The sequence below is a fragment of the Homarus americanus genome, unplaced genomic scaffold, assembly GCF_018991925.1.
Source record: "Homarus americanus isolate GMGI-L3 unplaced genomic scaffold, GMGI_Hamer_2.0 scaffold47294, whole genome shotgun sequence".
In the NCBI taxonomy this organism is placed as follows: Eukaryota; Metazoa; Arthropoda; class Malacostraca; order Decapoda; family Nephropidae; genus Homarus; species Homarus americanus.
Genome location: NW_024745936.1, coordinates 152,914 through 405,356, shown reverse-complemented (window position 1 = coordinate 405,356; position 252,443 = coordinate 152,914). Strand labels below are relative to the sequence as shown.

General features: G+C 43.3%; 3 protein-coding genes and 1 long non-coding RNA gene across 4 annotated transcripts in view; 2 read left to right on the top strand and 2 right to left on the bottom strand.

Moving 5' to 3' along the window:
• Positions 1-14,611: 14,611 nt before the first annotated feature.
• LOC121878830 lies at positions 14,612-94,084 on the bottom strand. The gene is made up of 2 exons (XM_042385244.1): positions 92,610-94,084; positions 14,612-14,782 (listed from the first exon to the last, which is right to left on the bottom strand). Exons 1-2 carry the CDS (start codon positions 93,426-93,428, stop codon positions 14,612-14,614), a joined length of 990 nt encoding a protein of 329 aa, XP_042241178.1. The 5' UTR covers positions 93,429-94,084.
• Positions 94,085-94,308: 224 nt separating this feature from the next.
• LOC121878832 (mediator of RNA polymerase II transcription subunit 20-like) lies at positions 94,309-130,132 on the top strand. The gene is made up of 6 exons (XM_042385246.1): positions 94,309-94,356; positions 109,233-109,372; positions 120,668-120,753; positions 122,025-122,201; positions 122,496-122,606; positions 128,756-130,132. The coding sequence occupies exons 1-6, from the start codon at positions 94,343-94,345 to the stop codon at positions 128,873-128,875; spliced, it is 648 nt and encodes a 215-aa protein (XP_042241180.1). The 5' UTR covers positions 94,309-94,342; the 3' UTR covers positions 128,876-130,132.
• A 30,147-nt stretch (positions 130,133-160,279) lies between these two features.
• Positions 160,280-212,484, bottom strand: LOC121878831 (facilitated trehalose transporter Tret1-2 homolog). Its single transcript, XM_042385245.1, has 3 exons — positions 212,048-212,484; positions 166,928-168,630; positions 160,280-162,713 (listed from the first exon to the last, which is right to left on the bottom strand). The coding sequence occupies exons 2-3, from the start codon at positions 167,006-167,008 to the stop codon at positions 161,346-161,348; spliced, it is 1,449 nt and encodes a 482-aa protein (XP_042241179.1). The 5' UTR covers positions 167,009-168,630; positions 212,048-212,484; the 3' UTR covers positions 160,280-161,345.
• Positions 212,485-243,513: 31,029 nt separating this feature from the next.
• The window catches only part of LOC121878829, a 151,694-nt gene continuing 142,764 nt past the window's right edge, over positions 243,514-252,443 (top strand). Inside the window, exon 1 of the long non-coding RNA XR_006091234.1 lies at positions 243,514-243,764. This is a non-coding gene — a long non-coding RNA (uncharacterized LOC121878829). The remainder of the gene's footprint in view (positions 243,765-252,443) is intronic.

Genomic DNA, 252,443 nt, shown 5'->3' with positions numbered 1-252,443 from the left:
AATCGTACCTGTAATACCTATACCTGTACCTCATGTCCCTATACATTTACCCCCGTACATATACCTGCACCTGTGTACCTATACCTGCACCGTACCTATACCTGTACATACACCTGTCCTAACCCCTAAAAGATAGGTAAAGTTTTTCAACACTATGTGTAAAGTTTAAAGTTTTATCAGATTGGGTATATATATATAACATATAATATATATATATATATATATAACTATATATATATATATATATATATATATATATATATCATGTAGATCCACAATGAAAACGTGGATAAGATAAATCTTGATAAAATCACACGGGAAAAGGGAAACAGCAGACGCACCTTAGCTTTCGTCTTTCAGGAGCATCTTCAGAGGCAACTGAAGATGTCTTTCGCTAAAGATTCTCCACTTCATTTCCACAATATTTATCAATATATATATATATATATATATATATATATATATATATATATATATATAACTTATATATATATATATATATATATATATATATATAAAAGTGTGTTGCTTGCTATTCCTCTAAGATAACAAATAGTTTAAACTCTCAAAATTAATAAGACACTAAGTAAACAGGTAAAATATACTACAGGTGTACACATATTATAGGTATTTATCTAACAACATAAATAATGCCGTTGAAGACTCAGATGTTCCTCTTGACACTAATATGTAGACTTGTATATGCAAATGTGTACTGCTTGAATATTCATGAGCATGTGTAAATTTTCAAGTGAGCAAGTGTGTGTGTGTGAAGTAATCCACCAAACCCTTTCCCTACCTACATCTGAATAACACACACACACACACACACACACACACACACACACACACACACACACACACACACACACACACACACACACACACACACACACACACACACACACACACACACACACACACACATTTACCTGAGGGAGAACAAAAATACTAAAAAAAAATATTATATACCTAAATTTTGACAAAACTGAAATATAAAAAAAATAAACCCGTCATTGCTTACATACGTGTGTGTTTACAACTCCACCAGGTAAGCAGGTCCATCTACCTTGTGCTAACGACTTACCAATGCCAGCCACTTGACACCATCATTAAAATCTACCAGTAATTCCAGGTTTGGTGGTGGATAATGACGCGAGTGAATTACAAGACTAAAGTTTATTTATATTGAAGAAATTTTATCAGAGTCACGAACATACAGTACCATTACCACCATCACCACCACCATCACCACTACTATCACCACTACTACCGTCACCACTACCACATACACACACCAGACGAACCAAGAGGTGCGCATAACAACATCATTAGGAAAAATTATATTAGTGTTTACCCAAACCTACGTGAGATGTTTCAGGATCACAATCCTAAATCACAGGACCCATAACCTAAACCTAAACCCTACAGTACCAATGGAATTACCCATTCATCAGGTGATATAAGATGAGTCTAATCTTCAGGTGATAAAAAAAAACTACAGATATGTTTGAATCAGGTGTTGGTGGGTTAAGAGGCCGTGTCGACCATCCCAACGTACCTACTTCTGTGTGTGTGTAAGAGAGAGAGAGAGCTAGTAAATAAAAACAAGAGAAGCTAAGGTCAAAGCCAATCCCAACAAAGCAACAAACCACTCCCTCCCCTACGCACCACCACACACACACAAAACAAACACTAACACACACACACACAGGTTCCAATATATTTCTCACCTACAAAAAGAAAAAACTTAATGAATAAAGACACATAGAAAAAAAAAGAGACTCAACCACTTGGGTGACCTCAGCCTCCAATATTGATCTGAGAGTGAAAACGATCCCCCCTCCTCTTTCCCCCACCTCCTCACTACCCTTCCCATAGAGCCTCATGCACCTAGAATTGAAGAGGCAGGAGAAAAAGATGGAGAAAAAAGGTATTAGCAGAGTCTCGTCTTGCAACTTCAACCACACACACACACCTCCCACACCCATTCAATACACGCCCACAAATAACCACACTTATACACCCACGCCCACATCAACCTATTACCTGCACTCCCGCAACCACCGTCAAACACCCAATCAACGACACAAACACTCCATATACAATTTACTCCCATAAATTAATTAAATTAAAAATCAAAATGAATAAAAAAAGATGAAGATGAAGATTGAAAGTGAAAGAGATGGAGAAAATTAAAGATGAGATAGGATGGAGATTGGGGTGAGATTGGGATGGGGATGAGATGAGGATGGGGTGGGGATGGGGTTGGGGACAGATGAGGTGAAGAAGTAAGATGGGGATTGGGGTAGGGTGGGATTGGGATGGGTGAGTTGGGGTTGGGTGGGGTGGGGTTGGGGTGGGGATTGGGGTTGGGGTGGGGTTGGGGTGGGGTGGAGTGGGTGAGATTGTTGGGTGGGATTGGGGATTGGGGTGGGGGTTGGGGTGGGGTGGGGTGGAGTGGGTGGATAAGGTAACAGGTAACTCGGGTTGGTAAGATGCATTGGCATCAGAATAGAATCAGTTAATTATACAGAAGAGGAGGGAGAGGAGGGAATGGGGAGAGTGGGAGAGGGATGGGGAGGTGAGAGGGATGGGGAGAGATTTATGTTGGGGAGAGGACATGAGCGGAAGGAAGAGGGAGAGGAGAGGGATGAGAAGTGAGAGGAATGAGGAGAGGAGAAGAAGAATGAGGGAGAATTGAAATTGGAAGGAGACGTGAAAAGTGGTGAGTGGGGAGGCGTAGACATCAGCAGGAGAATAATGAAGCTAAAGGTGAGAGGAGGAGGTGGTGGTGCGGGGAAGAAGAGGTGCAGGAGGGAGGAGGGAGGAGGAGGAGAGAGAGAGAGGGAGGAGGAGGAGGAGGAGGAGAAGACTGTACGTGGTGTCTTCATACATGTTATAACGTGTTTGGATCAGCTATGTGCCCTGGATGAACACGTGATCCCAGCAATAATAAACAAAGACAAGCCTGGGTTAAGCATCACACAGTAATCAACACCAACGACATGAGACCCAGAATCAAAATTCCGTGTTAAGTGACTTGATTAGTTTAACACCTTATCGACCTACACCTCAGTAATGATGACGACAACGATAAGAATAAGAGGAAATAACGACTCGGAAGATATCTAACATTTTCTCTTCCACTTCTTCCCTCTTTTTCCTTCCCCCCCCCCCCCACCCCCCACCCCTACACTCCCCTCCCCCATCCTCCTACCCTCCCATCCCCATCCCCCCCAACCTGTGCGATAAGCTAGCATGAATCCAGGCACAAACTATAGATTCGGGAAATGTTCCAGAGAGAATTGAGGGGGAGGGAGAGGGTGAGGAGAGGGAGGAGGGAGAGGGTGAGGGAGGGGTGAGGAGAAAGGGAGGGAAGAGGAGGGGTGAGGAGGGGGGAGGGAGGAGGAGGGGGGAGGAGGAGGGAGGAGGAAGGGACGGAGAGGGGGACGGAGGGGGACGGGAGGGGGTGCCAGGAAGAGTAAAAAAGAAGGGTGAGATGGAGATGTGAGGAATAAGGGGTAAGGAGGAGTAGGGAGGGTCTGGGGTGAGGGGTGAGGAGAGGTGGGAGGAAGTAGCATACACTAATAACATCCACCACCTACACCACCACCACCATCGCCCACCAACACCACCATCACCACCATCGCCACCATCTTCATCACCCGCACACAATCCTCCACATATCCACCTTGCCCACCAGGTACGAAAAAAAAAAGTGCTTTGGGTAATTAAGCTGGAAAAGTGCTACCTCTCTCCTCCCTTTCTCACCTCTTCTCTCTCCCCCTTTCTCCCCCTCCTCCCCTTTCTCCCCCCCTCCCCCTTTTCTCCCTCCCAAGTTAAAAAAAACAATTTTACACCTAGGCATATTCATTAACACACTCGGGATAGAAAAATGCCAAAGCCTCCAGTGTGTTGAGGCGAAGGCAGAATATCGTTCTTATGATGCCGAGTTATAAGAGCTAGTTTTAAGGTTTTCTTTTATGTGGTGAAGTTTTAAGCACCGGTTGATGATCTATGTGTGTGTGTGACACTGTGTGTGTGTGTGTAAACAGGTAAGCAGAGAAATAAGTGTACTGGCAGGTGGAGCACAGGCGCTCCGTTACCTCCTTCTCTTGACACTGTTATTGGCTCTCTGCTTTTATTTTTGGCGTTCCTGTTGATCCTCGTTAATCGGTACACTAAAAAACCAGCTCGTGAGACTGTGTTTATATTAGCTGACTGTGAGAGAGAGAGAGAGAGTGTGTGTGTGTGTATATTGATAAATAACGTCCATTTCTCCTAGAGTTTTATCACTTCAATATATATAAAGTAAAAAAAATATCACACACACACACACACACACACACACACACACACACACACACACCTGGCTGAAACAATGAGAAAATTCTGGTCACACAGGTAACTATTCCTCCCCTGTTATGTATGTGTTCTAAAAGTGAAGAAACAATACTAGTTATGGGATAAAATAAAAAAAAATCTTGCTCACCAATCTCCCCCGTGTGTGTGTGTGTGTGTGTGTGTGTAAACCAACATCACACCTCTGTCCTCTATGTCTCTCTCTCTCCCCTTCCCTTTCGTTTCCTCTCTCTCCTCTCTCTCTCCCTCTCACCTTCTCTGTTACACCTCTTCTATTCCTCCTTCCTCCAGTATTTCTTCTCTTCCGTTCCTCCATTTCTTTCTCCACTTCTCTCGTATCCTCTCTCCCTCCTCTTTAACATCCTTTCTTTCTCCTCTATAACTATCCCCTCTACCCTATTCTCCTCCATTCTCCCCTTTTCAATCCCTCTCCCTCCACCCTATTCCCTCCTTTCTAATCCTTCTCTCCTCCTCCTCCATTTCCTTCCCTATTCCCCTGGCACCATCCGTCTCCCTCCCCCCTCCTCCTCCTCCTCCTCACTTCCCCCATCTCCCCTAGGCAAGATTAGGCCTACCCATTACTCCCCATACAGCTGTGAAACAATGAGTACTGACCGGATGCCCATAGAGCCTACCATCTATTGATTTTTGAAACTCTTGAAATATAAAAGAAAATACAGGGTGTTCCATCCAAGACCCTTTGGGAAAAGAATTCAACCACAATAATAAGTGTGTAAATTGGTAATACCTGAGAATATTAGCTACCTACAAACAACAACAACAAACAACAACAACAACAACAAAGCCAACAACAACAAAGCCAACAACAATAGTAAAAAATAACAGCAACAAAACAAAAACAAGAACAACAACAACACCAACACAAATAATAATAATAATAATAATAATAATAAAGGATAACATTACCACGTCTACTACCACCTACTCTATGCATTAGGTAACCAGGACAAAAGGAGAGGGCAGAGAGAGCCATTAATGTGGCCTTCAGTGGCTGAGAAATGGCTTTAGAAAGTAATGTGTATGGGAGAGAAACACGTACAGACAGATGTAAAACTAATTCACACACCATAGACAGACAGACAGACCTACAATTCACATGACAGGGCCGCTGGAGATATAAATAAGAGATAGACCTCGTCTGGGAGCACTGCATGACGGTGCCTCCATCCCACTGAATCTCTAAAAAGCGACTCTCCGTGAACTTGGCCCTTCAACACCACACTTTATACGTTTCAGTGACTTTCATTCAGCAGAGTGTTTGATGGAACAAAACTTTAGAGATGCAGTTTTGGGTGAAGTATGTTAGGAGAAAGAGAGTGTTAAGATTTCTCACTGATTTCTGTTGAATGATAGAATATATTTAAGTTGATGAAGATATTTCACACTGATTGGGGGAATTTGATATATTTTATTAATATCTGCAGTTCGTTTGATGGAATTGATTATGATTGAAGGAGAAGCAGGTAAAGTGTTATGATTCCTCACGGCTGGAAAACATCCAAATGAGATATATCAAGAGACACTAATAAGAAACATAGTAATTAGGACCTCAACAGGTCTTCAAGATATACCTCCAATGAGACGTTATTCATCGCCTCGTTTTAGAGTGCAGTCTGGCGCAGTTATGGGAAACACAGGTGAGAATTTAAGTTCTCACGTCTTAAAAAGGTGTCTCAAGGAGGTATGAGTGTGAGAGATATACTAAAGAGATGGGAGATGGTGAGGTGGGGAGATAGTGAGGTGGGGAATAGTGAGGTGGTTAGATAGTGAGGTGAGGAGATGGTAGAGGTCGGAGATATGAGGTGGGAGATGGTGAGGTGGGGAGATAGTGAGGTGGGGAGATAGTGAGGTGGGGGAGAAAAGAGGTGGGAGATAGTGAGGTGGGGAGATAGTGAGGTGGGGAGTCGAAAGCACCCGTCGTTCACAGATGATGACAGGTTGGTGACAAAGTGGATCTGTTACTTACCTGAAGACTGTGAGGAGCTGTGGGCGTGTGTCTGTGTAGGTGGGTGGGCGTGGGACTGAACAGGCGTGAGGCTGAGTGGGCGTGAGGCTGAGTGGATTAGGGGCTGTTTATCTCAGCAATCACAGATTAGCAACCTATCCAACCCTCTACAACCTAATAACCTAACCTACCCTAACACAACCCAACCTACCTGCCTAACCCTACCTTAACCCACCTACCTAACCTAACCTACCAACCTACTCTACTAACTAACCTACCCCCTGTCTGCCCCCAACACCTACACACCACCTACCCCTAACCCTAGCCCTAGTCCCATAAGCAACATAACTCAGCACATCATGAAAATTCTGGATCGGTTCCAAGTCAGTCTGAGTCACAACCCTTGGCCTGCCTATTCCTCGTTGCTTATATAGTGTAACAATATTTTGGATTTATTTTCACGAGGAAGCCTATGAGCTCTTTACTCTCTCTCTGGGGGGGTGCAGGCTCTTTACTCTCTCTGGGGTGCAGGCTCTTTACTCTCTGGGGGTGCAGGCTCTTTGCCCTCTGGGGGCAGGCTCTTAGTCTCTCTGGGGCAGGCCTTACCCTCCTGCAGGCTCTACTCTCTCTGGGCAGGGTGCAGGCTCTTCTCTCTCTGGAAGTGCAGGCTCTTACTCTCTCTCTGGGGTGCAGGCTCTTTAATCTCTCTGGGGGGTGTGCAGGCTCTTTACTCTCTGGGGGATCATGCATGACCAACCCGTAAATATAAAACGACTTATTGCATAGACATAAAACAAAAAACGGTCCTCTGGCTATGTAAGCAATGGAGACTTAAGGATTTTGTTTTTACTTCTTCACTCGTTAATAAAAAGCGAAAACAAAAAAAAAACAAGAACAAAAAGAAATAAAAAAACAAAACAACTAAAAATGTAACAAAAAACAAAACAAATAAAAAAGCAAAAAAAAACAAAAACAAAGAAAAACATAACACACAAATAAACAAAAAAACAAAACAATAAAACAGACAAAACAAAAACACTTTCTTTGTACACTTTCATTATAATAATAGGTCATGTAAATCTCCAGTTCTAATAGGTCTCCATGACCAATTAGGGATGAAGACTTGTTAAACCGAGGCCAATTAACGAGGTGGGTCCTATTACTCAGGCGCCTTAATCCATAGGTGATGTTAGGTTAGGTTAGGTTAGACTGGGTTAGGTTGGGTTAGACTAGGTTAGAGTTGGGTTAGACTGGAGTTAGGAGGTTAGACTAGGTTAGGTTAGGTTAGACTGGGTTAGGGTTAGGTTAAGTAGCCAATGACAGTAAATACACCTTAATCGTTACTTGTATCTAAACAACAAATAACTACGTTGACTTGATACCAATTAGGAGAAAAAACTTGAGGATTGGCTATATCGGAATTGACGTCATAGCACCTGATTGGTTATAGCGTAAGTGACGTCATAACACCTGATTGGCTATAAGCGTAATTGACGTCATAGGTCCGGATGTCACTTGTTCTTATGTGTAACACAGAAGGGCTGTGTACTGTACTACCCTCACCAACTACCAGAGGTGGTAGGGTGCAGGCAATCATGTACTCACCACTACATTATGTGTATGTTGGCGCGCACACACACACACGCTAGATTGAGAGAGGAAACACGCCAATAAAACATTAGTATACATGTGTGTGTATATATAATATATACACACAATGGTCTATGAATCAAGTATACATGATTCACACACACACACACACACACACACACACACACATGATCAAACACAAAACACACATGATCGAACACAAAGACAGACAGACAGACAGACAGACACACAGAATGACAGACAGACAGACAGACAGACAGACAGACAGACAGACACACAGACAGACACACAGATAGACAGACAGACAGACAGACAGACAGACACACAAGGGTATCAGTATTATCTGCCCCGTAAAAAAGGCAGCCATTGATAGCGTCCCAGCCAACATTTGGCAGACATCTCCAGGGGGATGGTGACATTACTGGGATGGTGACATTACTGGGATGGTGACTTGCTGGGATGGTGACATTACGGGATGGTGACATTACTGGGATGGTGACATTGCTGGGATGGTGACATTACTGGGATGGTGACATTACTGGGATGGTGACATTACTGGGATGGTGACATTACTGGGATGGTGACATTCACGGGATGGTGACATTACTGGGATGGTGACATTACTGGGATGGTGACATTACAGGATGGTGACATTACTGGGATGGTGACATTACTGGGATGGTGACATTACTGGGATGGTGACATTACTGGGATAAGGTGACATTACTGGAGAGGAGGTGACATTACTGGGATGGTGACATTACTGGGATGGTGACATTACTGGGATGGTGACATTGCTGGGATGGTGACATTACTGGGATGGTGACATTACTGGGATGGTGACATTACTGGGATGGTGTGACATTACTGGGATGGTGACATTACTGGGATGGTGACATTACGGGATGGAGTGACATTACTGGGATGGTGACATTGCTGGGATGGTGACATTACTGGGATGGTGACATTACTGGGATGGTGACATTACTGGGATAGGTGACATTACTGGGAGAGTGACATTACTGGGATGGTGACATTACGGGGGTGACATTGACGAGTAGTGACATTACTGGGATGGTGACATTACTGGGATGGTGACATTACTGGGAGGTGACATTACTGGGATGGTGACATTACTGGGATGGTGACATTACTGGGATGAGTGACATTACTGGGATGGTGACATTACTGGGATGGTGACATTACTGGGAAGGTGACATTACTGGGATGGTGACATTACTGGGATGGTGACATTACTGGGATGGTGACATTACTGGGATGGTGACATTACTGGGATGGTGACATTACTGGGATGGTGACATTACTGGGATGGTGACATTACTGGGATGGTGACATTACTGGGATGGTGACATTACTGATGGTGACATTACTGATGGTGACATTACTGATGGTGACATTACTGATGGATTATGATGGTGACATTACTGATGGTGACATTACGATGGTGATTGATGGTGACATACTGGGATGGTGACATACTGATGACATTACTGGGATGGTGACATTACTGGGATGGTTACTGGGATGGTGACATTACTGGATGGTGACATACTGGGATGTACATTACGGAGGACATTACTGGGAAGGTGACATTAGATGTGACGGGATTGATGGTATTACGGGATGGTGACATACGGGAAGGACATTACGGAAGAGACATACTGGATGGTGACATTACGGATGGTGACATTACTGGATGGTGACATTACTGATGGTGACATTACTGGGATGGTGATACGTGATGGTGACATTACTGATGGTGACATTACTGGGATGGTGACATTACTGAAGGATGGTGACATTACTGGGATGGTGACATTACTGGGATGGTGACATTACTGGATGGTGACATTGGGATGGTGACATTACTGGGATGGTGACATTACTGATGGTGACATTACTGGGATGGTGACATTACTGGATGGTGACATTACTGATGGTGACATTACTGGGATGGACATTACTGGGATGGTGACATTACTGGGATGGTGACATCTGGGAGGACAACGATGGTGACATTACTGATGGTGACATTACTGGATGGTGACATTACTGGGAGGTGATACAAGGACATAGAGGGACATTACGGGCACGGAAGGTGACATTACTGATGGTGACATTACTGGGATGTGACATTACTGGGATGGTACATTACTGATGGTGACATTACTGGGATGGTGAGCAACCGATGGTGACACGGACAGACATACAGAAGGTGACATTACTGGATGGTGACATTACTGGGATGGTGACATTACTGATGGTGACATTACTGGGATGGTGACATTACTGGGAAGGTGACATTACAGGGACATTACTGGGATGGTGACATTACTGGGATGGTGACATTACGAACAAAAATACTGGATGGTGACATTACTGGAAGGTGACATTACTGGGATGGTGAACGAACACATTACTGGGAAGGTGACATTATGGGATGGTGACATTACTGATGGTGACATTACTGATGGTGACATTACTGGGATGGTGACATTACTGGGATGGTGACATTACTGGGAAGGTGACATTACTGGATGGGACATTACTGGATGCATTACTGGGATGGTGACTAATGGGAGAACGAAGGTGACATTACTGGGATGGTGACATTACTGGATGGTGACATTACTGGATGGTGACATACGGAACAGGGAAGGTGAATTACCGAAGTACTTACTGGGATGGTGACATTACTGAGGTGACAGACGATGGTGACATTACTGGGATGAAAATGAGAGGGACATTACTGGGAAGGTGACATTACTGGGAAGGTGACATTACTGGATGGTGACTTACTGATGGGATGGTGACATTACTGGGATGGTGACATTACTGATGGTGACATTATGAAGGACATTACTGATGGTGACATTACTGATGGTGACATTACTGATGGTGACATTACTGGGATGGTGACATTACCTGGGAAGGTGACATTACTGGGATGGTGACATTACTGGGATGGTGACATTACTGGAAGGTGACATTACTGGATGGTGACATTACTGGGATGGCACATTACTGGGATGGTGACATTACTGGGATGGGACATTACTGGGATGGTGACATTACTGATGGTGACATTACTGATGGTGACATTACTGGAAGGACATTACTGGGATGGTGACATTACTGGGATGGTGACATTACTGGGAGGTGACATTGCGGATGGTGACATTACTGATGGTGACATTACTGGATGGTGAATTACTGGACGACATTACTGGATGGTGACATTACTGGGATGGTGACATTACTGGGATGGTGACATTACTGGATGGGGGTACTGTGGGATGGCATTACTTATGGTGACATTACTGGGATGGTGACGCCTGGGATGGTGACATTACTGGGATGGTGACATTACTGGGATGGTGACATTACGGGATGGTGACATTACTGGGATGGTGACATTACTGGGATGGTGACATTACTGGGATGGTGACATTACTGGGATGGTGACATTACTGGGATGGTGACATTACTGGGATGGTGACATTACTGGGATGGTGACTTACTGGGATGGTGACATTACTGGGATGGTGACTTACTGGGATGAGGTGACATTACTGGGATGGTGACATTACTGGGATGGTGACATTACTGGGATGGTGACATTACTGGGATAGGTGACATTACTGGGATGGTATGACATTACTGGGATGGTGACATTACTGGGATGGTGACATTACTGGGGAAGGTGACATTACTGGGATGGTGACATTACTGGGATGGTGACATTACTGGGATGGTGACATTACTGGGATGGTGACATTACTGGGATGGTGACATTACTGGGATGGTGACATTACTGGGATGGTGACATTACTGGGATGGTGACATTACTGGGATGGTGACATTACTGGGATGGGTGACATTACTGGGATGGTGACATTACTGGGAAGGTGACATTACTGGGATGGTGACATTACTGGGATGGTGACATTACTGGGATGGTGACATTACTGGGATGGTGACATTACTGGGATGGTGACATTACTGGGATGGTGACATTACTGGGATGGTGACATTACTGGGATAGGTGACATTACTGGGATGGTGACATTACTGGGATAGTATTACTGGGATGGTGACATTACTGGGATGGTGACATTACTGGGATGGTGACATTACTGGGATGGTGACATTACTGGGATGGTGACATTACTGGGATGGTGACATTACTGGGATGGTGACATTACTGGGATGGTGACATTACTGGGATGGTGACATTACTGGGATGGTGACATTACTGGGATGGTGACATTACAGGATGGTGACATTACTGGGATGGTGACATTTGGGAAGGTGACATTACTGGGATGGTGACATTACTGGGATGGTGACATTACGGGATGGTGACATTACTGGGATGGTGACATTGGGATGGTGACATTACTGGGATGGTGACATTACTGGGATGGTGACATTACTGGGATGGTGACATTACTGGGATGGTGACTTACTGGGATGGTGACATTACTGGGATGGTGACATTACTGGGATGGTGACATTACTGGGAAGGTGACATTACTGGGATGGTGACATTACTGGGAAGGTGACATTACTGGGATGGTGACATTACTGGGATGGTGACATTACTGGAAGGTGACATTACTGGGATGGTGACTTACTGGGATGGTGACATTACTGGGATGGTGACATTACTGGGATGGTGACATTACTGGGATGGTGACATTACTGGGATGGTGACATTACTGGGATGGTGACATTACTGGGATGGTGACATTACTGGGATGGTGACATTACTGGGATGGTGACATTACTGGGATGGTGACATTACTGGGATGGTGATATTACTGTCTTGGTGACTTTACTGGGCTGTAAAGTTGAAGTGGAGTGGTCAAGTGCCTTACGACTGACTGATACAATTGTGCTCCAGTCTTTCTTCCTGAGTAAGCACACACACACACACACACACACACACACACACACACACACACACACACACACACACACACACACACACACACACACACACACACACACACCTCTGTCTGTCTGTGTCTCTAGGGCTAAAGATACATTTTACACCACTAATATATAAAGAATAAAAGAACAGAGCTGAAACAGAAGCCTTATACCGTGCAACAGAGGCCTAAACCACATCATCCCCCAATAAAGAGTGTAGCAACGTCGAGGTGTAATAAGAATGTCAGTATTTGTAATAATTTAACCAGATGAGACAAGTTAGTCTGTTATTATGCTGTAAATCACCTCAAACAGTCATATCAGGTGTGTGTGTGTGTGTGTGTATGTGTGTGTAGAAAGAACAAATGTACATACCCCATCTTCACCTGCCTGTTGTGACGCCATAATGACGTTCCACCTGACGTTGGTCTTACCTGGAAGAAGATAAAAGTAAATAAATAACAATAATTCTCTCTCTCTCTCTCTCTCTCTCTCTCTCTCTCTCTCTCTCTCATTAAGAGCCTCAGAGGACCTCTTCCTCCTCTTCCTTCCCTCCACGTCCCTCTCTACCATCATCACCCTGTTCACAACCATCTCACACCTCATACATCTCTCACCACACCTCTCACCATACCTCTCCACCATACCTCTCCACCCTCCACCATAGCTCCACCATACCTCTCACCATACCTCTCACCATACCTCTCCACCCCTCTCACATACCTCTCCACCATACCTCTCACCATACCTCTCACCATACATCCCTACCAGTTCATAAACAGACACTCTCTCAATACCTTATATAACTTATTCTTTATGACGCTATAAAATATTAATTATAACGATGGTGATGATGGTGGGATGTGGGATGGTGTGGTGATGATGGTGGTGGTGTGGGTGTGGTGATGATGTGATGGTGGTGGTGGTGGGTGTGATGATTGAGTGTTTGGTGGTGGATGAGTGGTGTGGTTGTGGTGGTGGTGGTGGTGGTGATGATGGTGGTGGTGGTGATGGTGATGGTGGTGGTGGTGATGATGATGATGATGATGATGATGATGATGATGATGATGATGATGGTGGTGATTGTGTAATGATGTTGGGATAATGACAATCACAGTGACACTGATAATGATGGTGAATGGATAAGAATAGATAATAATAGTAATGATAATGATGATAATGATGATGATGATGATGATGATCTTGCATTTTAATAATCAGATATACAGGATAACACACACACACACACAAACTACCTACGCCACAAGGGTGACTGAAAGAACCAATCACCGTCCAATACTGAACTGGCAACCCCTAACTTATTGACGAATCACAGGCCATTATTTCCGCTTCTCTCTGTTGTTGTTGATCTTGTTATTGTTGGTGGTGTTCTTGTTAGTTGTTGTTGTTGTTGTTGTTGTAGTAGTTGTTTTTTTTTTTTTAATCTAGGTGTTTCAAATGCTAAGGGATTTCTAATTCAGGTGATCCAAATACTAAGAAATAACTTTAGGTCCGTCATCCCTTAATAAATACTTTAGGTCTCCAACTACTTAAGGTTTCTAATTAATTTTAAGCAACTTTTTAAACTCCTGTGGTTCTTTCTACCTTTAATTCCTCGACGTAACAAACAAACAAACACGTAATGCTTCAACCCCCAGGAGGAAGAATTAGATGAAGGACGAATCAGGACGAGTTACGTCAGGTTCAATAAGATTACTGGGTGAGGGGAAGTGGAAAAGCTGCCCCGTGATTGGCCAATGAGTTAGGGACAACCAGAGGAGAGTCTAGCTGCGATTGGTTGCTCAGGGAAGAGGTATGTGGCCAATCACATGCTACGTGGCCTATGACGTCATAAGGGCTTACCTTGTCTTTGGCCCTTGCAAGCTAAAAATAAATAAATAAGTAAATAAACAGGAAAATAAAATAAAAAAAATAAAAACAAGAAAATAATAATTTAATGGGAATAAGGAAACACGAATTACTAAGAAAACATTAAGTGAGAGAAAAATGTAATAATCAATAAATAGATAAATAATAAAATATATGAAGTAAACAGATAAATCACAAAATATACAAATAATTATATATAAAATCTTTGTTCGGTGGCCAAGTGCAGAAAATATTGTGTGTGAATGTGGCCAGCTCCTAAAACACACACACACACACACACACACACACACACACACACACACACACAGAAAAATCAATATATAGATTATTATTATTATTATTATTATTATTATTATTATTATTATTATTATTATCACAGAAGCTAAGACACCATTGACGACGGAAAACTTAGATAAAATAGTGGAGGTTAAGACCGAGGCAACAGGTGTGACCAAGGTAATGAATAATACATTAGAGAGACACGGGTATGTGCACTCAGGTAAGATGGAGCAAGGGGAGAGGGGAGAAAGAGGGAGAGGGGGGTGGGAGAGGGAGAGAGGGAGAGGGGGGACAGGGGGAGGAGAGGGAGGGAGAGGTTTATCGCCCTCTCACCCGCCAATGACTTACTGTCGCCCTTTGAGAGAGACTAATGTATGTGGGATTAATTACAAGGGTTAGGTTAGAGTGAGAATGTCTTAGTTGGAAGAAAAGAAATGGGGGTTTCATTACGGATGCGTTGAAAGGAAGGAAGGAAGGAAGGAAGGAAGGAAGGAAGGAAGTCACTCTGTCTGTCTGGTTCTTTATTTCTGTCTGTGCACGAACGGACGGGAAATAGACAGACGGACGTGGCCAGAGCAATATGACAGGACAGAGATAAACAGGACATAATTATCCCAATATCTTTATCTTTCCCCCTTTACTCTCCTCCCCTTTCCCCTCCATCTCCCCTTCCCTCACCTCCTCCCTAACTCTCCTACAATAGAGCTCTAAATCCACGCTGCCGATTTACTCTCATTCATACAAGGAAAAACAAAACCAATAAAACACTGAATGAATAGATTGTGCCATTGTTTACCTTCTGCCCAGCTGATGTCACTACCCCCATTCATGATTACGATCAGTGGAGTCGCAAAGTCAGCTGATTCACTCAACACACACACACACACACACACACACACACACACACACACACAGTATGTCATTAATTCAGTGTAGGTTTGACAGTGTATTGAAGAGTTTAGGGGAAATAAAGATGGTTAATAATAATAATAATAATAATAATAATAATAATAATAATAATAATAATAATAATAATAATAATAATAATAAGCTAATATCTGCTCCTTTAATTAAAAGTTCGTACATGGTTCCCAAACTTTCCTCTCAAATTACATTTTTGCCAAAGGCCGGGAGCTGGGGAGGTGAAGAATTTGTTACGCCACTAAACTACTGCGCCACTATGTATACAGGAGCAGTGATGCACCAAGTGTATAAGAGATAAGACGGTCAATGTATAAAGGAGTCACTGATGCACCAGTATTGACAGAGAAACAGAGAGAGGGTTATAAAGGAAGGGGTCACTGTGCCATTAAGTTTAAAGAAACAGAGGGGCGCCAGAGTGTTTACATAATAGATGTTATATATTTAAAGGGGTATTTGATGCGCCATTATTCATAGATAAACAGAAAGAGCATCACAATATATGAAAAAAAATAGTTACTGCACCACTATTTTAAAGGGGCATTGAGGCGTCGCTGTATGGGAAAGGTGTGAATGTTGCACCACAATCCACTCAAGAGGCATAAAGACACTATCATTTACTAAGGAGCAGAGAGGCACCGCTATTCATATTGGTTAGCATAATGCAACATTATTCCCGCTATAGGCGTCAGTAATCATAAAGGAGCATAGAGGCGACGTAGCTAATGAGAGTTTATTAGCTCCGCCACAGCTTATAAATGAACTCTTCGTGTGCCATTATCTCACTAAGGAGCAGGGAGGTGCCATAATAAATAATGATCGAGTTGCTGCTGTCCTTGTTATAATGGAAGAGACAGACGCCATTATTTACATAGAAGTTATCTCTGTGCCACAATGGAGCAGCGAATTCGTGAGCCACTAAAGGAAGAATTCGTGAGCCACTAAAGGAAGAATTCGTGAGCCACTAAAGGAAGAATTCGTGAGCCACTAAAGGAAGAATTCGTGAGCCACTAAATGAAGAATTCGTGAGCCACTAAAGGAAGAATTCGTGAGCCACTAAAGGATGAATTCATGAACCACTTTTTCAGAACCAGTTGACATATAACAATATATAAAGGAGCAAAGTCGACACCATTTAACAGATATATAACACTACACCAATATCTATAATTTACTGAGGACTAACATAAAAACAGTACTAACACAACAGACAGACAAATAGACAGACAGGTAGACAGACAGACAGAGACAGGTAGGTAGACAGACAGGTAAACAGACAGACAGACCCCCCAACACCACATTATGAAGACCCGAAGCTATTGATATCTGGCCTAACAGCTCACACACCTCTCCTCCTCCTCCTCCTAGATAGATTAATAATGACACCTTGAAAAATGTGTCCTACCAAGAATTCAGTTTGAGATAAAAAATAAAGTGTCATTTATCACCCGAGAAATCAATGGTGCGAGTGTTTATTTTGGTGAGATCTAGAGACGAGGTGAAAATAAATCGTTTGTCTCTTGAAAGTATTAACAGAATGAGGGTGATTTATAAAGCTTGTTTTTTAAATTAAGGTAAATATATCATCTGAAACACCTTAGATATATATATTTTTTCCCTTATACTTAATATTAAGGTTTTATTTTATCATCTCTATACTTGACGACATTTTTTTTAAAACACTTAGATATTTTATTTATCTTAAAACAGTATTATTAAAGGTTATTTTATGATCTTAGTATAATATAATATCCAGTTGATTCACTTAAGACTGACTAAATATATCGGCCTTAACTACCACAATTACTTCTACAACACCACCACACCCACAACCACCACACCAACCATCACACTACCATCACTACCATCCCTACCATCACACTACCATCACCACTATCCCTACCATCACACTACCATCACCACCATCCCAACCATCACACTACAACCACCATCCCAACCACCACACTACAACCACCATCCCAACCATCACACTACCATCACCACCATCCCAACCATCACACTACAATCACCATCCCAACCATCACAACCACTGCCACACAACACCATACTGGCACTGTAGTAGCATCGTAAAAGAGTGCCAGACAATTCCGGTGTTGTGGCGTGGACGGGTATATCTGCCTCAATGCTTAAATAAATACACAATGGCTGACAGCAAATAAATGGTTAATCCGCGAAACTGGCAATATTCGCTCCTAGAAATACTTACCACGCCTCTAAACTAACTTACTACCGCAATATTCCTCTTATCGTGGGCGTAGGAGGGAGATAGAGAAGGAGAAGAGGTACGTGGGAGAGGAGAAGAGAAGAGGGAAGGTGGGAGATGGGAGGAAGGAGGGGAGAAGAGGAGAAAGAGGAAAGATGGAATGTGGGAGAAGACAGGGAGACAAAGACAGAGGGAGAGACAGAAGGAAGGAAGGAAGGAGGAAGAAAGAGGAGAAAAAGAGAGAGAAGGAGAAACGAAAGGATCAACTAAAGCTTTCGTCACCAGTTGAAGCTTTCCTCACCACACATCTGGATCAACTAAAGCTTTCCTCTCTAGTTAAAGCTTTCCTCACCAGCTAAAGCTTTCCTCACCACAGATCTGGATGAAATAAAAACTTTCCTCACCAGCTCCGTTAAATATTTTGTTATCAGCGTAAAAAACAATTTTTGGTCTGACCGACGAGGTTGAGAATTCAGAGAAACACGTCAAAGAGAGAAGAGGTGGAGGGGGGAGAGGAGGAGGGAGGGAGAGGAGGGGAAGGGTGTGAGGGGGGAGAGGAGGGGAGGAGAGGAGGGAGGAGGCAGGAGGGGAGGGGAGAGGCAAGGGAGGAGGGAGGGGGAGGAGAGGGGAGGAGTGGAGAGGAGGGAGAGAACGGAATGGTACGAGAGAGACAGAGAGGAGGGAGATGAGGAGGAGATGAAAGGAAAAGAGAAGAGAATGTAGGGGTGATTTTGAGAGAGAGAGAGAGAGAGAGAGAGAGAGAGAGAGAGAGAGACTAGCCTGGTGCCCTCTGTAGACTCCCAAGTTTCACTCTCCCACGACACGCCATTTGTCTCTGGTCCTTGGCTGAGTCTTAACAAGGGCTCGGGCCAATACAGTGCTATGCTGCTTCTGGTGGTGAGCAATCAAGCCTTTAACACTATCTTCAAATTCCCCTATATTCCTTCACTTCCTCCTTCCTTCTTTCAGCGTCAACTCTTCCTTACCTCCCTCTCTCTCTCTTTCCTTCTTTGAAATAGCCTCCTCCTCTTTCCTTCTTTATCCACTATCGCATCCTCCCTCATTTCTTTCCACTTTCAGTCATCTGTTCATTCTCCCTCCCTCCCCATCCTTCCCTCCCTCCCTCTGTCCCTCCCTCCCCTTCCTTCCCTCCCTCCCTTCCTCCCTCCCTCCCAACAACCTGACGCCCAACAGAACCAAATTATCGCCTGATGGCAAAACGAAAATTGTTTACTAGTTGAAATTTGCACGAGAGAGAGAGAGAGAGAGAGAGAGAGACGGATATCTTCTTCACCTACTTTCTTTTCAATCTTTCCTTTCCCTCCCTCCATCCCTCCCTCCCACCCTTCCTTTAAACCGCTTAATGCCTGTGATGTGAGCAGTGAAACTCTCTCTCTCTCTCTCTCTCTCTCTCTGGGTCTCGTGTGTCGAATTATCAGAAAACATCACAAAATCGGTCTCTCCCAGTAAGCATCTGGCCCGGATTTGACTAACTCATCCTAAAGCGACAGACGTAAAGACAGGCAGACATACAGGCAGACATACGTAAACACAAACAACACACACGTCTAGTGAGGCTGAAAGCAAACTATAAACAATAAGGATTCAAACAAACTGGAAACTAAGTCTTTAAATCCGGTACAGAGGGAAACAAAAAAAAACCGGCATTGCACTCGACTCACTTTCTTTCCCCCAATGGTATAGTTAGGTACCCATTCACAGCTGGGTCGACTGGAGGTGCCCTGGAAATCGACCCCCATATCACAAAAGGTTGAGTGCTATTTCCACTCAGCCACTCGATGGATTATTACACATTATAAAAAAAAAATTATTGGACGGTGAAAATACGTGACTGGTGAAACTAACAAAGAGATGGGAAATAGATAATAGCAGAGGATACAATAAGTGGTGAAAATAACAGTGGATAATGAAAATTAAGAAAAAACATAAAGGAAAATAAACTGAAACCAACAATAAACAGGAGAAATAAACTAAAAATAACACTTTAAATGAAAATAAACTATAAAAATACTCTACAGGGAAAATAACCAAGTGATGAAAAATATTCCTAAAAAAAATTGAAAGGTAAAAAAAAAAAAATATTCGCCTCTAATATTTTAAAAAACTTAAAAAAACAAAACATCAACGCTAAAACCCCAAAGCTAAAATAACATACAATACTGAGAGGCAGAAAAATAACCCACAATTTTAATTAGTAAACTGTGAAGCAATACGTTATTCCATTAGTGATTGGTTAAAAAATACCTCTTTTCTTTTTACTAACGAACGCGTGGGGTTGAAATAAATATCTATCCGGTGGTAATATTAATCATTTGTTTTACCGTTATTCCATTTTCTGTCTGAGTGATCGTTTGTTTATTGGCTATCGTTAATTATTTACAAATGTCTATCTTCACTATTTGGAAGTAATAATACAGGTGTGGATACAAAGACAGGTACAGATATAAGTACAGGTGACCAGATACAGGTAATATACACAGGTACACATTCAGGTACACATTCAGGTACACATTCAGGTACACATACACAGGTAATCATACATAATGGAGACTAACAAACCCTAACACCTGTCCAATTTACGTTAAACTATCCTTAATGATGAACACAACACCTATAATTAACTCCCTAAGAACCTTCACAACTTCCCTCAATCACTTACACAACATCGTAATCACCGTATCAATAACACACCACTTAAAACATTCATACGTAATTCTATCAGTAATTCCCTATGTAAACATTCACCAAATCAATAACAACATTCGTATATAAACATAAATTAAACATCACATTACCTTAATATAGTTGGGATTCACAACAGTTGTCTAGGAGCTCTTACACACACACACACACACACACACACACACACACACACACACACACACACACACACACACACACACACACACACACACTCTGTCAACGTCTAAAGTTTATGTACACTAGACAGCTCGCTACCTGAGGATCACTAGGCCAAATCAGGTGAAGGAGAGAGCACAAACTACACCCCAACGGTCTTGTTTCCCTGGTTAGATTAGGTTAGGCTGTGCTTCAGTTGGAGAAGTAGGCTAGTTAGGCACAGGCTTCAGCTGGGATAGAAGAAATTTGGAGTAATGTTCTGTGTGTAAACAAAATTCTCACGACTCAGTAAATGGCAAGATGGAAGGCTGTAACATACCATCCTAGTTCGCCTTTCTCGTCTTCCGCCTCCTCCTCCTTGTCTCTTCCTCCCTTTTGGTCTTCTCCTCCACTCTCCTCCTCACCCTCCTCTTCCCCTGCCCTCCTCCTCCTCCTCACCCGGGTGCAACTTTTCCCATCGGTCACACCTGTGGCCTAGAACATCGACTCTCACTCTCGTAAAATACGATACGTTACAAGGCCCTTCCTCCCTCCCTCTCTTACTCCTTTCTTCCCTCCTTCTTCTTTCCCTCTCCTTCCTCTCTTATTCCCTTCCTCCCTCTTTCCCTTACTCCCACTATTCTCTCCCTTACTCACGCTTCTTTCCCACTCTCCCTTCCTCCCAGTTCTCCCCTTCTCCCTCCTATTTCCCTTCTCCCGCCTTCCCTCCCTTCCTCCCACTTCTCCCTCCTTCACCTTCCGTCTCATTCCCACTCAATCGATCTTTCTTAATCCCATTCCCTCCGCCCATTCGTCCTCTTAAATCCCACTCATTCTGAGCCCTCCCTCCTCCCTCTCACTCATTCATCCTCTCCCTACCCTTCAATCCCACTCACTACGCCCCTCTCTCCTTTCCTCCCTCCTTCAAGCATAATCCCACTCATCTAACTCTACTTCTACCTTTCAATCCCACTCACACTTTCCCAAACCCACTCCCAATCCTCCGTGATCCTCAACCCACAATACCGCATGTGACGCTACACTAAGCAGCACATGCAGGTCATCTACACATCTGAGATGACACTCACTAACTCACCGGGCTTTTACCTGGCTTCTGTGTTGTCATGGTAACCAAATGAAAACAACACAGCCTTGCCCACAGAGTCTTGAAGGATTATTGGACAATTTTCTCCCGTAAATTGAAATCGTGTGTATGTGTATGTGTATGTGTGTGTGTGTGTGTGTGTGTGTGTGTGTATGCGTGACTGTGTGCACGAGTCATGAAAAATCGAATACCGTGTAAATATCTCAGTGGAAACATAATTTAGGCGTGAAAACCAAAGCAAAGCCAACATGAAAATCGCAGGAATTCGCGTGTTAAGTCTTTTGCAGCGTTGAGAATCGTGTGTGAGAATTCGCTTGTTATTAGTGAGGCGTCTCGTGAACACGCTTGGTCCGCTCGTTCACCTAATTTTGAGGTAGGCAAAAGTTTTCTCCCTGCCACGCTAGAGCAAGTATAAAGATCAATACTCATCATCATCATCATCATTAGCAGTAAGACTGTCGAAAAGAATAATTAAAAAGAGAGGTGAGGACAGGTGTAACGGAGAGATCAAAGTACACCTGTGAGTAATACATCTGAGGTCAACCCAGTTCCCAGCGGCCGTCAGGTGTTCAATGTAAACAAAGGAGACGGGCGTGAGGAGGGCGGGCTCAGGCTCAGGGCGCGGGGGCCAGACAGACGGGGCGGGTGGGCGGGTGGGTGGTGGTGGGTGAGGGTGAGTAAAAACTGTAAATATTTGATGCCCCCAGCGTCCCGAGCGAGACCTTCCTACACCTCCTCTGACCCATCTGGCCCGGGTATCACCATTAAAACTTCCTTCAAAGGATCCGTGTAGCCTTACGATGCATTTTTAGATGTGTTGGGGTGTACAAGTGTTTTTATAACGCAAAGTGTGTGTGTGTGTGTGTGTGTGTGTGTGTGTGTGTGTGTGTGTGTGTGTGTGTGTGTGTGTGTGTGTGTGTGTGTGTGTGTGTGTGTGTGTGTGTGTGTGTGTGTGTGTAAAGGAGGAGGAAGAGGAGGCATAGGGAAAAACATGAAGGAACGAGAGAGACGAGTGAAAAGGAAATGGAGAAAGGAAAGAGTGAAGAAGGATGAGAAGGAATGAGAAGAAGCAGGAGGAGGAGGAATGAGAAGAAGGAGAAGGAGGAAGAGAACAAACAGACGAGGGCGCTACACTGAACAAACACCATAAATTCCCGCCATTACTCAAACGTAAACAGAAAACAGCTGATCGACCTGTGTTCCGGGGGTAAAACCATTCAACATGCGATGGGAAGGAGGGTAAAAGGAGGGAAATACATGGAAAAGGAAAGGAAGGTGATGGGAAAGAGGGAAGGAACTGATAGAAATAATAAATGTAAGAGGAAATGAAAATAACGGAATGTAAACAAAAAAACAGCTGATCTCACTCCCAGCTGAAATACATTACCAGATCAATTACCAACTTCTCAATTATTTCTTTCCAATACAGAATAAATTACGGGTTAAATCACCCCCCCCCCCATAATAATAATAATAACAATAAAGTTAACAACCGGTTGAATGTGGGTTTATTTTACGGTTCTCGTCGCCGGTTCGGTAATTTTTATAGCTGGTTCAGGAAATTTGATGGCTGATATTTTGCTGTTGACGTCACTACCACGATTCGTAAGGTCAGGTGATTTATGGATAACTACCCAATTAAACCACGCAGTTAATTATCTGTCTCTTTATCTCAATTACCTTCTAATAGACAGAGTTTATTAATACACTAACTCGAACCAATAACATCAAAGGGATAAATTATTCGCGAAAAGTTGTGCAGAGCGTTGATTGGCCAAGAGTGATAATCTGCGGGTAGTTAGAAAATCGATTAATTGGCATAGTTAACAACCTAATTTGAGTATAGCGAATGACCTATTACGGTAGTTTGCGAACAATTTGGTGTCCAGGTTCTGAAATGGAATTGGCAACCCCGGGGAGAGAGGGAGGGATGGAAGGAGGGAGGGAAGGAGGGAGGGAGGAGGGAGGAGGAGGGAGGGTGGGTGGAGGGAGGGAGGGAAAGAGAGAGGACAGAGAAGGGAGGGAGGTAAGGGAAGGAACTGGAGGGAAAGGAGATGAAGGAGGGGAGGGAAGATGGGTGGGGAGGGAAGACAAGTTGGCAGTGTGCTGGAGGGACATGACTTATACAGGTCTCTTACAGGTATCCATTGATTGAACGATGGCATTTGATTGGCTGATTCCCTAACCAATGAGAGGCGAAAGCGGCAGTCAAACAAATACGAGTGCACCCAGCGAAAAAAAATAATAATGAAAGATATGCCAAATTGCGCTTTATTTCCAACCACTAATTATATTCTTTCCTCTCTCTCCATGTTTTTACTCCCCACCTGCCTCTCAATGCAGCTAATCAGCCAACTGCATAGGTTCATACACACATCCGGCTTACACACACACACACACACACACACACACACACACACGATGAACCTGAGGGTGGACACATCAAACTGCAATGTTTATTTAGTAAGTTAGGTGACATAGAGAGAGAGAGAGAGAGAGAGAGAGAGAGAGAGAGAGAGAGAGAGAGAGTGGCGAGACAGAGACAGAGCTGAGCATGAGAGGATCTACCCAGCGGGCTGGTCGTCAGTAGGGAGGACATAAACTATCGCTGCTGGACATAGCGGTTCCCTATGTCTCCCTAGTCTCCCATCATGTCCCCCCCCCCCAGCATCCTCCCCCACATCCTCCTCCCCATCTCGTTTATCCTCCGCTCCGGGACTTGGGGGATTTCTGGACAACGCAGCGATGTAAGGGATTGAAGGCTTTTTTTAGGGGGTGGCGTCTTGTAAGGGATTTAATGACGTATTGTGAGGGATTTAATAGCATCTTGCAGGGGATTTAATGGCAGAGTTCAGGCAAGACTTCACTCACTTGTCTTATCTCTCCTCAAGCCATTTATGATTCCTGGTATGTCAAATAAGTTACCATATATAAAGAGTAATCAGTCAAATGGGCCCCACTCTTAATGGGCCCCCACTTTTAATGGGCCCCCACTCCTGATGGGCTCCCACTCCTAATGGGCTCCCACTCCTAATGGGCCCCCACTCCTACTGGTCCCCCACTCCTAATGGGCCCCACTCTTAATGGACCCCCACTTCTAATGGGCTCCCACTCCTAATGGGCCCCCACTCTTAATGGGCCCCACTCCTACTGGTATAGTCGGGCCTGTGAGAAAAGACTGGAGAAGCACTGGACAGGTCAAGATATCATGTTCGAGTACAGTGTTGTGAATGTATATAGTACAGACACTGTCCCTGGTGATGGTGTAGTGGTGAGGGTGGTGTAGTAGTGGTGGTGTAGTGGTGAGGGTGGAGTAGTAGTGGTGGTGTAGTGGTGAGGGTGGTGTAGTAGTGGTGGTGTAGTGGTGAGGGTGGTGTAGTAGTGGTGGTGTAGTGGTGAGGGTGGTGTAGTGGTGGTGGTGTAGTGGTGGTGGTGGTGGTAGAGTGGGTACGGTGTTGTGTTGGTAACCTGGAGGTCCAAGGATCGATACCCGCGCTGATGGAAGAGTGAGTGATTGACATTTGGTTTGGACTGGCGGCGGTGATACTACCATAAAGCTGTCTCTACCACCACCACTAACACTACATCACTATAACACCACCACCACTATAACACTAGCAGTATACCACCACCAACACTACATCATCACCAACACCAGCAGTACCCCCAACAATACCACCACCACCACCACTATTTTTCACCCCCTTTCCTTCAATCTTCCCTTTCATTTTTGTTTTCTCTTTCCGTTTCTTTCCTTCTTCTTCTTCTTCTTCTTCTTCCTCCTCTTCCTCTTTCCTCTCCTTACTGCCAACAATTACATTATAATAAATCATCAACCTCCATGGACCAGTCTCTCTCTCTCTCTCTCTCTCTCTCTCTCTCTCTCTCAAGAAATATGAACCCCTGAAGAAAGTAATATTGGGAGTTCTTTGCCATCTGAATAAGTGGATCACCTTATATTCTGATCGATTCAGGACCTAAAGTCAGGCTCTATTTGCGGCCCACGTCGGGTTTGTTTCGGGTACACGTTGGGTTTGTTTTGGGGTTTTGGTCGGGTTTGTTTGGGGGGTTTTGGTAGGGTTTGTTTTGGGGTTTTGGTCGGGTTTGTTTCTTTGGGTTTTGGTCGGGTTTGTTTCTTTGGGTTTTGGTCGGGTTTGTTTCTTTGAGTTTTGGTCGGGTTTCGTTAAGGTACACATTGGGTTAGGTATGAGGGGGTCACAAATCGGGTATTATTCGGGGACCAGTTTGGGTTTGGATCGGGGTTCGAGTTAGGTTTATTTCGGGACTAAAGGTCGGGTTTCTTTCGGGAGTAAAGGTCGGGTCACGGTCGGGTTAGGTCCAGGGAATACACATTTGGTTTGTTTCCTGGACAGTCCAGATTTAGCTCGGAAGGCTCAAGTCGGATTTAGTTCCAGGACACAACGGATTTAGCTCTCGGGGACAGTCCAGATTTAGCCATGAGAACCAAATCAGATATTGTCGGATTCATGACGGATTTCCAAGTCGGATTCAACACGGATTTCCAAGTCAGATTTACCTTTATGCCCAAGTCAGATTTACTTCGATATCCAAGTCAGATTTACCTCATTGCCCAAGTCAGATTTAGCTCTAAACCCAAGGCGGATTCATTACGGATTCCATGTCAGATTTAACATGGATTTCAAGGCGGATTTTCCTCAGGGTGTGTTTCGGCTGCCCACACCTGTGAATAGACAGGTAACTAATTAAGACTCAAGGAGAAGTGAGGCTTTAAACTGGTGGCTGGAGGCTCGACTTGCTACTGGCGGCTCTGTAATTCTAAGGCTCTAATTCTAAGGCTCTATAATTCTAAGGCTCTAAGGCTCTGTAATTCTAAGCAATATCATATTAAACTTTTGAGAGAGAGAGAGAGAGAGAGAGAGAGAGAGAGAGAGAGAGAGAGAGAGAGTACTAAGATATGAGTGAGGTTCTGTTCAAATATTCCTCTCACTCAGTATCGATCAATGAATCAAACATGACTCCTACTGCTCACTGCTTCATTCCATTACTGCTTCCTGCTTCATTCCATTACTGCTTCCTGCTTCAAATCCACTATTCTAACCTTTGCTTGAAATCCCTAACAAAATCCAACAAAATCACGCCAATAATAGTAACAAAACAACACCCAGAGCTACGACTTCTTACACCAATGAGTTAAATGTTTGACAATGGATCCAACACACCTTAACGCCATTTAGTATACAAGTGCTCAGGTTATTTATATAATTTAAGGCGTTTAGATTAGTAGATATTGTCCTAACCTAGCCTAACCTAGCCTAACCTAACCTAACCTAGCCCAACCTAACCTAACCTAGCCTAACCTAATCTAGCCTAACCTAATCTAGCCTAACCTAATCTAGCCTAACCTAGCCCAACCTAACCTAATCTAGCCTAACCTAGCCCAACCTAACCTAACCTAGCCTAACCTAGCCCAACCTAACCTAGCCCAACCTAGCCTAAACCTAACCTATATATAGAAGACAATTACAACATCTTTATAAACAAGAGGATTTAAAACTGGTGAAGATATTGGAGTGAAAGTTCTTTGATGTTGAGACTTGGGGTAAGGTTAGTGAAGTAGAGTTTTAACTGGTGGGAAACGTGATGAAGACTTTCTAATGATCGTCGTGGGCTTGAGAAAGTGATGAGGACTTTCTAACTTTCTAATTTGTTGTTTATATTATGAAAGATTATTATGGGGATTTGTTTTTGTTATGTTAGTTTGAAGGTAAAATAACGTGTGTGTGAGAGAGAGAGAGAGAGAGAGAGAGGGAGAGAGAGAGAGAGAGAGAGAGAGAGAGAGAGAGAGACCACACACACACACACACACACACACACACACACACACACACCCACCCACCTCCCCCTGAAAACTGTGCTGCAGGTAATTGCCACAAGGATCACCTGGGACACTTCACACACCCTTAATGCACAACACACACGCACTGCCACACTACTGATGCCTTGTACTAATCTTTCACCAACACTCCTTAATTACTGTGGGGTGTAATCAATGACCTAATCTAACCTAACCCTATCCTAACCTAATCTAACCTAATCCAACCCAACATAACCTTAATTATTGTGGCGAGTATTCAGTGACGAAATCGTGTTAGATTCATGTGTATAATTGTCTAGATAACTAATGACCTTTGACCCCTTCCCTTCCACCCTGTCCTCTCCTTTCTCATCATTCTTTCTTCCCCCTTTCCACTCCTTTCTTCTCCCCCCTCTCACCCTGATCCTGCCTCTCTTACCTGGTGGCGTGATACTACACCTGTAATTACCTATAGTACCCGGACCTAGGTAAACCCACTGACTCAGGTACTCTTCAAATAAACTCATTTTATTTTCCAGGTATATTTCAGGTCTACTCGACGTAAACCCAAAGTAGACTCAAGAAATACCCAGGTAAAGTCTTAAAACAAAGTATACATATAAATACAGGTACAGAAATACACATCAGCATATACAGGTATACATACATAAATAATTATATATACTGTATAGATATGTAAATTCATACATACATACCACCATAACGTAATTACATACCTAGATAAAAAATCAAAAACATACATACACATATACACACATTTACAGTACATATAAAGTATTAAATGCCAATATATATAGATTCAGTATATACATATATCTCAAACTTATATAATACCCACATATACACAATACATATATTGCACAAAATCATTTAATATGAGGATTTTTTATAAACCTCTAAATTCATTAAATATTTTCAAACGAACATAATAATATAAAACTAAATATATGTCATTCTCAGATATTTAATTAAAATACCAGTTTAGATTTTTTTTTAAAGGTTTTTCCTGGTTCACCTGAGTTCTCCTTCCTGATGACTGATGGATGTTGTAATGCACGAGAGGGATTTTTTGGGGTGGGGGGGGAGTTTAATTTCAGTCTGAATGAAGCACAACTGCAATTTAAGCTGAGTTTTATTTTTTACTTTAAGGGAGGTTGTAGGGGAGGGGAGGAGGAGGAGGGGGGAGGCTGGGGGAGGGGGGAGGAGGGGGAGGGGGAGGAGGAGGGAGGGGGGAGGGAGGAGGAGGGAGGGGGAAGGGAGGTTGTGAAGGGGAGGAGGGGGAGGGGAAGGAGGTGGAGGGGAGGGGAGTTGGGGAGGAGGAGGGGAGGGGAGGAGGGGAAGGAAGGGTGGTTGGTTGGGGGGGAAGAGGTGGCTTGGGGGGAAGAGGTGGGAGGGGGAGGAACCTGAGGATTAGGAGGGAATTACAGAGGGGGAGACCAGAGGGAGGAACTAGAAGGGTGAGGGGCTAGGAGGGGAGGAGGGTGAGGGGCTGGGAGGGGAGGAGGGGGAGGTGCTAGGAAGAGGGGAGGGCAATCATCCGTCTATTTAATTACTAACAATGTGATTAAGAGTTAATTATCCACCAGGTAATGTACACATATACATATCTACACACACAAAAGTATACATAGAAGCACAAGTCTAAATACATATCTGAGTATACATAACACATATACATACACACACTAATACATGTAGATAATCACACCTCCACTTGACGCCTATCAACAGTAATTAACAAGCTGCCGGCCACACTACCACCATTACTACCACAACTACCACCAATAACACCACCTGAATCACCATCATCACCTCCACCACAATCATCACCATCATCATCATCACCATCATCACCTCCACCATCACCTCCACCACAATCACCACCTGCACCATCACCATCATCACCTCCACCACCATCACCTCCACCACTACCACCACCGCCACTACTCATTTAATCAATACCATACTACACCTCAACACACGCTTACACACACGCGCACGCACACACAAACACACACATTCACAAGCGCGCGCACGTACACACACACGCACACAGAGTTACTCACGTTCCACCTCTTACTACTACTACTACTACTACTAAATAAAGTGGTGAGTCTCCTAGGTATGTTCCCAGTGTGACGTGATCTTCAGGACCATAGTAAACACAGTCCATTATAGTGATACCTTTACTCTATTCACCTTCAAACAATCCACCTTACTTGACCCAGCCTCCAGATTTTGACCCGCCAAAACATGATTCCTCTATTGATTTTACCCGCGAAAATATACTTCATTCTGGATTTTTACTTCTACGCGCCTATAAATTCTCCTTCAGATTTTCCAGTCAGATTTTACGCGCGAAAACTTACTCTCCCGAAGATTTCACGCACTAAAAGACAATTCTTGCGAGAAATTGCCCACGAAAACAAGCGTCTCTTTAAACTGAAGGCATAGAGACGTGTTTACCGTAGAGTTTTATCGCGGAAATACGGTTCTTGTCAGATTTCCCGAACCAATGTTTCTGTTTAGTCAATAGTCCCATCATCCTCAAGTTAAACCATCATCCTCAAGAAGTTAAACCATCATCCTCAAGTTAAACCATCATCCTCAAGTTAAACCATCATCCTCAAGTTAAACCATCATCCTCAAGAAGTTAAACCATCATCCTCAAGTTAAACCATCATCCTCAAGTTAAACCATCATCCTCAAGTTAAACCATCATCCTCAAAGAGCTTAAATAAACCTACAGCTGAACACAATTAAACAACCATCAACAACAAATTTAAAAAAACAGGTAAATTATTTAATAAACCGAATAATTTTTACCTTCATTTTTTAATACGATTTTTTCTATAAATTTTAAAAACACAATATTTTATTTTGTGTGTGTGTATGATGAACGAGGTCTGTGTATTACATTAATCTGGGCGTCAAGTCTGTGTATGTATAAGTATTTTGTAGTTTATTCTGTATTTTAATAACTAGATATTGATATGAATCTCAACAGCAACTTTTATAATGAATTGGGGTAAAATACCTTCACCTAACCTGACCTGACCTAACCCAATTATTTTCCTAACTACCAATGATCCCCTTCACTCCCACTACCCACGCCCACCACCCACGCCCACCCTCACGTTATCCACGCCCACCACCCACGCCCACAAAGAGCCGATCGACTATGCATGACCGATACATTTCAGTAGTTCCCAGGGGAGTAGAGACGCTGGGCCTGTGTATATCCTCTTTAGTCTCTGTCGGGGAAGGCTGCTGTGTGTGTGTGTGTGTGTGTGTGTGTGTGTGTGTGTGTGTGTGTACTCTGTAGAAAGCCAATGCGTATATGTATGTACGAGAAGCGCGCCTGTGTGCCTATACTGTAAACGCTATGTACGGCCCAACTACATGTATGTATGTATGTATTCGTCGCCATATGAAAGCTTCCTGATGATACATAGAGACTCGACAGCCAACCAATCAGTGAGAGAAGGACTGTGTGTTTACCTCCCTGTTTTTACCACCATAACATGACGGGATGTACAGGGCCGCCCACACATCTACGGTCCGGCTGGCAGATGTAAACAACACGAGAACACTCTAAAACGGACTCTACTGCCCCCGAAGCTGCACTCTAAAACGCACTCTACTCCCCCTAGCTGGCGACCATCATGCAACCCTGGTTTATAGATCACGCTGTCCCTGACCTCTGACCTTTCATCCAAAAAAAAAAATCCTCTCGGCGTCCAGCTGTGTGCCAGAGATGACCTCACTCATCGACTTTGACCTTTGAACCATATACGCACACAGGCTACAGGTGTTGATCTTTATACCAGTCACGTCTCACACCGGTTAAAGACGGTGACCTTTGACCTTAGAGACGGTGAACCTATGACCTTAAGAGACGGTGACCTTTGACCTTTTAGACGGTGAACTTTGACCTCTAACAATGTTCAGTCTATGTGTTCAAATTGACCTCAGTTACCTCATCCCTGACCTCTAAACTTCACAAACACGCTGAATGGAGTCTGTCGGTGTCAATGTCTACACCAGAGTGAGAGAATCATCCAATCACTGGTTTACACACACACACACGCACACACACACACACACACACACACCAGATAACCTTAACTGGCACCACGAGAGGCCAGCCGAGGGATAGTTTATTGGACAAATGCCAAGGATGACCTCAATTAAGTAATTTTTTGACCTTTGACCTTTCTTATGCAACCAAGCGTGGAGGGGTTGTACCATCATCAATATTTACTTCAGGTTAGTTAGTTATTAAGTCATTCTTATGGTAGTTTCTAATTAACTGTGATGGACTTACCTGGAACTAATAATCACACTTTTCTTAATTATATTGTCTTATAATTAACACAGTTTGACTAATTATATTGATATTTCATTAATTTGTTGTAATAATCTCCAATTTACTTCATTAATTTGATCTCATCAACTGGCTTTAATTAATAGCCCAGTGTTTCTTAATGACTTCAACTAGCAATACAATACAACAATCTATCGCCAGTCTGACTCACTAATGACACTTCCTTGTATTCTCCGTCATGGTGCAGGTGAGAAAGTACCTCGACACTACCCTTGCTACTCAGTAATGGCAGCAGGAGGAGGCTGTAACACCTACCATTAAACAGTTTACATTCTAATATCACCTTTATGTCACGCTCTTAAACGAGGGAGATCAATAGTTATGTGCCAGAGGCCATGTTCAGGTGATATCATTTTACCTGGTGTTATGTACAGGTAATGAGCAAAGGGAAAAACCCATAATAGTTCGTATCAAATTCGGGTGAGGTGAGGTGAGGTTATGTTGACTTTACCTGAGGCCTCCCCTACCTCCACCTGACACCTGAGAAATATCACTGGCACAGGTACACACACATACGACGTCACCTGACCCTAATTATTCAGGTGATAATATATTGTCAAGAACTACCCTTTGTCCTCTTGATAATTGGCTGTTGTTGTAATTTATTCTCGTAATATATTTTGATCTGGTACTTAGTCTATTCCTGTACACTTAAAGGTAGTGAAGATGGTGGTGGTGGTGGTGGTGGAGGAGGAGGAAGAAGAGGAAGAAATGAAGAGGAGGAGGAGGAGGAAGAAGAAAAAGAGGAGGAGGAAGGGGGGTAAAATTCATAATACATACAGTAAGTCTTACGAGTCTGTATACATAAGAACATAAGAACTTAAGAATGGAGGAAACTGCAGCGGGCCTATTGGCCCATACTGGGTAGTCCCGTTTACACCCAACCCCTATTGCTCATATAAGCATCCAACCTATGTTTGAAGCTATTCAGCGTATTCTAAAAATCAAACTAAATTATTATGAAAACCTAACCTAACCTCAACTAACAAGACTCACTTTTGTGTGTGTGTTCAACTTGGGCTCCAGGAATTACTTTCGCCAGGGCGGGAAGAGCCACGGGGACCAACACTAATAATGGAGGTGACGGGAAATAAGCCAATTAACCTGTCCCTCTTACGTCAGGCGCAAGTACTCGAGCACGCTGAGTAGAGAGGCCCTTTTGTTATCTGTGTGAGAGAGAGAGAGAGAGAGAGAGAGAGAGAGAGAGAGAGAGAGAGAGAGATAGAGAGAGAGGTTAAGATGGGTTAAATCGTATGGGAGGACAAAAGTCATTAGAGACAGGTAAAGGAGGTGAATAGAAAATTAAACGATAAAGTAGAGACATAAGGCAATGCCGGAGAGAGAACAGATAGAGAAGATAAGTGAGGGAGAGGCGTGAAGAACTAGAAATGAGGGGAAAGGGGAGAAATGTCGAGAGAAAAGACAGACAGGTGAGGGGAAGGTGTGGTGAGGGAGGGGAAAGGTGAGAGGCGTTGACTGGAGGAGGAGGAGGAGGAGGGCTGGGAGAGGTCGATGGGGAAGAGGAGGAAAGGTAAAGGGCGGGTCGGTAGGAGGAGAAGGGGGGGAGAGAAGAGTAGAGAAGAGGGGGGGGAGTAGGAGGATGAGGGAAAAGGATAAAGAAAGGAATCACTGGAAGAGAAAAGAAAGGAGAGAGGTAAGTGAAGGAGGAGAGGGGAAAGGGAGAGAAAAGGGTCACTGAATGAGGGGCAGCACAAGGAGGAGGAAGAGGAGAGAGAGTCATAAAGGTGGAGGCAGAGCAGGTAGGTTGACTCAGCAGAAGCAACAGGGAGACGAACAGGAGCTCCAACGTGTCTTCTTTCCATACGTCTTAAGTTATTAGGGCTAAATATAGTAAAGAACCCCCTTCCCCCCCCCCTCCCCTTCCTCCCTAACCCCTCTCCTACCTTAATCACCCTCAGGTAGAAGCACCGTTAATGAGGCTAATGGTACAACAGGTAAGAGTCGTGAAGTTATATATCAGATAATTTTTTTTTAAGATATTTATATGGTAATTATTTCCTGGTTATTGTATGCTCTCTCTCTCATCGATGGAGCGAGAAAAATTATGTGTTGGCGCGTGGAGGCTGAGGTAGGGAGGTGGTGGGTGGGTGGTGGGTGGGTGGGTGTGGTGGGTGGGTGGGTGGGGATGTTAATGCATGAGATCCCCTCCTGAAGAAAAAGATGACAAGAACATAATTTACATTTGCTGACAAGAGAGTCCTGGTGGAAGGCTATATAGTGTTAATCTTTTTTTTCTCTACCATCAACATATCCTCCTCAATATCTTCTTTCTCACTCTATTACACCAACCCAACAATCTTTCTCAAGAATAATATGTCCATCTTTCAAAAATCTTTCTCACACCTCTAAACTCTTATACATTAACATATTATCTTCTAAAATATCTTTCTCATATTTCCAAAAAAGTCTTTCTCACACCAAGTCATTCCTCTCTCTCTCTCTCTCATTACAGCGTGACCATGACCCACCATCCACATTACAAAACTTCCTGTACCCTCCTGTTCAAAACTGCACCAGCGCCACAAGACACACTTCAGAGTCACTTACATAACACACTACAGAGCCACTTACATAACACACTACAGAACTCACTTACATAACACACTACAGAGCCACTTACATAACACACTACAGAACTCACTTACATAACACACTACAGAACTCACTTACAAAACACACTACAGAGCCACTTACATAACACACTACAGAACTCACTTACATAACACACTACAGAACTCACTTACATAACACACTACAGAACTCACTTACATAACACACTACAGAACTCACTTACATAACACACCAACATCTCAGCGACTCTTCCTAGCAGTTCAGAGCCACAGGTATGTCATGAGGCTCATGTTCGTACCTGTACCTGAGGAATTTGATTAATTACGGTGAGTTTACCTGGTGGAACTTTAGATTTTAAGCACTCATTTATTTATATCTTGTTACTCGTTTTAAATATTCTTAAAATTCGAAAATGTTTGGTATTATTCTGAATTATTATCGTTGTAAAGGTTAAAGGTTTTCATTTTGTTTGGGGGATACAGGCAGTGTGAGCGAGTCTCTTGTTATGAATATATTGTTTTGGAGATACAAGAATATTTTTGGGTGGAAATTGTGTTTAATTCTGTTTTATTTGGTTTTAGGTAGATGTTTTGTTAGTAATGTTACGACGGTATTATTATTAGTAGTAGTAGTAGAAGAAGAAGTAGTAGTAGTAGTAGTATTGCTGTTATTTTTAGAATCATTACAAAACTTCATCATCATAATCATCACCATAACACCACCACCATCACAACGCCATCACACCACAACACCCTTACACCACACCATCACTACAACCCTACCATCATCACCATACATCACCATAACACCACATCACCATAACACCACCACCATCACAACACCATCACACCACAACAACCTTACACCACCATAACACCACACCATCACTACAACCTTACCATCATCACCATAACCCCACCATAACACCACATCACCATAACACCACCACAACACCATCACACCACAACACCCTTACACCACCATAACACCACACCATCACTACAACCCTATCATCATCACCATAACACCACATCATCACCATAACACCATTAACTCTCAACACTACCAATAACAAATCTCATCATACACCACTTGTCACGCCTCGTTAAAACAATGCATTAAAAAAAACCCATTCTCTATGAACACTCAAAATGAAGGTCATATATCAGGTAACATTATATAATATAGGAAATACCATAAGGGAGGACGATAGTATATGTTATAGGAATATATATGTATATTACACCTATTGCATGAATGTTATATATGAATGCTTGGAATAGAGTGCAATTTTGTCCTTTTGCAATGCCGGTTAGGTTAGGTTAGGTTAGGTTAGGTTTGGTAACGTATATCTGCAACATATCTCTGTAACACATATTTCCGTAACACATCCAACACACAGCACTGTAACACGCGTAACACATACCTCCGGAACGATTGTACCTCAGTAACACATTCTCTCGTCACACCTGTTCCATCACACCTGTCTCCGTCACACATACCTGTAATAAAGGAAGACAAGAGACTGTTACAAACTACCAATAATAATAATAATAATAATAATAATAATAATAATAATAATAAATGGTAAAACATAACAAAATACAAATGACAAAATCACAATTAATTATTACAAGAATTAGAGACATAGAAATCCCTCGGTTGCTTGTTCGCCTCGTAAGTAATTAGTCCCAAGTTCGATTCCCGACAGGAGTGTAGAGTAGTTCCTCGGCCCCCGTCGGTCTCTCAACCTATCATAAGACTCAATTAAATACCACAATAGCGTGTCTTATATATAATTACTACCTCCCATGATACTGACGATTAATTAGGGTTAAATAATTACCACGGAAGGATTATATGCCGAGTCATTTTAAGCTCCCTGCATCGTCACCCCCTCACCCTGGGTCTCGTTAACTGGAGGCAAATTAGTAAACACCTTCGTTAACTTTTGTCTCTATTAGCGCTCGTTAGGTAATTATCACCATCCACGTCACCTTCTGTGAATACTAATTATGTGGGTCATTTTGGGTATTTTAATTACCTGCCTGAGAAATTAATTATTTTCGTCTTGGACTCTGTGTGTTTGTTTGTTTGTGTGTGTGTGTGTGTGTGTGTGTGTGTGTGTGTGTGTGTTTGTTTGTGTGTGTGTGTGTGTGTGTGTGTGTGTGTGTGTGTGTTTGTTTGTGTGTGTGTGTGTGTGTGTGTGTGTGTGTGTGTGTGTGATTTGCTTTCTCTCACAACTAACTCTCATGTTGCAGGTGTTGAAGTTCAAAGGTCACAGGAAAGATCGAGTTATTATTTTGCAGAGGTCATAGGTCAGAGGTCACAAGGCTCTAATTTAGACATTTCTTCGGGGTTGATTGTTCTGATTTAATGTAACTTTTGCAGCTGTTTACTCATCACAAACACAGTGTGAGACAGCCAGGCAGGTGAGCATGACTAACAATCGCCACTACACACCGCCATGCCCCACTTCCGGTGCCACTATAATCAACAGTTATATATTCCTCCAGCAGTACAAAGTGTGATATAACAGCTAAGAAAATTACATCATTATCTACCATATACAATAACGTTATAAATATATATATCTGTAATTTTCCTTGGCACTACACTATCCTTGGTACTACACTATCCTTGGCACTACACTATCCTTGGTACTACACTATCCTTGGTACTACACTATCCTTGGCACTACACTATCCTTGGTACTACACTATCCTTGGCACTACACTATCCTTGGTACTACACTATCCTTGGTACTACACTATCGTTAGCACTACACTATCGTTAGCACTACACTATCCTTGGTACTACACTATCCTTGGCACTACACTATCCTTGGTACTACACTATCCTTGGTACTACACTATCGTTAGCACTACACTATCGTTAGCACTACACTATCCTTGGTACTACACTATCCTTGGCACTACAGTAGACAACCCTTGGCACTAGACAACCCTTGGCACTACGATGGTGTTATATACATTACACCTTTACCTGGCACCGGTGACGTCACAACACTTATATTAATTAGTGGGGGAAAGGTAATTCTCAAGACAATTACCCGAAGGACTGACATTTCTCTTCACACACACACACACACACACACACACACACACACACCGCCAGTACTGTACGCTTATCAATAAACCTTCCCCTATGGGCCATACCTGTCACGAGAGACCAGACTATATCGTTATTATATCAGTGTTAAAACTCTATTATTTGTGTTTAATTATAGGATCATATATAACAGCTCCCAATCACATTATTTATGGCTCGGTTCAACACAGGTACACAATACAACACTACCTGTCTATTGTTACTTTAAAACAAACTCTGTGGTAATGTTTCCCCGTTATTAATTGAGACCCTGAGCTAAAAATATACCCGGTGACTATTTTAAACGATTCGACGAGAAAAAATTCCTAACTAAAATCTAATTCAAAAAAAATCTAATTCTTGTCTTTATGTTGTATAATTAGAGGGAGTCATTCTTTCAGTGTTAAGTAGGGTAATTTTCTGACTTACTTTGTGTTTGAGAAGAGTTTAATGTTATGGAATTATAGTTAATACGGCTTTGGTTCTTTGATACACCCCGACCCACCCCTCTCCTCAACCCACCCCTCTCCTCAACCCACCCCTCTCCTCAACCCACCCCTCTCCTCAACCCAACCCCCCTCCTCACCCCACCCTCACCCCGCTGGGCTAAGGAATTATATAAGAATGATACTAGACATCAAAGAGGGTCGTGTGTGTGTGTGTGTGTGTGTGTGGTTACCCAATACCTGGCCAAGCAACAGGTGTGTGGCTACCTTACACCTGACCGGGCAGAGAGTGTGTGGCCACCCTACACCTGACTAAGCAACAGGTGTTTGGCCACCCTACACCTGGCCAGGCAGCAGGTGTATGAGGAGGAGGTGAAAGCCGTAGAGCTGTACACGAGGGTAAAGGCCTGTCATTCACCCCACCTATAGGGCTTCCCAGCTGGCCACACCCACATAGCTGGCCACACCCACACAGCTGGCCACACCCACACAGCTGGCCACACACACACACACGCCGGATTGAACCACATGGCCACCAAGACCACACATCTGGCCACACACACACACACGCCGGATTGAACCACATGGCCACCCTGACCACACACCTGGCCACACACAAGCTATCCTTCTCACCAACCCTTCATAACTAATTTCTTTTCCCTGCTTCACCTCTCCCCTCTTTATCCACAACTTGCCTGGCTCTACCTTCTGTTAGCGTCCATTCTTGTTAATACACCTTTATCACTCTCTTCCTTCCTCCCTCCCTCTCCCTTCTTCAACCTAAATTACACCTGATTATCTATTCACCTTTTTCTTGGTATCAGTCCCTTCTATTCCCGTCTTTATTCAGTCCCCTTTTACCCACCTGTTCGCTAAGTTAAGTGTCTCTTTAGTTCGCTTCTATCCATTTTATAAGTGTATTTGGTTAGGTATCGTTTACTTAGATTTTATTTATATCAAAGTTAAGGTATCAATGATGCGATGTTTATACTACCACACTTAAGTGACAGACAGACAGACAGACAGACAGACAGACAGACAGACTGACAGACAGACAGACAGACAGACAGATTAGACAGATAGTTCAAATTGACTAAACAGGTACAAGGTACACAGTCAGTACAGGTATACAAACAATCATTCATAGACGGTACAGGTATACAAACAATATACATAGACAGTACAGGTATACAATCATACATAGACGGTACAGGTATACAAACAATGATCAATAATAACACCTATCTTATTTAACTTTCCTTGTATCATTTCTTCCATTTATTTTCTTTATTTTTATCTTCCCTATTCACCATTTACCTTCATTACAGTTCTGTATGTATGTTTTCCCTTCACTTAGTTTCTCCCTTCGTTATTAAGCTGTTTCCCTCTTCTCTGCTTTCCTTAATTATTCTCTATGTATCTTGTTTCTTCCCCCTTTCTTTACTCTCACAATCTTCTGCCCTCATTCTTCCTCCTCTTCTTCTTCCCTTATTCCTCCTCACTCTCTGTTTCCTCACTCTAACTCTCTCTTCTCCTCCTCCTCCTTCTGTTCTTCCATGACTCCCTCTTCCCCCACTCCTCCTTCCTCTTCGCTCAATCTTCCTTACTCCCTCACCCCTCACCCCCTCTCCTTCGCTTCCTCTCACCATGTAGGTACTGAAAATCGATCCGGGAATCGTTTCTTGTCTTCAGAATTTCCCATCAGTTGGAGTTCTCTTCATCGCCACTGCAGGAAGACGGTTGTCGAACATTCGCTTGACTTAACTTCCATGAGCGTGTCATTGCCGGGAGAAAGGAAACGCCAGGCGCTTGTCGTTTGCTCGTACTGGCGGTGAAATACTACACTAATCTAAGTATTGTGTGTCACTGGCCGGTGTACTTACTCCACTCTGACCTACTTCCTCCTAGTTGGCAACGTCTGGCACTGTCGAGGATATATAGTCATTACTTGGCACTTTCTGGTCTTAACTGGCATTTAAACTTCCATATAACCTAAAGTTAATTAACAACAAAATGTGGCACTTACTAGTATTCATTGGCATTGTCTGAAGCTCACGAGAATTTGTTGCCACTGTCTGACACTATCTCAAACATACTGGCACCATCTGGCACTACTTGACACTCACTGACACGCCCTGACAACCATCGGTTTGGAATTAACAGCGAGGTTCCTCTCCTTAACTGCAGGAGGCTGGTCCATCTGCCCCCGAGGGAGTCCCTACCACCAGCAGCTAACACCCCTTCGGACCCGCTCGGCATGTTAATTTCTGTCACTGGGGTGTGTCTATAGTCAACTGGTCTGTGTCTGTCTGTCTGTCTGCAAAAGTCTTCCAGAAGTTGGATGCTTAGATGGTGCTCGTCCGGTATAAAGTTTACTCTTCAGCTTCGCGAGTCCCCAAAGGCTCTGAGTCTGTCTGTCTGTCTCTGTCTGTCTCTGTCTGTCTTTCTATCTCTGTCTGTCTCTCTATCGAGGCTTTAATCAGAAATGGTCACCGACTCAAAGATGGTACTCGCCTGAATCAAACATTTTCTCTTCAACTCTGAGATCCCACAAAGGCAATCCATTACACCCGTCTCTACTTACTAACCTAACCTAACCTCCCCTCCCCTCTCCACTCTCATCACTGGTGTCCCTCCCCAGCGGTGTAAAGCGATTACTGAATCACTCGACTCTCTCTGGAGACAACAGCGGCAGTAGCAACGACGACAATACTACCCAACCAATGACTACACGAGGTTCTCTACGACTAAGACTCCCCTGTGAGGTTTTTTTTTTAATACACGACGACCCACACGACTATTTTATACGATTCCTTTACACATACGACCTTTCACTTGACCTCATATTCGGCCCATCATATGAGCCTCAATATACGACCATACACACACGACCTACAAACACCAAACTGGTCTAAATCCTCCACCAAATCTCTATTAACTTCTGGGCCCGTCACTATAGGCTGAAGGAAGGCAGCACTAGCACCTTAGTCTGCCTTACATAAGCGTCTTCACCAACCCAGAGAGGCACCTGACGAGTTATCCCAACCTAACCTAACCTTTGAGAGATACTTTGAGATGAGATTATGCTCTCTCTACTAATATGTAATAACTGTGGTTTCAAGGAGGATGGAATATTAATGTCAATCCTTCCATCTCGCTCCCTCTAGTGCATGCAATAACCGTGTTTAAGCGAATATAGACTTTCTGTCTGTCTTACCCCTGTCTAACCTACCCTTCACTATTTTTCCTGCTTCTGTCAATCTCTGTTTAATCCCCGTTTGTCCTTTTCTGTTTAATCCCGTTTGTCCTTTTCTGTTTAATCCCCGTTTGTCCTTTTCTGTTTAATCCCCGTTTGTCCTTTTCTGTTTAATCCCCGTTTGTCCTTTTCTGTTTAATCCCCGTTTGTCCTTTTTTGTTTAACCCCCGTTTGTCCTTTTCTGTTTAACCCCGTTTGTCCTTTTCTGTTTAACCCTGTTTGTCCTTTTCTTTTTAACCCCACTGTTGGTCGTCATTAAAGGTATTGTTATGTCTGATTTTCCCTGACTAAAAAGAGTGTTGAGATTAGCTCACTCAAACACTACAACATCTGTCTGTCTGTCTGTCTGTCTATCGCTATGCCTTATCAAAGTAATTTTTTTTATCTATCACACACACACACACACACACAACACACACACACACACACACACACACACACACACACACCTCAGTGTTGTGTCCCTTTTTGCTGGTCCATAAGTAAATCAATACAGAGCAGCAGCCGAGCCTCCACACCCCCCCCTCCCTCCACACCCCCTCCCCTCCTGACCCTCCCACCCTCCTCTCTCCCTCCCCACCATTACCACCACTGCCACCACTACTACCACCATCGCCTCTCCATTACTACTACTACTACTACTACTACTACTACTATTAGCTATTATCAGGCTTATTACAACCCATCTTTACCACCTCTCCTACCACCAGTACCACCACCCCCCACCTCCACCACTATCATCACCACCCCTTTACCACTACAACAACCACCTGCCTCACCACCACCACCACCACCACCACGACTACCACTACCACCACTACCACTACTACTACCATCACCACCATTAAAACCAACTAATATAATGCTCACCTCACCCCCCTCCCCACCTCTTCCTCATTAGTATAAGTTTCTGCTTTCTCCCTTCTCCTTCCCTCATTCCCCACCTCCCCCCCCCTTTCCCTCACCTCCTCGTTTCCTTCCCTCACCTCCTCTATTCCATCTCTCCGACTTCTCCCCCTTTGCCCCACCTTCTCCCCCTTTCCATCACCTCTTCCACCTCCCTTCCCCTTCCCTCACCCATTAGCACCAATAATCAGTACTACCATTCTCTTCCATTCCCCCTTTCCTTCCTCCCTCTCTTGTCACCTTACCAGGGTAATCTGTGAGGAGCAGGGACTAAATATTCTGGGAGGGCGCTGGGACTATAATCTGAGAGGGCGCTGGGACTACTGGGTACCTTCAATCCCAGCATAACTCAAGAGATAAAAACATCCAGAAAATCTTACCGAAAAATCACAGTGACAGCCGGACCCTAATCCTAGCTCAAAATAAAAATCCTCAGGGCTAAATCTCAGTGCTGGGAGTACATCTAATCCTCACACAATCCGGGCAGTGGTGTTAAGACTCTGACCATAAAAATCTTAGTTCATTCTCAGCACTAAGATTATCTGTACGTGATACTCTTGAATAATCTGAGAGTAGAGGAAACTCCAAGGTGATTCTAGGGTGCGCTGAGAGGGGTGTACGCTGAGAGGGGTGTACGCTGAGAGGGGTGTACGCTGAACCTCTTTGGGGGTTGAAAAGTTTGGTAATAGTCACAGAGATGTAAAAAAAGGAGTTAAATTTACAGTAGGTATGAAGAAATCAGTGAGGCGAGGTAATAGACAATATTGGTGCTGGATGGTGAGTGTTTACGTGTTTACCTCTCTCTCTCTCTCTCTCTCTCTCTCTCTCTCTCACTTAGCTAGGGATTATCATGGTTGAGTCAGGCATTAACTCGTAGAGCGTTTATTTGCAGCGTCGTTTACTCCAGTGTAGCCCGTTTAGCGATCACTGGGAGCTGGTAGTTGTGGTGGATACTGGTAATTGTGGTGGATACTGGTAGTTGTGGTGGATATAGGGGTGGTTGGTGTGACAAATTGTTGTTGATGTGGTAGTCGGTGTGGCAAGTCGTGATTTGTGTGGTAAGTGGTGGTCGTAGTGGTGGTGGTCGTAGTAGTGGTGGTAGCGGTTTGTGACTCATCAGACGACATATGCAACTTCGAGGGGTGAAATATGCATAAGAAGTCATATAAAAACAGTCTCAATACGGGGTGGTAGGGATAGGAGTAGGGGTGTGGGTAGAAGGAGAAGGAGGGTAGAGGGTAGGGAGGAGGTATGGGAGAAAGAAAGGAGAAGGAGGGGTAGGAGGGTTAAGGGGTATAAAAGGAGGGACAGTGAGGGAGAATAGTGGTGTCGTGAGTCTATAGGAACACTAAACATTCATAGACACTTAAATCATTCCGACACATTATTTGTAAACACATAAAATAAACATCAATTAACAGTTAAAAATCAATGTAAACATGTGAGGACCTATTGTTTACACTATTAAAATTATAGGTATGATTTATAACTTGTGAATATAATGTAAACAATGTGAGTGAGTGTCTGTCTGAGAGGTGAGCAAGACGTTACCTGGTGAGAAATTTGGGAGGATTGTTATGTATTGTAGACCTATGGTGAGGATAACACGCCCCTGGGTGACTGTGTGGGGCTTCTCTCTCTCTCTCTCTCCCTCCTTCTCCCTTCTCTAGTACTCCTGATGCCTCCCTGTCCCTCTTCCAGTACTCTCTCTCCCTCCTCCAGTACTCTCTCTCCCTCCCTTCTCCAGTACTCTCCCTACCTCCCCCCCCCTCTCCTCTGCAGTGCACCAGAGGCGGGTCAGGGTTCCTTCAACCATTATAAACACAGGAGCAGTTACCGCCTCCCCTACAGTCCCTCTGATGGTGCTACTGGTGATGGTGATGATGATGATGATAGTGATGATGGTGATGATGGTGATGATGGTGGTGATGGTGTGATGATTGATGATGGTGATGATTATGGTGATGGTAATGATGATGATGATGGATACTACATCTTTACTACTACTAATAATACTAACACCACCATCATCACTACCACCTTTACCAACACGACACAAAGTAATACTCTACTCAAATAAGCAATGACACATAACTAGATCCGATTAAATTCACTCATCAGTTAATTATTATTTCACCTTCCATTGACATCGATATTTTTATTTAACTTACAAGTCCTATGCAAGCACTCATGTACACACACACACACACACACACACACACACACACACACACACACACACACACACACACACACACACACACACAGAAGGGTCCATCAGAAGCAATGGCCATTCTCTCCAGTGGCTGATGGACGACCTGTGTTGATTACCCCCTATTACCCCTTAATTTACCCCTTTCCAGAGATCTGGGTGGACTGGACCAGCTGCCTCGCAAACAACCATTTATGACAGAGGTCGGTCGGGGTCCTCTCCACCATGAATACCCAATGTGTCACCACCGACCAGGAGGGCTGAGGACTGGGCTGAGGGCTGGAGGGCTGAGGCTGAAGGATAGAGGAAGATGGAGGGCTGAGGGATTTAGGAGGTCAGAGAGGAGGGTGGAGTGGTAGGAGGAGGATTATGGAGTAGGAAGGAGAGAGGAATTTGGGAGGATAGATGAATAGGTGTGACGAAGGATAGGGGGAATAAGGAGGATGGTTAAAGAGAGGGAGGAGGGAGGAAGGAAGGAAGGGATCATCCAGGCCACAAGATCTGTTGAGACAGAGTATCACGAGGGACGTCTCCTTCCTCAACACGGGGAGGGGGTATGGAGGAGGTATGAGAGGTGGGGATAGGGGTATGAGGGAGGAGGGTAGGGGTATGAGGGACGAGGGAGGATAAGGAAGGATAATGATAGGATGAAAGGGTGACGGTGGAATTAGAAAACTAGGAAGAAGAAGGAGATGGGGAAAAAGGAACAGGGAAGGGAGAAGAACGAATGGGGATGGAACAGAGGAAGGGGAAGAGGAGAGGGGAGGGTAGGTAGCAAGGGCAAGAGAAGGAGGAAGTTGAGATAGATGGAGGAAGGGGGAGTTGGGTACAGGGAGGGGGGCAGGGTAGGGGTGGCGGCAGGGAGGCTAGGTCGAAACACACTGAGTGACTCCCTGCCTGTCCTGTCTTGGCACGACCCCAACTGTGTCACTCACACCACCTACACAGTGTATGTCTGTCTGTGTGTCGGTGTAATGATGCATGCGTGTACGTGTGTGTGTCTGTGTGTGTGTGTGTGTGTGTGAATTTTTGTATTAGTAGGAAAAATAGGAAGACTAGTACAGCAGAGATGCATTGAGGAGGGACAACAGACGGTCAGACAACCCCCCATGTCTCTGCTAGTGCTCCTGCCCCCCCGCCCATCAATGTTTACTAATGCCTCTACTTGCTGCCTCTCCTTTGTGATCCCTACTGTGCCTCTCCGTCTCTGGTCCTTTCTCCGAGGCCTATATCCCTATTCCTAATCAATATATCATCAAACATCAAAACACACACACACACACACACACACACACACACACGCACACACACACACACACACACACACACACACACACACACACACACACCATCAATCATTCACAGAGACCCAACAGAATAGGCCAAGATTCATGGAAAATATAATCCACCAGTCAACACACGCAATATACTGAGGCCATGGATAACAGTGACCGCTCACCATCTACTCATAACAACACAAGAACATTGCTAAATAATACAGTTAAAATACGAATACAGTTTATAGTACAGTTTAAGTCCAAATACAAGCACTGGAATTCCTATGTGGTGACTGTATGTTAAAATTGATGCTTTGACTTTAGAATTCTTAAAACACGTAGGTCCTAAGAGCAGTGGTAGAATAATCATAAAAAAACTAACATCACCACAGAAAGGTTTGCCAATATACACAGCTTAACGGTAGTAACAATAAATCCTGACAACGTTAAGCCAGTTAAAGGTACTGATGTCACTTCCCAGTCTGCCAACAGTGTACCCCTTGCCAACACCACCAGTAGGGAGAGCCGTTCACACAGCCTGTTTACACTCACATCCTATCAAACAAAAGTAACACTGGTAACAACCTGCCAACACCTTACGCCTGCTAACATCACCAGCAAGAGCCAACAGCAACACAGCGTAGGAAACTTCACATCCTGCCAACACTAACACTCCTCTCTTAATCTGCCAACATCAACATTCCCCTCACAACCTGCCAACACTCTACACCTGCCAACACCACCAAGAGCGACACCCCCGACACACACACACATCAGCTGTCACGCGTCACCTAAAAAGTTTTTCACTTTACTGTAAATCTTTAGGCCTTGAAAGGACGTCAGTCGAGAGGGAATTGTTGGGGGGACGTAGTTTGGCCCCCCGGCGTCTACACCACATACTAATACTGCCTCTACCTGTCACTATCTGCCTCTAATACTGTCTTTAATACTGCCTCTACCTGTCACTACCAGCCTCTAATACTGTCTTTAATACTGCCTCTACCTGTCACTTCTCTGCCTCTACTTGCCTCTACCTACCACTAAGGAATCCTCTCATTACTAAGAGTCCCAAGAGTCTTTATACTATTCACTAAGAGGACTTTCCGAGAAGTTAGTTGTGTGATTTCACTGTTTAAATAACCCCTTAAATCCACGTCATTTCATACAATTTTCTCTTAATACCTACCCCTTAAATCACCGTCATTTAATACAATTCTCTAATAAAATCATTCATATTTCACTAATTTTTCAAAGTTTATATAAATACAATACCTCAAATACAGTAGCTTTAAGTGTAGTCGACGATACAGGTTTACACAGCGTCCAGACTTGATACATGTTCTCACAACCAATACCGTAATGGTTCTGCTGACTAGGGGCGACTGCACACCTGATATATACACACCAAAAATCCCATCACTTCAGTACAACAGCCAATAAGCGACTGGTACGTCTTTTTACCCCGAGTATGAGGCTTTCTCGGTTATCCCCATCCAATCAGATTTGAGGAGCCTTGTTTAGAGAGATGCTGATTGGTCGTTTGTTAAGAGCAGTCCAAACAGTCAGCAAGGTCGGTATACAGAGGACAGAGTCTGTATGTTCACATTTTTTTTTAACAGCAATACTATTTACGGGTTGAAATTGTCTAATACAATCATACGGGAAAAATACATTGTGTGTGTGTGTGTGTGTGTGTGTGTGTGTGTGTGTGTGCGGCCAAGGGGTTGATCGTGTACTATCTCATGTCTGCTAATGTACTCAAGGGATTAAGTCACTGTACTCAAGGGATTAAGTCGATGTATTTAATAAGCTAAAAATCTATTTTTAGGTGTTACGCTATCATACTCAAGGGGTTAAGTCATTGTACTCAAGGGTTGTTATCGTACTCAAGGGGTTACCGTGTTCAAGGAGAATTGATCTAGGTACAACATTCATACACTCCACATTCGCTCACAACATTCACAGTTTATGTTCACGTTCTACACTTCCCAGCCTCAGTGATAATTTGTCTTTTATGTGGAAAGTTGATGTTTTATGTTGTGTGTTCACGCTGCTGTTGTTAGTGTGTGTGTGTGTGTGTGTGTGTGTGTGTGTGTGTGTGTGTGTGTGTGTGTGTGTTCCATTCTCTAAACAAAATAATTCCCATCCACAAAAATAAACAAATAAATAAATTCTCCATATAAAACAAATATTAAAAAAATTCTACCCTACCTCGAAAAATTGAAAAAAAAACCCTAAAACTATCCCATCATATAATTATTTCCCCTAAACTACAACAAAATTTCCCCTAAATTCTCCTAACAATCCCCACCAATTAAAACCAAAATATTCCCCACCTCTGAAATTTTTATAATAATTTCCCCAAAGAAAAAAAAATCACATAAGAATCTTAGTGTTCCAGGTGATGGGATAAGACGGTGGCAATCCCCTGATTTAATATACATGAAACAAAAATGCAAAAATAAAATTGTACGAAGATTTGGGTCAAAATATTTGGTTTGAGACACATCTGGTGGCGGTGGGTGGCGGGCGTATAAGATAAGCGGCTTTGGTGAATGTTGTGGAATAATAATAATAATAACCCAACAAAAGTACTATTATTGTTATTATTTATTTTGTAGTAGTATTACAGACAACAATAGTAATAGTAGTGCAATAATAACAACACCAACAGCAATGTTAGGTCCGACAACATTGCTTTACCTCAAAAAAGAAAAATCAGATAGGCACTAAAAATTTCAATAGTTCCCCTCACTTGCCATTTTCTTTCTTTTTTATTCTCTCGAAGCCCCCACATCTTAGATTTCCATTTCTCCTCTCTCTCTCTCTCTCTCTCTCTCTCTCTCTCTCTCATAGAAGGAGTTTTCTCAGCTAAATTAAACCTCTATCTCAGTTTCTTTAAATCATTGGCAAACAAATTTAATAATGTTATTTCTCAAAGTTAACCTGTCTGCCTGTCTATCTTTCTGTCTGTCTATTACTGATGTTATTTCTACTACTACGACTATTACTACTACATTTCCCACACTATCAGTCCCCCCCTCACTATCGCACCATCACCATCCTCCTCTCCCATTATTGCCTTACAGTAATAGTGTCACCACCTACACCATACACCATCATATCTCTTCCTATCTCTCGCGCTCTTTCACGCCCCATATGTGGAGATGAAGGCCACTTCTTGTAACCCTTCTTTTCCACTCCTTCTTTTGCTTCTCTTTTTCCACATCTCCTCCCTCCCTGGATCTCCTTTCTTTTCCCCTTCCTCTCTTACGTTTTTCCCCTTCCACTTATCTACTTCCTTTTCCACTCCTCTTACCCTATAACCCCTTCCTTTTCCATTTCCTCCCCCCACCTCCTCCTTTCCTTCCTTCCTATCTCCTCCTCCCATTTTCCTTCCTTCCTCCCTCCCTTTATCTCCCCCCTTTCCATTTCCTCACCCCCTCAGGTAATCTCCTGTGGCCTGGGGGCGGCAGTGAGATCGAATGGACAGAAAATCACATCAGGGTGTGATGTTTTAACTAACTTTGGGCATCAGAGTGTTGTTGTTGGTTGTGGTGTGGTGAGGGAGAGGGGAGGAGTGGGTGAGGAGAAAGAGGGGGAGTGGGTGAGAGGAAGGGAGGGAGGAGAGAGAGGAGGAGTGGGTGAGGAAGGGAGGGGTGGGGAGGGAGAGGAGGGAGTGGTGAGGAGAGAGGGAGTGGGGAGGAGAGACGGAGTGGGGGAGGGAGAGAGGAGGGAGTGGGTGAGGGGAGGAGGGAGTGGAGTGAGGGGAGAGTGAGTGAGGAGAGGACACCAAACTCAGTTACAGTCAGGTACAAAAAAATGTGGCTCTTGGCCTTATACTAACTGATTTATCTGTACCTCTGTCTTGACACCCCTGTCGTCTGTTTAAGTCAATGGTCATGGAAATCCCAGCAAGAGAGAGAGAGAAATTATTATCAGAGATAACAGATAGACACACACACACACACACACACACACACACACACACACACACACACACACACACACACACACACACACACATATCTCTCCTCAGCTCTGCAATATCCTGAGGGTATTACTGGAGTGATATTGATACTCTAGCTTTTATTGTGTGTGTGTGTGTGTGTGTGTGTGTGTGTGTGTGTGTGTGTGTGTCTGTCTGTGTGTGTGTGTGTGTGTGTGTGTGTGACAGTCTTAAGAAAGTCTCCATCCTTCTTGTCTTATTCTGGTATTCATAAACATCAACTCTCCTCTTCCTTATCATTCTTTCTTCTTCTCTTCCACTCCCTCCCTTCCTCTTCCTATCCTATCCTCCCTTCCTCTTCCTATCCTATCTTCCCTTCCTCTTCCTATCCTATCTTCCCTTCCTCTTCCTCTCCTTCCTTCCTCCCTCCCTTCCTCTTCCTATCCTATCCTCCCTTACTCTTCCTCTCCTTCCTTCCTCCCTCCCTTCCTCTTCCTCTCCTGTCCTCCCTCTCCCCCTCCCTCCTCTCTCCCTTCTCCACGTTCAAGGGAGAATATTAAACACACCAGGCAGGTAGGCGGTGAACTACACTCCAACTGAAACACAACAACACCAACATGAAACTCACCCTTATGACAAAGACACACATGGTCGAAATCCACATAAAACTCCCTCCCCCATCACCGGTAACACCAACACAAAACTCACCTCAATGACGGGGGAACATAAGGTTAAAATCTCCCTACCACAGTGAATCTTCAACTGTGACACGAAATCCACCCTTGTGATAAGAGACCATAAGGTTTAAATTACCATCTTGTCCAGTGGAATCTTTCGTTCTTCCCCACCCCTCCTCCTCCTTGTCCCCCCCTCTTCCTCAGTTCATTGTTGTTCTCTGTTTCTCCTCTCCTTTATCACCTCTCGCTTTCACTCTGTTATTGCTTCCACCTGTTAACTTCTTCCTAGTTACCACTTTATTCAGCTATCGAGTCTTTTGCTCTTCCTCGACGCACTCCACCTCGACGCACTCCTCCTCGACGCACTCCTCTTGAATCATGTGTACTGTATCGTGTGTACTAAATCATGTGTGTACGGATGGTTTTAATCGCCCGTATGAACCATCTTAACTCGTGCCCAATACCCAAGACATAAGCAGGAACACGTGCCCAATACCCAAGACATAAGTAGGAACACGTGCCCAATAACAGGTGAGTCATGCGCCAATAAGATACCTGGAGACTCACAGCCCTAACATACACCCACCACGAGGCGACGTCTGGGGGCTGATAGGGGCTGATTTTTTTTTACCATGTCTCCTCCTCATGTCTTCCTCCTTTATGTATTCCGCTGATGGTTTTCTTCCCCTGTTAGTTACTATTCATGGCTTACTTTTATGTCTGTTGCTAATGGCTTGTTTCTAATTCTCTTTCAATACGCCTCTATGGCTACCACAAATGACTTCTCTTCATGGATTTCTTCTCATGATGACTTATCTCTATGTCTTCTTTTCAGACATCCTCGTACAGTATATCTCTTCTCCTTTCACCACCAGAGAGAGAGAGAGAGAGAGAGAGAGAGAGAGAAGTGCGTGGTGGCAGAGAAGCAAACAAAGCACTGTTTGTCTTGTACACACACACACACACACACACACGAGGCCATGAAGTAGAGAAGAGCCACAGTTTGAAGACGATGGGTCGGGTTGGGTCGGGTCGGTCGGGTCCGGTCGGGTCGGGAGCCTTGTGCAGTACAGCTTCCTATGGCGACACCACCTCCCACACACTCGGCAATCGGCGTCTTGGTGTCTGCATACTCCCGTGGTCTGTCGTCGGAGTGTCTGTCTGTGTCATATTAGCCGTCTTAATGTCTGCATGATGCTTTTGTCTGCCGAAGGAGTATCTTTTATATCTGTGTTACAATCTAATCATTCTTGTGTGTGTGTGTGTGTGTGTGTGTGTGTGTGTGTGTGTGTGTGTGTGTGTGTGTGTGTGTGTGTGTGCGATTATGTCTGTGTGACAACTAGACCCAACAAAATATTCAATCCTAATAAAGAAAAAATAATAATAAGTCATAGAAAACGGAGGTAAGATGTAGGACAGACTTGTCTCTTCCAGCAAGTTCCTCCCTTCCTTCCTTCCTTCCTCGCCCATGTCGGAGTAGTCTTTAGTCTGGTCTTAGTGGAGTCAAAACAAAATTAAAACTAAATTCGACTTTCTACTTAAAAAAAAACTATATTAATGGAGGTGTAGTGTAGTGTAGTGTAGAGCAGTGTGGTGTAGTGTAGTGTAGAGCAGTGTAGAGCAGTGTGGTGTAGTGTAGCGTAGAGCAGTGTGGTGTAGTGTAGAGCAGAGTAGTGTAGAGCAGTGTGGTGTAGAGCAGTGTGATGCGGTGTTGGAGAGGCACTCCAGGGAACCAATCATTAGGTCAAATTGGGTCATCGTAGTTAAGAAGTCAACCATCGTGCTAAGGAGCGTCAAGTAACAGCGTCCTCAGGGTCATATTATAATACCCAGAGGTCAGCAGGGTCATACAGTGGGGATACAGTAGTCGTAAGATGTCATGAGGTGCCCAACAACTAGTCCCTCGTTACATCGTACTCAAAGTGTTAAATCAACGTACTCAAAGGGTTAAATCAACGCACTCAAAGGGTTAAATCAACGTACTCAAGGGGCAAGCTCATCATACTCAAGAGGTTATATCATCGTACTAAAAGGATTAAGTCATCATACCTGACCCTCACACCCACCCACACCCCACCCTGGCATGTCCCAAGACCTTCAACAGATGACCACCACCACCAGCCATCACAATTACCCCCTCCTACAGACAAACCTCGTGGCACTTAATATCATTAGAGATCCTCCCTAGGTATACTTATCTTCTCTTTCACTACATGTAATTTACCAACACAACGCAGCGCCCCTCAAGCACTCCCGACCCTTTCATCATCTAAGTCCAAGAAGATGGTAAGCATGACCTCTGTATGCTCCCCTGATGGGCGTCTTTCATCCACTTGGTTTTGCCTTTCACATGACGCTAAGGGGTGCCCAGTGTGTGTGTGTGTGTGTGTGTGTGTGTGTGTGTGTGTGTGTGTGTGTGTGGTAAATCTCATAGTGTTCATTTCCCTTATTCCACATACTTAGTGCCTATACACCCTCGAGGATAAGGTTAAAGTACCGCCTTCAAGTATTACCTAGATCTTCTACTCCTCCTCGACGTGTCTCTTTAAAACCTCGGCCTCCCATTGTGCACACGGAGACACTGGGGGGTTTGTCTTGGAGTCTCCGGTCGCTATTGTTACGCAACAAAGTCTCGTCTTCTCTACACTAGCCCTGTGACATAGGCTCTCAGTACCTTAGTGTTTGGGAGAAAGATGGTGGGGGGTGGGTGGGGGTGAAGGTGGGGGTGAAGGTGGGTGAAGGTGGGGTGAAGGTGGGTGAAGGTGGGGGTGAGGTGGGGGATGAGGGGAGGTGGTGGGGGGGTTACGTATCTGATTTTACATATCAGAAAAATCTGGGCTACCAATGTTGATCCCTGAGAAATTAACAACACTATCTATTGCTGTAGGGCACATATGACACACCTGTAGCTCACATATGACACACCTGCTGGACACATATGACACACCTGCTGGACACATATGACACACCTGCTGGACACACATCTGCCGCTCACTGCCAATTCAGAAACTCTAACTCAGACAGCGGTGCGTTTGTGGCCGTGGAGATGTGTGTCGGAATCTAATATAACTGAATTGCAGACGTCGACCATATTAACCCTTGTTATATAAGAGAAGCTTCATGTGTGTGTGTGTGTGTGTGTGTGTGTGTACCCTGGAGCAGGAGAACATCGCCTGACCGACTTGACCCGGCAGCCACGACACTCGCTCGATACGCCGCCAGACTGCTTGAATCACCACACACACACACACACACACACACACACACACACACACACACACACACACTTGCCTCATCACCTGAAGATTTTAAACACCCTAAAGCTAACCCAGGAAAATGAACTCTTGGTCATAATAAATCACCTAAACCTAACCTAAACCACGAACAGTCTTCTACGTCATCAAAACCTGGAAACGACTCAAAACCGCTGGAATATTAAAGAAAATTCCAATTAAATTTTGCCTGTTCTTGGCAGATATTATGGCTGGGGAAAAAAATGCTTAATTTTTTTTTTCCTCTCCACCGCGTAATGTTCTTACCGGTGACAGTGGTGAGTCATTAACCACTTCCAATAGACACATAAGAACATAAGTCAGTTGGTTTAATTTCCAGTAATGCCTCGGTGTACAGAGTGTTTCAGCATTAGATTATTTTCCGTATGTTTTCCTACCATTTCTTCCCTCCCCAGAATATTTCCCTACCATTTCTTCCCTCCCCAGAATATTTCCCTACCATTTCTTCCCTCCCCAGAATGTTCATAAATATATTCAATTGTTCAAAAACATATTTATTTCATGTCTCAATCCCTAAACACTACAGCTTATTAAACACGAGGTAAATAAAGCCGAATATTTAGTCATTAAGCTCTTGATGTGTGTGTGTGTGTATGTGTGTAGCAATCGAGATATAAATAAACAGTACACACATATACAGTCTATTCACAAATTCCCAATAACCCTGTCATGTTACACACACACACACACACACACACACACACACACACTAGAAATGCCATCCCTGAGTGACCTCCACCACCAAGCACTGGAAAGGTTTGGCCGTGAACTACTGCACCACCCTCGCCATCGCCACCTCCTGCCACCTGCAGCCCCCCACCCAACTCGCGCAGTCCGCCACTACAACAAAATTCAGCCCATAAGTGCCCGCACTGATAGATACAAGAACAGCACCATCCCAGCTATTGTTAAAATAATAAACAACTCCTGATTTATGTACTGTACAGCCCTGTAAATGTATTCAATGCATATTATATCATTATGTCTAAATCAAAAGTAAGTCTGTATATTTTCAGCCACCGGCTGCAACTCTATTAATAAACCGTTTATTATTATTATTATTATTATTATTATTATTATTATTATTATTATTACATAGGACGACGGACCGACGGCGGACGAGTCACCATAGTAACTGTTTCGGTCGTTCTTTGGTAGAGTGGACAAAACCACGACATAAGAAGTAAAGATCTAGCCAATGAGAAGACGGCAAAATTACGTAGCTCTGAGATTTAGCCAATGAGAAGACGGCAAAATTACGTAACTCTGAGATTTAGCCAATGAGAAGACGACAAAATTACTTAGCTCTGAGATTTAGCCAATGAGAAAACAGCAAGAATACTGACGTAACATAACCAAATTTAACCTAACCAAACTTAACATAACGTAACCTCACCAGTCTAACGAAACCTAACCAAACCCCAACCTATCCTGAATAACCAACGAGCATTTGGGTACATTGATGGAAAAACCCTGACACGAATTCCCAAGTGAATTCCTGCATGCGAAAATCAGATTCCCAGTCGATAATGGCATTCCTATTAGAGAGACACACACACACACACACACACACACACACACACACACACACACGAGAAGCTGGTGAAAGAGATAATGGAATTGTCTTAATTAAATTTCACAGCTGTGGGGAGACATTGTGTACACCACCACCTCCGCTACATACTGACACACACACACACACACACACACACACACACACACACACACAGAAGCTGGTGAAAGAGATAATGGAATTGTCTTAATTAAATTTCACAGCTGTGGGGAGAGTGTACACCACCACCTCCGCTACTACTACTACCACCACTACTTCTACAACGACCACTACCAACACCACTTTCCTACCACAATGCTACTACCCCTATTTTCCCCCCTCCCGCCCCCCCCTCCTCACTAAGTCCTCCCTCCTCCCCCACCCCCCCCTCACCTCTCACCAGCCGGGTAGTATTGTTCAACATTCTCTTGTGACATAAAGCCAAAGCATTAATTACATGTGAGTGATGGTCGAGCAGATGACACGAGCCACCGCTTGTTACAGGTCCTCTGGTATCTCTGTCATCATGGCCCATTGGATTACCCTTGTCTGTCCTGCCTGCCTGTTGGGAACTCCTCCATCCGAACTCTTAGATGATTACCTCCCACCCCCTCTTCTCCTCCTCCCCTCCTTCTCTTCCTCATCTTCCTCCTCCTCATCTTCTTCCTCCTCTTCCTCATCTTCACCTTATTATTATTATTATTATTATTATTATATTATTATTATTATTATTATTATTATTATTATTATATTATTATTATTATTATTATTATTATTATTACCACCCTTGGACTATTACTATCACTGTTACCATTAACCTGTGTGTGTGTGTGTGTGTGTGTGTGTGTGTGTGTGTGTGTGTGTGTGTGTGTGTGTGTGCCCTTTAAAGTAGGGGAGTGCTGGTGGGTTAGGTTAGGTTAAGGGAGGGTAGGAGCCAAGAGGCAGATCAGTTTCCAACTTTAAGCCTTTGTGTCCCAGCTCTGACTAACTAAGAAAATCGATGTGGGGTGAGGAAGATGGGGGGTGAGGAAGATGGGGGGTGAGGAAGATGGGGTGAGGAAGATGGGGGGTGAGGAAGATGAAGATGGGGTGAGGAAGATGGGGGAGTGGGGAGGAAGATGGGGGGTGAGGAAGATGGGGGTGAGGAAGATGGGAGGAAGATGGGGGTGAGGAAGATGGGGGTGAGGAAGATGGGGGTGTGAAGGGATAGATAGAGAAAGAGGAAGAGGGCAGATACACACACACACACACACACACACACACACCCAAAATTTCCCCCAAACTCACTATCATCTCCCAGCTCACGTCACAACCAGCGGCGGTCGTGTGTTGTTTCAGCTTTTAAAAACGTTCCATCAAATGTCTGATGGAGCGCCTGAACGTCAACTAACCGCGTAAAATCTTATCCAAAGTCAACAGATGAGCTTTCGACTTGGCAAACCGTTGACAATCGAGGTGAAACTCGCTATGTTTGTTCGGCCAGGCGGAGCTGAGGCGCCTACCCAGGACCCCATCATTTATAATATATTTTTCCTCTATATAAGAATCTAACGTAACCTGACAAATATATCCTGGATGAAAATAATAAAAAAATGATTTATGCTCTTTAAGGTAAATAAATTAAAATGTGAATTATCTATCTAAAGGTTAACGTCTTTAAATAAGTTTACAGCGTTCGTGCAGGGGTGACTGTCAACACAATCGCTGCTTCTCGACCCTCGGTACGTCAAATTTCATTTTCTCTCGCCCCTGAAAACTCATGCATAATTTACTTCGACTTTACTCTCCCAGAATAGAAGAATTTTTGCAACAATGTAACCTGTCGTAAACCTTAATAAAATGAAAAGCAGACTTCCCTGTAATTATATATTTACCTGCACTCGTGGTTGTACCTACACTTGTACCTGTAACCACACAAGTACCTGTATCTGTACTTGTAGTTGTGATGTTATTCTTAAAGTAATCAGAATAAAACACACTTAGAGAATCCCTACCTTCGTCAGGAGTCACTTGGCTTGTATCATTAATTACGTGAGCTTAAGTTTAAAGCCTCGAGTTTGGGAGCGGTGAACGCCAGCCACCAGTCAACGCTATCAAGTGAACGTAAGTGAACGCCAGCATGTAGTCTCTCTCTCTCTCTCTCTCTCTCTCTCTCTCTCTCTCTCTCTCTCTCTCTCTCTCTCTCTCTTACATTCTTTCTTTCTCCTGTTTTCGTTGTTTGCAATTGTGTTTCGTTTACATTGAAGAAACAGTAATTACTCACACACACGCACGCACGCAAGCACGCACGCGCACGCACGCACGCACACACACGTCGCTGTCAGGAATAACTGTCCCCCACCCACGCCACACACCAAGGTTCTGTAATTCAAGACGATTACCTTGTGGCACCTCGGGCGGGCCAGGGAACAAGCGTGGCACTGTGCTGACTCTCTGGGGACTAGTGCCAATGTCGGGTCGGCACTCTCAGCTGGTTGTGGGGGTCACTTTATAACTCACACGGAGAGTCAACTGGCTGGGGTGAGTGAATTATATATATATATGTGGGTTTATATATATATATAGGTGGAGGGATTTTGGAGGGGGGGAGGGGGGAAGGTTTTGGAGGGGAAGAGGTTTTTTTTGGAGGGGGGAGAGGTTTTGGAGGGGAAGGGGAGGAGAGGTAGTGAGGGAGGGGTTTGGTCTCGTATATACTACACGTGTTGTTGTGTTGTCAGGTCGTCTCACATTACCGTCAACTGGTCGCTTGTGACTTGAGTGGTGGTTCCTGTTAGTGACTGGAGGGTGACGTATGGTGCTCTCTCTCTCTCTCTCTCTCTCTCTCTCCCTTACCTCCCCCTTACTCCCACCTCCTCTGCTACCCTTGGCCATGTCCTTCACCCATATTAAACACACTAGTGCCAGGGTCAGGGGACACTTGGATGCCAAACACCACCACTGCAACACGAGCGCCAACCAGAACTATTGCAACTTAATCATCGTAGCTTTCCGTGACCAGCTAAAGACAATCGGGATAATCACACGCTGCAGGTTAAATCCCCTTTGAAGGTGGTGTTATAAAAGCGACTGTTTCTTTCTCACGGTTTATCGAGACGCGTTTATCGAGACGCGAAGTTAAATCTCTTGTCAAAATTTAAAAGCATATGACACACCAGTTGGCATTTGGCGTTGCTTTAATGCGTGGTAGTTGCAGCAAGGAATAATAATAATAATAATAATAATAATAATAATAATAATAATAATAATAATAATAATAATACCCAATACTAATTCTAATAATAATAATAATAATAATAATAATAACAATAATTAATAATAATAATAATAATAATAATAAACAATAGATAGACAGTTAATAAATAAGTTAACGATTTCGCCTTTCAAATACCACAATACCAGGAGAGAGAGAGAGAGAGAGAGAGAGAGAGAGAGAGAGAGAGAGAGAGAGAGAGAGAGAGAGAGAGAGAGAGAGAGAGAGAGAGAGAGAGAGAGAGAGAGAGAGCGCAGCGAGCATGTCCACGAGGCATCAACAAGGGTGTATTTTTAATTAGGCATCTGTGATAACATTTCCTGCTTCCGGGTCAAGTTAACAGCGCTCTATACACTTCCGGGTTACAACAATGAGCATTTTCCTGGGTCGAAAGGTGAAATTAAGTCCCACAGATTCGGTAGTCTTGTTAGGGGAAGTGCGGATATAGTATACTGCTAAGACTCACTACATTAAAACTCATCGTAGAGGAAATTGTTGTATCTACACGGTCAATACATCCTATATAGTGACGTTATTTAAATCCGGGTTGCAACACTGTATATATCCAGGGCTGTAACAGTTTCTACTTCCAGGTTACAACGTCAATAACTTCCGAACTCGTTATGGTATATACTTCACGATTTTAACAGATTGTCTATCTCCGGGTTGCAAGGTTTGTATTGATATCTAACTTCCGGGTTGTAGAGGATGGCTAAATTAAATTCCATGTTGCATTGTGAGCAGCTTGCAGGATAAATTGCAAAATTGGCGAACACACACACACACACACACACACACACACACCATTCAATCCCCCCATCTTTACTTTCAATCTTATTTTCATTATTATTATCGTTCTTCTCTTCTTTATCTCCTCCTTTCTTGCTATATTCCCCCATTCTCTCTCTCTCTCCTTTTATTACAATGTTCATGTACAATTTTTCTTCTAATTATTCTTTTTTGCCTCTCCCCATTTTTATCACTCTCATCTTCCTCTCCCCACTTTTATAACGTTTTTCCTCTCCTCCTCCTCCTTCTCCCCCTCTTCGTCCTCCTCCTTATTCTATTTTATCTCTCTCCTTCCCTCTTATCACTGTCTTAATCTGGTCTTCCCCCTTCCCCTATTATCCAAAGTTATCTTATTCTTTATTATACGTAGTTTCTCCTCTTATTCCTCTTCTCTCTTATTCTCCTTTTATCTCTCTCTACTTCTCATCTCCTTTACTTTCTATGACCTTCTCTCTCTCTCAGCGTCTCTACCTATCACCTTCTTCATCTCTTAACCTCTCTATCTCTCACTACCTCTACCTCTCACTACCTCTACCTCTCTATCTCTCACTACCTCTACCTCTCACCCTTACTACCTCTCACTCTCCCTCCCCCTCATCCCCCTCTCTCCCTCACCCTCACCAACCCGTAAAAACTATCAGGTATTTTCCAGTAATTCATCACGAAAGAAAACTCCAGGTGACAGATGCCAAGTTCTGGGCTCACCTAAGCTTAGTGAGAGAGAGAGAGAGAGAGAGAGAGAGAGAGAGAGAGAGAGAGAGAGGGGGGAGGGGGGGATGGTCAAGATAACTCGCATACAAAGATTACTAATGCCTACTAATGCACGGGTCACTAGGCATTTATTCTCGGCATACGTCAGTTATAAATTCCTGAGAGGGGAGAGTCTGTGGTATGTGACTAGTGCCTGCCCTCTCCCTCCCTCCCTCTCTCACCCTCTCCCCTCACTCCTCCCCTGCCGCCCTCAGACTCCCCCTAGCTAGTATAAACAATCAGTCACCACCAGACCACAAGCACCGCCACCATCACCACCACCTCCTCTACCACACACAATCTCTCTCCCTGACCTGCCTCACCAGACCACAAGCACCGCCACCATCACCACCACCTCCTCTACCACACACAATCTCTCTCCCTGACCTGCCTCACCACCATCACCACTAAACCATCATCATCACCACCAAAACACAGCCCACAACACTCATCACTTGTCTACGAAGCCAGACACAGGTACGCCCCTCCGCCCGCCCTACTGCTGACGGATTAAGGTCAAGTTGTTGTAGACTCCAGCTAACAGACTCTAGACTTCACAGGGCCCCGACATATTTTCGTCTTCCAATGATTAAACAAAGTTCCCCTTAACTGCTTCATCACGTCCTGAGACACATAGATGAAATATTTCCTTAACGCCGGTCTGAATAAATCCCCCAAGTTTCCGTCTTCGAAGTATAAACTAAAATAATTGTTTCTAAAATAAAGTTTGCAGAACACCGAAATAAAATTCATGTAAGTTCCAACGTATTGGTGACAAACACAGTAATATTGAATCATGGATGAACTACAAGTTTACAATAGTTTCCTAATAATGTAAACTACACTTAAGTTTTGATACTCAACTGAAATTTGTATTTATAATTAATCAAGGCGGCCATTCTGCAGGTGGGTGGACTGAGGACTCCTGGTGACGGCCGAGGAGCAGCAGATATAAACATGGCTTCTTCAGGGAGACTAAATTATAACTGGTGGGCAACTCAGGATAAACCTTGAAGCTCCGTGGCTGAGGGCCGAGAGGGCAGCTGTGGTGGTTAGGTTGGTCACTCGTTCAAGGACTTGCGGTTAGGGACGACAAACACTGGACCCAGACGTGTTTAACTACCCCAGGCACTGAACAGTAAGCCGCAAGAACCTTGAAATTCATTGGCTGACGGCCATGAAGACTGCATTGGTGGGTGAGGTGATCGAGGGGGGTGGGGAGGAGGCCTGGTATCTGCAGGTGGTGGGTCTGGTCTATATAAAGGTGACTGGGGACGTATTTACTCAAGAGCCATGACACCAGAGCCATGACACCAGAGCCTAGACACCAGAGCCATGACACCAGAGCCATGACACCAGAGCCTAGACACTGTGTAATATTGCTCTCTCTCTCTCTCTCTACACAACATACTTAAAGACGTAAGCCACTACTCACTCTGCCTCTCCTCCCTGTGGTGGGTGACTGTAGGGCGGCACTAGCAACCTCCTCCTATGACCCGCCATGCCCCTACCTGCAGGTCCTGTCTTACACTTACCTGTAATAAGAGAAGATTTACAATTAGACACAGGTGACCCAGAAACATCAGTAAATTACATATTTAAGTATAAAGTACACGTAAAGTGATCCCTAGTTGGTAGAAGTATCACAAAAGTAATGCCTCAACAGATTCAGAAAGTTTATTCAGGTATATTAAAGTCCAGGTGTAAATATTAATTACAGGTACACTAATTCCCACCAGGTAACAGTAGCATACAGGTGTTGTCATAATGTAAATACGATCAAAATGCCATAACACTCCATCATTAAACTACCCACCTATGCAAATGACTTACAAAACTATAACGAAAAATATCAATGTCAACAAAAATAAATAGTATTGTAATACCTATATACAAATATACAGTTGTTCACTATTTCGAATAAAAAAAAATACATCGATATTTTTAAATCCAATAAAAATAAAAAAATAAAAAAAATTGATAATGATATATGAAAAAAGAAAGAACAAAAAATAGCGGTGTGTTTCATGTCATTGGTCATTATTGAAGTACCTGTGGGAATGAATAGTCAGGGCTGGGGATTTTTTTGCTACTTTAGTTTAATGTATATATATATATATTTTTTTTAACGATAACGGGAGAGAATATAAAGTGTTACCAGGTATTTCATGCGCGCACACACACACACACACACACACACACACACACACACACACACAGAACTAGATGAATTTTAAGAAGAATACTCTCTCTCTCCTATCGTGGGAGCCTGGCTGATGGGTCACCTTACCACCTTGAGTCAGGTGGTAAGGTGACCCCAAGCGCGGCGGTTGTGATAATAATAATGATAATTTCCTAAAACATCATACCTCACCATACTCAGTACCTTATAATGACATGATACACCAAGGGCATCATACGTAATCATTCACCAATACAACATTCATACATACCCTCTTTTATCATACTTAAATTATCATACTCCATCATGTTAATACAACTAATTATTAAATCCCATTCCCATCCTGTTGTAGCGGCATGATAAGTGATTATGATACATTACCACACTTATATATCTCACTTTATTAACACCAGATGAGCTATAAAGAGTTACTATACACTTAAGCCACTACAGTTCATCAGACCTCAAGGAATAAAGCATTATAGAACACCTGGACACATCATCTTTCATCATACTTCAGGGTTTTCTCATAGCCTGGTAAAGTATTATACTTATATATCATACTTGAGTACATTTAGTGTGGTGTATAACTTTCTTACGTTTTATTGTCGTGTGTGTGTGTGTGTGTGTGCGTGTGTGCGTGTGGGGGGGGAGGTATAAATCGAAGCTCAATCTAGAGAGTGTGTCTAGGTACTCTCTCTCTTTCTCTCTCTCTCTCTCTCTCTCTCTCCTCTGTCCTTAACACAAGCGCCTCTAATTCCTCTCCGTAAGACCTGCCCGAGAGATGTCAAGAGCCCGTCGTCCGTCTGTATGTCAGGGATAACAAAAGACTCCTCGATTTACAGTGAATAAGACGGACCCACGTAAAAAAAATATATTAAATAAATGTAAATCAGAAGACAGACGGTAAATTAATTCACACAAAAAATGAAATATAAAAAAAATGAATGAAAAAAAATTTAATCTACCGAAATATAATCTACTATCTTTAACTCTTGGTTGATATGAATAAACAAGAGATCTCGTCCTTCCATTCACAATCATTCTCTTTAACTGCTGTTGTAATATTTATCTTCAACTATGGTATTTACCCTTGGATAAAAACCCCCCTTCCTTCCCTCCCTCCCTACCCCCTTCCTCTCCCTCCCTCCCTACCCCCCCCCTTCCTTCCTTCCCTCCTCCCCACCCCTTCCTTCCTTCCCTCCTCCTCCCCCCTTCCTTCCCTCCCCTCCCTACCCCCCCCCACGTTATCTACACTATTTATCATGAATTATTTTACACTATTCACATACATCGCTGCTTCCACTACTAATGCGTCATTCATCCTATTTCCTCCTAGTTCTTTCCTCCTCTTCCTCTTTCTTCTTCCACTATCCTTTATTGCTCCATATACCTTTTTCTTTTATCTCTTTCCACCTCTTTGTCTTCCCCTTCCCTCTCCCCCTTCCATTATTGTATCAGACATTCTTTTTATCATTCGTTGTCTTCCTATTCTCCCCGTATGTTCAAACTGTCTCACCTACATTATCAATTCATTCATCTACCTAATAAAAAATAATTAAATAAATATAAATCTCTCTCATTTTCGGGGGTTTAATAAAAATAAAAATAAAAATGGTGTGTAGGCAGAGGAACGGTCTATATATTACAGCGCATGAGGCAAGTTACACCAATATTTTTAAGACGGTGTAACAGTGAGCCTCCCCAGGGTGACTTACTTTTACACACACACACACACACACACACACACACACACACACACACATACACACACACACACCTCTGGGTACATGGCTGGTCCCCTTCTCTTGTCATACAGAAATTCCCCCACCTGAGACCATATTCTCACAACATTTTACGATAAATTTTACCCAACTAACTAAAGACAACATTTTATTTTTTACCACAACGACACAAAGTAAATAAGAAAAATGGCGTTGAAATTGCACTGAGACTATACTGTGGGGGAGGGGAGGGGAGGGAGGGGAGGAGGAGAAGGGAAGGGGAAGGATAGGAGGGAAGGGAGTCAGAGGAGAGGAGGGAAAGGAAAGGGTGGAGGGAATGGGAGAGAGGAGAGGAGGGAAGAAGTGATGGAAGGGGGAGGGGAGGGAGAAGAGAGAGGGGGGAAAAGGGTGGGGTGGGGGAGGGGGAAGGTTGTTCTCTTATCAGCAGTTAAGAGGAAACTGAAGGAAGGAATCTTAGGCTTCAAGAAGGAGAAAAAACTTATGAAACTTTAAGTCTCTCGAGGCGGCCAGACATGTTTCTTGTGGCCAAACTACTGACGCTGTAACACAAGTTGTCTCTCTTACACGATTTTACATTTATTTATTTATTATTATCATTATTATTATCTTTATTACTTTTCTTCTCGTTGTTGTTGTTCTTGTTGTTATTATCAGTATCTCCTTCATCGTTTTCACTTCTCCACTTCTCCTTTATCCTCCACATCCTTCTTCACCCCTTCTTCTATCTCCTCCATTATTCCCCTTCACTCACCTATTCCCTCTCTTTTATCTCCCACATCCTCCACCTCTCAATCTCCATTCCCCCATTCTTCCTCAACCTCTCCTCCACCTTTCCATTACCCTCCTTCTTTCATCCTTCCTTTACCTCCTCCGGCATTTCTTTCCCCTTCCCTTCCTTCCCCAACTCCCGCAGGTAATGAAGGTACTCACAGGTAGCCAACACATATAATTCACCTGGTTGTTTTTCGTTTAACTTTCAGTGGTGTGTAGATCCCAGAGGTGGAAGGCAGGGAAGGTTTAATGAGTCTAACCTAACCTAACCATTATGATGTGTGTGTGTGTGTGTGTGTGTGTGGTTTAGCAGGAGACATGTACAAAACCCGCTTCGTGACATTCCAGACGTGATTATGAATTCAGTCCACTCAATCTTTATCAATATTGCAATACTAGTCCACCTGCAAGCCTGTAGTAACACACATACACACACTTAACTATTTTCTAAACCGCAGTCAAAAAAAAAAAACCAATTCCTTCACGCTCTAAAAACCATCCACCAGTTAGGTCAAAAGGCCGAGAAATATGGAGGTGTTTTATGTCAGGAAGAGGGAGGTGACCAGAGGCGGGCGTCAGTATCTTATTGACTTGGGTTTTTACGTTCCATAAAGTCACCTTCATACAGTGTGTCAGTGTAACTCAATCTCCTGCCTCAGTGTCGGGGAGAGAGAGAGAGAGAGAGAGAGAGAGAGAGAGAGAGAGAGAGAGAGAGAGAGAGAGAGAGAGAGAGAGAGAGAGAGAGAGAGCGAATGTGCGCGTGTTTCCTGGTAAATGCTTCCGAGGAGACGGACCCTGCTAGGAGATGGACCCTGCTAGGAGATGGACCCTGCTAGGAGATGGACCCTAGGAGACAGGCCCTGGGAGATAGTAGCCCCAAGGAGATGATCATTTTATTACTGTGTCTCGTTTCTCTCCTGTGTCTCGATAATTATTCATTTTTCTCTCTCCTCTTTTTATTCTTTCTCTCGGTCTGTCTCTTTGTCTAACTGGAGAGTAAATGAACCAGTACGAGAAGGAGACTGGACTTGGACTGCGGCAGGGGCTGAATTAGGATTGGGTTGGGGGCTGAACCAATGTTGGGACGGTGGGACTGAACCTGTACCCTAACATGGGGCTGGGAAGGATTTGGGGGGAGAACGTGGCAGGGAGAGGCGGAGAGGGGCAGGGAGGTGGGGTGGTGGGGCGGGAGTGGGGAGGGGCGTGGAGGGGCGGGAGGGCGAGGAGGGGTGGAGGGGCAGGTGGGGCGGGAGGGCTGACGAGGCCGCCAGTTTAGCAAGAAGTGATGATTTTTAAGGATATTTCCCAAGGATCACGGCAGCCCACAACCCTCCTTAGGTGTGGTGGTGGTAATTGTTGAATCACACCCACAGAGTCTCTCTCTCTCTCTCTCTCTCTCTCTCTCACCCCTGGATCTATCACTTAAACCTTCACATCTTACAGACAGACAGACACTAATTAACAGATAGATAGACATATAGATAGAATGAAAAGGGGATAATAGGGAGAACGAGTTGTCTATCTATGTCTCTCTCGTCGAGCCTCACATGCTAAACAACCTTCATTAATACACTAAAAAAAAAAAACTCCTTACGTACGTCCAAAATCTTCCATCAGAGAGATCAGGAGAGACTAACGATATTCAGATTAATTCAGTGTTTACAGTCTCGTTGCATAAACCTTCAGACTATCAAAAGAACGTAAGTGAACGTAAGTGAACGTAAATTGAACAAAATCGTCATGAAAATGGTCCCTGAACGTTAAAGAGACTCGAGTTGTCTGCAGCCTCCGTGATGCCAGTGTTGTGCTGTATCGCTATTGGTTAAAGCATCTGTGACGTCATTAGTTAAGGTTGTGGCGTCAGTGGTATTCCCCAGGGTTATTGGTAAAACATCGGTGACGTCAGTGGTAGCGATTAGGATGTCATTTGTAACACACACAGAGTCAGCCTCCTCCTCCTCCTCTATACACACACACCTGACTCTATACACACACCTGACAAGAATACATCTGACACCAAAGTTCCCACACCTACTCACTGTAGGTCCCAGAGCCTGTCACCTGACTCCTACCAATACCACCACCTAACCACTGCCAACACCACCACCTACCCCTACCACCACCTACCCCTACTCCCTGCCAACACCACCACCTACCCCTACCACTACCTAACCACTGCCAACACCACCACCTACCCCTACTCCCTGCCAACACCACCAACTGACTCCTGCCAACACTGAATTTTCTCCTAATGGATTTTTTTAACACACAAAACTGAATTCCATTTTCTTTTTAGGAAGAAATTGTCCTATTTTTCCTAAGTGTGAAATTACTTCCATCTGTTTTCCTTCTTTGTCTTTTATTTTTCTATTATTGATTTTTCATTGTCTATTTCATTTCCCCTTCGTTAATTCTCTTTTAATTCTTCCTCTTTTGTGGGGTTTATTTAATCTCTTTTCTATTCATCATTTCTCTTCATTCCTTTTTATCGATTCTTTAGTTCTCTTTCTTTCTCGTTTTTGTCTAATATTCTTGTTTTCTTTCCCTATTTCCTATTCCTCCTCATTATTCTTTCTTTCTGTTTTCCTTCATTCTTCCTCTTTCATTCTATACCCCATCTGTTAAGCTTTACAACAGACAACATTTAAACATTTACAATACCTCTTTGAATCGGTAAATAAGCTTAGCACAACTTAATAATGCCTCTGAAGTTCTCACAAGGAGGGTCAACTTACCACACGAAGAGTAAGCTTAAAGCCTAATAATACCACACAAAGTATAGCCAGCTTAAAGCATAGTTCAATAATGCCACATAATTTGCCATCGTGAAGTTAATATTGCCAGTATATCAGGGAGAGGGAGAGGGGGTGAGGAGGGGGAGGTGGGGGACGAGGGGGAGGGGGGGAGAGGGGGGGGAGAGGGGGAAGAAGAGGAGGAGTAGGAGTGAGAGGGAGGAGAGGAGGACCTGTACACGTTATATACAAGTCAAGTTCCTGCCAATTCAATACAAGAACCAATAAACTTGTACCGGCTTCCTGGCAGTGTGAGTGGGTGGTGGAAAAGCCGGCGGCGGTCCTTACCCAGCCGAGGGAGTGAGAAGGCTGCTAAAGGGGTGATAGTGTTGTCTACAGGCTGGGTGTGCACGAGGAAGAGACACACAACACAGGAGTCAGTTGTGTGTTTCTCAGTCCGTATAGGGTAAAGTGTGTAGTGAATTCGTTTAGTGAGGAGTTGCCACAGGATTGCCATACACGAGTTGCCAGAGATATATCAGGGATGCCAACATAATTATCACAAGAATACTGCATAAGAATTGCCATGGGGTTTACCAAAAAAAAAAAAATTCCCACGGGGTTATCAATACAATAGTAATTCCAGGGCTGCCAACACAATTATCACAGGGTTACCAACACAGTCACAAACCTCGTAACCTTATTTGGTATTACAATTTGGCTTCGATATTTTTTTTTTAATGTTTCAGGCTTAAATGTTTGTTATTTGTGACAGTTAAAAAAAATGTGTCCAAATATGACCATTACATTGCCACGTGTCCACACAGAGAGAAAGTAAAGGAAACTGGAAAAAAAAACAATGAAAAAATGAAAATGAGAGAAAGTTAAAGAAAGGAATGAAGAACAATGAAAAAGGAGAGAATTGTGAATAAAAGACGACAAGGAGAAGAGAAAAAGAAGTCGATAAAATAAGAAAAAAAATGAAGGAATTGAGAGAAAATGAAGGAAGTGAGGTGGAACGAGCAGGAACAGAGAGGACAATGAGAGGAAAACATCAAACGGGGGAGGAGGAAAAGATGGCGATAATTATCAACAAAATGCATAGGAGAGACATAAGAGAGAGAAGATGATAAAGATAAGAGGTAGAGGGAAAGATAAATCAAGAGAGCGAGATAAAGTGAGTGGTATGAAGGAGGAGGAAGAAGAGGAAGGAAAGAGGAGAAGGAGGATGAACAGAGGAGAAGCTGTAATAGGGGAGGAAGAGGAAGAGAAACAATAAGAGAAAGCGAAGGAAGAGAATAAGGAAGAGTAAGAACAAGAGAAGGAGAAGGAGGGAAAAGAAGCGACAAGAGAAGAAAAAAATAGAAGGAGGAGGATAAGAAAGAGAATTAGGAACAAGAGGAGAATGAAGAGGACGAGGAACAAGAGAAAAAGACGAAGAAGACGAAGAAGAAGACGAAAAAGACGAAGAAGAAGAGATATCAGTAGCTTTCCCCAGAGCACAGTCAATGAGTCGTTTAGATGCCAGTCACGAGGCGGCAGCAGGGAGCTCGTGGAAGTCGGCCTCATCTCCCCCACCCACTCCAACAACTCCCTCCAGACAACGGCAACTGTAACAACGGCCCTGTAACAGTAACAACAGCCCTGCAACAGTAACAACGGCTCTGTAACAGTAACAACGGCCCTGCAACAGTAACAACGGCTCTGTAACAGTAACAACAGCCCTGCAACAGTAACAACGGCTCTGTAACAGTAACAACGGCCCTGCAACAGTAACAACGGCCTCTGTAACTGAGTAACAACAACTGCCCCCAACAGTAACAACGGCTCTGTAACAGTAACAACAGCCCCTGCAATAATAACAACCCTATAACAGTAACAACAGCCCTGCAACAGTAACAACAACAGTAACACTCTGTAACAGTAACAACAGCCCTGCAACAGTAACAACCCCGTAACAGTAACAACGGCTCTGTAACAGTAATAACAGCCTGCAACAGTAACAACGGCCGCAACAGTAACAACTGTAACAGTAACAACAGCTGTAACAGTAACAACGGCTCTAACAACAGTAACAACTCCAACAACAACAGTAACAACCCTGTAATATAACAAGCCCAATGTAACAACGGCTCTGTAACCAACCAACAGTAACAACGGCCCTGCAAAGTAACAACGGCTCTGTAACAGTAACAACACCCCTGCAACAGTAACAACGGCTCTGTAACAGTAACAACTGCCCGCAACAGTAACAACGGCTCTGTAACAGTAATAACGGCAACAGTAACAACAGTAACAACGGTTTGCAATAGTAATAATTAACAAGCAACAACCCCTGCAACAGTAACAACGGCCCTGCAACAGCATGCAACAACTGCAACGTGCAACAGTAACAACGGCCCTGCAACAGTAACAACGGCCCTGCAACAGTAACAACGGCCCTGCAACAGTAACAACGGCAACAGTAACAACGGCCTGTAACAGTAACAACGGCCCTGCAACAGTAACAACGGCCCCTAACAACGCAACAGTAACAACGGCCCTGCAACAGTAACAACGGCCCTGCAACAGTAACAACAGCCCTGCAACAGTAACAACGGCTCTGTAACTTCGTATCTGTTTAAATTTGTTTGTTTTTGTCCTAAATTACGTAGAGAAAAGGGGATATTTTTTTACCGTGTGTGTGTGTGTGTGTGTGTGTGTGTGTGTGTGTGTCCGATGTGACGTCATGGTTTGTTTACAGGTTGAATGTGTGTGTTTTTTTTCCCAGGTTAAAGAGATACGCTGTTGTATAAACATAACAGCATCACGAGTAGACAACTAGAGACTTGGGTATATAGATAAAACCGAGTTGAGTGAGCAGAAGGACACACAACCCTACCTACGATGGGCCCGGTGGTGAAGAAGAGGAATAAGAGGAATGGGAGGAGGAAGAAGAAAGATGTAAAAAGGACATTAGAATAAACAGGAAAATAGAAAGGGATTGATACTCCCCTAACTCAATCCCCAGGAAACGAAAGATAGAGGATTAAATCTTATCTATTAACGTCAGAACACCTTCATTTATCCTGGCGGGTTTAATGTCCATATTGCGTCCATGACCCATCTGTGATATGTCCTTTACCTGTACTAAATTGTATCTCTTTTTAATAATTACATTTGTATCTGTCCACACTAAGTATAATTACTCTACCTATACTTAAAATACCTAAAGCTACACCTGTCATATAATAATTACTGCACCTGTACTTAAAATACCTAAAAACCACACCTGTCATAGAATAATTACTGCACCTGTACTTAAAATACCTAAAAACCACACCTGTCATATAATAATTACTGCACCTGTACTTAAAATACCTAAAAACCACACCTGTCATAGAATAATTACTGCACCTGTACTTAAAATACCTAAAAACCACACCTGTCATATAATAATTACTGCACCTGTACTTAAAATACCTAAAAACCACACCTGTCATAGAATAATTACTCTAACCTATACCCCAAAGTCTAAACCCTAAATAATTGCCCTGATATTTCTGCCACAAAACTCACCACAAATAAGACTAAATTCCCAGTAGCTTCCAAAAGACCTTTACTTAATACCTGCGGATCCAACCACCTCACGCAAGATTAAATTACAACACTGGATACTATTATGACTTAGATGATCAAGTTATATTAAGTCCCTGACACCTACAGAGAGAGAGAGAGAGAGAGAGAGAGAGAGAGAGAGAGAGAGAGAGAGAGAGAGAGAGAGAATCATTCCTCAAAAAACCTACAGAGGGAAAAGGTCCAACTCGAGAAAAAGAGACAGAGATAGAGAGACAAAGAGACAGACAGACAGAGAAACTACATCAATCCTCATAACATTTACAAAGACTGTCTGGAGGAGAGGGGGGTGGGGGGGGGGCTCAACACCATGACCATAGGCAATACATTACGCTACAAAAGGAATCCAATCCCATCATTTAACCTCAAAAGATAGTGACATTAGGGTTCCCAACTCTCCTGAAGTTTCTCGACTCTACGTCCATACTACCTTAAGTTTTACCTAAATCCACCTCACTTCACCTAATTACTCAACCACCTATTGTTCCTCCCACTTTAATTACTCTTCAACATCTAGAGCTTTTAAGAATAGTGCTACCTGCTCTAATTCTTCCTGCTCTAATTATTTTTAACCACCTAGAGCCTCTAATTACACTAATCACCTCCAGCAGAGCCATCAAGAATAGTGCTGGCTGCTCTAATTACTCTATCTCATCTCCCCAAGACAAAGAGAGAGCGTCCGCCTTACTGCTGCTCCCGAGAGAGATGAGAGATGTTCAGGAAAAATGTTTCTCATGGTCCTCTGGCCACTTTCAGGACCAAGTTATCTCTTCTCTTGATGCCAGGAAGAGAAGAGAATTGTCTGTACTAACAGACAAGATCCTCGGGTCTCTATGCACAGTGTATTTAAGGGACATCTAGGCTCGTGGAACTTTAATTCAATGTAAAATTACAAGTTGAAATATATAAAACCGAGCTAACTTCAAACAAAAATATTGGAATATAGTTAAGATCACACAGTTGACCACTTATAAATGACTCTATAAACTCTTCTGAAAGGAGCCTACGTCACCATCAGGGGTACCAACATTACCACAACATCTGTGTGTGTGTGTGTTTCTAACTGCTGCCATCTTTGTTTACTAATGCTGCCATAACAACACAATATCTTGGCCGACGAGACATCTTATACCATAAATATTTTGGGGTAAATGAGCCAGCCACCGAGCCAGACAGACAGACAGACAAATAAACAGCTAGAGAGTCATTAAGACAGCCAACCAGCCACCAAACCAAGTAGATTCTTCACGTCTCTCTCTGTGGTCAATAATTCAACGTGCAGACCTTTGAGAATCTGGAGCCCAGGTTTATTTTGGGTGTAATCAATGGAATCATCTCCTCCACATTGACATTTTGTGAGGCTGTGTAGTTCAACTTGACCACCGAACCTAACCTAACCGTACCTAACCTAACCTAACCTTACATAACATAACCTAACCTAACCTTACATAACATAACCTAACCTAACCTAACCAAGAGCAATGGACACTTACATCCTCCTCCGCTGCTTTACGGATCACAAGAGAAGGGAGGAGGGGGGCAGAGTGGATACAACATTCGTCTCCCGTCCTTAGGTTCTCTAGTTCGACTCCCGTGAACCATCTAGTTGTCAATGGGGAGATAATTTTTGACGTTAAGGAAGTGAAGGTAATACAGTGCAGTACCAACTACACTGGTATACACTTTCACTCATACACTCTCACACATTCATACAGTCATTCATACACTCTCATATACTCACTCATACACCATCACACATACACTCACTCACTCATACACTCACTCATGCACTCATACACTTTCACTCCATACAATCTCATACACTCATACAGTCATTCATACACTCTCATATACTCACTCATACACCATCACACATACACTCACTCACTCATACACTCACTCATGCACTCATACACTTTCACTCCATACAATCTCATACACTCATTCATGAAGGCTTTAGAGTGCCATCCCGCCTGGAGTGAATCCCAGACTACCGTAAAAGTGCCATGATGTCTAGCAGTGTTGTGGATCGATGGCACTGTGTAGAGAGTGTGGCACCAGCACTTGGCACTCGACCAGGCGGGAGGCACTGCTAGCTATATCACGTGTCTGACGGGAACAGCTGATGTCCGCCCACGTGTATGTATGTATGTATGTATGTATGTATTTATGTATGACTGTATGTATGTATGACTGTATGTATGTATGTATGAAAACGAATTTAAATTAACACATTGAACCATGAAAATGTTTAACAATTACATCTGTTTCTAATCAACACACACACACACACACACACACACACACACACACACACACACACACACACACACACGCAGACGCAAACACACACACACACACACACACACACACACACACACACACACACACACACACACGTGACCGTCAGAATATAAACAAACCCTCACTCACCTTCCTCCTCCCTCACCACACACCTGCCAACACTTACGTAACCCAGGATGAACACCACCCACCCCACACCACCAACACCTTATACAGCTCTACAAAACAAACAAACATTAACAATCAACTAATGAATAAAATGATAAACTTTAACCTAAAATTACTATACAAAAAAAAACTAATTACACTCTTACATCACAAAGGGGGTTTTAAGGGGACTTTTTTTTTGTATGGTTAATAATTTGGAGTTAAGTGGTTTCATTGTTCATCCTGGGGAGAAAAATACTTGAAGTGGAGGGTTTTAGAGAGATGGCACTAGTCAGACACGTGGCACTCCTATCTGGCACACATCCCAGCCTCTCTGGCACCATCAAGGCTGCCCTCCACGTGGTGTTAGCTTATTGCTCGAATGGCTGTGTACTCTCTCTCTCTCTCTCTCTCTCTCTCTCAAACTACTTATCTTTGTCTTCCTCAATCATTGTCTAGAGAGAGAGAGAGAGAGAGAGAGAGAGAGAGAGAGAGAGAGCACCGCGCCCATCTCCGCCACACCAACCACCTTTCCAATAAAGTCCTGTCGGGATCACAGCTGACTCCTACTCCTCCTCCTCCTAGCCGCTCGCCTCTCTATCCTCCCAATCCTACAAGCCGTGTATTCTGGGTCATTCCTCTCTGTCCATCTATAATATCTTCACGGCAAACGCCTATCCCCCATCCTCTATCCCTCAAACTAGGACTGTCTATCCCTTCAATCAGTCTATCCACCTAACCTCACTTCACTATCCATCTATCCATCCTCTACCCATCTGATCTAGCATCTATCCATCTGATCCCACCTATATCCACCAACATGCGTTACTATATCCATTAGTACCCAACATCTATCCAACAAACAATCTCTCTAACCTAACCAACCTCCTTATCCACCCATCTAGCCAACAGTCATCTAGCCCAGTGTCTATCCACCTTGAATAAAATCCTCTAGACACATGGCCTGGCTTACATCCATCCGAACCTTGTCTCACTATCCTCTCCCCTCACACCCACCGTCTCTCTATCCATCCCCACCTTCCTCTATCCAGTCTCATATCGCCTCTTGTAAACAGTGAGGAGGTGAGGTCTTGCAGATGCTCTCTCTCTCTCTCTCTCTCTCTCTCTCTCTCTCTCTCTCTCTCTCTCTCTCTCTCTGTTTGGTGAGGCCGCCCCCCCCTCCCGCCCCTTCCCTGGCACTGTACTAAGGTTGGCACCGTATTAAGGATGACCACGCCTCCAATAAGCCCCGCCCTCATTCAACCACGCCTTCACTGAGCCACGCCCTCGTTCAACCACGCCTTAACTTAGCCACGCCCACACGCCCACGCCGGCAGGCCCAAGCGGAGTATGATGGAGGGGCTTGGGGAATATCCGAGCAGGGTGTTTACATTAATCTCTCTCTCTCTCTCTCTCTCGTTCTCTCTCTCTCTCTCTCCCCATTCAGTTTTCTATCTTTCTCTCCCAGGTTCTCTCTCCTTTCTCTTTATTCTGCTCTATCTCTCTCTTTCACAATGTATTCATGACGGAAAAGTAGCAGAGAGAGAGAGAGAGAGAGAGAGAGAGAGAGAGAGAGAGAGAGAGAGAGAGAGAGAGACCTCAGCTTTATTAGGTGACCTGGACACAGAATTCCAACCAGGGTTCACCACATGTACAGGTATTCCAATTATAGAGACTGATACAACCTCCTGCACCACTACCACCACTACTATCACCACTACTACCACTATCACCACTACTACCACTATTATCACCACTACTACCACTACCACCACTACTACCACCACTACCACCACTACTACCACTACCACCACTACTACCACTACCACCACTACTACCACCATTAGCACCACTACTTCCACCACTACTACCACTATTATCACCACTACTACCACTACCACCACTACTACCACTATTATCACCACTACTACCACTACCACCACTACTACCACCATTATCACCACTACTACCACTACCACCACTACTACCACCATTATCACCACTATTACCACTACCACCACTACTACCACCATTATCACCAGTGCTACTATCACAAAAAAATCTCCCCCTTCAGACTCAATACTATAAACTTGAGACTGAGTACCTCTACCTTGAGACTGAGTACTTCTACCTTGAGTACATACTTCCTCCTCGAGTACATACCTGAAAAGAACAGAAAAAAATAACATTAATAACTAAAATTCATAATTGATAACGAGACGAAAAATTAAATAAAAACATTAACAAAATATTAAAAGTTACATAAATGTACTTAGTCTGTATTTTGGTTTCAACTCCTGGAATCATACCTGTATCTGAACATAGAGTTAGGTTAGGAAAAGTTAGGTCACGTTATGGCTACATCAAGTTAAGTTAGGTTAAGTTAAGTCACATTAGGGGTACATAAAGTTAAGTTAGATTAAGTTAAGTTATGGCAACGTAAAGTTAAGTCAAGTTAGGTTACATCAACTTAGGGGTAGGTAAAATTAAGTTAGGTTAAGTGAAGCCAAGTTAGGGCTACGATAAGTTAGATTAGGTTAAATAAAGTTAAGTTAGGTTAAGTTGAGTTAAGTCAGGGCCCAAGCCCAGGGGAAGAGTGAGCACCCTGAAGGTATGTTTAATGGAAGAGCCTTGAGCTTAGGGAACTTTTGACACGGCAAGAAAATTCATCTCCTGAGATTTCTCTTATTAATGTCGAGTGAGAAGCGACTCCGGGGAGACCAGACAGACAGGCAGACAGACAGGCAGGCAGGCAGGCAGGCAGACAGACAGACAGACAGACAGAGAAACAAAGAAAGAAAGCACACACACACATACCCCGCCATACACCGACTGAGAGATTATTTGCTTTCATATCCAGTCACCACGTCTCTTCTGCTTCTTTCTTTCTTTCTTTCTTTCTTTCTTTCTTATTTCAATCTATCTCAAGGGGGGAGGAAGGAAAGGCAGATAAATAGGCAAGAGAAAGGAGGAGAAAGTCAGCCTCTCTCTTTAAGCATAAAAATGTAATATTCATAGATTATGTTAGCTCGGTATGTAAGGAGAGAGAGAGAGAGAGAGAGAGAGAGAGAGAGAGAGAGAGAGAGAGAGAGAGAGAGAGAGAGAGAGAGAGAGAGAGAGAGAGAGGTATTTTCAAACAACTCAGTCAATACCAAGAATATAAATCAATCAAAATAAATACATAATTAACTTTGATACTTAATTAGCTAAAACATAAGTATCACAGTAACAAAGGAAGGAAAATTTAACAACAGCCGATATTCCTAATTTCAACCTACAACTGGCAGACCAAATGAAGTTGTTGTGTGTTGGAGTTAGTTAACGGTTGTGGACGATGGGCTGAACTGAGCTCTCTCTCTCTCTCTCTCTCTCTCTCGTGGGAAAGGAGCAGGGCGGGAAAGCCAAAGATGGAAAGGAACAATGCATGAGAAAGGAAAAATGCACGAGGTTTAAGGGCGTGGGAGGGGCGGGGGAGGGGCGGGGAGGGGCGTGGGGAGGGCGTGGGGGGAAGGGAGGGGCATGGAGGGGCGTGGGGGAGGTGGGGAGGGCGTAGGAGAAGTGCAAGGTAGGAGAGGCATGGGGACACATTGAGAGGCGCGGGGGCGTATAAGAGGCGTGGGGGCGGGAGAGGAGCGGGAACACACACACGCACACAAATAATAGTGTAAAGAAGGATAAGATATTAAACGTGAAAAGAATAAAAGAGGAGAGAGAGGGAGAAATTGAGGAGGAGGAGGAGGAGGAGGAGGAGGAGGGAGGAGGAGGAGGAGGAGGAGGAGGAGGAGGAAGAAGAGGAGGAGGAGGAGGAGGAGGAAGAGGAGGTAGCCAAGGTGTCAGTTCCCCAAGAGCTGGGTCGATAGGTCAATAATCTTGCATGTACTGACCACAGCTGGTGTGTCGTGGCTCACATTTGGTCCAGTGAGGGGTACACAGCCATCACCACTGATCCACCATAGACCAAACCAAGTGTGTACAGTAAGAGATATAGGTCCATAGTGGTCCATTAAAACCGGTTCATATTGGTCCACCCGAACGTTTAGAGTTTAGAGCTATCCTGACTATCCACACCGGTCCACCTGGATTCATCTGTAATTTAATATCTTGACCATAGTGTTGTTGTAAGCTTCGTTGTAGTGAACATCTTTAACGAGCACCCATAACGAACACTTAACGAACACCTTTATTACAGGAGATAACAAAGCCATATACTAACAACATACAAAACATTACAACATTATCCACATGCACTATTCACATGCACTTCCGCTAAATGTAACTATCGCATGGTGAGAAGTAATGAGAGAGGTACTGAAGAACTTTTATGGTAAGAAATGTTGTAGCAATTTTGTTTAATGTTCAGAGCACTTAAGGCACCAGTTGACGGCACCTTACTCGTGGGGGGTTTACGCCGGCAACAACAGTCAACCAAGTGATAAATACTGAGAGCTGTTGGGTTGGGTTGGGTTGGGTTAAAAGCGTCGACAAATTTGACTCGCAAGATTGTAGGCGCGAGATGGTATATAAACATAGGAGCAAAACACACACATACACACACACACTATACAGCACACCAGACATAACGCCTCAGGGGTAAGAAAGGGGGGGGGGATGGGAGGAGAAGTCTTTCGCCAGTGTAAGCAGAGAGCAAGAGAAACATTCGCCTGACCTGGCTTCCATGATCGTGTAACAGCCGGGTAGAAAGACATGCTAGTTGCTGCTGATTGTTCATGCCGTTGGCTGCTGGTGCTAGTTATGTATTTTCATGACGTGGGCACAGAAAACCTCGGTTGGGTGTGGGGAAGTACTACTAACGAAGGTGTGGGGAAGGACTCCTGACGTGGGCGTGGGAGATTCCGCGTGGGCGATGGAACATTCATCTTGCTTACTGGTGAGACGCGTACTGGCGATAAGCTTACCAGGGAGAGGGAGAGAGAGGGAGAGAGAGAGAGGAGAGGGAGAGGAGAAGGAGAAAAGGGCATGAGAGTAGAGGAAGGTAAGAGGACAGGAGGAGGGTGAGAGAAGAAGAGGAAATGAAGGAAAGGAAAGAGTGCGAGGAGAGGCAAGAGGTAGGAACAAGGAGTAAGAGAAAGAGGAATAAGAAGAGGAGGAAGAGAAGGAATTTGAGGAAATGGAATGGGTAAAGGAGAGGAGAAATAAGAGAACGAAAGGAGAAAGATGGTATCCAAGAGGCTGCTGAACTGGCTCAAAAGGGGAGAGGTCTTAGCGACCGACGGACGACCTACCTAAGAGAGTAACACCAGATGAGGCTAGAACAATGGTCATAAAGAGGGAGGTCTTAGCCAGAGACGACCCCCTTGTGAACGCGTTAAGAGGGAACCGGCGATAAATTTACATATAACACTAAGAGGGAGGGAGAGGGAGGGAGATGAGAGGATATGAGTGGTAAGGGAGTGGTGAATGGTGAGAGGGGAAGGTGAGGAAGTTGAGTGGGGAGTGAAGTGTGTGTGGGAGTGAGGAGGTGAGGAATGAGGCAAGCGAGTTGTGAGGCAGCAGTGAGGTGTGAGGGAACTAAACAACCACACCAGGACAGGCCAGAGGTGTGGACTTTTAATCCTGGTTAAGTGGACGCCTGACATAAGTGGTAGAGGGACACTTTAAGAGGCGGAGGAAACTGAGGGAAGAGGAACAGTGAGAAAAAGTGAGGGAGGGAGAGGAAGGGGAGAAAGGGAAGGGGGGGAGAGGGGAGGGAGGGAGAGGGAGGGGAGAAGAAACAAGGAGGGGAGTGAAGGAACAGCGTGGGAGTTTAAGGAGGGATTGTGTATGTGTGAGGAGGAGGGAGGAAAGGCTGAAGGAAATGGGAGGAGGAGGAGAAGGGTGGGGGTAGAAATGGGAGATTTGAGGGCAGAAGAAATGGGTGGAGGGGAGATAAAAGGAGGGGAGGAGAGGGAGAGAGAAGGAGGAGAGGGAGGGGTTACGGCACTGGTCGATAAGTCAATAATCTTGGTAGACGCCCCCAGCTGGGGAGAATGGGGGTGGGAGGTAGGGAGAAGAGGTGAGAAAGGGAGAGTGAGAGAGGGAGGTCTGAAGAGAAGGTGAGAAAGGAAGAGAGGAGGATTCAGAGATAGAAGGAATAATAGGGAAAGGGGGGAAGAAGGTTGGGGGAGGGAGGGAGAAAGAAGGACGAAGAGGGGGAGGAGAAGGAGGTAATAAAGGAAGAGAGGAGAGAGGAAGGAGGGAGTGTGGGAATGGAAGAGACGGAACCAGTTTAGAGAAATAGGGTGAGGAGGAGGGACCTGTACACGGAACCTAATCTAACCAAACCTTGACAAATTTAACCTAACCTAACCTGCAAGAGCGTGGGGGTGGAATTGGGGGTGTATGTGGGTCAGAAATATCACACAGTGGGGTGAGGTAAGGGTGTTACGGTGGCTTCATAACATGGTAATATCGACCATGTTTTTTTTTTAAGTCTCTGTTCTTTTGCTCCCTCTTGCCCCGAGATATTGCTTGTCTAACATCCTCTTGCTCCGAGAGAGAGAGAGAGAGAGAGAGAGAGAGAGAGAGATTTCTTTCACCCGCATCTTCCTCTCACTAATTTATTAATTTACTCACTGTTTCTTTCACTCCCATCTACTCTCTCCTTTGAGGTGGCGGTGTTGGTGGTGGCAGTAGTAGTAGTAGTAGTAGTAGTAGTAGTAGTAGTAGAAAAAAAAGAAAAAAGTAGTAGTAGTAGTGGTTGTAGTAGTGGTGGTAGCCAAGAATCAAGGCACCAGCCGCTACCAGCCTACTGTAGCACTTAGTGGCAGTTAGGTCGACTCATGATGCCCCCCGACCCAAGACCAAGAGACCTCTTTTAACGTGGTCCTCCCTTATGACCTAATCCCAGTGACATGTGGCCCTGGCCCTCCTCCCCCCCCCTATCTTCCTTGTTCTTGTTTTATCTCTTCCTCCTCTTCCTCCTCTCCATCTCCCCATTTACCAACATTATTATCCTCTATATTCTTCCTCTTTCTTATTCATTTTTCCCCAATTCCTTTACCTCCTTCCTTTATTTTATTTCCCTAATTATCTCCATTTTTGTTAATTTTCCCTCCTTCGTGATTCTCTCCCTCCTAAATATTCACTTTTCTTAATTTTCTCTCCTCTAATTATTCTCTTTCATAGTTCTATCTTTCTTAATTATTCTCCATTCATTATTTTCTTTATTTTATTTTTCCCTCTTCATTTATTTCTCCCGTTTCTTCATTCTTTTCTTTATTCTCCTTTACCTATTATTCTTTTTCTCTATCTCCATTTTTATTTATTTTCCTCCAATGTCTTACCCTAACCTCAGATGGTTAAATATTTACACACAGAATCCCTCCACACACACACACACACACACACACACACACACACACACACACACACATTAATCCACAGGTTTTATCTCTCCCTTTCTCCTCCTTCCATTCCCTAATCCTATCACTAACCGTCTCCTCCCCCTCTTCCTCCCTTTCTTCCCTCCCCTCATCCCCATTCCTTCCCTTCTCTCCCAGCAACCTTCCCTCTCCACCCGTCTCCCCTCCCTCTCCATCCGTCTCCCCTCCCTCTCCACCCGTCTCCCCTCCGTCTCCACCCGTCTCCCCTCCCTCTCTCTACCACTGACTCACCTCCCTCCCTACTCTCCCTCCCTCCATCAACCCCCAACCCTCCCCCACCCCTAACAGGTGGTGTTCGTCGTGCCACAGTGCCACACCTTCCCACCCACCCACACACATCTGATTACTCGAGGTAGTGCCACCCAACACCACGAGAGAGAGAGAGAGAGAGAGAGAGAGAGAGAGAGAGAGAGAGACCAGAATAAACCGATAATTGACGTTAAGGACAAAGAAGTACAGTGCATGTATGTATTACCTCCCTTATCCTAACAGACAGAGACACAGACAGACAGACAGACGAATAGAATAGTGGACAGAGATAAAGGCAGGAAGAAGGGAGGGAAACAGACAGACCGACAGACGGGCAGACAGACGGACCAATGTAGTCCAGTATAGATCTCTCCCCCCCCCCCCCAAACGACTAACAGCGCTGGCTGGGGTCATAAAACTCTCAAGAGGCATTCTGGGTAAAACTCATCTTAAAACACTAACCATTGTGCCGATTTCAGGCAACTAAAAGCTAAAAAGGATTTCGGGATAAATCTGACGCCTGAAAAGCTTTACAAGATGCCGATTTCAAGCTACTATAAGCAATGAGTTGTGCCGATTTTAAGTTACATTCATGAAATAATCTGAGTAAAAAACAGAACACGAAATCTAACCTAACCTGACCTGACCTGACCTGATCTAACCTACCCTAACCTACCCTACCAAAACCCAACCAAAACCCAACCAAACCCAACCCAACCCACTCAATCCTACCCTACCCTACCCTACCCTACCCTACCCTAACCCTACCCTAACCTACCCTACCCTACCCTATCCTACCCTACCCTAACCCTAACCTCGAGGCATTGTGAGTGAAATACGGCGGAGAAATAAAAAAAAATTATCCATTGTGTTGTAACTGAAGCTATTATGAGCCCTGGAGAGACGCAAGTGAAGAAAATTCGGGAAACCTATTCACTGAAAGTTTCAATCTATCGAAGAATAACGTACGTGTGTGTGTGTGTGTGTGTGTGTGTGTGTGTGTGTGTGTGTGTGTGTGTGTGTGGAGGGGGAAGTCGTCGTGTATGTGTGTGTGGTTGTTATCTGCGTTGTATGAGTGGGCGGTTGTAGTCTGCGTCTGTGTGTGTGTGTGTGTGTGTGTGTGTGTAACCTCTGCCAAACTAGACAGCCATCGTTTTCCTGGAAGGCCGGAGGTCGACCCGTGTGTGGGAGGAGGGAAGTCTGAGCACTCAAATGTGACTCATGCTTAACCCTTGGGCTGAGTATTTTCTCCCCGAGCTTGGACTTAAGTGTGTGAGAGACTGGTAAGGTGAGGACAGTCGCTTCTCGTAGGATCGGGTTGTAGTGGCCAGAGTGGGTGGACCTGATGATGTAACTTAATCCTGCAATACTGGTGTGTGTGTGGGTGTGTGTGTCGCAGGTATTAAGGTGTTATGGAGAGCTGAGTGTATATTGGCTGGCCGGGTAACTGATGGCCTAAATCATGTTACAACTCCTATCTTATCTTACACCTGGCTTCCCTTCCTTCCTCCTCCTCCTCCTCCTCCTCCCTTCCTTAATACTGGTGATAGTGTGAGTGTCAGGGGCAACCTTGTCTCTCTAACACACCTTCCTCTCCCCTCCCTCACTAGTCCTATCAATACACGTCCTTCTGCTGTTGTTGCTCCTCCACAGCCCCCCCAGCAGGTAGGTCTTCCTCTCTCCCCCCCATGGACGTAATGTTACCGCCTTTATCTCCGTCAGGGAACTTAAGATCTGTCGCTTGCATCTCCACCTCCTCACGTGCTGCCTAGACTCTTGACTCACACACACTCTCGTCCTCCCAGCTGTTTTTGAGTAAATATTTTCTGTCGTTTATACCCGACTCTTGATACTTTCTAAACCCGTTTCTTGTTATACTTTGCCGTCTAAATCAAACTTTTATCATGTTCTTCATTCTGACGTTATCGCCTACACACACACGCACACACACAGGCACGCACACACACAGGCACGCACGCACACACACACACACACACACGCACGCACGCACGCACGCACGCACACTACTCTAAAATCCTCCCCTTTCACATTCAAGGAACAGTAAAAGAGTGATGGAAGAGGAAAGGAAGAGCATTAAGTTTACTGTAGCCCACCAAAACACTTCCTCCTTTCCCTCTTTCTCTCCCAAGAAGAGGAGGTATAAAAGAGAGGGGATGTTTTTTATGGAAGGGGGGATGGGAGAGGTGTTCCCCTTCCTGTCCCAAGAATAGTACACGGGAGGGATTTAGTACTAGAGATTGATATAGCCTTTCCCCTCCTCTTCTATAATTGATGTACTTAAGCCTCCATCACCAAGCAATTAATCAGTGTTAATTACCTCCTTAACTACCCTCTCTATCTTACATATGTGTGATGTGTCATTAGGCTACATATGTGTAATATTTAGCCTACATATGTGTAATTTATAGCTGTTGTTTAAATACGTGTTAAAAATACTCCTTTAGCTTATGTGTAATAATTTATCAACCTACATATTTAAATTAATACCTAACCTAACCTAACCTAACGGGGAGAGAACGATAAAGTCCCAATGCAATTTCAAAGACATTTTCCTACCATTTTTACGTCGCAACTTAAGAAATGGTTCAATTTGGGTGACTTTTTTTTACCTATCCAAATGGGACCAAATTTTACCGTAAGACTCTCAAGTGAATCTAAATATTAAGAGATACTATCCTATCCTAACTATTCAATGACTCGCTGGTGGAAGGCTATCCCTATACAATAGTTATCATTTATATGACTATTCGTAATTGTTATCTAATTTTGTTCTATTTACTTTTGTTCATTCAACCTGTTTTTATTCATTTAATATTTCATGTATAGTAATTCCTTCATTAATGTCATTTAGTCATACTTACTAATTTATTCATCTACAATTGATATAATTATTCATACAATCAAAACTATTCATTTTCTGATTTAATTATTCATATTTATTCATCGATTCGTATGTCTATATTCACATCTGCTTCGTAAAATATATATATACCTTGTTTACACGTTAATTAGTAATCACAGGTGGACAACAAATCAATAATCAATTTCCTTTGGCCGTAATAATGACCAAACTGTGTTCTATATACACAGGTGTTTAATTAAAATTGTAAGGTAACTATTGAACCGACTTGTCATACACTAGAGCAAGATACATAAGTTTGTATAGTCACAGTGTCTTGGTGTATACATTGCTTGTTATACCTGCACTATGTACGGTATATTGTATACTTGCACTAGTGTGTATATACATGCTGAGTTAATGTGAAAGCTGGACGTCACATTGAGAGAGAGAGAGAGAGAGAGAGAGAGAGAGAGAGAGAGAGAGAGAGAGGTCAACCCAGGGCATCTATCACCTAAGCCTGACGTCACACATCACACACCGGTTCAGGAATAGGACAGGTACACCCCCCTCTATTAATCGCGGGGTTATTTGCGAGACAATTGGGTGTTTACGACTAACTGCTGGTGATATGGTTACACTCGTGCTGTTGGTCTGCATCGGATAACGATCACACATACTGTTTCCTCAATGGGGATTCGAACCTGTGACTAATGGAATGACAGCCCAAGGGTAATAACCATTCCACCACCATACCAAACTGTCAGTAGTTAAAGTCATGGGATGTTCTGTTTACTTTTCCTAGATTTAAATTATCAGATATTCGTAATATTTCCCCATAATTAAGGTTTAGTGAATGAAGTTTATTACGATATAATGCTTGTGAAATTTCGACGTGTTATATCATTATATTTATATTGTAGTTGAAGTAGAACAGTGAGATGCATCGTTACACCTCTAACTAGGGAGATGATTAACGAGTGATCTCTTATGAATGTGAACAATGGAGAACTCTGTAGGATGGAGAGGCAGTGTGAGGTGCAGCACGACAGGTAGAGGCAGTGTTACCTGAGATCCACTTCCGAGAAGGAGGTTAATCGTGCACCTGTCAAGAGCAATCAGCCAGGTGCCAGGTGACGCTACAGGTGCTGATAATTCTTAAAAGTTAAACGCCCAACTCAAAGGCAGCAACACAAAACGGACCATATACGAGTTAACAAAATTATAAGGTAAAATTGCCATAGATCACCTGTTCATTAACCCACACCTACATTATTTTACCTGATGATTACATATCCTAATGTTACCTGATGGGGAGGGTCAGGTTAGGTTAATTTTAAGTGAATTAAACTGTGGGGGGGGGGCTAATCTTCAAGTGATCAATCTCCATATATCCATCATAAATCATTAACAATCTACGTTAAAAACCACCCAACCCAACCCAACCATTCCCACGCCAGGAAGAGAGATCAGCCATCACAGGGTTAAATTATGACAAGGTTAAACACGTGAGAGAGAATAGTGCTTTATACTGTACACCTCTACTGGACGGACTCAACGGTAGTGGCTCTCCTGACTGCTAGTGTGACGTAACTCGCGTGTATCTCACCCACTGGACGAGCGCCAATGATCCCTTCGAAGTAAACATTATTCCCCCTTCCCCTCCCATCCACCCCTCCTTCCTATCCCCTCCAGGTAAATCCCTCCTTCCCCTCCCATCCACCCCTCCTTCCTATCCCCTACAGGTAAATCCTTCCTTCCCCCCTTCCCTCCCACCCCCCTCGCCTCTCCTCTCCCCCAAGACGATGTTGGATGCTCCTCCTTCAACTAGCAAAGATATACCATGTTAGAAAATATTACCACGAACAAAACACCTCACCTATTTTTTTTCCCTTTTCAACACTATAACCGGAACTGGACTGAGATGGGTTAAAAAACGTGTTCAGTGTGCAGGAGGAATAGAGGAAGAGGCACGTTAGAGAGTTTAAACTAGTCATTCCTTCTGAGTATTGTGATATGAATCTTTTTATCAATATTTAATCAACCTAATACACACACGCTTTCTTCATATGATAACTTATGCCAACAAAAAAAAAATCATCAACATTGGTATAAATCGTCAACGTCCTCACGATCTTTACGCTGATTGGCTGATGTTTGTTTATTTACGTATATTTAAAGCGACGTAAACAAAACACACGAGCATAAACTTCTTGTGATGAGTCAACACCACAACAAAACGCGGCTCAGTGTTTGTTTTGGCCTTTAAATAAAACAGAAACTACACAACATTTGTTTTCTTTACTCCTTGTTTCCTATATATACAGTACATACAAAGCACTTTACTACTGTTGACAATACATGATAGCAAACATGGAACACATCTACCAGCGCACGGGTATAGTCTCATATTGGATAAGCTCCACGAACACAAAAGCCAAACTGTTTATTTTCTAGACGACACAAACCAACCTAACCTAATCTGGTGACTCATGGTAATTTGATTGGAATAGCTTAGGTTAGGTTAGGTTAGGTTAGGTTAGCTTAGGTTAGGTTAGCTTAGGTTAGGTTAGCTTAGGTTAGGTTAGGTTAGCTTAGGTTAGGTTAGCTTAGGTTAGCTTAGGTTAGGTTAGGTTAGTCCATGTCGTTTACTTTCAAGATGCATAAACAAATATATAGTTTTGTTGTCTCATTCCAACTGCATACACGTTTCCCATTTCGTCCAACAAACTCTCGGCGTCAACGAAATCTCAAAGCCAGATGGATGGACGAATGGATGGATGGATGGAATTATTATGGAACACCTAAAGCTGAAATGTTAACCCTTGAGGTGTACTGTACATTAATCTACCGAACATGAAACCAATTACATCCTCTAAAATGTGGTCTACAAGAATTTTTCAAACATCACCTGTCCAATTAGTAAAATCTATTAGAAACTAACCATTAAAGGTATCATCATGTTCAGGGGATAATGACCCAGATGAATCACTTCACACTTCAGGATGTCTGTACAAATCCTCCCGAGTTTATCTCTCTCCGGGGACCCAGTTTTTAATTTCATTCATCCATCCCAATCTCTGCCTTCCCCTGGCCCTCCTACCCTCAATTTTACCCATTAATATCTCTACCATTATCTCCCCATCTCTAATTATATAGCCGAAGTATCTCATTTTCTTTATTTACTATAAATTTTGCCAGACATGATGAAAGCGCAACAGCGTTAACCCACACGCACACCTTTTAGTTGTTCATGTGTTTAAACAACAAGATTGTTTCTCACACGCAACAAGCTTGTGTTAACGCGGCGGTGTAATGAAGGAAGAGCAAAGGGGTTGTTAGAGACAGAATCATCTCTTGATTCAGTGAGTAAAACATAGCAAATGTTACAGCATTAGATTAGTTAGGTTAGGTTAGGCTTGGTTAATTGAGTTGAAAAACTAATTTCCGGTCTTAGGTTAGATTGGGCTTGGTTTGATTTGGTTAGGTTTAATTAGGTTAAGTTTGGTTAGTTGAAAGACTAACTTATTTTTCTTTTCTTTGCAGGTATATAATAGGAAAGTACCGATGTTTATAATGTGCCTATGGGTACACAAGAAGGTGCCCCAAAACAGCCTTGTGTCAACTTTGACCCTGAACATTTTCCACAGTACCTACTACACAAACATATATTCTGGATTAAACCCGTCAACACTGACGTTTTGTATTCCAGTTCACACGGATGCAACATGATCGTAAAAATCCAATTCATATGTACACTGCAGAATTCAACAAACTATTCATTATTAAATGACTGCAGGTTAGGTTAGGTTAAATCACATAAAACAGACGATCGTCCAAATGGGATGTAATTGCAGGTAACACATGTCATCCAAGAACCCACGAGTACGGCTTACCTTTAAAATCGTCGTCTAACTCCGAACTGATGTTGTTTAATAATCACAATAGTCTTAAGAAGAACACAAGTGATCCACTAAACGTTCGCCTGTACCTTTCACTATAATATTAACAACCACAGTCAAAAACGATACTTTCTTCCCATAAACAGATGACAACAACACTCCTTCCTACCCAGAGCGACAGAGTTCTCTCCCGGAGTGCAGAGGGTCAGAGATCCCTTGAAACATTTATATCAACAGACAACCCGAACCACAGTAACCCAACCTGCCCTAAAAATAATCTAAGGTCCTTGGGATAGGTTAGGCTTGCTCGTGTCGTCTTTTAAAATAAATGTTTTATCGCCGTAGCCTCCAGAGAGCAGGGAAAGAAACCCTACTTTATGCCTCACTGCTGCTGATGGTGTTGGCGATGCGTGCTCGTCGTGACGTATCATTATGAATCAGTTGATTGCTCGGCAGCTCTTGGGAAGTCGTCGGGTCCCATTGGCTTTTTTCCCCCTTTTTCATAAGTTTACGAGTCAGTAAATCAATACTTTTACAACTACCGGTATCGAATATAAGATTGGATATATCTGAAATGTTGTCTTTCAACCTGGCGTGACTAACATGCAGTATTGTACAAATTTCCTTGGTTATATTTAGCTCATTTACTACCCATTATGGTCACTTTGTAACAATTAACAAACTTTATGACATCAAGATATATTTCATAACTCCGCCGGTTGGTCCTGCTAACTTCAAAGCGCCAGACTACCAATGTTTCAATGCTCGTAAATAAAGAATATTATCTTGTAACTGAGGACTGACAGAAGACATCTAGTTATAACAGTCCCTTTGTCTAGAATCGACCAGTTAAGTGACCCCACATTCCAAGTTTCGAGGAGGAAATTGGTCATGAATTGGTTATCAGGGTCGTTGTGAGGATAATAATAAGACTGTAATAGGGGAAGGGGGGAGGGGCTAGGGGGTTAGTGGTGAGCTAGTGACGTAAGCGGGTCGGGGACGTCAAGACACGTCATCTACGAAATACATCCAGAAAGTCACGTCACGAAATACGTTTATAGACGACAAATACAACTAAAAATTAACATAAGAATCTTTTACACACATGAGGATCGTAAAGTATATTAAGAGTTAACACACAAAAGTCCATACTGATATCTTGAACTCGACAGCCCAGAAAGATTTAGAGAGCCACAGCAGACAATAACTGATGGCTTAACGACCCGTGGCTCATTAATCACACCAACTTCATCTCCAGTTTTAGCTGAGGCGAAAAACCAAATTTAATAATTGCAAGAGAAACATAAATCATGTTCATCTTTAACTTATTAGCTCAATACTCCTCTTGAGAAAATGACTTGAATAAGATACAAAGCTGTGCCTTAAGGGGAGAGAGAGAGAGAGAGAGAGACTCCTCCTCACAGTATCATAAAAATATTTCCCACAGTGTCTTGGCAGGACCGTGTAGGAGCTGCCTGTTATGAGTGCACTCCGCCTCATTATTTCCCACGTGTGACTGACAGTTGTTCTCGAGTGTGTGTGTGTGTCTTACAAAGGCCTTGGCAACACTGTACCTGGAATTACCTTCATGGTCTTGTTTCTTCACCACCCACCCCACCGACCCCACCCATCCCTCCCGTCCCCTCCCCAGTCTGGCTCTCCTTCCTAGCAAGACACTGCTCTCCGATCCGGCTCCCCTCTCTAGCCTAACCTTACTCCCCCGCCTGGTCCTCCTCCCCAGCACACCCTTCCTCCCCACCCCAGCCCTCCTCCCTATCCCGCCCTTCCTCCCCACCCCAGCCCTCCTCCTTATCCCGCCCTTCTCCCCTCACCCCACCCCAGCCCTCCTCCCCTATCCCGCCCTTCCTCCCCACCCCAGCCCTCCACCCCTATCCCTTCCGCCCCAGCCCTCCTCCCTATCCCGCCCTTCCTCCCCACCCCAGCCCTCCTCATCCCTTGAACATTTTTTTTCTGCTCATCTGTCATGTTTCCTTGCGTTAGCCAGCTCCATGAACGCCTTTCCTGACTAACTGACTGGCGAACAGAGATAATTTTTCCCCCGCACACGACAGAGCCTCCTCAATACACCCCCCCACCCACACGGACCTAACCCCCCAAAAAACAACCCTACATGCTCCTCATTACCTCCTCTTACCACTAATTTTTCCGCTCAACAAATTCACCATACTAGTAACATGAAGTGAGGTTGTAAAGTGAGCTGCTAGAGTGATTAAGCTCGTAACTATGGGTATTAAATCATTGGCTGCATACTTAGTGCGTGTCTGGGAGAAAAACAAACAATGATTACAAGACCCAGAAGACACCATCCTAACACGTAAAGTATGTTATTTCACCTCTTGGACTGGGAAAAAAAAAACATCACTAGCCTGGCAGTGTCACTTGAGTTAGTCCACTGGCAAGGAGTAAATAAATAACCAAAAAAAATTAGTACTCTTGAGATATTTATGTTGGTTTTTATCTGAACAGAATCAACCTCTCACTAGTAACCCTCATAAATATTTTGTAACCGACGTAAACAATGACGGGGTAAGGGATTATCCTACATAAGAAATTGCCTGGGTAATTAGCCTAAATATCTGTCTTCTGATTATCCGAAATTATTGTCCGAGTTAAAAATTATCGCTAATTATCTAGTCAAAGAAAAAAAAGACGGTGTTACTTATTGCATTTACAGACGATCATCAACCTCTGAATGGCTTATCAAATTACATTTAACTGGTAACAGGATAAATGGATTGGGGTCCTACAGTATATTTGACGAGTCCTAATGGGTTTGGGTAAGTCAGGTAGGGGGGCCTAGTAGAGCTGTGGATAAGTCAGGAAGGGGCTAAAATTAACTACTCATTCTAAATTCATAGTTATTAGTGATTAGTCCGAGTTCTCAGTTGCTAGGAGAGACGGGAATTATTTCAATACATTCCCCAATCTTCGTTAAGCTGGGATTAACTAGGGAAATAATAACTCTCCACATAATAAGTCACGCATAACATGATAACCTTTAAGAAAACTGATATTATTATGGTTATTAGCATGATAACTTGTAGATTATTGTTAGTTACTGGTGATAATATAAAGTTGATATTTTTTTTACAATAAATTTTAAATGTCGAGAAAATTCGACCAGCAGACCGCGGCATTAGCATAATAAATTGCAAATGATAAACGATTATTTTAATGACACGCTAAGTTAACGATAATTTCATAATGCTTCGCCCTCTAAATAATAACTTATGATGATTTGTTGAGACGATAATTTTGTAATTACTCGTTCAGGTAATGACAACTTTAAACACCTATAATGAATCCCAAGGAACCATTAAGTAAACGACGATTGTCTCAAAGTTCAATCGCATTATAATTTCTTACTAATCTAATAAAAATTAAATTAATCTAATCAACCCCTATGATAACCAAACTTAACCTAACCAAACCCTTATCTGATCGTAACCTAATCTAACTAATGCTAATCTAACTAATGCTAACCTCACCCAACTAACCCCTAGTCCAACTAATCCTATCATAACATAATTAATCCTAACCTAACCCAACTCCTGAAGTATTTAATCCTAATCTAAGAAAACTAAATGTAGTCAAACCTGAAGGAAGTTTCAAGACAACTGGAAGAGTAAATATATTGAGGCCATTATAATAATATGAAGAAAAAAATAAGAACGTACAGACAAATGCAACCATGTATCTAGCTTCCTCTTGACAACCTAACAAAAAAATATATTTAATATGAGTCAGATCCTGTTAGCTCAGCTCCTGAACAAATAGGTCAGTGGAGTAGGGATTCCCTACTCCACTGACCTATTCAAGGAGCAGTGTTAAAGTACATGCACAGAGATGTAACTGACCACGAGGAAAGAAACCGTTGTTTATTAACATTATTATGTCTTCACAAAGAACAATAATATATATAATGTAAACAAAGGCAAGATACATCCTATGGGTGTGTAGCTCCATAGATTACATATAAACACGGAGACATACGAACACATTTCAATAGGTGTAGGTTACGCCGAGTGAGAGATTGTGATTTAACATGATCTACGTCTCGTAAAGAACATATACTTACACATTTTTATACATATGGTTCATACATCAAAGATCATTTATACGCACGAAGACATGTGAATACTGTGACGGTCGTGGTAGTAGAGTGAGGGGGTGGATCAATGAGACAGGTGAGTGCACAGGTGGAGGGGCAGACACCTACCTGGTTCTCTGAGTTGAGGAGCTTGAGCTGGTCGTTGATGAGGGAGTACTTGGCACTCTCCTCCTTCCTCAGGGCTCGCTCCTTCTTCAGCTCGGGAGACCAAAAAGTTTTAATGGAGTGCATCGACGAGCCTAATTTTTGGTTCGTTAACTCCAGTTCTTTTTTCAAGTTCCCGAGTTCTTTCTGAAGGTCTGAATTGTGCATTTGAAGTTCTGAGAAATACCCATCCCGGCCCATGCCCCCGAGGGTGCTTGGCCCATGACGCCCACTAATTTCCGGGTTAGGGCTGGCCCGCGCCCTGCCCATGGAGTGATGATCACGGTAGAGGTCGTCCTCCAGCATAGGACCGCGGTCCAGTGAGCGGTCACGGCGGGCCATGTGGCCACCCTGAACCCCGTGAATGTCCATAGCGCCCCCTCGTTCCATGCTGCGGTCTCGGGGGTCACGAATTGGCATAAACTCACGGTCGTGAGCCTCGCGGTCCAGAGAGTGGTAGTTGCGTCCTACGTTACTGCGGCTTTGACTACGGCTACGGTGGTGGGTACCTGGTGCTGATCCGCTGCGGCGGTCCGCTTCCATGGTGGCGTGGGGGTCCATGTATGGCCCGCCTTGGTCCAGCGCCAGGGTCGGGGATGCGGCACGGGTGGCGGAACGGCTACGGCGCGCGGCTGCTGACGGCTGAGGGCTGTGGGCGCGGTGGTGGCCGCCCTGGTCCAGGTAGTAAGGGTCGGAGCTCAGGTCGCGACGCTGGGGTCGGGGCGACCTGCTGCTCGGCACCCCGGCTCCCCCACCACCTCCGCCATACACGTCGCGAGACATGCCACCATAATCATCACTGCCTAGCACAACACACTGTCATCACTTCCTCACTACACTGTCACTGTCGCCGCTCGCACTGGCCGAGGGGACACTACTGCAGCCGCGATCAATGGTACACAATGTGGCTGAGGGGAGGGCCCGTAGCTCACAAGATACCCCTCTAATTACACGCCGTTAAACATTTCCTGGCTTCACAACACATCGTGCACTGTACTACAGCATTACATATCACTGGAAGTATAGTTCCTAATCGACAGGACATCACAAAACACTTCCTAATCAAAAATCGAGATAAAAAGAACGGCAACCTGCTTTTCCCATCAGCGGGTGGAGTGGGCCGGCGCAGTGAGCGACTGACAGTATTGCCAATGATTAACTAGTAAAAGCTCAGCTGACATTAGTTCCTCTTTCGAAATATCAAGTCGAAACTATTATTAAAATTGTGAAGAAATATAACACAATAATATTCCTGATCTTTGATTTTTACACTTTGCTTGTTTTATGGATTCAAACAGTAAATTGTAACAGCGCGATAGGTGGCGTAATTGCTAACACTGGAATGGGAAGGACTGGGTAGGGATAAGTTCTTACAAAGCTCAACAGATGTCAGTAGCGGAGCGGCAGGTCGGCGGTAGTTCCTCCACCACTCACTAGAGAGCACTAACCCACCACTGACGTAAACATGGTAGATGTTCGATAAGTGCCGAACTACTGATATTTATATTTTTATTTCCAAACTTAATAGGATTTGCTGATAATTTGTAGTAGATTTTACCAATTATATTAAAAAAATAAAATAAAATATATACAGAAGATGTTATAGATAAATATTTGTGTTTAAAATTATTTTCCTAATTTTTTTAAACAATATGTTGTCGAATACGATTTAAAGCCCCACCAAAATATAAACAAACATGGGAGTCACAGTGTAAGTAACTCTTTAACTCTTTAAATACTTTTGTTTGTTTACATTCTGTTGTTTGTTTACATTTAACTAAGCAGTGTTACCAATGCTTCAAAACAAAAAATAATGAATTTTTATAGTAAGAAAATAACACAAATACTGTACAGTTTAAGGTAGTTGCTTTATCAGTGATTTTAATCGGGGTTTGTTTGCAGTACCTTAGTAAAAACTGAACAATTATAAAACAAATATGATTAAAGGGCCATTAAAAGTAAAACACAAAATGACGATACGGGTTTTTAAAGAGCTGGAATGACCGTCATATTTTATTTATTGTTGGAAATGAGTCAAAATGGGGTTTGGGGAAGCACAAAATTGGGCTGAATATGAATGAATATAAAATTTAACTAAATGGACCAGTTTCTAATATGTAATTGGTATTAATTGATATAAATTTACTAATTATAAAGTAAATAATAATCTTGTTTTGATTTATCGCCTATAAAATTAAACTAAACTACCTAACCTAACCTAACCTAACCTAACCTAACCTAACCTAACTTGCTTAATCTTGAGCTTCACCTAAACATTATTATTACTTATATAAATTAGTTAAATATTCGGTAGTGAATATACACAGAACTTTATATTGATTTTTATATGGGAAGATAGAGAAAAGAATAGGAATAAATTACTGTACCTAACCTAACCTAACCTAACCTAACCTTACTTGACTCCAGTGTGTAAACCTAACCTAACTCAACGATAAAATAAAGGAATCTATAGAAACCAAACTTGATATCGATGAGTAAGAGGAAACTTGAAAAATATAAGTTTCCGACGAAAACAAAGATAAGCACATGTGTACGAGTATCACACGACGTCGGCACTTCCGCTGAATATGAATCAATTGGTATAATTTTTTACTTAATTATATATTAAATGTTATCGTTCAGTGACCGATCAGTGGCGAAGAGGGTAAAAGTAAAAAGATTAATGAGTAAGAAGTAAATATATATCCCCCCGAATTTGTAGTCGCTGAAGTGAAATTGAAAATTGAAAATAACTTGAATAATATAAATTTCCAATGTAATCCCTTTAGAGTAAAGTAGTCTTCTCAGTTTTTCTTGTTCTCCCAATACAGTATAAGAATCAATATAAAGTTCCGTGCATGGTCACTCCGGAATCTTAGCCTCTGGTTAGGTAGGTTAGGTAGGTTCATTTAATGATGCCAATTACATTATGTAGCTGTACCTGGTACTCTGAAATGTTTCCAATCCTGCCGGTAATAATTTCTCGAATAACGAAAAATTATTTAGGTACGATAAAACAACTTTTTTAATGGAGTTTTTCATGCTGCATACAGTGTTGATATGGAAAGGTTGGAGAAATTATTAAATTATTGAGTTATGACTCTTCATATTTTGTTAATGTTGACCCCCACCAAAGGTGAACTGGGTTTTGAAGCCGAGGGAAATGTGGAATTAAAATTTTAACTAAAAGAACCAAACTTAACCGAGTCTGCTCACTGTACTCGTCTACTGGACAATTGTTCCGTATTTCCGCAAACACTGGCATATGACTTAGGCTCATAACGACCCCAGCTTATGATTAAAGCTCATGTGCTGGTGTTTGTGGAATATTAGCCATTTCAATAAATGTCAACCAAGGCGTTCTTTATTTTATACTCATTAATGCAATATTATCTAACCTAACCTGGCTTAATACACCTAACCTAACCTAGGTAGCTTAGGTTGGTTCATTTTATCACCACTAAATCACTTAATGCAGTAGTACAGTATTTTGTATATCTTTTATAAGTATTTTGTGAATGAAACAAAATTTTCAGATATAAATAATGGTAAAGAGACTGTTTACGTAACAGTGTGTATAGTTACTCCAGTAACTTAAAACAAATCTTCACATATGTATGAAATAATCAGGAACAGGCTACTTATACTGAGTGCTGCTACAACCAGTATTTTTTCAAGTTAAGGAAGGAATTATAATATTCAGTGGTACATTCTTGGTATAATTATATACAGTATGGTTCTGTGACAGTTTGTCATAATTTTTCTTGAAGTCAATGATTTGTTTTAACCTTCCTGAGATGCTAATCACACAGTTGCTTGTTCATGTAAGGAGTATTTACTTATATAATGTATGTGATCTCGGGGCCAGTCAGAGGTGATAGACACCACCTTTGATTTCTTATGCACTGTTTTATGTGATGAACAGTTATTTAAAAGATACATAATCAGTGATTATTTGAGGATTAAGATATGAATATGTATAAAATACAGTTATTCCCCATTAGCTGGAATAATTGGTGCAGAGCTCTTCCGTGAAGGAGAGATTCCTGGGTATCGAGATGAATTTTCTCTTCCCCGGAAAATATTGCACATTCCAGAATTTTTCCAGTTACCGGGGAAAGGTTTCCGATGGTCTACGCTATGCATCTCGCAATGACATATGCAATTGCAGATCCCCAAAATGTTTCCGGACCTGGAGAAAGTCTTACAAGAGTCTAAACTAAGTATCTTGCATGGACAGACAAGAGTTGCATTTATTTATGCAAACACCATTGTAAATAAATAAAATAATGTATACCCAGTACTACTACTTTACTATACAGTACAGTATAAACAGTACTGTACTGCTAGCAGATGCTCTCGTCTTGAGCTTGTGATGTAGATATGACGATACCTGTACAGGATGGCCTGCTGTTGTCCTGTACTGTACCATCTACTGTAGCAAGTGTGACTGTCACTCTCCTCTCCCTCCATGAAGGAGGGATTATATATGCACTGTATACAGTAATGTACTATACATACATCACTAAACACTAGCCTACAGTAGGCTTTCACTGTCCACTCTTCTGAATATACAGTACAGTATACATAACTGTAATCACTTTTATGTCTTAACACTACTTTAACACTGTATTCTTGGCTGATTGTGTCCTAGTACAGTACAGTGATATACAGTACTGTACTACACAACACAAATTGTATGCCAAAACAGCAGTGAACCAGAGAACAACCTTGTACAATGGCAGCAGAATACGAACTAATCACACAAGTTACTCAAGCAGCTAGCCCACCCATGCGCCCGGCACGTGGGGAAATGTGCGGAAGTGTTGTAGCATGATGCAATTTTACAGAAATCCCGGAACGGAGGTTTGGAGAGATTCTCTGGGAATTTTTCCAGAAAATACACCAGATTTTCATCCTCGGAAACTCGCTCCTATACCCAGAATGGAGAGAGTTTTCCCTGAATTGTTCTGGCTCAAAATCAATTCCTGCTACAGTACTGGGTATTGGAAAGTTCTGGGAACCAAGGAATCTATCTGATGGGGAGATTATTGTACGGTACGTTGTTAAGATTATTAGGTTGGGTTACTTATGTTGTTCTCATCTTTCATATATGATTTAATGCCTTTGTCTAACACAGGGGTCACCAAACTTTTTTCACAGTGGGCCGGATAACTGAAAGAATGACGAGCGCGGGCCGCATAATATTTAAATTTAAATTGTATCACAACGTCTCGTGTTCCATACGTTTTATCAAGCAAATTCAAGTACCGTCGGCGGGCCTGATGAACTGACGTCGCGGGCCGGATCCGGCCTGCGGGCCGTAGTTTGGTGACCCCTGGTCTAACAGATTGGAGAATGTCATTAATGCTTGGACACTCTTGTCTGTGTACATATTTAATGTTTTCTACGTAACTTTAATGCAGCATTTTTTCATTCTTACTTCCGCTCACTCACGTCAACTTGAGAATACTGTAGATGTAAAGTACAGTACAGTATATTGGTGAGAGATTATACAGTATTGTTAATGTATTATTAAGTGTGATAGTTCATCAAAATCTCATTTAATATGCATAGGAATAATATCATCTTAATATTGTTAATATTCTTCAAGAAACTATGGCAGTAAATCATTTATGAAGGAGGACATGAGCAAAATAATCTTCTTAATTCCTTTTTTTTTATTAATGCAGAGTTATTCTAGAAAATTACTTAGTTTTTCTTATTTCCCACTCAAGTGGCATCACATGTACAGTATAAGAAGTATGGCATTATTAGTTAGATTTATAAAATCAGAAATTAGCTTGTATCACAAAGGCTGTATTAATATACTGTACTGTGTATATTCTTCTTTAAAAATGGGTAAGACTAACCAACTGTACAGACAGTATTGTACATAGTAGAGAGGTCGGTGTATGCCTACTGTAGGTTAGGGTGTAGAGGTGTATGTATACCCTGTAGTATGGTATGGTACTGTATAAAGTGCATATATAATCTCTCCTTCATGGAGGGAGAGGAGAGTGACAGTAACACCTGCTACAGTAGATGGTACAGTACTGTACTGTAAATGCAGTAAAGTAGTTTATATACTATTTCGTTTATTTACAATATATTGTAAGTGTACAGTACAGTGGTGTTTGCGTAAATAAATGAAGCTCTGTATCTGTCCGTTCGAGATGCATACGGTAGTTTCAAACTCTCGGAATACTTTACTCGGCACCCGGAAACATTCTGGGGATGTGCGATAGCTTCTTTCCATGTGATATGTGTAGTTTAAACTCTCAGAAAACTTTCCCCTATACCCGAAAAAATTCTGGGGATATGTGATTTTTTTGGGGAAGAGAAAATTCGTCTCAATATCCGGAAGAGCTCTGCACCAACTATTCTAGCTTACGGGGATATCACTGTCTTATGAGTACTGTATGTCCATATTCCGTTAGTTTCTACTTGAAATCAATATATCTCTTGAAGGATTTGATGTACTGTACTGTAGTCTGTCACATTCATAATTTGACTATTTATTACATTTTGAGTTAGTTAAGACTTATTTGTGCTCTATCAACCCACTCCTGTGAATGATTTACTGTACAAGTTAACTATAATCTGACCAAACATTATAAAATAAGTGAAATAAGTCTTTGGGATACAGATATTTGAAGCTTTGCATAAAAAAAATCAGACTTGGAGAATTTGAATGCTTTCTTTATTTTGGGTAACAATATTCAGAGATTTATTATGAGATACATTCACAGGCCATTCTTTAGTAGTACCAAGTGTTAAATATGGATTTGGTCCTAAAAACTCATTTTATAATAGAACCAATGAGTGAGCAAATAACAAAATTTTCCATGCAATTTTACTTTTGCTTGGCACGTAGGAAACCTTCATTCGTTAAATACGGTACAATATTTAGAGTGGCTCTTTCATCTCCCCCCCCCTCCCCCCTTGAAGCGGCTCAGAACGCTGTGCACACCTCGGGGGGAATTTCCCGTATCAGGTAATGAATCAGGTGCCGGTAAAAAGAAATTAACCAATGTTTCGTATGAGAAATATTGGACAGAATTTCCTCCGCCCACGTTGAAAACAAGGGTAATATGGAAACAGTTTGGGTTAATATGGGTTACTTATACCTTGTGTGTTGTCTTTGAGTGCAAGAATAGTTCTAAATTTGCAAGTTAGTGGGAATACATATTTTACTTTTATTGAATTTTTATTTTGTCTACGTTTAAAGGAAATAAAGCGCTACTCTAATGACACAGCTTTGATGTCGTGTTATGTTTTTTTTGGTGTTGCATTTTGTTCAGTAACCTCGTGACGCTTTTGTTTCTTATTGTTACATGAATTTTGTGCCTTCATGGATAGAGCAATGGGGACTTGTGTCATAACCCTGCGAGATCACATCATCTTCCCATGCCCTTAACACTGGACAGACTCAGCTGGGATTCTCAAAGCCCCTTACGTTAAATTTTCCTCATAATTGGAGATGTAAGACTGCAACTAGTTGGCTCTTGTGACTAAACCGCAAAAAACATTTAATATCCATAGGTATTCCAAAGGGGACGACAACTGGGGCGATCCCTCCTCTTGAACTAATAAATTATTCCAAATAAACCCTTTTTTAACAGCAAGAAAAGGAAAAATAATAACGATAATGAAATAAATAATAATAATAGCATCAGTAATTGAATGGTAAACATCATGAATGTACAGAAAATAATAATTACGGAATCTCATATTTCAACAGTACCTCGGTATGTTTCGTTCAAAGTTTGCTTCCTCCTCCTCCCTCCCCCCTTGGTAAATTTCTGGGTATGCCACTGCTAATGTCACCTAGAAATTATAACGAGACTCTTACATTAACTCGATATGTTCTTTTAAAGTAGTTAGCCAACAAAATTAAGGTTCGGAATCTTTGTGAATCCGGACTCGAGCCATTTATTTTGTGGGAATCTCCGGAGGCACTGACGCAGCAGCTTATAGTTGGGGGTCCCACATCTGCTTGCTGGTAAATGAGTCGGAAATTTGAGATCTCGGAACTATTACAACTTCATTGTTTTAGTAAGAATTAACTGGAGTGTGGTACTGTGTATATTAAGTGTTAATGTTTCAGAGACTTTTTGTTTATAGAGCAGAGTGAGGGAGGGAGGGAGGGAAGGAAGGAGGGACAGTAGGAGTTGTGAAGGAATGAAGGTTGGATGAGATGGAGGGAGGGAAGGAGGGACAGTAGGAGTTGTGAAGGAATGAAGGTTGGATGAGATGGAGGGAGGGAGGGAGGTTTTGTAAGTGGTTTGGGGGATTGATAGTTGGGCTAGATGTAGGGAGGAAAAGATTGTGAGGGGTTTGGGTTGAGTTACATGGATGGAGGGAGTTAAGGGCAAGAAGGATAGAGGGGAGGACTAAGGGAAAGAGAGAGGGAAGGAGGGGTAAGGGAAAGAGGGAGGGAGACTAACAGGGATGGAGGAAGGGTAGAGAGAGGGTTCAAGGGGGTGAAATTAAGAAGGGGTGGAGGTGAACTGGGAAGGGAGAAAGAAGGAGAGGGAAAGGAGGGTAGGGAGAGAGAGAGAGAGAGGTTGTACTCGTGATAGACAAAACCCATTACTGTGTCGACAGCAGCACCGCCAGCAGACCGTCTCACCAGGGGATCGTTGGGGGCCTGGAAGCTCTTGGGGTTGTGAGGTGTGTGTATGTATGCTTCAAAGTTACTCCGATAATGTGTATGTATGTATGTATGTATGTATGTATGTATGTATGTGTGTGTGTATATATGACTAAATAATAAAAATGGAATGGCTTGAATGGAGGTAATAAAGATGTTGTAGTTAATTTGAAAGAAAAATTAAAGATCGTTTTCTAAAATTTATCGGGGGACTCTCATAAACATTGTGATTGTCTGTTTGGTGGTGTTTATCATTAGCGAATTATGACAAGCGCTGTATGAATTACTCGATTACGTATTACCTTTTTAGTTTTTTTTATTGAGTGTTTTACGTTTTTTGTAGGGATAACTGGTTGTATCTGTAGCCATTGACGTTATGGAAAACATGTCTATTCACTGTAGCCACTGTCTCAACTTTATATAGGGCATGTATGTCTGTCTAGCCATTGACGTTATGGAAAACATGTCTATTCACTGTAGCCACTGTCTCAACTTTATATAGGGCATGTGTGTATGTCTAGCCATCGACGTTAAGGAGTTTATGTCTTCCTTGTTGTCTCAGACATTATGTAGAAACTTGTTCATCTCGGGTATAACACTCGACGTTGTGTCATTCTGATTAGGTTAGGTCAGGTTAGGTTAGATTAGGTAGTGACCAACCCCCGAGACCATCTACAGGTAAATTCCAGGTAAGATTTGGGGATTTTCAGGGTCGGGCTATACCTAGGGTTCACGTAAGTCCAATGCCCTTTATCCACCCTTAAAAACTCCTTAACACCATATACCACCCTGAAACTTCTTTAAGGTCACAACGAAGCCCCTTATCTGACCCTTAGACCCTAAATACCACTCTAAGCTTCCCTTAAGGTCACGACAACACTTCTTATTAAACCCTACACTTCTATAATATGGTTGAGTTCACGATGCTCAATTGTTTCATAAATAATGTGGATAATATCACCTGACGCCTCTGTTACCTATACAATGTCTTCCCTTCCAATTCATCTGTGTATTAGTGTATCTTATGGTCTGACTAAATGATATAAGCTTCTTTTCATAGTTTTTTTTTCGTTATCTTTTTCTCCCAAATAGTGAGAAACAATGGAGTTATGTTTTCAGTGAGAGTTGGTGAAGGTTTTAGGAGAAAAACACCTCTTGTAATTACAGAATCTGAAGAGAAAAGTCTCGGGTAATTCCACAACTCTAATCCTTAACTAGAATCTCTTCCTTGAGTCTTCTCTTGCCAAGGATTGCAGAAGGGTATTAGCGAGCCTCGGGTCCTAATAGACCCTAACCTAATCCTACCATTGGGATTGACACCCAGTCCTAATGATAGCTTGCGACTAATTGGGATTGTGGACCATTTGATTTGCAGCCTAGTGTAAGATATCACTGTCATGATTATCAGTGACTGTTCCTTGTGTTTATTATCTCGGCTGATGATGCAGGGGCTGGTTATAAGGGCGGAGAGAACGCGGTAGTGTTTTAGCTGCATTGCAGAAGGGAAGTGAAGCGGTCAGCTGTCCTTACTTTGTCGTAGGAGGGGTACAGAGGAATGTATGCTCTCAGTCTATGCGTCCGTTTGTCTGCATCTGTACGTCCCAACAAAGAGTAAAGGAGTGTGAAGAATCTTGTTATGTGGTTTTATCCCAACATGGTCCCGGACGTGTTCAGTAGTGAGGATTATATGATTCTATTCTCCAGAGTTATAAACCTTGGACTGATTAGTGAGGGACACACACACACACACACACACACACACACACACACACACACACACACACACACACACACACACACACACACACACACACACACACACACACACACGTAACATTATTTACCGTGGTCAACATTTTAGTTTGAACTGGGTGGGCTGGTGCCGCTGTATGTCAGGCAGGTCAACACGAGGAAGAGAATGATATGTGACCCCAGCCGGTAAACCTATTCGTTAGGGAGGGCCGGATTAATCCCCGTATTCTGATCCGGACTAGGAACTGTACCCGGATTTAATATTGAAACCGCGAGGGATATGTTAGGTTAGGTTAAGTCTGATTAGGCTTAGGATAGGAGGAGTAGGATAGCGGCAACAAATTTTAACCTTCACTGGTGTATTGACGTCGATGTTACCCACGGTGGGGCTATGTACATTGTACCTTCGGGGGCTCCAATCTGCTCTGAAATTCTCCTCAGATTTAGCCCGAGTCTACAAGGATCCAGTAGTCATGATGCGCCCCAGGGAACACTGTATAAGTCGCTGCAGGGAGGACTTATGGTATCGGTGTTCTCTTCCGTCAGAGATGTGTCCGTATGCTGCTTGACACACACACAGCCACAATTACCTACAAACCAACCTTGTTTTTTCTCTTCTTCCCCGACTACATGACATATAGATGATGAAAACAATGGTCTGGTGGTATTTTGTTCTCTCTTTTGTTTTTGACTGTGTAGTTTTGTTCAGTGGGAAAGTGTGGTGGGATTTTGTTCGTTTTTTTTTTGTTTTTCTCGTCCGGGGAAGGATGGACGGCGCGTCGCCCAGGCAAGTCAGGGTGGATTGTGGGGTCGACCCGCGGCCACTGAGAACTTTGATATTTTTATCCTGTTAAAATTGGGTCAGATCAAGTTAGGATGTCATTTTTTTCTTTGTAAGTGACTGGAGAAGGTGGTGACAGGTGATGATAGGTGGTGACAGGTGATGGCAGGTGGTGGCACACACACACACACACACACACACACACACACACACACACACACCTGTAACATATATATGGATAAACTTCGGCTCAAGAGACTTTTAGACAGCAACCAGCCACTCCTCTCCACTCATGGTGAAAAACGTCGAACGATCTACCCTCCCCTTCCCTCTTCTCCTCCCCCCCACCCCCATCACGACTCATTTCACCGTCGCTGTGGTGGCAAGACAGTATTACAGTGCCAGTCTCGATTGGGTTGAAATATCCGTTGGTACATTGTTGGTGGAGAGCCTTTATGACCAGTGTGGCCTTGGTGCTCGTATATTGGGGCCGAGCGTTTGTTTATATTCTAGCAGGGGGTCCCGCTGTAGTAATGGGTGTGTGACCAGACGTGATGGCGGCGCCTCTGGTGTCTAGCAATGAATGGTGGGAGGCAGGGGCAAGATGGAGGGATGTAGGGGGAAACGTAGGGGTGTAGGGGAGAAATGGAGGGGTATAAGGAAAGTTGGAGGGAGGCAGAGGGAAGATGGAGAGGCATAGAGGAGATGGAGGGGTATAGAGGAGATGGAGAGGTATAATGAGAGATGGAGAGGCATAGAGGAGATGGAGAGGTATAATGAGAGATGGAGAGGCATAAGAATGATGGGGAGGGTGTAGAGGGAAGATGGAGGGAATAGGGGGAGATGGAGGGATATAGGGGGAGTTGGAGGGTTTAAATGGGAAGATGAATGGGTATAGGGAGACAAAAGAGTGATGTAGGGATAAAAGGGAAGGATCGTGGGAGAGGGTAAGCTGCCGCGGCTGGTAGAGGAGGGAGGGTGGAGGTAATGTTCGTCTACAGGAGTGACGGACTGAAGGTCTTGGGGCGTGAAATTATCATAGGGAAGGAGACGCGTCAGTAGAGGCAGTAGACGGGAACCTGGTGATCGTGGTGGATGGGGACCTGGGACTTGGAGGTAGTTGATGGCAATTTTCACCCTTCTTAGCTATTGATTCCTCGTTTTCAATCATTGACTCAGCAATGTTAAGACACTATATATAAAAACACCATGTTATTAATGTTAATCATATTTTAATTATATGCAGGCGATGATGTGTGTAATTTCAAGCATATTATGTGCTTAGGGCTTTATTGTCTTTTTGTTAATTAAATGATGCAACCAGTTTTTTAGTCGTGTTACTTTATAATAAACAAAAGACGATCAACTTCCTTTACGTGTTACTTTACATTAAGGAACTGATATAACGAACTGTGATGATGATAACAGCTGACTAGACAAGTAACAGCAATAAATGATGTCAATCCCATAAGCTTTAATTTGCAGTTTGTTATAATTTGGTTAGATATTACGTCACGTGCCCCCATCCTATCCCCCGTCCTTCTGTTTCATGCTACTTCCTTTCCCTTGTTCTTCCATCCCTCCGCCCCTCTCTCCCTCCACCCCTCTCTCCCTCCGCCCCTCTCTCCCTCCGCCCCTCTCCCTCCGCCCTCTCTCCTCCCAAAATCACAGCACTTGGTAAAACTCCTAAATGGTATAGTATGCTTAGTGGTGGTGGCGCCATAGGCTTGTAGCACAGACGACGAGTGTAGACTACTGGCGTCACTAGAACTGGCCCTTACACACACACACACACACACACACACACACACACACACACACACACACACACACACACACACACACACACACACACACACACACATACATACATACATCATTACTCTCTCGTCCTGAAAAGCGAAAATAAACTACACAAAGTAAATTAAAAGGAAGAACCTCTAACTCAGTAGACTTTAATATATATTTTTATCTACATTTTCACAATAAAAATGTGAAACTGATGTGAACTTCTAATATACGTAAACAACACCACATAGGGAAATGTATTCTTAAAACATGAATACTGATTTTGAGTCATAATAGGTTTAGTTCGTTTTTGTATTTCAGGAGGACTGTTGCCACACCTTGTAAACACGTACTTTATAGTTAGTTATACAGTGCGGCATTACTGTGTGTTGATAGAGAGGAGGGAGGGGGGGGTGGAATGGAGTAAGGGAGGCTGACGCTGCAGGGGGGGGGGAGACGTCAGGAGATGTCTGGTCGGTCACGTTAATTGGAGCCCAGATAGATCTAGTTGTTGGGCGGGAAAGATGTCGCCCGCTCATGGCATTGCACTTCCGTTTTTCCTATTTTTAGTCTCCACTCTCAGAGGGTGATATGTGCCACTGAGGAAATTGAACTGAAGCTGGAAGGTTTACTTTTCCTGTGTAAATAAGGCACTGTGATGTTGTAAAATTAGCCTTGATAATTTACACTGAGATGACGATTATTTTACATTCGTTAATGGTCTGTCGAGTCTATGTCTGGTTGGTATCGTGATGCTGGGCTGAAATTGATTACGTAATTGATAATATTTATTTTTACAGGTTTATTTCAGTCTCTCTACGTAACAGTTTATTGTGCTGGAGTAATATATCTTTATAATAAACTATCTCCAGTAATATCAGCTTTCTTACTTTTGGTTTTACGTTTTTTTTTTTTTTCTGAACACGAACCTACACAGGAGGCCATTATCAGCCAACCAGAGACCAATTTATCGTAAACAAACTGTCTTAGGGTGGAAACACATTATTTTAGGTTAGGTTAGGTTTGGTTAGGTTAGGTTAGGTTTGGTTAGGTTAGGTTAGGTTTGGTTAGTTCGGTGTTACTTTATTAACAATTTGTGTGTAAGATTCCCTTGGAGGATTTCGACTGCTTGGTGTAAGGATACCTGCCTGGCAATCGTTTCTTACAGGGGATCCTTCTAACAAGACAGTGGTGTAAACTATTGTCTTATGTTTTAATAACTTGTGAATAGTATTAATTATTTTGTTTTGAGTTTATTTTCAAATAATTGTGTACGGGAGTGACACTGAGAGGTTTGTTATGGTATCTCCACTTACACAAATATACGTTCTCTATCAAGTACCGTCAACAATCGTTTTCTGTCACGATATCTTGGCTAACGAAACTAACTTTACCAACATCACCATTCTATCCCTATCAAAAGCGTAAGGTCGTACTGTAGTTAACTTTGTAATTACTTCTTGAAAATTGATCCTCCGATACACCGATATATTCAGCAGAAGGTGTGACACGATAAAGACCGACTTGTGTTGTGTGTCTAGGATTGAAAAAGGGGGAATATTTCGTCTATTTTAAGAACATTATATAGACAGATTTTTAGTATAGTTTAATTGTCACTTGCAGCAATCTGATCTCATTAAATACTTCCTTACAGACAGCTCTTACTTCCTTACTGACAGCTCTTATTTACTTGCTGACGGCTCTTACTTACTTCCTGACGGCTCTTACTTACTTCCTGACAGCTCTTACTTCCTGACAGCTCTTACTTCCTGACAGCTCTTATTTCTTGACAGCTCTTACTTTCTAACTGACAGCTCTTGCGTGTAAACTGCTCCTGTAACCCCCTTCCCCCGGGCCTGTTGTCTTTATGGCCTCACCACTACACCCACGACTTGTGCATTCTAAGCATTCGTCATTGGGATCCCTGGTGCTTAGTTCTTGACCATTGCGGCCTTTATTTTCTCTTCACTCACTCACTCACTCCATTCTCTCACCTCACCTTCCTCACGTTCATTCTATCTCTCACCCACCTATTTATTCTCGGTCTATCTACTTCCTCATTCTCTCTTACCACCCAGTAGTCCCTCTCCTTCCCCACTCACCCACCTCCACTCCCCCCCACTCCCCACGCAGCAGGGCACAAGTCTTCGGGCAACACCTTGAAAGATTTCTAACTTTAGGTCGAAGATTTAGCAAGGCTTTGATGGTGGTATCAACCGCCGGACGCCCCTCAATGTAATGTCTTCAAATGTTTCTTGCCTTTGGGTTTTATCGTGTGGATGTCGTGGTGTGGATGTCGTGGTGTGGATGTTGGGTGTGTGGATGTTATTCATATACCGCGGAAACGTTTGTAAGTTCACGAGGTTACTGTCAGAAGCAGGTAGATAGAGGAAGATAAAAATTATTAAAGGCTAATTATCTTTTTTTCTTTCTCTCTTATTCCCCTCCTTTCTTATTCCTATGTCTTCTCTCCTTCCCTCGTGTTTTACCACTTCTTCTTTGTCTCTATTGACTCTCCCCATCTCCTTAATTTACTGTCTTCTCCCTTTTCCTTATATTCTCAGTTTTCTCTCTTCATTTCCTGTTGTATTTCTTTTATTCTCTTATCTTCTCATCTTCCCCTACTCTGTGTTTCATGTTTATTTCTTAATCTCATTCCTGTCTGTCTCTCTTGTTCTCTTTCATCACTTTATTTTTCTCTCTCCTCACCTCATATTTATCATTAATGTCTCCATAATTCTCCCTTCAGCTGCCTCTCACTCGTTATTCCTCACTTTATTGTTTTTCTTTCTCTATTTATCCTCACGTACTTTATCTCCCCACCTCTCTCTCTCCCTCCCTCCCTCCCTCCCTCCCAGTAAGATTCACACCTCTCCCACACCTCTCCTAGTAAGACTCTCACTCTCCCCTCCTACCTACCTGGTCAATGCACCCAACACTTTTACCTGGACAATATTAATTAACACCATCGTTCAGGTGTTTGGTGGAATCTGTCACGCGAATATCTATTATAATTATCCTCCCCTTTAAATGAGAACGCCAGTGTAGGCAGAAGGCGAACGAAAGATCGTCTGTGGTGTAAATTTTCATAAACGAGTCAACATTGTGGGGCGTGGAAGATCGCCAGACGCAGCTGATTGCTCATGCTGACGTCGATTTTCTTCTTCTTTATAGTACGGGAGTTAGGCTTGTGTTTACGGCCTGCTAGTGACGAGGGAAGACTGGCGGTGATGTAGAGGTGGTGAAGCCTGGAGGGGAGGAAGGAGGGAGGAAGGAAGGAGGGGAGGGGAGGAGAGGAGGGAGGAGGGAGGGAGGGAGGGAGGGAGGGAGGGAGGGAGGGAGGGAGGGAGGGAGGGAGGGAGGAGGGAGGAGAGGAGGAAAGGGGGAGGAGAGGAGGAAAGGAGAGGGAGGAGGAGGAGAAGGAAGAATAGGAGGAGGAAGGAAGGATAGAAAGAGGAGGACGAAGTATAGGGAAAGGAGGAAGGAACGACAAGGAGGATCGACAGAAGAAGGAGGTGCAGCAGGAGGAAGAGGAAGAAGGAATCATTCTGTCTATCTGTCTGTCTGTCTCACATACAGTATACTGACGTGTTCCCTCCTCTCCTCTCAGGCTACAGATCTTCCCGGACGTGTCACGGTCTGGGTGTCACGAGACGGAGAAGCTACACAAGAGGATCATGCACCTGGACGCCGTGCAGAGTGGCATGTTTACCGTGGAGTGCGACTCTTACTACACCACGGCCCAGACAGGTGAGTTACCCCTCTCTCACTTGGTCCTTCCCTTCCTCCCTTATTCTCCATCTCTCCCTCCCTTCATTCCTTTCTCCCTCCATTCCTCTCACCCTCCCTTCATTCCTTTCTTCCTCCATTCCTCTCACCCTCCCTCCTTCTCCCTCTCCTTCGCTTCCTTTCATACTCTTATCTCATTCCCTTCCTCCTTTCATGTTATGTTTTATCTCCTTCCTTTTTTCCTTCTTGTCCTCTCTACCTCCCCCTCTCATGTTCTCTCTCGACCTCTCTCTACCTCTCTTGACCTCTCTCTACCTCTCTCGACCTCTCTCTACCCCTCTCGACCTCTCTCGACCTCTCTTGACCTCTCTTGACCTCCCATCTCTCACCATGAAGGGGGTCCAATACATCAATAGGACTCTCGCTTCACTCAAGGAATTAATTATGCCTAAAAGAGATATTAAGTATAATTAATTTAATATACCCAGAGTTGCTTTGTGTTTACATCCAGAAGGTCAAAGGTTAAGGTCAAATCTTTAAAAATTGGACCAGTCGATGTCGATTTGTAACTCCCAACAGTGGAAAAATAGTTTATCTATCGCGCTGCACTCGAGGGAGGTGACATAACACGACCTAACCCACGACCTTTGACCTTTTTGACCTGAAATACCCTACAGTAACATAGGTCATCACGTTGAAAGTCTCTCCATTGACCCTGACGAGCTAAGGAAATAACGTCTCTGGTGACCTGAACACTCATCTCTGGTCCGGACCTGTCACTCAAGAGACTGGTGACCGGGGGGGGGGTGTGTGTTTGTGTTCAGCTCAATTCTCAGTTCGTGGAAGTGTGAACTTTATATATGAGTTTTTCCCCGAGATGTTTATTCCACTCGGCGCTCACACCTCTTCCTCTTCCCCCTCCTTCAGGTGTCCAATATATGCGTGCGTGTGTGTGTGTGTGTGTGAGATGGAGAGTTACATAAAGTTCGTCTGTGTGTGTGTGTGTGTGTGTTAGATTTATAGTGGTTGAGGTTGTTTGTGCAATTTGGTACTGAATTGTTTGGTAAGTGAATTAATGGGTGGGTGGGTGGGTGATCACACAGACCACCCAATAGGGAGCTCCCGGACCAGCTGGGTGGGTGGGTGGGCGGTGATCACACAGACCACCCACTAGGGAGCTCCCGGACCAGCTGGGTGGGTGGGTGGTGATCATCACACAGACCACCCACTAGGGAGCCGCCCGGGCCAGCTGGGTGGGTGGAGTGGAGTGGTGATCATCACACACAGACCACCCACTGAGAACCACTTGGGCCAACTGGGTGGGTGGGTGGGTGGTGATCATCACACACAGACCACCCACTGGGGAGCTACACCCGGGCCAGCTGAATGGTGGAGTGCTGGGTGGGTCAGGTAGTGATCATCACACAGACCACCCACTAGGAGGCCGCCCGGGCCAGCTGGGTGGGTGGGTGGGTGGGTGGGTGGTGATCAGACCACCCACTGGGGAGCCGCCCGGGCCAGCTGGGTGGGTGGGTGAGCCGGTGATCACACAGACCACCACCACTGAGGCCACCCAGGCCAGCTGGGTGGGTGGGTGGAGTGGAGGCGGTGATCATCACACAGACCACCCACTAGGGAGCCGCCCGGGCCAGCTGGGTGGGTGGGTGGAGTGGGTGGGTGGTGATCATCACACAGACCACCACCCACTAGGGAGCCACCAGGCCAGCTGGGGTGGGTGGGTGGGCAGTGATCACACAGACCACCCACTGAGGGGCCGCCGGGCCAGCTGGGTGGGTGGGTGGGTGATCACACAGACCACCCAATAGGGAGCTCCCGGACCAGCTGGGTGGGTGGGTGGGCGGTGATCACACAGACCACCCACTAGGGAGCTCCCGGACCAGCTGGGTGGGTGGGTGGTGATCATCACACAGACCACCCACTAGGGAGCCGCCCGGGCCAGCTGGGTGGTGTATTGATTGTCTCCATAATACGCGGGATGAGCTGTGTGCCGCTATCCAGGCCCAGGGTTTAGGCCACCGTCACCCTGGTCTGTGCTGGCCCACCTCACACACACACACTTACACACGTACACACATACACACACGCACAAACAATCATACCAAATCTAACTTTAGCCAACCATATCGAGGCCCTAATCTAACCAAACGAATCCGTAAACTAAACTAACCTAACCTAACCTAACCAGGCTATCAGCTTTACCTAAAAAATCCGAGATATCAGATTCAGATCCTTATACAGAGATCAGTTTGTCGATCTCTTCCCCACTAAACACATTTCTGTCCGATTTTCCTTCACTTCCTGTTTACAAGTGAAGGTTATGGAAGAATATTTAACTACTCGACTTAACATACGATATATTGATGGTTGGTAATGCCACACAGAATAGTTGTTGATGTCTGGTTTTTTTATAGTTAACGAGAGGAAAAAAAAGTTTGGGTGTTCTTGGTTGAGATGGTGGTGGTGATGGGAAGTTGGTGTAGTGGGGATGTTGGTGGTGGGGATGTTGGTGGTGGGGATGTTGGTGGTGAGTATGTTGGTGAGTATGAGGATGTTGGTGGGGGGATGTTGGTGGTGGTAGTGATGGTGGTAGTGACGTTGGTGGTAGTGGTAGTGATGGTGGTGGTAGTGATGGTGGTGGTAGTGGTGGTGGTAGTGATGGTGGTGGTAGTGATGGTGGTGGTAGTGGTAGTGGTGGTAGTGATGGTGAGGGTTTGAGTCAATGGATGAGAAGGAAGGCTTGTGAGCGACTTGGCGTATGTAGGTCACAACTGCAGGTCAGGTTCAGGAGGAAACTAGGTCAGGGTAAAGAGAGAGAGGAAGAGGAAGAAGGCGAGGAGGAGGAGGAGGTTAGAAGTAGCTGTGTATATATGTGTTGTCTCTCAGAGTGCCTCCTCCTTCCTCTTGGGTCACCGCCTTCCTTGTCACTCCAACCAACCTCTTAGCCTTTGTCCTGTGTAGGTTAGGTTAGGTTAGGTTAGGTTAGGTTAGGTTAGGTTAGAGAGTCAAGGTGGTAGTTAATATTCAGGTGATCCAAGTACTGTCACCTCGGATTGAATGAACGTAACGACAGATTCTCATATTGGAATTCCGACGCTATTAAGATCTCCATTGATCATATCGTAAGTTAAGTGAGCTAGATAAATCCTTCCTCAACCAGCTAAGAGAAATAGTGACTAACTACCCATTGACAATCCGGTATCATAATCATTTATCAGTCGCAGCGATGACTGATAAAAGCGTTATGGATTTTTTTATTATTATTATCGTCTAAATTCACAATTAGTCTGTACAGTATGTTAATTTTACACCTTTTTAACTTGAAGTAAGATAACGTAAAGGTAATGTTAAGTCTAAGGTGTATTTTTGGGTGTTATTTTGGACTTGATTATCTTGTTTTAACTTTAGATGGTACAGTTAGATAGGTCCTCACGTCACCGGTAATGAGAGGGTCGACTTGGGAACCTCGGAGATTTTTGTCCCTCCTTCAGTCGAGTCCTTTCCTCTGTGTGACCTTTGACTCGACCAGTGGAGGTATAGGAAGGAAGGAAGGGGGGAGTAAGGGTAGAGACAAATGAAGGAGAGAGGGAAGGAAAGAAGGTGGGGAGGTAAGTGCAAGAGACAAATGAAGGGAGAGAGGGGAAAGGAGAAGGAAGGGGGGAGGTAGGGTAGAGACAAATGAAGGAGAGAGGGAAGGAAAGAAGGTGGGGGAGGTAGGGTAGAGACAAATGAGGGAGAGAGGGAAGGAAGGAAGAAGGTGGGGGATTTAGGGTAGAGACAGAGAAATGAAGGAGAGAGGGAAGGAAAGAAGGTGGGGGTAGGGTAGGGAGACAAATGAAGGGAGAGAGAGAGGAAGAGAAGGGGAGGGACGGAAAGGAAGGAAGGAAGGAAGGAAGGAAAGGAAGGAAGGCGTTTATCTGACCTCTGACTCGACCAGAATAGGTATGGGGAAGTAAAATTGAAGGAAAGAACAGATATATATATATATATATATATATATATATATATATATATATATATATATATATATATATATATATATATATATATATATATATATATATATATATATATAATAAGGTAGAAGCAAAGGAAGGAAGGAAGGAAAAGACGGAAAGAAGGGAAGGAGTCAATGATGGTTAATTGTAGTTAATTGGTTATGGTTATCGAGGAGGAGGGCCATTGTGGGTCTGTGAGGGCCATTGTGAGGCCATGATAGCTGGCCTCATGAAAATGCAAATTACCGTTATCTGGGGAGTGGGCATTTGCTCTCTGTTATCTGTGTGTGTTCACCGAGGACTCCGCTGTTACCCACTGCTGGTGACTGACGTGTAGGAAGGTGGATTGGTAGACGGGCAACACGTTTCAGACAGTGGCAGACAGGCAGGAGGGCAGTGGCAGACAGGAAGGATGACATGTTGGCAGAGAGGCAGGATGGCAGTGGTAGACAGGCAGGTTGGCAGACAGAAATGATGATAGATTAGCAGACAGGCAGGATAACAGGTTGGCAGACAGGCAGATAGAGTAACAGGCTAGGTGGCAAGTAGACAGAAAAGCAAGATACAATGGCAGGTAGATATAGGCTGACAGGCATACAGACAGACAGACAGACAACTAATAAGTCGATCAACCAATCATCAGCCTAAGACAAGACGGGATGATAAATGACCAGTCAAATGAGTGAGTGAATAATTGACGTAATGATTGAATGAATGAATGAGTGAAGGAGTAGGGAAGGAGGAGTATAGGAGGAAGAAGAATGGGGAAGGAGGAGGAGGAAGATAAAGAGGTTATAACATGTGAAGGAGGGAGGGGGGGGAGGTTGATGGATGATGGGTGACAAAGAGGTTACCAGGTCGTTTGTACCCGACACTTCCCTGTTATAATGAGCTTCTCTCAGCCAGCCTCCCTCCCTCCCTCCCTCCTTCCTTCCTTCATCTCTCCTTCCTTCCATCTTCTCTCCCTCCCTCTATACTCCTGTTCGCTACTCTCCCTCTCTCTACTCTCCCCTCTCACTACACTCCCTCTCACCACCCCCCTCACTACAAGTCCCCACTCCCCTCACCCCTCATCCACTCAGCCTAAAACAGTAAAATAACCATAACAACAGCAGTACCGGCCATATATAACATCCTGTCAATCCCATGTAATGGAAATGAGAAAAGATTATTATTATTATTATATATTTACTTGTTTCCCCCCTCGTTCCCAAGTCACTTAGTGTGTGGGGGTGTGTCAGGTCGAACTGGAGTGGCGTTGTGTGTAATAATAAATAATAATAATAATAATAATTAACGGTTTATTGAAAGAGCATGGCAGCCAGAAGGCTGAAAATATACAGTTACATAATTGGGGAATGGGTTTCGAATTACAAATAATATACAAATAACATAAGTGATATAAATAAGATATATAATAACTAGACGGGGAAAAGCTCAGACTACAGGGCATTTCAACATAGTGACAGTGCAAGAAGTAGTATTTACTGGGAGTGAATACACTGGTTTGTTACAAGTTATTGATAATTTTTACAATGGTTGGGACTGGGCTGTTCTTATAGCGATCAGTTCGTGCACGTATGGGCTGGATGCGGTTGTGGTGTCGAACAGCAATTCTCGGACAGGGGATCTCAGGTGGTAGTGGGAGCCGTTGTCGAGGATGGTGCAGAAGCTTCTTACCAAATTTGCAGATGAGGTCGTGGTGATGGTCAGTGAGAGTCGAAAGGGTCAGTGTGTTGAGCGCTTCTTGATATGTGGAGTAGGAAGGGGAGAGAATAATCTTGCATGCCCTCTTTTGCACTTTTTCTAGGTGTTTACGTTGTGTAGCATTTAGGGAGGAAGACCAGGTGGGGGAGGCATAGATGAGCTTGGGAAGTATGAATGTTGTGTAAACACTGAGGAGCTCGGGTGCAGGAACTCCGAGGGACTTGAGTCGGCGGAGGAGGTGGAGACGGAAACTGGAGGATTTGACGTGTGGTTTCCAATTTAGTTTGTTGTCTATGGTGACGCCGAGGAGCTTCGTGGAATCTACGACCTGGAGTGTGTTCGGACCTAAATTAATGGAAGGGGGTGGGACAATGTCAGAGGAGAGGTGTGTGTGTGTGGAGGACTTTGTAAATACCCTTAACTCACACAGCAATGGTTATTAACTAGATCATTGGTATGTAGATATAACCCAATTAGACCCGGAGCCAAGTTTCCACCTTCATCAACATATTCCTCACTTATTGGCTCGGAGTTAAGGCGGCCACTTGGTCTTTGTTGTGGCGCAGTGGGGGATTATAACACTCTAACCCCCAACCACTTATTAAAAACTACTGTTCTTTATATATTCATTTATGTATACAAATGGGAAAAATGTATATACTATATCTTTTTCCCTCGTTCGTTCTTTTTCATTTATATGCATCTAAATTCCATCATCTTTCACTAGTTCTTTATATATCAATTTTCAGATCGCTTGGTTGTTGTTCTTGTTGTTGTCGGCATCCGGGCAGAGATACCGACCTCAGCACTTTTGGAATCGGCATTAGAATTCAGCCTCGGCGGCGGAATCTGAAATTGACGACAGATTCCGGGGATACGGTGTTTTATTCTTAGGCGCCTCGAATCTGAATTTGGAGTCTTGGGGTGGGGTGGTTGTTGGGAGAGGGAAGAGGAGGGGATGTTCGGAGAGGAGTGGGAGGAAGGGAGAGGGGGGAAAGGGGTACTGGAAGGAGAGAGAGAGCACGAATTTTAAGAGGGGGGTGGAAGCAGTATGATTTGATGGGAAAACGAACGACCCTCTAAAGAAGATGGATGATGGGATATTGATGGGGAGGGAAGAGAATTTGATCTGGTTGAAGGGACGTCACTTTTCAACTTCACAAAGCAAGATGCTACTCCTAAGGTGGACCTTGAACTTGAGGGTAATAAGACAACGACTTGTGGTTAAAGACATGACCTGTGACTTGAACGAAACAGTTAGGTTTGTCTTGACATTGGGAGTATAACGTGTATGTCTGTCAATCTGTCTGTCTGTCTGTCTGGATGGATGTATGGATGGATGGATGGATGGATGGATGAGACGTGAAATACCTCCATGGTGGGCTGTGTGAGGGAGGAGAGAACTAGGCTACAGCATCAACAAGGACAAGACCCGCATGGCTAACTCAACAAATCGTCGTCAGGAGAAGATTTACCTGTATCGGGGAAGAGTGGCGTGGAGAGCCTTTGGTTACACGTCGTTATTGACTGTCTGAACGACGTAGTTTTAAACTCCCGAGGTCGTTCGTAGTGTTGTGGACTGCTGTTTTAAGTGTTTGAATTCTCGAAGTTTTTTTTGTGGGTTTTAATTCCTGTTTGATTCCTGTTACTCTTTGATTTCTTTCTTGTATTGTCACGTTATTTTTATTGGTTTATGATCTTCTAATCCCTTTTACATGACCCTGAGGACTCTACGTGTGGATATTGGGATGTCGTAGGCTGGGGGATGACCCTTGGGGCATGTGCTGGGTGTCTAGGATCTCCTTAGGCCTTTAGGGTATGGGAGTATCCTAGACTGGAGGATATTATTGGGGTATCCTAGGCTGTTGAGTGCCCTTAGGGGCATGGGGGTCTCGGTTGAGGGTCCTTCTGCAGGCATGGGGATGTATTAGGCTGGGGTGCCCTTAGGGACATGCAAGTGTTTGAAAATAGGGTTATGGGTATGTCCCTGATGGCAAGAGGATACTCGTGACATAGGGCATCCTTGGGGACATAAGGGTATACTAAACTAGAGGCATTAGGGAGCCTAAAACAGTGGACATGGCAGGTGTCTGAAAGTGTCCTGGGTGCGTGTTGGTGACCAGGGGGGAGGCGGGACGGGGGAGTGGTGGCGCGGCGGGGGTCATTGCAGGTCTTGCGGGAATCAATAGATTGTAGAGTAGCATCCCTCCTCTCCCCTCTCTCTTCTCCTTTCCCCTCCAAACTTTCCTCCTCTTCCTCCTCCTGTGTCCTCTCGACCCAGAAAGCCCCCCCCCCCTCTTCTTTGCCAGTGTCCTGGTCACAGGCCTAACCTAAAACACCACCCACCCACCCACCCACCCCAGTCACCTTCCGTCCGTCCGCTCACCGACACCACTAGCATCCGTCCGTCCGTTCGTCCAGTTCTTCCCTACCTCGCATACATACCCGCCACCCCATCCTCATCCTCTCCCTGTTACCCATTTATCCTGATCCTGACACATCCTGACACATCCTGCTCCTTGTTGTGTGAGTGATCGAGATTACACACACACACACACACAGTGGTCGTGTAGACAGTACCCGTGAAACAGTCGGCCAGGGTTTAGGTGTCCAGCGAGGAAATCACAAAGTTTCCCCGCCACGATTGGCTCCCCCCCCCTCCCCGAGCTAAAATGCTATTAACGAGACTTACGCGGTATTGCCCAGTGGGAATAACGGCCGTGTGTGTGTGTGTGTGTGTAATTTTCCATATTAGAGAATCTTGTGTCATCTGTCTGTACTTCGTGGGAGGAGGAGGGAGGAGAGGGGAAGAGGGAAGGGGGAAAGCTTGAAGACTCCTGAGACTCTCTTTCCACCCGATAACTTTCTGGGTCAACATCTCGACCTCCTGTGACATGTCAATCTTCTTCATGTGTACAGTACAGTAGAGTCCCAGTTGTATCATGGACTGTAGCCTTGTATTCTGAGTCACCTAAACTAGCCTAACCCAACCTAACCTAGTTCCTGTAACACCATATTTTGAAGACCTTTAACCTTCTTTTGTGTCTAGTTAAAGTGCCAGTTGCCGACACTTAACTTCTGCTTACTGGGATTAAGCTGTCAGCTGCAGTCAATACCATTTGACAGCCGCTGACCGCAACATGCTTCTGACATCCGGCCTGTCAGTTATCCGAACATGTAAGTGGAAAATTACTTAATATTTACCATTCCGCTCTCAAAGCACTGTTCGGTTAAGAGGTTGTTGATTAATCCCGATAAACGAAGATATTAGCCACTGAGGTTATTGATAAACCACTTTTGTTTGTCCGGTTAAGTGAAGGGATCGAGTAAATTCGGATAAGTCAGGTGATCCGCATAAACGAAGGACCATGATAAGTGAAGTTCGGATAAATGTTCCTAGAACCTGAAAATAAAAAATGTATTTATTGGTTTTTCGGTTAAATGATGAATACGGATAAATGGGACTCGGAAAAGGGTTGATTTTTAATACAAGTCGGATTGGTGATATAATTTAGTTATGATTGAGTTATGAGAGTATAAGGCTTCACCCGCCCCTCTCTGGTAACCCGTCCAACTGATGACTGTATAATGAAGTGTGGGGAGATGTGTAAGTGTGGGGAGATGTGTAAGTGTGGGGAGATGTGTAAGTGTGGGGAGATGTGTAAGTGTGGAGAGATGTGTAAGTGTGGGGGGATGTGTAAGTGTGGGGAGACGTGTAAGTGTGGAGAGATGTGTAAGTGTGGGGGGATGTGTAGTAATAATAATAATAATAATAATAATAATAATAATAATAATAATAATAATAATAATAATAATAATAATAATGATAATAATAATAATAATAATAATAATAATAATAATAATAATAATAATAAACGGTTTATTAATAGAGTTGCAGCCGGTGGCTGAAAATATACAGACTTGCATTTAATTTAGACATAATGATGTAATATGCATTGAATACATTTACCGGGCTGTGCAGTACATAAGTCAGGAGTTGTTTATTATTTTAACAATAGATGGGATGGTGCTGTTCTTATATCTATCGGTGCGGGCTCTTATGGGCTGAATTTTGTTGTAGTGGCGGACTGCGCGAGTTGGGTGGGGGGCTGCAGGAGGTGGCGATGGCGAGGGTGGTGCAGTAGTTCACGGCCAAACCTTTCCAGTGCTTGGTGGTGGAGGTCACTGAGGGATGGCATTTCCAGGGTGGAGAGAGCGTTGGTGTAGCCGGAGTATTCTGCGCCGAGCATGATTCTGCAGGCCCTTTTCTGTACTTTCTCTAGCTGACGTTGTTGGGTGGAGTTGAGAGAAGACGACCAGGCTGGTGACGCATATGTTAGTTTGGGGAGAATAAAGGCGTTGTAGATGGTCCTCAGCTCTGGCGTGGGTGTCCCAAGTGACCTAAGTCTTCGTAGCATGTAGAGACGGTACGAGGCTGCCTTGACTGTGTTACTTACATGGGCCTTCCAGTGAAGTTTATTGTCTATAGTTACACCCAGGAGTTTGGCAGACTGCACCAGCTGGAGAGGATGGGCACCCACTGTGACTGCTGGGGCTTGCACTGGAGTGGTGGCGGTATTGATGTCCATGACTACGGTTTTGGTGGGGAGATGTGTAAGTGTGGGAGGATGTGTAAGTGTGGGAGGATGTGTAAGTGTGGGGAGATATGTAAGTGTGGGAGATGTGTAAGTGTGGGGAGATGTGTAAGTGTGGGGAGATGTGTAAGTGTGGGGAGATGTGTGTGTGGGTGTGGGAGGATGTGTGGGGTAAGGGAGATATGTAAGTGTGGAGATGTGTAAGTGTGGGGAGATGTGTAAGTGTGGGAGATGTGTAAGTGTGGGAGGATGTGTAAGTGTGGGAGGATGTGTAAGTGTGGGGAGATGTGTAAGTGTGGGGAGATTAATGTACGTGGGGGAGATGTAAACGTGTGTGTGTGTGTTGTCTCCGTGTTTTACGTGGGGGCAACACACTGGGTCAGGAATGGCTGGAACGCTGGCCTCGCGGACCCACCAGCCCAATACTGATGTAAAACTTGTTGGGCAATATTTGGTTCACCTCCCCCCTCCCTTCCCTTCCTCTCTCCCCTCCCTCCCATCCACCCCAGTATGAAAGCAAGCCAGTCAGCCACCCAGCCAGCAAGCCACCCAGCCAGCAAGCCACCCAGCCAGCAAGCCACCCAGCCAACAAGCCACCCACTTTAGCCACCCAGCACCACACGTTCATCACTACCGATCCATTTTCACCTCTCTCTCTCTCTCCTCGTGTCCCGTGGCTTAGTGTGTGTGTGTGTGTGTGTGTGTCCCGTCCTATTCTTACAACCTGTCATTTTCCCCCTCACCTTAATTGGTCCCTGCTGGAATACCTGTCAAGAGTGTAGCTGTATTAGGGAAAGGTAAACGAGTCTTTGGTCTCTATAGTTCGGTCCTGAGTCCACCTTACTGAGAGACACTTTCCCTCTTGGGTATAATGTGTGCTTTCTACCCTGACTGATCTGACTAAGAGAATATTTTTCCCCCTTTGGTGTCAAGTGTTTTTATCTGTTTTCTTGTATAGCCTCTGGACACACCTGAGTGACTTTGTTTACATTTTACAGGTGGAGGAGTACGCAAGATGCACATTGTCCACAACAGCGAGACGCCCACCACCACCTACGCTATCCTCGACACTGGCTCCAAGCAGGTACTGTGTGTGTGTGTGTGTGTGTGTGTGTGTGTGTGTGTGAGGTATATCCTGATGGTATTTGAGTGTGATATATCCTGGTAGCCTGAGTCTGGACGTGAGAGTGACCAGCAGGCCATAAAGGGAGGCTCCGGGCCGGGTGTTAGTGTAGGTCATCCCGTGAAAGGCGCCGTGGTGAACCGCCTCATCTCTCGATTACTGAGTGACCGCTCCTCTTCCCCCTTCCTCTCCTCCCCAACCCTAATCCTACCCCTTCCCTCCCTCTACCCTTACGCCCCCCCCCCCCAAGCCTGATGTGCCTCCCTCTCACTGAACCCACTTCTCACTCTCCCACGCTCACTCTAACTCTCCCACGCTGCTACTGTACGCTTTGCTCTCCCACACTCACTCACTCCTCCTCGTCCTCTTCCTGTATTCCTTGAGACTTTTCTATTACAACCAACCAACAGCTTATCAGTTGTAGGTGTAAGTTTGGTTAGGTTAGGTAGGCCGCATAAGTTTGGTTCTGCTACGTCAAGTTTGGTTACGATTGTATTTGACATTAGTTAGGTCAAGTCTGGTTAAGTTTGAGGTAGCCTTAGGTTAAGTTAAGACTAAGTTTAGGTCAAGTTTGGTTAGGTTAAGTTAGCTCAAGATTACTTAATCGTGTCCATAGAAGCTCTCTCAAGATTGACTTAGAATCTGGGGCTCCCGGTGTAAGCTCTGAGCCCAGGTAAATGAAGACACGACCACACTTACCTGACAAAGCGCTGTACGAAGGTGGGGGGAGGAGGGGGAGTTACCACGTTTTTTTCACGGGCATTATTGTCTGCATTTGGGTGAAAATTGAGATGAAAAGAGGCCGGAAATTGAAAAGCTTGGCCGCCGTGAAATTGGCTGAGTTGCGGAGTAGGGGCGGCTACGGTGGCGGCCAGTGTGTGTGTGTGTGGTGTGTGTAGACCATGGATCGTCTCCAAGGTTGGTGAATCGTCTCTTAAATGGATGAATGGTCTCCTAGGTGGGTGAATGGTCTCCTAGGTGGATGAATCGTCTCTTAAATGGATGAATCGTTTCCTAGGTGGGTAAATCGTCTCCTAGATGGGTGAATTGTCTCCTAGATGGGTGAATCGTCTCCTAAATGGATAAATCGTCTCCTAGGTAGATGAAAATTCTCATGGCTTCATAAATATCCCCTCTATTTACACAGTTACAAACAGATACCCTCTTTACTTAACCCCAGCCAACAGGTAACTTCCCATTCCTCTCCTTAATGATCTTTTTGTTCTCGCCAGGTAACACTCTCAGCTGACTACCTCTTCGACCTCATGCTGCCGCGCCTCGACCACATGTATCAATCTAAGAAGAACCTGAAGATAGAGTCCAAGGGCGCCAAGTACGAGATCGGTGACTTCCTGGTTAAGATTGGTAGTGTCACCATGAGCGGCCACTATAAGGGCATCCTGGTTGAGGTCAGTGGGCGTGGTTGCAGGCGCGGTTTTTAATTTTGTTTTGTTAAGTGTGTTTGATTTGGTGGAGTTATTTTTATGTATTTTTTTGTGTGTTTCTGAGTGTTTTTTTTGTTGATTGTTAACTGATTTTGTGCCTTTGTATATGTTTTAAGTGAGTGAGTGAGTGAGTGAGTGAGTGAGTGAGTGAAGAAGGGAGTGATTAAGCTGTGTGTGTGTGTGTGTGTGTGTGTGTGTGTGTGTGTGTGTGACCATACCTTCACCACACAGTACCTCAGGTTTCCATGTCTCCTGCAGGTTGAGTACCTCCCCTGTGTCACCCCGGCGCTGTGTTGGTCACTCGTCAGGGAGTTTATGCAGAGCTTCATGGGTTCCTGTGTCAAGCCCACCTTACCAAGCTATCTCCAGGTGAGTTGTGTCAGGTGTAACGCTCTCTCTAACCTCCAGGTGTCATGTCTTACGCTGTCTAACCTCCAGGTGTCATGTCTCACACTCTAACCTCCAGGGTAGTATGGATCATGTGTGTGACAAGTAGAGTTCCTGTATCGACCCTAATGAAGCGTGAATAATCTTCCCTTATGTTAAGACTCAACGATAATGACCAATTACATCCATGTCATTAGTTCTAGATGTACGAACGACTAAACCATCCACGAAATTCATCTCACAACACCCCCCTCCCCAAAAAAATTCCTCGACACCTCATCCTAATGTATTACACCTGGCTCTCACCTCATTACCTTCCCATCCAGGTGTGTGATTATGTTTTTCTCTCTCCTCAGCCTCCGTCAGTATATTGAAGGCATGGAACAGGTCTTGTCTGGGGAGTCATGATGTGAGGAGAATAAACAAAAAAAGGAGTATCGACAGTGGAAGTGTCTTGTATGCTGAGGGTGTAGTGAAGAGTGTTTATGGTGAGGGATGTAGTGAGTGTGATGGTGTAGTGGGTGGCTGGGTGGTGGGGGTGGGTTGGCAGGGTGGTGGTGGGTGTTAGAATGGCAGAGTAGTGGATGAAGAGGTGGGTAAGGTAGTGGGTATCAGGGTGTCTGGATAGCTGGATGGCAGAGAGGTCAATGGTGGCGGGGTAGTAATGTGTCAGGGTAGTAGGGTATAAGTGGGGTGTCAGGGTGGCAGAGTTAGGTGGGAGGGGTAGTAAGGTATCAGGGCGTTAGTAGTAGGTGTCAGGGTGACAGTATAGTGCAGCACCCAAGGCGAGGTATATATATATATATATATATATATATATATATATATATATATATATATATATATATATATATATATATATATATATATATATATATATATATATATATATATATATATATATACACAATGAGGCCAAGGTTAGGTTACTCGTCATCCCTCTTCAACACACCATGAATCTCGACTCTGGGTCTTCATGGCAGCCAAATGACTCCCCACCTCTCCTGGTTCACTCTTCCGACGCTCTGATACGGCTCATTTCAAGGGTTTCATTCCAAGGCGTTCGGAGAGATGGTTCGTTCCAGGGTTCTTAGGTAGGGTTCATTTCAGTCTGTTTCTTGTGTTCTTGGATCTGTTTCTCTGTCTGTGTGTGTGTGTGTGTGTGTGTCTATCCTTGTGTGTGCGTGTGTCTGTCTCGTCGTGTGTGTATATGTGTGTATGTCTGTCTCTCTATATATCTGTCTATGTCCTTGTGTCAATCTGTCTGCCTCTCTGTCTGTCAATTTTTTTTTTCCGTCACCGCTCTCCTAAAACAAATTCCTATCAGATGGATTCGGAATCAAAGTCAGTACAGTACACGTCTGCTTGTTTTGGTGAGGCAGGAAGACCTATTGATTCTAGGCCCTGGGGGGTGGGGGGGTAGGTGTTTCGTGCGTCTCTCTCTCTCTCTCTTGTTAACTTTGGTTCTATCTCCCTATTTGTCTCTTATCTTCTCCTATCATCCTTAAACTTTATCTTCCTATCCTCTGGTGCATCCCCCCCTCCCCCCCTCCTTCATCCACCTGCCTTATACCTTCTCTATCCTCATTTCCCTCTCCCTATCCTTACGTTCCCTATCCTCCCTATTCTGAGGTTAGGTTACGGGAGGGTGGGATCCTCTGGGGTGTCTAATCTTCAGGTGGTTGTCAACATATCGCCAGGTAAAAGAGGAAATGCTGAGTCACGTCATTTAAGATAAATTACCTCGAGGCTTCTGTTCCTAAGTCCCTTCAAGCCTCCCACTCTCTTCCCTTCCTCCTCCTCCTCCTCCTCCTCTTCTTCCTCCTTCTCTTCCTACCCTCCTTTCTCCTGGGTCGCGAAAAGAGCAGCTTGTGTTGATTTTGTTTCCTTACTTGAGGTACAATATCTCCAAAATAACTAGAAGTACCTCCAAATCACCTCCAAAACACTTGAATTATCTCTACAAATATCCGAAACACCTCCAAAGCCCTTTTCTTATCTCCAAAATGAGATATCTGTCCACCAGGAGATAATCAAGCAAAGTTTATCTCACCTGGACAGTTCAGGTGTGTGTGTGTGGCGATCAGCTGATGGCCAGGAATGTAAACAAAGGCCTGAGTGAACAAGTATACACACGTTTACGAGAGCTGATGGTTGTCCGTCTCGATGCTATCAAGATAATGGCGGCGTGAAAAAAAAATACCACTGGAAGTTTTATCGGAAAGAAATTGACGGGGAGGAAATTCACCAACGGGAGAAAGTTGAGGAGGAGTTGAAAGGTTTTGTTGACTTCGTGTGGTTATATACACGCCCACATATGTACACACACACACATACATACATACATAAAGGGAAAACGTACATACACACAAAACATATACAGAGAGGATAATTGTAAGCTCTTGGAGAGGAGTGGCCCTCCAGTCACCAGCAGTGCCACTTACCGTAATGACCACTAGCATTAGCAGCCATTACCCGCTGGTGGTGGTAGTGGTGGCAGTGATTTTGGTGGTAATGGTGGTGGTAGTTTTGATGGTAGTGTTAGTAGTGGTGGTGGTGGTAGTGGTAGCTTAGAAAAACAAGAAGAAGAAAAGGGAGGAGGAAGAGATAGTTAAAGGAGAAAGAATACGAAGGAAAAGAGTAGGAAGAGAATGAAGAAGAGGGAGGGAGCAAGGAGGAAGGAAGGAAGGAGGAGAAAAGCAACAGATTACACCGCGATAGGGACCTTAACACCAGCAGTAAACTAGCCTACAAGCCTCCCTGCCTCCTGGTGCCACGTACGACCCTACCTCACCCTCCTCCAGGTCCTACCACATACGGTACTACCTCCTCTCCCACAGGTGCTAGGCTGTGTACAAGTTATGTGGTATACGATTGAATTACATGTGGTATGGGCAGTGTAGTGGGTGAGCTGGTTTATGAAGGGGTGTTTCATTTTTATCACCTTCTCTTCTTCTCCCACTAATCTTCTTTTGTTTAACTATTTATCTGATTTCCTACCAATTTGATCTGATTTCCTAAAAATTTTTGTCTGATTTCCTAAATTTTTTATCTGATTTCCTACCAATTTTATCTAATGTCCCTGTACTTTCCTTATCTTTCCTATTACGTCTGATTTCCCTATTTCCCCCTGATAGGTGAATGACCTGACTCCCCCTGGTGGGTGAGTGGGCGTAACTCTACCTGGTGAATGGAGGAGGCGGTCAATCCACTTGTCGTATCCGTCTCCTCTCCTCCTGTTTACTCTCCTCGTTAACGCCCCCCCTCCCCCTCCCTCCTCTTCCTACCCCTCCTCCTCCTCTCCTCTCCCACTCCATCCTCCTCCTCCTCCTCCTCTCCCACTCCAACCTCCTCCTCTCCTATCCTATCCCACGTCCTCCTCTTCCCGTATCTCCCATCCCCTTGACTGTCCCCGTTCCCATTCCTCCTCTTCCATTAAGTGAGAAAAATAACTGTCCAAAACAAATGAATGTCTGTGTATATAATTAAGTTCACAAATAACAAAAACAACGACAACAGCAACAAAAACATCCAACAAAAACACTCGGCCAAAAACAAAAATAAAACAACTGACAACAAAAACGTGGAGAGGAATCACGTGTTAGCGACCAGAAAGAAGCTCTATGTTGTTCTTCCTGAGTGGTGACGTTTTTGTGTCTGGTGTACTCTCTCTCTCTCTCTCTCTCTCTCTCTCTCTCTCTCTCTCTCTCTCTCTCTCTCTCTCTCTCGTCAGCACTCTTACTCATTTACCTCACCTGGCTGGCCTCACCCACCCACCCACCCACCACCCACCATATGGCCCCTTTAAACCCCCTTGATATGGCCCTTAAATTGAATTACTATTTAATTAACCTCCCTGACTCCGTCTCTCCTGGTGTTCACGACTAATTATTACCAGATCCATCTTCTCTAATGCTGTGGTGTTTATTATTTACTTCTCTGTTTTGGTAATACTTATAAAACTGTATAGGATTGAGACGCCATTTGACTACAGAAAATATACAGGTACAGATATATAATAATAGTACATATATGATAATGATCAGTGTATATGTACAATGAAAAGTCACATGTGTAGATAATATTTTATATCTATGTACACATTATTGTCTCATCTTGTACACACAGTAAGTCATTATACAAACAGTACACACACATATGTACATCAATTACGTCACCTTGTACACACGGGAAAGTTTTTTTTTATAACGAATACGACAATGTAAGTGTGGCAGGTGTCTCACACAGGAGCGTCATGACACACTCAGGTACAAAGCGTCACACACAGCTCTGTTTAAGGTTCGTCTTCTTCCTAGAATGTGTGAGGTGGGTGGCGTGGGCGTTGTTGTGTTCCCTTAACAGTAGTGGTAATACTCACAAGTGCTGTCTGGTGAGGGAGGGGGTGGGGGTGAGAAATGGAAAGAATGAGATGAAGGGAAGGAAGGGAGGGAGGAGGGAAGGGATCAGGATTAGGGTGAGGGACTGAGGAGGTGAAGGTGGAGGGAGGTCTTGGAGGTGATTGGGAGGTAGAGGGCGGTATAGGGGTTGACTTAGGAGGTAATGATTAGGGGAGAGTGCCTGTCAAGTGAATAGGGGCAGAGGGGCGTCTGAGGAAGGACTAGGGAGGGACGGTAGAGGTGTGGGGTGCTTGGGGAGGGAGATTGGAGGAAAGGAAGGGAAGGGACAGAGAGTGGAAGAAATTACGAAGAAGGGGAGGGGAGGGTGGAAGGAATTAAGGGGAAGGGAAGAGGGAGGACGGTGAGGTGGAGGGGAGGAGGGGCGGGTTATCCAGATTGCCAACTGCCCTGTAAGGAGTGGTTCGTCTTGACACAGGATTCAGGAAGCCGTATAGTGTGTGCCTGGCTTGAGTCTCTTCCTCACCAGATCAGGGGAGAAGGAAGGAAGGAGGGAGGGAGGGAGGTGAGAGAAAGAGGGAATGAGGGAGAATGGGGGGAAAGAGGGAGGGAGTTCGGATGGAAGGAGGGAGGAATGAGGGATGGTGGGAGGGAGGGAGAGTAAGAGGGAATGAGGAAGGGAGAGAGGGAAGGAAGGAGGGAGGGGAAGGGCTAGGCACCCCACCATCACCGAAGTTGGCACTGAGTGGAGGGTGGCACAGGTAAAGCTCATTACCTGGAGTTTACCTGTCTGTTTACTGAGCCTCTGCCTTCTGTCTCCTCTCCCTCTCTGTTTTGTTCTTCCTACTTGTTTCTCCTTCCTTCTGTTTCGTTTCTCCTTCCGTCTGCCCTTTTCCTCCTTCCATGTCCTCTTCTTCCCCCGCCGCTTAATTCTTCATTTCTTTCCTCCTTCACTTCAAGATGTTATTTCATTTATTGCTCTCCTTCACATCTCCCTTCCTTCTCCTTGTCTCTCCCTCACACCCCTTCTTTTCCTCCTCATTCCTCTTTCACCTCTCTCCTTCTGTACCTTACCTGGTCGAATCGCATATCGTCGTGTAAAATGATTGTCTGTAAGAGAAGTGAGGCACGGTGTTGAGGGTGGCGGCATCAAGTTCTTCCTCAGGAGAGTCCCGATCATGGTAGTATCCTGAAGAAGGTTGTAGGGCCTGTGTGTGGTCTCAGGTCTCTCTTCATCTTGCACAACACTGTCGAATAAAACTGGTGGAGCTTCTGTGGAAGATTTGGGGCTGTGGTGAAGCTTCTGTGGTAGACTTGGGGCTGTGGTGGAGCTTCTGTGGTAGACTTGGGGCTGTGGTGAAGCTTCTTGTACTCAGAGCTTTATCACCTCTTAAGCAGCGTATGCACCCCCTTGTTCTCCTACCTCAGAGTTACAGATCACTGCCTTACATTACTTTCTCACGTTGTTATATATCATATTTATAACCAATTTAACTCACTTACAAAACCCCGGGAATGAATTTTTATTAATTTAACTTAATTGATATGTGCATTTTTTTTATAATTCTGTATGTGTGAAAAGTGGCATTTGCATATATTGTAATACAACTGACAGGGTGTCATGCTGGTTCAATGTGAATATTTATCAGGTGTATACAGTTATTTTTCATTCCTGTGGTAATACTGTGTGATGATGTATTGTAATATGTGGTAATGTGTGGTAATGTGTGGTAATGTGCGGTAATGTGCGGTAATGTGGATCTTCTCCTTTGATAGACTCGTCTACACGACATCCACACCCCACAAGACACGGTTCAACAGTACGTGGAAAAGTTCAACGAGTTCCGTGACGGACCTTCCTTTACTGCCACACAGCCGGCCACCCCAGCCACCTAGCCCATCACCCCTGTCTCTCCTAGGACGTGCCCTGCCTTCCCCGTCTCTTCCGGCCCCTACCCTCCCATCCCTGTCCCTTCTCGGATGTACCCCACCGCTCCTGTCTGCTCACGGCCGTATCCTCCCAACCTAGTCTCGTCTAATGCCTATCCTGTCTTCCATGGTCCCTATCCTGCCCTCCCACCATTGGCTAGTTCATACCCTGTCATGCCTGTTTCTCACTGTACCTATCCTGCCATTCCTGCTTCCCCCAGTACTTCCTCTACCTCACCCAACACCTAGTCAGGAGTTCTTTCCACTGCCAGTACCTAGCTCATAACCTCTCACTCCCACAGTAAATATTATGTCAGTACTGCCTCTTCCCCCAACACCTACCCTTTCACCCTGTCTCACTCACTAACCCTGTAACCCTGACCTCCTCCCTCCCCCCTGCCTATCCCTATACATACCCTACCACCGAAATATATAAGGCATTCATTAAATATTTTTTTGTGTTATGTTATTAAATTCTCATCAGCCCTTGACATAAACACAACATCCACTCCTGAACCATAGTGAAAGTGACGGTAATTCTCACCCAAACATTATTACTCGTCTCTGTGGCTCATGTTAACCACTTAATTTGTGATTTTAATTATTGTTTATTACTAATTAATCATAGACAATTAAGTTGGATAAATAAAAGGAGAAGATAAAGTATTTTTTTTTTTTTTTGAATAACCATAAACAAAGAAGTGGAAATAGTCTTGATGAAATTGGGTAAGAGGAGAAAATAGAAGAGTAAATAGAAGAGAAAATAGGAGTAAATAGGAGAAAATAGAAAAGAAATAAATAGAAGAAGATAAAATATAAGAGAAGTAAAGATTGTAAATGACGCAGAAGATTACTTTACTTACACTGTTAATAAAATCTACATAACAGCATTGTAAATAATAGGAGACATAACTATTGCTATTGTACAAGTAAGGGGTGACGACTAGACCTATATTATCATAGTTATAGGTGATTAATGTAGTTGTGTATATATTATTAGGTGTTTAAAGATACTGATGTGTTGTTATTAAAGAGAAGGGGGGAGATGTGGTACTAGTATATATAGTGGTGGTTGATGGTAGTGGTTGGTGGTTGATGGTAGTGATTGGTGGTTGATGGTAGTAATTGGTGAGAGAAAGATAGAGAGATAACTATGGTAGGTCGTCGCCCCACACACTATAAACAACAGGTACTTGTAATATGGTAATAAATGTTATGAGAATCTTTTGAGTTTTTTATTCCAGTTTGATCGTATAAAGATATTGAACGGTTGGTTATAGAGGACAGTGAACGAGAGATAACAGGACACGAACACACAGCAGGGAACAGACGCCGGGGAACACACACAGACGCCGGGGAACACAAACAGACGCCGGGGAACACAAACAGACGCCAGGAAACACACACAGACGCCGGGGAACACAAACAGACGCCGGGGAACACAAACAGACGCCAGGGAACACACACAGACGTCAGGGAACATAAACAGACGCCGGGGAACACACACAGACGCCAGGGAACATAAACAGACGCCGGGGAACACACACAGACGCCAGGGAACACACACAGACGTCAGGGAACATAAACAGACGCCAAGGAACACACACAGACGCCAGGAAACACACACAGACGTCAGGGAACATAAACAGATGCCAGGGAACACAAACAGACGCCAGGGAACACACACAGACGCCAGGGAACACACACAGACGCCAGGGATCCACAAACAGACGCCAGGGACAGTGAGAGAGAGATTTACGTCCCATCATAAGCATAACCAAACGTGCTCCTTTTATAAAACCAGAGAGAAAAACAACCGCCAGCACCCAAGAGTCTCGTGCTATCAATGCCACCACCGTCCACTCCAGCCAAACAAATAGGGTGTATATGGACGCCCGCCATACATACCAATTCCGTCACCCGCCGGCCCTTGTGTGTGTGTGTGGAGGTAGTTTCTTGTAATACTCCTACAGTGTACGTGTCCTCCATCCTTACGTACACACACACACATACATCCATCTACACACAGTTTTCCACCCACGTTCCAAATCTTGACATTTCCCCAGCGTGATTTACCACTAATGAACGACACCGCTAATGAAAACCAACACAAGGAGCTGAGAAAACTTCCTCTTTCGTCCTGAGGGAGCCTCACTGAGATACACAAAGGACAAGAACTCGAGAAAAACAAAAAGTGAGATACAAAAAAATATAAATGAACGTGAAGCAGCGAGGAAAAACAAAAATAAAACTATAAAAAAAGACAAAAACAATTCAGTACCCCCACCACAAAAACATAAACAACAATTTTTCATTTTGAAGTTTCCAGGACCGTAAGAGGCGAGGCGCAGAAAGATGAATTTTTGACAAGAAACTGCAAAGCCAAAAGACGTCATCACAAGATGGTCTCAGAGTCCTCATGACCGAAACGAAATAAAGAAGAATGTCAGGAAGGACTTGGCTCTAAAAATATCCTCTTGTCAAACTCTGGTGGTGAACGACTGAACCTCTCCTCACCCACCCCCCCTTTACCTATACCTTCACTTACCCTCTACCTACCCATCACCCTCCGTCCACCTCACCTCCCCCCCACCCTCCGCCTACCCACCCTTCTCCCTCCACCCCCACTTACCCCCTCCCCCCTCCACACACACACACACCAAGTTGTCTGAGTGGAGGACAAAGCCGTCGGGGAACAAGGCGGAAAGAATGTCGCACACTGGACGCCGAGACGCCCCTGCTAACTTCTTGTTGCAGAAGGTGTTGTTGATGGAGGGTGTGATGCTTCCACCACAATATATATTCCTTTACATCTTACACGTCATGCTGGTGTGTGTGTGTGTGTGTGTGCGCGCGTCACTCTTGGTCTCATCTGATAACAACAGTCAAGTAATTCCTGGTGTGGTGGATCAACACTAAAACACATTTTGCTGAATATCGAAAACCACAATAGAAAACAAACTTTATATACGATTTAAAAAAAAACTTAAAAAAGTAAAAAAAAAAAATTGTGCTTTCAGAAATTAAAATTGTAAGGTTTCAAGTATAGACTATCTCGATTGCCTTGTTTGAAGTGACCAGTTTACACATCTAACTTCTTTTTCTCATAAAATCTAAGTAAAAGACTGTACAGTCTCATTCAAGATTCTTTGAACACTGCTGGAGACAGCTGGCAACTCAGGGCCGTTTGTTTACTATAGTACGTAGTATAATATAATACGAAATAACAAAGCCCAACCATTAAATTAAGCAACGAGGAACTAAGTAACCAATCAAGGATCACTTCTACATTTATTCATAATTTTTACTATGTGCTATAGTAAACAGACGGCCTTAAGTTGCCAGCTGTCTCCAGCAGTGTTCGTAGAAGGCTCATGTTCCGACTGCAGTGAAGGTCAAATTTGTATAAAACTCGTTGACATATACTATAAAAAAAATATAGTAACTTCCGTGCATGACAACTTCTAAACATTTACCCATTCAGGCGAGTAAAAATTTACAACAAACGAAATTACATTTACGAACCTTTGAGAATCCTGCCTCTGTGTCCCGTGCTGTTATGTCTTCAGTCAGTTCGGTAGTCGAACCTGAGGCCTTCATCACAAACAGCGGGTACATAGCCCTTGCCACTGAACCACCACACTCCTGTTCTGAAATGTTTACATGACCATGTCACTTCACTGAAACTGTTTATATGACCATGATTTCTTTCAATCTTGTTTAGAAGCTTTACAAACTACTAGGTAATTATTGATGATTGACCAGCCGCTGATTTTTCAAAACGCCACAATTTTACTTTTGTTTTATTGTGGACACAGTTGTAGCTTAGGCAAATGGGTTAAAAAGTGGTCATATTAAACGATAAGAACTTACTGTGATCAGGTGTAAGTTTGCGTTCCCCAGCAGCACCACAGTCACTTTTCAGCACCACATAATCACTTTCCTAGCAACACTATCACGTGCGTTCCCCAGCAGCACCACAGTCACTTTTCAGCACCACATAATCACTTTCCTAGCAACACTATCACGTGTACTTATATGTGACCAAGAGTTAGCATCGGGCAGGGAGGTGGCCCAGCCCGGCAGGTGAGAGGACACAGGTGTTGCAAGCCGGCAAGAGCACAGCGGCTACACTGCCCCCATTCTCAAGATTACTGAAGCTTGGAATGAATGAATTAATGTACGAATGTTCGGAATAATGTTCTGAAGCATGGAAGCAATTTACTTATTCACTCAATCAGAATAAACTGAAGCGCCTACGTTTGAAATATCATTCGTAAAAGAGGTGAGGGTGGGAGTAGTATACTTACCTGTCCTTTTGATGTAATAGTTTTTTTGTCAATAAAGGATTCTGATAAACTGGATTCACAGCTCCATGACTCCTGATTCGGAGCTTCGTTCATGAAATGATTCGAATCCTTGGTGTTTCATGAAGCCTTAGATATGACGTCATGAGTGGGAGGAGCTTAAGAGAGACGTGTTTGGTAATGTAATGATCATTGTGATTATTTTTGGCCGCTAATAACACCATAATGATAACAATTACTTTAAAATACCTTCAATAATTACTAACTTAATTAGATAATGTGCATTAGATCTTTACTTAACCCAAATTTATTGAGTTTTATCCGTATGTATCTTTACAACCACAACCATACTATTGAGGTAGACCCGTCTCTCTCTCTCTCTCTCTCTCGTCGGGTGTAGAAGATGATATAGGTGGTATCCGTGGGTGTATTTAGGTGTAGGTGGCAGGTGTAGATAGTATGCGTGGGTGTAGATAGGTATGAATTGTTGTTGGTGGGTGTAGATGGGTGTAGGTGGGTGTAGATGGGTGTAGGTGGGTGTAGATGGGTGTAGATGGGTGTAGGTGGGTGTAGATGGGTGTAGGTGTAGGTGGGTGTAGGTGGGTGTAGATGGGTGTAGATGGGTGTGGGTGTAGATGGGTGTAGATGGGTGTAGATGGGTGTAGGTGGGTGTCGTGGAGGGAGGAACAGTTGGATGGGAGCCAGGTAGGTCAGGCTCAGCTCCCTCTTGTTGTGAAGTTCTTCCGATCACGGGAAGTTGAGGCGCTGTGACATATTGCTGCGGCAGTGTGGTGTTGGTGTGGTGATGGTGTGGTGTTGGTGTGGTGGTGTTGGTGTGGTGATGGTGTTGTGATGATGTGGTGTCGATACTGTGATGGTGTGGTGATGGTGTTGTGATGGTGTGGTGATGGTGTGGTGTTGGTGCTGTGTTGGTTAGTTCACCCTTCCACCTTCTATTAGTTCCACCATGCCCTTCCATCACTCCCACTAGTTCCACCCCTTCCACTTCCCTTCCATTCATTACCTCCCTTACCACAACCATCAACTCAACCTTGTCGTATATTTACAGGCGAGTCACGCGCCGGCCATCCCATAAATACTAGTAATCTAATAAATTTCTCATTTCGATAACTTCAATATTTCTTTCACAGACTCAAAACGCCTCGTAACGTTAGTGTGTGTGTGTGTGTGTGTGTAAACTCATAAATATTACCCAAATTCAGGGTTCTCTCCACTCAAAATAATATCAATAACATTTATATTCAGGGTCCCTTTACTCAAAACTCACAAGGAACGTAGTGCAGACGCAGGGTACAATACCTTTACTCAAAACTCATGATAAAACTCAATGTCTTTCTCCTTTATGATCTATCTCATTCCAAAACACAAAATCGATATTATCAAAAATTCAGAGACTATGACAAGGCGTAGAGATCTTGTGTCAGGGTAAACGTTTACAGTACACACACACACACATATATATTGTATACATATATCAGGTAGAAATATGTGTTCTGAAGTTTTCCTCTGGGCAGGGGAGAAGGGGGAGCTTAGGGAGGGAAGGAGGAAGGGAGAGAAACAGGGAGGGAGGGAGGGAAGGAGGGAGGGAGGCCAACACATCCCTCACACACACCCTGCTCAGATTTTATGCAAATTTTCCTGCTATCTTTTATGAAATGCCCAACCGTCCTCCCATTCCTCCCTCTCATCCATCCCTCCCTCCCTCCCTCCCTCCTCCTGGGTGACGACAATATATCAACAGGAGGAAGAGAAGCAGATTCAGGGGAGAGTTTGTGTTGGCTATGTAGAGGTCACTCAATGGTGACTATTATACGAAGCAAAATACTCTACCTGGATACATGTTAACTTATACTTAAATACTTATATATACAGACAACACTGATGGCTAAAATATATGTATCCTAACCTAACCTAACCAAACCTGACATAACCTAACCAAACCTGACCTAAACCCTGGTAAATTGCTCACTTCATTTGGCCATAAAACATAATACTCACTCGAGGGTAAAAGATTTTGTTATCATTATGCTCTTAACATTACTGCGTATAGTTATCAAGGGTTAGAGCTCACACACACACACACACACACACACCAGTATACATCATGAGAACAGAAAGAAGGACAACCAACTGTCTTACATCCCCCTGAAACCCCCTAAAACCCCCTTATCCCCCTGAAAACCCCCTGAAACTCCCTTAACTCCCCCTACCCCCCTCCAGCAGCAGGTAGACACCCATTGACATCATCCAATACTTTCTCCCACATCAGGTCATTTTTTCCCCTCTACCTCTGAGCATTATTCTCGTTTTCTTTTTACCATTTACACCACAGTAAGGCACCTGGAGTGTTTCGTGATGCTGCTGTTACTTGTGTTTCCTACGGAGCTTCGAGAAAATGAGAAGACGTGGAGGTTGTAGGAGAGTGAAAGGTGTTAGTGAAGAAGGAAGTTATAGATGTTGAGTGAATGTTATTTATTACAACATATAAGTTATTTTTTTTAGATAACAGGTTGTAAATAGTTGTGGTACCAAAGACTTATTAGACAACAGGTGTGAAGAGCTTGAGGGAGCGTGTTAGGTGGTGACAGTAGCCCTCAAAAACAATAGGCGGCCCAGCACGAGTTGTTTGTGGTGGCAGATATTGAACATAAAAGTGAGGAATTCGGCACATTAACACGGAGGGACAGTGCCAGTCTCGGGGGGTCAGTGACAATCTCAGGAGGGCAGTGACAGTTTCAGGGGGGGCAGTGATAGTTTCAGGAGGGCAGTGACAGTCTCAAGGGGGCAGTGACAGTCTCAGCAGCCCGTGAGAGTCTCATTGGGGCAGTGACAGTCTCAGCAGGCCGTGAGAGTCTCATTGGGGCAGTGATAGTTTCAAGGGGGCGGTGGCAGTCTCAGGAGGTCAGTGATAGTTTCAGGGGGATAGTGACAGTCCCAAAGGGACACTGCCACTCTCAACAGGTCATGCCAACTGTATCAGCAAAATTGGTCAGGTTAACAGTGTCAGCAAAGCAGATCAGTGGTGTCAGCAAAATAGGTCAGGTTAACAGTGTCAGCAAAGTATTTCAGATTAGTAGAGTGTCAGCAAAATAGTTCAGGTCAGCGGCCGTGTGTCGGGCGGGGTTTAATAAGTGGGTCCTGACGTCTGACCTGTGAAATATCGGCTCACAATTTATTTCCCCGTGCATTAATATTTACCAAGAGTTCATGTTACTCACAAGCTGACGTTCAGACTTCCTGTGACTCATAAAGACTTTCTGTGACTCATAGAGACTTTCTGTGACCCATAAAGACTTTATATGACTCATAAAGACTTTTTCTGACTCATAAAGACTTTATCTGACTCATAAAGACTTTCTCTGACTCATAAAGACTTTCTCTGACTCATAAAGAGTTTCTCTGACTCATAAAGACTTTTTCTCACTCATAAAGACTTCCTGATTCACAAGACCAAGTGCAAACAACATCTTTCACCTATATAACAGCGATTTCAGACCTGCCATGTAAACAATGCGGTGTTGTCAGGCTTCCAGAGTAAACAATACGATGCTGTCAGACTCATGTGTACTGTAAAATACAATGTTGCCAGACTTCAAATGCAAACAACAAAATAATACCATACCTACGTGTAAACAACATAACGGTGCCAGATAGATTGTAAACATGGAAGTGATGCCAGACCTACGAGTCAATAATGCAGTGTTGCCAAACCACGTATGTAGATGCAGTGTTGCCAAACCACGTATATAGATGCAGTGTTGCTAGATACCAAATATAAACAATAAAGTGTTGTCAAACTACTATGGTGATATTATTACAATGGTGACATACCTACGAGTACACAATGAATTTGGTATCATGTATAAACAATACAGTATTACCAACTTATCTTACAAACAACGTCAAGTAATGTTGCCAGATGCACATGTAAACACCGGCCATTACAGTGATGCCAAATCAACATGTAAACACCGGCCATTACAACCGTCCTCTTGACGTTATATATTGCGAGTTCATTTTAATTAAACCGGGATGGAGCCCAACAACCTCTGGTACCTGGAGGGGGGAGGGGGGGAGGAGGAGGATAAATGGAGAGAACAGGGAGGGGAGATAGAGTCATGGATAGGAGAAGGAGAGGAGGGGAAGGGAGAGTCGCCAGGTAACAACACACTCTCACTCTCTCTCTCTCTCTTTCTCTTTCTCTCTCTCTCTCCCTCTCTCTCTCGACTTCCTTAGCACAAAATATCACAAGTGAAGCGCCTGGCGTTTCTCTTCTCCCGTATTGTAAATCCTACAGCATAATAAGCCAGACGTAACTTCGCCAGCCTTTTGGAATTTCACACACACACACACACACACACACACACACACACACACACACACACACACACACACACACACACACACACACACACACACACACACACACACACGTCCTACATTAGTTAGAAAATTTATACCAGACAGTTTTTATAGTCCAGTTTTAATTACATTAATTTAATATACAATTATTACTTACGGCGGCCAGAGATAATGATGAGCTGAAGGTTGATGATGTTGGTTGATGATAATAGCACTGTCTTGTACCTACCACTACCACCATCATTACCATCACCACCAGTACCACTAACTCTGTCACTACTACCACCACTACTACTAACACTATTACTACCACCACTACCACCACGACCACTACCACCACCACTACCACCACCACCACTACCACCACGACCACTACCACCACCACTACCACCACGATCACTTTCAACCACTTCTTCCTGACATAAAGTAGTTCAACATCCCCTAACCTAACCTAATCAACCCTTAACCTAACCTAACCTCACCTAACCAACCCTTAACCTAACCCCCTTAACCTAACGTAATCAAACTTTCAATTGTAATGTAAAAAAAAAAATCATCGTTTTTTCCAGGTTCCATTGTGAAAGTTAATTTGAGCCACTTTTTACTAAGAGGATAATGGCAGATTGCTTATTAGAGTTGATGGTCGTTAGGTCTGGATGAAATTAAGGCTGGTCTCCATTCCTGATTCAATTATGTAAGATTAGATTGGGGACTATAAGGACTAGGCAGGGGGGTCTACTAGGAATGGGGGGCCAATTACGTCTGGGGTTCATAAGATCTGGAGCCTACTAGCACTGGGATCTACTAGGAGTGGTGGCCCATTAGGTCTATTACACCACAACAAAACAGTACCAGTCATTTCCTTCCCTTCCACTTACCACACTTAATAATACCACTTAACCTCACCCACCCCCTTCCACTTCCACTTACCACACTTAATAATACCACTTAACCTCACCCACCCCCTTCCACTTCCACTTACCACACTTAAAAATACCACTTAACTCCACCTCTCCCCATTATCACCATTACCTGGCTTGTAGCCCCACCACCTACTCCCCTACTCCCCCATGACCCTACACTTGATCACCACTTCCCCACAATTGCCCCCCTCAAGCCGTTAAATCCCGCTACATCAGCTGTCAGTCAGATGTGTCAGCGTGATAAGCTCCAGGCTGTCTGTCTATGCTGTCAGTCCCATCAGATCGCATTATTATTGAAGCTTTTATGTTCACCCAGTTGAAGACCTGGGAGGGGTGAGGGGTATAGCCTCTGTTGGTGTTGCTTGTGTTGACGAGAGATTGTATTTGCTTCTGTTGTTGTTCGTAATTATTATTATTATTCCTAGTGTATTTGTGTTGGTTTGTCTGTTTTTGCGTTTTTTTCGTTTATCTGTTTTATTTGATCTATTATTGTCTATCTGTTTATTTTTTTATATTTCTTACTTTATCTCTGTATGTCTGTCCCTCTCTACAATTACCATCACCTTACTACCCAAGTCACCATCATCATCTCAAGTCACCATCACCCCCGTCACCATCATCACCCTCAAGACACCATCACCCCTCAAGACACCATCACCCCGTCACCATCACCCCTGCCACCATCAACACCTCAAGTCAACACCATCAATTCTCAAGACACCATCACCCCTCAAGACACCACATCACCCCTCAAGTCACCACATCACAAGACACACCATCACCCCCTTCAAACACCATCACCCTCAAGACACCATCACCCTCACCACACCCCTCAAGACACCATCACCCTTCACCTCACCATGACCCCTCAACTCTCACCTCACCATCATCGCCTCACGACCAGAGTCACCAGGTCAGTACACAGCCGTCAAAGGAACATACTTGGTGCAACATATCACCATAAGAGTTGTTGGCTGCCTTACTCCACAACGTTTTTTTTTATATCAGAGAAAAAATAAAGTTCTTGGAACCTTTGTCTGCCTCTCCTTCCTCTTCCTCATCTTCTATCGACGCCACAGTTTTTTTTTCTAGTTTATAGTTGTTTACATTGTTCTGTGTTTACAAGTTTACACCTGTTTATATTGTTTGTTTGTTCTGTATTTACTACCACTATCACCACTACCACCGCTACCACGACTATCCCTACTACTCTCACTATAAACCATCATCCTTACTACCACCACTACCACCCAATCATTACTACCCACACTACCACCACTACCCCTACCACCATCACCTTTACATACAGGTCACGTCGCCAGCCTCTATGATCCAATACAGTGAGAGAAGGCGAGGTGTCTCCCCGCGTCCTCTCACCACACACACACACACACACACACACACACACACACACACACTCACAAGTAACATAAAAAGCAAACACAGACAAACACACCAAACAACGGAGGTAAACAAAAGAGAAGAAAACAAATTATGGCTACCTGGAGGAAAGGAATCTTACGTTCTTGTTAATTACAGGAGGACAGGAAGCCTTACCTGTATACACTGAAGCAGGGGTAACGCTTCACTACAGCTGATAACCTATAAATTATGAGGAGTGAGGAGGAGGGTGGGGGTGAGGGTGAGGGGTGTGGGTGGAGTGAGTGTGGGTGAGTGTAGAAGGGGTGTGGGGTGTGGGTGGAGTGTCCCAGGGAAAGAGACACTGGATCAGTATCTCTCACGTAGCTATCTCACCTCCCTGCTGCAGTGAGGGAGACATTTAAGAGACTAACGAGATACTTAATCACCCCAGTTAGGCGTGTGGGTCACCAGCAGCGCCGCCCGCCCCTGATCCACTTACCGCCGCCTATACCACTATCTAGGTCACCGCCCTACGTCAGCTGGGAGCGGCAGTAGCAGCTGACACTCATCTGCCGCTGCTGCTGCTGCTGCTGCTGCTGCTGCTGCCGCCGCCTGAATAAACGCAGGTCTTCCTGGACAAGGTTTGGTCTATCCGGGAATACGCTGATCAGCGTTGGGCAAGACCTGGTCTGATCAGATAAGCGCTGATCTGTCTGAACAAGCGCTGTTCTGCCTAGATAAGGGAATGTCTTCCTGTACAAGCTCTGGTCTGTCCAGATAAGCGCGGGTTTGCCAGGACAAACACCAGTCTGCCAAGACAAGCAGTCGCCTGCCTGGACAAGCGGTGGTGCGCCCGGGGAAGCACTGGTATGCCTGGGAACATGGCCTGGTCGTATGAGAACACATTGCAGGACCACGGAGCCTCGCAGCCACAACTTCCGCTCACACAACTTCTGGTTTAAAGTTATGCGTCACAGTTCAAACTACGCGTAAACTTACTTTTGCAATATTGAAATTCGCCAACTTGGGGAGCGCCAAGTGCTGTGTTACTTAACATGGAGACAGACGGACGCCCGGACGCACATGTTAAGTATTTTAAACTGTGGGACGACATTGAATTGGACATTGATGAGGGAAGGGAATTTTAAACACATTTCTGAAATTTGTTATTAAATCATACTCGTATGGTGGTGGTGTGTGTGTGTGTGTGTGTGTGTGTGTGTGTACGTGTGTATATATGAGTGTATAACCTCGTAATCCACACAACACACACCTAAACCCACGTATATGAACACTGAACAAACCCGTTAATGAAGAGCTTATCATAACTTGCAATAATTATAAAGAGAATGGTAACCAGGTCGTTAATGAAGCTGATACATTATTATTTTTTGTATTAATTAATGAGCCCAACATCCAGGTGTGCTAGGCAGGTAATTACATACAGTATTATTTTTAATTAAAACTCTCGGACCAAGACACGAGTGTTAAGTGTGTGTGTGTGTGTGTGTGTGTGTGTGTGTGTGTATTGGTTCAGATACATACATAAGCTTACGTACATAAATACACACCCATATATGCTCGTACATATATGAAGAAAAACACACACACACACACACACACACACACACACACACACACACACACACACACACACACACACACACACACACACCCCATTTGGACCTCTTCCCTAATCTCCCCCTTCTCTTCCTTTCTTCCATCCTTTCTTTCCCTCGGACATAACTTCTCTCCCCTCTCCCCATAATTCACCATTTATCTCCCCATTACTGTACACTCCCCCATCTTCCTCCCCTCCCTCATCTCTCCCTTACGACATATTAAGCCCTATAGTCTCTTCCCATAATGGCAGCCATATTGTTTTGTGATGTGTGTCTCTCCTTACTTCTTTAATCTGTCCTTCTGTAGTAAATCCACTCGTACAGTCTCTCGCTAAAATGGCGGACATATTGTTCTTTCCCTCTCACTTTCACTCCTCATTTTCTCTTGTTTTCTTTTTCCTTTATCTGGGTATTTCTCCCTCCTTCCCTCCCTCCATACCTCCCTCTCTCTCTCTCTCTCCCTCTCTCTCTCTCCCTCCCTCCCTCCCTCCCTACTTTCCCCCCTCACCCAGTACCTAACACTTCCCTTATCCTCCTCCCCCTTCATTTATTATTTATTTCCTCCCACCTCCCGTTTATTCCTTATTCACATCTCCCTTCTTCCTTTCTCCCCTCATCCATTATTTACAATACCTCTTCCCTCATCCTTAGGCTTTACCCTTCACCCCTCATTCAATTCTCTCTCACCTCTTTCTCCTCCTCCTCCTCCTCCCTCTTTCCTCGTGTTATTTATCTTCCTCTCCTCTTCTTACTTCGCCTCTTCTTTCTTCTTTATCCTTCCTTCCCCTCCCCTATCTCCCTTTCCTCCTTATCTATCCTTCCTCCTTTTTATATCCCATTCGTTTCTTCATCTACCCCTTCTTCCTTCCTCCTCCTCCCCCTACTCCTCCCATCTCTCCCCTTCCTCCTTCGTATCTCCCTTTCCTCCTTCCCCCCTTCCTCTCTGTGTGCAATGGTTCACTGGCTTTGATAACCACACAGTGAGAGCCTTCCCCTTCCCCCTCCACCCCCCTCCCGTCCCTCCTCTTCTCCAACACTCGCCTCTACTGCTTTCTTCTCCACCACTTCCGCCTCTTCATCCTGTTCCTCCTCTCCAACACTGCCTCTCCTCCTGTTTCTCTTCTTCTCCACCACTCGCCTCTTCATCCTGTTCCTCCTCCTTCTCCAACACTCGGCTCTCCTGCTTCTTCTCCACCAACTCGCCTCCTGTTTCCCTCTTCTCCACCACTGCCTCCTCCCTCTCCCATCCTTCCCCTCTCCAACACCTTCCGCTTTCTCCTGCTCTTCTTCTCCACCACTCGCCTCTCTCCTCCCATCCTTCCCCCCTCTCTCCAACACTCTCGCCTCTCCTGCTTCTTCTTCCACCACTCGCTTCTCCTGTTTCTCTTCTCCACCACTCGCCTCTTCATCCCGTTCCTCCTCACCACCACTCGCCTCTCACTCGCTCCAGTGGTGTAGTGGAGCCGCGAACTCAAGGCGTCCCAAAGTCAAGGCCAAGGGTTCAAGTAAGACCTCGAGGCGAAAAGAAAAAAGAAAAAAGGTGTAAGGTAACATAGTCAAAACTCCTCCAACTCCTTTCTACTCCCCTCTAACCTTCCTCTACTCCCCTCTAAACCCTTCTACTCCCCTCTAACCTCTTCTACTCCTCTAACCCTCCTCTACTCCCCCAACCCCTTCTACTCCTCTAACCTTCCTCTACCTCTAACCTCTTCTACTCCCTCTAACCCCTTCTACTCCCCTCTAACCCCCCTCTACTCCCCCTCTAACCTCTCTCCTCTACTCCCCTCTAAACCCTTCCTACTCCCTCTAACCCTTCTACCCCTTCTAAACCCTTCTACTCCCTCTAACCCCTTCTCTACTCCCCCAACCCCCTTCTACTCCCTCTAACCCTCCTCTACTCCCTCTAAACCCTTTCTACTCCCTCTAACCCCCCTTCTACTCCCCTCTAACCCTCCTCTACTCCCTCTAACCCTCCTCTACTCCCCTCTAACCCCTTCTACTCCCCTCTAACCCTCCTCTACTCAGCTCTAACTCCCCCTACTCCCCTCTCCTCCCCATCAACATACACCCCTCTCTATTTCCACCTAAGGGGATTCCTGATTAAATTTGGATACGACTCTCTGTGGCGTGTATGGACTTCTGGGGAGAGGGGAGAAGAGGGGAGAGGGGAGAAGAGGAGAGAGGGGGGTAGAGGAGAGAGGGGAGAAAAGAGGAGAGGTTGGAGAAGAGGGGACAGGTGGGGAGTAGAAGGGAGATGGTGGGGAGATGAGGGGAGAGGTGAGAAGAAGGGAGAGAGGTGGGGAGAAAATGGGAGAATATAGGGAATATAGAGTGAAGACAGAAGAGAAGAGGAGATAGATAAAGGTAGAGAAATAGAGGAAGAAGGAAGAATATGAAAGAGAAGGAAGAAATAGAAAGAGGAACAGGGAGAGATGATAATGAGACGTAGATGGAGAAAGAAACAGAGATAAGGAGAGAGGGAGGATGATAACAACAGAATGAAGGCATGAAAACGATAGGGAGGGAAATGAAAAGGTTTTGAGGGGGGGGGTGGGTGGAAATGAGAGACTGGAATTGACGGGAATGGGAATACAGATAGGAATCGGTGAGAGGGGGGAGTGGGAATGGAAATAAATAGACCCCTAGAGGATAGTATAGAGAGAGAGAGAGAGATAGTAAACACGACCTATCTTCCTATTGATCCTCACCCGTACTGATGAAAAGTTATAGATCTGCCTTATAAATATCGCCAGTTATGTATTGTATGTTCGTTAGTTATTCATTCACTCTTACTGTTATAATAGATACGTTAAATGTCTGTCTCTTTGGTAGTGAGTGTAGGTCCCTGGAGATCTGTTAAGGGCAGTGCGGATACAGTACATTGCATACTATACTTCGGTGCATTAGGAGGTAGTCTGGCTGGCACTGTACTCGAATCCCTTCACTTCACCAACTAATACTATAGTTAGGTTGGTTGGTTGTGTCTTAGGGGTGAAGGGGGGTGATAAAGGGGGGTTAGGTTATTAATATAGTTGGAAAATGGATCTTTATTGAGAGAGAGAGGGGGGGGGGGTAGACGTCTCTTCTCTACCCTGCACGTGTTGAGGAAAAAAGATTATTTTATTGTTCGAACTGAAAAAAAAATTCTGTCGGTAAAAATAAAACGAAAAGTGTTAAAAAAAAGGTATTCTATTCGTTTAAAAAAATATATATAGTCTTTATTTTTACGTAACAGCGTATAGGAGGTCATGTTAGGTAAGGTCATGTCATTTGGGGGTTAGGGAAGGTCTTGTCAGGGGATGTCAGATCAGGTAAAGTTATGACGACGTAAAAACATGTCAGTCGAGGTCTCGTGTTGAGATGAGGTCATAATCAGGTAAGGTCATGTTTATGTCAGTCATCACGGTATTAAATGACAGGTCTACGGGTCAATACTGAATATTTCTCTGTCTCTCTGTGAGTGTCTCTGTCTGTCTCACTCTCTGTCTGTCTCACTGTCTGTCTGTCTCTCTCTGTTTCCGTCTGTTTGTCTCTATGTCTTTCACAGATATGAATTTCTTCAGTCTCTGTTGGGTAAGGTGGTGTTACTACGGTAGTGTGGTGGTAGAGTGGTGGTAGAGTGGTGGTAGAGTGGTGGCAATGTGTTGGTATTGGTGGGAGAGAGTGGTGGTGATAGTGGTGGTAGTGTGGTGGTGATGATAGCGGTGGTAGTGTGGTGTATATCGTCTTTCCCACACAGCGACGCTCATCATCTAATGGAGGGAGGGAGGGGGAGGGAGGAATGAGAGGTGATGGAGAAAGGGAGAGATGGAGAGAGTTAGGTTAGGGGTTAGGGGAAGGGGATGAGGGGATAGGGGTGAGGGGATGGGGGTGGCCGGGAGGGGTGAGAGGAATGGGGGGGTGGTAAGAGAGAGTAGAAAGGTTCATTAAAGAGGTCAGGATGATAATTACTCCGCCTGGGGTCAAACACTGTAAAAGATCACCCTTATTAATAATGTAATTAACTAGTAAATTACCCTGGCGAGGACCTCATTATACCTGTAAAACAATGTGTATCTTTGTTTGTTTGTTTATTTATGTTTTGTTCGTTTGTTTGATTATTTACTGAGAGAGAGGCCACACCTTGTCATTTCTCCCCTACAATGAACCTGGTCACCTGGTATCTGGCAAGGCGTAACGTCATCATATTAGGGGGTGATCCTCAATGGGCGGGGGAGGGAGGGGGGAGGAGGGAGGGGGAGGTATACGAGAGGTAGATTACATTAAAAAGGAGAGGGGAAGGGGGGAAAGAGAGGGAGAATGAAGGGGAGGGGACAGGGTAAAAGGGGGGAAAGAGAGGGAGAATGAGGGGGAAGGGAGAGGGGAGGGAAGCTAAACAGAAAAACAAAACAAGTCATACACCCGCCAGGCAGATTGTAATGATAACTTACAAATTAATTAAAAGGGAGGAAGGGGGAGCACACACACCCCTCTATGCAATAAGCCAATCACTCCATCCACACCTGTCTAAGCTTCACTGCATACCTGACTAAGCTTCACTGCACACCTGTCTAAATTTTATTGCATACCTGACTAAGCTTCACTGCGTACCTGTCTAAACTTCACTGCATACCTGACTAAACTTCACTGCACAATTTTCAAACGTCACTGAACACCTGTCTTAGTTCCATTACACACCTGTCTTACACATCACTACACACCTGTCTAAACATCACTGATACCAAACAAAGATTAACAATAAGAGGGATTTGCATGGTGGAAAAAAAACAAAAAAAAAAACAATTGATTAAACACAAACACCAATGAACACAATACAACCAAAACAACAACACCTCCCCCCCCTTTCCCCCTTTTTTACCTGAAGCTTAACTACCTATTATATGACCCGGGATTTACCTGTTCTCTATCCTATTGTAATCAGGTTGGAGGAGCACAATATGTGAAGGACAACTGGTAGGTGAGATTAGTTAGTAAATTGAAACGATTCATCTGTTTTAATTAAGGAGATCCAAACACGTGTATACTTGGCCTTAACTATAAGCTTATGTTAACAGTGTATTCATGTGTGGTAATGACTGTTTGCTTGTTAACTACCCGCCTACTAGTGCAGCTTCTAGGGAGGATGGGGCTAATGAGAGAGAGAGAGAGAGAGAGAGAGAGAGAGGAGACTGGCAATTACTCCTTCAGGTTGGGTAAGTTATTGGCGACCTCAGAGCACCCCCTACACACACACACCTCCAGGCCATGGTTTTGTTATTGACTGTACCGTCTGTCTGTGTGTCTGTACCGTCTGTCTGTACCGTCTGCCTGTGTGTCTGTATCGCCTATTTGTGTCTATACGAGTTGTCTGCTGTGGCTGTACCATCTGACCTTATCTGTTGTGTCTGCTGTGTGTTGTGTCTGCTGTGTGTTGTGTCTGCTCTAGAATATTACACAAAGCCACAACTTAAACGCCAACTTTGTATATTATGCTGCAGTGACGTCACATGACCTCTAAAAATCTCAGCTCTGAGTGTAATAACATTTATCACCGAGACTAATTAGAAATGGTTGAAATTACTGCGCGTTTTCACCATGGACGCCTGAGAGAAGAATGCCCCTGTTCAACGAGTGGCTGGGGGTAGTTTCTCGTTGAACATTAATGAACAATGACGAAATGAGTCTAACCTAACCTAACTTAACCTAATCTAACCTAACCTAAACTAACCTAAATGTACGTAATTTAAGTAAGGAATATTGTTAGTAGATTAGATCACGTTTTGTTAGGCTAGATTAAGCTATGTTAGGTTAAGTTATGTTGGTTTGGTTATTGTGTAATCGGTGTGTGTGTGTGTGTGTGTGGGCGTAACGGGAACCATGGGAATACAATACGTACTCTAAAGAAAATAGGAAACGCTTATAGACAAAGGAGTGATTTTGTTAATTTCCCCCAGGAGAATGTAAGTCAGATCTACCTTATAGAGTTCGAGTCTACAGGTATTAACGATATAATGTTTACCTTCATTTATAACCTGTAGTGTTATCGATTCCTAAATTCACTAGTTCATCTTCAGGTTAACAGGACGCAGTAGCAAAATTCGTCAATATGGCTACACGTGTCTAAACAATACCACGAACCACCCTCCCTCAGGCACTTACTTCCTGACGAGACGACGCCCTCCTGTTGTCACACGTTCAGCCTTGTTTGTCATAGAGGTCGTCGAACCGTGTTGTGGATCCTTATTTTAGGTCCTACGTAAGCCGTCCTGTTGATCCTTTGGGGGGACTCTGAGCTCGGGAACTCCTCACTCCGCTGTCAACAATAAGACTGGAGACGCGAATGACTTGGCTGGTTTGGCTGTCCAGGCTTCGGGTGTGTGTGTGTGTTTTAAAAAGAGGGTTGAATGTTGTTTGTCGTGGATGTCAAGGAAAAATGTATCTCTCTATGAAACACAAAACCTAAAAACAATATAAATATGTTAAATAAATTATGTTTCGTTTTATAAATGATCATATGTGTAAAATATAGAGTTCGTAATGTTATAACTGTGTTTTAGAAGTCTTTAAGCTCGTCATGGGGTTAATAAATACTCTAATCCATCAATAATTAAAGACTATGAGAGAGACAGAACATCATGTATATTGTGTAAACATCCGGACATAACAGAAGACAAGACTTATGATTCATTTGATGGCCCGAGTGAGCAAATAAACCAGAGTCTCGGAGTATCGTCTGTTCGAACCTTTATTGACAAGACGCTCAAACATCACTCATATCTCATCACATGTTGCTTTAATGAATTCAAACTTGATCTACTGACTAACTATATTAAATTATTTGTTTATTATATCAATTAATATCAAGGTAAAATATAATTATCTAGGTGTAATGTAGGAGCAGTATCAAGGAGCATATCTCAAGGCGTTGGAATTAGTTAAGATGGCAGGAGGTGTGGGGGGGGGGGAGTTAATTAGTCGACTTACCACAGAGGTGATGGTATAAAGTCGACCTCTTATATCATTGATAATTTAATACTAAGGAACACAGAAGTTTATAACACACATTTAAAAAAAACACACAAAAAGAATTGATGAATTATTGATAACCTGAAAAAAGACTAAATTCCACTCAACTTCAATAGTTTTCCGTAACAAAATCAACTCAATTTAGATTATATAAACTGGACCAGATATTGTGGGATGAAAGCGAAAACATACTAAAAAAAAATTAAAAAAAAAATTAAAATATCCGTTTAAGCTGTATGAAAATTGTACACCAAATTACGCAATATACATAAACAAGTGACTTTAATTCATACGTATTAATTACAGTACAGTGCGTTATGTTCACCTCGGGGGGAGGGGGGGAAGGGAGTTGTTGTAAAATTAATAACAACATCAAGGTCATGTAATTATAAACTATTATGACTATTTTTTCAGACCAATAAAGAGGAGGAGGGAGGAGGAGGGGAGGAGATAAAGGTAGGGATTGAGAGAAGAAGAAGAGTGGAGAAATGGCTAGAGGAGAAGGGAGAAGGGGAGTGGGAGGGAAAGAGTGGGGTGGGGAAAAGATAAATGAGAGAGAAAGGCAGAAACAGATGAAGAGAAAAAAGGGACAGAGATAAACAAATGAAGAGACAGACAGAAAGAGAGAATAAAAGAACGAACGATAAAGAGAAACACACACACACACACACACACACACACACACACACACGGAGTTGAAATACAACACGGCAACACAAATTTAATCTCTCATACAAGCGTCATAATGTAAGCTTTCAGGCGCCTGGGCCCTTGTGGAGAAGAAGAGCTCTTACAAGAAACTTGGTGTAATGCGGCGTAATTGGATATGTGTGTGAGCTTTGACCTAACCTAACCTAACCAAACCTTACCTAACCTAACATAACCTAACCTGACCTGACCTGACCTGACCTGACCTAACCTAACCTAACCAAACCTTACCTAACCTAACATAACCTAACCTGACCTGACCTGACCCGACCTGACCTGACCTGACCTGACCTGGTTATTTCTTCAGTATTTGACTAATGTAATGTTTGTTTGTTTGTCTGTGAGGTGGCGGCTGTAGGTGGGCGTCAGGGGTCGGGGGAAAGAGAGGAGGAATTCTTTTGCGGGTGTAATAATAATAATAATAATAATAATAATAATAATAATAATAATAATAATAATAATAATAATAATAATAATAATAATAATAATAATAATAATAATAATAATAATAATAATAATAATAATAATAATCCCCGATAATTTAGTATTGTAAGGAACACATGTGGTTTCCATGGTATCTCCCCCCTGTTGGTGAGTGTGGGAGAGTCAGCACTGTAAGGACTGGCCGCCATAACAGAGAGGTTTCCACTAACCAATTCACTATTTCAACGCCATATTTCTTCCCTTTATAAATGAAATTATTACTTTTGTAGTGGATTGGCCATTACTTGTTGCTCTTTTTCTTAGTGGGAGTTTACTGGTATGGGGAGTGAGAGGGAGAGGGAGAGGGAGAGAGAGGGAGGGAGAGGTGTTGAAAGGGTTGATATGGTGACCGAGGCAACGCACTCACTGAAGCGCAAAGTGGTACGTCCTCAGTGTGTGTGTGTGTGTGTGTGTGTTTGTGTGCGTGTGTGTGTGTGTGTGTGTGTGTGTGTGTGTGTGTGTGTGTGTGTGTGTGTGTGTTTGTGTGCGTGTGTGTGTGTGAAATAGCGAATAAGAGTAAGAGAGAGAGAGAGAGAGAGGCAGTGTATATCAATACGATTCTCTCTCCTTCTCTCTCTCTCTCTCTCTCATGGGGGTCAGTGAGGAGAGAGAGAACAAACACTCAGGCGTCGTGGAAATAAATTATAAACAAATAAATAAACAAGATGGTCACTACTATTCCCCAACGTCCCCAAAATTTTCCCAAAACCATAAGAGATTTTTTGTGTATTAATTTATTCTATTTATTTCTCGTTTGGAGATTTATTTCCCATTGGGTTTTAAGTCTTAGGGGAATTTATTCTTGTGTGAGAGGGAATATAGGCCTAAAATTATTCTTGCGTGAGAGGGAATATAGGCCTAAATTTATTCTTGCGTGAGAGGGAATATAGGCCTAAATTATTTACCCTATACACCCTATGGACTGAGGATATATATTAGATTTAATTCTATAATATATTAATTCTAGTATATATCTTTTACCTGGTATATTCTTTTTTATAAGATTATATAAGGTAGAGAGATTCTTTCTGTGGTCTGCTGCATCTGTCTATATCCTCAGCTTCAGGGAGTTTAATATTTGATGTCTGTCTGTCTGTCTGTGTCTGTCTGTCTGTCTGTCTGTCTTCGTCGCCAATAAAAGCAAACTTATGAAATTAATCTAGCGAAAAGTTGCCAGCGGGGAGGAAGTATTCTCTCTCTCTCTCTCTCTCTCTCTCTCTCTCTCTCTCTCTCTCTCTCTCTCTGCATACTTCAGAAATTAATGATTCAATCTCAGGAGGTTTTTTTTCTTCAGTATTTGTGAATGAAAAAAGTGGAATAAAAAGTTTTTCAAATTCATTTCTGGTTGTCGCGAATTATTTTTTTTTGGGGGGGGGGTGGAGTGGGGTGGAGTGGGGAGTGGAGTTAGGGAGGTTGGAATAGGGAGTTAAGCCATCATCCTCAAGGAGTTAAACCAGATCTCCCTCACCACTAATTAATCGTCTTACAAATATCTCAGAATTTCATCTTTTTTAATTTTTCTCTTTATTTTTCAGCAACGGATCGAGTAAATTCAGAAGCTTGTAACTCTATATTATTTAAGTTTTCACCACATTAAAGACATTATCAGTATTTGCTAAGTTTAATTCTATCATCAAAGTTAATTTTAGTGTTAATTTCAATGTTAAAGTTAATGGAAAAGTTTAAACAAATAATTGCGAGAGTTAATATTATTGTATCTGAGAGAGAGAGAGAGAGAGAGAGAGAGAGAGAGAGAGAGAGAGAGAGGTTAGGTTAGGTTAGGTGATGTTTTGTTCTATTTATACTATTTTCTGTGTCTTTTAATCTCCCTTTATCTCTCTTTATCTCTCTCGCTCTCTCTCTGTCTCTCCTTCTCTACCTTCCCTGCCACCCACACTCGCACGGTATTCGTCTCACGCCCACGCTGATTGAGGAACACAAGAACCTCTGTCAACTCCTTATGGTCTTGTGCACACACCGGGTCCCTAGAGTTGGCCGAGGGAGGTTCTCAATCTCGGCCGAAGGAGGTTCTCAATCTCGGCCGAAGGAGGACTTTAATCTCGGCCGATGGAAGCCCCCAACTGTCGGCCGAGGTATATCCTTAAGGTCTACCGAGTGGGATTTTCACTGGTGACCGAGAGAGGTACTTCCTGTCGGCCGAGGGAAGCCCCCGACCCACCGAAAACCCAGTGAAGTGAATCTTTTGTATTTCTTTTGCCTCAGTGAGATGTGAGGGGGGGTTTGTTTACCTCTGGCAGGGTGGGAGGAGGGAGGGGGAGGAGGGGGGGAATAGGGAAAGGAGAAAGGAAAGGATCATGGAAGGAGGAGGAACATGAGAATAAGAGAGAGAGAGAGAGAGAGAAATAAACACTCACCTTTACATAATAACATAAACATCCAAACAAACATTCACTAAATATCGTAACCTAAAAAAAACCATTACCGGAAATAACTAAACGCCATTCTTCTTTACCTTTACACCCCGTCACGACTCGCCATGTACACAGAAGCATTAACTCCACTCCAGGGCCTTAACATTTCAGGGGCATTAGGTCTTAAATTTAGGGCTTTTAAGGTATAAACAACAACTCGAGGGTGTCTTGGCTAACTCGTTTCCGTAAATCAAAGTTAAAATAGCTTTCAAGAAGGGTTTTATATGACCACTATAAAGAGGACAAAATTATAGGAAACATTTACCACTTGCTTTTACGGGTTATATTGTTTATGTGTTTGCTTATGGTTACGGGTTATATTGTTTATGTGTTTACTTATGGTTACGGGTTATATTGTTTGTTTGTTTACTTCTGGAACGATGGGGTTGGGTTATGTAAGTGGCACGAAACATTCACACAAGCATAGGATCTACCAACATTCTTCACACAAGCACAGAACCTAACCAACATTCCCCTCCAATCCCTCTCCCATTTCATCCTTCTCTCCTCCCTCTCACCATTCTCCAATCCCTCTCCCTTCCCTCTCCCTTCCCTCTCCCTTCCCTCTCACCACTCTCCCCAGCTCTCCTCCTCCATTAAGTCAGGGAGGAATGAATGGTAAGAATGTGAGAACCAAAACAAGTTGGAATGTCATATTTTGTGTCAATTTTTTTTTCCTTTCAACTTTTATCTCCATTTGATGATGCTTGGGTGAAGGGCTGATGGTGGTAGTAGCTGGTGGTGGTGGTGGTTGTGATGATGGTGGTAGCTGTGTTGGTGGTGATAGTTGTGGTGGTGGTAGTGATGGTACTAGTAGTGGTGGTAGTGGTAGTGATAGTAATAATGGTAGTTGTTGTTGTGGTGGTGGTAGTGATGGTACTAGTAGTGGTGGTAGTGGTAGTGATAGTAATAATGGTAGTTGTTTTGGTGGTGGTGGTGGTGGTGGAGACGACTTTAGTGTGGTAGTACAGCAGTTTACAGCATAAGTAACTACAGCAAAACACAGCAGCATACAGAAGCAGCAGAGACAGTAGAGGTTGCAACAGCATTATGTATTCACAGCAGGATACAGCCGCCCCTCCGGTCCTCATCAATACTATACAGCACCGCCAGTAGAATACAGCAGCAGGAACAGCAGGATATAGCAGGATGCAACAGCACCAACAGCAGGATACAGCAGCATCAACAGCAGGATACAGCAGCAGCAACAGCAGGATGCAACATGATACAACAGCAGGATACAACAGCAGGATACAACAGCAGGATACAGCAGCAGCAACAGCAGGATACAACGACCACAGCAGGATAGGGGCTGGCTGGCGGCCAAGGAAGCTTCGATCCGCTGGGGTGGTGGAGGAGCACAGTGCTGGGAGTCAGCTGTGACACAACTCCATTCCCAAAGCTTGAGAGGTCAGCTTGAGAGTTCACATTGAAAGATCAGCTTGAGGATTCAGCAACATGGGTCAGCTTAAGAATTGAGTTTCAGACGTAAACTTGATAGTCTATTTTGAGAGTTCAGCTTGAGAGTCCAGCTTAGGAGTCCAGCTTGAGATATCAGCTTATCATAACCTAATATATTCTACATCTTGTTTCGGATTTCCTTTACTCAGTTATATATCATTTGTCTTTCTTCTATATAATGAAACTCCAAGCTATGTACTGAGTCCCAAACTATATTTCTAAAAGCTATAGCTGTCTCTGTCGCCAATACCGCTTCAACAGTGTGTAACAAGCAAACTGGTGGTTCAGTTAAGTCCTCGACGCTGATTGGTGGGTCGCCGACAGCTGTTGAGCTAACTTGACCAAGGCTAACAAGTGTGTGAAGTTAGGGGTACCAGGTGTGTGAGAGGAGAGAGAGAGAGAGAGAGAGAGAGAGAGAGAGAGAGAGAGAGAGAGAGACTATCACCACTACTACCACCACTACCACCACTATCACCACTATTACTACCACCACTATCACCACTACTACTACCACCACTATCACCACCATCACCACTCCTACTACCACCACTATCACCACTATTACTACCACCACTATCACCACTACTACTACCTACCACCACTATCACCACTATTACTACCACCACTATCACCACTACTACTACCACCACTATCACCAAAATCAAGCAAAACAGAAACACCAGCCACCAACAAACACAGTGATCGCTACCTCTCTCAACAACACCAAGAGCTTAACAAAAACACTACACCAAACAAAGTATTCCTACATCTTTTTTATATTTTTATACCTTTCCATCGTCTCGCTAATGACCAGTTCACTTCAGCTAATTACCTGCCACGGGTCGTTAGTGGGTCGTTTGAAGTAGTTTGCCTGATCCCGAAAAAAAAGGGAATGTGAAGTTTTTATCTGTAGTTAATTTTGTGTTGTTGTTATTGTTATTATTGTTATTATTGTTAGTATTGTTATTATTACCCTCATAAATAATAATAATAATAATAATAATAATAATAATAATAATAATAATAATAATAATATACATATTAGTTGTAGTTAAAAGAAGTATTATCAATAATATCATTACATAGTTAACTGTATTTGTCTTTTAATAACACCGAATATTAGAAACATCCTATGAATATTAATTTTGAGAAGATCACATCAGAGAATATTCTTATAAAGGATAATACTCACCTTAAGCTCTGTTCCTCCAGGTGAATGTAGTTCCCTTTTCTGCCACCTTTGTTTTGGTGGCGTTGCTCTCATACCTCAAACTCGTTGGTGGATGGATTTTTTTATTTATAATTTCTTATCATATTAGAGTAATTTAATTCGCATACATGTATCAGTGTCCTCTGTATTTTTATTCATTACTCTTATGTATGTATATCCTCGTATACATATGTAACTCATGTATACATAGATTATGAATATGTTCTCAGCTGTTTTATTCGTTGACATTTCATTACTATATATTTTTTATTAACTCTGCTGTTATTGTTAGGTTATTATCACCCAGAGACACGTAGAGGAGAGAAGAGAAGTGAGGACATAAAGGAGGTGTTATAAGACGTAAGAATGGATTAGGAAGGAAGAAGAGAAATTCCACGATAGAATGATTAGAAGAACATAAGAGGTGTTTCTAGCTCAAATGATTGGAATAAGACATATAAGGGATTGGAACAAAACGTCTAAAGGATTGGAATAAGACGTGTCTCTCTCTACATCAAAAGGATTGGAATAAAACCAGAGGTGTTCACATCTTAATTTTACTATTGTTTCAACAACTCAAGAGGGCAGCTGCTGTACGCTCGCCCAATCCTCACCTTTACAATAGAGGCCCTAAAACCGAGTCTCAGGGTTCAGTCATTGAGCCCATTAATATCTAAACTCGTTATTTATCTTATTTCCCCCCGCCAGATCGCTTCTAACACGAATACTCCAGCAATACACAAAAAAAAAAATGTATTATCAGTCATACATCATGTGTTATACAATACACATCCCCATACTGTTTCATTTCTCTCTAGTTTGTGATTTAAAAAAGTGGTTTTTTTTATATATATACATTAGGGAGAGGGGAGGGGAGGGAGGAGGAGGGGGGAGGGAGTGGGGGGAGGGGAGGGGGGGAGGGGAGAGGGAAGGGCGAGTGGGGGAGGAGGGGAGGGGAGGGAGGGGGGGAGGGAGGGAGAGCCTCCAAAAAGTGAAGGTTGGAATTTTTTCATGTGGAACCTCAGAGAATTCTTTGTTTTGGAGGGATGTATGGTGTTTATAGTGGGGAGGGAGGGAGGGAAGGGGTAGGGGAGGGGAGGAGGAGGGATGTGAGTTATTGGTGTATGTGATGTGTTTGTGGTGGTTATGGTTATGGTGTTGGTAGTGGTGTGATGGTGGTGGTGGTGAAATTAGATGTTGTTGATATAATCTTGATGTGGTGGTAAACACACAACAAAAGGGAGAGATGTATGGAGAGGGATAGGGAGGGAGGAAGGAAGGAGAAGAGAGAAAATAGATAGAGGGTGGGAGAGAGGATCAAGAAGAGGGAGGAAGGGAGGGAGGGATGTAGGGAGGGATGGAGGACAAGTATGGGGGGTCACCAGTAAGACACAGGTCATGTACACCTAGGCAGAGGGCGGGTGACCTATTAGCAACACACGGCGTCCAACTCTCCTGGAGCAGACGATGCCTATGGTGGTCTCTGATAAGCTATGGGGGGGGGTCGATCAAACAGCTGATCCGCTCAAACAGCTGATCAATTAACAGCTGATCACTCGGGAGGGCTGGCAACAGGTAAAGTCTAAATGGTGGACTGGTTTTAATGATTCAATGTCAGTTTGTTTTAATTTTTATTCGTATTTGTAGTATTGTGCTTAGACTTTAATATTACTTAGCGTTTTTTAGATAAATTTTGCGTAGTTAAAAATTTCAAATCGTAGTATGACTTTTGTCTTTGTTGTTTACTTTACGAACCATCAATTGTTATGTCAGGTTATTATTTTACTGGATATGGGAACTTTCTGTAGATTTTTATTTTCACATTAATTTTAGTTTTGATATAAGGTATTCGAAGATCCGGTTATGAGGAAAAAATAAAAGATTCATTGTCTCATTTCAGTGAGATAACGAACCAGTAAAAGAAATCGAATCCTCACACTGACCGAACCCTTATACTCGAAGCAGCGAATCAGCTAGTCCAACGACCCCCATCTATATTTAGTATTTTGTGTACATGAAGACTTTGATCCTGCTCTAGATGAAATGGAAAAAAAAAAAGATTCGAACCAAGATACTGTGGTAAAGAGTTTGTCCTCCTCGCCCGTGCAGTGTTGGTCCTCTCTCATATCTGAGCTAAGGTGAGGGTCGAGGCAGTGTTGGTGAGACTTGAGAGGCTTCAGCCCATTAACACCTCCAGCGTGATCACCATGACAATACACACTATGACTCGTCAGATGAATAGATATTTGTTTTATTTATAACTTTTCGATGAATAAAATCGGGATAAATTTTTAGATATGTTGAGTTATATTCTGTTTGATATATGTAAGTTATCGAAAAGCTATACCCAGATTTTAATACAAAAATAAAAATATGGGTGTTGTTGTTCAATGACTTTGCACATATGAGTTCAGGTCTTCACTTGAGTACCGCCAGGTATACTTAACATCCCTATTTGAGTGCAACTTACACTTAAATTAACCCTTAACTACATAATAAACCCCTTAATTAAGTGCAACAATCACTTAAAATTACATTCCTTATTGAGAAAAATATATACATGAGGTCTGACCAGTGTTAAGTGATATGATTCACTTAAGAAATACTTTGAAAATAGAATGTTTTACATGTGGCAGTTGGCGAGGTGTAGGGCAGCCTCACAAGTGTCAACAAGAGGGCCGGCAGTGGTGAGGGGGCACGCCATACCACAGGACTCGCCGGGCTGGAACACGAGAGAGGAACTGGACTAAAGTTTCCTGAAGGCGACACAGCTTCTGGGGGAGGTTCTGTCCAGGCAGTGGTGGTACAGGAAATAGGGATCTGATGCTCTATGTCTTATTGAATAGAGCATCTGATGACTTCTTCTCCTTATACTCTGGGAGATAAAGGAGTTAACTATCCGAGTTATATTAGACACGCAATTTAATTCCATATATATTTCTCTATCGCTTGAGAACAATTTAAAATGAGAAAGAATATCGAATTGCTTTTACTATGAGTATTTCCGACTCGTTTACTTAGTATCATAGGAGATATAAGATCGAATTCTCTTTGCCAGTTAGAATAGACTACTGAATACTTTATACAGTCTAAAACAACACAATTAATACTGTATTCCGCATGAAGTAGAAGAACGAGGTCTTTATACAACATGGAATTGGATTTCCAATTCTCAAAATAACACGAGATTGAGGATCCAATTCACGTCATCACAGCGGAATGTTAGATTTAATCCCAGGGTTGTATCATATGCTAAAACGGTAAGCACATGTAATAGCTTTAGCAAGAGTCCAATCCTGCTACATCGACCTTCCTGTTGTGGTATTTGACACTAGTAACATCGGAATACTTGTACTGTTTGGTATAGAGGAGTTGATTATCTTCATTATGCAGGATAGAGGCTTTGAATGCCCTCTAGACCATCAGGATTTTGGATCTGACTCGAGCCATTAGCTGTGTGGCCTTGTGTCGTGTGCACGGGGAGGGGAGGACATAGCCACACATCCTGGCTCATGACTTGTGCGTCTAAAATCTTACGTATATTACCAGTTCTGGGTTATGTCTGGTATCGAGAGCAATGTCTTAAAAATGAGCGACGGTTCTCTTCTCTCTGGCTAAGAAATAACTAATGTGAAGTGGGGTAAAACACACCATTGGTACCTAAGACATGTATTATCGGTACGAAAGCCGGTACACATGTTACTTATGTACGCTAGTGTGTCGTACAGGCCTGCACACATGTACAGTAATATTATTCTGGTACACACACACACACACACACACACACACACACACACACACACACACACACACACACACACACACACACACACACACACACACACCTATGTAAGTTATCTCTGACTCAAGTCCAGCAGTATAAAGATTACTAACATGCAAATGCTGTCCAGAAAAAACCAAAAGCTGTTGTAGTATCTAACTCGCAACAGCAGTCATTCTACAGCAAAAAATCTGTCAATCGATCCCACGGCAGCTAAAGCCTCAAGGAAACACAAATTGTACTATTCTTTATCAAAATACAAAGCTTCCCTGCATGTACAGAAGTGTTCAGAGTGAGGGAGCAGTTATATATATATATACTGATGTACATACAAGTTACTGGGGTTTTTATACAAAGAACAGCTCCTCCAGTACGACACAGAGTCTTTACACCTTCAATGTACACTAACACATAAAGGTGATATTATATTCTCCCATTTGGATCATTATTTTCTTTTTCTACATTCCACTTACACTCATAAGCCTTGATGACGTCACTTCCGGCAGTGAGGCAGATGAAAGAAAGGAATGGAAAATGGCGACACTTGTCCACGGGAGAAGAAAACCCCTGATTACTGAGAATTAATGTGTTTTCTGCTTTATCCTTAATTTTAAGTAATTATAAAACTCAGCCCAACTTATGGACAGCAGCAGTGATTGGGAAGAGAGAGAAAAAAATATTAATATTATCAATAGTTTACCTGTGTAATTTACCATCAGTTGTTTATATTAGTTCACACCTGTACAAAATGTTGTGGTAAATCTTAATGGCGCCTACTGCTGCACACTGAGTAACCTTCTGGTGTTATTTATATATTAGTATTGCTAACATACACTGGATAACGAATTAAAAACATAATCTCTGTTGCCGGTATTATACGGGAGAGAGTGTGTATTGTAGGTATGTATGTGTGTATGATTTGGATGTTGTATTAATGTGTGTGTGTGTGTGTGTGTGTGTGTGTGTGTGTGTGTGTGTGTGTGTGTTACTATTAACCCTTAATTCTGAAATTATATCAAACTGCATCTTCTTCAAATAGATATGCACAATTATCCCTTAACACAGGAAGTTATTAAGTCATTCAATGATGACTTTCAAAACAAATGAATAACCAAAATGTAAACAAACAATGAAGATACAGGGGGCAGAAAATACAGCCTTATGTAATTAATAAAACTACTGTAATTGGCAAGGAGAATATTTTCTTATTTATATTGAATATTTTGGTTTTCCTAGTTAGGGAGACAAAGAGACCAAGAACATCCTGGAAATTAAAGTTCTGGAGCGATTCTTGGCAGTCAAAAATTCTGGGAAGGGAAATTATCTTTTTACTTAAAGTTTCTGGAAGACGTAATGCAAGGGAGGTGCTACGTTCTCCTGAGCCTTGGGGGATACATGGCCATCAAGACCTGAGATACATGGCCATCAAGACCTGAGATACATGGCCATCCAATTTTACAAAAGAAGTTACCCACAAGGAGACACTCTGAGGTTATTCCATTTCAGAATTAAGGGCCAAGACAGTTAAGTCGTTACCAAGGCTTGTTCTGTAGAGTGAGAATCAGTGATTGAGAATATCCTCGTAAAAATATAGTGATTTTTATAGTGACAACGAGGAAGGAAGTGTTGTGTGAACGAGTGGGGCGAGTGGGGGGGGGGGGGCGGTGGATGAGAGGAGAGTTAAAAGCTGCATCTGAGTCTTTACAAAACTGCAATTTACAAGACAAGTTTATTTAGGTTGTTCAATTCTCTGAACTAACTGAAACACTACGTCTGGTTTTTGTAATATTCTGCACTAACTCTTTTTAAAGCTGGAAACAGATTAGTCACTGCCTGTAAACTAACTTTGAACTAGAAATGGATTAGCATCTGTCTGGAGATAATGTATGAGTCTAGCTTTTAATCATTTATTACCTGATCTACCCTTAAAGTCTATATGGATTAATTACAAGAGTGATGCAAATTCCTAACGTAGTAACTAATATCTCAGTCTTTAATTCTCTTCCAGAAAAGTTTAAAGAGTGTAAAGGAAGCGACTGAGAACGAGATAAGTCCATAGAGACATCAGTAATGACTAGATTCAGCAACAATGTTGATTGAAACTGAAAATCTTGTTTACATGTAAAAAGATGAAACTCGATTAACCCTGATCATGTAACTATCTATGGATATATAATATATATAAGGCTCTTTATCACGTGCATGCTTACATCCCCAAGACAGCTTCGCCTCCTTGAGTTTATCTTTTCATGGAGTGAGAGGAAGCTTAAGTTGCCTCGCATCACAGAAAGACTCAAGAAGTTATTTAACAATATATCAAAGCCTTTTCCGAAAGAAAGATGAAAAATACATGGCGGAAAAAGAGTTTTTGAACCTATTCATGAGTCACTGCTGAGTAATGTCCTGTAACATGTCCTCGGGCACGTGAGTCCATTCGCGCCACATTTTATTCACCAAGATGACGACAAAAGTAATACTCTTGTGAGGGAATAATAAGACAGCACGGGCGTGGGTTATCACAAGGTGGGCAGGACCGCCCTCTAGCGTGGCTGCGGCCTTGGCGGCTCCCGGGCCACTGCGGCGCCGCAAGTTGGGTGGAGGACCACCAGTAGCGGGAAGACGGGGGCGGCGCCGCGGGTCCGGGGCTCTGGGCTCCCACAGCAGCACCTACAGGAGGATCTCTCTGTAGGGGCGCTGTCCAGGAGGCATCTCCCAGTGGACGGTGGGTGGTCGCAGGGGCGCTAGTGGGCGGGCTGGCTGCTATATGAGCGTCTCCTTCTGTAGATCGACTGTCTGCATCTCCTGTAAGCTCTTACCTTTGGTCTCAGGCACAAATATGAGCGTGAAGATAAGTGCAAGAGCTGCGACGCTGGAGTACAGCCAGAATGCTCCATATAGACCGAGCAAGAACTCAAGATCCACGAAGGTCTTCACGCTCACGAAGGAGCAGGCGTAGCTCACAGACGCTGCCACAGACCCAAGGCCTCGGTGTTTCAGTGGGAATAGTTCGCCGATATAGAGCCAGCTGATGGGCGAGACACCGAGGGCGAAGGCGATCTCGATGACGAGTATACAGAAGAGCGGAACCCAGTCTGAGTCCCGCCACTTCTGTCTGGCGAGCATGTTCTCGTTCTGGTCAAGACCCTTCAGGTACATGTAGCCTCCAAAGGCTGCCAGTGCCGCGGACATGAGCATGTTACTGAAGACGAGCAGCGGCCGACGCCCAACAGTGTCGATCAGTGCCGAGGACGCCATCCCAGCACAGATTTGCACGAAGGCTACCACGACTGCTGCGCGATAAGGGTTCAGGCCGACAAAAGTCTTGGCCAATATGGGCACTGCATAGAAGTTGAAGGCGTTGGCGCCGCTGAACTTCTGGAAGACCATGAGGCCGCAGGTGATGAAGAGCGGACGGAGGAGCTCACGGGGCGGTGTACGCTGCGGGCAGGAATCTGTGTCGCGGCGCAGAGTGGCGATGTTGGCCTTCATGGTAGTCAACTCTCGCGCCACGTCCGTTTCTGACCCACGCAGCCAGCGCAGCGCGTTAGCCGCCTCAGTGTCCCGACCTCGATACAGCAGGAAGCTGGGCGTTTCTGGGATGAAGAGTGCGGCGAGGAATAGGCAGACGGGCGCCACTGCTGTGACTGTGGCTAGTTCCCGCCAGTTGAGGAAAGCGCCTAAAAGATAGGAGAGCAGCATCCCAATGTTGCTGCTCATCTTGGCTAAGGCACACAAGCAGCCCCGGATCTCGGGGTGAGCGATCTCGCTGATGTAGACGGGCGTGACGACGGCGATGACGGCGGAGCAGACACCACCCATCAGTGCTGCAACATACAGCATGTTGACGTTCCACGCCACCACCGTCATCAGCCACGACAGGGCGAAGGGTATCGCCACACCACAAAGTACCCGCTTCCTCCCAAACTTGATGGCCATACCGCCCGGAACAGCTCCGAAGAAGGCGCCGAGGAGTGACAGTGAGGCGATCCACGAGCCCTGGTCCTCACTGATGGAGAAGTGGTGACCCTGGGCTGACAACATGGCCATGGAGGCGAGGGCGGGGGAGGAGTAGCCCTTACCCAGCCCGGCACACAGAGGCCCCAGCGACACAACCAGAGTGGCCAGCACCTGCAACACAAGACAACAATGAAACTATATGATGGACAAGCGTGGTGCAGTATTTAAATAACACATTATCTCACTCACACATGATCTCCCTTTCTCTCTCTCACACACACACCCTCTCTCTCTCTCTCTCTACAACTTATTATATCATGGTGGCAGAAAATCATGTCTTTTATAAAGTTACAACACGTGAAAAAACATAACGGCAACTTTTATCTTGTCGTCGATTTAAACTACAAAGGAAAATGACAATCTTCACGACCACCTCTTGTTTGTTTTCCCAGCGGGAGGAAAGACTCACACAAAGACTCGAGCTGACCTGTCTCGACCCCTCCCTCCTTCTCCCCTTTTATAGAATTTACAAGGCGAGATTTTTATCATTGGATTAAGCTCTTCTCCTCTATTACCCCTACTCCCTTCCCACTCCCACCCTTCCCCCTTTTCCCTCCCATCCACTTTCCCTTTCCTTTTTTCCCTTCCTACTTCCCATGTTTCCCTTTTCTGCCTCTTCTCCCCTTCCCTTTTCCTTCCTTCCCATAACCTTTCCCCTCCCCTCCCCCATCTCCTCCCCTCCCTCTTTCCCTTCCCCATTTTCCCTCCCATCTGGCCTTGACCTCCCATTCTGTGAGGTCAAGGCCAGATTAGGTCAGACCAGGTTAGGTCAGGTCAAGATTAGGTTAGTTTAGGTCAGTTTCTGTTAGGTCAAGGCCAGCTTAGGTTAGGTAAGGTCATGTCAAGCTCAATTAACACAGATTTAGTTCAGTTAGGTTCAGTCCCACGCACGTATTCCACTTTTCAGCAACTCCCCGACCACAAGAGTCACTGAACAAGCAGCTCATCTGAGGCTTACCTGTATACACCGGTAATTAACCACGCTAAAAAGACCATCGTTCTCCCAGTGAATAGAAACAGTTTGGTAGTTCATCGGCTTTATATCGGTGCTGAGAGACACGTGATTGGTTAGTTAGCCGTAATTCGAGTCGGCTTACATTAATACGAGGGATAAGAGAAGATATAAAAAAAACACATAACGAATAATTGAGAGGATAATTGGTAGAGATGATGGAGGTAAGAGAGGGATAGATAATGAATGATAAGTGAGAGAGATTAGAGTGAAATAGGGAGAGAGAGAGCTTGGGGGAATAGGGGATAAATAATAGGATGAGAAAAGATGTGGATAGGAATGAGGAATTGGAATAGGAAGGATTGTGAGATGGAATGATGGAGAATATTGCAAAATTATTGGGGGTTAGGTTAGGTTAGGGGTTGATTAGAAGGGACGAAGACAGGGAAGGAAGGATGGAGGGAAGAAAGAGGGGGTGGGAGGGAAGTAAATGAGGAAAGGGTGGTGGAAGTAAATGAGGGAGCGAAGGAAGGAAGTGAATGAGGGAAGAAAGAAGGGAGGGAGGGAGGGAGGGAGGGAGAGAAGGTGTAGGTCGTGTAATAAAGACTTTATTATCCTGCCACAGTTTACTGCCTCATGGCTCTGATGGGCTTCCTCCTCCTTCCCCCCTCTTCCTTCTTCCATCTACCTTGCTCCTCCCTCCTCCTTTTTCCGTTCTTTTTCCTCCTTCCTGCCTCCTCCCTCATCCTTCCTACTTCTTCCTCCCTCTTCCTTCTTCCATCTACCTTCCTCCTCCCTCCTCTTTTTTCCGTCCTTTTTCCTCATTCCTCCTTCCTCCCTCATCCGTCTCCCTTCCACACCTTTCCTCCTTCCTTCTTCAGGTTAGGTTAGATTAAGTTCCAGATCCGGGTATTATTGATCTCTGAAATCCCTAACCTAACCTAACCTAACCAAGTGGCGGTGGATCACAGGAAGATACATATTAAATTAAGTTTACAAATAATTTATTCGTCCACTTCCAATCCATTTTCCTCATCTCTATCCCCGTTCCTCCTTCCCTCCCCCTCCCCCCTCACCCCCCTCCTTACCTCCCCCTCCTTCCACTTCCTCCACCCGGCTCCGGAACTTCATGAATTAAATTCTATTCCCGCGCCAGACTTATAATAACTGTGCCAGATAGGCCTCAGTGCCCTCCCCCTCCCTCCTTCCCTCTCTCCCTCTCTTCCCCCTATCTCTCCTCTTCCCTTCCTCTTACCAATCCTTCCTCTTTCTCGTGTTCTCTCTCTTTCCTTCCCGTGTCAAAACTTTTCCCATTTCTCCTTTCCTGTGTTCCTCCCTCCACTTCCTGTCATCCATTTTTCCCCTTCCTCCTTACCATCTCTTCCCCAACCCCTTCCCTACTCTTCTTATCCCTTTCCCCCATATTATTCCTTTCTCCCTCTCTTCTCTCCCCTTACCTCCTTCTCCCCTCTCCAATAGGTTCATTCCGCACCCCAAAGTTGCCGCAGTGAGAATCTGCATCGTGAGGCAAACTTTAAGTCTTGTCGCGCCCGTGTTATGTTGATATTCTATCCGGGTTACTGACCTTACTACCGGCTTCAATATCTGACTAATCCAAAAAAACGTGGCTTTGATGTACGTCGCTTCTCTGATACATACTGTATATAAACAAACCCACCCTAACCTAACCAAATTAAATACAGTTTATATTCTAAACCTCACCCTTCGGCTCACTGAACATGTAGAATAGGACCAAAATGAGCCTTGTCCGCCCCGAAAGCCGGTTATATTGTACGTAAGCTGCGGCATATCCGGCCCTCTAGTAGGAATAAATTCACAGCTGGACCCAGATCTGTACTCACTTTCTCTTGATGCGACAAATATTTTCATAATAAATTATTTTGTGGACGAAATAATGACGTATATATGAGCCCCATTGGTGAACGGATGTAAAGCTTTGTATGTTATTTTATTGGGAATATATTTACTTAGTATATCTAGCTTGTGTGAAGAGAAAGAGAGAGAGAGAGAGAGAGGTACGGTGCAATTATTTTCCGCTCGTAAACATTAAATATTTCACCTTTAGAGCTCTTAAGACAGTTTGTAATATATATTTAATGAATATATTATATGATGAGGACCATAAAATACATATTAAGTAGTTCTGGGAGGAATGAACGAGGCATGTTTACCGTAACCTAAGTAGTTTCATGCTACTGGGTAGGTGGCGGCTGCCTGTGAAACTCTGCGGATATCTCCCGCCACATTTCATTTACTCTGGTTATTTACTCCATGTTCTTAATAGCACCGTTTTATTATTTATTATTATTATTAGTACTATTGTTATTTATTGTTATTCTTATTGTTAATATTATTATTGTTTTTATTATTGTTTATTGTTATTGTTATTATTATTAATATTATTATTAGTATTAGTATTAGTATTATTATTATTATTATTATTATTATTGTTATTATTATTATTATTATTATTGTTATTATTATTATTATTATTATTATTATTATTGTTATTATTATTGTTTATTATTATAATCATCATCACTATAATAATAATAACACAGAATGAAAACAACTATAAAAATATTAACATCAGCTTGACAATAAGCAAAAAATAATCACAATAATCATAATAATCACAATATTGTTTCCAAAGGTTTCATATTGACTTCATTACCATAATTATAGCCGACTTTATAATTAGTTATAACAAGTTAAATCTCAAAGGAATTTTCTTATGATTAAATTCTTTGGAGTTATATATTGTCTTATAGGAGCGTTTAACTTAATGTTTTTTTATATATTCGCTTATATATTTAGACACAAGGTACAGTCTGGGTGTGGACGTGATTCTGATGTTGACCTTTGATAGAATTCCACTGACGGCTCTTCCACTTTATTGCTATGCCACTACTGCTATCACTACATCTACCACCATCACTACTACCACCATTACTACTACCACCACTATCAGCACCGTTAACTCTACCACTTATTACTACCACCACTGTTATCACGACTACCATCACGACTTCTACCATAATTACATCTCCCACCACTATAATCACTACTACCACCATTACTACCCCCACGACTACCACCATTACTACCCCCACGACTACCACCACTACTACTTATATGTAATACTTGAATATGATTGATAATATCAAACATATACAGTGTGAAATTATAAATTACGGAGCACATGATATATAGTGGATATATTATTGAATTAATATATAATTTATTTATTTAGTGAGTGAATGAATAAAATTGGAGAGAAATTAATAGATAAAATTATTTGGATATTTATCAAAACAACTCTAAGTATTGTGTGTGTGTGTGTGTGACTCACCTGTGTACAGTGCTGAGGCGCCGGGGGTGTGACGTACACAAACTTGGCCGCTGCGGACCTCTTGCTAGGCTTACGACTCATCTCGCTGGTGGTGGAGGTGGTCGCTTGTAGCTCCGAGTCCTGATAGGCGTGGGGGGTGGCGGAGTTCACCTGCTGATCAAGGTAGTGTGGGGACCTGGCCGACCTGATCACCTGCGTTGGGTGGTAGGTGGCGCGTGCAGGTGGGGTCACCTGCACTGGGTGGTAGGTGACTTGGGAGGCCGTCTGGTAGGTGACATTGGCCTCCAGGGGGTATCTGGCTAGACTGGGCGTGATTCCCGGTGTTTAGAGGCGCGTCAGAACGATTGGCGTCGCTCTGCCTGGCCTGAAGACGAATGGAGGTGTTGTGGTGGAGTTCGACGCGCATACAGAGCACACGTACGGCTTTGGGGCACGTACAGCTGGGGGATTCGTACGGCTGGGGACACGTACGGATGGGGACACGTACGGCTGGGGTGGGAGGGACCCGTACGACGGTCAGTGTTTCATTCACGTACAAGTGACACGGCAAGGCTGAGAAGGGACTCGAGCCCGTTCAGCTCGTGTTAGTCCTCGAGCAGACACTGTTGTGCTGTACTGTACAGGAGTGATCGTCACGGTGATAAGTGACCACAAGTCTTTTGGGTTAAATGTGGGATTTCTGAGTTTACGCTGAGTGAGACGATGAAACACTTGCTTCAATCTCTCTCGTTTTCCTTGGAATTTCAGAGCTACGGGGGAAACAGGGCCGACGGCTCGTGTAAACTATCAGCGTTACACGGTGAGAGCAACGCTATGTTTACTCCGGGTCGCGTTTCCATTCACTCTGTCGATATCAAAGTCAGACATTGCAGTTTGATGGACACAAGTCTTACAGTTCGTTTGTTTGTTCGGTGGTGCCGAGCTACTGTGCTATTCAGGTAACACTGGAGACTCACAGGCAACTCTGGAGACTCACAGGTATCTCTGGAGACTCACAGGTATCTCTGGAGACTCACAGGTAACTCTGGAGACTCACAGGTAACTCTGGAGACTCACAGGTATCTCTGGAGACTCACAGGTATCTCTGGAGACTCACAGGTATCTCTGGAGACTCACAGGTAACTCTGGAGACTCACAGGTATCTCTGGAGACTCACAGGTAACTCTGGAGACTCACAGATATCTCTGGAGACTCACAGATATCTCTGGAGACTGACAGGTATCTCTGGAGACTCACAGGTATCTCTAGAGACTCACAGGTAACTCTGGAAACTCACAGGTATCTCTGGAGACTCACAGATATCTCTGGAGACTCACAGATATCTCTGGAGACTGACAGGTATCTCTGGAGACTCACAGGTATCTCTAGAGACTCACAGGTAACTCTGGAAACTCACAGGTATCTCTGGAGACTCACAGGTATCTTTGGAGACTCACAGGTATCTCTGGAGACTCACAGGTATCTCTGGAGATTCACAGGGACCTATAAGGGGGTGAACCAATGACAAGAAAGTTCAGTTTGTTTCTTATGTAGCACCGGTAGTAGCAGTTGATTTCTAAGTAGCAGGATAGTGGCTCAAAGCTTGTGGGAGTCTGCTACAGATGGCAGAGCTCCCCAGGTGGCTCAACTGGCGACCTTCTAAGTCAGCCAGCTGGTTCGGGCGTTAAGAAGTCGACAGACAGGTGAGTTGGTCGTCTGGTGATCTGTGAGGGAGAAGAGGGTGAAAATTAGCATCATTATCAAAGTTACTATTATTATTATTATTATTATTATTATTATTATTATTATTATTATTATTGTAGTGGGGGTTGTTGTAGTGTTAGTAGTAGTGGTAAGGTGGTAGTAGTGATATTGGGAGATGCAGTATGGTGGTAGTTCGTGGTGATAGCAGTAGTGATAGTAGTAGTAGTAGTGGTAGTAGTAATGGTGGTAGTAGTGGTGGTAGAGGCAGTATGGTGGGACAGAAGAAGACAGTGTGGGGAAACGAAGTAATTTCCTTGTGTCATTTTTTGAGCATGAGGATAACAATGATCCTCTCTCTCTTGATAATAATAACACGTTTAAATAGATGGCTTTTATAGCACGTAACTAGAGCACAATAACACACGGTTATGTAATAGAGATCCTGTATAGAATATATATATTAAATCATATACCACAGTTGTATAGTCGAGGAATATAACCCATACTAAAACATACACAGAGACATAGAGAAATGCTATTAATGTGGAGACTTAAATTTCAACCCAAATATACAATACAATAATGATACGGTATTCATACATAAATACACAAGGAATGAAGGATGTAAATGTATGTAGATTAATACACAGAAATATACATAAATCAATGGATAATATACATTGATCGATACACCAGAGACTCGCAGACAGACATACATTACGGAACATATGCTAAATATCCCCCAAAATGAGAGGATGCGGGCGTAAGCAGCATCAACCCTGTAGGAAGGAAGATGTGTCCTAACGAATCACATCATCTCCCGTACTATATCAAGAAAGAGCTATCCCACAGTAACCAAAGTGAGGACCTACATCACCCTTATGCCAGAGTACCTCAAGGTCTAATGTCCTGCAGCGGGTTAGGCTCACATGCCAGTCCTGGTGGCACGGAAGGACGGGATTCCGGACTCAGTGATTCAGTAAGTATATTTAATTTTGCTATACCGGTTTACTGAGGCATTTTTTTGTTAAGCCTTGCCAATGGTTGTGTAAATATCTATCTATCTAGTTTCCTATTTTATATTTTATGAGTTTTATGTAATTTATATTTTTCTTTGTTTATTTAGGAAGATTTTATATATATTTTGTTGTTGTTAAGTAAATTGTATTTGTTATTCTCGTATGTTTGTTATTATAGTACAAAAATAAGTTTATGTGATAATATTTTAAAAATAGGAATATTTCAGAGGATTACAGAGGGACATTTTAATACGTGCTTCTTGTGACTTAATCGATGATGTCATTATCTGGATTATCTGTGATGTAAATATAATCTGGATTTAGTCACGTGATGTCTGGGGATTAGTGTCCATTTTATGTGATTTTTTAGCCTGTGTGTGTGTGTGTGTGTGTGTGTGTGTGTGTGTGAATTTGTAAAAAATTATCAATAATTAAAGACTTACACAAAAGCCAATCGGGGGCTCGATACAATACCTCATGGCCGGCCAATCAGGTTCCTGGAACCCATGTGACGTCACCCCTTCCCCCTGGAATTGATTGGTTATTGTCCCGGCATCTCCCATTCATAACAACTTGGTACACTCATCTCCTGGATTTATCCCCCAATGAGAACAGTTCTTTATCGTGACAGAGCACCCTATTGGCCAATGAGACCACCAGCTGACTCTCAAGAGGGCCTTCCAGTGAGTACAAGGATGGCTTAGACCTGTTCTACGTTGCATAATTAATGAGGAAGATGTCTCAGCCATATTGGTTATCTACCGTCACGAAAGACTAGACATTTATATGCCAACCTGGATGTCTAAATGTCTTGTCCCTTCTCCGTGTTGTTAATAAGGATTTGGGTTGTTGTTATTCTTGTTATTGTTAATGTTGTTGCTGTTGCTACTGTTATTGTTATTGTAATTGTCAGGTATTATTATTATTATTATTATTATTATTATTATTATTTACAATATTACTCTACAATTCTCTCCCCTCCCCACAACCTTCCATGCCCTTCCCACATCCCTCCTCTCTTTCATCACATATCCCCTCCCCTTACATTGTTATCTACGTCCCCCCCACCCCCTACCTGTCCTGGGAATAAAACACTCTCCCCCTCCATCAACACAATAGTTCTCCCTCATGATATCAGTGGACACTGTTCATCCTGGGTATATATACAAAACTCCATTTATGATATTTTAGGGTGAATTTTATAATCATTAATATTTGTCAATTAATTTTCAATACAACATTTCTATTTTAATGTCAATTGATATAATAATTTAGTTCATTATAATTAAAGTGAGTTATTTCACTTAATATATATTTCTGTACATAAATTCACTATATAATTTTTAATAGACAAGTTTATTCGGTTATTTGAGGAATCGTATTTTTCACGTCGTTTTCAATTTACGTCGTACGTCAATTTTTTTTCCCCGCCACTCGCTGAAATTGGTTCTGATACGTCGGGAAACTCCAGCGTGTGTACAGTCGTTGTTGTTACGGTACAAGTGAATAAACCACAAGTGAATTATTAATTTCCTGTTACTAAAAGAATGAATGATGGGAAGTTAGAAATTAAAAAAAACAAAAGTACGCATATATGTTTAGTATGTAAAGTTTGTCCGTGAGTTTGCCCAAAAACGGACAAGTACATAAGTTAGCCATGGAAGATACGTACATAAGTTTACTGCATTAGGTAGGTGTATATAACTTTGGTATAAAACGTACATGTATAGTTTAGTCATGCAAGACACGTACGTACATGGGAAGTCGCACATAGTCATGGGGAAACGTACATAGTCTCAGTCTCTCTCTCTCTCTCTCTCTCAATATCTCTCACTTTCTTTCTTTCTCTTATGTTTATGAGTCTAAATCTCTCTACATTTCTCCCCTGTGCTTCTCCCTCCTCTCTCGTCGCAGCAGGTGAGAGAAGGACACAGGAGGTAGGAGTGAGGACAAAACCCGGGTCTTAGACAACTCCTACTGAAGGATCTTTTAAAAGGATCTCCGTGTAAATGACTGGCCTGCTGTTGTTGCTCCCACGTTCCCTCCATCACTCCTTTCTCCATCACTCCCCAACACTTCCCTCCCTCACTCCCACACACCTTCCCTCCCTCACTCCTTCACACTTCCCTCCCTCACTCCTTCACACCTTCCCTCCCTCACTCCTTCACACCTTTCCTCCCTCACTCCTTCACACCTTTCCTCCCTCACTCCCTCACACCCACCAATGGTTGAAGACTTTTACTGTAAATAATGAAAACAGATTTACAGAATATCTCAGTTTTTTATTTTAACTTCTCTTTATTTTTCCATTTCCTTCTCTCCCTTCTACTCCTTCTCTAATCTATTCTTCCTCTTCCATCTCTCCCTCCTCCTCCTCTTTACCCCAACAGCTCTCAACCCCCACCACCTGGACAGTGACGGTCAGTGCCTGGTGTTGCACTGCTCCAACCTGGCACTAATTGCATTCCTGAGTGCCACTGCCGAGCCCAAGGGGGGATGGGAGGGGAAGGAGAAGGGGAGAGGGGGGTAAAAGACAGGTGGAAGAGAGAGGCGGGGAAGAGGGAAGGGGGATGAAGGGTGAAGATGAACAGTGAGGGAAAGGGAAAGAGAGGGAGAGGAAGTAAAAGAGGAGGGAGAGAGAAGCGGAAGATGAGAGAGGGAGGGTTAATGAGAGGAGAGACAAAAGAGGAAGCGGAGTAGAGTGGGTGGGAGAGAGATAAGGTCGAGAGAGAGAAGTAGAAAGGGATAAAGAGAGTAGAGGAAGAGGGAAAGGAATAGGAAGAGAGGGATGGGTAGGGAGAGGCAAGGGACGAATGGGAGGGAAAGGTATAGGAGAAAGAGAGGAAAGGGAGGAAAAAGGAAAAAGAGAGAGACGGAGGAAAATTTAGGAAGGGGAGGAAGAGGCTGGGTAGGAAATGGTGCCCTAGAATACTCCCTCCCCCCTCCCCCTCCTCCTCCCCCCCTCCCCAAAAGACCCCTTCCTTCCCCCTGCTCCACTTAATCCTACCCCAACCCATAAGTGAGGACCTGGCGATAATTAAGGAGCGGTCGAGAGAATAAGTTCAGTGTAGCGACGACACTAAACCTGTTATCTGAGAACTCATGCATGGTAGTAGTGAGTGTGTGTGTGTGTGTGTGTGTGTGAGAGAGAGACAGAAAGACACACACACACACACACACACACACACACAGATATAAGTGACTCACCTCTTCACCCGCTACTTCCTTCCCCCTCTCATTTTTCCCTCTCATATCACCCTCTCCTTCCCTCCTCCCCCCCCTCTCCTCTTTACTCCTCCTTTACACTTGTCCGGCGGGGGAAAGAGAACCATTGTGTGGCTTGATAAAGACATTGTCTGCCACCTCAGTGCTCAGTGGGGGAAGTGGAGTCACTCGCAAGATCACGCCAGCAGTCTTGCCGTGTGTGTGTGTGTGTGTGTGTGTGTGTGTGTGTGTGTGTGTGTGTGTGTGTGTGTGTGTGTGTGTGTGCTACTGTATCTCTGTTGTTTTTCTTCCCCCCTCTATCTCTGTCTGTCTGTCAGTAAGGAACACTTAATTTATCCTAAACAAAAATATCTAATATTATTCTCAACTTACCTTAATTGGCTCTGAGGTTACAGGTATAATTAACACGCATTTCTGTGCTTCATTAATTAAGGTCTTTAAGCACGTGCCTTAATTACCACTATAAACTAGACAACAACTATTAGTCATTAAGGAATGTAATTGTTTCCTGGAAGTACTAATGATAGAGGATTTATATTATTTACTATAATTTAATGTTCTCGGAATTCGTATGTATATGGTGTGTACAAGAGTTTATACATATACATGTATACCTTCTGTTAGATGATTAATACAAAGTCATGGATATACATACCTACATACATATACGTACATGTAGGTTAAACTGTAGTAAGGTAAGGTAAGGTAAGGTAAGGTAAGGTAAGGTAAGGTAAGGTAAGGTAAGGTAAGGTAAGGTAAGGTAAGGTATCAGTATAATTTTCGCGTCAATTAGGCTAAGAGCATTAAGTATTAAGATTCTCCAGGTAATTTTGACGCCATTTTAACCCACTGAACACCCGGGACTGTAGCCCAGTAAGTCAAATTTTCCTCAAAAGTAAGAAATATAAAAATGTATCTAACTAGCTGATGTAAACTGAAGCATAAAGACAACATCAACATTACAATGAGATTCTACCCATCCCCACCCCACCCTACCCCACCCTACCCCACCCCATCCCACCCCCGTGGTTGTCTAGTCTGATAAAAGCACATCGGATTCTTCCATTAGGGACATCCCCAGGTCGTCACTTACGAAGGATATTCAATATAGGAGCCACTGACAACCTCGGGACCCCGGTCTCTAATCTGTTAAAAGCGTTCCGTATCAGTTCCCGCTAACCCAGCAGTTACGGCTGTGTGTCAGAGGTCGGCCGCTTGATAGACGAGTTTGGTAACAATAGCTTAGACGGTAGGGGTGGGGTGGAGAAGATGTTGGAGGAGGAGGAGGAGGAGTAGAAGGAAAAGGAGAAGGAGTAGGACGAAGAGGGGGAGTAGGAAGAGGAGGAGGAGTAGAAGGAGGAAGAAGAAGACGAGTAGGATAACGATGAGAAATAGAAACAATAGCAGGTGAAGTAGCAGATGAAAAAGGAGAAAAAAAACGAAGGAGTAGAAGAAGAAGAAAAACGAGGAGAGGGGGGAAGATGAAGACGACGAGGAAGAGAAGGAGCAACAACAGACAAGATAATGTCCCTTTTCGATCCAGAGCGGCTCTCTAGTAATCATCTTGGGTTCTGTGTTAGTAAGTTTATGTGGACCAAATTTGTCTCATAAACTGATCCTTAATTAACGTGTTAAGATAAGGTCGAGTCTCAGAGTAATTTGGAAACCATTTTATTGAACGATTTTTTTTTAACTTTATGTCAATAATTTATAGCTGCGATTTATTTTGTTTTTATATAAGGGAAATTTTTTTATCTTACGAACTTTTAAGAGTGGAGACTGACACTGTGGTAGACTGACACTGTGGTAGACTGACACTGTGGTAGACTGACACTGTGGTAGACTGACACTGTGGTAGACTGACACTGTGGCAGACTGACACTGTGGTAGACTGACACTGTGGTAGACTGACACTGTGGTAGACTGACACTGTGGTAGACTGACACTGTGGTAGACTGACACTGTGGTAGACTGACACTGTGGTAGACTGACACTGTGGCAGACTGACACTGTGGCAGACTGACACTGTGGTAGACTGACACTGTGGCAGACTGACACTGTGGTAGACTGACACTGTGGCAGACTGACACTGTGGCTGAGACTGACACTGCATGAGACTGACACTGTGGCTGGACTGACACTGTGGCAGACAATCATCTTACTTATTCTTCTTACTCACCCCTGCTGTGGTTCAACAGGGGAATGAAGATCTTTACCGGACGCCATTATACCTGTGGGCCATTACGTAATAGCCAGAGAGGTTTGATTACAGCTCACCTCCGTCATAAAGATGCAAAGGGTTAGGGGGAGGGGAGGGAGGGAGGTGGGGAGGGGAGGGAAGGATGGTTGGGGAGGTGATGAGGATGGGTAATGGAAGGAAGGATGGGGGAGGGAAGGGAGAATTGGCAAGGGGAGGGGAGGGGAGGAGAGGGAAGGGAAGGGAAGGGAAGGGAAGGGAAGGGAAGGGAAGGGAAGGGGATTGTCTTTAGGTGCCTTCTGGATGACGGTCAGTATTGCCAAGTCTAGATGGACGTAACCATGAACAGTGTTGCCAAGTCGAGTTATGAGAATAATAAGCGACACATTAATTCACACACCAACACCAGGTAGTACAGCATCCCGGGCTCCAGTCCAGGTGAGAGAGAGAGAGAGAGAGAGAGAATAATGATAAAGAGAGAAAGAGAGAGAAGAGAAACCCTCGTCACTAACAAGAGAGCGAGCGTGGCATGGAGAGGTGAAGCCCTGGCACGCGGCTCTGGTAACAATGGCAGCCTAACTTTAATGGCCAATCGGAGGCGGCCGCTAAATATCCGGGTCCTTTCATGGCGGCCAATACAGTGAGCGTTCGTGTAGCAATCCACGTCACACCTCAGCGTTTGTTTTGGTGGTGTTGTACGAACGCCCAGTGAGACACCAGGGTTACATATTCGGGTTTATTTTGATTTACATTTACATCCAGGTTTAGTAAATTGTTTGGTAAGGATTTATTTTAATCAGATTTTGGACGTTAAATCGAAACAGTGAGAAATCTGTCGCTTAATAGGATCTAATTAGGGATATAATACCTGCATGGGAAAGGTGTGCCAGAGTGAGATTGGTCTTTGAATATTGTTAACGAAAGATGAGTTAGGGTTCTCCTGTGTTTATTGACTGTAAAATAGCGTTAAAATAGCAGCCTTTATTTACCTCCTATTTATTTAGAAAACGGAAGAATATCAATAGATTTTTTATCTACCTGTATATTCTTCACCTCTTTCTCTTCTTCTCTGTCTCCTCCTCCTCCTTCTCTTGCTTCTCCTCCCCCCCCCCCTCATCCTCTCCTCTCTCCCCTCCTCATCCTCTCCTCCCCAATCCTACCCATCCTTAGCCCAGATAGCCCCTTACCTCACTCCTTAAGGACTCTGTCATCCTTTATCCTGGAGGAACCTTGGTTACCTATCCTCCTGGACGACCCTGATCCTTCAACGACCTATTCCTATCCCTTCAAAAACGACCCATCACAGTCCCATCGACGACCCATCCCTATCCCCTCACAAGCGAAAGACAGAAGGGATAGGGAAGGAAGATAGGAGAAAAAGATTACACACACACACACACACACACACACACACACACACACACAGCGACGGGAGGACAGGGGCGCTCTGGGTGTCGATCGCTTCCTCGTTCCGCTGCCACGCTCTGAACGACGTCAAGTCACGTGGATTCAAGGTCAAAGGAAGTCTCCCAAGGTCAAATATAAACGGGTCATAAAGCTGTAAGGTCAAATGAGATTATTTAGGGTCAGCTTAGAGGTCAGGAAGCTTCGGTACCATGGGGAGGTTATTCTGGGTCAAGCTTAATAGCGTCGGTAAACTTCAAGGTCAAGTGAGGTCAAATTAAGATGCAAGACAAGAAATGATAAACAAAAGACAAGAAAGTAGAAGAAAGTAACACGAGAGAAGATAAGACAATAAACAGGATAAATATAAAGACAAGAGAGAAAACAAACAAAAATAAACACATACAAACAACACTAAATAAAGAAAATAAAGAGAACAAGAATCAAAACAATAATAACAAAATAACACCAGGACTCGTAAGACCTCAAGGTTATAAAATATTTTGGCACAACTTTTGAAGACTTTGATGGGGTCACTAATGCCTTCCTGATACTCACTAAGTCTAAGTAAGTCCTTCTAAATCTTTGGGGGAAATTGTAGTGGTTCTTTCTCCAGGTCGAGGTCGTCCTTGAAGGTATTATTATAACTTCATGAAAATCTTGGAGGAGTTATTGGATTTTCTGGTGATTTTTTTTTCGTGTTTTTTTCGTTTTATATTTTTTTTCCTGGTTTTATTTTTGTTTTTTTAAATAATAATAATAATTTCGACCTGACAATCAAGCAAAGGAATAAATAAGAAACAAATAAATCTACCACTCACAAGCTTCGCGCGGCACCAAAACACAGAATGAAGGAAGGTGGATGTGAGGGAAGGGGAATGGGAAAGGAGGGAGGGGAGAGGAGAGGGAGAGGGAAGGGGGAGAGGGGAGGGGAAGTAGTGTACAATAACCCTACGCAAACTAAATTAATATATTCCTTAATATCGACTGAATAATTTTACAGGAAATTTACTTAAGAGAAGCGATAATACTAAGCTCGGTGGACTATCATTATTGGGAGTAGTTTTCTTCCTTCCTCTTCCTCTCTGGGTTCTGTGGGAGAGGAGGAGGAGGAGGAAGAGGAAGAGTTAGAAGAGGAGGAAGAATAGGAGGAGGGAGAGGAAGAGTTGGAGGAAGAGTACGAGCTGGAGATATGAAGGAGGAGGAGGAAGAAGAAGGGAGAGAGGAAGCAGAGTGAAGAAGGAGGAGGAAACAGAGTGGTGAAGAAGGAGGAGGAGGAGGAGGGAGGGGGTATGAGGAAGTGCAGAAGGAAATAAATAAAGAGGAGGCGGAAGTGAGAAGAAGGAGGAGGAGGAAAGAGAGAGAAGGACGTCGGGAGGAAATGGCAAGATAACAATGAATTTTAAAACGGAGAGAGAGAGAGAGAGAGAGAGAGAGAGAGATGTGGGTCAGGGACACAATATTATACCAATAGCGAGGATATTGAACACTACCCTGGTCATCCCCCCCCCCCCTTCTCTGCTGTGTCAAGGGGCGATAAAGGCAACAGCAACAACAACATTGACATCAACAATAATAATAATAATAATAATAATAATAATAATAATAATGATAATAATAATAATAATAATAATAATAATAATAAATTCTCCCTCGATTAGAAATACGTCTCCCTTATCTCAACATGGGCTTCGTGGGTTCGTGGGTTCGTTGGTCAGGGAGGTTCGTGGGTTCGGTAATGAGTTTTAGACTTTATCAGTAGCAGAACGGTTGACTCCTGATAGCACTTTATTGAACGCCAGACGCCGCTCAGTGCTCGTGCTGGCGGTCGCTAATCATAAGTTCAGTGGTGTTTTTTTTTATTTGGTAACTGGAAGTTTTATTTAAAGTAGCAAAAACTATTTACTGAAAACTCTACTTCAAGGAAAAGTTTAGAATTTTGTTACTTTTCTGAGTAATTTAAATTTATAAAAAACTTTTAGCATTGTCAATTAAAACTTTAATTTAAACTTTCATCATCAGTTAATAAAAGTTTTATTATCAGTAAAACTTTTATATCCGGCAATTAAACTTTTCCCATCAGTTCATAAACTTTTATCATCATCAAATAAAACTTAAAATAAACTATTATATAAACTTTGACCATCAGTAAATAAAACTTTTGCCACATGAATTAAAACATATATTTTCAGTAATCAAAATATTTACAGAAACTTTATCTAAGAGATTCAATGAATAAAAATGAAAGAAACTCGTGAATAACTGAATGAAGATAATAATCGATGAATAATTTTAACCTAAGCCTTACACACTTTCACTTTAAGTCGAACACACAGTACAACCTCGAACGTTTGAGCTTAATATGAATATGATAATGTCTTTGAAACTACTACTACTACTACTACTACTACTACTACTACTACTACTACAGCCCCTTCTACAACCAGATTATAATTACAGGTTTATCTAGAGCGTTCATGGTTATTGTAAACGCCTGGGGAAGTTAGGGTGATGCAGTTACTATATAAATAACTTCCGGAAGAGAAGAGAAGAGAATAGAAGAGAGAGAGAGAGAGAGAGAGAGAGAGAGAGAGAGAGAGAGAGAGAGAGAGAGAGAGAGAGAGAAGCACCACCACCACCTTCACTTGAACACCACAGCTTCAAGAGGTAGAGACTAAGAGGCAAAATATTCCTTCTTTACCGTTTTTTTAAGGATAGATATTTTTTTTTCTTTCTTTCTCTCTCACTCTCTCCCTCTGTGTCTCGCTGTCTTTCTCATTTTCTTAACATGCATAACAACCATTAGAATATTTCTCTTGGGGATTTTCTTGACTATTTCTCTTCATGTTTACTTTTTTTTATATTCTGGCAGTGAGTGTTGTGAGATTTCTTTCCAAATGTTTAGCTTTTGTGAGAATGCTTCGAGTGGGGTAGAGGAGAGGGAGAGAGGGAGTGGGAGAGGGAGAGAGAAGGAAGGTGAAAGATAGAGAAAGGGATAATAAAAAGGTAAGAGTCACGAGTAAGGAAGAGAACGAAATGTCTGACGGCTGAGGTTTTGGTAAGCTGTAGAGATGGAAATGAAAGCAGAATTTAGCTGCGTTGGAGATGTTGTTTCTGTGTTTATCTGCAAGGACGGAGTATGATGCTGTGTGAGGGAGAGCCAGGTGTTGTAGGGGGGGGGCGGCTGTAGGGGAGAGATGACCAATCTATGAGGAACAACACCAACAGTACTTTAACTTTAGGTGACAAAGACGGATATTACGAGAAGTAGAAGATGAGAAGCAGATGGGTTAGAGTTTTAAGATTAACTGTTATATCTGTCTGGCGATAATTGAACCCAGTATTAATCAACATATAAGACACATAAGATCAATTACTTTATAACTTCATGTGTGATTTGATATGTGTACAGCGTGAAGAACTGATTGTATTTAAAAACATTTCCTCCCGCTGGTAATAGAAAGACTATAGCCTACTGGAAATATTTATAACAATGATAGTGATGTGAGATGCCCAAGGGAGGAACATCAAGGAACTAATAATTCTGAAGAGACGAACAATTAGTTGAGCTGACTGCCAGACATGCAAAGAGGCGAAAGAATTAGTGTTTGTCTTTGCTGGAAATGAGGAAAGACTACGTTTCTGTTTGATTAAAAAAAATAAATAAAAAAAAATAAAAAAAAAGATTGTCGGATTTTCCAAGTCAAGATGGAATCCATTATAGTGTTTAGTGAAGGATGAGCTGCGTTGTGGTGTGAAGGAAGCATCGAGTATTGAACGGCCAAGTGAGGAGAGAAATTGTCTGGCCGAGAGAGAAAAAAAAACACCATCAAAGACAGCAACAAAGAAAACAACAAAGGAACAAGAACAGTAGGCCATTACCCAGGGCACTGCCACACACTACAGCACTGCACCACACGAGTGATTGACAGGTCTCAAGCTAAGTTAAACCTGATCCACTGCAGTGTTTCTGTGGGTAGTGGAAGACTGTGGGTAGTAGCAGACTGTGGGTAGTGGCAGACTGTGGGTAGTGGCAGACTGTAGGTAGTGGCAGACTGTGGGTAGTGGCAGACTGTGGGTAGTGGCAGACTGCGGGTAGTGGCAGACCGTGGGTAGTGGCAGCAGACTGTGGTTAGTGGCAGACTGTGGTTGCGGCAGACTGTGGGGTAGTGGTAGACTGTGGGTAGTGGCAGACCGTGGTAGAAAAAGATCGTGGGTAGTGGCAGACTGTGGGTAGTGGCAGACTGCTATCACGTAGTAGAATATTGTTGTTGTGTTGATGGTAAACACAGGGTAACAGCAGAGAGTTGGCAGAAGCGAGAAAGTGGCAGACGGAAGGTTCTTTTCGGCATTAGCGGGAGAACCACCAATGCACTCAGCCTAATGAGACGCCCAGGGAGGCTGTCTGTCCTTATCACGTTGGTTAAAGACGCGGGGAGTCTTCCTGTAGCGAACCTGATTAGTGGAGAGAAAGAGAGAGAGGAAAAAAAAACACCCTGATTGTCTTTCCCACCTCCCATTATAACGTTATTAATTCCAGTTCCCATTGATATTAAGTAGTTTCTAATGGTTTGTGTAACCTTTAGTTGTAAACGCCATAACTCCCACCTTTATCACAAGCGTCACTAACACCACAACCACCATCACAACCCATAACTACAACCCATATAATAGCCCACACAGCCCACACAACCAACCACCACCACCACAGTCACAAAACACAACTTATCACCATCACGACCCACAACCACAACACGACCCACTACCACAATTATCAACCATAACCCACCGCCATCCACCACAACCACTTGTACTACCACCACAATCCACAAGAACCCACAACCCACCACAACCCACTGTCCAGAAACTAATTAGCTGCTAAACTTATATCATTAATCTTGAGTTTCGGAGGCTAGTCAGTTTTTACACGCCATATTTGTAGCGAGTTTGGCCACCCTTTACAAGTTAAATAATCAGAATTACCATCAATTACCATACAGAAATAATTGAGTAATTATTACCTACAGTAGATAATTTTATATCATATAATTACTCTTACCAATTATGTTAGTAAGAAATAATTCGGATGTCATTTTAAGGAAAGTCATTATAAATTGTTATTATTATTAATTATTGTACTAAAAATAGTTGGACGTTTATGGCATTACTTATTATAGAACATAAACTTAATTATGACTCACGCAATTTATGATTCTAATAATAATTATAATAATAATAATAATAATAATAATAATAATAATAATAATAATAATAATAATAATAATAATAATAATAATAATAATAATAATAATATCTGGATTATCATTCTTATTATTATTATTATTATTATTAGTTCGTCAAAGGTCATGAAGTCATTTGATTAGGAGGTCAAGGATTAAGAGGCCAAGGATCAAGAGGTCAAGGATCAGGAGGCCAAGGATTAAGAGGTCAAGGATTAAGAGGTCAAGGATTAAGAGGTCAAGGATTAAGAGGGTAAGGATTAAGAGGTTAGGTTAAGTCCCTTAATGAGCTCTAGGAGGGATTGAAGCCTTGACATTTGTAATCTAATATTAAGTGGAGTAGCTGGCAATATATATCTCTCTCTCTCTCTCTCTCTCTCTCTCTCTCTCTCTCTCTCTCTCCACATTCAAACTCCCGCCATATCTTTCTCCCTCTACATTCCCTCTCTCCCTCCTCGTCTCCTGGTATCCCTCTCACACACCTCACACCCTACCCCCACCTCCTCTCGTCCCCTATCCTCTCACACCTCAATTCACCCCCACCCCCCTCTCTCGTCTTTCACCGAAGCTAAACACAGGAGCCTTAATAACCACACGTAAGTAGTCAGTCATTGTTGGCAGTTGTGTTTTAGTCTGGGTGTTTCTGTGTCTGTCCTCGAACGCTGTTTTATTAGCTGGCAGGTCCTATTGGGCCCCAGACCTATATGGTTGCTAGGTTTAATGGGCCCCAGACCTATATGGTGCTAGGGTTAATGGGCCCCAGATCTAATGAGTACAAGATCAAGCTGGGGCCCATTAGAACATGTACCATATTGACCAAACTGTTTGATTGTTTTTTTAATGGGGAATAAAACCCTTTACAGAGTTTAATGGTTAGGTTAGGTTAGGTTAGATATAGTGAGATAAGACTGGTCCCGCACACCTTCTTTACAGGTGTAGAAACGAATGAATTTTTTTCTCCATTATTTTAGTTTTTTGGGGATTTTTAAATTGAGTAAATTATTATTATTATCCTGCGTGGGGAACAGGTATTATTATTGTTATTATTCCTTTATTAACGTTATTATCAACATTATTATTCGCTAGATGTGAAAATTCCCCGTAAGTTTATTTTCATTAGTTAATATAAATATTTATCTATGTAAATATATCCCCCGTGATGGTGGGTAATTGTAAGTATTATTATGGTCATTATTTTACCTTTATATAGAAAACGTGGAAGTCAGGATTAAATGGGGGACTAAAGTAAAAATCAGAGGTCATGTCTGGGGGCTCAACTCGGCACGATACTGTTGGTGTGTGTGTATGTGTGTGTGTGTATAAACTTTTCATAACACAAACACAGACAGACAAACCAAGAAACACAAAGACGCACTTTAACCCATTGATATCACACCAACATACCATTAACAAACAAAACTCATTATATCGTCTTTCTATCTAAGCCAAAAAAAAAAACCCATCTCATTATACAGTCTTATACCCAAACTGCCAATTTCATATCATAAGGTCAACTAGTTAAGCATCTCCTCACGTCATCAGATAGGGGAGGGAACTTAACCTCACGAGATGTTATAAATAGAAAAACATTACCTTGGCCGTCTGTGTTCTCTGGTAATTCGTAATCAAACATTAGATTGCCTGATGAAGTCTCTACAATTTATGGCAATCTTACCCCATTAAGATTACCATATGCTATAAACCCCTGACGTGTGGGAGTAAGTGTAGGTCGACATGCTAACTCATATCAGCACAGGGTTGAGGGGGAAGGGGAACGAGAGGGGAAGGGAGATGCATGTGAAAAGGAAAGGGCGGGGAGACGGGAGGGGTGTGTGTATATTTCTGGTAAGGTACTAGAGTTGAATAATTTGTTGTTGTTATTGTTTATGATAAAACAGTGTGTGTGTGTGTGTGTGTGTATGTGTGTGTGTGTGTGTGTGTGTGTTCCTGAGCGAATTTTTAATATAAAGCTAAGGAAAGGTCAGACACAAAAATAGCCTTTTATTTCTAATTGTCTCTCTCTCTAGCGTTCATTTCCTCAGTCCATTTTTCTCCTTACACCTGCATTGACTCTTCCCTTGCTGAAATTTCCCACCACCAGCACCACCACCTAACCCAACCACCACCCCCCCCCCTTTTATACGTGTTCCGGTATTGTGTTAAAGCTGAAGAGGCGATAGTCGTGTTGATTTTCCCAGGTGCATTGTGTCAAGTTAGACCGAGTACAGTTTAATGAACAGGAGTTGTGTGGAAAGTCTATGAATGAATGAATGAATGAATGAAGGAGTGTATACATGAAGGAATGAAGGAATGAATGAGACTCATACATACATTGTTAGAAACAGAATGAAAACAAATCAAATGTATTGGTGAAATTAGTGATATTTATTTGTATTTAAGGCAGAGTTTACTGAACGAAAGTCATTGGCATTAGTTAGCAAGTTTATGAATGAATGAAACTTATAAAGAAAAAGGATCACAAAATCGATAACTAAAAACCATAATAAGTGAATAAAACTAAAAAAAAACCATAATAAATAAACAAATAAAAACAAGACTATGATAAAATATAACAGAGATTAATGAACAAAAGCCATAATAAAACACAACATAAAACGAACCGAGTTAACGAATGAGTCACTGAATTATGTTTAAAAATAGACCTAATGATAAAAATACTGCAACATGGTAATTTACCCTCCCTCCTTCCCTCCCCCTCCCTGCAATGTCTGCAATATGTGTGTTAACTGTAATCTTCTTCTTTTTTAAATAGATGTTCTTATCCTTTGAAGATAATGGCAGAACTATTACGAGTATTTTTGTTGTGTGTGTGTGTGTGTGTGTGTGTGTGTTTGTGTGTGTGTGTGTGTGTGTGTGTGCTTGGAGGACATAGTCTTTGGTGCGCTGACATAGTAGTGCTCGTCAAGTCAGTGGCGTCAGCAGCTATCGGCGTCAGCAGCTAGTGATGTCAGCAGTGAATCACAATATGACAATATCGTCGCTGCGTTATTGGACGGTATGTAAACACGGGAGACACACCAAGATACGGACATTCATATATATATACATTGAGATATACACACACATATATATATACATACACGTGTAGACAGACTAGAGTATACTGTATATAGTATGTAAAAACAATTATCAAAAGTTTTCAATATTGTGTCCACAAATCCTATATGATTTACTGATAACATTGAATTCACGAGAAAAAATCTAACATCAATTAATTCGATTATCGGATTATAGGCTAAAGAGGCTGGAATTATCACCAGGAGATCATTAAGAAAGGAATTATCAGGAATAGGAATTGAAGAGTGAGAATGGGAATAATGGTTATTTAATTACTAAGCAATCAGAATGAAGTAGTTAGGAAAGGGAATGATTGATGAGTTAATTACTAGTGATTAGAATGAAGTGGGGTGGTGTGTGTGTGTGTGTGTGTGTGTGTGTGTGTGTGTGTGTGTGTGTGTGTGTGTAGTAGGTGTGTGTGTTCAGAAAAGTATGGCGTGTCTGAGCCAACAAGGCAAGATTACTCAACTAATTGTGTCTCTTCCTCTCCTTCCCCTTCCTTCCACCACCCCTTCCTTCCCATTCCCCCACCACCACCACCACTTCTTTCTACCCTTCCACTTCATCTCCCCACTCATCTCTCCCACCAGCATCATCCTTCCTCTCCTTCCTGCCTCACCACAACGCTAACCCCCCCCCCCACGTCCCACTGCACCCCCAACACACACATTTCTCCCCTCAGCATCCCTCCTTCCTCCTCACCCCCTAACACCCCCTCCAGTCTTTGTCGCACACCTTCACACACCTAAACTATCTAATTAAAGTCTAAACTTCTTCCTTGGGAACTTGAGTGTGTGTGTGTGTGTGTGTGTGTGTGTGTGTGTGTGTGTGTGTGTGTGTGTGTCAGGCGGCGAGTCACCTTATAACGAGGTAGTTGTGTATGTGTGTGTGTGTGTGTGTGTAAGAGGTGTGTGTGTGTGTTAATCAACCACACAACCCTTACACAACCAACAGCTAGACACGCCACTTCCACCAACACTCCATGCTACATACATAAACTCGACCTCTACAATCATTTTACTTTATTGGCTCATCTTATTGCTTCCACGACCCTCCTCTTTACCCCTCCCCCTCCCTTTACTCCTCCTCCCCACCCCATTTGGCATCTCCCTTCTATGTCACTCAAATATGTGGCTAATGACGTCGACCCTACGCCAGCTATTCATCGCCCTCATGCAGTTAACTCTAATTACAGGTGTATGGGGTGAAAGTGAATTCTGCAGAGAGAGAGAGAGAGAGAGAGAGAGCACTTCAAGCCATCACAACTACTCGCATATCACTTCTCAACTACTAGCATTCCTCATCACCACAACTACTAGCATTCCTCATCACCACAACTACTAGCATTCCTCATCACCACAACTACTAGCATTCCTCATCACCACAACTACTAGCATTCCTCATCACCACAACTACTAGCATTTCACACCAACACAACTAAAAACTACTAGCATTTCACGACCCTCTACATCAAGAAGTTGTGTGTAATTGACCTTTGACCTTATAAGAGGAGCGGCTTGTCACCCCAATTAAGGTGTAATACCCACGCCACTCACTGACTCACCTAGACAAGGTCGTGACACCTGCCTGACGATTTCCAAGAACCTCCCACGCCTTCGTTAGTAGCGACCACCTGTACACACACACACACACTCATTCTCTCTACCACACACATGTATGATGAATCATTGCCTGGTCACTTTTCCCAGGTATCCACAATGACAGACCGTCGAGGAATGTAATGTGAGGTGTTATCGGAATTATCCTCATACAATGGCGGCAAAAACCAACAGTGACTTGAGTTATAGAAGAAATACGAAGGAATTCTTAGTACTTATGTAAAATTATTCCGTGGCTTATATACCAAACCTTATTGATGGAATATTTAAATGATTATATGTGGAACAGGAGGAAATATGTGGAATGGGTAGGACAGTCATATGAATTTGGTTATATATGTATATGTGTGTGTGTGTTGAGAGGGGAGAGAATATGTAATTTATGTATTTGAATAGGAATATTTACCTAATGTGTGAAATTCAGAGTACATATATGCTTTGTATATCTGGGAAGGGATGGAATATGTACCTATTATGTGTACAACCTGGAATATGTGTTAGAAGAAGGGATCCAATATATACTTGATATATATTTACTTACTACATAATGTCAGGCAAGGAATATTGGACATGGACCTGGCATATTCCCTCACGAAGGCAATTATCTACCTACCTACCTACTGTACTCACCCACCTACCTACTGTACTCACCTACCTACCTACTCACCTCCCTACCTACCTACTCCACGTCGACAAAGCCTTAAGAGTTATGTTGGAATCGAAGTCAATCACCTATTTTTACCAACACAATTTTGAGGACGTGAAGTGGCTATTGATTAAGCATTGGTTTGTGACTTCAAGGAGCTGGATTTTTTTTCTTGTTATTGGATGTTCTTGTGGGTTTGTGGGTATGTGTGTGTGTTTTACCTACGGACAGTTCTGATTGGTCAAATACAGTGTTTATTGTAATGGTGATGATAATAATAATGATAATGACGATAATTGATTTTGGGATTTTCATCGATTCCTATCTACTTTATATGCATCAAACCTCACATGTACTATCTCCTAATCCCTAATCCCTTTAATAATAATGAGTGAATCAACCCCACAATCCAGTAATCCTACAATCCCACAATCATACAATTCCATAATCCCACATTCGTACAATCCCACCTTGAACCACAATGCTGTACTAAGAGTTATTTACGTACCTCACCTGTGTCGGCAATCACCACCTCGGCTCGCCAGGTAAAAACAAACACATTGGCAGGTGTATTTGTGCCCTCTTGTTGTGACAGTACAAAGACACTCCGGTGTTTACTGACTGTGACTTCGTTTTAGTTTCTGGGTTTAGTCTGACTCAACTATTAGTAATGATAGAGAGAGTGAAACTAATTTGACCTGACCTGACCTGACCTGATGATTTAGTTAGGTTTGGTATGGATTGGGGTAGGTTAGGTTTGGTAGGTAGGTTAGGTTAGGTTAAGTTAGTTGGGTTAGGTTAGGTTAGGTTAGGTTAGGTTAGGTTAGGTTGCCTCGTTCTATCTCTCATTACTAATTGCTTAATCATACCTGTCCTCAGAAAATTTTCCTTGTCAAATTCTGCACTGAACATTTTCCTCACACTGACACACTATAAAGATGTGTTCACTCAATAGACACTGAACATATTATTATTATTTTACGTAGTGTTCACAATAGTTCACACACGATCTCACACTATTTCATAACGCATATGAACAGTTCACTAATTACACACTGAACACCTTTTATTGTTGTTATTGTTACGGTAATATTATGTAGTGTTCACAATAGTTCTTATATACGTATCACAAGCATAAGGTTTAGACTCAAGGTGTACATGGCATCAACACACACACACACGCACACACACGCCTTAGGTTAATACTGGAGGTGAAGGAGAGCGTCTGTATGCCTCGTCAAGTCCTTCTCCCCCCAGCCAGCCAATCACAGACCTCGGTGCCTCCCCTTACCAGCAAACAAGGGAAATAGGTAGTTACCCCTCACGTAATGTTTACCGAAGGAACTCGAGCGGTTTATTTATTTAATTATTTATTCGTTTCTTTATCTATCTATTTATTTATGGGTTTGTTTAGAGGGAGGATGGGAAGGAAGGAAGGAAGGAAGGAAGGAAGGAAGGAAGGAGAGGAGTGGGGAGGGAAGGAAGGAAGGAAGGAGAGGAGTAGGGAGGGAGGGAAGGAAGGGAAGGGGGAAGGATAGAAGGAGGGAAAGAGGGAGGAATGGAAGGAGGAAAGGAAGGAAAGGAGAGAAGGAGGGAAGGAGGGAGGAAAATATCGTATCAGTCAGTTCAGGACAGGATGACTGTATTTCCCCAACACATCAACCTTATTTACTCTCCTCGCTAACACAACTTTCTACCATACACGGTAACAAGGGCTTAGGTTAGGTTAGGTTAGTCATATTCTAAACCAAAGCCACGGGTTCGAATCCAGAATTTAGCGACTCCCCAACCGGCTGTTACACTTAGGTCCGGTGATTCAGTGTTCGATTGTGAGATTGTGAGATTGTGAGATTGTGTGTGTGTGTGTTAGACGAGGGGGATTAGGACCAGTGGTTTATGTAAGACAAACACGTGAGTGGGTTTAAGATCCAGTGATTGTGTTCCTGTGTTTTAAGACCAATGGTTTTTACCTCGATTGTCTAGCTCTGTGTGTGTGTGTGTGTGTAAGGCCTAACTTGACGTAGTTCCCCTTCCTCCCTCCCTCCTTCCCTTCTTTCCTCAATGATTTAAGAGCAAAAATCTATAAACGATTTGAAAACAGTGAAGCGGTTGCCAACGAGTGTTTTTGTTGATTTAATTTTGTCATTTCATTTCATCTGTTTCTGTTTGGTTTCCTTTATGAACACAAAGGTTACATTAACTCAGGGTCTATTAGTAGTGGGGTCTATTATGACTGGGGTCTATTAACACTGGGGTCTATTATGACTGGGGTCTATTATGACTGGGGTCTATTATGACTGGGGTCTATTATGACTGGAGTCTATTAACACTGGGGTCTATTAACACTGGGGTCTATTATGACTGGGGTCTATTAACACTGGGGTCTATTAACACTGGGGTCTATTATGACTGGGGTCTATTAACACTGGGGTCTATTAACACTGGGGTCTATTATGACTGGGGTCTATTAACACTGGGGTCTATTAACACTGGGGTCTATTATGACTGGAGTCTATTAACACTGGGGTCTATTATGACTGGAGTCTATTAACACTGGGGTCTATTAGGACTGGAACCCCTTTTTAACCTAGAAGTTTTATTTATAACCAGAGAAAATTACGATTCCTTTCCAGTCCCTCAAAAAAGAGACAGAAACAGGAAGCGAGTATTTTTAGCCGAGTTACCCCTAATAAATGATCCTATTCCAAGCTGGCTGTAAATAGAGAACAAATGGAACACAAGGCGGTGGACCAGGCCGGCAGACTTTCCATGTTGGTTTCTTTGTCATGTTGTACCGGCCGGTTCTTTTATCGTGGTATTGGACCGGTTCTTTGGTGCTGGACCGGTCTATTGGCTTATTAGATTGGTTCTTTAATTGTCGTAGTGGTCATGTTATTTGTTTGTGCTGCTGGACCGGTCATTGGTCGTGATGGATCGGGCGTTTATCTTCTCTGTGGACCACTGGACCAGCCTATTCCCTTACTGGACCAACATTGTCCCTGGAAGGAGGAAGGATTTACCGACAGTGGACCGGATCGTAAAGCGTGTGTGTATGTGTCATGGCACTCACGTATAGGGGGATTATAGTGCTTTAAAAGGGCCATTAACGACAGAGGGTTAATGGCAATTCAGAGTGATTTTGATAGTTAATTACGAGTGGGTGAAGGTCATTATTTATATGTGTATTTAGGGTAGTTATTGATGCTGGTTAGGTTAGGTTATGGTTTGGTTAGATTAGGTTAGGTTAGGATCTAAAGCCAATATAGCCTTTAAGAATAACAATAAGTTCCTCTCTGAGTCATGCCTTCAGGAGGTCTCTCCCTCACAGTCCTCTCGTCTGCCTCCGCCCCCCCAGGCACTGACCTCCGAGTCATCACCAGGCAAAAAAAATATTGCTTGAAAAACATGTAGGTCAGGAGGAGGAGGACAAGGAGGAAGAGGAAGAGGAGAAGGAGGAAGATGAGGAGGAAGAGAATTTATGATAGCTTGTGGGAGAGATGGGGGAGGGTGGAGGGGTGAGGGGGGAGAGGAGGGGAGGAGAGGGGGAAGAGACTTGAGACAGATTTATGAACTAAGGTCATCCAAGAAAGAAATCTGAGATTTTTTCAGAGGGGGGCTTGGGGGAGGGAAAATCCACACCCTATTTTGATTTTGCTTGAGAGATAGATAGATAGATAGATGAGATTAGAATAGATCAGGAAGAAGAAGAAGAAGAGGTGGAGGAGGAGGAGGAAGAGAGAGAGGAAAAGGAGGAAGAGAAGAAGGAAGAGAAGAAGGAGGAGGAGGAGAAGGAAATAACAGAGTCAGATTTATGGTCTAGGTCATCCCTGAAATACATCTGTGTTTATTTTTGAAAGGTCACATCCGATTTTCACTTTCCTTGTTTCTGTCTGTCTGTCTGTCTGTCGTCTGTCTGTCTGTCTGTCTGTCTGTCTGTCTGCCTGTCTGTCTGTCTGTCTGTCTGTCTGTCTGTCTCATCACGTAGAATTATCTCACCACATTTTACTAAGGGTTGTCATCTCACCCTACCTGGCATATCTTATGACACCCTTACCTTGCCCCATGACACAGTACACTGCCCCATGACACACGACCCTGCCCCATGACACACTACCTTGCCCCATGATACAGTACCCTACCCTATGACACCCTACCCTGCCCCATGACACAGTACTCTTGCTCCATGACACAGTACCCTGCCCCATGACACAGTACCCTGCCTCATGACACCCACCAGTGCTATGTGCTGCCTTAACGCTACAGGATGATCCAACAGGGCAAAGTAGTTGACTGCTCTCTTAACGACCCAATTAGGGAAGTCAGCCAAAAAGGTCTGATTAATCTGAGACATTTACGACAGACAAGGACAGACGATCTATATTAGGCCAGTGTTTTATGGTCGTATCGTTAAACCGTAAGGAACTGCCCTTATATATCGCTAGTATTTAAATCTATGAAGTAAAGAGAGTTAGGTTAGGTTAGGTTAGGTTAGGTTAGGTTAGGTGACGATTTTACGAACTTTTAGATGAAAATATACTCAGAAAAAATAATTTGTGAACTGAATATTAAAGACCAAAAACTCAGAGAGAAAATATATTACGACTTTTATGAAGAAACTATGAAAGGAATATAATTTACGAACACTGAGAAGAATATTGGGAAGAAAGTATTTTGGGAAACTTGGGAAAGAATAGATGTACTAGATTTCTACCCTTATGTGGTGCAGGCCGGGAATAGTGTCTGTGTCCCTAAGAATAGAGGAACAGCAAGGAATTATTTATGATCACCTGACAAATACTCGTTTACTGTGCAGGGGCGTGAGGGGGAGTCGGGGTGGTGAGGGGTAGGGGAGGTGGATGGTGAGGGGGTGGGTGGAGGGTGAGGGGGAGGGGAGTTGGTGGAGGGAGGGTGGTGGGAAGACGAATGGCAGATGGAGGAAGATGAGAGGGGTAAGAAAGGAGGGGGGAGGAGGGGAAGAAGAGGAGAAGAGGAAGGAGGAAGAGCAGGAGGGAAGAGAGGAAGAGGGAGGAAGAGAGGGAGGAAGAGAGGGAGGAGAGGGAGGAGGAGAGGGATGAAGAGGAGAGGGAGGAAAAGAGAAGGAGAGAGAGATAGAGGAGGAGGGGAGGGAGGAAGAGGAGGAAGGGAAGAGAGGAGGGGAGGAGGGGAGGAGGGGGGGGTGAGAGGGAAAGAGAGAGGGAGACCAGGGGATAAAGGAGAGAGGGGATTACATTGGGGTAAAAGAAAGAGGGGAGAGGTAGAAGGGACAATGGGAATGAGACTTTATGGAAGGGTGGGTGAGGGGTGGAAGGAGAGGGAGGGGAAGGGATTAAGGGAAGGGGGGAGGGGGGAGGTAGGTAGTTGCCGTCTTCTATTTGTTTATTTTCATTTCTTTACCTTTATTTTATGTAAACAATTACACCTGTATTTTATTGAGTTAATTACCATCATTAAATTACCTTTCTTCTTTTGTAATTAGTATCAATTCCCTTTATTTCGTATCGATTATTACTCATCATTATTTTTTGGTTTATTATCATATTTTCCTCATTATTATTCATTATTCTTTATTATTTATTTCATTATTATTAAATCTGTATCTGCCTTGATCGTTCGTTCAGACACACACACACACACACACACACACACACACACACACACACACACACCTTGACAATCTCCCCTTCCCCTTGTTTTCCCTTTGTTGCCATCTATTCCCCTTTATCTATCTCTGTCCCCTGTTACTCTCTCTTTAATTTATCACCCGTTATGCTACTCTTATTGTTTCTTTCCCTTACTTTGCCCCCTCACCTCTCCCCCCTTCCATCTTTCATTCTCTCTCCGATCTATCTTATCACCGTTATCACCCGCCCCCATCACCCATCCTCATCACTCCAATTCCCCATCACCCACCCCATCACCCACCCCATCACCCACCCACCACCCACCACCAGATGGCTTAAGACAACTTCTGGTTGAGAGGCAAACACTATCTTTTGTCTGGAGGTTCATCATTAAACTCTACGTGAATGAGAGAGAGAGAGAGAGAGCGAGAGAGAGAGAGAGAGAGAGCGAGAGAGAGAGAGAGAGAGGGAGAGAGAGAGAGAGAGAGGACATTGCAACACCGAGCCATTACTTGGCCAGCACCACAGTAATCCCTGCACCATTAAGTCTTTCTGGTGCAAGAGTGACGCTCTCAAGCCTCTGCCTCTCTCTCTCTCTCTCTCTTTCTCTTTTTCTTTCTCTTTCTCTTCTCTTCTCTGTCTTATTTTTCTTCTTCTTCTTCTATCTTCCTCTCTATCTTCTCTGTATTTATCAGTCTTTCCCTCTTTTTCTTTATTCTTTACTTTAAATTCCGTCTAAAATTTTCTCTCCATTAATCTTTAGACAGACAGACAGACAGACAGACAGATAGACAGAAAAAACAGACAGACAGACAGATAGACAGACTTAATAAATAATGTTAAAATCACAGAAATAAATCATACCTCCGCGATATTTTTTCCTAAATAAAGATAAGAAGACGTAATTTATGCCTTCAATAGACATTTTATCTCACTATAATTGATAACGATAAGATCATTTGGTCGTACTTTTTGAGGAATGTTTATACCAGAATGTTTATACCAGAATGTTTATACCAGAATGTTTATACCAGAATGTTTATACCAGAATAATTATACCAGAATGTTTATACCAGAATGTTTATACCAAAAATGTTTATACCAGAATAATTATACCAGAATGTTTATACCAGAATAATTATACCAGAATGTTTATACCAAAAAATAGGAATAATTGTTTTTTTTTTAATTAAATTTTTAAAAGTAATTGAATGTTGTAGATTTATTTTAAAAGAAAAGGTTAGGTTAGGTTATGTTTGGTTAGGTTAGGTGATTGGTTAAGCAAATGTGGTGCCAATGTTATAAATTACGGCAGTTTGGGTCAATACTCCGGCCTTACTATGAAAGCGATTGTTGCTGGCGGACGTATAACTGATTTTTCACACACACACACACACACACACACACACACACACACACACACACACACACACACACACACACACACACACACACACACACACAGTAATTCATATATACAGTTGATTTAAAATTTGAAATAATTCTTATCTAAAAACAATGATAAAAATGTACATATTTATCAACATAACTGAATCATATCTTATCAATTAAAAAAAAACAGTTCAGATACTCAATGTTCATACAGAAAATTAATTAAAATGATTCTTATCTAAAAATATGATAATTTGGGTAATTATTATATAAATGGTATATTTATAACACCCAGTAATTATTGATTATAGAGGATTATTTACAGTTAATAATATAGCTATAATTATAGCCATACTTAAAAATAATTATCAAGAGTTAAATTATAATAAGAAATAATCATGTTTATAAATTATTATTAGTTAAATTATCATCTAAATAATTATCCATAAAAACATAAATTATCATAAAAAAAATAATCCAAACTTAAACAAAATTATTAATATACCCGTAAAAAAAAACATTAAAAAACTCTAATTATATAAAAATTCAATTAAACCCAACCAATCATCATCATTACCCAGCACTAACGACCCTAACTATGTAATTCAAATATGATACGAGGTTCTTTACATAATTGGCTCAAACACTGTGGTAACAAATGGCTTGGTAACGATGCGGTCATTAGTGGTTGAACTGCGTAACGTGATGTGATGAATGCGACTTACGCTGAGGAAGAGTTGAGAGATGCGTAATTATGCGTATGTTACAGTGGCGTGGAGGGGGGGTGGTGGCGTAAGTATTATGGATTTTGATAACAACAACAACAACAATAATAGTAATAATAATAATAATAATAATAATGAACAAAAACAACAAGGGAAAACATAAATAATAATTACCTGGATTAATTAACAAACAGACACAAATTCCAAACTAATTATACGCCAGATAGGTAAAGGCAAACAAGGCAATTCCCGGGAACGAGGGTTAAGTTGGCCTATTGGGTTGTTAAGAGCTGAAACTAACAGTGATCTGAATGGTTATGGTACCAGGGGAAATTAAGGTCAGGTGGCCCCAGACTATGTGAGATTTGTGGCGCTACACCGAGTGGATCCCTGTGTGAGAGAGAGAGAGAGAGAGAGAGAGAGAGAGAGTCATCTTTCCCCTCAAGTCAACTCTCCTCCACCCTCCTCTCCCCCTTATCCTCCCCTTTAACCCCTCCCCTTAGCGCTCCAAGGGGGAAAAGACAAACGGAAAAAACAAATTTCCTCTCTAGAATCGATTTGGGAGGTGGGTTATTTCTTGTTGATCCTCCCTTCCTTAATTAGCCCTCTCTTGCTCCAAACTTGTGGGGAGAGGAGGAGTGGGGAGTGGGGAGTGGGGAGAGGAGAGTGGGGAGTGGGGAGTGGGGAGTGGGGGAGAGGGGAGAGAGAGGCTAGGTTGGTAGGGGAGAGGCAGAGAAGCTGGATGGGTGGTGGGGGTATGGGAGAGAGGAGAAAGTGAAAGAGAGAAAGGAGGTGGGAAGGAGGAAGGGGAAGGAAGAGATAGAGAGGGGAAAGAGAGCAAGAGAGAGAGAAGGAAGGGAGATGGAAGAGGAAAGCCAGAGAGAAGAGGGAAGGTATAGGGAAGGAGAGAGGGGAGAGGGAAAAGGAGAGGGGGGAGAGAGGAGAGGGCAGGAGAGAAGGGAGAGTCAGTTAAAAAGGCAGGGAAGGGGAGGGAAAGAGTGACGAGCGATGGAAGGGAACATAATGGAAGAGGGACGTAAAATGGAATAATTGAATCGATAGTGAAAGAGAGTGGAGAGGGAGAGGGGGTGGGAGAGGGCGGGAGAGAAGGGTGATGGAGAGGGAGGCAGGGAGGGAGGGAAGGAGGCTGGAAGAGAAGGGTGAAGGAGAGAAAGGGAGAGTAGAGGAGGAAGGAGAGGTAAGGGAGTGAGAGAAGAGGCAATAAGGGAAAATGTAGAAGAAGGGAGAGGGTAGCAGAGAAACAAACACAAACAAACACAAACAAACACAAACAAACACATAAACAGAGAAAAAATATAAATTAATTAGTATTTTTAATTTTTATGGTAACGAGTTTAATTAATTACTTCACTCACTCAATTATCTAGATACGTGTTTATTTCATTAATTAATTCAATGTTTTTTAGTGCAATAATTACCAGGTGTTTTTTCTATCTATAAAAAAATATTGTGTTTTTTTAATAACTTAGATATATAGAGATATTAAATACAGTAAATAATAATATAAATAGATTATAAATTATTACGTAACAAATCCCAAAGACCCACAAACTACAATTAACATTTAAATTCCTAGGGAGAAAATTTAACATTAATCTTTAAATCCTCCACGAAAGACAGACAAGCAATCACTAATGTATCTTGGAAGCGTCTCTGTCTGTCTGTCTGTCTGTCTGTCTGTCTGTCTGTCTCTTTTATCTTGTTATGTGTGTCTGTGTGAGTGTCTCTTTCTGTCTCATACATGCGATAAAAGGTCCCTCTCACTTCCTACCTCCCCTCCCTCTCCCTCTCTCTCCCCCCTCTCTCTCTCTCTCTCATACATACCATAAAAGGTCCCTCTCACATCCTGTTTCCCCGCTCTCTCTGTCTCACACATACGATAAAAAGGCTCCTCACCTCCTACCTCCCTCCCTCTCTCCCCTTTCTCTCCTCACACATACGATAAAGGTTCCTCTCACTTCCCACTCCTCCCTCCTCTCTCTCACACATGTACGATAAAGGTTCCTCTCACTTCCTACCTCCCTCCCTCTCCCTCTCTCTCACACATACAATGATAAAAGGTCCCTCTCACTTCCTACCTCCCCCTCCCCCTCACACATACATAAAAGGTTCCCTCAACTACCCCAACCCTTCACCATACTAACTTTCACTCCCACAACTAATACAATACTTTTCACTTTTCTAAAACAAAGGACTGAGCTATTGTTTACCCCTCCCATCCCATCCCATCCCCCTACCCCATATTTCCTCCTCTCTCTCACTCATCCTCCTTGATGACGTCAAGACCCGACCTCCCGCCTTGCAGTTGGGGTGTGTTTCAATTGTCTTGATTCATATGTGTGTTGTGGTGTGTTTGTTTGTGTTTGTTTGTTTGTGTGTGTGTGTGTGTGTGTGTGTGTGTGTGTGTGTGTGTGTGTGTGTGTGTGTGTGTGTGTATTAATATCATCATCATCATCATCATCATCATCATCATCATCATCATCATCATCATTATAACAATCATCATTATACATCACTATATAACTAATGAACCTTATAATCTACACAATCAGTCAAACAACAATCAGTCAACCACAATCAGTCAACAACTATCAGTTAACCACAATCAGTCAACCACACTTCCATTTACATGTATTTTGAGTGAATTGACTTGGTGAGACTTCCGGGTAAACAGGAAGGGGCAGCACAGGTGACAAGAACAACTATATGACGACTAATGATAAATATTGCCATTTGATATTCTTGTTTGTTTACATTAATCAGCTGACTGACAATTGGGCTGAAACACATACTTACATATAAACACACATGTAACTACTGTACACACACAAAAAACACACACACCCACACACACGCACAGATACGACCATATCACCTGGGGGGTAGTCGTCAAGGAGTGGAGAAAGGAGGAAGCAGGAGAGGAAGACGAACACACAGGAAGTTACCTCACCTGACGCTGCATGGAGACTCCCTGTTGATAAAAACTATCTCCCTCTGTTGCCTGGGAAAAAAAATAGTCTCTCAGTCGGAAAGTTAGTTAGTCAATCAGTTAGTCTGTTAGTTAGTCTGTTATTTAGCTAGTTAGATTACCAGTTAGTTAGTTAGATTACCAGTTAGTTAGTTAGTCTGTTAGTTAGTTACTTAAATTACCAATTAGTTTGTTAAATTGCCAGTTAGTTAGTTAGGCTGCCAGTCAGTCAGTTAATTAGAATGCCAATTAGTTAGTTAGACTGCCAGTTAATTAGTTAGGTTGCCAGTTAGTCGATTAGTTCGATTACCAGTCAGATACATTCCCACCATCTCAAAAGGCTTAAATCCTTCACTTTTATCCCAATAAGTTATCATATAGTCTCAATGTAAACCCGGCGCCATGGTTTTTTTTTTTTTTTAGGTTATATCTCCATTTAGGGACAACAATGCAGGGTTCGAATCCCGGAAATTGTCAGGGAATTTAAATAGAATGGTTGTGTAACACTGAGGCCGATAGAGAATGGTTTTTTTTGGTCCCCCTACGTGGTCTGTTTTGGTCTGTTTTGGTCCGGTGAATCTAACGTATGCAGTTTGTCTCTTCCTCTTTCCCTCTCTTTTTCCCTCCCTCTCTCTTCCCCTCCTTTCATTTTCTATCCCTCTCCCCCCCTATCCATTTCCCCCCCTCTCCATTTCTCTCCCCCTCCCTTTCCCCCCCTCTTCATTTCCCTCTTTTTTTCCATCCTCTCCATTCTATCATAGGGTAACAGTGGTCAGATTGGCCCAGTTGGCCATTGTTGGCCAACCTTGGCCCACCTTGGCCAACATAGCGGTGTGGCCCAGTGACCTCCCGGCCAGGGGAACACTCACTGGCCCGGTTAAAGGTGACTCGCCAACCCGAGGGGAGAGGGGAGGAGAGGGGAGAGGAGGGAGAGTGAGGTATAGGGGTGGGGAGGAACAGGGACGATGGGTGAGAGAGGACGGAAGAGGTGAGTGGAGAGAGAGAGAGAGAGAGAGAGAGGGGGGGAATGAGAAACAGAGGAGAACAAAGAAAGAGAATTAAAGAAAGGAACATAAGGAGATTAGTAGCAAGAGGAAGAATACGAAAGGGGAAGTGAGAGAGGAAGAATAAAAAGAAGAAAGAGAGGGAGGATGAAGGAAGGGATAGAAGAAAGGAAGGAGAAGGAAGAGGAGGAGGTGAAAGGGAGAGAAGTGAAAGGAAGGAGGAAAAAAGAACGAGAGGGAGAGGAGAATGAGGAGTGAAGAGGAAAAATTATAAGAGAGGAGAGAAAGAGAAACAGAAGAGGAGGGAGAGAAGTGAGAGAAAAGAGAAGAGAGTGGAAGGAGGAAGGGAAGAGAAGAGAGGAAAAGGAAAAGAGGGGGAAGGGATGAGTGAGAGAGGGGGAAAAGTATATTGAAGAATACGGTTAAAAAATAGACAGACAATAGAACAGAAGAGTGATCAAAGCGGAGACAGACAGACAGACAGAGAGACAGAGAGAAAGAAAGAAAGCAAGAGAGAGAGAGAGAGAGAAAGAGAGAGACAGAGAGAGAGCGACAGAGCAGGAGTTCAGTGAGTGAGATCTCTGGTGGCCTGGAGAGACAGTGGTTAGGGAGAAAGTGAGATATCTCTGTCTCACGCAGTATCGGCAGGGAGAGAAAGAGGAGAAAGGGAAGTGAAATATCACCCTGTAGAAAGTTCTGAGGAGGAGAGAAAGTAGAGAGAGAAAGGAGGGAGGGAAAAGGATACAATGAAGGGAATACTGAGTGAAGAGAAAGTATTTGGTGAGGAGAGAGAGAGAGAGAGAGAGAGAGAGAGAGATTTTAAATACTTAACCCTCCTTCTCACCACCACAATCCTCCTCACCCCCTCCCCCCCTGCAACCACCACTACTACCACCACTACCACCACTACCACCACTACCACCACCACCACCACCACTACCACCACCCCAGGCTGTGTTCTATGACTTTGGTTACTCTGATTAAAGACAAACATTATTACGTATTTTTAATGAAACTTTTTGAAACTTTTTGAAACTTTTTGAAAACGATATAAGGAAATTTGATGAGTCTTATTCCTTTGAGAAAATAAGAGGAAAAACAAAATAAAATAAAGTTTGTTTAGTAAATTATCTACATTACTTTTGTTTACTAGTTATTATTATTATTATTATTATTATTATTATTATTATTATTATTATTATTATTATTATTATTTCTGTTCCTATATGTCCACTCCATCCTCCTTCCTTCCTACTCCCCTCCCACCCACAAAGTCACCCCTTCTACCACCTCTCCCTCTCCCCCCTCTTCCTCTTTCCCACTCCCCTCCCACTCACACATCGACATGGTTCATGCATTTACAAGGAGAATCTGACAGCTGAGGACCCCACCTTTCAGCTGATGGATAGTGGATGTACAGAGTCACTGCTGTATGTATGTATGTATGTATGTATGTATGTATATATGTATGTATGTATGTATGTATGTAATGTCTCTCATACACCCAAACCCTCACCTTTCCTCCATACTCCCCGTTTATCTGTCTTTCTCTCCCTCTCTTCTGTCTATCCATCCATCGGTCAATCTGTCTGGGTATCCGTCTCCTCTTTTAATTGCAACACGGGTGAAATTTCAACCACTACTGTACTGTTATTGCTGTAAACAACCTGCTGCTATTGCTGTAAACCACTTCTGTTATTGTTAGTGCAGCTGCTTTTATTGTTGGTGCAGCTGCTGTTATTGTTGGTGCAGCTGCTGTTATTGTTGGTGCAGCTGCTGTGTGGGTTTGTGTTATAATCAATTCGTCATAAACCTGTACAATTAACCAGGTAGACCCAAAAGCATTATGTACGATTATATGGGGCTATTTTTATACACCAGTCCAGGACAATGTTTTTATTTTGGCCGTGGTGAGAGAGAGAGAGAGAGAGAGAGAGAGAGAGAGAGAGAGAGAGAGAGAGAGTACCTAGAAAACCAAGTATATAAATATGGAAGAAATTCACATCAATCAAGAAAACACATCACCTGCTACCCCCCCTTACCCTCCCCCTCCACCCCCCACTAGATCCCTCCTCTACCTGGTTTATCCCCCCTCTAATAGATACCCCCCACACACCTGGCTACCCCCCTTACCCTCCCCTCCACCCCCCTAGATCCCTCCTCTACACCGGTTTATCCTCCCTCTAATAGATACCCCCCACCTGTCTCTCCCCCCCCCTTACCTCCCCTCCACCCCCTCCCAGGTCCCTCCTCTACCTGGTTTGCTCCCCCTCCTGTGAATACCCCCCACCACCCTGGCTACCCCCTTACCCCTCCCCTCCACCCCCACTGGGTCCCTCCTCTACCTGGTTTATCCCCCCTCTAATAGATACCCCCCACCACCTGGCTACCCCCATACCCCTCCCCTCCACCCCCACTGGTCCTCCTCTACCTGGTTTATCCTCCCTCTAATAGATACCCCCCCACACACCTGTTCTCTCCCCCTCCCTTACCCCTCCCCTCCCACCCCATAGATCCCTCCTCTGCCTGGTTTTATCCCCCCTCCCTATGTGGGCCCCCCCCACACACACCTGTCCTCTCCCCCCTTACCCTCCCCTCCCACCCCCCACTAAATCCCTCCTCTACCTAGTTTTATCCCCCTCTAATAAAATCCCCCCACACACAGCTATCTCCCCCCCTTACCCTCCCCCTCCCACCCCCCACTAGATCCCTCCCTCTACCTGGTTTATCCTCCCTCTATTGATACCCCCACACACCTGGCTACCCCCCCCTTCTATCCTACCTTGTCTCTTTACTTTATTAACTCTACTTTGTGTTACGTGTAGAGGAAGAATATAAATAACGCTGAGAATTATTTTAAATGTAAATATTTGTGTCTGAGTATTTTAGAGACATTGTGAAGGAATAAGTATGATATGTCACCAACTTTATCTTCTAATAAATGTTTGATAATATTCTGATCTAGATAAATTATTTACATTACTTAACCTCTACTGATGTTTGTAAGTAAATCTGGCTATAATTAATAATAGTAAGAATGATATATATAACATTAGATAGATAAATATACACGTAATATTTTGTTTCAAGAATAAGCCTTATGGACTACGATTTATTCACCAAACGTGCAAGCTTCCTCCATCTATTGGCAAAATAATGCACTAAACCAGCCCGCGAACTTTTTAACCAATCACAACATTGAAACAAGGAGAGGCTTGTCCAATGACCTTCCAGTGATGACGTAAATCTGGCACAAAACACGACGATCTAACTACTTGTGTAATTACCCATTGGCGATAGTTAGCGTTACCAAACAACATATTTTTTTCAATAGGACTGGACAACTCCACGGTTTACATGACGTGTGTAACTCTCCTCCCTGTGTGTGCATCTATACGTACATGAGTCTGTCCGTTATGTACACACTCCCACCTTCACCGTCTCATAATAGATAATTAATATATTCTCACGCCCGGACCATAACCCACTCATTAACCTACCTGTAATACCTGAGTCAACCCGTGGTATAACGCTATGTACACACACACGGGAGATAGAGAGAGAGAGAGAGAGAGAGAGAGGGAGGCAGGATCAGTAGCCAGACCCTAGAAGGATTACTGCCTTCTCAATGGAGACTACTGGAGCCAGAGATACGGGACAGTAATTACCCAGAGAGAGAGAGAGAGAGAGAGAGAGAGAGAGAGAGAGAGTTAGATATCTCCACTACCACCACCACCACCACTATCACCATCATCATCATCATCAACACCATCATCATCACCACCACCACCACGACCACCACCACTATCATCACCACCACGACCACCACCACTATCACCACCGCCAGCATCAAGCCCCAGCGAGGCTCCGACAGGCAGCGTGGCCATGTATAAAGAGACGGAAACGGCTGACGGGGAAATTGGTGAGGAGAGGAGAGTTCAGTGTCCACTTTCGGTATAAAACTGGAAGCTTGTACGTGAAAGAGGACGTTTGTAATTTACCTGTTAGTGAGGCAGGTAGGTGGTGGAGGTGGTGGTGGTGGTGATGGTGATGTGGGTGGGTGGTGGTGGTATGGTGGTGATGGTGAGGTGGTGGTGGTAGTGGTGGTGGTAGTGGTGGTGGTGGTGGTGGTGGTGGTGGTAGTGGTGGTGGTGGTGGTGATGGTGGTGGTGGTGATGATGATGATGATGATGATGATGATGATGTTGAATATGATGATGATGATGTTGATTATGATGATGATGATGTTAATGATGATGGTGATGATACTGATGTTGAAAACCTTAAAAAAAAGCCCCTCTAACTCAAAATATTCTAGACGTAACTAAACACTTAGGTTAGGTTAAGTTAGTAGAGAGACACAGAGCTACAAGTCATCTTTTCCTGGCCTGGTGATAGTTACTGCGGCACACAACCTGATACAGACGCTAATGGTGCTCTATGTTACCGCGGAGATGAGGGGTAGTGGTGAGGGGTAGTGGTGGTGAGGGGTAGTGGTGAGGGAGGAGGGAGGGGTGTGGTGGTATGGGAGGGAGGTAGGGGTAGTGGTGGTGAGGGGAGGGAGGTGAGGGGTAGTGGTGAGGGGTAGTGGTGGTGAGGGGGAGGAGGTGAGGGGTAGGTGAGGGGGTAGTGGTGAGGGGTAGTGGTGAGGGGTAGTGGGGAGGGGTAGTGGTGGGGAGGGGGAGGAGTTGAGGGGTAGTGGTGAGGGGTAGGGTGGTGAGGGAAGGAGGTGAGGGGTAGTGGTGAGGGGGGGTAGTGGTGGTGAGGGAAGGAGGTGAGGGTAGTGTGAGGGGTGTGTGGTGGTGAGGGGAGGAGGTGAGGGGTAGCAGAGGGGTGGTGAGGGGTAGTGGTGGTGAGGGTAGTGGTGGTGAGGGAAGGAGGTGAGGGGTAGTGGTGAGGGGGTAGTGGTGGTGAGGGAGGGAGACAGAGGGGGTAGTGAGGGCTGGTGAGGGGTAGTGGTGGTGAGGGAGGAGGTGAGGGTAGGTGGGAGGGAGGAGGTGAGGGGTAGTGGTGAGGGGTAATGGTGAGGGGTAGTGGTGGTGAGGGGAGGTAGAGGTGAAGGGTGGTAGGAGGGTAGTGGTGGGAGGGGAGGAGGTGAGGGGTAGTGGTGAGGGGTAGTGGGTGAGGGGGTAGTGGTGGTGAGGGGAGGGAGGTGAAGGGTAGTGGTGAGTGGTAGTGGTGTGGTGGTGAGGGAGGAGGTGAGGGTAGTGGTGAGGGGTAATGGTGAGGGGTAGTGGTGGTGAGGGGTAGTGGTGGTAAGGTGATGTGGTAGTGGTGGTAGTGAGGGGTAGTGGTGGTGGGAATAAGTGGTAGTAGTGATGCTAAGGAGAATATGGTCGGGGTAAGTAGCAACAGGGGGAATGGCTATGGTTCTGTGTAGGGGGGAAGTGGCGTTGGGGAGAAGTGGTCAGTGGAGGGAAGTGGCAGTGAATGACGTGATGGTGGAGCGGGTACTAAAGGTTAACGGCGGAAGTGGTGGTGGCGAGTGAATGTGGAGAGAACAGAAGGTTGGTGCAGTGGCAGGCAGTGGTGGCGAGTGAGGGGGAAGTGGTCATGGAAACTGATGAGGGAGGGGAAGTAGTGAAGGTCGATGGAAATGGTTGGTGGTGGGTAGAGAGAGGGAGGGAGTGACGGAGGGAAGGAGAGAGATGGTGATGAAGGGAGATAGTGAGTCAGGGAGAGAGAAGGGAGAGGGAGTGTTAAGTTACATCTAGAACATTTTGAGTTAGATATGAATTATTTTCATTAGGTTTTCAACACCACCACCACCACCATCACCAACACCACCACCACCACCACCACCACCACCACCACCACCACCACCACCACCACTACCATCACCACCAACACCACCACCACCACCACCATCACCACCACACCACCACCACCACCACCACCACACCATCACCACCACCACCACCACCACACCACACCACCATCACCACACCATCACCACCACCACCACCACTACCACCATCACCACCACACCGCCCACCACCACCACCACCACCATCACCACCTGCCACTCATCACCACCACTACCACCACCACCACCAAATGATCACTACCACTTCAATATCATTGTTGTTGATCATTAACACTACTTGTTCATCACTATCATTATCATTATCATTACCATCTCCACCACCTACCTGCCTCTACTAACAGGTTACAAACGTCCTTTCACGTACAAGCTCTGTGTTTTATAATGAAGTGGATATTCGAACTCTCTCACCACCTCTGTCAGCCGTTTCCTTCGTCTTCTTATACATGGCCACGCTGTTCGTCGGATTCGCTGGGGCTTGATGTTGGCGGTGATAGTGGTGGTGGTCGGTGGTGATGATAGTGGTGGTGGTGGTGGTGGTGGTGGTGATGATGATGGTGTTGATGACAGATGATGATGGTGATAGTGGTGGTGGTCTCTCTCTCTCTCTCTCTCTCTGGGTAATTACTGTCCCGTATCTCTGGCTCCAGTAGTCTCCATTGAGAAGGCAGTAATCCTTCTAGGGTCTGGCTACTGATCCTGCCTCCCTCTCTCTCTCTCTCTCTCTCTCTCTATCTCCCGTGTGTGTGTACATAGCGTTATACCACGGGTTGACTCAGGTATTACAGGTAGGTTAATGAGTGGGTTATGGTCCGGGCGTGAGAATATATTAATTATCTATTATGAGACGGTGAAGGTGGGAGTGTGTACATAACGGACAGACTCATGTACGTATAGATGCACACACAGGGAGGAGAGTTACACACGTCATGTAAACCGTCCTCAGCTCATGTTAAATCCTTGCTTAATAAGTTAATTATTCGGTTTAGGCTTAGTTATCCGTAGTCACAATTGCGTCAGAGGTGGTTTAATTATCCTAAGTGATTTAGTGGTTTATGGATATTCATGGGTAATTAATGTTGGTTCACTTAATATAAAAGGTTGAATATGGAGACAAGTTTTCCTCTTACAATTCCTAAGCTAACCTAAGCTAACGTAAGCTAACCTAAGCTAATCAAATTAACCTAAGTTAACCTAAACTAAACTAAACTAAGCTAAATTATTTTAAAATAAACTAACTTAACCTCTACTGATGTTTGTAAGTAAATCTGGCTATAAATAATAATAGTAAGAATGATATATATAACATTAGATAGATAAATATACACGTAATATTTTGTTTCAAGAATAAGCCTTATGGACTACGATTTATTCACCAAACGTGCAAGCTTCCTCCATCTATTGGCAAAATAATGCACTAAACCAGCCCGCGAACTTTTTAGCCAATCACAACATTGAAACAAGGAGAGGCTTGTCCAATGACCTTCCAGTGATGACGTAAATCTGGCACAAAACACGACGATCTAACTACTTGTGTAATTACCCATTGGCGATAGTTAGCGTTACCAAACAACATATATATTTTTTTTACGATTGGACTGTTTCAAAATGTTTCAATAAATGTAATGAAATGTGTTTTTATTCATAAGGTAAAAGTGGATAGTTTCTAAAAGGTTATTAGAGTGTGTGTGGATGTGTGTGTGTGTGTGGAAGTTTTTTGTTTTTATTTTTATGCCCTGAACCCCAGATTAAGAAAGTGGTCACTGAGGAAGAAAGGAGAGGATTATCGAAACTTTCCCGACCACTAAATTAAGAAAGTGACTAAACTTCGGGTTAGTGAGAGAGAAAGTAGAGGATATCTTAAAACTTTCTCTGGTCAAAATAAAAATATAAAATAAATTTACAGTGAAAAAGAAAGTGGATTTATTTTTTTAAGTCATCGAAGTCCTGAATTCAAAATAAAGAAAGTGATATATTGAAGAGAAAGTGGAAGACTTCATGTAAACTTTCTTTCGTCTTTGTTATTGAGAAGAAATTTTAGCTTTATAAAATACAAAAGAGAAAATTGTTTAATTAATTTCATCCAGGTTAAAAAATCAGGAATTCCTTAGTTTAGTAAAGAGAGAAAGTAAAACATTTATCTCATACTGAAAGAAAGTGAATAAATATTAAGGTCACGGAGGGAGAAAGTAAACTCTCTCTTTTACTTTCCCGAAACCCAGATGATGAGAAACACTACAAATCAGATTTATACGGGAGAAAGCCTATACTTTCTTTACTTTCTTTTATATGAATAAAAACACGAAAAAGTGAGATAATAGTGTGATCAGAGAGAGAGAAACAGAGAGAGAGAGAGCGTTTGATCAGAAGAGAGAAAAAGGCAAAGGAAATTTTCTTTTTATATTTCCCAAGGCTTAGATTAAGAAGGGGGAGGGGAGATTAAGAGAAGGGGAGGGGGATTAAAGTGGGAGGGGGGGATTAAGGGGGGGGATGGGGAGGGGGAGGCTAATTGAAACTTTCTTCGGGTGAAATTAAAATATGAAATGAATTAGTGCCGGTACAGTGAGTCAAATTGGTGGCAGTGGTGATAGTGGTGCCAGGCCGGGTATAGTGCCACCCTGAGACTGTGGTGGTGATGGTGATGATGGTGGTGATAGTAATGGTGATAATGATGATGATGATGATGATGATGATGATGATGATGATAACTTAACAACATCTCTCTCTCACTCTCCTAGTCTTCCTCACCCTCTCTCTCCAACATTCTCCCTCACCCCCTCTCTCTCCAACACTCCCCCTCACCCTCACCCCCCTCACTCTCTCCCTTCACAAATGCTCGACTAACTGAAATAACAGACTCAGCCACTCACAAGGAACATATAATATACTTTAATATATCAATGTATCTTATGAGTTATTTGAGTATAATGAAAAATATAACCATGTCTCTTATGAGTTTGTGAGAGTATAGTAATTTTGATAACAATGGTGGTGTTATTATCGTTGTTATTATTGTTATTGTTATTATTGTTGTTATTGTTGTTGTTATTGTTATTATTGTTGTTATTGTTGTTATTGTTGTTATTATTGTTATTGTTGTTATTGTTATTATTATTATTACCACTATCACTATTACCATTATCTACCACCGCTCATCACCACCACTCAACACCACCCCACACGACTCATCACCACCCACCACCCATCACAACCTCCACCATCACTAACACCATCACTCAACACCACTATCACCACCACCCACCACCCACCACCCATCACAACCTCCACCATCAATAACACCATCACTCAACACCACTATCACCACCACTCACCACCACCCACCACCACTAAAGCCATCATTCAACACCACTATCACCACCACCCACCACCACCCACCACAACCATCACTACCCGCATACTCTAACGTTCAATTCTAATGGCTTGGAATGGGAATGGGAATTGGAGAAGAGTATTGCTGGAACGGGAACAGAATTTGGAATATTCCCGGCGACCACTAGAGAGGAAGAACAAATATGCTCATAATATCTGAGAATTGTGAAGTGTAGTGGAGGTGATTCTGTGGTGGTGGTGATAGTGTGGTGGTGGTGATAGTGTGGTGGTGGTGATAGTGTGGTGGTGGTGATTGTGTGGTGGTGTTGGTGATTGTGTGGTGGAGGTGGTGGTGGTGGCGATTGTATAGTGATGATTGTGTGATGGTGATAGTGTGGTGATGGTGATTGTATGGTGGTGGTGATAATGTGATGGTAATTGTATGGTGGTCATCGTATAATGGTGATTGTATGATGGTGATCCTCTGATTGTATAGTGATTGTATAGTGATTGTATAGTGATTGTATAGTGATTGTATGGTAGTTAATGCATGCATTTAAACACACCCTCACATCTCCTATGAAGAGAAATTGAATGTGAGTGAACCTTTGAGAGTTGAAATTTTTATATCACATTAAACTTTACTGCTTGCCACTTTCTTAGGCATTTTATGAGCGTTTTTTAAACTCGGTGATGCAAACTTAAGCATCAATCTCGCGTTCTTTGTGTACATGACCGTTTTTTGTGTATATGATCGTTTTTTGTGTTCATGATCGTTTTTGTGTATGTGATCGTTTTTTGTATGTGATCGTTTTTTGTGTATATGATCGTTTTTTGTGTACATGATCGTTGTCTGTGTACATGAATAAGAGAAACGCACATCATCCCAACACACACACACACACACACACACACACACACACACTTATCATACGTACAGACATGATCCGTTCTATCTAACCTTACACGATAAAAAAAAATTACGAACAGAAAACGAGACGCGGTTTGGTTAGGTTAGGTTAGGTTAAATCACAAGAATTAACAAAAGGTGTAGTTAGAGGCGGTGTTGGTCGGTGATTGGGAAACAGACGAGATTAGGGACGTCCATTGAAGCTCAGCTGATGGGGAAATATTGACCTTAAGTGTGATTCTTGGCCACCACGGAAACTATATTTATACCACACGGGGAAAAAAATAACTATTGGTCCTGTAGGGGTCTTAGTAGTCCTGTAGGGGTCCCAGTGGTCATTCAGGGGTCCCAGTGGTCATTCAGAAGTCCCAGTGGTCCTAAGGGGCGTTAAAGAGGAACCCAAATTGATTTTTGTGAAAGATCGGTTAAGCTGTGTTTAAAAGGGATGGCTACTGAGGGCTGATGGATGGCTGGAGAGAAACGTCGGTAATATTAAAGAGGAGGAAGAGGAGGAGGAAGGGGAGCAGGAAGAGGAGGAAGAAAGGAAGACGGAGGAAGAGGAAAAGAAGGGCGGAGGAGGTCGAGGAGGAAGAGGAGGAGGAAGGGGAGCAGGAAGAGGAGGAAGAAAGGAAGACGGAGGAAGAGGAAAAGGGGAAGAGGGAGCAAGAGGAGGTAGACGATAACGAGGTAAAGGAAGGGGGGGAGAATGAGGAGGAAGAGGAAGATTGAGGGAGGAAGCGGTGAGGGATGAGGAAAAGAAGGAACAAGAAGAAGAAGAAGAGGAGGAGGAGGAGCAGGAGGAGTAGGAGGAGAAGAAGAAGAAGAAGAAGAAGAAGAAGAAGAAGAAGAAGAAGAAGAAGAAGAAGAAGAAGAAGAAAAAGAGGGATAAGAAGAGGGTGAAGAGGAAGGGGAAGGGGAGGATGTGGGTGCTTAGTTCTGGCATTTATTTAGTATTAATAACTCTGACTTTTTGCAATAGTGACGTCATATATGTGACTACGTGACTGTGTGTGAGAGAGAGAGAGAGAGAGAGAGAGAGAGAGAGAGAGAGAGAGTGTACCATTAGACAGACAGACAGACAGACAATAACCCCAAATAAACTATAAATGATTTCACTCAACACGACACTAACACAGGTAAGGAGACAACAACTTGCAACACTCAATTCTGATTAGGAAGTTATTTAGTACCGGTGCCAGCAAGGACGATGTAGCCCAGTGCCAAGTGGCTAGACCGTGGCACCCGTCTGGCACTTGGGTCGTGGTATGCTGGGTACTATCATGGGTATATTACAAGGATATATTTAGTATATTGGTTTGTGTTAAGTTAGGTTAGGTTAAGTTAGGTTAGGTTACCGGGACAATAACGACCTGCAGTTAGAGCCTAATTCCGTTGTTAGATATTGGTATTTAAGCTTCTCGTTATAACTTTCCGATATCGTAACGTTGACCACTTCGTGTGGCTGGTGATAATGTTACGATTAACCTCTACACCTGCCCTCATTAACCTCTACACCTGCCCTCATTAACCTCTACACCTGCCCTCATTATCCTCTACACCTGCCCTCATTAACTTCTACACCTGACCTCATTAGCCTCTACACCTGACCTCATTAACCTCTACACCTGACCTCATTAACCCCTATTCACTCGTTACCTTTTCGTGTAATAGTGAAGTCGATCCAGAAGGTGATAATAAAGTCCCTTGATGCTCGTGTTTACCCTTTCTCTCCCCCCATCTCTCTCACCACCCCCATCTCTCCCCCTCTCTCTCACCCCCCTCCTCTCTCTCTCTCTCTCTCTCTCTCTCTCTCTCTCTCTCTCTCTCTCTCTCCCCTTCATTCTCCGTCCGCCCACCAACATGTCGGCAACACGTTCAACTCAGATGGAAAGACGAAACAACAGGGACCCCACAGTGTGAGGAGAGGAGAGGAGAGGAGAGGAAGGAAGGAAAAAGATAGAAAAGAGGGAGAGAGAGAGAGAGAGAGGGGGAATGAATAGAAAAGAGGGAGAGGGAGAAAGAGGAGGGGAAAGGGATAGACGGAGGGAAAGGAAATGAAAGGAGGAAGAGATGGGAGAAAAAAAGGAAGAGAAAGAGAGAAGGATGAAGGGATAGAAGGATAGAGAAAAAGTTTGGAGGAAGAGAGTGAGAGAGGGAAGGAGAGAGAGAATAAGAGAACGTAACGAAGAGAACACGAAAACATTATAATAAAAAATGCAAGAATGCAAAATTAAGAATAGTGGACGAGAATTAGCGGGGGGAGGAGGAGGGGGTGATAGGGAGATGAACGCAGACACCAGAGGGAGGAAGGGGAGGGGAGGTGGAAGATGAACGCAGACACCAGGGGAGGAAGAGGGGGAGGTAGACGGGAGGGGGAGGGGAGCGGTGAAGATGAATGCAGACAGCAGAGGAGGGAGGAGGAAGGGAAGGAAGGAAGGGGGGGGAAGGGAGGAATTAGATGAACATGAACGGCCAGTGCCCAAGGTAATATCTAAGTAAGCTCTTGGAACTGACTATCCGCTCCGACCCTTCATGACAGGAGGTCGAGAGAGAGAGGGAGAGAGAGAGAGAGAGTCACACGGCACTAAAACTCATTATTTTTGGTCCCCGTGTCTCTCTCTCTCTCCTCCAGTCTCACCTCTCTCACGCTTCTCCTCAATTACAGCTTTTTTTCTGCTTACAAACGTTTTTTTTTTCATTTCTGCTTACAAACGCTTTTCCCTTTCTGCTATTAATTTTTTTTTCTGCTAACAAACGTGTCTTTTGTGTATGTATGTATGTATGTATGTATGTATGTATGTATGTATGTATGTATCACAATGTAGGTTGTCAAAGGGAAACATCACTCTCTGAAGGAATAAAACACCGAGTGTGTGTGTGTGTGTGTGTGTGTGTGCACTTACATAAGAAACTACTTACCCCCCCCCCATAAATTTACTTAAGGAAAAAAGTTACAAAAACAAAAGCATTTGACCTTCACGAACAAAAGTATTTACCCAAGAAAGTATTATTTTTTCCACCAAATTTGTTTTTACTGACCAAAAAACACAAACTAAGGCATTATACTTCTACTTTTTTGTGTGTGTTTACAGATCAAAGTTACAAACAAGAAAGTATTATAGTATTTTCTTCCACCTAAAAGTATAAAGGAAGGTAGGAAGGTTGAGTGACGGACACGGACAAGGGGTGAAAGAACGTCAGCGTGTGTACTTACCGAACAAGTAGTGACCAGGTACTGGGGCAGGGTGAGCCTGGGGCGGTGACACTGGGGGAGAGGAGGGCGGGCTGGAGAGGGCTGGTCTGTGAAGGACGGCCCTCAGGGGAGTCCTCTGAGGGGTGAGATGGTCCCTGGATGGTCCTGGAGGAGGAGGGGTGGGGGGTTCCTCCACGCTAAGTTAGGATGTCCGTTCTTCTTCTCCGAGTGAAAATCTTGAATGAAACTTTTGTCTCTAACTTCACGTTCATCCAGGGGTATTTATTTTTTTCTTTCTCTCTCTCTCTTTTTCTCTTTCTCTTTTCCCCTTTTTTCTCCCTTTCTCCTCCGACTGCTTCTCTCTCTCTCTCTCTCCTTCTCTCTCTCTCACAGTTCTTGATTCTCTTTTAGGTTTTTTCTCCCGGCGTTGAGCGGATGAGGCTGGGGGACTCCTGGCGTGGGGGGAGTTATGGCTGGCTATGGCTCACACGCTGACGAAGGAGGAGCTGTTTCTGCTGACTCCACACCCAGCTGGCCAAGGTTTCGTCGGGTGCCAGGCCGCTCGGGGAATGACTGTTGCTCGTAGATGAATAGTTCTGGAGTTGTGGAGTGGTTGATGATGCAGTGGTCATTTAGCGATTGACGCCGTGTTGGGTACTCGTGCAGGCAACAGCGAGACACCAAGCACTGGAAGACGTTGTATGGATGTATTCTGGTTCAGTTAGGGGGACGACGAGTCGCCCTAAGAAAAGGCTGAATGGAAGCCAAGAAGTGTTTGTATTCAGAGGGATTAACTTACTGAAGGCTCGGCACTTAAGGATTTAACTTATCATCATCATCATCATTATCATTATCATCATTATCATCCAAGGTTTCTCTTTATCGATAATTTGACTTAAGAAAATAATGAATGAATTCCAGAAAGTTCAGGTTATTAATATTTATGTCCTGGGTTATGATGGAGCTCCGTGGTGTGTGAGGACCTCGGGGTCAGTAACACACCACACCAGTATTATTTGTGTCCGTCACGGGAAAAACTCGTAACTTATGGACGATTTACACACATACACTCAAAGCAGCGACGAACTATACACACACCAGGTAAACACTGTCTTAAATTGTATCATATACCACTTTCCTACAGGTAAAAGTGATCAGGTTCTATGGAAATTTCAGGGGGGCGTTTCCAAAAGGATTCTGGTAGCGTGTCCGTGAGATTTAGGGGGGCGTGTCCCGAGCTGGATCGTGGAGGAAACGCGTTCTTGAGATACCGTTTGTTGATTATCTGTGTGTAGTGAAGATATTGCTGGAACTGTTTCTGTTTTGTTTTTTTAAAGAATGGATTTTTTTCATTAACTGTTTATAATGTGTTGGATTAATTAATATAATTATTAATTGATTCTAAATGTCTGATTACAACTCGATACCAAAGTTCATTGACTGGAATCTAAACACAGTCTCTATTTTTCTTATTGATGATAGATGTTTAGTTACCATAAACCTCACAAGCCAAGGTGAGGCTGTAGAATTTCCTAGAGGCTCCTGGAAAAAAGTATCCAATTCCTCACAGTGATGTTATAACTGCATATTTTTCCCAGGACAGTTTGCGTCTTTTCTTGTGTATTGGAGACTCACACACACACAGACACAACTACATCCAAGTAGTTATGTTTCCACTTTTTTTTTTTTTGCTACAAAGTTTATGACCGGAAGGAGAAACTGTTATTGGTCGTTCCTGTTTGTTTTCTTGCGAAGCTTAATAATCATTGGTCAAGGTCAGTACAACACTCAAGATGCACCAATAAGGGTTGTCCAAACATACACACATTATAATATATATACAAATACATAGAAACTTGTATATAGCGGCAAGTCTATACAATAATACCACCGCTCTTGTACACCACGACAAATACCTCCCAGGAAGGAGATGAACACGTAGAGAGATGTATCCAGCGAGCGACTGACGGAGAGGACGACGACATGAAGCTTGGCTGTATGAGAGAGTGAGAGTGGGGTGGGAGAGAGCGTCGGGAAGAACTGTCACCACCACCAAGTCTGCCTGCCGACTGCCGGGTTCAGGCGATGGGGAGCGGTTCCCGGCACACTCCACAGCCAGCCCTGCCAGCCCAGCCTAACCCATCCCTATCCCACTCCTAGCCCACCACAACCCACTCCATCATCCTTACCCCCTCTCTTACACTGTAGCCAACCATCTAGCTAACCCACTCCGGCCCACCATAACCCACTCTATCCCTCTTCTCACATTATAGCCAACCATCTAGCTAACCCACTCCGGCCCACCATAACCCACTCTATCCCCCCTCTCATACTACTGTACAACCAGCCAGCTAGCCCACCACAACCCCCCATCCCCTAACACCATAACCAGTCCACCACGACCTTCCCCTGACTCTGCTCACATAGCCCCATAGCCAACCCACCCCAGCTAACTACAACCCACTTCCAACCCACCACAACTAATTCCCCTTAAGTGGCACCAGAGCCCACTTATTATTATTATTATTATTATTATTATTATTATTATTATTATTATTATTATTATTATTATTATTATTATTATTATTATTATTATTATTATTATTATTATTATTATTATTATTGTTATTATTATTATTATTATTATTATTATTATTATTATTATTGTCTTGTTGTTTTTGGTGTTGTTGTTGCTGTTGTTGTTGTTGTTGTTATTTTTTTATTATTATCAAAAAACATCAAGTGTAGGAGTGAAAAAAAAGTCGCTTCGCTTATACTTCGTGAATTTAATATCATAGTCGTTTCTTGTCAGGCCGTGTAAGCACTGGTAGTCATTTGCATACAGATAAGAAGTTAAAAACGTTTGTAGAGTCAGGTTGTGGGTTAAGTTGTAACAAGAGGCTCGTGATAACATACTATTCATGATACTACTATTACTACTACTGCTACTATAAGTGCGACTATTATTTCTTCTTCTACTACTTTTTTTTCTACTACTACTACTACTGCTACTACTACTACAAGTCCAAAAAGTCCAAAACATGCGATAAGTTCCTACCTAAGTCCAAAACATGCGATAAGTTCCTACCTAAGTCCAAAACATGCGATAAGTTCCTACCTAAGTCCAAAACATGAGATAAGTTCCTACCTAAGTCCAAAACATGAGATAAGTTCCTACCTAAGTCCAAAATTACTTTAGTCAACAATTAATTGCAACATTTCATTTCCTGGTGTGTTTACAGTGAGTTGTTTGCAATAATGTGTGTTGCAAAATTGATGCTCTGGTTATATATGGTGAGGGTTGACAGAGAGGGAGAGAGAGAGAGAGAGAGAGATGAATAGAAAGAAGAAAAGGGGGAGGAGGAGAGAGATAAGGGGCGAGTAAGAATGCGTGACAGATAAGAAGGAGAGGAGAACAAGAATATGGGAATAAGAGGAATGAATGAGAGGAGATAACACGACACCAATATCTCTACGGATTATGCACTTCACCTGTTTACAAAATTTCTAAACTCAAAGAAAATGGAGCTTACACACCACGTTTTTACGAGGATAACTAAGTTAATTTTAAGTAAATCAACAACAATATAACACTATGTAATTAACAGGCGATATAACTCACTTGCACGATGACTATAGATGAATATATATCTATCTATTTATTTAACACTATCTATCACTAGAAGGTAAAGATTAGTGATATGTTTTCCAAGGTTTTAGAAAGTTATTACCAATAGATCTTGGCCACTGAAACATCCCAACACACATTAAACTAACACCATTGTCTATCTTCTAGCTAAAAAATCACTATTACATCGCTATGATTCTATTCACTAACATCCTTTTCTAACTTCAGGCCATACAACATCTCCTTTACGCATTCTGACGCCATATAGCAATGCGTAATTGCGTATATACATAAAACCCATTCCCACTATACGCCCAGCCGCTATCCAGCCGTGTTGTTGCCGATACCAAGGTACCGATTTCCGATACGAGGAGAAGGGAGGGGTGTGGTGGTGGGGGGTAGGGGACGAAAGGAAGTGTGGCATTATGGGTATTAGTCATAGGTATGTATCATTGTATGGTGTATGGTAGCCCAGAGGTTGTGTATAATGGCGTAATTGAGCGTGTATGTATGTATGTATGTAGGTATGTATGTATGTATGTATGTATGTATGTATGCATGTATGTATAAGACACGTGCACATCCCATCTATTGGCAAGTGCTAAATATTTTTTTTATTATAACTAAGTTAGATAAATTGAATGCTTATAATGAACGTGAGAACAGACAGCCAGACAGACAGACAAATAGACAGACAGACAAATAGACAGACAGACAAATAGACAGACAGACAGACACAGGTCGATGAGGCAGGACTGGCCAAAACAGGATAGACAGGAACAGCTGATCAAACATGCAGAGAAACATGTTACAGGAGCCTCTACACCTCGCTTACCTACGTTACCTGTATACACCTGACTCACCTACGTTACCTGTATACACCTGACTCACCTACGTTACCTGTATACACCTGACTTACCTACGTTACCTGTATACACCTGACTCACCTACGTTACCTGTATACACCTGACTTACCTACGTTACCTGTATACACCTGACTCACCTACGTTACCTGTATACACCTAACTCACCTACGTTACCTGTATACACCTGACTCACAAAACTTTAAGTTAAATTTTCCTCATAAGTGTAGTAACGTTCAAGATGGCGTCAATATTACACTGAGACTCTACCTGAACTAGGTGAAGAATTTCTCTCCAGCCTCCTCATCTTCTTCATCTCCTTCTCTTCCCTCTCTTTCATCCCTATCTTCTTTTTCTTTCTTCCCCTTTATTCTTATCTCCTCCTTCGCTACCCTCTCCTTCAGATCTCATATCCTCCTTCTCTTATTATTCCTCTTCTTTCTATTCATCGTTTGCTTCTGCTTCAGTCACTCCTCGGTCTTCCTTTCCTCCTCCTTTCGCTATAACTCCTTCAGCTGTCTTTCTCGCTTCTCTTTCCTCTTCTTTATCCTCATCTGTTACTCCAATATCTGCCAAGCATTGCGAGCCTCTTCCCGCACCTCTTCCTCCCGACACCCTTCTTGCACCTCCCCCCGACACCCTTCCTGCACCTCCCCCGACACTCTTCCCGCACCTCCCCCCTACACCCTTCCTGCACCTCCCCCTGACACTCTCCCTGCACCTCTCCCTGACACTCTCCCCGCACTACCCCCTGACACTCTTCCCGCACCTCCTCCCGCCAACACTCTTCACGGATTAGCACCATAGGCTGTCTCAATACGTAAATGTAACATAAGGTGAAAATCGATTCCAACAAAACCTTTTTTTTTCAGATTACTAAAAATAATAACGTGTTTTCTGTTGACGTCATTGGTGTTATGTTGTTAGTGCCTCTGTATTAATTACTATGATTATTTGTGTATGTATATGTATGGTGTATGGTGGTTAATATTAGTCTTATATAGCACATTTTTTCAGGTGGTGGACAGAAGGTGGGCAGGCAGGTGGTGAGCAGGTAATGGGCAGGTGGTGAGCAGGTAGTGGGCAGGTGGTGAGCAGGTAATGGGCAGGTAATGGGCAGGTGCTGTACGAGGATAAAGGATTAGCTCTTTCCTCTCATGGGCTTCCCTACCTAACTTTCTTCACTGCGTCTTTTACCTCCACCGAATATCAATTATTTCCCCCCACTGTAAACAACACAGGTATGTAAACAATGCACCATAAACAATTAACAATCCATCGGAAATAAAAGTGAAAGTACAAACAAAAGCTAGAATTGAAAAACAAAGTCTAATTAATGGTGGTTCAGGTCGTTATACCCGCCATTAATAAAGGTTATAATGGTACAAGTTTGATCAGCTAACTCTCTAATGTACAACACTTATGGGAATTATCACAAATGGAGGATGTTATGTTTCCAGTATCTCTCTCTCTCTCTCTCTCTCTCTCCTGTCATCGTAATATTTTCATGAATGGAAGAAAAAAAAATTCATAGTTCCAATAATATTTACATAATCTACAGACACATATATCTTACATGTCGATAACGATCACTAAATACATACCCACACTCAGCACAGGGACTATAAAATGATTGAATAATGTAAAGGAAGAGTTAAAAGGCAGAATATTTATCATAGTTACCCTGAGTTTTTTTTTTTTTTAGTTTTCTTTGATCTGTGAGGGTGGGTGTGTGTATAAGCCCCGTGGAGTGTTGACTAATGACCAGCCCGAATTATCATAATACTGTAGGGAAATCTTACTTACTTACTTATTTACTTACTTACTTACACACACACGGTGACAGTAATGGACTAAGGACTACAATATGTGTACAACTTCCCCAGAGGTAAAAATTTTCCCTGCCTCGACTTCCAACACCCAAGACGTATATATATTACTTCCCCGCCACTCTACCCAATTATTTCCCCGCTCCGAGTACTGTGAGTAAGAGCCCTAAGCAACTGGGATCTAGGACTCTTCTCAGAAATTCGTATCCTTATTACCTTGAGTACGATGAAGTAATCCCTGAGTACAATATAAACTCTCTAGAAACTAAAACATTGTACTCAAGGGGGTAAGGCATCGTACAGAAGGAACTGAGACAGACAGACAGACAGACACACAGACAGACAGACACACACACAAAACAGGTCGTCACTCAGATGCAGAACTCGTCTGGTTGTGGTATACATTTTGCACAGTTATCAGCCCATCAGTAATTTCCAGTGGCCTCTCCCCGACGTATTGCAACATAACACTGCTTTGTGTAGTGAAGGCCATTTGGGAGAGTCAACAAATGAATAAATAGAAGGAAACTAAGTATTATTTACTCTCTGTATACGATATTATATTAGAAAACAGTAATACTAGGTAATTTGGGGTAAGATTTTAGAATATTGAAGTCTAAAACTATATATTCTTTAGATTATAGGGGTTTAATACTTTCTATACGGTAATACTTTAGATTATAGGGGTTTAATACTTTCTATACGGTAATACTTTAGATTATAGGGGTCTAATACTTTCTATACGGTAATACTTTAGATTATAGGGGTTTAATACTTTCTATACGGTAATACTTTAGATTATAGGGGTTTAATACTTTCTATACGGTAATACTTTAGATTATAGGGGTCTAATACTTTCTATACGGTAATACTTTAGATTATAGGGGTTTAATACTTTCTATACGGTAATACTTTAGATTATAGGGGTTTAATACTTTCTATACGGTAATACTTTAGATTATAGGGGTCTAATACTTTCTATACGGTAATACTTTAGATTATAGGGGTCTAATACTTTCTATACGGTAATACTTTAGATTATAGGGGTTTAATACTTTCTATACGGTAATACTTTAGATTATAGGGGTTTAATACTTTCTATACGGTAATACTTTAGATTATAGGGGTTTAATACTTTCTATACGGTAATACTTTAGATTATAGGGGTTTAATACTTTCTATACGGTAATACTTTAGATTATAGGGGTTTAATACTTTCTATACGGTAATACTTTAGATTATAGGGGTTATTCTAAAGGTAATCTGGTCGAAAAAATACTCATAAAAAATTTATTCGTCCTCTGAAAATAATTGGAGACTGTTTTGAATTTGTTTTAATACATTTTACAGTTTTTATCATCTGATGTCAGTTTTATTTTTCGAATATTTTGGTTAAACCAGAGGAATCTATGAGGAATTTCAGTAGATATTAAATAATAAAAAAAAATGATGACTCTTGCTTGATATTGCATTTTTATGCCTTTGAAGCTTGGAGAATTATTGCTCCTGTGTGTGTGTGTGTGTGTGTGTGTGTGTGTGTCATGTAGTACCTCCTCCTCTCCATTCCCACTCCAGCACCACCAAGATTCTGACCTCATCAAACCTTAAATTCCAATCAATTCCAGATTCCCAGATTCCCGAACCTCCTCTAATTGGAACCTCTCCCCCCCTTACCTTACCTCCCTCCCTCCCTCATCACACCCCCCTGCCTGTTGGTAATCCGGGGCGTTCCGTTTGTGTGAATCCGTATGAATCCGTATAATCGTGTAATCGGATAAGTTCTCGGCCGGATACCTAGAATAAGACGCGGATCTACGGTTGTATCCTTCAGTTATGATGACTTTCGTGGTCGTGACCTCTGAACTCCTGCTAGTACAGCATGTCTTATGGTGTGTTAACAGAGAGAGAGAGAGAGAGAGAGAGAGAGAACAAACATACACAAAACACACACACACACACACACACACACACATACACACACACACACACACACACACACACACACACACACACACACACACACACACACACACACACACACACACACACAAGCAGGTGAGGCAAGCATGGTCTTACCTCCAGGTGGGTGAGTCTTCAAGTGGCCTGAGCGTTTATTTGCCTCCCCGGAGTACACTTGAGTGGGGGATCACAGCGTGTGTTTGCCCTGAAGGAGAGAGCCTAAGTGGTCTCCTTCCCGACACACTCCCCCAAAGTGACTCTCAGGTGCTCATGTTAATTTCTTCACCCTTAACAAACCCCCTATGTTAATCTTGTACCTTTAACTACAAACAGAAATCCTGGTAAGTTAAATTAACCCATAGAGTAATTACAACAACAAAATCAACAACAACAACAACAACAACAAAATCAACAACAACAACAACAACAACAACAAAATCAACAACAACAACAAACAACAACAAATAAACAACAACAAATAAACAACAACAACAACAACAACAAATAACAACAACAACAACAAACAACAACAACAACAACAACAAACAACAACAACAACAACACAAATACCAAACAACAACAACAACAACAACAACAACAACACCAACAACAACAACAACAACAACAACAACAACAACAACAACAAATAAACAACAACACCAACAACAAACAACAACAAACAACAACAACAAACAACAAATAACAAACAACAACACCAACAACAACAACAACAACAACAACAACAACAACAACAACAACAACAACAACAACAACAACAACAACAACAACAACAACAACAACAACAACAACAACAACAACAACAACAACAACAACAACATTGGAGATTGCGAAAGGATGAATAAGGACAAATAAGCGTTTGTGTTTGATATTTGTGTTATTGTAGTGAGATATTCTAGAGTGAGGGACTGAAGGAGTGAGGTGGAAGGGGAGAGAGAGAGAGAGAGAGAGAGAGAAGAGGAGGAGGGGAGAGGAAGGGTAGTGAGAGGTTGTGAGAGGAGATGAGAGTAAGAAGAGGGAACTGGATGAAGGAGAGGGGGCGTAGGGTGAGAGTGAAGGGGTGAGAGGGAGTGATGTAAGGAGGACGTGGAGTGGGAGGAGGGAGAGAGAGAGAGAGAGAGAGAGAGAGAGAGAGAGAGAGAGAGTACAATCACCACACCTCAAATCATAACCCCACAACTACCACAACTACCACAACTACTATACAACCACCACCACAACCACAACCCCCTCAATTAATTAAAGACTATTTGGCAATCTCTTCTAGTCAATGTCAAAATGGCCGTCAGTCTGTCAAGCTTAACTAATCCTTATGTCATATGAACCAAAAGACCAATTTAGTTTGTTTTATTTCCTGGTTGAGCTCCACGGGTTGTCTGGTGATGGTGATGGTGATGGTGGTGATGGTGACATTGATGGTGATTAATAATGACTGTTGGTGATAATGATAATGATGGTGCTGATAGTTATGGTAATGTTAGTGTGTAATAGTGAATGATGGTGTCAATTTGGGTGATAATGAGTGATGGTGACAATGATGGTGATAATGGATGGTGTCCTAATTAAGAACGAATTAAGAGCATAATTGTTTTCAGGTATTTCCATAAAGAATTTTTTAATCGGATTTCAGGTAGATTACAGCCGTATTTCAGGCAGATTACAGCCATTTTTCAGCCTAATGATAGCCAGATTACAGCCGTGTTTTTACCATGATTACAGCAGTCGTATTTTAAGCTCTTTTATAACAGAAAAAAACAGCATCCAATTTTAGCATTAATTACAGCAAGATTACACAGCGCGAATACAGACAGATTACAGCCGTATTTTACCCGATTAATAACAAAATTACAGTAAAAAAATGTAGTTGATTTTAACGATTATAATTCAGATCACAACCAAATTGAATTTTTTGTCACCGAATCAATCCGTTTTTCCAGCCGAATTATTCCGTATTTTCGGCTGATTTTAAGTTGTTGTTCCAGCCGAATTTAAGTCGGGTTTTTTTACATCCGAATTAATCTGTTTTTTACATCCGGATTTATGGCGTATTTCAGACGGATTCCGGCAGGATTGATGAGCCGTCTTAACCATCTGGATTTTGCCCCCTTAACCCACACCCCCACCCCCACCCCCACAGTGGTAATGACCGGAGGAGAGAAGTGAGGGAGACCGGCCACTATTTATGAAGGAGAGGCCTAATAGTGAGAGAAGGAGGGAGGAGGGGAGAGAGAGAGAGAGAGAGAGAGAGAGAGAGAGAGAGAGAGAGAGAGAGAGAGAGAGAGAGAGAGAGAGAGAGAAAGAACAGAACGACTTTAATTAGAAAAAAAGGTAAATATATCATAACCACTTAACAGACAGACAGACAGACAGACAGACAGACAAACAGACAGACATAGAGACACTGAAAGACAAATCCACGTTTAAAGTGACAATAAACAATGGATAATAAATAGGGGTGAATGATATAAAAGTGGAATAAATAAGGGGTAGTAAAGGGGGGAGGGGAGGAAACCAATAATGAGAGAGAGACAAAGAAAGGAGATTACTGCCCCCCCCTCTTCTCCAGGAAAGGTTATGGGGAGGTGAGATGTGTAGCCGATAAGTGGAGAGAGAGAGAGAGAGAGGTTATGTATAGAGAGAGAAAGAAAGTACACACACACACACACACACACACACACACACACATACACACACACACACACACACACACAGAAAAGGTTTGATTGCTTCACTTGTACGGTAAGAAATATATTTAGGTGTATATCCTGTGTTTGTTTGTGTTGCTGCAGGAAAAAATATATTCAGAACACATACATACATACATACATACATACATACATACATACATACATACATACATACATACATGCATACATACATACATACATGCATACATACATACATATATACACGTAAACATATTTATATATATACACATACACGCATACATACACATACACACATACTGTACATACACACAAATACACATACACGTACACACATACACACATACACTAAATCATAAAAGCTGACTTATATCCAATACAAAATAATGAATAAAACCCAAAACGTTGTAAAAAATTCCATTAAAACTTTTTGTTACGTTAAACTCTATGTAAATGATGAGTAGTTTGTTAAGTTAAACTACTAGAGAAAAAGTTCAAAAAGTTTTTAAAGTAGTGGTCATGTGATGTCACTAAGGAACAGTTAGTGTGTTGTTGAGTAAGTTTGAAAGGTAATTTAACTAATTTAACTTAATTAAACTTTACCTGGTGTGGTTACCTGGACTGTGTAAGTTATTTTGTACTATGTAATGTTAAAGTGGATATAAGGTTTGGTTAAGTTAGGTTTGGTTAAGTTAGGTTTGGTTAAGTTAGGTTTGGTTAAGTTAGGTTTGGTTAAGTTAGATTTGGTTAAGTTAGGTTAGGCTAGGAGTAAAGGTAAGAAGATGATGAAGTTGGGTTAAAGAAAAAAGAAACGGATGAAGGTGATAATAATTAGGTGGACGAGGAGAGAGGAGAGATAAATGAGAGAAGGAAGCGAGACAGGAGAGTAAAGGAGAGGAGGAAGGAAACAGAAATGAGGCAAAGTTGTCCTCAGCCTCCTCCTCCTCCTCCTCCTTCCTCCTCCTCCTCACTCCCGGAAAGTTGCTGATTAGAGGACCACCTGTGGCTGGCGAATTTTGAGCCTTGTGTTCTAAGTCACAGAGGCAAAAGTCCCTTGTAGGAGTGGGGAGGAGGGAGGGAGGGAGGGAAGGTGTGCGTGAAAGAGGAAGGGAGGGAGAGGGATTGGGGGAGGGGGGGAGAGGTACAGGAGGAGGCAGGGAGGAGGAACAGGTGATAGGGGTAGGGGTGAGGGAGGTAAGGGAGAGGGGGGGATGGAAGGGGGTGGAGAGGGGAGAGAGTGAGGGTTAAGATGGTAATGTGATTGACGTGTGTGTGTGTGTGTGTGTGTGTGTGTGTGTGTGTGTGTGTTTATTAGCACCAACTCCACCACCACCACCACAACTACCACCACTACAACCAACACCTCTAACAACAACAACAACAACAACAACAAGTAACAGTAACAACATCACCAGAGACGATTTGAAACGTAACAAAAAATCACCATCATCAGTAACAAAAGTAACAGTACGAAAACCGACTTAGTACACACCCAGTAGGAGCAGTAGAGTCGGCTTAGTACACACACCAGAGGAAGGCGCAGAAGGAGGAGGGTGGTGGTAGATCAAGTATAGCCAATATTCTGGCAGCGACACCTTCTCCTCTAACACCTTCAGTATTAATTAAACACAAACACCCGCTGCCTCCCTACGTGGGGAGAGGGAGGGGTGAGGGGAGGGGAGGGGAGGGGTGAGGGGAGGTGAGGGGGGGAGTTAAGCCGTAGTGTTGTGTCCTGACGTCAAGACGCTTTGGGAGTATGGTGAAGGAAGGATGGGGAGGAATGGGAGGAAGAGGAGGAGGAATAGGAGGGAGAGGAAGAGGAATAGGAGGAAGAGGAGGAGGAATAGGAGGAAGAGGAGGAGATTTATGTGTGTGTGATGGAGGGGGTATAAGAGAGAGAGAGAGAGAGAGACAGACAGATACCCACTTCACACACACACACACACACACACACACACACACACACACACACACACACACACACACACACACACACAGGATGCCAGATGAATTAATGGTGTTAACTCAGACAACTTTTGGATATGTGAGTGAGTTGTGGCGCCTGAGATGCAACTGTCGCGGATGTTGACATTGTAAACACTAACACTGTCTGGTAGTTCACTGACTGAGAGACAGAGAGAGACAGAGAGAGAGACAGAGAGAGAGACAGAGAGAGAGACAGAGAGAGAGACAGAGAGAGACAGAGAGAGAGAGACAGAGAGAGACAGAGAGAGACGTGATAAGGGAGTGAAAATGGGAAAGATCAATGAAGAGAGAAAAACAGACAGACAGACTGAGACAAAATATACAACATACATACATACATACATACATACATACATACATACATACATACATACATACATACATACATACATACATACATACATACATACATACATACATACATACATACATACATACATACATACATAACTACTATTACTCCAAGATGTATTGTGGAAAAGTTGCAAGAATATCTCACGACAGGAAGAAGGTTCGATAAGCACCTCGTGTATGCTAACAGCTGATGGAAAGATTAAATATAGTATATCATCTCACTAAGTCTATCGCTCACTATGTACTTAGACTTAAAGACAACACACTCAACAGGGCCATAAGTGTATCACGTGTGTTGGTTTTTGAAAGTTAGTTTATATTGTGATTTTTAAGTAATTTTATTAGTGGTTAGTTGTTGTTGTTGTTGTTGGTGGTGGTGGTGTATTACTACTACTACTACTACTACTACTACTACTACTACTACTACTACTACTACTACTACTACTACTACTACTACTTGGGCACTTATCATAAATAGTCAGACTCGACCTCTTTTCTCTGCCATATTCCCCCCACCCCCCAACCTGTCAAGAGGAGGCCTGAGGTGGGAGGGGAAAGGGGGGTGGGGGGAGGGGAAGGGGGAGGGTTGTGGGGGGAGGAGGAGGGGGGAGGGGTAGGTCCATCTTCCTCTGTTTAATTACAAACTCACAGACTTAAGATTCCTGGGAAAAGATACTGCCATTGTTGAGGTACTAACGTGTTATACGACAATGACCATAGAGACGAAACCCCCCTTACGATAAGTGTTAAAATGATCTTAAATGATAGGGTCTAGTTCGTTCCTTTGTGTATGGACTGAAGGAGGGGGGGAGGAGGCCGTCAATCTTGTTAGGAGGAGGCGGTGAAGGAGGCGGTGAAGGTGGTAGAGCATGACCACCTGTAATTTGGCGTCCTTCAGGTGATCATTCCATCTTCAGGGACCTTTTAGGGTAATCCACCTTTTATGGATAATGGCTCAAGGCTTTATCCACTCCCTTAATTATATCCTTATGCAGGTTAATGGTCGAAAAGGGTTATAACCGTGTCTCCTTTACCTGTGTTTTGCAGGTAAGAAAAAAAACCACCTTAATTAATCTCATCATACGGACCTTCCTTAGTACAGATCTTCTTTATCCTTATCCTTATCATTATCCTTATCTCCTTATCCTTATCTCCTTATCCTTATCCTTATCTCCCTATTTATTCTCATTATCCTCCACTTCCTTTATTCTTAAGTGTAGGATCACTAAAGAATCAAGATCATCAATAGATAAGAAAACTTTTATCCCCCTGAGTTATCGGGTTAGGTTAGGTTACAAGAAATACGGTACATCTTGTTGTGGAATGGTAGTTCATACGGTTCATCTTATTAACGAGAGTGTAAAAGCTAAAACAGATAACTCGGTTTAATACTTAGCATCAACGGAAGTTAAACCAGAGAGTTAAAAAAAAGTGGTTTATATTAACGGGTAAAAAACAACAGTTAAACCAGACGATAAAAAAAGAAACGGTTCACTGTTAACAGGAAACAGTAATGAAAGCTGTAATATACGGTACGAATATTTCTCACAAGACAAAAGATTGATAGTCACAATAGAAGGAAGACTGGTTGGTTAAGACGCCATTTGTGAGCCTTTCATTTTTTTTAAGACTTTAGGATGGCAAAAGGCTGCGGCTACCTACCCTCTCATAAGGCTGATCTAATACCGCCTCAGTAACCAAGCTTGAAACACGACCACCAGAAAGCTTTCATCATATGTGGGTTAGATTAGGTTAGGGTAGGTTTTTTTTGGTTAGGTTTAGGTTAGGTTTGATTAGGTTAGGGTAGGTTTAGTTTAGGTTTGGTTAGGTTAGGTTTAGGTTTGGTTAGGTTAGGTTTAGGTTTGGTTAGGTTTAGGTTAGGTTAGGTTTTGGTTAAGGTTAGTAGAGAGTAACTACGGGTATATAGGCTCCCTGAATACGGAAATTAGTGAGTCTCCTCGTTGAAGTTTTACAGCGGCGGTTAAGAGGCTGTTTATATATTCCTAATTTACATATCTTTTGTTAGCGAAGAGCGATGGTTAGGTGGGTGATCCAGGAGCTGGGAATGTCTTCGTCAGGAGAGGTGTTTTTTATGTAACCTGGTGGGTCATGTAAGGCGCCCTCCTACCCTTGTTTCTGATTGGTCTTCCCTTTCTCACTCTTTGTTTCCCTTTCTCTCCTTTTCTATCCCTCTCTTTCCCTTTCTCTCCCTTTCTCTTCCTCTCTTTTTCTTTCTCTTCCTTTCTATCCCTCTCTTTCCCTTTCTCTCCTTTTCTCTTGGGCTTCAGCTTGACCTAACCTAACCATTAGTTTTAAAATCCATTAGATCTGGGGTTCATGGCTCACACACACACACACACACACACACACACACACACACACACACACACACACACACACCAGCTGAGGTCACCAGGAGTGTGAGGCCGACCCCATAATAGTCACTTGGCCTGACTTATGAGGTAGTGGCTATGCATCTAGAGTGTGGCTGACTCAAGGGAGGGGACATTCCCGATTCCTGGCTAATGTAATAGGAACATTCCCGATTCCTGGCTAATGTAATAGGAACATTCCCGATTCCTGCGTGGTTGTTGATATGGCAAGTCTTCTCCTTCCTTCCCTCCCCCCCCTTCCCCTTCCCCTTCCCCTTCCCCTTCCCCTCTCCCCCATCAATCGTTGAGGTATGTCACGGGGGAGGGGGGGGGGTGAAGGAATGTGATAGAGTCGAGTGATATGCTTTCTGGATATGGCAGGTAAGGGGGGGAGGGGGAGGGGGAGGGGAAGGGGAAGGGGAAGGGGAAGGGGAAGGGGAAGACGAGAGGTGTGTGATGTTCCTTGATCCACCCCAACGAAAAGTGATAGAGAGAGGAGTAGAATTAATTGATAAAGATAGACAGATGGATCGATGATAGACAGATGGATCGATGATAGACAGATGGATCGATGATAGACAGATAGATAGATAGATAGTTATACTTTATTTTACCGTTCTATCGCTTTTTATTCTCCCCTACACTGCCTAGCTCCCCACTCCCTACTCTATTCAAATTCAAATGCTTTATACCTCTTCTTCTCATTAACCTACACCCTCTACCCTTACCCCCTACCCCTTATCCTACCTCATCCCCCTCCCCTCCCTTAGAAAAATGGCTCTGCGGAACAAATACACCCCTCCCTCCCCTTTCCTTCCACCCCTCTCCCTCCTTTCTACCTCCCCTCCATCATCACCCTCCTCTTTCTCCTCCTCCTCCATTAACTCTCCCCCACTCCTTCATCATAACCTCCTTTATCAACCTCTGTCCCCAGCTATAATAACTCTCCTCCCCCCACTCCCCTTCATCATACACCCCCCAGTCCCCCTTTCTCCACTCGTCCAATCAAGGCTAAGGAATGTGGGAGGTGAAATTGGCTCATCATAGTTAGGTTAATCTAGTTACTCAATGGTAGAGCTTTCTGCCACATTATGGGCAACGAGTCTGAGTGAAGATTCTCTCTACTCTGTGTGTGTGTGTGTGTGTGTGTGTGGAATGCTGGGGTACAGGTATGAAAGGAAGATAAACTGTAGTAGTGCTCTTCAGTGTGCTAATTACTTGTGCACAGGTAAATTAAACACACACACACACACACACACACACACACACACATACACACACACACACACACACACACACACACACACACACACACATACACACACACACACACACACACACACACACACACACTGGGTCGTGAAATTAGAGCTCTTTTGAAGGGACGTCATCAGACTCATAATACAGACGAACAGGTGATGTGGGGCCTTTTGATTATTCACCTGGTGTATGAATGAAGGAGAGAGAGAGAGAGAGAGAGAGAGAGAGAGAGAGAGAGAGTGCATGAGGAATGAATGAAAGATTAGAGATGGAAACTAAAATAAAATGGTCTAGTGAAGATTAAGCGCTAACATAACCTAATCTAACCTAACCTAACCTAACCTAATCTAACCTAACCTAATCTAACCTAATCTAACCTCTTTCTTCCTCCATCTTTTCCTTACACAGCCACATACCACCACAGACCACCGGCTATGGGCATCACTTTGGTACACACACACACCCACACACACACCCACACACACACCCACACACACACACATTCCCTAGAAATTGAGCCTGTGTCTGATGAGGGGGGGGGGGAGAGGTAAAATTCACCATCCCTTTTATGAAACAGCTTCCACTTTGACCCCTCCTCCCTTCCTTCCTGCTTCTTCCGCCTCTTTCCTTTGCATTATTATTTTTTTATTAATTATCTTCCTCTTGTTCATTTCTTTTCCTTAATTTCGCTGCTTTCACTTTTTTTCCCTCCACTCTCTCTCAAAAACAGGACACAGGTGGATTACATGACAGAGGTAGTAAGGGGATAAGACAGGAGGAGGGGAGGTGGGAGGGAATGGGCACGGTAAGAGGGGAAAGGGAAAGATTGGCCACATGGGTGAGTGAGGGGTGAGAAGTGAAAAATTCTGGGGAAAAAAGGGATAACTTTTAGGAGAGAGAAAATGGCAAATGAAGAGAAACGTAGATAAAGGAGAGAGAGAGAGAGAGAGAGAGAGAGAGAGAGAGAGAGAGAGAGAGAGAGAGAGAGAGAGATAACAACGTGCTGTATAAATAGTCGAAAATCAATAGAGAAAAGGTATAACTTCTGACCTTGATATAAGCTGACGTAATGGTGATGTTTTTCCCTCTTAAAAAATAAAACAAATTAAATAAATAATTACACAAAACTCAGAAGGAATTCTTGCATAAATTGTTTCATGTTTTCTCCGGGTAAGACGTATGGGCGACCTGAGTGTGTTTTGGAGGAGGAATTTCTACCCTTCCAACGTCGCCTTATTTCGACCTAAGATTTGTTTTGTTATTTTCAGCGACAGAATAACCAAACCTAACCTGACCTGACCTGTCCTGACCTGACCTGACCTAACGTAACCTAACCTGACCTGACCAAACCAAACCTAACCTAACCTAACTTGACCTGACCTGACCTGACCTGACCTGGCCTGACCTAACCTGACCTGACCTGACCTGACCTTACCTTACCTAACCTAACCTAACCAACATCCTCACACATATAAAACTAAACGAAAACTTAATCCCTGAATGTCAATTAATCGCCTCTTCACAACCCTTACTTAACAAGAGCACTTAAGAGTTAAAGTAGCAGCAACAGTAATGAGTTTAAGTCGTCACTACAACACGGATCTTACTGGCGTCTGGAGGGTTAAAGGTGCATTGTCCAGGGAGGGATTCGAGTCGTCGTACTTATGAAACTCTTGCCAACCAATCAGCCATCAGTCCAAGGTATTAAATTTGATCAAGATAGTGAGAGGTTTGGTTAGGTTAGGTTAGGGAGTTGAGGAGTCGAACCCTGGTCCTCCTATAAATTGAGTTTCTGTGGTTCATAATGTCTAGGTCTCTATTTATTTATTACTTCTTCTCTTTCCTTCTCTTGTACATCACTTTCTACTCTATCTCTCTCCTCTTCCCTTTTATCTCCTTATTTCCTCTCTCCCTTCCCTCTTATTCTTTTATTTTTAGTTCATCATTTCTCCTCTTCATCATTTACTTTCTCTTTCTCTTTCTATTCAATCTTCCTCCACTTCTTTCTTTTCCCTTTCTTCATTACCATTCCTCCTCACCCCTTCTCTCCCCTTTTCCTGTTTCCCCTCTCTTCATCCACTGTCTCTCTCTACTTCCTTTCCTTTTCATTTCCTGTCTCTATCCCATCTCTTCTCTCCTCTTCTCTTTGATTCCCTTCCCTTTCTTCCCTCTTCTCCCCTCTTCTCCCCTTGTTACCCTCTTTTCCTCCCCTCTTTTATTACACCTCCTTTTCCTGTCTATTTTCTCTCACTTGTCTCCGTCTCCCCATCCTTCCCACACCCCCTCTCTCTCCGTCTCTCCTCTCCCACGCTCTTTAACCCCTTGTTTCCTCTGTCCTTTGTTTCTTTCTAGCTCTGTTTCTTCTCCCCACTTCCCCTTCTCTCTCCCCTTCTCACGTCTCCTCCCCACCACCTTATCCTTTCTCCCCCTGTCCCTCCTGCTCACCTCCCCTCCTCTTCTACTTATCCCCACTTCCCTCTACTCTCCCCACTTCCTCCCCATCTCACTACAGGAACCACACAGCTTGTCACAATTACTCTGTGTTGTGGGGTGAAAAATTCCTCCCCCAGCGCCTAATGGGTGACACGTTGCAGCAGGGCCCATCACTCCTCACCCAGCAAATGACTCCCCAGCTGCCAGCAAACGCCTCCCCGCGCCCTGGGGAGAAAGAATAGGGAAGGATGATCTGGGGAGGATAAGATAAATAGGAAGAAGAGAGGGAAGGTAAGGAATGATAATAAGAGGAGAGAGAAGATAAGGGGAAAGGAGGGGAGAGGAAAGAGGGAAGATGAATGAAAAGGAGAGGTGGGGAAAGAAGAAGGGAGAGGGAAGGTGATAAGAGAGGAAGGAAAGAAAGAGGTAGGAGGGAGAGGGAGAGGGAGAGGGAGAGGGACGCAAGGGCTTTACTGTTCCTGCAGCTTCGACTGTTATTGTAGCTTCCAACAGTTATCACAGCTTACAACAATTATCATTGTTTCCAACAGTTATCATAGCTTACAACAGTTATCACAGCTTCCAACAATTATCATAGCTTCCAACACTTATCACAGCTTCCAATAGTTATCACAGCTTACAACAGTTATCTTAGCTTTCAGTGTTATCTTTCTCTCCTTTTTCAGCAACTTTATCTTCTGGTCGGCTATAAGAGTGTCGCTTTTTTAAATTTCTCCTTTTGAACCTCTGGCGATAAGGTGCTTCATCTCGTGGGATTTTTTCATTGCAAGAGGAGCGAGGTTGTGTTGAGGGGTGATAGTGAGGGGGGTGATGGTGAGGGAGGTTGATGGTGAGGGAGGTTGATGGTGAGGAGGTTGATGGTGAGGGGAGGTTGATGGTAGAGGAGGTTGATGGTGAGGAGGAAGATGGTGAGGGAGGTTGATGGTGAGGGGAGGTTGATGGTGAGGGAGGTTGATGGTGAGGGGGCTGATGGTGAAGGGGGTTGATGGTGAGGGGGGTGATGGTGAGGAGGTTGATGGTGAGGGAGGTTGATGGTGAGGGAGGAGATGACGGTGAAGGAGGAGGGTTATGGTGAGAGATGAAGGTCTTTCAAACATATTAACAAAGAAATAAAACTAAAAAAATAATCATAATTTGTTTCCATCCACAAATTTAATCCAGAACGATTAAAACAAATGACTGGGATCATATTCTTTTACAAGGGTGACTAAGAAATGACCATTAGTAGCCCCTGGGAAAAAAAACATCCCTCACTCATAATACGAAGAAAAAAAGCAACATCCATCAACTAGGTCAGTGAAGGCGGAAAACAACAAACACATGAATATCTTACCGTTTGTTTAAGTTGTTGTTTTGATTATTTGTTTACGTGGAGTAGAGGTCAGTAGGCACCCCACACTCTCTTCAGCTCCACGGGGTATACAATGGTTCTCAGACACGGGATATACCAATGGTTCTCAGACACTCGGGGAGGCTAGTTCACCATCAACTCTCTCAATACGTGACACTAGCCAGATTTTATCTCCCAACTCGTCCGCATCACTACACTTAACGTTGACCTTTGACCTTAAACAACCGTATAGAAGAAAAAATATAGTTCATAGATATAGAAAATATAAAGACAAATATATATAAAAACTACAAGAAAAATACATTAGTTGGATAAAATAATAGTGAATTAGATTAAAAAATAAACATATTTTTTTTACGTAAACGGTAAGATAATTATGTCAACAAGGCTCGGCGTGTCTCGAATCACCTCCCCCTGTAGTTAAATATAACCCAACTACCTTCACATAGTTATATACATAGCCAATACTTCATTGATTTATTTTTATTGATTTAATGTTAATTCAGGATCATTATTTTACCCTTCAGAGTTAATTAGATAATGTTTTTAACTTTATTTTGTTATTACGTTGTGTTGTTCTTGTTCTTGTTCTTGTTATCGTTGTATTGTTGTTGTTGTTACTGTTGTTGTTGTTGTTGTTTAAGGTTTATGGGTTTTTAACTGGCTGGATCATTAAGTACCTGAATATAAGTTTTAATATCATACAGCACAACAAGTTTTAAGAATCTCAACCGACATCAAACTAAAATATTTCTCTTTCGTTTATTTCCAGCCTTAAAACTTATATTTTCTCTCCTACAAGAACTTACGAGTTTGATCTTATTATTCATACTCTCGCCCCCCACACACTCACCCCCACACACTCACCTACGACCCCACACACTCACCTACGACCCCACCTCTGTAGACCCCACACACTCACCTTAGACCCCACACTCACCTACTTCCCCACACACTCACTTTCGACCCCACACTCCACCCCCCCTCACCCCCACACACTCACCTACGTCCCCACACACACTCACTTTCGGCCCACACTGCCTAGAGCCCCACACACACACTCGTCCGGTGACATAATGAATTTCTGTAATTTGTTAGTTGTCGTCCAAGCTGGAAAGGGAGAAGCATTTAACGTTGTAACGAAATAGACCCGCATGTCCCACGGAAGAGGAGGAAGAGGAAGAGGAAGGGTTAATGAGAGGGTCAGGGAGAGGTGTGAAGGGATGGGAGAGGAGCAAAAAGAGGATTCACCCCCTCAGATCCACCCTCTCAGATCCAATCCCCCTCCCAGATCAACCCCCCTCCCACCCCTCCAGATCCAACCCCCACCACACCACCTCAGATCAACCCCCTCCCCCTTTCCTCCACCTTCCTCCACAGACCCAAACATGATTCACCAACCGGACTAAAATCTGCTCCCCTTTTTAAGACCTCACTAATAAAGGGCTAAAAGGGGACTAAAAAGGGGGCTACCTTAACCCCGTTTCCTTTACAATGTCCGCGGCTCTGGGTCCCATCTCTAGCCTTCCATTGTATAGGAATCCCTTACAAAAGACTTCGACGCCGCGTTGAGGAAGATTAAGGCGCTGTTGAGGGTTAAGAAATGACCCGTATGGTAAAGAGGGAGGAGGGGTGGGGTGGTATGCAAATCCTAATGTCTTGCCTTGTGGGAGCTGTGCAAATCTGTAGTGGTGGTAGTGGTGGTGGTGGTGGTGGTGGTGAGTGTTGGGGGTTAGTTGTTTGAGGGAGTGTAGGAGAAAGGAGGAAAGAGGAGGGAGTGTGGGGGGGAAGGAGGAATGTAGGAGGGAAGGCAGTAGTATAGAAGAGAAGAGAGAACGAAGAAATGATGAGGAGAAGGAGGAAAAGAGAGAATAGAAAGAGGAAATGAAAGAGATGGAGAGAAAATGAGTCGGCAAAGAAGCAAAAAAGAGAGAGAGAGAGAGAGAGAGAGAGAGAGAGACACACACACACACACAATCACAGATCCCATTCCCAGGAGCCGAATAATTCACAGCCACGTTGAATCACACACACACACACACACACACACACACAGGACATTAGCACACTTGAAGAACTCTCACCTCCTCTCCTATTGCTGATGAATCTGCTCGTTAATGGTCGTTAATCACCTTTATTGTATGCTCCAACGAGGTCACACACTCAACGAGCACGTCTAATTGCTCCTTCAATGGTAATTAACGAATGTGAATTGTCTATGCAACTCCAGCGGTGTAGCGTTAACCGAAAGATGAGTGTGTGGTGGTAGTGTGTGGTGGTAGTGTGTGTGTGTGTGTGTGTGTGTGGTAACCCATATGACACAACACATGACACCACCTTACCCCCTCATCCCCTCACCACCTCCCCACACCCCCACCACCTCCCCACACCCCCACCACCTCACCCCACCACACCCCTCACCCCCTCACAACATGTCAGTATGAAATGAAACATGAAATTCAGAGATTCTAAACATGGCATAAAATTGCAAGTCTTATTTTCACGTTCCTAAAAAAAGTGTTTTATTTTCACTTTTTTTTTTTCAATTCCATTCATATTGATCATTTTATTTGTTCGAGTATATGATAGAAAATGATAGTATCTGTTCTTCTGTCTGTCTATGTGAATGTATGTATGTATGTATGTATGTATATGTATGTATGTATGTATGTATATGTATGTATGTATGTATGTATGTATGTATGTATGTGATTTTCCCTCACATATGCTCTCATAGATCTCTCTCTCACCTCTCCCTCCTCTCCTCTCTCTCACACTTCTCCCTCACTCTTCCTCTCCTTTCTCTCCCTCACACACGACTGTTCTTTGCAGGGAGAGAGAGAGAGAGAGAGAGAGAGAGAGAGACTTGACAAGATGAACTACTGTACACTGAGTCAACCTTCACCACCTCCTCTCGTATACTAATGGCCGACTGACAGAAATGAGTTGAAGTGAATCGTAGTCACGTCTCTTACAGCTGAGAGATGAACTTGAGGTGAATTAATAACCTAAAGCTAACATAAACCTAACGTAAATTTAACCTAATCTAACATAAACCTAACCTAATCTAACCTAACCTTCTTCACATATTTTGAAGAATGTTTGAAAAATCTGGACAGTCGAATATTACAAATTCCTCAGGTCGACTCCACTCCCTCCCCCCATTAGGAGAGAAGGGGGTGGTGGGGGTGGCTCTCTCCTCCTGTGCCATAGTACTCATAAAAGAGCCATAACTCATATTTTTTTAGTACTTACCTCATAAAATACTAAAAGAGTGAATTTTAGAGCATTTTTATCATAACTGGGAAGCTGAGATGAATTATGAGGTGGTGAAAGAAATTAAAAAATACATCCAGTTGATTTTATGGCTTCAGCGTCACATAAATCAAGAAAAAACAAATTAAAAATGCCAAAAAAAAAGTAGGAACTATTATGTAAAATTAGTACAGGTAATTAAGTACTGACGTCATAGAAAAGTATTTAAAAATGTATTCATAAATTCAGGTGAAAATTAGTGTATTAATTAAGAGCAACAGAGAAGAACCATCACCCACCTGTGTTCTTATGATGAGAAACTAAGAAATAAATTAGGAAATACAATAGAGTGAGACACATAAACAGATAAATATTAAAAGGACAGAAATAACCAGAGTTTTAGATACAATTACCTGTATCGTTTAGTAGTATTAATATTATATAAGGAAATACCAAACATAATGAAAAATGCCTAAAAATTCAGATACAAACCGGAAATAAAGTAAAAAATACGATAACATCACAAAAAATCGTCAAGGGATATCAAGCAATCACAAAACCTAACCTAACCTAACCTAACCTAACCTTACCCAACCTAACCTAACCATATTAAAAACAACTAGAATTACAATGAAAGGTGTCCGGTTAGGATATCACAGCCGGTAAATAAAGGCGGGGGTGATTAAGCCGGTTACTACATATCCTGGAATCTGAGAAATGCTTGTTGGAGGTGTGATGTGCTGTATGGTGATGTGTGGTGATGTGTGGTGATGTGTGGTGATGTATGGTGATGTATGATGATGTATGGTGATGTATGATGTATGGTGATAATTAGGATATCCCGTGACTGTGTGGAGGGTAAGGGGGGTGGGGGGGAGGTCAGGGGGGGTGTCAGGGGGGGGGTGACTTCTAGAAACAGTGTCCTAATCCCTTTCCCGTATCCCTTAACTATCCAATGACTGCCCTTAACTCCCCTTTGGCCCTTAACCACTGACCCCCCACTTTAACCCTTTTATCCGCCCTTAACCACCCACCACCCTTACCCACCCTTAACCACCCACCTACCAGCTGTCTACTCTATAACAGACGGGATACGTGTGTTAAGTAACCAACCCTCTTGTCTGACAGAAGGCGCAGTAGTGTGTACGAGGGACTAGAGATTGTTCACTCTAATCTTTACTATTATCTCTAATTCTCTCTATTCTTATCTCTCTTCTCATTCTCTCAATTTCTATCTCTCTCTCTCAGTCTCTCAATTCCATTCCTTTACAACTTAACACATAAATTCTTTCCAGTTCTTCTCCTATCTTCGTCCATTTCTCCGTATTTCTCTCTCCTCCTCCTCTTCCCCCTCCTCCCCCCTTCTCTTCCTCCTCCTCCCCCTCCTTCTCTTCCCCCTCCTCTTCCTCCTTTTTTATCATTCTTATCTCTTAAAACCCGTCTTCCAGAATAGACAATTTAGCCTCTTAGCTGTGAGTTAGCTGCCATTACACACTGTTTACTTGTACGGTTAAAAAGCTATTTACTGAAGACTTGGATATCTCGAGATGGCTAGCATTAGTTTGTTTCTTGTGTGTTTGTTTTTGTTTGTTTCTTTGTTTGTTTGTTTGTGTGTGTGTTTATTTGTTTTTGTTTGTTTACGTGTTTTTGTTTGTTTATGTGTTTGTGTGTGTTTGTTTTTGTTTGTTTATGTGTTTGTGTGTTTTTGTTTGTTTGTGGAAGGATATTTTTTGAAGGGGGAGGGAAGAAATAGAGAGGCTCTAAGTGGCACTACTCTGGCCACACACCATCACCATCACTCTCACCACCCCCCACCCCCCCTTCACATGACAGCCAGTAACACCATCCACAGCCTGGAATTATTTCTACCACTAGCGAATGACTCTGTGATTTTTGTGACTTTCCAGGTTCTCTTTCTCTCGTTCTCTTGCTTTCTTTATCACTCTCCTTGTCATGTTGTCTTTCTTGCTCTCTCTTTCTCGTTTGTTTTGTCTTTCTCTCTCTCTCTTGCTAGCTCTTTTTCTCTCTCTCTCTCTCTCTCTCTCTCTCTCTCTCTCTCTCTCTCTCTCTCTCTCTCTCTCTCTCTCTCTACCAGAATAAAATTTATCTTTAAGCCAAAAAAGCTGTTATCAAATTCCCATATCAATTAGTGTTTTTCCTTTTCTCTTCGTGGAATTTAAAATCAGTTATACAAAAGCTCCCGGAAGTTTAGGAATCAGTAATGAGGCGGATAAACACACACACACACACACACACACACACACACACGGAAAGTGACAGTAAACAAGATAGGGAAGTGACTGCGAGCATTACAAGGTCAAGGGCGGCATCCGGTACTGCCCGCCGTCAGTATCCTTATGTGACGGTCTGTGTATGTGTTTTTCTCTCTCTCTCTCTCTCTCTCTCTCTCGTAGATGGACAGACAGACGCTACCCAATCCTTTCCCTCTCTCTTCCTGGCCTTACACACTCTGGTATATTGTACTTATACCACCGACGTATAATCCTATATAACTCTCCTATACATCTATATAACACCTGAAGTTAGAGTAAATTAATTGTCCTTATCACCTGGGCCGTATATAATTTCCAAAAGACACACAATAGATACAATTAAACGTCAGAGTCAATAAGTCGTGACAAAAAAGCGTCACGGTGGGAGGTTTCGATCCCACATCCCGTAACCTAATCCTCAACTCGACCCTCTCTTGACTGTCACCCGCCACGATAACAGCGCCACCTATGTCTACCTTATTAATATCGTCATCCCCATGTAACTAAATCAAGAAAATAGACTCAATAGGAGACTAGATATATAGCAATTGACAGTAGACTCTCTAAATAGGTTTGTATTCCCCTGTAGGTTCGTTCAAGGGGTTTTTGTGTGGCGGTGAGATCGATGCGTCATTGTTTGGGAAAGCTGCTGACTCGCGCTGGCCACCCCACAATACAGCCGCTTATAATCCCTTCATTATCCGGGGAGACAATAGCTCAGCTGTTGATAAGAGAGATGGAAGGTAATAGCTCTATTTAAGGTCGGAAATCGAACCCTGGGCTTGGTGATTGCTATGGCTAGTTGGGTCCCAAGATGGCCTCCTTTCTCATATCCTCAATTGACAGGTTTAATTATTCCAAACTCTGACCCAATGTTTATTCTAACTTAATCTCATCTTTATCATCTCTAAGTTAACTTAACCTAAGCATAACGTGAATAAACTTACACTAAAGTTAATATAACCTAACCTAACTTAATCTGACCTGACACACACACACATACACACACACACACACACACACACCTCACACCAAAGTTAGCTCCTCAAACTAAAAACAGTCACGTCCAGGCACCAGTAAAAACAAGAGACGTAAACTGTAATCTGGTAAAACTGCAAACTCGTGACGCAAGTGTTGCCATTCAGAAGCGACACCCCTGGGAGCTAGAGGGTGGCTAGTGTTTGTGTGTGTGTATGTGTGTGTGTGTGTGTGTGTGTATGTGTGTGTGTGTGTGTGTGTGTGTGTGTGTGTGTGTGTGTGTGTGTGTGTGTGTGTTTCCATATTTTGATATATTCTCTCTCTCTCTCTCTCTCTCTCTCTCTTTTTAGCAGAAATTCCAGCGTTCTTATCCTTTCACACGACCTCACCCATCTAACACAACCATCCAAGATTCCTCCCCTAGGGCCCTCAGCAATAAGGATCCAATTCCCATGTTTCAAAATTGATAAAAAAAATGAAAAAAAAAATCTTACAAAACTTGGATGTGGCCGCGACCAATCTGGGATCCCGTCAAAACTTATACGAAAGAGGTGGGTGGGAAGAGAGTGTCATCCATCACAAGCTCTTATGGGCGTTCAACCATTGGCTTCCCTATCATAACGAACGAACTTATGGACTTCCTGGTTCTTAGTGTCATTGAATCTTGAGAATTATTGATCAAGTTTGTGCCAGTAATAGGGATATATTGGCTCTCCTCTGGGCACCTCAATAGGAGTGATGGGGGGAGGGGGTAGTAGTAGTAGTAGTAGTAGTAGTAGTAGTAGTAGTAGTAGTAGTAGTAGTAATAGTAGTAGTAGAAGTAGTTCTGTAATAACCAGCTATTAACTCCCACACACACGCCTATTACCTCAGTTAGTCATCTGTTCCTTCACCGAGCTCCGTAAAAAAAATATATACCTGATTCTATTAAAAGGGAATCTGATTCTATTATCGGGTCGTCTCAAGGGGTCAGAAGCTGTTATACTATTGTTTTTTTATAACCTGTGTTTGTAAGTGTAGAAAAAAGACACACACACACACACACACGCACACACACACACACACACACACACACAGTGGCCTGAAGATTACTCCCCCAATACACATAAAACTTTCTTTATAACAAGAAAAAAAGGAAGAAATCAACAGAGGGAGATAAAAAATAATCATACCTCGAATAGAACACGTATACAGAATTCTCTGTGTTCCCTGCTTTGAAGCGCTGAAAACATGATAATTTTTTATTTATCTTTGAAGAAGTGGTTGAGGGGGAATGGAAAGGGAGGTTGATAGAGAGGGAGGGAGGGAAGGAGAGAGGGAGAGAGGGAGAGAGGGAGAGACAGGATAGATTTCTTCCTCCCGGCCAAACTTTAATTCACTCATCTCTTTACACAGTGTTGGATCGAGAGTGGAACCGACCAATCACCACCAAGTATCGGAGAATTTGTAAACACGGCCTTCTTCTTCTTCTTCTTCTTCTTCTTCTTCTTCTTCTTCTTCTTCTTCTTCTTCTTCTTCTTCTTCTTCTTCTTCTTCTTCTTCTTCTTCTTCTTCTTCTTCTTCTTCTTCTTCTTCTTCTGCTTCTTCTTCTTCTTCTTCTTCTTCTTCTTCTTCTGCTTCTTCTTCTTCTTCTTCTTCTTCTTCTTCTTCTTCTTGAGGCGCGGTAAGTGGCTCGGTAGGGAGTGTGAAGGAGGGGGAGGAAGAGAGAGGGAGAGAAAAGGGAGGGAGGGGAGAGGAAAGGAGGAGAGGGAAGGAGGGGAAGAGAGGATGTCTGCAAAGAGTTTCTTATAGCTCTAAACTCCAAATCTTTTCCCCTCCTCCCTCCACCTCCCTCCCCCCTCCCTGCCCACCTCCCTCCCTCCCTCCTCCCTCCCCACCTCCCCTCCCTCCCCTCCTCCCTCCCTCCCTCCCCCCTCCCTACCACCTCCCTCCATCCCTCCCCCTCCCTCCCTCCTCCCCTCCCTCCCTCCCCACCTCCCCTTCCCCCCCTCCCCCCTCCCCCCCTCCTCCCCTCCCTCCCCCAACACTTCCCCACCCCCAACACCTCCTACTACAGTGTCCCTTAAATTTGTCCCTTTAAGGTGTTTGGTCGTAGAGGGAATTAGATATTTCTTAAGGTTTAGGTACCATATTTAATCCCCTAAAATAATACTTTAAATTGTTCGTCAAGATGTACTTAAAATTTGTAAAAAAATAAATAAAAATAAAAAAATAAATCACCAACATAAAATATTTAATAATTCTAATAAAAAAATTAAAACTCCATCAATAATAAGACAAAATAAACTAAAAACTAAAATAAATATAAACTCATATTGCTAAATTTATTCACCAAAAGAACAAATTAAACAAATCATTATACAAGTTAAAGTTACGAGATAATTATAAGGAACGTAAAAATCCTTATTAGTCTTGTTGATTTTTTTTCCCAGGAGATAAAACTTAAATGAGTGTATAAAATTATTTAAGGGGATTATATACATTTTTCCCCCCAGGATGAAGTAAAACATTTTATTTCAGTGATGTGAGATGTTGGTTGTGTTTTGGTTGTGTGTAGTTGGGTTCTTCCTGTCCTGAGTAATGGGTGCTCTCTCTCTCTCTCTCTCTCTCTCTCTCTCTCTCTCTCTCTCTCTCTCTCTCTCTCTCTCTCTCTCTCTCTCTAGGATTCCAAGGTAAACAAAGACTGTTATTACGCCGTGGTCATAATTTCGTGCCCCTGGAGCCTTCAATCCTCCCCCTGGACCCCCTTGCTTCTCCCTCTGGACCCCCTTCCTTCTCCCCCTGGACCCCCTCCCTCCCTCTGGACCCCTTTCCTTCCTGCCTGGATTCTTCTCTCTTCCTCCCCTTGGACCTCTCTCCTTCCTACCGTGACCCTCTGCCCCTGTAATCACCCCCTCCCTCGTCCTCCGTTAATTCTTCCCAGGTTAATACTAAACAAAGTCTCCCAGAAAATTGCTTCCCGGGTTGCATGAGGCATAATATCTCTCTCTCTCTCTCCCTCTCTCTCCCTCCCTCTGTCTCTCTGTCAACCCCCCATCTTCTCCCTCTCCCCCTCACCCCCCCTCTCTCTCTCTCTCTCTCTCCCTCTCTCTCCTCCCTCTGTCTCTCACTGTCAACCCCCCATCTTCTCCCTCTCCCCCCTCACCCCCCTCTCTCTCTCTCTCTCTCCCACCCTCTCTCTCCTCCTCTGTCTCTCACTGTCAACCCCCATCTTCTCTCCCCCCTCTCTCTCCTCTCTCTCTCTCTCTCCCTCCTCTGTCTCTCACTGTCAACCCCCCCATCTTCTCCCTCTCCCCCTCTCTCTCCCCTCAACCCCTCTCTCTCTCTCTCTCCACCGCCATAACAAAGACGTGTCAGAAGAGACTAACACAGTGAAATATGGGAGGAGAAAGTTTTAGGAGGTTTCAGACACGTAATGAAATACCTACATAGTTGTTATTAAGTACCACCCTGGCCCTGGTGGTGGTGGTGGTGGTGGTGGTGGTGGTGGTGTGGTGATGATGATGGTGATGATGATAATGGTGATGATGGACTGCATTAATGTCTAGTAATATATAATATTTGAATTATGGATGGTTGTGTACCTGTGTGAGCCAACCTGACACTGTGGATTGCTCGAAATGCTATTCTCAACACTAAAGAATTCTTGCCATTATGTAAACACGTTGGGTAGGGTAGGGTAGGGTAGTAGGGATAGGAAGGATATTACACAAATTACATGAAGATTAAACACCCCAGCTTAGTTCACATGACCATTAAACACCCCAGCTTAGTTCACATGACCATTAAACACCCCAGCTTAGTTCACATGACCATTAAACACCCCAGCTTAGTTTACATGACCATTAAACACCCCAGCTTAGTTCACATGACGATTAAACACTCGAACTTAACCTAACATAAGCTGGGGTGTTTAATCTTCATGTGGTCCGGATATCAAATTCATTGGACGTAATTTGAAATATTGTCTAAGGTAATTTTGGTCCTGTAATTACTTAATATATCGCTAATTACTTTATATTTAAGTGAGAATAACTATACAATTTTCTCTTCGTTGTAGAAATATGTAACGATAACAAGCGTAAAAATGAGACGGGCTGCAAGTGACCCAATCACAGATAAGGAAAAGATTAGAAGTGACCAATTAGAAACTTGAAAATGATATCAACGACCAATCAGACGCAAGGCGTAGGTGAGGTTATCTCGACTGGAAGAGCCTCCAGGCAGTGCACGGCCGCCAGCTGAAGTGTAAATAGTGTTTTTTTTGTGTGTGTGTGTGTGATTTATGTGTTTTTGTGTAACTAACATTATTAACAGTGGTTGTACTCAAACAAAATTACCATCAGTGACTGTACTCTTAACTGTTGAGTACAGAAAGGACTCGTAAGAGGGAGAAAAGACGATATTAAAGACTAATTTAGTGTTGACACGGTAGTTAAACGTCACAGAAAACGTGATCACCACACCTGGACAACGATGCCACATACGTCAGGTGAGTTAATTACTAACCTTTTAATTAACCTTCTTTACTATAGATAGAACACCTGCATCACTCTCTAATTATTAATATTCCAACCCTCTAAGTGATGAATATAGTTTAATTACCGAAATATTAATACAAATTATAGTTATTAATGAAAATATTTAAACTCATGGTCTCGTAACTCTGGCAACACTATCTTACTTATATAATACTCAGAGAAATTTTCCCATGTTGACGAATTATTATTTACCGACGAAACTTTAACTCTGCGTATAATTATAATACTTTAATTAGGTCTATTATAAGTATTTGTAGTCATAGTCGATAGTAAAGTAGTGATATTACTAGTAGTTAAGATATATAGTGATTTATCTCGCTTTAAAAACCCCACGATGGAGTGTTTAAAACATTCGCGATTTAATTCTCGTTAATGATGAGGCAGATTACCAAGTGGTATTTTGCAGGTGGTGAGTTGGCAGTTTCCTCTCTCTCTCTCTCTCTCGTGTGTCATCCACCTCACCACACTCCTTCCTGTGTGTCTGCTTGCACCTGCTTACTGTACTGCGTCTGCTGCTTCCTACTGTCCACTACTACTACTACTATTATTACTATTTATTTGAAACGTGGCCTCCTACTACTACTACTACTAATAATAATAAAAACAATAACTACAACAAGAACAACAAATCAATAACAAGAACACCAACATACACACCTCCACTAACCCACATTGCTCAACTCTCTTCATTATCCCTCTAAAGTGATGAAATATTACAGGTTAATTATGTAATAATAACCACCCCCCACTGCCCTAAAAAAAATAATAAATAACTCCTAAATCATTTTGTAATATCGCGTCGAACCGTGAGCTATTATTGACGGGTTGAGTAATTAAGAGGGTAAAAGCTGGCTGTGTTTAATGAGCTATTTTAGTAGTGGTGTAGAATAAGATATTGCTAATTGGCTTCTCTGTCTGTCTGTCTGTCTGTCTGTCTGTGTTTTTGCCCGTCTGTCTTTTTCTGTCTGTCTGTGTTTTTGTCTGTTTCTGTTTGTCTTTCGCTGTCTCTCTGTCTCCATTTACTCTATCTATCTATCTGTCTGTCCATATGTACCTGTCTGTTTACAAATCTCTCTCTGTCTGTCTGTCTGTCTGTCTGTCAAGGTCAAAAGGTCAAAGGTGAGAGACAGCCTGGGAAAAATACCATCCTGAGTGATGTTGTGTCTCGCTCAAGTGCAATCAGATTAGAAAGTAATGTCGGTGGAGTGATATAAACACGACTCTTGACCTCTCGTGACCTCGTGTGACCTCGTGACCTCTCGTGACCTCGTGTGACCTCGTGACCTAATAACAATAACAACCTCAACTAGAGCACATGTAGATTAGGCACCCCAGCTTATTTCAACTGATGATTAAACACCCTAACCTAACCTAACCAAAACCTAACCTAACCTAACCTAACCAAAACCTAACCTAACCAAAAACTAACCAGAACCTAACCAGTATACAGGCAGAGAAAAATAACTGTTACCACATAAACGGGAATAAATAATTGTTACCAGATAAAAACATATAATCCCCCCCCCCCACACACAGGTAGAGGGAAATAATTGTTACCAGATAAAGGTAAATAACTCACTGACACCCCGAGGGAAAGAACAGGTAAGAGAGTGTTCAGGTGCGGTAATTACGTTGACCGATCTACCTGTGTCGTTAAACCCTTCCTTTACCTGTGCTGGTCGATCAGAGAAGATAGATAGATAGATAGACAGATAGATCATTCCAGCTCTTTAAATTGTTTCTTTACGTTGTATACTCTCTCTCTCTCTCTCTCTCTCTCTCTCTCTCTCTCTCTCTCCTCATCTCTTGGGATTTAGCGACACGGTCAAAAGGGCGACTCAAATGCACTTCCTGTGTCGTGATATATAGGTGATGGTAACTCACCTGCAGCCGACGTGTGTTGGGTTGGCAATTACCTGTTGCTTACCGGATTTACTAGGTGTTGGACTTGGTGCTACTACTACTACTATTACTACTACTATCACTTTACTACTACTACAAATAATAATAATAATAATAATAACAATAACAACAACCACGCTATCAGAAATAACCCCAACGTATAATAACAAACATTAAGGACCTTTTTTTAGGGATATTGTTAGGTAATTCTCGACCTAAGATGCAATACATTACACATAATAGCAGATAATGCCGTAGTTATGCCTTCATTATGCGAATTATCGGGATTATAGTGAGTTATTGAAGGCTTATAATAGATATATGATGCCAAGGGTTATACTCAAGAGGATGTGGTTGGTTGGTGAAGTGATGTAGGGTCTGGGGAGGTATGCTGCCTGGGGTGTGTTAATATAAGAATGGAGGAATTGTAGCGGACCTATTGACCCATACTGGACAGTCCCGTTTACACCCAACCCCTATTGCTCATATATCCATCCAACCTATGTTTGAAGCTATCCAGCGTATTCGAGTTAATGATGATGTTTGGTAACTTGTTCCACTCGTCCACTACTCTATTTCCAAACCAATGTTTACCTATCTCGCGCCTAAATCTAAATTTGTCTAATTTAAAATCATTGTTACAAGTTCCCTCCTGGTTGGATAGTTTGAGTACCTTTGTAATGTAACCTTTGTTTAGCCCTGACTCCCATTTATACACCTCGATCATATCGCCCCTCACTCTACGTCTCTCGAGGGAGTGCAAATTAAGATGCTTTAACCTGTCTCTGTACTCAAGGTTCCTAATGTCCGGGATTAGTTTTGTTATTGTCCCCTGAATTCTTTCTCAGGATTCTATATCCATTCTGTAGTACGGTGACCAGAACTGAACTGCGTAATCCAAGTGAGGTCTCACAAGCGCAAGATATAGTTTTAAGATGACCTCGCTGGTCTTGTAACGAACACTCCTTTGTATGAACCCAAGTACTTTGTGAGCCTTGTTTCCAGCAAATGCTCCTAAATCTATGGGGAGATTGTGGGTATCATATGGGTCCCTCTCTTATCGGTTAGGTTAGATTAGGTCAGGTTAGCTTAGGTTAGATTTGGGTAGGTTCAAGGATTAGTAAAGCCTCCAAGACTCGGGTAACGGGGCTCAAGTCGTCACTTTGCGATCAAGTTTTAATTAGACTCGAGTTTGGCCGTAGAGGTAAGACACACCTGGAAAGTTACCTGAACCTTTTACCTCTTGTGTATAAGGGTCAAACTTAACCCCTTATTGGCCCATCTCTTGTTATGTTGTTAATAAGGAGAGGAGAGAGTGTTGTTGTTATGGTTGTTGTTGTTGTTGTTGTTGTTGTTGTTATTGTTGTTGTTGTTATTATTATTGTTATTATTAATTATTATTATTGTTGTTGTTGTGGTTATTATTGTTATTGTTGCTCCTTTCATATACAATACCTGTACTTGTATACCTGTACCTGTAATTGTACCCCGAGTCCACACCTGTGCTAAGAGTTATTAACATTCTTTACCTGTAGATGCATAATTCTCAAACCAAGTAAGCAATATAACCTTCCAAGTAAAATGAATCTCTTTTACCGTCATCCCTCCCTCTAAAAACTGACCAATGAAAAACCAGGTACATCATGGGGGCGACGATATCATTGGTCAGTTGGGGTATTAGTGAGTGTTGTTGGTTAGGTTCAGAAGGCATATTGAAGCATTTTATTTTCCTCTATTTATTTATTTACGTTTTTTACCCTAAATTTCACTGGAACAATTTTTTATTCTTTTCGTTGATACAAAAATTCTTTAACGTAATTCTCTTTTATTTATTTTTTTTTTTTTTGGTTACCGCATTTATTTCCCCTTTTTTCCCCCTTTTTGGACATTTATTCCCGACTCTATTATTCCTGGCGGGGATTAATGTAGTGACGAAGGTAATAACCATTTATCAAGGGGACAATGGGGCTAGGTTACAGTAATGGGCGAACAGCAGGGATAATGTATTACTTAACATCTTTTTTTAATGTGTAGGGGTGAAGGAGGAGGGAGGGTGGGTAGGGGAAGGGGTGAGGGATGGTGGGTAGTGAGGTGGGTGGGAGGTGGGTGGGGAGGGAGGGAGGGAGGGAGGAGGGAGGATTGTTATAAACTTGTTTCAGTTTTTATATTTTTTCTGTTTGTTTTTCCGTTTGTTTCCGCCCTTTTTCATTCTATTTTTGTCTCTTTTTTTTTTTAGGGAGGGAACTGTGCCTGTCAAGTTCACACACACACACACACACACACACACACACACACACACACACACACACACACACCTAAACAAGTACAGACAGACTGCCTGTGTACGTACATTCATCTGGTGTCTACAGCATCCTGCCTCTCCCCCTCCCAGCTGTCACTAGTAGACTGTACTGGATTGTTTCTGTTTGTCTGTTGTTGTTGTTGTTGTTGCTGTTGTTGTTGTTGTTATTGTTCTTGTTGTTACTAAATGTTGGTGTTACTGATGATGTTAATAATGGATGCCCCTCGTGTAACGACGATGGCTGGCCCAAGGGCCACCGAGGCGTGAATTTGTTTTAGAAGCTGTCGCCAACATAACAACCACACCCTAAGTTAACGAGCTGCGTGACCCAGTGTTAAGGAATAGTCCGAGAAGACCGGACAACTTGCCAACTGCACTGGCTAACCATTACCCCGGAATAAGATCCGCAAATCGATTAACATCCAGGTTCCCAATGGCGTAAAGAAACTTGTCCATAGTTTACACACACACACACACACACACACACACACACACACACTTGAATCTATTTCTAAAACGATCTATTTTCTCACAATCTAGAACGTTGTGTAAGAGTATGTCTGGCCATTATGTCTGGCCACATATTGTACATGTTATATTGTCCACATTTACATACTGTGATCTGTGGCGAGTGGAGTTGCTGTTTCTGATCGTCCAATTGCTGTTCATTGCTGTTATTGATGCTGTTATTGGTTACTAGTACTGCTGTGAATGTTATACCTCGCTGCATATCGTGGTAGAAAAGAGGGGGTGGAGTGAGTGGGGGAGGGTTGGAGTGGGAGGGGGAGGGTTGGAGTGGGAGGGTTGGAGTGGGAGTGGGAGGGTTGGAGTGGGAGGGGGAGGGTTAGAGTGAGGTGTGGTGGTAGGAGAGAGGGACGGAGGAGGAGACCGGGCTATCCTAACGAGCGGGTGCATCTGAATGAAGCAATTACAGCAGAGGGTAGTCCAGTGATTGGGAGCGTTGTCCTGATAATACTGAACCAGCTGACCAGAGAGAGAGAGAGAGAGAGAGAGAGAGAGAGAGCGAGAGAGAGAGCAGGAAATATCTTACGAAGGTGATTCCAAAATTCCCTATCTATTCCCTACTGACCTTGACCTTTGACCCTCCATCCCCATAATCAATAGGGAAATTCCCCTAACCCAGAGAGAGATATTCCCTAAATTCCATGGTGATCGGTGGGTGGAAAATAGAGTTGTTGTACTGAAACGATTTCGTCTCTCCGGACACATAGACAGACAGACAGACAGCTTAACGGAAAGGTTGAATTCAATATATCCCCAAATTACGTTTACGTGGGGTATAATTACGGTAGAGCTGAATTAGATCACATGAAGATTAGACACCAAAGTTTATTTTACCTGAAGATTAGGAATACCCATCGAAACGCGAACCTAACCTAACCTAACGTAACCTAACCTAACCTAACCTAACCTAACCAAGATGAGAAACTTTCTATAGACAATACAGAGTCGTTAAGTGGAAAGGTATGTTGGATCAAAGAACAGTTTACAAGGTGGATGTTCCCCTGACGTGTGTGTGTGTGTGTGTGTGTGTTACCGCCACCCTTCCCTGCTGAAACTGGGTCAGATTCAGTTTAAAGCAAGGTCACACGGTTAAAACTATGTCACATGCTGAAACTTGGATCATAAGTAAGACTATAACTGGTCGTCCAGCCTAAAAATAGCCCACAGTTGCTGAAGACGGCCCTATAAAACACACACACACACACACACACGCACACGCGCACACGCACACACACACACACACACACACGCACACGCACACACACACACACACACACACACACACACACACACACACACACACACTGGGTCGGAGCTGTAGTGAGGATGGTGGGAGAGGTCTTGTTCCAAACTTGGCTCGTGTGTCATCCTCATAGTAAGATACAGCTTAAACGTAGCGTCCATCAGGGCTCTCGCTGTTGAGGCTGTGTCATTTATGTGTGTGTGTGGTTACTCGTAGACCCTGGAGTTACTCGTAGACCCTGGAGTTACTCGTAGACCCTGGGGTTACTCGTAGACCCTTGGTGTTACTCGTCCGCCCGACAGAGATACCAATAAACTCAAAGTTATTCGTGACGGTAAGTAATGAAAGCTAATCATCCGGCTGAGTAACTTAACTAAAGATAAACATATAATCTTCCTAGTATCCAGTAGAAGCATTTGTTTCTATAGTTCCTTAAGTCCTTCCCTCCCCAAGTCCCTCCCCCCGAAGCCCCCCCCCCCCAAGTTTCCCCTCCCTCCAAGTCTTCCCTCCCCCTCCCTCACAGAAAGACTTAGCCAACGAAGAACACTAGTATCAAGGAAATCCCCACACTCACCCCCCTCACCCCTCCTCACCTCACCTCCTCTCCCCTCCTCCTCACCCCTCCCCTCCCCCCACCGAAGCCTGGCATTGCTTTCCAATTTCCATTCGGCTCTCCAAAGGATTTTTTCGGACCCACAAACTCTGAATCCCTCTAAAACTTCCTATTTTTTATTACACGGATATGTCTTCCTTGGAGGTATGATGATGATGATGATGATGATGATGATGATGATGATGATGAGGATTGATGATGATGATGATGATGATGAGGATTGATGATGATGATGATGATGATTGATGATGATTACCCTAGTTAATTACTGTTTAAAATCAGCCAATCATAACCTAGGAAGTGGATATCGAAGGAGTTGAGGAACCAATCAGCGGCGCTTTTCCAGTCATTAATTGGTGCAATATCCGAAGCAAATACCAATTAATTGGTTAGGTTAGGTCTTGTTATGTTATGTTGTGTTGTGTTAGATTAGGTTATGTAATTAATATTTCGTTACAGACATGAGAGAGAGAGAGAGAGACCAATTCAAAGATATATACGCAAAATTACGATAAAAAGTAAAATCACACTAAAAAAAAATTCGACTGCCAAAATAAACTCGACAATCGACTTCCAAGAAACTTAATAAATTCCTTCGATTCGTTTACTTTCTTTAACTTTCACCGTGAGAGCTGAGGTGAAAGTTTAAAATTTCCCCGAATATTCGTCTCTCATGGGAATCCAACACTTAACTCCTTGTAAATATTCGAGTGATTATACCAGGAAGTTGTATATGTCCTGGAGTGAATATATTTTTTTACCCTTTAGGCTTTTAATTTCTCTGTCTGTCTGTCTTTCTGTCTGTCTGGTTTTCTGTCTCTCTCTTTGTCTCTCACTCTCTCACTGTTTTACTCTTCTGGCCTTCTTTTCCCGTCTCTCTCTCTCTCTCTCTTTTACCGTCTTTCTCTCTTTTTTCCCTCCTTTCTCTCTCCCTCTTCCCGTATTTCATTCTATCTCTCTCTCCCTCTTCCCGTATTTCATTCTATCTCTCTCTCTCTCTCTCTCTCTCTCTCTCTCTCTCTCTCTCTCTCTCGTTATTCCCACCTTCATCAGAGATTGGACACAGCTTGGCCAGGTAGCATGTTCCGAGAAGTTAATATAACACGCTCACGGAAGGCCCACCACTGTGCCTTCTCGGTAACTCGGCATTTGTGTATTAACGAAGGCCTGCCACTAGCTTCTCGGTAACTCGGCATTTGTGTATTAACGAAGGCCTGCCACTAGCTTCTCGGTAACTCAGCATTTGTGTATTCCCTCGTCTTCTGATGAACCACTTGAGCGATTCCGGAAACGAACAGGACAGTTTGGTAATAAGTGAGTTTGGTATTGTACTTTGGGCAGTAATGGGATTTATAATTTTATTTTATTTTATTTGTTTATTTATTTTTTTTTACAAATGTGGGTAAATTTGTTTGATTTAATGTTAAGCCCTTAAGTGAGAGGGTAGTGAGAGGGTAGTGAGAGGGTAGTGAGAGCGTAGTGAGAGGTTAGTGAGAGGGTAGTGAGGGGTTAGTGAGAGGTTAGTGAGAAGTTAGTGAGAAGTTAGTGAGAGAGTGCATCTGTGATATTAATTTGATCAGAGACTTTTGGGAAAACTTTTCGCTGGAGCCACAAGTCACTTACCGGTGTTGATAATGGATAATATTAGCCCACCACCACCACCAGCAGCACCCAACCATCACCACCTCTCCACCACCACCACCACCACCACCAACCCAACCATCCCCCCTCTCCACCACCACCACACCCAACCATCCCCACCTCTCCACCACAACCACCCAGCACCAACTACCGCAGTGTGGCATAAGACAACTACATTATCTCAAGACTCCTGGGTCCTACACACACAGAGAGAGGCTGGTAGTGCTGATACAAGAGTCAGTACCTGGGAGAAGTTTATATTCTCGTAAACCACACAAGACTACCCCATCCCTGGCTAAACAATTTTAGTGTTTACATTGTAGTTCAGACACTGTTATTACTTACTCGATGCTGATTACCAAACTCAACATATCACACACTCGCCAGCTATACTTATTGCCCCC

What these genes read in the sequence shown, in the direction of transcription:
- LOC121878830 (XM_042385244.1), bottom strand. Translation starts at nt 93,428, where the DNA reads ATGTCTCGCGACGTGTATGGCGGAGGTGGTGGGGGAGCCGGGGTGCCG. An exon ending in TCCTCAACTCAGAGAACCAG is followed by an intron (nt 14,783 to 92,609) that starts GTAGGTGTCTGC and finishes ATTTATTTTTAG; the next exon opens with CTTGCAAGGGCCAAAGACAA.
- LOC121878831 (XM_042385245.1), bottom strand. Translation starts at nt 167,008, where the DNA reads ATGAGTCGTAAGCCTAGCAAGAGGTCCGCAGCGGCCAAGTTTGTGTAC. An exon ending in CGCCTCAGCACTGTACACAG is followed by an intron (nt 162,714 to 166,927) that starts GTGAGTCACACA and finishes CTTGTGTTGCAG; the next exon opens with GTGCTGGCCACTCTGGTTGT.
- LOC121878832 (XM_042385246.1), top strand. An exon ending in CTACACCACGGCCCAGACAG is followed by an intron (nt 109,373 to 120,667) that starts GTGAGTTACCCC and finishes TACATTTTACAG; the next exon opens with GTGGAGGAGTACGCAAGATG. An exon ending in CCTTACCAAGCTATCTCCAG is followed by an intron (nt 122,607 to 128,755) that starts GTGAGTTGTGTC and finishes CTCCTTTGATAG; the next exon opens with ACTCGTCTACACGACATCCA.